The sequence below is a fragment of the Leopardus geoffroyi genome, chromosome X (genome assembly GCF_018350155.1).
Source record: "Leopardus geoffroyi isolate Oge1 chromosome X, O.geoffroyi_Oge1_pat1.0, whole genome shotgun sequence".
NCBI lineage: Eukaryota > Metazoa > Chordata > Mammalia > Carnivora > Felidae > Leopardus > Leopardus geoffroyi.
Window position 1 is genome coordinate 70,105,945 of NC_059343.1, and position 288,358 is coordinate 70,394,302.

General features: G+C 36.2%; 1 protein-coding gene and 1 pseudogene across 2 annotated transcripts; both read right to left on the reverse strand.

Annotated features, from left to right (window-relative positions):
- Positions 1-4,186: 4,186 nt before the first annotated feature.
- On the reverse strand, positions 4,187-4,764 carry LOC123594860 (annotated as a pseudogene).
- A 14,953-nt stretch (positions 4,765-19,717) lies between these two features.
- Positions 19,718-209,238, reverse strand: HDX (highly divergent homeobox). Of its 2 annotated transcripts, XM_045471099.1 has the most exons (11): positions 209,087-209,222; positions 175,201-175,347; positions 167,136-168,248; positions 148,246-148,299; positions 93,168-93,314; positions 62,706-62,913; positions 52,589-52,665; positions 48,914-48,997; positions 28,874-28,996; positions 23,882-24,046; positions 19,718-20,798 (listed from the first exon to the last, which is right to left on the reverse strand). In XM_045471099.1, exons 2-10 carry the CDS (start codon positions 175,345-175,347, stop codon positions 23,921-23,923), a joined length of 2,079 nt encoding a protein of 692 aa, XP_045327055.1. In that variant the 5' UTR covers positions 209,087-209,222; the 3' UTR covers positions 19,718-20,798; positions 23,882-23,920. The 2 variants fall into 2 exon arrangements, with proteins under 2 accessions (XP_045327055.1, XP_045327054.1); XM_045471098.1 differs by having other exon boundaries at positions 19,718-24,046; positions 209,087-209,238.
- Positions 209,239-288,358: the final 79,120 nt, after the last annotated feature.

Genomic DNA, 288,358 nt, shown 5'->3' on the forward strand with positions numbered 1-288,358 from the left:
TTTTATTAGTGTGGTGTATAATGTTGATTGATTTGAAATATTGAAACACTCCTGCAGCCCAGGAATAAATGCCACTTGATCGTAGTTAATAATTCTTTTAATGTAGTGTTGGATTCGTTTTGCTAGCATCTTGTTGAGAATGTTTACATTCGTGTTCATCAGGAATATTGGCCTGTTGTTCTCCTTTTTAGTGGGGCCTTTGGTTTTAGAATGAAGTTAATTCTGGACTCATAGAATGTGTTTAATTACTGATTCAATTAATTTACTGGTTATGAGTCTGTTACAGTTTTCTATTTCCTTCTGTTTCAGTTTTCGTAGTTTGCATGTCCTTAGGAATTTATCCATTCCTTAATTTTTTTTACTGTTTACTTTTGAGAAACAGAGAAACAAGGTGTAAGCAGGGGAGTCAGAGAGAGGGAGACACAGTATCCAAAGCAGGCTCGAGGCTCTAAACTGTCAGCACAGAGCCCGATGTGGAGCTCAAACTCATGAACTGCGAGATCATGACCTGAGCTGAAGTTGGATGCTTAACTGAACCACCCAGGCACCCCAGTATTTATCCATTTCTTGCAGATTGCCCCATTTGTTAGCATATAATTTCTCATAATATTCTTTTTTAAAAAATATTTATTTATTTATTTACTTACTTATTTATTTAGACAGAGTGAGGGAGAGTGCACATGAGCAGGAGAGGGACTGATAGGGAGAGAGAGAAAATCCCAAGAAGGCTTCATGCTGTTAGCGCAGAGTCTGATGTGGGGTGGGATCTCATAAACTGTGAGAACTGGTGCTCTGGTTCTCAGGCACACTTGCCCTAGTTCAGAAGCACAGGCAGAACTTAGGGTGCAGGGCTCAATGTAAGTGTCTCAAGCCTCCACGTGGGTGCTATGCTGTCCACTGATGTTCGTTCATCCTGATAGACAGGGGTAAAAATGGGACCAGCCACCTCTCTAGTTCCTGGAGTGGGGAGATCATGCCCACCACTGCTCAGGAAGCCCTCAAAAGAATGAACAGTCTCCCCTCTTTTGTCCCAGGCATACCTCTAAATACTGCCTTTACCTTTTCAGTATCTGGACTGTCTGCCCACCTGGTGGTACAGTGCTCCTTTGTTTTATCTCAGGTGTACAGGCTGGATTTCAAAACTCCAAATTTCAAGGATCTGGTGAAGCATAGACCCACCATGATCCTCTGTGGGAGGGTCACATTCTGAGGTGGCTGGCGCTATTTTGTCCTAGAAGGGCAGGTGCATGAATGCGCAGGGACTTTTAGGTTTATGGCAAAGCATAGCAAAAGCCAGTGTCCAGGTTAGCTGTCTTCAGCAGGTTCCTCTGTTCTTTTGCTAATAAATGGGTCTGCTCAATGTTGCCTGCTGGCTCTTTTGTCCCTGGAGAAGCAGTGCCACTTCTCCCAAATGCACTCCAAGAAGGAGAACTGTCTCTCACAATGCCCCACGGGATTCTCAGACCACACTGTCTGCTCAAGGGCCTTTTCCCTCCTTCTCCACAGGAGCACCTATATGCCCATTAGGCTCCACTTGGTTTTGGGTCAGACTTCTAAAATTTCATAGTTAGAGTTTCACTGCTTGTAAAAACTTATGATAATCAGCCCTCTCATTTTTCCCATCAATTGTTTTTGGGCAAATGTTTTACTTGTGAATGCCCTGCACCCTGTTCTTCTCTCTCTCTCCTCTCTGCCTGATCAGGCTCCCTCCCCACCATAGCATGGGGGTGTGGGGGGAAGGTAGGGAGGGGTAGGTTTCTTTTCTCCTCCAAATTCCATCACCTCACATCCTACCATCCATGATGTGGCCTTTTTTATCCCTCTAGTTGTGCAGTTTGTTCTCTCAGCCCTCAGATTGATTTCCTAGCTGTTCATAATGACTTGATATTTATTTAACTGTGTTTGAGAAAGGAGTCAAGTATAGCATTCCCTTACTACACTGCCAGCTTAACTTCCCCCTCCCCCCCCCCACACAAGCAGTAATATTTTAAAAAGGAATATTTTTGTCTTAGGAATAGTTTACAGCAGTGGGATTAAAATATTTATTAATCCATTTTGTCAAAAAATGTGGTTTCATTCAGGCTGTGTTGTTTCTTTATAGAACAAAAGGGTAGCTTTTGCATAATTCTTAAGGGCCCTAGGATTTGTTGGCTTTGACTTAAAGTCACCAGCTGCATTAGCCTGAGTCAACAGTCAGCAGCCTGTTCTTTGAAGCTTTGGAACCAGGCATTGACTTCTCCTCTCTAGCTATGAAAATCCTAAATGGCATCTTCTCTCAATATAAGGCTGTTTAATCTATATTGAAAATCTGTTTTGTTGTTTAGCCACCTTCATTAATTACCTTAGCTAGATCTATTGGATAACTTGCTGAATCTTCTACATCAACACTTGTTGCTTCACTTTGTACTTTTATGTTACAGAGACAGCTTTTTCCTTAAACAACATGAAGCAATCTCTTCTAGCTTCAAATATCATAGAATTGAAGAGAATTAGGTTTATGCTCTGGATTAGGCTTTGGCTTAAGGGAATGTTATGACTGGTTTAATCTTTTATCCATACCACTAAAACTTTTTCCATATTAGCAACAAGGCTGTTTCACTTTCTTATCATTTGTGTGTTCACTGGAATAGTACTCTTAATTTTCTTCAAGTACTTTCCCCTTGCATTCACAGCTTGGCTAACTGGTGCAAGAGGCCTAGGTTTTTTCCTATCATATCTTTTTACATGCCTTCCTTTCTAAGGTTAATCATTTCTAGCTTTTGGTTTAAAGTGAGATAGGTGTAACTCTTCCTTTCACGTGAACACTTAGAGGCCACTGTATGGTTACTAAATGGCCTCATTTCAATATTGTTGTGTCTCAGAGAATAGGGAGGGCCCAACGAGAGGGAGAAAGATTAGGTAATGGTTGGCTGTTGGATCAGTCAGAACGCACATAACATTTATGTTCACAGCCTTGTATGGGCATGGTTTGTGGTGCCCCCAAATAATTATAATATTCACACCAAAGATTCATAATCACAGATCACCATAACAAAAACAATAATATTGAAAGTTTTGAAATATTATAATTACCAAAATGTGACACAGAAATGCAAAGTGGGTAAATGCTGTTTGAAAAATGATGCTGATAGCCTTGCTTGAAGCAATATTGCCACAAACCTTTAATTTGTAGAAAATTCAATATCTGTGAAGTGCAATTCAGCCATGTGCAATAAAGCAAGATATGTCTGTAGTTGAAATCAATGACAGGTTGCATCATAGCATAGACATAGGAGAAGTCATACTTAATTCCTTCTGAAAAAGAATTTTTTTCGTTTTTTTTTAACTTGTTCTTAAGAATTTCAGATGTAGAAGGTTTATTTGCCCAGAAATTTAGAGATTTACAAGGGAAATAAATGACCCTGTTTGATCATTCTTAAGGAAGTTATTAGTTGCACAGATCTCCATATTTCAATAGGATGCCAATTTGAATAAAGAAAAAGATGTGGAAGCTTCTATGCTATAGTTTGACTGTTTTGGCTTGTCTAATGTGCAACTCTGGCTCCCTTAATTGTTTAGAAATCCAAAGCAACACGATTAGTAGCTCTATTTACTCCTGACTGATGATACTGCATCTGAGAAATGATTTCCTTCCAGATGGAACAATCTCAGATATTCTTCTAGAAGAGAGTAACCAGGCTGGCTTTAAGTCTGGTTATGAAGTCAAATGTGGAATTTTTGGAAAGAACCAGGGAGGGATATTTGACACAGGAAAATGCTTGTTATGGATGGTGTGGGTGGAGATTGAGGCCATGTGTATTGCCTTCAAGTAGTTTTAGGGATTCACATACAAAAGCAGAATTGCTCTGTATCACTTAAGAGTGCAAAATGTGGATCAATTGGTAGAAATTACAGGAAGTCAGAATTTAGCACTTTAGAATGCTTAAGGGATGTCACAGTGGAATAGATTGTCTTGTTAAGGAGTGATCTCCCTCTCCCTAGAAGTGTTTAAGTTGAAACTGGAGGACTATAAGCCAGAGATAAATTATTTTTAGTTTAAGTGCATTTTATTTTTAGACAACCTACATGACATTTTTTTCTTAAAAACAATGCCTCCACTCCAATAAAATCAAGGTCAAAATAAATGAAGAGCTCAAGATGACATTAGTCCCATTTTTCTAAGTCTTAGTGCTGTGTGGATGAAGAGCAGTAGGCAGTTAGGACAACAGGTGATACATCCAAAGTAATAGCCAAATTCATTAACATTTTTTTTTTAATTTCTAAACTTCCCTGAAAGAAAATCATACATACATGAGGTCACACCATCCTCACTGTAGTCCAGCAGAGCAACCATGACATTTGGATTCATGTTTTCACCAATAAAGAACTGGTAGCTTTTGAAATTAGCAAGGATTTTCTTGATTTGTTCTGAAGCCCCTGCCATAAAAGGTTTGACTCTTTCTGGCCTCTATTCTTCAAGTTTGCCTTTGATTAATTTCATGTAATCTTTGATGTACTTCTCGCAGGCTTCCTTTGTGAAGCTGGTTTCCTGCCAGTGATGGATCATGACATTATCAATACAAGTGATTACTGTGCTTTTGGTACTTTTGCACACCAGGCCTTCAGTGGAGGCATTTTCACTAATGAGCAAGCCATCAATGTTACCCTCTGTTCTACTGACCATCTTCTCTTCCACCTCTAGGCACTTCCAGTCTGCAATCTCCAGATCTTGCAGATACCAGAGAACATCTCATTATGGCTTATAAGGTCCTAGAAGATTATCATGACGGCAGCTGGAGAGAGATGGTGGCAATGTCAGCTTAGCAGGAGCCAGGAGTTCTAAGTGAGCTTGGTGCAGCTAGAGTGACAATCATGGGAAGGGAGGAGCAGGTGGAAAAAAATGCCAGTGATATTGGAAAGGATTTCTTTGTTGCCTTAAACAATGATCTGAAACTGTTTAAAGTCTTTTATTCTTTTTTTGAAACTGTTTAAAGTCTTTTTAAGTTTGAGGTTCTACACCAAAATTGACCAAGTGGATTTTGTCTATAAGATTACTATTTTTTGAATAATGTATCATCATCAACAAGCATTTTGGAATGACTATTGAATACACAGGGCTGTGTTCATTCTTAAAATTATATGTATGCTTGGGGAGCCTGGGTGGCTCAGTAAGTAAGGCATCTGACTTCAGCTCATGTCATGATATCATGGTTTGTGAATTTGAACCCTGTATTGGGCTTTCTGCTCTCAGAGCAGGGCCCACTTTGGATCCTCTGTCTCCCTCTCTCTCTGCTCCTTCCCTGCTCATGATCTTACTCTTTCTCTCAGAAATGGATAAAGACATTAAAAAATTATATATATGCCCACCACATTTTTAAAATTACATTCTGGTAAAATACTAAAAACCTTCCAGCCTTTAAAATAGAATGTGTGAAAGTCTACTTTCTAATCATTGTATTTTGTGATTCCATTTTGTTTCTGGCAAGTGTAAAAAAAAAAACACAAGTACTACTAAATGTGTGAATGGTAATGTCACCCAAATAGTTGCTTAACATGTAGTTTTTTGCTGCAAAGAGTTTGTGACAATAAACTCAAGACTCCTGGGTTCTCTACTGCTCCATAGTTCTCATCTAACTCTTGGACCTTGGGCAAGTCACTCTTATAAACATAAAAGAGGTTTAACAACATTCAGTTCTAAAATATTTCCCTGCTACATTGGGGTTAAAGTGCTATAGAGATTCAAATATGTCTGCACTCCACTACATTAATCACCCTCTTCTCCACTTTGAGATTACTAAAGGAGATATCATATGAGAAACAATGGCAAATGAGAAAGCAAAGTGTGACTGTATTATTACCTGCACTTGTAAAAAGTCTAGCACTGAGATTAGTGTAAAACCTGTTGGAGAACAGGCTTAAACTGGAAACTTAATGGGGGTCTCTTCCCTGACCCCAAATCAGTCAGACCAGCCAGTAACTGGCTGTATAGTACAGCAAACTGAAAAGATATACTTGAGAGGAGGTGAGCAGGCATTAGTGGGCCATGCATTTGGTTCATGCAAAGAGGATGTAAAATAGCTTCCAAGAGAAATAAAGAGATAGTAAAAGAGAGACAGAAACATCAAACTTCAATGATATTTTCATTCATAGTTATTTCACTCACTAGCATTAGGTAATCCAATTATTATACTAGAATCTGCTCCATCAGTTAGTGCCACTCCTATTTGTGGATTATTGTTATGCGCTGTGTGTGTGTGTGTGTATTGCTTTAGATAAAATTTCAATGTGGTCTTAGAGGCCTATATATTCCTTTGGAGTCCTGTTATACTGTCATCAAGACATGGTTCTAGGGTTTGTGTTAGTTACCAGGTGTTCTGCTCTAACACAGAATCCTTTTTAATTTCCTGAAAACCTGACAGGTATTGATTCATGAGCAACCAACTCAGTCTGGGGTCACTGCCATGATAGGTATGGGATAGTCACATTTTCTTTTATGATAAAGACACTAAAACTTTCAAGCGTTTGGAGTCTTCAATGTAAGAAAAGAGCTTAAAGTTTAGGATTTTTATATCTGCAGAAACAAGTACTTATAGAGATCAATAAAGTCCTTAAAATTGTGAAAATTATTAATAACACCAAATCATAGAATGATGAATCTATGTACTGTCATTACTTGAAACTTTAAAAAGTTTCTCTGAGTATGACATGAGGACTGTTTACATCCACAATCACTTGGGTAAATCACAGGGTTAAAAAAAAAAGCCAAAAACCCAAATCTTGGGTGTTTAGAATTTCTGGATATGAAGCTCATGAACTTGCATTTTAAACAACCGTCTTCTTCATGATTCTTATGCATTTTAACTTTGAGAACTATTGCTTTAAAGAGGTAGATTTAGAATCAGTAAAATAAGGTACTATTCTATAGTCTAGTATGATGGAAAACACACAGACTTGGGGAGGAGGAGGCCTAGAATCTAGTCCTGGATTTATCCTTATCATCTGGGAGATCTTGGGTAAGTGATGTTAACCCTTTGAGCACCATTACTGTTCTCTGTAAAATGAGAGATTTTATCTGGAGAAACTCTAAGGTTTTCTTCAGCTCAAACACTGCACAAATCACACACAGGGCATTAAATTAATTGAACTTGTTCCAGGAGGTCATAGGGCCTATCACCCAGAACAATGCCTGACACATAATATGAATTCAATAAATGTTAGTTATGGAATGCAGACAGAAAGTATAAATGTATTCAAACAGGAATTAAATAAGTTTTCATTTGGTAGATACGTAATTGGCAATGTGTTAAGAAAAGGTAGGAAAATATTTGGGAGTGATCTTTAAGTGTGTGAAGACAAATTATATATATCTCCCGACATCATTTCTTGGTGGCCATCAATACTTGACTGGATTCAACCAACTCAAATTTATTTATTAACACAGTTTCTTTTGACAACTGCCCTTTACTTAGGTAAGCAACCACCCATCAACTTCTTAGCAACCACACATGATATTTAATGTCTGTCTTGTTTGATATTTATGCTGTCTTGTTTGTTACATTTTATCCATTTAAATCTATTTTACTTTTTCTTCAGAGAAGAAACCAATGTATATTTTTTATCAATTAATTGTCTAGATTTTATAATACAATATTTTCCTTTATTTTTAGGTTACACACTTTTTGATTTTTCTTTATTTGCCAACAATGTGTAATATTTTCTTCCCCTTAGAGACAAGAAGGAGATAATTTTGTCTTACTTTTAGGAGAGCTGTTCAACATTATAGGTTCACTACTTAAATATTTTTCTTTTTTTTATGAAATCTATTGTCAAATTGACTTTCATAAAATACCCAGTGCTCATCCCAACAGGAGCCCTCCTCAATACCAATCACCAACCCTCCCCCACCCCCCATCAACCCTCAGATTGTTCTCAGTTTGTAACAGTCCTTTATGGTTTGGCTCCCTCCCACTCTCACTTTTTTTTTCCTTCCCCTCCCCCATGGTCTTCTGTGAAATATCTCAGGATTGATATAAGAGTGGAAATATATGGTACCTGTATTTCTCTGTATGGCTTATTTCACTTAGCATAACATTCTCCAGTTCCATCCATGTTGCTACAAAAGGCCATATTTCATTCTTTCTCATTGCCACGTAGTATTCCATTGTGTATATAAACCACAATTTCTTTATCCATTCGTCACTTGATGGATATTTAGGCTCTTTCCATAATTTGGCTATTGTTGAGAGTGCTGCTATAAGCATTGGGGTACAAGTGCCCCTATGCATCAGAACTCCTCTCTCCCTTGGGACAATTCCTAGCAGTGCTATTGCTGGGTCATAGGGTAGGTCTATTTTTAATTTTTTTAAGAACCTCCACACTCTTTTCAAGAGTAGCTGCATCAGTTTGCATTCCCACCAACAGTGCAAGAGGGTTCCCATTTCTCAACAACCTCTCCAGCATCTATAGTCTCCTGATTTGTTCATTTTGGCCACTCTGACTGGCATGAGGGGGTACTGAGTGTGGTTTTGATTTGTACTTCCCTGATGAGGAGTGATGTTCAGCATCTTTTCATGTGCCTGTTGGCCATCTGGGTGTCTTCCTTAGAGAAGTGTATATTCATGTATTCTGCCCATTTCTTCACTAGGTTATTTGTTTTTCAGGTGTGGCATTTGGTGAGTTCTTTATAGATTTTGGATACTAGCCCTTTGTCCAATATGTCATTTGCAAATATCTTTTCCCATTCCGTTGGTTGCCTTTTAGTTTTGTTGATTATTTCCTGTGCAGTGCAGAAGCTTTTTATCTTCATGAGGTCCCAATAGTTCACTTTTGCTTTTAATTCCCTTGTTTTTGGGGATGTGCCAAGTAAAAAATTGTTGCGGCTGAGGTCACAGAGGTTTCTTCCTGCTTTCTCCTCTAGGGTTTTGATGGATTCCTATCCCACATTCAGGTTCTTCATCCATTTTGAGTTTATTTTTTGGAATGGTGTAAGAAAGTAGCCTAGTTTCAATCTTCTGCATGTTGCTGTCCAGGTCTCCCAACACCATTTGTTAAAGAGACTGTCTTTTTTCCATTGGATATTCTTACCTGCTTTGTCAAAGATAAGTTGGCCATACTTTTGTGGGTCTAATTCTGGAGTTACTATTCTATTCCATTGGTCTATGTGTCTGTTTTTGTGCCAATACCATGCTGTCGTGATGATTACAGCTTTGAAGTAGAGGCTAAAGTCTGGGATTGTGATGCCTCCCTCTTTGGTCTTCTTCTTCAAAATTACTTTGGCTATTCGGGTCTTTTCTGGTTCCATACAAATTTTAGGATTGCTTGTTCTAGCTTCGAGAAGAGTGCTGGTGCAATTTTGGTTGGGATTTCATTGAATGTGTAGATAGCTTTGAGAAGTATTGACATTTTAACAGTATTTATTCTTCCAATCCATGAGCACGGAATATTTTTCCATTTCTTTAGATCTTATTCAATTTCCTTCATAAGCTTTCTATAGTTTTCAGCATACAGATCTTTTACATCTTTGGTCAGGTTTATTCCTAAGTATTTTATGCTTCTTGGTGCAATTGTGAATGGGATCATTTTCTTTATTTGTCTTTCTGTTGCTTCATTATTAGTGTATGAGAATACAACTGATTTTTGTACATTGATTTTTTATCCTACGACGTTGCTGAATTCATGTATTAGTTCTAGCAGACTTTTGGTGGAGTCTCTCGGGTTTTCCATGTATAATATCATGTCATCTGCAAAAAGTGAAAGCTTGACTTCATCTTTGCCAATTTTGATGCCTTTAATTTCCTTATGTTGTCTGATTGCTGATGCTAGCACTTCCAACACTATGCTAAACAACAGCGGTGAGAGTCGAAATCCCTTTCGAGTTCCTCATCTCAGAGGGAAAGCTCCCAGTTTTTCCCCATTGAGGATGATACTAGTTGTGGGCATTTCATATATTGCTTTTATGATGTTTAAGTATGTTCCTTCTATCCCGCTTTTTTGAGGGTTTTTATTAAGAAAGAATGCTGAATTTTGTCAAATACTTTTTCTGCATCGATTGACAGGATCATATGTTTCTTTTCTTTTCTTTTATTAATGTGATGTATCACATTGATTGATTTGTGAATGTTGAACCAGACTTACAGCCCCGGAATGAATTCCACTTGATCATGGTGAATAATTCTTTTTCTTTGCTGTTGAATTTGATTTGCTAGTATCTTGTTGAGAATTTTTGCATCCATATTCATCAGGGATACTGGCCATTAGTTCTCTCTTTTTGGTTGGGTCTCTGTCTGCTTTGGGAATCAAAGTAATGCTGGGTTCATACAATGAGTCTAGAAGTTTTCCTTCCCTTTCTATTTTTTGGAACAGCTTGAGAAGGTTAGGTATTATCTTTGCTTTAAATGTCTGGTAGAATTCCCCTGGGAAGCCATCTTGTCCTGGACTCTTATTTGTTGGGAGATTTTTGATAACTGGTTCAATTTCTTTGCTGGTTATGGGTCTGTTCAAATTTATATTTCTTTCTGTTTTAGTTTTAGAAATTTGTGGGTGCTTAGGAATTTATCCATTTCTTCCAGGTTGTCCACTTTGTTGGCATATAATTTTTCATAGTATTCCCTGATAACTGCTTGTATTTCTGAGATATTGGTTGTAATAATTCCATTTTCATTCATGATTTTATATATTTAGGTCCTGTCTCCTCTTTTTGAGAAGCTTGGCTATAGGTTTATCAATTTTGTTTATTTTTTCAAAAAAAAAAAACTCTTGGTTTCATTGATCTGCTCTACAGTTTTTTTTTAGATTCTATATTGTTTATTTCTGCTCTGATCTTTATTATTTCTCTTCTTCTGCTGGTTTTGGGGTGTCTTTGATGTTCTGCTTCTAGTTCCTTTAGGTGTACTGTTAGATTTTGTATTTGGGATTTTTCTTGTTTCTTGACATAGGCCTGGATTGCAAAGTATTTTCCTCTCAGGACCGCCTTTGCTGCATCCCAAAGCGTTTGGATTGTTGTATTTTCATTTTCATATGTTTCCATATATTTCTTAATTTCTTCTCTAATTGCCTGGTTGACCCATTCATTCTTTAGTAGGGTGTTGTTTAACCTCCATGCTTTTGGAGGTTTTCCAGACTTTTTCCTCTGGTTGATCTCAAGCTTCATAGCATTGTGTTCTGAAAGTGAACATGGTATGATCTTAATTCTTTTATACTTACTCAAGGCTGTTTTGTGACCCAGTATGTGATCTATCTTGGAGAATGTTCCATGTGCACTCGAGAAGAAAGTATATTCTGTTGCTTTGGGATGCAGAGTTCTAAATATATCTGTCAAGTCCATCTGATCCAATGTATCATTCAGGGCCCTTGTTTCTTTATTGATCGTGTGTCTAGATGATCTATCCATTTCTGTAAGTGGAGTGTTAAAGTCCCCTGCAATTACCACATTCTTATCAATAAGGTTGCTTATGTTTGTGATTGTTTTATATATTTGGGGGTTCTCGTATTCAGCTCATAGACATTTATAATTGTTAGCTCTTCCTGATGGATAAACCCTGTAATTATTGTATAATGCTGTTTTTCATCTGTTGTTACAGCCTGTAATTTAAAGTCTAGTTTGTCTGATATAAGTATGGCTATTCCAGCTTTCTTTTTACTTCCATTAGCATGATAGATAGTTCTCCATTCCCTCAGTTTCAATCTGAAGGTGTCCTCAGGTCTAAAATGAGTCTCTTGTAGACAGCAAATAGACAGGTCTTGGTTTTTTTGTTTTGTTTTGTTTTGTTTTTTTGTTTTATCTATTCTGATACCCTATGTCTTTTGGTTGGAGCATTTAGTCCATTTACATTCAGTGTTATTATAGAAAGATATGGGTTTAGAGTCATTGTGATGTCTGTAGGTTTCATGCTTGTAGTGATATCTCTGGTACTTTGTGGTCCTTGAAACATTTCACTCACAGAATCCCCCTTAGGATCTCTTGTAGGGCTGGTTTAGTGGTGATGAATTCTTTCAGTTTTTGTTTTTTTGGGAAGATCTTTATCTCTCCTTCTATTCTGAATGACAGACTTGCTGGATAAAGAATTCTCAGCTGCATATTTTTTCTGTTCATCACATTGAAGATTTCCTGCCATTCCTTTCTGCCCTGCCAAGTTTCAGTAGTTAGGTCTGCCACTAATCTTATCGGTCTCCCTTCATAGGTTAGGACCTATTTATCCCGAGTTGCTTTCAAAATTTTCTCTATATCCTTGTATTTTGCCAGGTTCACTATGATATGTCGTGCAGAAGATCTATTCAAGTTACATCTGAAGTGCATTCTCTGTGTCTCTTGGATTTCAATGCCTTTTTCCTTCCCCAGATCAGGGACATTCTTAGCTATGATTTGTTCAAGTACACCTTCAGCCCCTTCCTCTCTCTCTTCCTCTTTTGGAATTATGATACAGATATTGTTCTGTTTCATTGCATCACTTAGTTATCTAATTCTCCCCTCATACTCCTGGATTTTTTTTTCTGTCTTTTTCTCAGCTCCTCTTTTTCCATAATTTTATCTTCTAATTCACCTATTCTCTCCTATGCCTCTTCAATCCTAGCTGTGGTCGCCTCCATTTTATTTTGCACCTCATTTATAGCATTTTTAGCTCCTCCTGACTATTTCTCAGTCCCTGATCTCTGTAGCAATAGATTCTCTGCTGTCCTGTATACTTTTTTTCAAGCCTAGCGATTAATTTTATGACTATTATTCTAAATGACTATGACTATAGTCATTTTTTTGACTATTAATTTTTGAGTCATTAATTTTATGACTATTATTCTAAATTATGACTATAATTCTGTTATATTACTTAAATCGTTTTTGATGAATTCGTTAGTTGTTGCTACTTCCTGGAGTTTCTTTTGAGAATTCTTCTGTTTTGTCATTTTGGGTATTACCTAGGGTGGCTCCAAACTGCAGGGCACTTCCCCTGTGCTGTCCGGAGTAATTTGTGTTGGTGGGCGGCCATAGTCAGACACGATGTCTGCCCCCAGCCCACCGCTGGGGCCACAGTCAGACTGGTGTGTACCATATCTTCCCCTCTCCTGGTGGCAGAACTCACTCTGGAGTGGTGTGGCCCCTGTCTGGGCTACTTGCACACTGCCAGGCTTGTGGTGCTGCTTTGATGGGATCTGGCTTATTAGCCAGGGTGGATCCGCAAAGTACACAGGGGCGGGAGGGGCTGGCTTAGCTTGCTTTGCAGTTGGTGGTCCCCTGTGGGAGAAGCCCTGCAGCAGTGGGAGGGAGGCAGACCCATGGAGGGATGGATCCACAGAAGCACAGTGTTGTGTGTTTGAGTACTGCATGCAAGCTCGGCGACAGGAATTGTTCCCTTTGGAATTTGGGCTGGGGGATGGGAAAGGGAGATGGCGCTTGCCAGCACCTTTGTTCCCCTGCGAGCTGAGCTCTGTCTCTCAGGGCTCAACAACTCTCCCTCCCAATGTCCTCTTGCCCTCTCTGCTCTCCAAGAGCAGAGCTGTTGACTTTTAACATTCTAGATATTAAGTCCCACTGGCTGCCAGAACTCATGCAGTTCAGCCCCTCTGCTTTTGCAAGCCAGACTCAGGGGCTCTGCCTTGCTCAGCAGGCTGCCCGTCCACCCTCCCAGCTCCCTCCCACCAGTCCGGGTGGTGCACACTGCCTCTCTGCCCTTCATACCCTCTTCCGTGGGTCTATTTTCTACGCTTGGCTGTGGAAAATCCGTTGGGCTAGTCTTCTGTCAGTTTCCTGGGTTATTTAGGCAAATATGGGTGGAATCAAAGAGATCAGAAGGAAGTGGTGCACCCAGTGTCCTGCTATGCCGCCATCTTCTAGATATCAAATAACTCTTTAAGGAAATATCTTTTTCTTTTTCCACAATGAGTTTGGTTCACACAAGATTATAAAACTATATACACACACACACACACACACACACACACACAGAGATAATGGATCAATAAACGTGGATATGTTATAGGACATCAATATTTTATTCAATGCAAGATAATATATCTGATTTGTCCCAGTTCCCCTGGCAGCTCTTTGATGTGAGGAAGTGCAATGAGTTTTCTAAGGCAGTAAGAAGACCATTGAGAGCATACCAATAAAATTATGCTCTCCTTTAAATGTGACAACCCTGCTAGTAAGATACTAAATATACTTCAAATTATTTTGAGCTGTGTTTTTATTTCCTTAAATGTTTCTTAAAGCCATTTCTGCCTGGGCAAAATTGGTAGGTGGAAATTGTCTTTGGTTTCCTTCAATCTCCTTTTCTGTAAGTAATAATAATAGCATTGGCTAACATTTACCAAGAACTTACCATCTGCTTGGCACTGTGCTAAGTACTTTATCATAGGTTGTCATATTCCTCACAATAACACTATGAAATAGGCCCTACCATTATTTATATATATATTTTTAATTTTTATTATTTATTTATTTTTTATGTTTTTTTTTTTAATTTATTGTCAAGTTAGTTAACATACAATGTAGTTTTGGCTTCAGGAGTAGACTCCTGTGATTCATCACTTACATACAATACCCAGTGCTCATCCCAACAAGTGCCTTCCTCAATGCCCGTCACACATTTTCCTCACCTCCCCACTCCCACACCCCTATCAACCCTTAGTTTGTTCTCTGTATTGCAGAGTCTCTTATAGTTTGCTTCCCTCTCTGTATCTTATTTTTCCTTCATATTTTGGAAAGAAATTGAAACACAGAGAGTTCAAATAACTTGTCTAAGACCATATACCTGACAACTATTAAAACATACTTGACCCCATGGCTTAACTACTAGAATATTCTATCCTAACTCCTGCCCTATAGTACTATACACACATTTAACCTTCTAGATTTTAGAATCTTACATTCCTTCTCCCCTTCCCCTGAGCTATTTAGTGCTTTCCATTGTTATTTCTCCCTCAAGATTTCTGGAGGATCTATATTTATCCCTCTTCAGTTTTAATTACTCACCTTCCCAACTATCCCTCTATAAGTGTCCTGCTTTTCACTCAGTGTTGTAAAATAATGCAGCTGATTAAGCAAATGCCACGATGGTATGAATAACTCACAGAATAATTTATCTTTGTCAGGAATTATTGCACTATATACAAAATTATCCCCAATGAATTATTATTAATAAACTTCCAACAGAGTCACAGGGGGTGAATAGAAATGGACAGGAAAGCCTTTCCAACATCCATTATTTTATACCATTTAAGCAACATATAAAGTTGACTATATCTAACCACATTTTCCACCTAATCTTCTGTTACAAGTGACAGACTGCAAGACAAGATTAGGAATACAGGTTCATGGTGGCTCTGTAGCAGTTTTTCCCCCCTTTGTATAAAGTAATAAATCTGAATGGAGGTCAAACCTGTGACTTGAGTCTCACAACCGTGCCTTATCCAATTGTAACTAATAAACAATTTTGATACCAGTTCAAATGTTATTGAAATAATGCATTGAATGGTGTTCTAACAGCTTGAAATAATGAAGAAGACTAAAGATCTCTTAACTAGGGAATTACCCAGGGACTGGAAAATGTTAGTTTTATATGGCTAAGATCACAAAGGAGGTCACTTGATTATAATGGCATTATGTATTAAAATTGAAATATAAATATTGTTTCACAGCAAAATCCAGGATTCACAAAATTTCCAAAACTTCTCAAACTGTTTTAAACAGAACACTATGATTAAAAAAAAAAACAGTGTTTATTATTTTTGGCGCAATTTTAAATAGGATTGTTTTCTGGGGCTCCTGGGTGGCTCAGTCAGTTAAGCGCCTGACTTCGGCTCAGGTCATGATCTCGCAGCCTGTGTGTTGGAGCCCCACGTCAGGCCCTGTGTTGACATCTGGGAGCCTGGAGCCTGCTTCAGATTCTGTGTCTCCTTCTCTCTCTGCCCCTCCCCTGCTCATGCTCTGTCTCTCTCGCTCTCAAAAATGAATAAATGTTAAAAAAATAAATGGGATTGTTTTCCTAATCTCTCTTTCTGCTACTTTATTCTTAGTGTATAGAAATGCAGCAGATTTCCGTATATTGATTTTACTGAATCATTTCAGTGACTTTGATGAATTTACTGTGACTTTACTGAATTCATTTATCAATTCTAGTAAGTTTTATTGGTGGAATCTTTAGGGTTTTATATACATAGTATTATGTCATCTACAAATAGTGAAAGTTTTAATACTTTCTTATTGATCTGGATACCATCATTATTTTTGTTCTCTAATTGCTGTGGCTAAGACATCCAGTACTATGTTGAATAAAAGTGGTGAGAATAGACATCCTTGTCTTGTTCCTGATCGTAGAGGAAACCTCTTACTTTTTCAACAGTGAATCTGATGATGTCTGTGGGTTTTTCATATATGATCTTTATTATGTTATGTTTCCTCTAAACCTACTTTCTAGGGTTTTTATCATGAATGGATGTTGTACTTTGTCAAATGCTCTTTATGCATCTATTGAATTGATCTATGACTTTTATTCTTTCCCTTGTTGATGCGATGTATCATATTGATAGATTTGGAAATTCTTTGCATCCCAGGAATAAATCCCATTGATCATGATGAATGATTTCTTTAATGTATTGTTGGATGAAGTTTGTTAATATTTTATTGAGAACTTTTGCATCTATGTTCATCAGAGGCATTAGCCTATAGTTCTCTTTTTATTGTAGTATCTTTATTTGGTTTTGGTATCAGAGTAATGCTGGCCTCACACAATGAATTTGAATTATTTCTTTCCTTGTTTTTGGGATAGTTTGAGAAGAATAAATATTAACTCTTCTTTAAATGTTTGGTAGAATTCACCTGCGTATCCACCTGGTCCTATACTTGTTTGTTGGTACTTTTTTGATTACTGATTCAATTTCGTTGCCAGTAATTGGTCCGTTTAAATTTTCTTTTTCTTTCTGATTCACTTTTGCAAAGTTGTATGTTTCTAAGAATTTATCCATTTTCTTCTAGGTTGTTCGATTTTTTGGCATATAATTTTTCATAATGTTCTCTTAGAATCTTTGCACTTCTGTGGTGTTGGTTGTTATTCTTCCTCTTCTATTCCTGATTTTATTTAACTCCTCTCTTTCTCTCGTCTGGCTAAAGCTTTATCACTTTTATTGATCTTTTCAAAGAGCCAGCTCCTGGTTTCATTGATCTTTTCTGTTGACTTTTAGTCTCTATTTCATTTTATTATTTATTATTTCCTTCATTCTACTGGATTTGGGCTTTGCTCTTCTTTTTCTAACTCCTTTAGATGTAAGTTTGGGTTGTTCATTTGAGATTTTTTTGCCTCTTGATGTAAGCTTGTATTGCTAAAATCTTTCATCTTAAAATAGATTTTTCTGCCTCCCAGATATTTTGGACTATTGTGTTTTCATTTTCATTTATCTTTATGTATTTTTTAATTTCTTCTTTGATTTCTTGATCAACCCATTTATTGTTTGTGTTTATTGCAGCATTATTTACAATAGCTAAGATATGGAAGCAACCCAAGTGTCTACTCGTAGATGAATGGATAACGAATAGGTCATATATATATATATATATATATATATATATATATTATATGTGTATATATATAAGAATGGGATCTATAATATATTTTATATATATAATTATAATATTGCTCAACCATAAAAAAGAATGAGAACTTGCCATTTGCAACAACATGGATGGACCTAGAGGGTATAATGCTACGTGAAATGTCAGTCAAAGAAAGAAAAATAACATTTAATTTCACTCCATAGATGAATGAAGAATAGGTCATATATATAATCTTATATATGATATATATATAAGAATAGGTTATACAATACATATTATATATATATATATATACACACACACACACACACACACACACATATATATTACTCAGCCATAAAGAAGAATGAGAACTTGTCATTTGCAACAACATGGATGGATCTAGAGGGTATAATGAATGCTAAGTGAAATGTCAGAGAGAGAAAAATAGCATTTGACTTCACTCATATGTGGAATTTAAGAAATTAAACAAATAAAGAAGAGACAAACAAAAAAAGAGACTCTTAAATGTAGAGAACAAACTGGTGGAATCCAGAGAATAGGTTAGTGGCGAGATGGATGAAATCGGTGAAGGGAATTAAGAGTATACTTTTTATGATGAGCACTGAGTAATGTTCAGAATTGTTAAATATTTATATTGTACACCTGAAATTTATATAACACTATATGCTAATTATACTTGAATTAAAAAATAACAATAAAAACCTTGTTTACAGAAACATTGGAATTGAATTCCAACTTACTTCAAAAATTATTATTCAAGAACATATTTGTTTATGAAATATGAGATCTTTCATATGTAATAATGATTTTTGTTTTATTTTTAAACTTTAGAATAGTTTATACTATAGGTGACAAAAATATTACTTTGTGGAAGTATTGAGAAGTATCTTGCAACTTGCAGCCAAAGTATAACAACTTTATTATTGTGAGGGTAAATAGATAATCTCATTTGTTTTAAATCTATGGTAAGAAGTATAGAGTTTATGTAAAGGAAATACTTATTAATTCTCTAGAACAAATATATTTTCATCAGTAGAATTTTTTCTTTTTTCTCATATCAATTTTTAAAAATTCACCATTTAAGTCCAAATGTAATTGAGAGTAAAATACCTTGGTGACAAATGGTTACATGGAAATGTTCTCATACCACTAAGAAAAAAAGTGGGACATATATGCCTATTCAGTATAATCTTAATTTTGATGAATATATGTAATATGCAGAAGAAATGACTGGAATGAAATATACTAAGATTTTAACAATAATTATTATTGGAATTTTGGGACTGCATATGGTTCCATTTTCGTTTATGCTATCTACATTTTCTAGAAAGCTTAAAGTGAACATATGTTACTTTTATAATATAATATACACAAGAAATGTAAAAAACTAGTCTCAAAGATTGTGAATAGCATTATTCAATCTTATGGGCATACTCATCCATTGACCATTGACTTGTCTCTTAAACAAATTTATAATAATTCCCATTCATTTTTATAAAATCAAAGGTTTTCACTACCTAAACTCAAAGTTTTTGCAGCTCTCAGAAAGACTTGGGTCATTTGAAATTCATGTTTCTATGTAATTTTTCTCCTTGCAACATTCGTGATAATTTGTCAACTGGGAAAGAAAGCTACTGTTGTGCTATTTGAAACATACCCCCTGCTTTCTTCCATTAGTTAGGTAACATAAAGAGTTTTAATTGGTATAAGACGTTGACAAAAAAAGGTGTGGGCATATTTCACCCAAATTAGACGCATGCTCTACTGGTGTCAAGAGAGACAGAGTTAGGCACAACACTGCCACATTAAAAAAAATGCTATAAAATCAGCATTCTTTGTTTATATTGTGGTAATTTACTTGTTTTTACAATTTAAATATCCTATCATGGACAAACCTGCTGTCTGTTACAAAATATTCACTCTATTACATTGATAGTGGAGTAATTCTTTTTTAAGTAAACTCAATTAAAGATGACATACTTGCCAGCTTGGAAGACAACAAAATTTCTATGTGAGCATTCCATGTTCTCCCTTCTCTGACCCACAATACCTTATCATTCTCTGTATTCTGGGGGCCTTTTTTTTACAAGAACCTTATTTTGGGGAGGACAAAAATTATCTTTAAAAAGGGAACAATGCTTAAAACACAAAGACTTGGAAAAGTAAACATTAAAAGAAAGAAATAGATGTCTATTAGTTAGAAATCATTTATTGCCTCTATAAAACTTTAAATAAAAACCCTACAAAAGATCACATTACAGTGATGTGGTTTTCAAGGTGGTAGTATATTTCAGAGGTAGTATCAGTAAAATGGGATGCAAGATCGCTTAAAGGAACTACTTAACAAGTTAATACAAAATAAAATTCCAATGCAGAGCAATATATACTCAGTATAAACTTTAATGGAAAAATCATATTTATTTTCAAGAAAATATTATTTTATTATCTTTTCCCTCTTAGCAAATCTGCTCTTAAATAATGGTTTGCTTTTGGCAATGGCATGCTGACTGCAGTCTCACAAATTAGTAGGCTTCTCCCTCATATTATTGCAGAGCATAGCTTGATATTATGAGTATGATAGTGTTGTCTGCCAAGGATAATGCCAACTTCAAAGATAAACCCATGTACTCATCTTTTAAATATTATAGTACTGATAGCTCCCTTAAAAGGCTAATAAGTCAGAATTTGGCATTTTTAGGACCTGAATGAAAATCTAATATATATTTTTTAAATAGATAATATTCTTGGTACACCATCACTACAATGTGAAGGGAACATTTTCAGAATTTCTCTTAAAAATGACCATAAGTTATCAGGCTAAGATGAGGAAACTGTTCCTAGGAAATGAGTGGAATTTCCCCTCTTCCCCCAAAACAGAAGGCAACAAAGTCTAACTTAGAGCCTAAAATTCTTTTAAATTCACTACTTATGTTTTCTCCTACAAACTTAAAGATGGTGGACTATGAAAGTGCCTTAAAATACATGCTGCTGCCTTTGGAAAAATGGCCTCTTCAACATTTTTGAAGTTTGGTAGTATACAGAGCACAGGATGTGAGTGGTTTGCAGCATTTTTTCTCCAACAATGATAAATGTTTTTATTATTATTACAATGGTAGCATAGAAGTCTCAATGTTGATACTTGATCTTACAATAAAACATCCCCATTTTTCATGAAAAGATCAATTTTCTTTTGAGGTTGTCCTTGCATATGCTAATTTTTCCATTCTCCAGCATCACTGCGGTTCTCGTTTTCTTGTGACTAACGTTAGCTTGGCTGAAATGAGGAAGGTACCTTCAAGTTATTTTTTAATACACATTTAAGGTAAGTGCCCTTATATATACTTTGTTGCTTAGAAACTGGTTGGTTATCCTAAGCTGAAAGCAGACATCAAAGTGTAGCTGAAGGAAAAACAAGTTTTTTCACCTTGGTATCCGTCTTTGTGAGAGATACTCCAGATAGTATGGTCTGCTTTAATGTGTCAAAGCCCAAAAGAAAGAAACACTAGCTGTTTTTCTCCCCCCAGTCATGAAAATATCACAAAAGCAGTCAAACTGATATGTTTTCTGCTTTAAGATGTCTCAAAAATTCCATCTATATGTGTTAAAGATATATTTTCTTCATAATAGGTTTTTAGTACTTGACCTTGGTATCTTTTAAAAAATCTGCAGTGCTTAATTTCATACTGTCAATTATGATTTTTTCTAGATACAGCTATTTCTTTTGGTTCCTGCTACATAACAACTATATTTTGTTTTTAAAATGTTTAATTTTTTAAATGTCCATATATTTTTGAGACAGCACAAACAGGGGAGGGGCAGAGAGAGAGAGGGACAGAGGATCTGAAGCAGGCTCTGTGCTGACAGCAGTGAGCCCAATGTGGGGCTTGAACTCACAAACTGAGATCATGACCTGAGCACAAGTCAGATGCTCAACCGAGCTACCAAGCTGCCCATAAAATGTTTAATTTTATGAGAGTAAAATAAATAATTATGGTGCTGAAACACAAACGCCAAAACAAAAGGATTCTTAAGTGTACTGCTTCTATTTTAATGGAATTTTAAATAGGGACAAAGGAATCATTTATGTTTGTTCTCAAAATTGTAGATAAGATGTTTTTCTAGGAATTACACCTAACAGAACCTTTAAATCTATTAAAATTTCTACTTAAATAATTTTTATTAATATTCCTGAAAAAGTGAAAAGACATAATTCGTTTTGAAGTTTGTAGCTTGCTGAGTAGAAATCCAATGTCCCTATAGCAAAAGTTCAATAAGATATTTTTTATTTGGTGACTAATCGCTGGGGTGTGACAAATGCAAACCATAAAGTTGAAAGATGTAGGAGAGAATGAGCTATCCTTACTTAGTGACAAGAAACAAATAAAAAAGAGTTTAAACTGAAGCAGAAGAAATTAGAGTTTAAAGATAAACTCAATGACTAGGAAGGAGCTCCTAGGAGAGACTTGAAAGCCTGGAATTTGTTCATTTTACCTTAAGAATGTTGTATATAGTAGGGACTCTTTATGTCATGGAGGAATTGGTGTAACTGCTAAATTTAATCCTAATGTCTGAGGTTCTTTTCAGCACTCTTTTTTTGAATGGAATTTTACTTGTCAGCCAGAAGTACTAAGCATTATTTACAAAGAACCATATGGCTTCCAGCTAAAATATTTCTAACAAAAGAACCATAGCAGTAGCATGGCAACAATAATAAATTACTGACAAAATGGGGGATTATCAATGAACCTTACCTATTTGTGTATGTGGGGAGGGAGCATTTCAAGGTCAAAGACAGTCATGACTTCTTTTCTGTATTCATAATTAGTATTTGTGAATTCCAAGATCAAAATTTGTTTTACTTACAAATTACAAAAATATATGACACAGAAACGTGATGACCAAAGCAGCCATGTAGCTACTTCGTTAATCTTTTAGAAATAGACAGTAATTTAACCATGCAACACAAATCCACACAGCCAACTCACAAATACATGATGCTGTGTGGCTCAGGGAGAAACTGGTATTTTCCTTTCTATGTGTCTTGGTAATGCCTTCTGGTACCCCAGAAGGAATGGTCTGCAAAGAATCATCTACAGTGTGTAGCAATCTGGTACAACTGTGTAGCATGTCCATTTAAGAGTGTATTCATAGAATGGTATCCAGAAGGGACACATGGATGACCAAGTCAGTTAAGCGTCCAACTCTTGATTTTGGTTCAGGTCATGATCTCAACAGTTGTGAAATCAAGTCCCTTGTCTGGGCTTTGTGGCGGGCCTGGAGCCTGCTTAGGATTCTCTCTCTCTCTGTCTGCCATTCACTCCCTTCAAAAGAATAGTATCCAGGAAATTAGAACTGTGATTCACAACCATAGTGTGTATAACTTTTTTGGATATTATCCTTGGTTGATGGCTCTGTAGGAGCTTCACATGAGAAGGAGGTAAATTTTGTGGCAAAGCTGAGTGACCAGATTAAAAAAGAAATCTCAGTGCCTTACCTTAACTTCCTGTTTCATAAAATGTAACTGAAAAAATATTATAAAGAGTGATAAATGTGTAATATTTGTGCAACATTTCAACTAACTCAGTTACACAAATTTATTAGTGGAATGTGAATCTTATCAATACTTGCCATTTGCAACAATGAAGAATTCCCATTAAGACTAATTTTTTACAACATTTTGTTTCTGTACACTTAATAATTTATTCGACTTCATGTTGGTGAATTATTTTTCATAGTGCTTTCCCCCTTCTCCCCAAATGTTTTGGTTAGGAAATGGAGGAATGCCATAAATTTACAATTATATACCAGTAATCACTTCAATTTTCAATCATTAACTGAAGTCAAATTCTCATAGGAGTTGGAAAATAAATCCCAGGACTCATCCAGGTAAAATCATTTTTAAAGTTTTTGTTTTTTCTTTCAAATTTGAGTCCACTTTCCTGAGTAAAAGTGTATGTGGATATAGGAAAAGGTGAGAGAAGAAAGATGTAATGGCTACAAAACAAAACTAACCAAGCGTTAGTAACTTGATAAGCAATGTTGAAATACCTTTATTTTTGTGTCTCTGGTCAAAACTATTACTAAAACTAAGATTCTTCTAAAAACCAAACAAATATTTCAGAAATTAGGCATTATGCATTTCATAGCTAAATTCCTAAAATTTAAATACAATTTTCACCAGAGTTTTACCAATTTGGAAAAAAATTCTCAAACACTGCTTTTAAATTTCACATACATTTTTTACACTGTAGCCATTATATCTTGTCCATTATTCACAGGGCATGTCAGTTTCAACAATATGCTTTTCCAACTGAAGAATTTTGAGGCAACAGAATGCAGTTATCTTGAAATGCACACCTCTTAGCCAAAATGCTGTGTCATATATGCCCCCTTAAATTACAAACTGTCTGAGACATTTTTCTCTGATAAAGAAGACACACTGAATGAGGTATCATCAGGCTCCAGCGAGGCATGGTTGAAATCCATCTCTTCTAATTCAGGAGGTAAATCTGACAGCAGTGCCTGAGTCAGAAAAATCAATTTTTAAAAATTAGTATGAGGACAAGTTTCCCTCCCCCCCCCAATTTTGTGTTAATAGTTTTGGTTCTCTCTTGTTGATTTACCTTCATGAACTTAAAGAATGGAGCATTTCTCTTCAGGACCTTATACAATACTTTATGTAAAAGAAAAACTTCATACAATATATTAAGAAAGTAAAAAAATACTAGATCCTGAGAATGTAAATTATGTAGAGTGAAACCCTAGGCAAAAGGGAAATCAGGAGGGAAATGAGCAACTATTCTGAACCAAATTCTCTGAAATATTTGAGATAAGTGATTTTCATACTAGTTTTTTTTTAATATGAAATGTATTGTCAAATTGGTTTCCATGCAACACCCAGTGCTCATCCCAACAGGTGCCCTCCTCAATGCCCATCACCCACCCTCCCCTCCCTCCAACCCCCCATCAACCCTCAGTTTATTCTCAGTTTTTAAGAGTCTCTTATGGTTTGCCTCCCTCCATCTCTAACTTTTTTTCCCTTCCCCTCCCCCATGGTCTTCTGTTAAGTTTCTCAGGATCCACATGAGAGTTAAAACATATGGTATCTGTCTTTCTCTGTATGACTTATTTCACTTAGCAGAACACTCTCCAGTTCCATCCACGTTGCTACAAAAGGCCATATTTCATTCTTTCTCATTGCCAAGTAGTATACTAGTCTTAAATGCCCACTGATCAGTGCTAAAGGGCTTTAAAATTATATTCCTTATTAAAATATTCCTGCCCAATTATGTTGTCCTTTAGAGAAAAACTCATTTCACAAGAGTATTTTGTACTTCAGTGGGAGAAAGACCTTATCAATTAGGAATAAAGCTCAGTTATTCTACTTACTTTTTTACATTTATTTTGAGAGAGAGACAGAGAGAATGAGCAGGGGAGGGGCAGAGAGAAAGGAAAAGAGAGAACCCCAAGCAGACTCTGTAGTTTCAGTGTGGAGCCTGGCTCGAACTCACGAACCATGAGATCATGATCTGAGCCAAAACCAAGAGTTGGATGTTTAACTCACTGATCCACCCAGGCACCCCTCAGTTATTTTACTTTAGACTAAACATTAACAACTTGAAAATTCCAAGTATTTTTTTTTCTTTTCTTAGGCTATGCCCATAGATGGCCAAGCATTCACTAGGGCAGAGCTGAGCAATTCACACCTGTGAAATTATGTATCTAAAAGTCTGCTCATTTCTCTATAAGTAATTAGGATAAGCCAAGAGCCATGAACTAAGCTTTGTCATGGTATAATTGTTTCATCTGGAGTTACAGAACATGCATCCATACTAGAGAAATAAATGATTAATAAAGATTTATGTGGTTGATAGTGCTAATGCCCACTTGATCATAAAAAAACTGTGAACTAAATGATTGATTTGAAGCTCCCAATACTAAAAATAATGTAGCATATATGGGCAATTTGAGATAGAATTACTTGTAGTGTGGGATTTGGATGCAGTAGTAAACAAAGACCAGGGAAATGGGAACATATGCAAATTTGCGACTACTGAATTAAGGAATAGAAAGATAGGGAATATTGGAGAAGTTATTAAATCCACTGTTGAAATAAGACATATTCTATTCTCTTTATTAAAATATGTGACATCTATACATTTTGTCTAATAGCAGAGAGACAAGATTAAAAACTTCCTCCTTTTTGTCAATCTGCATGAGAAAAGACCAACTCCTATCTGATAGAAAAGTTATTTATTTTATACTATTAAATAACTCATGAACTTCTTGCTGAAATTTGGAGTATTTACAAAGCAGTCGTCTAATGGTACTATATACTTTCTAAGGTATTAGATTTTAGTAAAAGGACACAGAGACATTGTCTTCTAGAATAGATATTTATCACTATCCCAGTCAAGGTGAAACAAAGCCTTTGCTAACATTAGCTGATCATAGTGTATTAGAAATGCATCACTGGATTTAATTCACTTTGCAACTGTGAAGAAGCCATGTTAAAAAGGGCAAAGTGCTCGAACTAACATTCATTGAACATGTGCTTAGAATATTAAAAAGTTAAGTGAATGAGCAGACTTAATGACATTTTAAATTCTGGTGGGGAGACCTTCAAATCAAAAGAAATTTTTTTGTGTGTGATTGCATTCATGTAGCTGACTGAGTATACATAAAGCAGCATAAGACACTTCTAAAGCATGAAGTCCACTTCAAAATTCTTTTTAATATCTTATTGGATTGCAACATTGGCACACTGAACAAATCTATGGATTATGACAATTGCTAGAATTGCCTTTTTTATAGATCCTAAAGTAAATACAATTAAGTTTTTTTACTCTAGGTCCTTCATCTGTCTGTCCTCAGAATCTGACCTAGTGCCACTATTCCCAAAAGATTAAGTTAATTCCCAAATATAGTATCTGTTTTTATAACACGTATTCTAAGCCCTAGGGGTATGAATGCCAATTTTCATAGCATTAATAATGCATATTTTCCTTGCAAAGTGGAGAAATTGGAAGTTCAAGGGAAGAAATTGACCTGGTTGGGATCACACAGTTAATCATCATGGGAAGAAAGACTAACTCATGTAGTATAGTGCTGGCAACATTATTTTTAATTAAAAATGGCTATTAATTAACAAACCATTTGGGTAATCTAGTTTTTCAATAAGACAGTGTCATATATTTTTAGAACCCAGTTGCAGTGGGGAAACGTATTCTATGGACCACTTATCTCAGCTTACCAAAACCAAAACTAATGAAAAAAAAACAACAACAGATTTTAAAAAATGAGAAACCAATGACACAATGGTTTTCTTTTGTTAAGTAGAATATACATTAATTTCTTCCATAAGTAAACCTCTAAGTATCTCAAAACATAAAGATTAGTAACTTAAAATATCACCATAATAACTTTCATAAACTACTATTGGTGTCTTCTATATTATGAGATTGATTATACCTGATCTCAACTATACAAATTTGTAGTTTCTATTTGGGTGCTGATTATATATGATATAACTTCCAGTACAGGTTTTGTGTGACTTTCTCCTTTTTGATGGCCAATGTTTTGTCATAGTTTTTTTCATTAGTCTTTTATCAGAGGAAAAGTATAAGAGAAGGAGAAAAGTAAAATACACAATATTTACTTTTCTTATTCGTGAGTATTCTTGGGGAAAGAACCAAGACAAGGATGAGGTTATAATTAGAAAACAAAATGCATTCTGTGCACCATTCCGAGATATCAAGACACCTAGAAGCTAGTTAGCTGGCCTTGTAACTCTGAATTCAAAACCATGCCATAACTTTTGGGATGAGGACCACACTCCAAATTATTTCTCTGATTGAACCTATTTTTTTTACAGATATTTAAAATTTACAGTACCCCTGGGACCATGATTAAGACTGCCACCTTATTCATTTAAAATCCATAGTTTATAGGGGCGCCTGGGTGGCGCAGTCGGTTAAGCGTCCGACTTCAGCTCAGGTCACGATCTCGCGGTCCGCGAGTTCGAGCCCCGCGTCGGGCTCTGGGCTGATGGCTCGGAGCCTGGACCCTGTTTCCGATTCTGTGTCTCCCTCTCTCTCTGCCCCTCCCCCGTTCATGCTCTGTCTCTCTCTGTCCCAAAAATAAATAAACGTTGAAAAAAAAAAAAAAAGAAAAGAAAATCCATAGTTTATATTCCTAAAAAACAAACACACATTTAATATGCCATAGAATATGATAACTCACATAAAACAATATAAAGCAATAACATGCTTAAATAAAGATGGTAAAGGTAACCAAAGACTGCTGTCTTGGAATGTCTGTGTGTGTGAGGCATGGGGAGAGCAAAATGTACATATTGGCTTGAATTTCATGAATAAATTCTTCTCTTTAAAAATAAAAACAGTGGGATGTTAAGACTCTATTATTTTTCCCTGGAGATATCTGAGATGAACTACACATGTCAGTCTTGCTTGTATATAAGGGATGAATTTGTATACTACTATTGAGATTACTTACTAAATAAAAGCCTACAAGACTGCTTCCAAATCAATGGTTACTTGTGTGACACACTATTCACTGAATGTCTCTGACAAGAAATCAACACCATAGCATACAACTCAGAAGCAAATTTGGTATCGTTTAGTATTGAATAGAACATTTAATAACATTCCATAATTTTTAGCAACCTTAATACATTTTATACAAATTTACCATGAAAAATAATGGGACAGAAAGTGTAATTTAGGAGGAATTTGTAAATAAAAATCCATAGTGACAAACAAAAGACATTACATTTCACCTTTGGGGTAAAGGAATCAAACATTCTAGTTAAACTGGGAAAAGTAAATGATGCATTGTGGTCACAAAGAATTTCACAAAGTAATTTCATATTTTTTAGTGATAAGCAACGTATCATGAAATAAAAGATATTCAAACATTTGTGAAATCTAGTGAGGTCTGGAGGGTAACTGAAATCCAGAAGAGAGGCAAATACCCTACCTCTTTTATTCAAGAAAGTTTCCAAAATATGTGCCTCTCCAGTTAGGGTAGCCTGGTCTTTACAAACACTCTGAGAGTTTCTTTAAAACATATTTTTAAAAATTATTTCCCCCTACTTAAATCTAGCCTTAAATTAACAATTATTTTGATTTCTTACTAAAGTATCACACACATATCTGAATATCTATACTTAAAAATATTGTGCTAAATAATAAAAAGATTATAAAGTAACAAATCCTTTCTTGATGCCAAGCAGAAATGAAGTAGAAAAAAAAATATTAAGAACTCAAGTGTGACATGTCATTTTTCAACATGATACGTTACAGCTTACTAATCTCTTCTGTCACCTACCTGCTGTTGTTCCTTATCATCAGCTTTCATAGCTAGTATCAAGCTTCTAACAAATGTCTGAAGTTTAAAGTATTTTTGCTTTTGAATCTCTAGCTCATTTTCAATGAATCTGACTTCTTCATTCTGAGCGAGAAAACATCAGATAATATCATTACCTTATGAAAACCTAGGATTATATATGTTTGATGCACAGTAAAATTCCAAAAAGCAATCAAATTAGAAGGACAGTAAAGAAAATAACATTTTAGTATAAAGAATATAAAGCACAGAAGGAAATTATCATGTTACTCAAAGACTAACTTTTAAACAAATCAACAAAAGAAAACAATTTGCAAGGTCAAAAATACAATAAAAAATTCCAGTAGAAGAAATCTCAATAAACAATTTCCTTTTGGAAAGAATACTCCTGTATTAAACCTAATTAGCATTTTTGTTAGGATTAAGAACAGGCAAAGTCCAATTACCCCAACTAAAGAGCAATAGCAGATGCAGTAATACTGAATGTGCCATTCACAAAGCCAAATATTGAGAACTAAAAAGACTATTTTGTACCAAGGGGGGAATAAAATTATTACAGTCTTAAGTAGTTTGTTGAGCTCCCTGACTTTATATAGGAGTCTGTTATTCAGATAATATCTCCAATGTACCACTGTGTACCACTGATTTGACACACAGTCCCTCTTGAATATTTTGTTAGTTTCCTAAGAAAAGAACAATAGACTAGGATTTGAGAGGATTTTAGTGCCAGTTCTACTGATCACTGTGTAAACTTGAGCAGACCAATTAAACTCTCTGTGATTCTATTTGCTCATCAGTGAAATGTATATAATACTAGTAATCTTTGGCAATTCTAGGTTTGAGGGTTGTAAAGCTCAAATAAGCTAATGGTCACAAAAGTGTTCTGAATAGATTTATAATTAAAACTACAATAATCAAGAAGTTATGTTATTGCCAAAAGGGTGGACATATCTATCAAGAGAAAACTGTAGAAAAATACACACACACACACACACACACACACACACACACACATTTTCTTAAAAGGTGCTAAGGTAATTCAATGAACAAAGAAAGTTCAATCTTCCAACAAATACAACAAATAGTGTTTGAACAATTGTAAATTCATATAAAAAAAGATTATCAATTCTTACCGCACATCATATACAAAATTTAACAAGAAATGCACAAACCCTAAAACTATAAAACTAGAGGAAAACAGGAGAAAATTTTTGTGTCCTTGGTTTAGGCTGTTTCTCAACAGCACAAAAAGACCTCATCAAAATTAAAGCAAACAAACAAAAACTCTTTGCTCTTCATTTTTTAAAAATGTTTATTCATTTTTTAGAGAGAGAGAAAGAGAGCAAGCATGGGAGGGACAAAGAGAGGGAGACACAGAGTCTGAAGCAGGCTGTCAGCACAGAGCCCTACATGGGGCTCGAACACACGGACTTTAAAATCATGAACCAAGCCGAAGTTTGACGCTTACCAACTGAGCCACCCGGGTGCTTCACCTTTGCTCTTCAAAAGACATTGTTAAGAAAATTAAAATATGAGCTACATATTGGGAAAAATAGTTGTAAATCACATACCTGATAAAAGACTTGTATTCAGAATACATCAAGAATGCTTACAATACAATTATAGGACCATCAACAGAATAAACAGCAGGAAAGATATTTGAACACACACCTCATCAAAATGTGAATGACCACTAAACATGAAAAATACTTGATATAATTTGTCATTAAGGGAATCAAATTAAAACTGCAATGCATACTACAATATCTAAAGTTAACCACCTCACACTGGTCAGAGTGGCTAAAACGAACAAATCAGGAAACTACAGATGCTGGTGAGGATGTGGAGAAACGGGAACCCTCTTGCACTGTTGGGGGTAATGCAAACTGGTGCAGCCGCTTTGGAAAACAGTGTGGGGGTTCCTCAAAAAATTAAAAATAGAGCTACCCTATGACCCAGCAATAGCACTACTAGGAATTTACCCAAGCGATACAGGAGTGCTGATGCATAGGGGCACATGTACCCCAATGTTTACAGCAGCGCTTTCAACAACAAATTATGGAAAGAGCCTAAATGTCAATCAACTGATGGATAAAGAAGATGTGGTTTATATATTCAATGGAATACTACTTGGCAATGAGAAAGAATGAAATTATTCCATTTGCAGCAACTTGGATGGGACTAGAAGGTATTATGCTGAGTGAAATAAGTCAGTCAGATAAGGACAGATATCATATATTTTCACTCATATGTGGATCTTGAGAAACTGAAGAGAAGACCATGGGGGAAAGGAAGGGGGAAAAATAGATACAAACAGAGAGGGAGGGAGACAAACCACAAGAGACTATTAAATACAGAGAACAAACTAAGGATGGATGGGGGAGCAGGGGAGAAGGAAAATGGGTGATGTGCATTGAGGAGGACACTTGTTGAGATGAGCACTGGGTGTTGTATGTAAGCCAATTTGACAATAAATTATATTCATAAAAAATAAAGTTAAAAAGACTGACAATAGCTAGTGCTCGTGAGAATGTGGAACAATACGTCTCATACATCGTTGGTGGGTTTATAAAACAATACAGACATTTTGGAAAATGTTTTGAGAGTTTCTTATAAAATTACACATTATCTTTCTTTCTTACCGTCTGATGTAGCAATTTACTCTTAAGTATTAACCCAAGGTAAATGAATACATGTGTCCACAAGAAGATGAATAGTCATAGCGGCTTTATTCATAATAGCCCAAAACTAATAACAACACAAGTGTTCATCAGCAGATAAATAAACATATTGTGGTTGTGGTTACACAACTGTGTCCACTTGTCAAAACTCACCTAACTGTGTAAAGAGGTGAACTTTATTGTATAGAAATTATATATCAAAAACTTTATTAAAAGTATTAGCTATTCCTCTTGTCAAAAAAAAAATAAGCTATGAGTGTTTTCTGTAGCTGGAGAACTGGTCTCAAAGAGCACAGCAGGACCATTAACAGTATATGTTCAAAAAGCTGCATAAAAGACATTAAAATTAGTTAATTCTATGGTCATTCTTTTGTTTCAATAGAGAAGATACAGTTATATTAATCGCATTCAAAACTATGAGCTGCATCAATTATTTTATCAGCAGAGTTTAGAACTTACTGTACCTAATAAAACTACCTCCCTTTCAGACAATTTAATATCAAATGCATCATCTGCAAATGATTATTGAAGCTAAAGTCCTTATTCAAAGGCACCCTACAGCAATCTAAGTTACAAGTAAGCATTCTAATAAAATTCAATAGGCATCTTCTATATTATATTTGACTAATTCTAAACTTATTTTTTTTAGTATTTATTCAAGATCAGTAGTATTACTAAAGTGCTGACCAAGAAGTCTTCATATATAGGAAATGTAGTGTCTCCTTTGTTTTTTAAATTATTTTTAATTTACCTTTAAATTTAAATTTACTTTTTTAAATTCAAGTTAGTTACCACACAGTATAGTATTGGTTTCAGGAGTAGAACCCAGTGATTCATCACTTACGTATAAACCCCAGTGCTCATTCCAAGTGCCCTCCTTAATGCCCATCACTCATTTAACCCAATCCCCCACTCACCTCCACTCTAATAACCCCCAGTTTGTTCCCTGTATTTAAAAGTCTCTTATGGTTTCCATCCCTCTCTGCTTTCATCTTATTTTTCCTTCCATTCCACTATCTTCATCTGTTGTATTCCTTAAATTCCGCATATGAGTGAAATCAAAATTGTCTTTCTCTGCCTGACCTATTTCGCTTAGCATAATACACTCTAGTTCCATTCGAGTTGTTGCAAATGGCAAGATTTCATTCTTTTTGATCACCGAGTACTACATATATATATATATATATACATATATATATATATATGTATATATGTATATGTATGTATGTATGTATGTATATATATGTATATGTATATATGTATATATATATATATATATATATATATATATATATATATATATAGTGTCCTTTGAATAAATACCCAGTAGTGCAATTGCTGGGTCGTAGGGTAGTTCTATGTTTAATTTTTTGAAGAGCCTCCATACAGTTTTCTAGAGTACCAATTTGCATTCCCAATAGCAATGCAAAAATGTTCCCCTTTCTCCACATCCTCATCAACATCTGTCATTTCCTGAGTTGTTAATTTCAGCCATTCTGCCAGGTGTGATGTGGCATCTCATTGTGGTTTTATTTGTATTTCCCTGATGATGAGTCATGTTGAGAATTTTTTTCATGTGTCTGTTAGCCATCTGGATGCTTGCTTTAGAAAAGTGCCTATTCATGTCTTCTCCCCATTTATTCACTGGATGATTGGTTTTGGGGATGTTGAGTTTGATAAATTCTTTATAGATTTTGGCTACAAACCCTTTATCCAATAAATCATTTGCAAATATCTTCTCCCATTCCATCGGTTGCCTTTTAGTTTTGTTGATTGTTTCCTTTGCTGTACAGAAGCTTTTTTATCTTGATGAGGTCCCAATAGTTCATTTTTGCTTTTGTTTACCTTTCCTCCAGAGACACGTTTAGTAGGAATCTGCTGAGGTCGAGTTCAAAGAGAGTGTTGCCTCCTTTCTCCTCTAGGATTTTGATGGTTTTCTGTCTCACATTTAGTTCTTCCATCTATTTTTAATTTATTTTTGCATATGGTGTAAGAAAGTGGTCCAGTTTCATTCCTCTGCATGTCACTGTCCAGTTTTCCTGGCACAATTTGCTGAAGATACTGTCTTTTTTCCATTGGATACTCTTTCCTGCTTTGTCAAAGATTAGTTAGCCATACAATTGTGGGTCCATTTCTGGGCTCTCTATTGTGTCCATTGATCTATATGTCTGTTTTTGTGCCAGTACCATACTGTCTTGATGATTATAGCTTTGTAATGCAGCTTGAAGTATGGAATTGTGATGCCTTCAGCTTTGGTTTCCTTTTTCCACATTACTTTGGCTATTCTGGGTCTTTTGTGGTTACATACAAATTTTAGGATTGTTTGTTCTAGCTCTGTGAAGAATGTTGGTATTATTTTAAAAGGGATTGCATTCAATGTGTAGATTGCCTTGGGTAGTATAGATATTTTAATAATACTTGTTCTTCCAGCAAAGACTACAAAGGATCAGAGAACATCACTAGAAACAACAAATCTACAGATAACACAATGGAAGTAAATTCATATCATTCAATAATCACTCTGAATGTAAATGGACTAAATACTCCAAACACAAGACATAGGGTATCAGAATAGATTAAAAAACAAGATCCATGTATATGTTGCCTACAAGAGACACATTTTAGGTCTAAGGACACTTGAAGATTGAAAATGAGGGGATTAAGAAAATCTATCATGCTAATGGAGGTCAAAAGAAAGCCAGAGTAGCCATAGTTATATAAAAAACTAAATTTTAAAACAAAGATTGTAATAAGAGATGAAAAAGGGCATTATATCACAATTAAGGAGTCTATCCACCAAGAAGATTTAACAATTGTAAATATTTATGTCCCCATCTTGGTTATTCCAAATATATAAATCAATTAATGACAAATATAAAGAAATCCATAGATAATAATACCATAATAATAGGAGACTTTAATACCACACTACAACAATGGCCAGATTATTTAAGCAGAAAATAAAAAAAAAGAAACAATATCTTTGAATGAAACAAGATGGACTTAACAGATACATTCAGATCATTCATCCTAAAGCAGCAGAATACACATTCTTCTTGAGTGCACATGGAATATTCTCCAGAATAGATCACATACTGAGTCACAAATCAGCCCTAAACAGGTGTAGTGTCTCCTTTGAATGCATAGTCCTAATGAGCTGCATTCACAGTCCATTAAAAAACATTTTTAAAACATTAATTTACAGTTGCAGAAATCAGAAGTCATCTTTGGTATGCAGATCTCTAATTTCTCATGCAAATATTTCTTCTACTCAGTATTTATACAATTTTTGAAAAACAAAAACAGCTTTAAGATAATTTCATTTTACAAATATTTTCTTCTTGGAGCTGCTTTTTGCAGGCCTATGAAACACTTTTTTGATTACAGACAGGAATGTATGTGTACTTTAGAGAATTTCCTAAGTACATGGAGTGTTTGTGAGAGGAACTAGTAAGAAACTATCAGTCACCGAATTGCACAAAAGAAGATCTACCTCAATTTTCTTGTTAATATCTTCCCTACATTTCCAGTAAGCTTTGTCCATTCTTCTCCAAGATGAATATAGGGAGCACTCAAGCCTTCATGTACACTGGAGATCTGATATCTCAGCAGGCTATCAATGGCTGCCAAAATTGAGGTATTATTTTATGATATATCTACTCATGATTCAGGGACTGAGCTCACCAAGTTGTCTCTTAAGTATTTTAGATTAGTCAGAACTTCTAGTGATGCGGGTTTCTAGCAATATGTATCAATCAAAAAACTCACTATGTACAAACTGAGTATTGCATAGTAATAATTATCAAATGCACATTAAGAAACCATTCTTTCATTTTGTTATACTGAATCTGAAGAATAATGAAAGACTGTTTATTCCAGTGTCGGAAAAAATTATAATGATCCAGCTTCTAATATTAATTGATTGTATATAAATGAGCACTTGCACACCACTATTAAAACTTTTTCCAAGGGTAAGTAAACTAACTTATTCACTCGGGAACTATATAATGGATACCTATGTGCTGGAAACTAGGTAACACATAGATGAATAAGATACATCTCTCCTTTCAAGAGCCTTATGATGAATATAATTAAGAAACCAACGAAGTGATTTTGATTCCAAAACAAAGAACAATAGTATGGGTATGCAAAAAGAGAACAAAAATATTCTCTGAAAAAAGATTGAATTTCAAAACTGATGAGCTGTTTTAAATTGACATCCTGAAGTCAGCAATGAGAACTGCTAAATGAGGTTTTATTTACCTTTACTTTATATTTCATATCATTTTCTGGTAGAAAATAGTTTTCAATTTGACTAATCTACAAATCAATAAGGAAAAGACTTTAACACATTAGAAAACCAGGCACTACTTGGCAATGAGAAAGAATGAAATATGGCCTTTTGTAGCAACGTGGATGGAACTGGAGAGCGTTATGCTAAGAGAAAGACAGATACCATATGTTTTCACTCTTATGTGGATCCTGAGAAATTTAACAGAAGTCCATGGGGGAGGGGAAAGGAAAAAAAGAGAGGGAGGGAGGCAAACCATAAGAGACTCTTAAAAACTGAGAATAAACTGAGGGTTGATGGGGGGGTGGGAGGGAGGAGAGGGTGGGTGATGGGTGCTGAGGAGGGCACCTGTCGGGATGAGCACTGGGTGTTGTATGGAAACCAATTTGACAATATATTTCATATTAAAAAAAAGAAAATCAGGCAAAATATGTGAAGAGTTACTTTACAAAGAGATTATACAAAAGGTCAATATTATAATAAAATGTTTAGTTTTATTAATGACAGGTAAATGAAAAGTTAAAACCACAATACAATAATATTTCACATAAACCAGAGGGGCTAAAATGCAAAATTCAGACAGTGCAAAGTATTAATGAGAGTAGTGGAATTCCCATTCACTGATGCTGGAAGCATAAAATTTGGATAATATTCACACACATATATATATATATATAAATATATATATATATATATATGTTAGATAATATTACTTTATTCTACAAAATTATTATTGAAGTAAAATTGACATACAATAGTGTATTAGTTTCAGGTATGCAAAATATTGATTTGAAAATTCTATATATTTCTCAATGCTCATGACAATAAGTGTGGTCTCAGTTTGTCACATACAATGTTATTACATTATTGAATATATTCCTTATGCTGTACTTTTCTACACTGAAACTTGTTTTATTTATTTATTTATTTATTTATTTATTTATTTATTTATTTATAAAAATAAATCCCTCCCTCTCTAACCTCTTTTTTTTTTCTTCCACTCCCCCATGGTCTTCTGTTAAGTTTCTCAGGATCCACATAAGAGTGAAAACATATGGTATCTGTCTTTCTCTGTATGACTTATTTCACTTAGCAGAACACTCTCCAGTTCCATCCACATTGCTACAAAAGGCCATATTTCATTCTTTCTCATTGCCACATAGTTATTCAATTCTGTATATAACCCCCAATTTCTTTATCCATTCATCAGTTGATGGACATTTAGGCTCTTTCCATAATTTAGCTATTGTTGAAAGTGCTACTATAAACATTGGGGTACATGTGCCCCTATGCATCAGCACTCCTGTATCTTTTGGGTAAATTCCTAGCAGTGCTATTGCTGGGTCATAGGGTAGATCTATTTTTAATTTTTTGAGGAATCTCTACACTGTTTTACAGAGCAGCTGCACAGTTTGCATTCCCCCCAAAAGTGCAAGAGGGTTCCCGTTTCTCCACATCCTCACATCCTCATCCATAGTCTCCTGATTTGTTCATTTTACCCACTCTGACTGGCGTGAGGTGGTATTGAGTGTGGTTTTCATTTGTATTTCCCTGAGGAGTGGCAACGTTGAGCATCTTTTCATGTGCCTGTTGGCCATCCGGATGTCTTTTCTAGAGAAGTGTCTATTCATGTTTTCTACTCTTTCTTCACTGGATTATTTGTTGTTCGGGTGTGGAGTTTGGTGAGCACTTTATAGATTTTGGATAGTAGCCCTTTGTCAGATATGTCATTTGAAAATATCTTTTCCCATTCCATAGGTTGCCTTTTAGTTTTGTTGATTGTTCTCTTTGCAGTGCAGAAGCTTTATAACTTCATGAGGTCCTAATATTTCACTTTTGCTTTTAATTCCCTTGCCTTTTGGGATGTGTCAAGTAAGAAATTGCTGCGGCTGAGGTCACAGAGGTTCTTTCCTGCTTTCCCCTCTAGGGTTTCGATGGTTTCTTGTCTCACATTTAGGTCCTTCATCCATGTTGAGTTTGTTTTTGTGAATGGTGTAAGAAAGTGATATAGTTTCATCCTTCTGCATGTTGCTGTCCAGTTTTCCCAGCACCATTTTTTAAAGAGACTGTCTTTTTTTTTATTGGATATTCTTTCCTGCTTTGTCAAAGATTAGTTGGCCATACTTTTGTGGGTCTAGTTCTGGGGTTTCTATTCTATTCCATTGGTCTATGTGTCTGTTTTTGTACCAATACCATGCTGTCTTGATGATTACAGCTTTGTAGTAGGGGCTAAAGTCTGGGATTGTGATGCCTCCTGATTTAGTCTTCTCCTTCAATATTACTTTGACTATCTGGGGTCTTTTGTGGTTCCATACAAATTTTAGGATTGCTTGTTCTAGCTTTGAGAAGAATGCTGGTGCAATTTTGATTGGTATTGCATTGAATGTGTAGATGGCTTTGGGTAGTATTGACATTTTAATAACATTTATTCTTCCAATCCATGAGCACGAGATGTTTTTTCCATTTCTTTATATCTTCTTCAATTTCCTTCATAAGCTTTCTATAGTTTTCAGCATACAGATCTTTGACATCGTTGGTTAGGTTTATTCCTAGGTGTTTTATGATTCTTGGTGCAGTTGTGAATGGGATCAGTTTCATTATTTGTCTTTCTGTTGCTTCATTATTTGTGTATAAGAATACAACTGATATGTGTACATTAATTTTGTATCCTGAAACTTTATTGAATACGTATGTCAGTTCTATCAGACTTTTGGTGGAGTCTTCTGGGTTTTCCATGTTAATATCATGTCATCCGCAAAAAGTGAAAGCTTGACTTCATCTTTGCCAATTTTGATGCCTTTGGTTTCCTTTTGTGGTCTGATTGCTGATGCCAGAACTTCCAACTCTGTGTTAAACAATAGCGGTGAGAGTGGACATCCCTGTCGTGTTCCTGATCACAGGGGGAAAGCTCTCAGTTTTTCTCCATTGAGGATGATATTAGCTGTGGGCTTTTCATAAATGGATTTTATGATCTTTAACTATGTTTCTTCTGTCCCGACTTTTTCGAGGGTTTTTATTAAGAAAGGATGCTGAATTTTGTCAAATGGTTTTTCTTCATCAATTGACAGGATCATATGGTTCTTTTGTTTTATTAATGTGATGTATCACATTGATTGATTTGCAAATGTTGAACCAGCCCTGCAGCCCAGGAATGAATCCCACTTGATCATGGTGAATCATTCTTTTTATACGCTGTTTAATTCGATTTGCTAGTATCTTATTGAGAATTTTTGCATCCATATTCATCAGGGATATTGGCCTGTATTTCTCCTTTTTTGCTGGGCCTCTGTCTGGTTTAGGAATCAAAGTAATGCTGGCTTCATAGAAATAGTCTGGAAGTTCTGCTTCCATTTCTATTTTTTGGAACAGCTTGAGAAGGATAGGTATTATCTCTGCTTTAAATGTCTGGTAGAATTTCCCTAGGAAGCCATGTGGTCCTGGACTCTTATTTCTTGGGAGATTTTCTATAATTCATTTAATTTTTTCGGTGTTTATGGATCTGTTCAAGTTTTCTATTTCTTCCTGTTTGAGTTTTGGAAGTGTGTGGGTGCTTAGAAATTTGTCCATTTCTTCCAGGTTGTCCACTTTGTTGGTATATAATTTTTCATAGTATTCCCTGATAATTGCTTGTATTTCTGAGGGATTGGTTGTAATAATTCCATTTTCATTCATAATTTTATCTATTTGGGTCATCTCCCTTTTCTTTTTGAGAAGCCTGGCTAGAGGTTTATCAATTTCGTTTCTTTTTTCAAAAAAACACTTCTTTGTTTCATTGATCTGGTCTACAGTTTTTTTTAAGATTCTATATTGTTTATTTCTGCCCTGATCTTTATTATTTCTCTACTTCTGCTGTGTTTGCGGTGTCTTTGCCATTCTGCTTCTATTTCCTTTAGGTGTACTCTTCGATTTTGTATTTGGGATTTTTCTTGTTTCTTGACATAGGCCTGGATTGCAATGTATTTTCCTCTCAGGACTGCCTTTGCTGCATCCCAATGTGTTTTGATTGTTGTCTTTTCATTTTCATTTGTTTCCACATATTTTTAAATTTCTTCTCTAATTGCCTGGTTGACCCATTCATTCTTTAGTAGGGTGTTCTTTAACCTCCATGATTCTGGAGGTTTTCCAGACTTTTTCCTGTGGTTGATTTCAAGCTTCATAGCATTGTGTTCTGAAAGTGTGCATGGTATGATCTCAATTCTTGTATTCTTATGAAGGGTTGTCTTGTGACCCAGTATGTGATCTATCTTGGAGAATGTTCCATGTGCACACGAGAAGAAAGTATATTCTGTTGCTTTGGGATGCAGTGTTCTAAATGTATCTATCAAGTCCATCTAATCCAATGTATCATTGAGGGCCCTTGCTTTTTTATTGATCCTGTGTCTAGATGATCTATCCATTGCTGTAAGTGGGGTATTAAAGTCCCCTGCAATTACCACCTTCTTATCAATAAGGTTGCTTATGTTTTTTATTAATTGTTTTATATATTTGGGGGCTCCTGTATTCACTGTATAGATATTTCTAATTGTTATCTCTTCCTAATGGGTAGACCCTGTAATTATTATATAATGTCCTTCTTCATCTCTTGTTACAGCCTTTAATTTAAAGTCTAGTTTGTCTGTTAAGGTCAAGTTTGTCTTATATAACTCCAGCTTTCTTTGGACTTCCAGTAGCATGGTACATAGTTCTCCATCCCCTGACTTTCAATCTGAAGGTGTCCTCAGGTCTAAAATGAGTCTCTTATAGACAGCAAATAGATGGGTCTTGGTTTTTTTTATCTATTCTGATACCCTGTGTCTTTTGGTTGGCGTATTTAGTCCATTTACATTCAGTGTTATTATACAAAGACATGGGTTTAGAGTCATTGTGATGTCTGTAGGTTTCATGCTTGTAGTGGTGTCTCTGGTACTTTGTGGTCCTTGCATCATTTCACTCACAAAGTCCCCCTTAGGATCTCTTGTATTGCTGGTTTAGTGTTGATGAATTCCTTCATTTTTTGTTTGTTTAGGAAGACCTTTATTTCTCCTTCTACTCTGAATGACAGACTTGCTGGATACAGGATTCTCGGATGCATATATTTTTTTTTTTGTTCATCACGTTGAAGATTTCCTGCCATTCCTTTCTGGCCTGCCAAGTTTCAGTAGAGAGATCCATCACTAGTCTTATAGGTCTCCCTTTATATGTTAGAGTGCGTTTATCCCTAGTTGCTTTCAGAATTTTCTCTTTATATAACCTTGTATTTTGCCAGTTTCACTATGGTATGTCGTGCAGATCGATTCATGTCACGTCTGAAGGGAGTTCTCTGTGCCTCTTGGATTTCAATGCCTTTTTCATTTCCCATATCAGGGAAGTTCTCAGCTATGATTTGTTCAATACACCTTCAGCCCCTTTCTTTCTGTCTTCCTCTTCTGGAATCCCTATTATATGGATATTTTTGCATTTCATTGCATCACTTAGTTCTCTAATTTTCCCCTCATACCCCTGGATTTTTTTCATCTTTTTCTCAGCTTCCTCTTTTTCCATAATTTTATCTTCTAATTCATCTATTCTCTCCTCTGCCTTTTCAATCCCAGCTGTGGTCGCCTCTATTTTATTTTGCACCTCATTTATAGCATTTTAGCTCCTTCTGACTGTTTCTTAGTCCCTTGATCTCTGTAGCAATAGATTCTCTGCTGTCCTCTATACTTTTCTCAAGCCCAGCGATTAATTTTCTGACTATTATTTTAAATTCTTGTTCTGTTAAATTGCTTAGATCATTTTTGATCAATTCATTAGCTGTCGTTACTCTCTGGAGTTTCTTTTGAGGAGAATTCTTCCATTTAGTCATGTTGGGTAGTCCCTGGAGTGGCACAGAACTTCAGGGCACTTCCCTTGTGCTGAATGGAGTAACTTGTGTTGGTGGGCAGGGCTGCAGTCAGACCGGATGTCTGCCCCCAGCCCACCACTGGGGCCGCAGTCAGACTGGTGTGTACCATATCATCCCTTCCCTCAGGGGCAGGACTCACGGTGGAGTGGTGTGACCCCTGTCTGGGCTACTTGCACACTGCCAGGCTTGTGGTCCTGCTTCTATGGGATCTGGCGTATTAGCCGGGGTGGATGTGCAAGGTACACAGTGGAGGGAGGGCAGACTTAGTTCACTTTGTGGTCACCGACCTGCGGGAGGGGTACTACAGCACCAGGTGGGGGGCAGGCAGACCCGTCGGAGGGATGGATCCACAGAAGCAAAGCATTGGGTGTTTGTGCTGTGCAAGCAAGTTCGGTGACAGAAACTGGTTCCCTTTGGGATTTCGGCTGGGGGATGGGAGAGAAAGATGGCGCTGGCCAGAGCCTTTGTTCCCCGCCGAGCTGTACTCTGTCTTCTGGGGCTCAACACCTCTCCCTCCTGATGTTCTCTCGCCCTCCTACTCTCCAAGCAGAGCTGTTGACTTTTAACATTCTAGATGTTAATTCCCACTTGCTGTCAGAACTCAGGCAGTCTGGCCCCTCCGCTTTTGGAAGCCAGACTCGGGGGCTCTGCCTTGCTCAGCGGGCTGCCCCTCCACTGCCCTGGCTCCCTCCCACTAGTCTAGGTAGTGAGCACCACCTCTCCGTCTTCCTACCCTCTTCCTTGGGCCTCTCGTCTACACTTGGCTCTGGAGAGTCCATTCTGCTGGTCTTCTGGTGGTTTTCTGGGTTATTTAGGCAGATGTGGGTGGAATCTAATTGATCAGCAGGACGAGATGAGCCCAGCGTCCTCCTAAGCCACCATCTTCTCCAGCTATCTCCCTATTTTTGTTTATTTTTGAAAGAGACATAGACTGTCCAAGTGGGGGAACGGAAGGTAGAGAGGGAGAGAGAGAATCCCAAGCAGGCTCCTTGTTGCCAGCACAGACCCTGACCTGGGACTCAAACTCAGGAAAGTGTGAGATCATGACCTGAGCCAAAACTAAGTGTCAGAGGCTTAACGACTCAGCCACTCAGGCGTCCCAACTTAATTATTTGATAACTGGAAGTTTGCACCTCTTAATTTCCTTCATCTATTTTGCTCATTCCCCCACCCACCTCCCCTCTGGCAACCACCACTTTGTTCTATGTATTTAAGTGTCTGTTTATTTTGTGTGTTCATTTGTTTCCTTAAATTCCATGTACAAGTGAAATCATATCATATTCACCTTTCACTGTTGAATTTATTTCACTTAGTGTGATACCCTCTATGTACATCCATGTGGTCACAAGTGGCAAAAACTCATTCTTCTTCTATGGCAAAGTAACACATGCACACACACACACACACACACACACACACACATCTCTACTTCTTTACCCATTCATCCATCCCTGGACAGTTCTAGAGACTGTATATTTCTAGGAATTTATTCATTTCTCTAGGTTGTCCGATTTAATGTCATATGATATTTCATAATATTTTCTTATATTTCTTTGTATTTCTATGGTGTTGGTTGTTATTTCTCTCCCTTCATTTGATGAGTCATCTCTCTTTTTTCTTGATGAGTCTAGGTAGAGATTTATCAATTCTGTTTAACTTTTCAAAGAACCAGCAATGGGTATCGTTGATATTCTCTATTGTGTTTGTAGTATCTATTTTACTTATTTCTGTGCTAACATTTATTATTTCCTTCCTTCTACTAGCTGTGGAATTTATTTTTTCTTCTTATGGTTACTTTAGGTGTGAGGCTTGGTTGTCTATTTGAGATTGTTCTTGTTTCTTGATGTAGGCCTGTATTGCTATATGAAGTTCACTCTTAGAGCTGCTTTTGTTGCATCCTAAAGATTTTGGATTGCTGTGTTTTCATTTTCATTTGTCTCCATGTATTTTTTAATTGCCTTCGATTTCTTCATTGGCCCACTGGAGTTTAGTAGCTTGTTGGTTACCCCGATTGTGTTTGTTCTTTTCAGTTTTTTTCCCTGTAATTGATTTCTAGTTTCATACTGTTGTGGTTAATGTTGTGCTTGATATTATTTTAAGCTTTTCATATTTATTGAGACTTGTTTTGTGGCCTAATATATGATTGGTCCTGGAGAATGTGCCATGTGCACTTGAAAAGACTGTGTGCTCTTCCGTTTTTTGATAGAATGTTCTGGAAATAACAATTAGGTCCATCTGGAGTAATGTGCCATTCAAAGCCATAGTTTCCTTGTTGATTTTCTGTCTGGATGATCTATCCATTGATATAAGTGGGGTCTTAAAAGTTCCCTGCTATTGTTGCATCACTGTAAATTTTTCCCCTTATGTCTCTTAATATTTGCTTTATATATTTTGGTGCCTCTATATTGGGTGCATAAATATATACAATCATTCTATTCTCTTCTTGGACTGTCTCCTTTATCATCATGTGGTGTCCTTCTTTGGCTCTTATTACAGTTTGCTTTAAAGCCTATTTTGTCTGATATAAGTATTACTACCCAGCTTTCTTTTGGCTTCCATTGGCATGGTAAATATTCTTCCATCCTTTCACTTTCAATCCGCATGTGTCTTAGTTTTGAAGTGTCTTATAGGTAACATATAGATGGGTCTTACATTTTTATGCATTCAGTCACCCTGTGTTTTGATTGGAGCATTTGGCCCATTTACCTTTAAAATAGTTATTAATGGGTATGTACTTATTGCCTTTTTAAAAATTGTTTTCTGGTTGTTCTTATAGTTATTCTCTGTTCCTTTCTTTTCTTGTTTACTTCCCTTGTGTTTTGATGGCTTACTTTAGTGTTATGTTTAGTTTCTGTTCTCTTTATTGTTTTGTATATCTATAGTAATTTATTGATTTGTGGTTACCATTGCATAAATTGTTACATTTTATGTGAATAGCAGTCTACATTAAGTTGATGGTCACTTTAGTTTCAATACATTCTAAAAGCACTACCTTGTTAGTCCCGCCTCCATTTTATGTACATAATATTATATTTTACATCTTCCTATTTTGTGTATCCCTTTTATAGCCACATTTGATTTTACTACTTTTATGTTTTAACCTCCTTACTGGCTTTATGAAGTTTATAAGTGACTAATAGACTAACTTTCACTCTATGTTTGCTTTAACCTGGAAATTATTTCCTTGCTTAATTTCCTTTCTTCAAGTCATTGCCTTTTCTTTCTGCTCAAAAAAAGTCCCTTTATCATTACTTGTGAAGTTGGTTTACTGGCGATGAATTCCTTTAACATTCTTCTTTGTGGGGGATGGTGTCTGGGAAACTCTTCCTCTTCCCTTCAATTCTGAATGATAACCTTCCTGGGTAGGGTATTCTTTGTTGTAGTTTTTTTTTTCCTCCCTTTTATCTCCTTGACTATATCATGCCAATCCCTTCTGGCCTGCAATGTTTCTGCTGAAAAATTACCTGATAGCCCTTTGGGGTTTCCCTTGTTTGTAACTATTTTCTTTTGCTGCTTTTAAATTCTTTCTTCAATATTATTACATTTTGACAGTTTAATTATTATGTGTCTTGGTGTGGACCTCCTTGGGTTCATCTTGTTAGAGGCTCTACTTACTTCTTGGACCTGGATCTCTGTTTCCTTCCCCAGGTTAGAGAAGTGTCCTGCTATTCTTTTTTTTTTTTTCAAATAATTTTCATTTCCCTTTCTCTCTCTCTTCTCCTTCTGGGAATTCTATAATGTGAATGTTATGCTTGATGGTGTTGCATAGTTTCTTAACTTATTCTCCTTTTATTATTCTTTTTCTTTTTGCTATTCAGATTAGTCACTTTCCATTACCCTGTCTTCCAGATCGCTGATTCATTTTTCTGCATTCTTTAATCTGCTATTGATTCCCTCTACTGTATTTTTCATGTCAGTCATTGAATTCTTCACCTATGATTCATTCTTGTTTATATTTTCTAATTCTCTGTGGACATTCTCACTGGGTTTATCCACTTTTTTTCTCATGTCTTTTCAGTATCTTTATGACCATTACTTTGAACTCTTTATCAGGCATATTTCTTATCTTTGCTTCATTTAGCTCTTTACTGTGATTGTCTTGTTCTTTGATTTGGGACATATTCCTCTGACTCCTCATTTCATCCAACTCTGTGTGTGTGTTTCTATGTATTAGGTAGAGCAGCTATATCTTCTGGTCATTCAAGTAGTGGCTTCGTGTGTAAGAGGACCTGTGGTGCCCTATAATTCAATTCTCCCATGTCACCAGAACCAGGTGCCCCAAGGGTATCCCCTGTGTGGGTTGCAGGCACTTCCTGTTGTGGCTGAGCATAGTTGCCTTCATCCCAGATAGCTTCTATGGCCCACTTTGCCTTCTGTGAGCACACCTTTGAGTGTCCTGGTTGAGGCCAAGTACTACTGGTTGGTGGGCGAGGCCATTACTCATTCTAACAGTGTGCTATTAACCTCTCTGCCAAGACTGCACATACACGGAAGTTCAGGGCTCAGTCCCTTCCTTATACATGCAGCTAAGGGGTCTGGCTACAGTAATTGTGGGTGCCTGGTGTGTTGGTTTGTTACCCCCTCCATATGAGTGGAGTCACTTTGTTTTGGTGCTGGTCTGTGCCAAAGCTGTAAACCAGGTGTAGTTGGTCAGGAACAGCTTTGGAAGCTGTGCCTATCATGGCAGGTGTTTTGGGTGTGGTTGGTCCTCAGAGGAATTACTTGGTGAAGCAGTTGTTGCTGGCAAGGAAGATGGAGAGTGTTAGAAATGGCTCTTGTAGGCCTCTGGCTCTTTACTCTGGGAAAAGCCAAGAAATTTTTGACATTGTTGAACTTTCATTCTTGAAGAAATATGAAGATCCCTTTCCTTCCAGTACATGTTCTAAGATTAAACAATAAATGCCTTTCATGTATACTTCAGGCACTTTTCAAACTGCTGTTTTCTGTGCTGTGTCTTGGACCCATTTACTTAGTATACTGTCTCTTTAAGGATAAGTACTCAGTTTCCTATCAACCTTCAGCTTTCATGGCATTAAGCTTACTGATTTTTAAAGTTCCCAGAGTTAATGCCTGCTGGTTTCCAGAGCCAAACATTATGGGGACTTTTCTTCCCTGTGGTGTCCCCAGTGCCAGCAGTGCCCTTTGAGGAGTCTGAGTCACTTCTCCATGACTGTGATGTCCCTCTTGTTTGTATTTACTCACACAGGGAGTTGGTTCCCAACTGCATCTCTGCCCCTTACCCTTTATATGTGGCTTCTTAAGACTAGCTGTGCAACATCTCTTCTGGTAGTGTTTAGTAACAGTTAGTTGAATAGATGTATAATATTGCCTAGGTATTTCTGTGGGAATAGGTGAGCTCAGGATTCTTCTAGTCTTCCATCTTCTTTCCTTTCCTAATTTACCCTTGCTTTTGAATTAAGGTAAGAAATCACAAATGAAGTGAAGTATTTTCAATAATGGTTATGAAAAGGGGCACTTAGGTGGCTCAGTTGGTTAAGCATCCGACGTCAACTCAGGTCATGATTGCATGGTTTGTGAGTTTGAGCCCTGTAGCAGGCTCTGTGCTGACAGCTCAGAGCCTGGAGCCTGCTTCAGATTCTGTGTCTCCCTCTCTCTCTGCCCTCCCCCACTAGCACTCTGCCTCTCTCTCTCTCTCTCTCTCTCAAAAATAAACCTTAAAAATAAAAAAAATGATTATGGAAAGATATATTTTCTATATAGGTGCTAATTTTTTAGAGTTAAAGGAAAGACATTTATGTAGGATAGTAATGTGTTGTCAAAGACATTCTTAACAAGGTAGTTAAGGACTCCTATTCCCACAGCATTTACCGCAATGGAAAACATTGAATCATTAAATGTCCTATAGAGTGCAATAAAAATGTAATTAGCATTTCTGGGTAGAACATTCTGCCCTACACTTGTTTTAGCTCAAAACCTTCTCAAGTGGCACTCCAGAAGGGAAAGGTTCTGGAGAGTATCCTCTGTTTTGAGTCCAACTCCATTTGACCTGTTTGAGAGTACTAAGTGGAGATTACTTAGCAGCCATGCAATCCGGTCCTCTTTGTAATTTTCATACCTTGTGCCACATGGTACAGAGCTCTTTAAACCTAACTGGGCATTTAGAAATACTTTATGACTATGGAGGAAAGATAAGAATGATCTCTTGTAGTTCAGAAATTCAATTTTATAATTTTATTAGTTGGAAATACAGCTTAAATACTGGATTATAGTGTGCATTTTGACCACTTAACAAATAAATTTCAAAAGATAATTGTCTCCTATGTTTATAATGTTCAATATTATAAAGTCTGACATGTTATAAACATTTAGGAAATAATCTGTTGAAGTAAATAATTTCAATTATAGTAAAACCAAAAAGACTCTGAGAAAATGAAAAGTATTCTTTTCTGATTTTTTTTTCTATTAACAGTTTAGGATGATTAATCTCTGCTTTGTCACTTATGATATTTCAAGAAAATAACTTTTGTATATGGATAGAAAGATTGGCCAAAATTTGGAAAGCCACAAAGTTACCTAGTAAGATACAGTATTGATTAACAAAGTGGTAATAATTATATATCTATGCAGAAAACATATTGACATATAGACAGATATCTCATGTCAAAATTTAATAAAATAAAATTATGTATGGCACACTCACAACATAAGTCTTACAGTTTAGGTACAAGTGGTTTTAAGAAAATGTCATCTGTATTTATATTCATTTGGTATTTGTTCTGCAAATTGTTTTTAAACTTCTCAAACAAGTTTCCTAGAAATGGTCTTCAAAAGTTGAATTCCAAGATAAAATTAGCAAATGCCACTGGAAAAAAAAACTCCCCTTTGCCACCATTTAAAAATAAACATTACCTTTTAATCCACTGTCATAAATTAACCAACTAACATAAATTAACCAACACTGTGCACAGCCTCACCTTGGTATACACTATCAACACCTACTCCCACTCAGCAAGCTCTTTGCTTAAAACCACAACCACTAAACTAGCCAGCATTAAAATGGCCAACATCTTGACTGATATCTAAGTGCCTGAGAAAGTCAATGTGGAGCCCCAGTTTAACTTATCAAATGAAAGTAAAAGTGAAATAAACTAGTACATAAGTACTGTAAAAGTCTGCTTCAATTAGTACCTTCTCTTAATGAATTAAGAATTTGAAATTACTTTCACCTTATAATCCAAGAGAGAATTCACTTGTTCAACTTCACAATTACTTATCATGTCACTTTCTTCATCATCAATAATTTCTATTTTCTGTAACAGAAGTAGAGAAATTTCAATAAATATATATCTGATTATCATCACTACACTCAACAATGTATAGAACATATACATTCAATGTTTACTTTTTATGATGAGAGCATCTAGTCTAGATTATCCACAATAAACTGATAACTGACTGGCTCTTCAGTGTTATAACCAGTGTGTGTTTGAGCCACCTTCCTCTACCTTTAATTGATGACTGCTTAGTAAATAGAAAATTATTGGGATGCTTGGGTGGCTCAGTTGGTTAAGTGTCTGATTTTGGCTCAGGTCATGATCTCAAGGTTGGTGGGTTCAAGCCCCACGACCTGCTCTGTGCTGACAGCTTAGAGCCAGGAGCCTGCTTTGGATTCTATACCCCTGTCTCTCTGCTCCTTCCCCACTCACGCTCTGCCTCTCTCTCCCCCAAAAATAAACATTAATTTTTTTAAGTAAATAGAAAATTATTGTAATACTATTTAAAATAGCAAAACCTCAGGGCCCCTGGGTCGCTCAGTGGGTTAAGTGTCCAACTCAATTTTAGCTCAGGTCATGATCTCACCAGTTCATGAGATCAAACCCTGACTAAGTCTCTGTACTGGCAGTCCAGAGCCTGCTTGGAATTCTCTCTCTCCCTCTCTCTCTGCCCTTCCCCACCCCTTCACACTTGCACTCTCTCTCTCTCAAATAAGAAGCTTAAAAAGAAACTTTAAACTTTTCACAATATAAAAGGAAAAAAAAATAAGCACTTGAATTCTGCTTAAACAGAGCCCTACAGTGACAGGAAGCTCACTTCCCATAAGAGTAGTCTAATGCTAACCATACCTACTTTGTTGCAAGGGCTTTTTTTTTTTTTAATTACCATGTACTTCTTCACAACTAACTTCTAATGTAAAATATCAACATGTGACATGCATTCCAAAGTCAAATACTGTTTTAAAAAATTTATTTATTTTTTTTTATTAAAAACTTTTAATGTTTTATTTATTCTTGAGAGAGAGAGACAGAGCATGAGCGAGGGAGGGGCAGAGAGAGAGTGGGACACAGAATCTGAAGCAGGCTCCAGACTCTGAGCTGTCAGCACAGAGCCTGATGCAGCTCTCGAAGTCACAAGCGGTGAGATCATGACCTGAGCCGAAGTCGGACGCTCAACCGACTAAGCCACCCAGGCACCCCTAAAAAATTAATTTATTAAATGCACTCCATTAGCTAGACAATTATGATGTGATAATAAAAATAACCTGGCGGTTTTCTTCCTTCACTGGACAGTAAGGAGAGAGAGAGAGGGAGAGAGAGAGAGAGAGGTTAAACTTCCATTATCTTTAGAATTAAGGTTCAACATAGTCTGTCCAGTATTTTGCACATAGTAGGTACTAATTAAATATCTATTCAAAAGAGTGAACAGCTAACTGCTGATGTGAGTAATGACCAATAAGCTCCAACCATGAGAGCAAGGAAAGTTCTCTAATCATGGAACATTATTTTTTTAAATCAAAACCAAAAGACAAGATCAGCTCTAAATTTTTAAGCACCAGGTGTTGTATGGAAGTGTTGATTCACTATATTGTACACCTGAAACTAATATTTCAGTGTGTGTTAACTAATTGGAATTTGAATAACAATTTTTAAAAAGTGGAGAACATACCCTGAATGACCATCCTTAATACTTTGCCTATAAGGATATGTAACCATAGCAGGGTTTGTGGCCTACTAGTCAGGAGGACAGTTGCAATGAAAACTGCTTTCTGCTCCTGATTAGAGATGAATCTATTTTGTTTTTAATTAATATAGTTATAAACTTGGTGTTTAATCATATTAGTTTTCATCAGACCTGATTTTACACTTTCCAAATTTTTTTTAGATTCTGTATTTGTATTGGTTTGGGGGAAAAGAAGACAAGTAATCCAGGGAAGAAGGCACCAAGAATCACTGGATATATATGTGCATATAAATAAGTCTTATATGTCTTTGTGCTTTGTCAAAATTTATCTCTAAAAATCAAGTGTTTTTCAAAAATTAGGTCCCTAAGTGACTTCGGTCATCCCATGCTATTACTTCATTTATTATTTCCAAATGTCTGCTGAGGGGAGATCCAATGCAGAGAAATTCAGACTAAAAATGAACATGTGTTTAGGGCAAAAGGTTTTAATTTGTAAATAATTGTATATAGCTTGTACAGTACAACTCAAATATAGAGCAGAGGATATTATTACTTCATGGAATGTATGTTAACACGATTAATATTGTGGAAAATAATTATTACTAGCTATCTAAAGAAAACATGGCTTTGCATCAAAATCAAAGCTTGTTTTCCTATAGTCTATTGAGTTGTGTTACTAGGGTCAAACATCAATTTAAATCAGGACTGAGATCAATAAAATGTAATCCTAAACTATATTCTGCACATGGAAAACACTGTTATATATTGTTGAATTTAACAAAAAAGAGCAAAATTGTATTTTATGTGTCAACTTTTATTAAGGAGATATAGAAGAATCAGAGTGTCATAAATAATTTTTGCAATGGAAGCCTGGGTAAATCATGAAGCTACACCCATTTTGTAACACAAAAATCCATTATAGGGACCATTTTTTTTTAAAGATTTCAATCAAGTAAAAATTACTAATTCAAAAGAAAAAAACAAAAGCAAAATGGCATTTGCTTTTGGCTTTGACTTTAATATTATCTTGATTTCTGTATTACTTGATGGAGTCAAAATATAAACAGATGCTGCTAAAACAGCTGTTTGGAGAACATTTCTATATATCAATAATGTTTACATTTTCACAAAGCCCAGTTTAATCTGCATACAGTCTGTCTCTGCCTGTTACCCAGTCTTTTAATATCGTCCTTCTCTCATTAGAGCAATTTTTAAGAAGACTAAAAGAGTCTAATACAACTAGAAAGAAGGTAAGTTTCCAAACATAGTAGAGATAGGTGTGGTCTGAACAGACAACTCTGAATCAGGAATCCTTGGATACAAGACCCAGAACTAACAAGGGCTTCCTTCATGGTTTCAGGCTAACCTCAATTTTATTTCTTACACCTGTTAAATGAGAAGAAATCTGCTTTTTGCTGAATGTGTTAAAGAAAAGTAACATGTATAAAATGTCTATGTGTAGTAAGCATCAGATTTTTATATGTGCAAATCTCTTCTTTTTTTAAAAAAAAAAATTAATGTTTATTTATTTTTGAAGGAGAGACAGAGCACGAGTGTGGGAAATTCAGAGAAAGAGGGAGACACAGAATCTGAAGCAGGCTCCAGGCTCAGAACCATCAGCACAGAGCCCAAAGTGGGGCTTGAACTCACAAACTGTGAGATCATGACCTGAGTCAAAGTTGGATGCTTAACCGAGCCACCCAGGCGCCCTACAAATCTCTTCAATCAAAAAATTTGAGGCACAAATGACAGTGCTTTAAGTTTCATTTCTTAAATTCTCAAAGATATATAAATTCATTGGTGACAGCTCTGTTTTGGCTTGTGAAGTGGAGCAAGATTTTATTCTGCTAACACCAGTATCATTACCAAAGGGAAACATATCCTTGAAATCCATCATGTGGGAAAGAATCCATCATGAGGAAAGAATTTCAAAATGTACATACCACATTATCTGCGGATACTGCATGGTGGTCCTCCTCCTTATGAACCCTTGCCTCATTTGGAACTTCATTGGACTCTTCTATAGAAAAAAAAAGGCCACGGTTTCATTTTCATTCCTCAAAATTTTATTGAGAATACTTTTCTCAAGATCACTTAAATATTTTTTCTTATTTTAAAAAGGCACAAATGATATATTCACATCATATATGCTGTGATGAGCAACTGTACCTCTAACAATGCATTCTAGGAAACAAGTGTGGATAGATGGCCACTACAGTGTTGTTTATAATTGAAAAATAAATGGAAATAACCTATATGCTTAACAATGAAGGACTCAATAAATCACTTAGGACCTCTTCCTACAATAAATACTGTAAAAATGAAGAAGAAGAAGAATTGATAATAAAGAAAATATTCACAAAAAATTGGAAAGTAAATTAAATGAAGGTGAAAAAACCTACTATGTAGGTACACTGTGATCTCAATTTTGTAAAAGTAAAAGAAGTGTACCTTTTCATAGAGGAAAAAGAAACAAAAAGAATGATGTTATTTAATACCACAACACTGACATTGTTATTTCTGGACGGAATTACAGGAAACTTCTATTTTTCTTCATTTTGTTTAGTTTTACTTATTTTTTTAATGTTTCTTTATTTTTGAGGGAGAGGGAGAGAGATAGAGCACAAGCTGAGGAAGGGCAGAGAAAGAGGGAGACACAGAATCTGAAGCAGGCTCTGGGCTCTGAGTCAGCACAGAGCACAATGTGGGGCTTGAACCCATGACCCATGAGATCATGACCTGAGCCAAAGTTGGATGCTTAACTGACCCAGGCGCCCTTTAATATTTTGTTAATTCTTATTTCAATTAATTTAATCATATTTAAATATTTTTACAATGAATTTGTATTACTTATAATAAGTGAAAGATGATAATTTTTGAATACATGATATAAAACTATAAATACAGAATTTTCTAATTTTGTGAAAAGGCATGTGATGTGAACACACCCACACACACACACACACCTGCATATATGCAAAGAAAACACTGGCAAAAATACCCACACACTCCTATTTTAAGAATAGTTATTACTGAAAGGTAGGACTATTCTAATTTTTCATTGTATTTTTTTTATTTTCTATAATAAACATGTATCTCTCATATGATAAAAAATCAATATTCTAAAAATATGAAAAAATAAACAAAGGAAAATAAATTCAGAAAAATAAGTCTATTAAAAAGTCTTCTGTGCTGAGCTAGGGAAAGTGGCTGGTTCGCAGCATAGGTGTCTACAAAATATTGTCCTGTCTTAGATTATCCCCACCTCTACTCCTTAGTAAAACAAGACAGTAATATTTCTCCATTTTCTTTTTGCACAGTCATGGCATGTAGATTATTTAGATAAACACTAGTGGAAGCTCTCAGCCTTTTGGGAACTGATGCTTTATTTCACCATAGAAAACAGAACAAAAATATTTATCAGTCCTCCCAGAATTTTTCCAGATCCATTCCTTCCCATGGAAAGATGTATAGGAGTGCCCTGTCTGAGCATGGAGGATAAACAGAAAAAAAAAACATGGCTAATTGGGGAACTCCTATGAGTATATACATCATTAGAGTTTAAGATATACAGAAAAATTTCACCAGAATTTTAATGCAAATTCCACCATAAATTCAATTTGTTTATGTCTTTAATTAGTTATATTCAAGTTTTTATTTAAGTTCCAGTCAGTAAACAGTGTAATATTACTTTCAGGTGTACAATATAGTAATTCAACACTTCTATACAACACTCAGTGCTTACCGCCACAGGTGTACTCCTTAATCCCCATCACCTATTTCACCCATCCCCTACCCACCTCCCTACTGGTAACCATTAGTTTGTTCTCTATAGTTACTTAGTTTGCCTCATTCTCCCATTGTTCATTTGTTTGTTTCATAAATTCCACGTATGATTGATCAGATGACGTTTGTCTTTCCCTGACTTATTTCACTTAGCATGATAATCTCTACCTCCATCCATATCATTGCATCATTGCAAATGGCAAGATTTCACTCTATTTTACGGCTCAATAATTATATATATATATATATATATATATATATATATATATATATCGCCCTTGGGCTACTTCCATAGTTTAGCTATTGTAAGTTAGTGCTGCAATAATCATAAGGGTGCATATATCCTATCAAATTAGTGTTTTTGTATTCTTTGGGTAAATACCTAGTAGTGCCATTATTGGATTGTAGGTTAGTTCCGTTTTTAATTTTTTGAGAAACCTCCATACGGTTTTCCACAGTTTGCATTGCCACCTATGGTGCATGAGGGCTCATTTTTCTTTACATCCTCCCTAGCACTTGTTTCTTGTGTTTTTGATTTCAGCCATTCTGACAGGTGTGAGGTGATATCTCATTGTAGTTTTGACCTGAATTTCCCTGATGATAAGTGATGCTGAGCATCTTTTCATGTGTCTCTTGGCCATCTGTATGTCTTCTTTGGAAAAATGTCTATTCATGCCTTCTGCCCATTTATTAATTGGATCATTCATTTGGGGGTATTGAGTTTGTTAAGTTCTTTATATATTGGATACTAACCCTTTATTGGATATGTCATTTGCAAATATCTTCTGCCATTCCATAGGTCACCTTTTAGTTTTGTTGTTTCCTTCACTGTGAAGAAGTTTTTTATTATGATGAAGCCCCAATAGTTTATTTTTGCTTGTGTTTCCTTTGCCTCAGGAGACATATCTAGAAAGAAGTTGCTACAACCAATGTCAAAGAAGTTACTGCCTGTGTTAACTTCTAGGATTTTTATGGTTTTGGGTCTCACATGTGGATCTTTAATCCAGTTTGAAATTACTTTTGTGTATGGTGTAAGAAAGTGGTTGAGTTTCTTTTGCATGTAGCTTTCCAGTTTACCAACACCATTTGTTGTGATTGCTTTAAATGTGTAGATTGCTTTGGGTAGTATAGGCATTTTAATAATATTTGTTCTTCCAATCCATAAGCATGTGATGCTTTTCCATTTGCTTGTGTCATCTTCAATTTCTTTCTTCCATGTTTTATAGTTTTCAGAGTAAAGATCTTTTACCTCTTTGGTTAGGTTTATTCCTAGGTATATTATGGGTTTTGGTACAATTGTAAATGGGATTAATTCCTTGATTTCTCTTTTGCTGCTTCTTTATTGGTGTATAGAAATGCAACAAATTTTTGTGTGCTGATTTTGTGTACTGCAACTTTACCAAATTTGTGTATCAGTTCTAGCAGTTTTTTAATGGGGCCTTTGGGTTTTCTATAGAGAGTATCATGTCATTTGCAAATGGTGAAAGTTTGACTTCTTCCTTGACAATTTGGATTCCTTTTATTTCTTTTTGTTTTCTGATTGCTGTGGCTAGGACTTCCAGTATTGTGTGTTAAATTACAATGGTGAGAGTGGACATCCTGTCTTTTTCCTGACCACAGAGGAAAAGATCTCAGTTGTTCCTCACTGAGGATGATGTTAGTTGTGTCCTTTTCATATATGGCATTTATTATGTTGAAGTATGCTTCCTTTATATCTACTTTGTTGATTGTTTTCATCATGAATGGATGGTGTATTTTGTCAAATGCTTTTTCTGCATCTATTGAACACCAAAAATTAAATTTAGTTTTTTTAAGTTTATTTATTTATTTTTAGAGAGAGAGCATGAGCAGGGGAGAGGCAGAGAGAGAGAGAGAGAGAGAGAGAGAGAGAGAGAGAATTCCAAGCACACTGCTATCAGTGTGGAGCCCAATGCAGGGCTTAATCCCATGAACTGTGAGATTATGACCTGAAGCAAAACCAGTAGTTGGATGCTTGAGGTTATGATTTCATGGTTCATGAGTTTAAGCCCCACATCAGGCTCTGTGCTGACATTGTGGAGCCTGGTTTGGATTCTCTCTCTCTCTCTCTCTGTCTCTGTTCCTCCCCCACTTATGTGTGCTTGCTCTCCCACTCTCTCTTTTTCTGAAAATAAATAAATAATAAACTAAAAAAAAGTCAGATGCTTAACAGACTGAGCCACCCATGTACCCCTCAATTTAATTTTTTAGTAAAAGAATGATGCTTATATGGAGGAGACTTTATTCATTACTTAGATATTTCATGTCATATGTAATTAGCCACTAAATGAAATGAAGTGGGGGAGTTGTCATCAGGTTTAGCTGCAGAGCTGATATTAGTACTAATGCTGTCAGAATAGAAGTTACAGCAATCATCAGTAAGATCATTATTGGTATCATTCCTTATAGGCTTGCCTTATATTTCCGTTCTTAATTGCTCATAACTTTATACACAGCTTTGCTTTACTGGCAACATATTCATACAAGGTTTGATTATTTTATAAGATGTAAATAAAAACTATTTGGAGGATTTCTAAAATAAAAAGGTATGAAGTGATGCAGCTAATTAAGGCATGTTTTCTTTTTTACAGATAGCTTCCACATTACTGAAAGTTTGAAAGTTAAATACAGTTGATGTGACTGCTTATTCCTCAGGAAAAGCAGCTCTGCAAATTGGAAAATAAATAAATAAGCAAAGTTATTAATCAGTGAAAATTCTAGAGGGCATTCTATATATTAGGGATACACTCACACTATGTAATTATGCAGAACTATATTTTATATGCATATACATATAATAGATATAGCTAAGAAGATTTGTTAAAATATTTAACATTATAGATGTTAACCTTTGTCATACTTTAAACAATTTGATTCTCAGGATAGTAAAAATCTTTAAAATTGCTCAACCATACATATATTTTAGTAGACACAGAACTTGAAGGAGCTGAGTCATCTATTACTTTTTCTAGAGTTTGCCAGGTAGCTTTACCACATCTCTTTTCTCTTCACTTCCACACAGGGAAAGAAAAAAAAATGGGAGAGGTGAGGGTGGGAGATAAAAGGTGGAAGCTAGAGGTAAGTCAAAAGCTCTATATCAGGGAAATACCTATTCTCTCAGAAAAGAAAAAAAAATGGAACTGAAACTGCTAAAAGGTCAGCAAGCACTTTTTGGTGATTTTGGCTAAACCTGCCTTTTAGTGTGCTTGAAAAATGTAATGCTTCTTTTAGCTTGTAGAGTGTTTTCTAGGAAAATTTAACATAATTTTTAATTGATTTTTAACACGTAAAATGTAAGCCCTGCTTTAAAGACATTTTTCTTTTTCTTAGACATTTTGAAGACTCTAACCCGCTTGAAGTAACAGCCATATTATAAAGGGCTCTGAATTTCAAATTGTTATATTTTTGAAATAGAATGGGTAATTACTCTGATTATTCTATCTCTATATCTCTCAGATGTAATCAATGTAAATGTCAAAGTAAACAGACTTTTAACTATATTTTCATAACTGAAAGAGAATATGGTTAGCATATCTTAAAGGTATATTAGTCTAGGCAAGATGATAAAATTCACTTAATCATCACAAAAGGATCACACAGTTAAATCAGTCAGATTAGTATTCTCCATCAGCAAAATGAGGAAGAGAATAAGACAGAACTCATTGGAAATAGTGAGCAAAAAGGCTCTCTTAGTATTTTAAGACTATTTTCTGCTTTTCTGCTCCAATTTCTGATGAGAATGAAAAGGTTACTATGCAGCTGTAAAAAGTAAGCCACTGAAGGGACTCTAGGTAATATCACTTCCCATCAAGTGTTTTTTGATTCATGCATTAAATTCTTTCTCTCCTCTTTCTCATTAGGCCTTAATTACTATGTCACCTGTCTAGAGAACACACTATTAAATGACAAAGGATGCCAGTGTAGGAGCAGTGGACCATTAGCAACCTTAAAATTAAATCATTTTCCCCCTATTAACTACTTATTTTTTAAAAAATTCCCTTTTAGGTGGGGAAGTGGAAGTAGTGGATTGAAACTCCCTTTCAGGGGCTTAGGTAATTTGCTTTTATTAGAATACTTCCTGGGGCGCCTGGTTGGCAGACTTGGTTAAGCATTCGATTTAGGCTCAGCTCATGATCTCATGGTTCCTGAGTTTGAGCCTGGCATTGGGCTCTCTGCTGGCAGCACAGAAGCAGCTTAGGATACCGTTTCCTTCTCTCTCTGCCCCTCCCCCATTTGCATTTTCTCTCTCTCTCTCTGTCTCTCTGTCTCTCTCTCAAAAAAAACATTAAAAAAAGAATATTTCCTCATAGTTCTCCCACCCACCCATAGAAACACACAAATCTCCATTATCTTTCAAATAACTGCCAGTCATCATTCTCTACCCATGGGGGAGGGGAAGGAAAAACAAAAGAGGTTAGAGTGGGAGAGAGCCAAAGCATAAGAGACTCTTAAAAACTGAGAACAAACTGAGGGTTGATTGGGGGTGGGAGGGAGGGGAGGGTGGGTGATGGGTATTGAGGAGGGCACCTTTTGGGATGAGCACTGGGTGTTGTATGGAAACCAATGTGACAATAAATTTCATATATTAAAATAAATAAATATCTATTCCTAAATCACTGAAAATATTCAAGTATTACCAGGCACATACAATTTAGTAAAGACTAATAGTCTTTGGTAGCAGACTAATAGAAGTTGGTCCATTTTTGGTTTAATGGACCAACTAGATTATAAATAAGGGACTTGGAAAAGATGCAACATCTCCTTTTTCTTGCTTCACAGTTTTTTGTACACTAAATCCTGTTATCATCTTCATCAAAGCCAACAGTAAATGTTGGTAAAGACAGAGAGAGAGAGAGAAGGGGAGGGGAGAGAGAGAGAGAGAGAGAGAGAGCAGTTGAATATTCACACATCTTTTCAAAGACTTAGTATTAAAATACATGGCCCTGGCAATACCAAGAGCTTTAATACCCCTTTCATTACTCAACCTAATGCAATCTGTTTGCCTACCCCTCGCAACACACATTGCTTTTCAAAGAAGCCCTTAAGCACCCAATTCAATGGTTTCTCATTGTTTCTAAAGTTTATTTTAATATTTCTGCTTTATTAAGGTGTAATTGGTGTACATAAAATGCACATAATAAATATAAACAATTTGGTGAGTTTGAACATATCAGTACTCATGTTACCATCACCACAATCCAGGTAATGAACATATCTATCACCTTCAAAAGTTTTCTTGTGTCCCTCTTTTTTTGGTAAGAACAACTTAATGATTTACCCTGTTAAGTTTTCTTTTTTTAAGTCTATAGCCCCTTATTGCTAACTATATGCAATGTGTTTTTCAACAGTTATACTCCAGTTGTATAACTGTAACTTTATATTCATTGAACAACAACTCCTCATATTCCTCTCCCCATCCTCTGGTACTACCATTATATTGTACACTTATATACCTTTGACCATTTTAAATGCCTCATATGAGAGGACTTTCTACTCACCTTCCAAATGACACTTCTTTCTTCTGAAATCTCTCTCTTTCATTGGTTTTAATAATATCATAATATCCTGTTTCTCCTATATCTGAATGTTCTTTCATTGCCTCCCTTTTCTCCCCTAGCCCCCAAATCTGGATATTTCTTAACATACAGCCCTTGTCTATCTTCCTTTCTTGTCTTCCATTTTCTCACTTAACTAAATCTTCTATTTCTATGGCTAGACATTTGTTCAGCCTCAATGTGAGTAGCTCCTATATTTCTTTTCATATCTTAACTCCTTTTCTGAGTTTCAGACCCACATTATCCATTGGTCTGCTGGACAGCTCCACATTGATATCCTGACATCATCTAAAACTCAACACATGGACAACTGTTTCTATCTTTCCACATTTTACTATCCATTTAATTCAGTACCAATAAAAAAAAGCTTAAATGATATTTGGCAAGAGGGATTGGGGAAAGGTATGATTAAGCAATTCTAAAATTAATCTAGAATAATCTGTGCTGCAAGAACTAAGAAGAGTAATCAGAGTCCTACCAGATATTTAGATATTTTATAAAGCCAAAATCATAAACAATCAGATCAATGTAACAAAGTAGAAAATCCAAAATATATAGAGATACATATATGTGTGTATGTGTGTGTGTGTGTGTGTGTGTGCATGTGTATGTATAAAGCTTGATAAAAAGCTACAAGTAAACTCACTAGTAAAATGCTGGATTATTTAAAGTATAGTGTAAGGGCAACTGGTTAACCATTTGGAAAAATAAAATTAGGTATTTTCCTCACAAATATTAAGTAAAAATAAATTCTATGCAGAATAAATATCAAGTTGTAAAAATGAAACCATAAGATATAAGATGATATATAGGGTTATGTTTACATAATTGTGGTACAATGAAGAACTTTGTAATCTTAATACCAAAGTCAGAAATCATGAAGAAAAGGACTGATATATTTGGCAACATAAATATTACAAGCAGAAGTTCTGGCATGAGAAAGTCCATAATCAAATTTAAAAGGCAAAAATTAAACTGGAAACTGTATTGTTAATATTCTGATCCAGTAAAATAGAAACAAACAAAATGGGCCATTGCAAGATTCTCTCTCTCTTTGTTTCTCTCAGATGCAAAAATACTATATATTGTATGATTGCTTTTATGTGAGATACTCAGAAAAGACAAGTTTATATTATCAGAAAGCAGATCTGTGGTTGCCTGGGTTTGGAAGTGGGAATGAGGATTGATTACAAGTGGGCTCAAAGAAATTTTTTGAAGTGGTGAAAATATTCTAAAGTTGGATTTTAGTGACAGTGATAGTTGCATAACTCTATATAATTTACTAAAACTCATTGAATTCTACATTTACAATCAATGAATTTTATGATATGTAAATTAAACCTCAATATAAGTGTTCATTGAAAAAGTACATGCAATTATTTGAATTCTCATTAGGGAAAAACTAAGAAATGTTATAGAAATGACCCAGGCTAATTCCTTTATTTTACAGATGTGTAACTAAAGCCCCATGAATTAAATGTTTTGCTTGAAGTCACATAATCAGCTAGTGGAAGATCCAGGACTTGTACTGAGGTTGCCTGACTACCCTGGTGTATATCACATTATACCATATCCTTTTTTATTATAATACATTTATAACATTCAAAGCTAAATTGGTTAGAGTTTCAATAAAATAAAAACAATCATGTACTTAATTATAATTATGGATTGTTGTAATAAACAACATTTCTAAATGTGAGAGATCATTATTGTGGTACATAAGTGTTCCTTGTGATGACTCAGTGTGGGAGACTCTTTAGGTGGAGGCATTAAGAATAAAATAAAAAAAGATAAAAGACAAAGAGTGTTGGTGAGGATATAGAGGAAAGAGAACCTTTGTACATCATTGATCAGAATGCAAATTGGTATAGTCATTATGGAAAAGAGTGTGTAGGTTCATTAAAAACGTAAAAATATAACTACCACATGATCCAGTAATCCCTCTTCTGGATATATAACCGAAATAAATAAAATCAGTACCTCTAAGAGTTATCTGTGCTCCACATTTTTTGCATCATTACTTATAGTAGTCAAAATATGAAAACAGCCTAATTATCTGTTGACAGATGAATAAATAAAGAAATTGAGATTATATAATATTATATTTAGATTCCCCACATAACTGAGATTTTATATACTGTATATATAATGCATGAAGAATGAACCTGGAGGACATTATGTTAGCTGAAATAAGCCAGGCACAGAAATAAAAATACTGCATGATCTCACTTATACATGGAATCATAAAAAGTCAAATGAAGCAGAGAACAGAATGGTAGTTACCATGGTGGGGAGATCAGGAAAATGGGGGAATTTGGTCAAAGGATACAAATTTGCAATTATGTAGGATGAATAAGTCTAGAGATCTAATGCATATGATTATTACAGTTAACAATTCTATATTGCATTCTAGAAATTTGCTAAGAGTAGATTTCAGGTGTTCTTACCATACACATAAGTGGTAGCTATGTGAGGAGATGGATATGTTAATTATTTTGACTGCAGTAATCATTTCATTATGTATATATGTGTATATACATATCAATAAAATAAAAATAAATAAAAATAAATCAATTTATTTTCAAACGTTTAACCAAATGTTTTGAGAACTTTAGATGTGAAATGCAATTAGCTGAAAAGCAAGTTAAAAATCCATCAAAGTTACAAAGGCTATTATTAGGAAGTGCAGCATATAAAATACCTTGAGAGCTTCCTTCAGACAAACAGATGGATACTTCATCATTTCTGTCATTATCCTCCCCTACTTCTGGACCAGCTTCCTCTCCTGATGTGAGTGCAGACAAAGAACCAGACTCAGGCTGCTCAGAAAAATCAGCAGGGCCTCCTCTTGGAGGTGGAACTTCAATCCCCATTAAACGATATTTCCTTCTTCTATTCCCAATCCAAGTCTTATAAGAGAAATACAAAAGGAATTTTTGTAAACATAGAACCTTTAGCAGGTTTGGCCATTAAAATAATAAATGGATGCTGCATAAAATATGATTAGAAATAAATAGGTACCTAGAATAAGAAAATTTAATTATTAGTCAATAAGCAAAAATAAAAGTAATTATGCTTTTATTTTAAACATACTATTAGCAGAAAGGTAACATTTATCTAAATATTCAGACATTCAAGAAACATGCAGCCTATTGCAGGACAATTTTTTTAGACTTTATTTTTTTTCATTTTTGAAATTGGTCATTTTACTGATTTTACATACTATAATGTACAAAAATGTCAAATACAATGTTGAATAAAGGGCTAACAAAACATTTATAAGCAGATATTCATGTTTCTAAAGCAAACATAATTCAAACAGAACAACCTTGAGGGGAAATTAAACAAAATATATTTAATATTTTCATAAATGATAATTAAATATCAATGTTATTTTTTGAGAAAGTACTTATTTAATATAAATGATTATGTCTTTTAAAATTAGTTAAAAATTCACAAACTTTTGTTTTTGGTTTTGGTTTTCTTTTTCTGTAGAAATAACCCACCAAATCTTTGAAACAAAACACAAATTAGCTCTTTTCTACAGGGACCAGACAGGTAGTTATAACTATAGTTCATATGCCATTTCCAACCTTGTTCTTCCTTGATGAAAATGTAACTTCTATTAACTTCAGCTCTTTAATGGTTACTTGGGTATTTCAAAATTTGTAAAATTTCATTTCATTGGACTCAGAACCAATTTTTAAAACTTTTTATAGTAAAATATTTTTAGATTCACAGGAAGTGGCAGAGGTAAATTCACTCAGCTTTCTCCAATTTATGTTTAACCTAATTGTATCACAATAATTAAAACATTAAATTGAAATTACACAGTATGTATGTACACTTCTATGTTCCTTTATCACACTATTCTTCTTCTTCTTTTATTCACTATTCCCAACCACTGTCAACCACTAATCTGTCTTCCACATCTTTAATTGTGTCATTTCAAGAATGTTTTATGAATGGAGTCATAGTATGTAATTTTTTGAAGTTGGCTTTTTTCACTCACCATAATTTTCTGAAGACTTTTTCTTTTTTTTTTTTAACTTTCTTAATGCTTATTTATTTTTGAGAGAGATAGAGCGTGAGCAGTGGAGGAGCAGAGAGAGAGGGAGACACAGAATCTAAAGCAGGCCCCAGGCTGGGAGCTGTCAGCACAGAGACCGACACAGGGCTCAAACCCACAAACCGCAAGATCACAACCTGAGCAGAAATCAGAAGCTTAACCGACTGAGCCACCCACGTACCCTGAAGATTTTTTCAAGTTACATGTATCAATACTCCATTCCTTCTTATTGTTAAGTTGTATTACATGATATTTATGAACTAATTTTTTTCCAATTTATTTGCAATGTTTGTTTAATCATTCCCACATCAAAGGACACAAGTTACTTCCAATTAGGGGCCCTTAAAACTTCATGAACAGTCATGAACAGTCATGAACAAGCTTTTGTGCAGATGTTAAGTTTTCATTTCTCCAGGACAAATGCTCTAGAATGCAAATGCTTGGCCATATGGTAATTGCATATTTAGTTTCATGAAAAACTGTCAAATTGTTTCCAGAAAAGTTGTACCATTTTACATTTCTCCCAGCAATGTATGAAAAACCCAGTTTTTTTGGCATTCTTTCCAGCATCTGGTATTCTTAGTAATGAAAAAGACTATCTATTTTCACTGGTGCATGCAGTGATAGATCCTTGAGTTCTTTTTTTTTTTTTAACTTTTTTTATGTTTATTTATTTCTGAGACAGAGGCAGAGCATGAGTGGGGGAGGGGCAAGGAGAGAGGGAGACACAGAATTAGAAGCAGGCTCCAGGCTCTGAGCTGTCAGCACAGAGCCCAATGCGGGGCTCAAACTCACAAGCTGTGAGACCATGACCTGAGCCAAAGTCAGACGCTCAACCGACTGAGCCACCCAGGTGCCCCAATCCTTGAGTTCTTAATTTGACTTCCCCAATGCCTAGTGATGTTGAAAATCTTTTCATGTGCTTATTTGCTATCCATACACTCTCTTCATTGAAATGATTCTTCATGAATTTTGCTCATTTTCTAATTGACTTTTTTTTTAATGTTGAGTTTTAAGAGTTCTTTATATTTTCTAGGTAGGAGTTCTTATCAGAAATGTGGTTTGGCAATATTTTATCCCAGTCTGTAGCTTTTATTTTCACTATTCTGGTATTTTGCAGAAAAAAAGGTTTTTTTTATTTTTTTATTTTGATGAATTCCAAGCTCTTTTTTTTTTTCTTTTCTTTTATGGATTGTGCTTTTAGTGACATTTCTAAGAATACTTCACCAAGCCCTAGGTCCTAAAGATTGCCTCTTATTTTATCTTCTAAAATTTATTTTATACTTTTATTTTTTACATTTAAATCTGTGATCCATTTTGATTTCATTTTTGTATAAGGTGTGAGGTTTTGGTCAAGGTTCATTTGTGCCTAATATGGATATCAAATTATTTCAGAACCATTTTTTCAAAAGACATTCTGCATTGAATTGCTTTTGCACCTTCGTCAAAAATCAACTATGCTGGCTATACTTGTGCAGGACTATTTCTAATCCTTTTCACTGATCTGCATTTGTATCTTCCTGTGACTACCACACAGTCTTTTCTTTTTAATGTTTATTTTTGAGAGAGAGAGAGAGAGAGAGAGAGAGAGAGAGAATGAGTGGGGGAGGGGCAGAGAGAATCTGAAGCAGGCTCCATGTTCTGAGCTGTCAGCATAGGCTTGAACCCATGAACAGTGGGATCATGACCTGAGCTGAAGTCGGACACTTACCCAACTGAGCCACTCAGGTGCCCCACAGTCTTGATTACTATAGCTATACAATAAGTCCTGATTTTAGGTAGGTGGATTTCTTCCACTTCAGTATTTTTTCCAATATTATTTTAACTAAATTAACATATTTCCTTTCCATATGAATTTTAGAATTTTCTTGTCTACATCAAAAATATTGCTGAAACTTTTGTAAGAATTATGTTAAACTTTCATATCATTTTGGAGGAATTTACATTTTTACTCTGTTGAGTCTTTCAGTCCATTAACACAGATGTCTTTCCATTTATTTAGAATGTCTTTGATTTCTTTCATCAATGTTTTGTAGTTTTCAGCATAAAAGTCCTATACATGTTTTGTTAGATTTATATTTAAAGATTTGATATTTTGATTGATTGAGAATGATATTATATGCTTAATTTCAGTTTCAATATGTTCACTTTTTCCTATATATGCACACAATTGATTTTTGTATGTTGATCTTGTATCCAGAAACATTGTTAAACTCACTTACTAGTTGTAAGACTGTTTATGTAGATTCTTTCGGATTGTCAATACTGATGATTGTATGTTACTTTTATTTCCTTTTCTTATTTTTTTCCATTAGCTAGAAATTCCAGTACAAATTGAATAAAGGTGGTCAAAGTGTATATTTTGTTTTGTTCCTGATCTCAGGAGGAAAGCATTACATTTTTCACCATTAAGTGTGATGTTAACTGTAAATTTTGGGCACTTGTAGATTTCTTTTGGAGGGCAGTTTTTAATGACAAATTTGATTCTCTTAATAGTTATAGGGCTATTCAAGTAGTCTATTTCATATTGGGTGAGTTGTGATAATTTACACCCTTTGAGGAATCCATTTCATCCAAATTGTCAAATTTGTCCATGTAGAGTTGTTTTAAAAATTTTGTTTATCCGTTTTCTATCTTAAAAGTATGTAGAATTACCCATTTCATTCCTAATATTACTAATTTGTGTCTTTTTTCTTTGCCACTCTGGCTAGATGTTTGTCAATTTCACTGATTTTTTTCAATGGACTTATATTTTTATTGATTTTCAAATTAATATTTATTTATTTTTATCTTTTTAAAAAGTATTTATTTTTGAGAGAGAAAGAGAGAGAGAGCAAGCGGGTGAGGGGTAGGGAGAGAGACAAACACAGAATCAGAATCCAGCTCCAGGCTCTGAGCTGTCAGCACAGAGCCAGGTGCGGGACTTGAACCCATGAACCATGAGATCATGGCCTGAGCTGAAGTCAGATGCTCAACTGGCTGAGGCACACAGGCGCCCCTTATTTGTATCTGTTGACCATCCTGGCACATTTCTTTCATCCCCCAACTCCACACTCCACCCAACCCCGCCACTGATTGGGCAACCATCAATCTGTTTTCTGTATCTATTAATTAAAAAAAAATAAAATAACAGGCATTAGTATTTGATCAGTTTTAGATTTCTAGGGAAAAAAAGGCAAAAAAAGAGTTGCCATGTACCCTTCACGCACCCAGTCAATTTCCTCTGATTTAACATCATTCTAAAATTCATAAAGTGGATTTGTTACAATTGATGAGCAAATATTGATAAACTATCAAGTGAAATCCAGAATTTCTATTAGGGTTCATTCTTTGTGTTGTACATTCTATAGGTTTTGGCAAATATGTAATGACAGTTTATAACATTAAACTATCATGCAGCATAGTAGTTTTACTGCCCTAAAAATTTCTGTGTTCCACCTATTTATCCTAACTCTCTCCCCACAAGTCGCTGGAAAACACTGATCTTTTTACTGTCTCTCTAGTGTTTTGCCTTTTCCAGAATATTATATACTTGGAATGATACAGCATTTATGTAGCCTTTTAACATTGGCTTCTTTCACATAGAAATATTCATTTAAGATTTTTCCATTTTTTTCATGGCTTGATATCTTATTTATTTTTACTGCTGAATAATATTCCATTGTCTGAATGTATTTCAGTTTACTTATTCATCTATTGAAGGACATCATGGCTGCTTCTAATTTCTTTTGTAATTAAATAAAGTTGTTATAAATATTTATGTGCAGGTTTTCGTGTGAACATAAGTTTCAACTCATCAGGGTAAACACCAGGCAGCAAAACTAATGTATCATATGTTAAGACTATGTTTACTTTTCTTAGAAACTGCCAAAATATGTTCCAAAGACCATGAAAATGTATCATTTTGCATTTCTATCAGAAATGAGTAAGAGTTTCTGTTGCTTTACATATTCTCCAGCATTTGGTGCTGTTGGGGGTTTGGATTTTGATTATTCTAATAAATGTATGTGGTATTTTATCTTTTTTTATTTGCAATTCCCTAATGATATATAATATTGTATATATTTTCATATGCTTATTTGTCATCTGATTAAATTCTTTGGTGAGTGTCTGTTCAGATGTTTGCCTATTTTTTAAAAATATAAATTATTGTCAAATTGGCTAACATACAGTGTGTACAGTGTACTCTAGGTTTTGGGGGTAGATTACTGTGGTTCCTCACTTACATACAACACCCGGTGCTCATTCCAACAAGTGCCTTCCTCAATGCTTATCACCCCTTTTCCCCTCTCCCCCACCTCCCCATCAACCCTCAGTTTGTTCTCTGTATTTAAGAGTCTCTTATTGTTTGCCTCCCTCCCTCTCTGTAACCATTTTTTCCCCTTCCATTAGCCCATGGTCTTCTGTTAAGTTTCTCAAGTTCCACATATGAGTGAAAAATATATGATATCTGCTTTCTCTGACTGACTTATTTCACTTAGCAAAATACCCTCCAGTTCCATCCACATTGCTGCAAATGGAATGATTTCATTCTTTCTCATTGCCACGTAGTATTCCATTGTATATATAAACCACATCTTCTTTATCCATTCGTTAGCTGATGGACATTTAGGCTCTTTCCATAATTTGGCTATTGTTGAAAGTGCTGCTATAAGCATCGGGGTACATGTCACCCTATGAATCAGCACTCCTGTATCCTTTGGATAAATTCTCAGTAGTGCTGTGGCTGGGTTGTAGAGTAGTTCTATTTTTAATTTTTTGAGGAACCACCACACTGTTTTCCAGAGTGGCTGCACCAGTTTGCATTCCCACCAACAGTGCAAGAGGGTTCCTGTTTCTCTACATCCCCGTCAGCATTTGTTGTGTCCTGACTTGTTAATTTTAGCCACTCTGACTGATGTGAGGTGGTATCTCAGTGTGGTTTTGATTTGTATTTCCCTGATGATGAGTGATGTTGAGCATCTTTTCATGTGTCTGTTGGCCATCTGGATGTCTTCTTTGGAAAAGTGTCTATTCATGTCTTCTGTCCATTTCGTTCCTGGATTATTTGTTTTTCAGGTGTTGAGTTTGGTAAATTCTTTACAGATTTTGGATACTAACTTTTTTATCCAATATGTCATTTGCAAGTATCTTTTCCCATTCTGTCAGTTGCCTTTTAGTTTTATTGATTGAGATGTTTGTCCATTTTGAATTAGGTTGTTTATTTTCTTATTGTTGGATTTTAAGTGTCCTTTGTGAATTTATCATAAAAATGTTTTGAAAAAAAATTCTTCCAGTTTGTGGCTTGTATTTTCATTCTTGTAAGAATGTCTTTTGCAGATTATAAATTTTCAATTTTAATGAAGTCCAATTTATCAATTTTGTAATCAAACTTGACTTTGGTGTATTTAAAAAGTTATCAACAAACACAAAGCCACCCAGATTTTCTTTTATGTTATCTTTAGGAGTTTCATAGTTTTGCATTTACTTTTAGGTATATCATCCATTTTGAGATAAGTTTTGTGAATAATGAAAGATCCATGTTTAGATTAATTTTTTCTTTCATGTGAATATTCAGTAGTTCCAGGACAATTAGTTAAAATCAATATCCTTTTGATAGAGGACAGAATAGGAGGACCCTGAACTCACCTCATGCCACAGACACACTGGGATAATACCTGCATCTTTGCAAATAACTCTGAAAATGACTTAAAGATTTGAAGAACAGATATTCCATAGCTAGTCATAAAGAGATTGTTACATCAAAAATGGTAGGAGTGGTAAAGATGTGGTTGGGAACCAAACCCCCAGAGTAACTAACCACAAACAGAAAGGAATTCGCAAGCAAGGAGAAGTAAGATGAACAAACCACACAACAGGCAGCCTTAGTACTGGGGATCTACAGTGGAAAGAGGAATCTCCATAAATTCTGGCTTTGAAAACTAGCTGGGTTTACACCAAGAGAGTAAAAAACTCAAGGTTGCTCAAGACCAGGAAAGCCATATGGCAGTATAAACTCAATACCTTCTTTTAAAGAGCCATAATAATAAATAACTTCACCAAGAAATAAGAGGTGCAGCTTGAAAAGTTCCTGGGGTATCCATGAAAGAGATGTATTGAATAATCTGAGAACATGTGCTACAGGAAAAGAAAACTACAGAAGAATTCTCTAGGAACAAAAGTACATATGGGTACCACTGTTCTTCAACCTCAACACGGATAAAAGAATGCTTTTGGGACTCAGTTCTAAAACTCTCCTTCTTCTTTGCCAGCACCAAGTGCTTCACTCTGGAATTTCTCTGTTGACAAACCACACCGACCTGCCTGCCATGGCAGGCACAACTTCCAAAGCTGCTCCCAACCACACCTGGTCTGCAGGTTTGGCCCACACCAGCGCCACTACAAAGTGACTCCACTCATGTGGAGGGGGTAACAAACCAACACACCAGGCACCCATAATTCCTGTAGCCAGACCCCTTAGCTGCATGTACAAGGAAGTGACTGATCCCTGAACTTCAGTGTATGTGGTCTTGGCAGAGAGGTTAATAGCACTCTGAAAGAATGAATAATGGCCTCACCCACCACCAGTCCTATCTGGCCTCAGCCAGAAATCTCAAAGATGTGCTCACAGAAGGCAAAGTGGGCCATAGAAGCTATCTGGTATGAAGGCAACTATGCTTGGCCACAACAGGAAGGTGCATGCAACCCACACAGGGGATACCCCTGGGGCACCTGGTTCTGGTGACATGGGAGAATTGAACTATAGGGCACCACAGGACCTCTTCTACACAAGGCCACTACTTGAAAGATAAGAAGATATAGATGTTCTACCTAATACATAGAAACATACACACAGAGTTGGATGAAATGAGGAGTCAGAGGAATATTTCCCAAATGAAAGAACAAGACAATCACAGTAAAGAGCTAAATGAAGCAAAAGAAATATGCCTGATAAAGAGTTCAAAGTAATGGTCATAAAGATACTGAAAAGACTTGAGAAAAAAGAGTGGATAAACCCAGTGAGAATGTCCACAAAGAGTTAGAGAATATAAACAAGAGTGAATCATAGCTGAAGAATTCAATGACTGACATGAAAAACACAGTAGAGGGAATCAATAGCAGATTAAAGAATGCAGAAAAATGGATCAGCGATCTGGAAGACAGGGTAATGGAAAGCGACTAAATTGAATAGCAAAAAGAAAAAAAAGAATAATAAAAGAATAGATTAAGAAAACTATGCAACACCATCAAGCATAATAACATTCACATTATAGAATTCTCAGAAGGAGAAGAGAGAGAGAAAGGGAAAGAAAAAAATATTTGAAAAAAAAATAATAGCAGGACACTTCCCTAACCTGGGGAAGGAAACAGAGATCCAGGTCCAAGAAGTAAGAAGAGCCCCTAACAAGATGAACCCAAGGAGGTCCACAGCAAGACACATAATGATTAAACTGGAAAAATATAATGATGAAGAAAGAATTTAAAATCACCAAAAAACAAACAAAGCAAAACAAAACAAAACAAGACAAAACAACAACAACAACATCAACAACAACAACAAACAGTTAAAACAAGGGAAACCCCAAAAGGCTATCAGGTAATTTTTCAGCAGAAACACTGCAGGCCATAAGGGATCGGCATGATATATTCAAAGAGATAAAAGGAAAAAAAAAAAAAAAGCAAAGAAACCTACCCAGGAAAAACAAAACAAAACAAAAGAGTACCCAGGAAGGTTATCATTCAGAATTGAAGGGGAGAGAGTTTCCCGGATCCTCCCCCTCAGAAAAAAAAAAAGTTAAAGGAATTCATCACCACTAAACCAACTTTATAAGAAATGATAAAGGGATTTTTTGAGTGGAAAGAAAAGGCCATTAATGGAACACAGAAAATTAAGCAAGGAAATAATTTCACAGGTTAAAGCAAACATATAGTGAAAGGTAGTAGATTAGTCACTTATAAACTTTATAAAGCCAGTATGGAGATTAAACAGGAGTGCTGTTTAATGGTCAGGAGTGCTGATTCATAGGGGCACATGTACGCAAATGTGTATAGTAGTGCTTTCAACAATAGCCAAATTATGCAAAGAACTGAAATGTCCATCAATTGATGAATGGATAAAGAAGATGTGGTTTATATATACAATGGAATACTATTTGTCAATGAGAAAGAATATGTTGTCATTTGCAACAACGTGGATGGAACTGGAGGGTATTATGGTGAGTGAAATAAGTCAGTCAGAGAAAGACAGATATCATATATTTCACTCATAATGTGGAACTTGAGAAACTTAACAGAAGACCATGTGGGAAGTGAAGGGGAAAGAATAGTTTCAAACAGGGAGAGAGGCAAACAATAAGAGACTCTTAAATACAGAGAACAAACTGAGGGCTGATGGGAGGATGGGAGAGAGGGGAGAAAGGGTGATGGGCATTGAGGAGGGCACTTGTTGGAATGAGCATTGGGTGTGGTTTATAAGCAATGAATCATGGGAATCTACCTCTGAAACCAAGAGAACACTGTATACACTGTATGTTACCTAACTTAACAATAAATTATATTAAAATAAATTAAAATAATATAAAAAATATGTAAAACTTCTATTTAAGTGTATATTATTATATATTTGTATGGTGGGAATGTTATATGTACAGGGTACACCATTCTGTTAAACATTCATTCCACAAATATTACTGAACATCAAGTATGTACCAAACACAGTTCTAGTTGTGGAGTCTCAGTAGTGAACAACCAGGCATGATATATGTCCTCATGGAACTCAGACTTACAATCTAGTAAAAGTAGAGACAATAGAAATTTTGAGAAGAAAATATAAATCACAAAATCTGATCAAGTATTATAAAAGGAAAGAACCAGCTACAATATTTAACCACAATGACATAGTATAGTGTAGTGAAGTGAACTCCTCCAAATTAACCTGATCCTAATTATTGAGAAAAAGGAAACATACAGATTCGCAGATCCTTTCTAGCAAATCCTGAGAGTAAGACTGGAAAGGAGTAATCTGTATTTTTAAAGAGGTTTTCAAGGTAATTCTTATGATAGGGCATACTTTGGTAAAGTGGAAATAGAAACAATATTAGATAATAATAAAAAGATTTGGCTTGTAGTCACTGACTAGCTGTGTGAGATTGATCATGCCATTCTTGACTCCATTTTAAAAATATATTGATGTATAATTGACATAAAACATTATGTTAGTTTAAGGTGTAAAATTTATTGATTTGGCATTTGTATGTATTGTGAAATGGTCACCACAAAAAATCTAGATACCATCTTTCAGCTTAGAAAGTTAATACAATAATATTGACTATATCCCTCATGCTGTACATTACTCCCCCAGACTTATTTACTTTATACCTGGAAGTCTGTTTTTAATTCCCTTCAACCATTTTGCTCTGCAAAACCTCCAACCCTTCTGGCAACCAACAATCTGTTCTCCACATGTAAAGATATTTTTTGTTTGTTTTTCTTTTTAGTTTCCATATATAAGCAAAATCATGCAGTGTTTGCGTTTCTCTGTCTGACTTATTTAATGTAGCATAATACCCTGAAGGTCCCCCATGTTGTCACAAATGGCAAGATTGTATTATTTTTTTATAGCAGAGTATGTATGTATATAGTTTCAAACAGAGAGGGAGGCAAAGCATAAGAGACTCTTAAATACAGAGAACAAACTAAGGGTTGATGGGGATGTATATATGCAATATACACACCACCATCTTTTATATTTATTGATCCATTCATGGAACTTAGGTTGTTTTCCATACCTAGGCTATTATAAGTAATACTGCAATAAACATAGGGGTGCACATGTTTTCTCACACTAGTGTTTTTGTCTTCCTCAGTTAAATAACCAGCAATGGAATTATTGGATACTATGGTAGTTCAATTTTTAAATTCATACTGTTTTCCATTATGGATACACCATTTTACATTCCCATAAACAGTGTACAAGATTTCCCTTTTCTCCACATCCTCATCAACACTTTTTTTCTTGTCTTTCTGATACTAGCCATTCTGACAGGTGAAAAGTGGCATCTCATTGTGTTTTGATTTCCATTACCATGAGTAGGGATGTTCCTCCTGGTCATCTACATGTATTTTTTGGAAAAAAGTCTGTTCAGGTCCTCTGCTCAGTCTTTAATTGGATTGTTTGCTATTTTTTTTCAAGTTTTTATTTAAATTTAAGTTAGTTAACATACAGTGTAATATTAGATTAAGGTGTACAATTTAGTGATTTAACACTTCCTTACAACACCAAGCACTCATCACAAGTGCACTCCTCAATACCGATCACCTATTTAACCCTTCCCCCAACTAACACCCCCATAACTATCAGTGTGTTCTCTATAGTTTAGAGTGTGTTTCTTGGTTTGCCTCTCTCTTTTTTTCCCTATGCTCTTTTGTTTTGTTTCTTAAGTTCCACATATGAGTGAAATCATATAGTACTGTCTTTCTCTGGCTGACTTATTTTGCTTAACATAGTACTCTCTAGCTCCACTCATGTCATTGCAAATGGAGATTTCATTAGTTTTCATGGCTGAGTAACATTCTATTGCATATATTTACCACTTATTTATCCATTCTTCAGCTGATGGACATTTGAGCTGTTTCCACAATATGGCTATTGTAGAAAATGCAGCTGTAAACACTGGGGTGCATGTATCCCTTTGAATTAGTATTTTTGTATTCTTTTGGTAAATAACTAATAATGCAATTGCTGGATTATAGGGGTAGTTCTATTATAACTTTTTGAGGAACCTCCATATTGTTTTCAAGAGTGGCTATACAGACAGTACAGGAGTGTTCCACTTTCTCCACATCCATGCCAACACCTGTTGTTTCTTGTGTTGTTGATTTTAGCCATTCTTTTTTAAAAAATCTTCTTTTTAATTAATTTTGAGAGAGAAAGAGAGAGAGAGAGAGAGAGAGAGAGAGAGAACCTTAGCAGGGGAGGGACATAGAAAGAGGAAGAGACAAATCTCAATCACTCCACATTATCAGTGCAGAGCCTGATGCATGGCTCAATCTGATGAACCATGAGATCATGACCTGAGCTGAAATCAAGAATTGGATGCTTAACCAACTGAGCCACCCAGGTGCCCCAGATTTCAGCCATTCTGACAGGTGTGAAATGATATTTCATTGTAGTTTTGATTTGTATTTTCCTGATAATCAGTGATATTGAGCTTCTTTTCATGTGTCTGTTGGCCACCTGTATGTCTTCTTTGGAAAAATGTCTATTCATATTTTCTGCCAATTTTTGACTTGGACTATTCACTTTTGGGTGTTGAGTTTTTTAAGTACTGTATATATTTTGGACACTAACTTTTTAGCAGATATTTCATTTGAAAAAATCTCCCATTCTTCAGATTGCCTTTTAATTTTGTTCATTGTGTCCTTCATTGTGCAGAAGCTTTTTGTCTTGAAGAGGTCCAAATTGTCTGCTTTTGCTTTTGTTTCCTTTGCCTCAGGAGATCTATTCAGTAAGAAGTTACTAGAACTGATGTCAAAGAGGTTGCTGCCTGTGTTCTTCTCTAGGATTTTAGTGGTTTTGTGTCTCACATTTAAGTCTTTCATCCATTTTGAATTTATTTTTGTGTATGGTGTAAGAAAGTGGTCTTTTTTCATGCTTTTGCATGCTGCTGTCCAGTTTTTTTTTTTCCAACATCATGTGTTGAAGAGACTGTCGCTTTCCCATTGGATATTCTTTCCTGCTTTGTCAAAGGTTAATTAACCATATAGTTGTGGGTTCGTTTCTGGGTGTTTGTTATTTTGTTAATGGCTTGCATATGTTCTTTATTTTCGATATTACCTCTTATTGGATATCTAATTTGCCAATATCCTCTTTCATTTAGTAGGTTGCCTTTTCATTTTTTGATAATTTCTTTTGCAGGGGGATTCCAGGAAGATGGCGGCGTAGGAGGACGCTGGGCTCACCGCGCGTCCTGCTGATCAATTAGATTCCACCTACACCTGCCTAAATAACCCAGAAAACCGCCAGAGGATTAGCAGAACGGAGTCACCGGAGCCAAGCGCAGACAAGAGGCCCAAGGAAGAGGGTAGGAAGGGCGGCGAGGCGGTGCGCGCTCCACGGACTGGCGGGAGGGAGCCGGGGCGGAGGGGCGGCTCGCCGGCCAAGCAGAGCCCCGGAGTCTGGCCTGCAAAAGCGGAGGGGCCTGATGGACTGTGTTCCGACAGCAAGCGCGACTTAGCGTCTGGGAGGTCATAAGTTAACAGCTCTGCTCAGAAAGCGGGAAGGCTGGAGGACAAAGGGAGGGAGAGCTGCTGAGCCCCCGGACGACAGAGCTCAGTTTGGTGGGGAACAAAGGCGCTCGCCAGCGCCATCTCCCCCACCCATCCCCCAGCCAAAATCCCAAAGAGAACCAGTTCCTGCCAGGGAACTTCCTCGCTCCGCGCAAACACCCAACTCTGTGCTTCTGCGGAGCCAAACCTCCGGCAGCGGATCTGACTCCCTCCCGCTGCCACAGGGCCCCTCCTGAAGTGGATCACCTAGGAGAAGCAACCTAAGCCTGCCCCTCCTGCCCCTGTGCACCTTGCCTACCCACCCCAGCTAATACGCCAGATCCCCAGCATCACAAGCCTAGCAGTGTGCAAGTAGCCCAAACGGGCCACGCCACCCCACAGTGAATCCCGCCCCTAGGAGAGGGGAAGAGAAGGCACACACCAGTCTGACTGTGGCCCCAGCGGTGGGCTGGGGGCAGACATCAGGTCGGACTGCGGCCCCGCCCACCAACTCCAGTTATACACCACAGCACAGGGGAAGTGCCCTGCAGGTCCTCACCACGCCAGGGACTATCCAAAATGACCAAGCGGAAGAATTCCCCTCAGAAGAATCTCCAGGAAATAACAACAGCTAATGAGTTGATCAAAAAGGATTTAAATAATATAACAGAAAGTGAATTTAGAATAATAGTCATAAAATTAATCGCCGGGCTTGAAAACAGTATACAGGACAGCAGAGAATCCCTTGCTACAGAGATCAAGGGACTAAGGAACAGTCATGAGGAGCTGAAAAACGCTTTAAATGAAATGCAAAACAAAATGGAGACCACCACAGCTCGGATTGAAGAGGCAGAGGAGAGAATAGGTGAACAAGAAGATAAAGTTATGGAAAAAGAGGAAGCTGAGAGAAAGAGAGATAAAAAAATCCAGGAGTATGAGGGGAAAATTAGAGAACTAAGTGATACACTAAAAAGAAATAATATACGCATAATTGGTATCCCAGAGGAGGAAGAGAGAGGGAAAGGTGCTGAAGGGGTACTTGAAGAAATAATAGCTGAGAACTTCCCTGAACTGGGGAAGGAGAAAGCCATTGAAATCCAAGAGGCACAGAGAACTCCCTTCAGAGGGAACCTGAATCGATCTTCTGCACGACATATCATAGTGAAACTGGCAAAATACAAGGATAAAGAGAAAATTCTGAAAGCAGCAAGGGGTAAACGTGCCCTCACATATAAAGGGAGACCTATAAGACTCGTGACTGATCTCTCTTTTGAAACTTGGCAGGCCAGAAAGAATTGGCACGAGATTTTCAGTGTGCTAGACAGAAAAAATATGCAGCCGAGAATCCTTTATCCAGCAAGTCTGTCATTTAGAATAGAAGGAGAGATAAAGGTCTTCCCAAACAAACAAAAACTGAAGGAATTTGTCACCACTAAACCAGCCCTACAAGAGATCCTAAGGGGGACCCTGTGAGACAAAATACCAGAGACATCACTACAAGCATAAAACATACAGACATCACAATGACTCTAAACCCATATCTTTCTATAATAACACTGAATGTAAATGGATTAAATGCGCCAACCAAAAGACATAGGGTATCAGAATGGATAAAAAAACAAGACCCATCTATTTGCTGTCTACAAGAGACTCATTTTAGACCTGAGGACACCTTTAGATTGAGAGTGAGGGGATGGAGAACTATTTATCATGCTACTGGAAGCCAAAAGAAAGCTGGAGTAGCCATACTTATATCAGACAAACTAGACTTTAAATTAAAGGCTGTAACAAGAGATGAAGAAGGACATTATATAATAGTTACAGGGTCTATCCATCAGGAAGAGCTAACAATTATAAATGTCTATGCGCCGAATACCGGAGCCCCCAAATATATAAAACAACTACTCATAAACATAAGCAACCTTATTGATAAGAATGTGGTAATTGCAGGGGACTTTAACACCCCACTTACAGAAATGGATAGATCATCTAGACACACGGTCAATAAAGAAACAAGGGCCCTGAATGAGACATTGGATCAGATGGACTTGACAGATATATTTAGAACTCTGCATCCCAAAGCAACAGAATATACTTTCTTCTCGAGTGCACATGGAACATTCTCCAAGATAGATCATATACTGGGTCACAAAGCAGCCCTCCATAAGTTTACCAGAATTGAAATTATACCATGCATACTTTCAGACCACAATGCTATGAAGCTTGAAATCAACCACAGAAAAAAGTCTGGAAAACCTCCAAAAGCATGGAGGTTAAAGAGCACCCTACTAACGAATGAGTGGGTCAACCAGGCAATTAGAGAAGAAATAAAAAAATATATGGAAACAAACGAAAATGAAAATACAACAATCCAAACGCTTTGGGACGCAGCGAAGGCAGTCCTGAGAGGAAAATACATTGCAATCCAGGCCTTTCTCAAGAAAGAGGAAAAATCCCAAATACAAAATCTAACAGAACACCTAAAGGAAATGGAAGCAGAACAGCAAAGGCAGCCTAAACCCAGCAGAAGAAGAGAAATAATAAAGATCAGAGCAGAAATAAACAATATAGAGTCTAAAAAAACTGTAGGGCAGATCAACGAAACCAAGAGTTGGTTTTTTGAAAAAATAAACAAAATTGACAAACCTCTAGCCAGGCTTCTCAAAAAGAAAAGGGAGATGACCCAAATAGTTAAAATCATGAATGAAAATGGAATTATTACAACCAATCCCTCAGAGATACAAACAATTATCAGGGAATACTATGAAAAATTATATGCCAACAAATTGGACAACCTGGATGAAATGGACAAATTCCTGAACACCCACACTCTTCCAAAACTCAACCAGGAGGAAATAGAAAGCTTGAACAGACCCATAACCAGCGAAGAAATTGAATCGGTTATTAAAAATCTCCCAACAAATAAGAGTCCAGGACCAGATGGCTTCCCAGGGGAGTTCTACCAGACGTTTAAAGCAGAGATAATACCTATCCTTCTCAAGCTATTCCAAGAAATAGAAAGGGAAGGAAAACTTCCAGACTCATTCTATGAAGCCAGTATTACTTTGATTCCTAAACCAGATAGAGACCCAGTAAAAAAAGAGAACTACCGGCCAATATCCCTGATGAATACGGATGCAAAAATTCTCAATAAGATACTAGCAAATCGAATTCAACGGCATATACAAAGAATTATTCACCATGATCAAGTGGGATTCATTCCTGGGATGCAGGGCTGGTTCAACATTCGCAAATCAATCAACGTGATACATCACATTAACAAAAAAAAAGAGAAGAACCATATGATCCTGTCAATCGATGCAGAAAAGGCCTTTGACAAAATCCAGCACCCTTTCTTAATAAAAACCCTTGAGAAAGTCGGGATAGAAGGAACATACTTAAAGATCATAAAAGCCATTTATGAAAAGCCCACAGCTAACATCATCCTCAACGGGGAAAAACTGAGAGTTTTTTCCCTGAGATCAGGAACACGACAGGGATGCCCACTCTCACCGCTGTTGTTTAACATAGTGCTGGAAGTTCTAGCATCAGCAATCAGACAACAAAAGGAAATCAAAGGCATCAAAATTGGCAAAGATGAAGTCAAGCTTTCACTCTTTGCAGATGACATGATATTATACAGGGAAAATCCGATAGACTCCACCAAAAGTCTGCTAGAATTGATACATGAATTCAGCAAAGTTGCAGGATACAAAATCAATGTACAGAAATCAGTTGCATTCTTATACACTAACAATGAAGCAACAGAAAGACAAATAAATAAACTGATCCCATTCACAATTGCACCAAGAAGCATAAAATACCTAGGAATAAATCTAACCAAAGATGTAAAGGATCTGTATGCTGAAAACTATAGAAAGCTTACGAAGGAAATTGAAGAAGATTTAAAGAAATGGAAAGACATTCCCTGCTCATGGATTGGAAAAATAAATATTGTCAAAATGTCAATACTACCCAAAGCTATCTACACATTCAATGCAATCCCAATCAAAATTGCACCAGCATTCTTCTCGAAACTAGAACAAGCAATCCTAAAATTCATATGGAACCACAAAAGGCCCCGAATAGCCAAAGGAATTTTGAAGAAGAAGACCAAAGCAGGAGGCATCACAATCCCAGACTTTAGCCTCTACTACAAAGCTGTCATCATCAAGACAGCATGGTATTGGCACAAAAACAGACACATAGACCAATGGAATAGAATAGAAACCCCAGAACTAGACCCACAACGTATGGTCAACTCATCTTTGACAAAGCAGGAAAGAACATCCGATGGAAAAAAGACAGCCTCTTTAACAAATGGTGCTGGGAGAACTGGACAGCAACATGCAGAAGGTTGAAACTAGACCACTTTCTCACACCATTCACAAAAATAAACTCAAAATGGATAAAGGACCTGAATGTGAGACAGGAAACCATCAAAACCTTAGAGGAGAAAGCAGGAAAAGACCTCTCTGACCTCAGCCGTAGCAATCTCTTACTCGACACATCCCCAAAGGCAAGGGAATTAAAAGCAAAAGTGAATTACTGGGACCTTATGAAGATAAAAAGCTTCTGCACAGCAAAGGAAACAACCAACAAAACTAAAAGGCAACCAACGGAATGGGAAAAGATATTTGCAAATGACATATCGGACAAAGGGCTAGTATCCAGAATCTATAAAGAGCTCACCAAACTCCACACCCGAAAAACAAATAACCCAGTGAAGAAATGGGCAGAAAACATGAATAGACACTTCTCTAAAGAAGACATCCGGATGGCCAACAGGCACATGAAAAGATGTTCAGCGTCGCTCCTTATCAGGGAAATACAAATCAAAACCACACTCAGGTATCACCTCACGCCAGAGTGGCCAAAATGAACAAATCAGGAGACTATAGATGCTGGCGAGGATGTGGAGAAACGGGAACCCTCTTGCACTGTTGGTGGGAATGCAAATTGGTGCAGCCGCTCTGGAAAACAGTGTGGAGGTTCCTCAGAAAATTAAAAATAGACCTACCCTATGACCCAGCAATAGCACTGCTGGGAATTTATCCAAGGGATACAGGAGTACTGATGCATAGGGGCACTTGTACCCCAATGTTCATAGCAGCACTCTCAACAATAGCCAAATTATGGAAAGAGCCTAAATGTCCATCAACTGATGAATGGATAAAGAAATTGTGGTTTATATACACAATGGAATACTACGTGGCAATGAGAAAACATGAAATATGGCCTTTTGTAGCAACGTGGATGGAACTGGAGAGTGTGATGCTAAGTGAAATAAGCCATACAGAGAAAGACAGATACCATATGGTTTCACTCTTATGTGGACCCTGAGAAACGTAACAGGAACCCGTGGGGGAGGGGGAGGAAAAAAGGAAAAAAAAAAAAAAGAGGTTAGAGTGGGAGAGAGCCAAAGCATAAGAGACTGTTAAAAACTGAGAACAAACTGAGGGTTGATGGGGGGTGGGAGGGAGGAGAGGGTGGGTGATGGGTATTGAGGAGGGCACCTTTTGGGATGAGCACTGGGTGTTTTATGGAAACCAATTTGGACAATAAATTTCATATATTATAAAAAAAAAAAAAAAGATAATTTCTTTTGCTGTGCAGAAGCTTTTTAGTTTCATGTAGCCCCAGTTTATTTTGCTTTGTTTCCCTTGCCTTTGGAGACAAATCCAAGACAACATCAGTAAGACCAATGGCAAGGAGTTTGCCACTTACATTTTCTTCCAGAAATTTTGTTTTCAGGACTAATGTTGATAATTAAAAATTAATCCACCATGAATTAATTTTTGTATGTAGTGTAACATAGTGGCCCAATATTACTCTTTTGCATGTAGCTGTCCAGTTTTCCCACCACCATTTATTGAAGAGACTACTCTTTTCCCATTGTATATTTTTGCATCTTTTGTTATAAATTAGTTTATATATATTATAATATATATTATATATATTATAATATATATAATATATTATATAAATATATATATTTATATATAATATATATATTATATATATATATATAATATATTATATAAACTAATTTATAACAAAAGATATATATATATATAGGGGCTTATTTTTAGGTACTCTAATATGTTCATTTATCTATGTGTCAAATTTCATGGCAATACTACAGTGTTTTGATTATATCTTTTTATTATAGTTTGATGTCAGCGTGTATGATGCTTCCACATTTGTTCTTCTTTTTCAAGATTGTTTTGGCTTTTCAGAATATTTTGTGGATACATAAGAGTTTTAGAATCATTTTTTTTCTAGTTCTGTGAAAAATGCCACTGGAATTTTGATAGGAATTTCATTGTGCCTTCTCCAATTTCTTTCCTCAATGTCCTATACCTGTAAATGTAGAGGTATTTCAACTTTTTGGCTAAATTTATTTCTAGGCTTTTTATTCTTTTCAATGTGATTGAAAATGTGATTGTTTCTTGATTTCTCTGATTGTTCTTTATTAGTGTATAGAAACACAAAAAATGTTTTTTAATTTGTAATCTGAATTTGCTGGATTTATTTATAATAACATTTTTTTGGCAGGGTGTTTAGAGTTTCTATATATAGTATCATGTCATCTACAAATAATGAGTGTTACTTCTGCCTTTCCAATCTATATGTCTTTTCTTTCTTTTTCTTTCCTAATTGCTGTTGCTAGGACTTCCAATACTATGTTGAAAAAAGTGGGGAGATTGAGCATTATTAATTCTCTCCTGATCTTAGAAGAAAAGCTTTCTGCTTTCCACAATTGAGAATGATATTAGCTGTGGGTCTGTCATGTATGGTCTTCATTATGTTGTGGTACATCCCTTCTGTACCTACTCTATTAAGAGATATTTTTAATCATAAGTGGATATTGAATTTTGTCAAATGATTCTTGTATCTGTTGAGATGATTATATGATTTTTATGTTTCATTTTGTTATTGTGCCTGTATGATGTTGATTGATTGATATATCTTGTACCATCATTGTATCCCTGGGATAAATCCCACTTGACCATGATGTAAGGTCTTTTTAATGTATTGTTATATTCAGTTTTCTAATATTTTGTTAAGGATTTTTGCATCTATGTTCATTAGGAATACTGGACTGTAACTTTCTTGTTTTGTAGTGTCCTTATCTGCTTTGGGTATCAAGATATTGTTGGCATCCTAAAATGAGTTTGGAAGCTTTTTCCCCACTTCAATTTCTGGAAGATTTTGAGGATAAGTATTAAATCATCTTTGAACGTTTGATAGAATTTACCAGCCACATCATCATGTCCTGAACTTTTTTTTTCAATGTATGAAATTTATTGTAAAATTGGTTTCCATACAACACCCAGTGCTCATCCCAAAAGGTGCCCTCCTCAATACCCATCACCCACCCTCCCCTCCCTCCCACCCCCCATCAACCCTCAGTTTGTTCTCAGTTTTTAAGAGTCTCTTATGCTTTAGCTCTCTCCCACTCTAACCTCTTTTTTTTCCTTCCCCTCCCCCATGGGTTTCTGCTAAGTTTCTCAGGATCCACATAAGAGTGAAAACATATGGTATCTGTCTTTCTCTGTATGGCTTATTTCACTTAGCATCACACTCTCCACTTCCATCCACGTTGCTACAAAGGGCCATATTTCATTCTTTCTCATTGCCACATAGTACTCCATTATGTATATAAACCACAATTTCTTTATCCATTCATCAGTTGATGGACATTTACGCTCTTTCCATAATTTGGCTATTGTTGAGAGTGCTGCTAAAAACATTGGGGTACAAGTGCTCCTATGCATCAGTACTCCTGTATCCCTTGGGCAAATTCCTAGAAGTGCTATTGCTGGGTCATAGGGTAGGTCTATTTTTAATATTCTGAGGAACCTCCACACTGTTTTCTAGAATGGCTGCACCAGTTTGCATTCCCACCAACAGTGCAAGAGGGTTCCCGTTTCTCCACATCCTCGCCAGCATCTATAGTCTCCTGATTTGTTCATTTTGGCCACTCTGACTGGCGTGAGGTGATATCTGAGTGTGGTTTTGATTTGTATTTCCCTGATGAGGAGCGACGTTGAGCATCTTTTCATGTGCCTTTTGGCCATCTGGATGTCTTCTTTAGAGAAGTGTCTATTCATGTTTTCTGCCCATTTCTTCACTGGGTTATTTGTTTTTCGGGTGTGGAGTTTGGTGAGCTCTTTATAGATTTTGGATACTAGCCCTTTGTCCGATATGTCATTTGCAAATATCTTTTCCCATTCCGTTGGTTGCCTTTTAGTTTTGTTGGTTGTTTCCTTTGCTGTGCAGAAGCTTTTTATCTTCATAAGGTCCCAGTAATTCATTTTTGCTTTTAATTCCCTTGCCTTTGGGGATGTGTCAAGTAAGAGATTGTTACGACTGAGGTCAGAGAGGTCTTTTCCTGCTTTCTCCTCTAGGGTTTTGATGATTTCCTGTCTCACATTCAGGTCCTTTAGCCATTTTGAGTTTCTTTTTCTGAATGGTGTCAGAAAGTGTTCTAGTTTCAACCTTCTGCATATTGCTGTCCAGTTCTCCCAGCACCATTTGTGAAAGAGACTGTCTTTTCCATTGGATGTTCTTTCCTGCTTTGTCAAAGATTAGTTGGCCATACGTTTGTGGGTCTAGTTCTGGGGTTTCTATTCTATTCCAGTGGTCTCTGTGTCTGTTTTGTGCCAATACCATGCTGTCTTGATGATGACAGCTTTGTAGTAGGGGCTAAAGTCTGGGATTGTGATGCCTCCTGCTTTGGTCTTCTTCTTCAAAATTACTTTGGCTATTCGGGGCCTTTTGTGGTTCCATATGAATTTTAGGATGGCTTGTTCTAGTTTCGAGAAGAATGCTGGTGCAATTTTGATTGGGATTGCATTGAATGTGTAGATAGCTTTGGGTAGTATTGACATTTTGACAATATTTATTCTTCCAATCCATGAGCAGGGAATGTCTCTCCATTTCTTTATATCTTCTTCAATTACCTTCATAAGCTTTCAATAGTTTTCAGCATACAGATCTTTTACATCTTTGGTTAGATTTATTCTTAGGTATTTTATGCTTCTTAGTGCAATTGTGAATGGGATCAGTTTCTTTATTTGTCTTTCTGTTTCTTCATTATTAGTGCATATGAATGCAACTGATTTCTGTACATTGATTTTGTATCCTGCAACTTTGCTGAATTCATGTATCAGTTCTAGCAGACCTTTGGTGGAGTCTATCGGATTTTCCATGTATAGTATCATGTCATCTGCAAAAAGTGAAAGCTTGAGTTCATCTTTGCCAATTTTGATGCCTTTGATTTCCTTTTGTGGTGTGATTGCTGATGCTAGCACTTCCAACACTATGTTAAACAACAGCGGTGAGAGTGGGCATTCCTGTCGTGTTTCTGATCTCAGGGGAAAAGCTCTCAGTTTTTCCCCATTGAGGATGATGCTAGCTGTGGGCTTTTCATAAATGGCTTTGATGATGTTTAAGTATGTTCCTTCTATCCCGACTTTCTCAAGGGTTTTTATTAAGAAAGGGTGCTGAATTTTGTCAAATGTCTTTTCTGCATCGATTGACAGGATCCTATGCTTCTTTTCTTTTATTTTTTTTTAATTTTTTTTCAACGTTTATTTATTTTTTTTGGGACAGAGAGAGACAGAGCATGAACGGGGGAGGGGCAGAGAGAGAGAGGGAGACACAGATTCGGAAACAGGCTCCAGGCTCTGAGCCATCCGCCCAGAGCCTGACGCGGGGCTCGAACTCACGGACCGCGAGATCGTGACCTGGCTGAAGTCGGACGCTTAACCGACTGTGCCACCCAGGCGCCCCATGCTTCTTTTCTTTTATTAATGTGATGTATCACGTTGATTGATTTGCAAATGTTGAACCAGCCCTGCATCCCAGGAATGAATCCCACTTGAGCATGGTGAATAATTCTTTTTATATGCGTTGAATTCGATTTGCTAGTATCTTATTGAGAATTTTTGCATCCATATTCATCAGGGAAATTGGCCTGTAGTTCTCTTTTTTTTACTGGGTCTCTGTCTGGTTTAGGAATCAAAATAATACTGGCTTCATAGAAAGAGTCTGCAAGTTTTCCTTCCCTTTCTATTTCTTGGAATGGCTTGTGAAGGATAGGTATTATCTGTGCTTTAAACGTCTGGTAGAACTCCCCTGGGAAGCCATCTGGTCCTGGACTCTTATTTGTTGGGAGATTTTTGATAACTGATTCAATTTCTTCGCTGGTTATGGGTCTGTTCAAGCTTTCTATTTCCTCCTGATTGAGTTTTGGAAGAGTGTGGGTGTTTAGGAATTTGTCCATTTCTTCCAGGTTGTCCAATTTGTTGGCATATAATTTTTCATAGTATTCCCTGATAATTGTTTGTATCTCTGAGGGATTGGTCGTAACTTTTGTTTGTTTAGAGTTTTTTGATTATTGATTCATTCTCCCCATTAATAATAAGTTAACTTAGATTTCCTATTTCTTCATGATTCAGTCTTGGAATATTGTGTTTCCAGTAATTTATCAATTTATTCTGGGTTGTCTAATGTGTTGCTCCAGACAATTTATAATAATCTTATGAACCCTTGTATTTCTGTGGTATCAGTTGTAATTTCTCTTTCATTTCTGTTTTCATTTGAGCCTTCTTTTTTCTTGGTGAAACTAGCTAAAGATTTGTGAACTGTGTTTATCTTTTTAAAGAAACAGCCCTTGATTTCATTTATCTTTTCTATTTCACTTTTACTATCTAATTTATTTCCACTCTAATCTTTGTTATTTACTTTCTTCTACTACCTTTTTTTTTCTTGTTACTTTAGGTCTATAGTTAATTGTTTATTTAAGGTTTCTCTTTTTCATAGCTTGTAGTATTAGGAACTTTCCTTTTAGAACCACTTTTGCTGTATCCCCTAGATTTTGGTAAGTCATTTTTTTTGTTTGTTTTCATTTGTTTCTAATAAATCTGTGATGCCAGTTTCTTCTTGTAATTGATTTCTAGTTTCATGCTCTTGTGGTCAAAAAAGATGCTTAATAAAATTTCAATCATCTTAAATTTATTGAGACCTGTGGCCTAATATGTGATCTGTATTGGAAAATGTTCCACGTGAGCTTGAGAAGAATGTGAATTCTGCTGAATTTGGATGAAATGTTCTGTATATGTTTTTAATGTCCATCTGCTCTACTATGTTGTTTAAGGCCCTTTATTGTTTTTCTGGCTGGAAAAACTATCCATTGATGCAAATGGGCTGCTAAAGTCCCCTGCTATTATTCTATTGCTATCAATGTCTCTTTTTTTCTTTCTTTTATTGAAGTAATAATTGACATAGTGTTAAATTAGTTTCACATCTACAATATAATGATTCAACAATGACCTACATTACTCAGTGTTCATAAATATAAACATACTCTTGATCCCATATATTTTACCCCTCCCTTCAGTTACCTCCCCTCTGGCAATCACCATTTTGTTCTCTGAATTTAAAGGTGTGGTTTTTGATATTTTTCCATTGTTGGTTCATCTGTTTTGTTCCTTAAATTCCACATATGAGTGAAATTATATGAATTCCACATTGAGAATTATAATAGCTGTGGGTTTTTCATATATGACCTTTGTTATGTTGAGTTATGTTCCCTCTAAACCTACTCTATTGATGGTTTTTATCATGAATGGATATTGTGCTTTGTCAAATGCTTTATCTGCATCTATTGAGAGGATCATTTGGTTATTATCCTTTCTTTTATTAATGTGGCATATCACATTTATTTGTAGATATTAAACCACCCTTGCAACCCAAGAGTAAATCCCACTTAATTATGGTGAATGATTCTTTTAAGTATTATTGGATTTTACTTGCTAGTATTTTATTGAGAATTTTTGCATCTGTTTAAATGGACTAAATGCTCCAATAAAAAAAAATAGGGTGACAGAGTGGATAAAAAGCAATACTCAGCTATATGCTGCCAAAGGAGACTCACTTCAGAACTAAAGACACATGCACATAAAAAGTGAAAGGGTGGAAAACATTTCCCATACAAATCTAAACAAAAAGAAAGGTGGTGTATCAATACTCGTATCAGAAAAAAAATAGACTTTAAAACAAAGATTGTAACAAGAGACAAAGAAAGACACTGCATATGATAAAGAGAATAGTCCAACAAAAGTATATAGCAATTGTAAATATTTATGCACCAACATGAAAGCACCTAAATAAAGAAAACAGCTATTAACAGACATAGAAGAAGAAATTGGTAGTAATACAATAATAAGAGGGGATTTTGACATCCCATTTACATCAATGGATAGATCATCCAAACATAAAAACAAAAATGAAACACTGTCTTTGAATGACATATTGGACCAGATGGGTCTAACAGGTAAATTCAGAATATCCCATCTCAAAACAGCAGAGTACACATTCTCTTCAAGTACACATGGCACATTCTCCAGGACTGACCATATATTAGGGCATAAAAAAATCTTAACAAATCATGTCACACATCTTTTCCAACCACAACAGTTGAAAGTGGAAATCAATCACAAGAAAATCTGGAAGGAACACAACTACATGGAAGCTAAATAACATGCTACTAAACAATGAATGGATCAATCAAGAAATGAAAACACACACACACACACACACACATGAAGACAAGTGAAAATGAGAGCACAATGGTTCAAACTCTATGGGATGCAGCAAACACTGTCCGAAGAGGAAAGATTTTTATCTTTCATTTTGAGAGAGTATGTTTAGGAATATTCTATCACTGTCTCCTCTCTCTTGCAGAATGGGATCTCCCCCATGGCAATGAATTTCATGATAACTTACTGAAAGTACAGCAAAAAGATAACCACATTGAAAATGGAAATCTCAGGATAACAGCTGTGTTCCAGGTGAAGACCTACCAATTCAGACTGGAACAGATCAGATTTCAGGAAAAATTTCTTCAAGATGATAAAACTGTTACACTACCAAATGTGTATGAATGTATTGAGAAGAGAGATATGCACCTGGGAAGGGTTTCAGAATAAATTAGTAGTAAGTACCTACAAAATTAAGCAAGCAAAAATGCAAAAAAAAAAAACCCCAAAAAAATAATAATGAACACAAAACCAAAACAAAACAAAAAACAAAATAATGTTACACAGAAATAGTATAATATAATATACTACATATATTAATATGTAGTATAATAGTATACTACATAAGTCAAATATGTAAAACACTTAGTTATAATAATGTTAACACTGGATAACTAACTAACCGAAATTATGAAATAACCAAACTGGGAGAATAAAAAGAGAAAAAGTATGCATGTAAGTAAAAGGATCACTGAAGAGATCTTGAAAAAGATTGAGGATAAACCCTCGTATTTCATAGTGGAAAATCAATCAACAATGGCTAGCATTGAAAAATCAAGAAATAGTCATATAAACAGAGAGAAGGGAGACTCTTAGGTATTCTCCCTCTTCCATAATAATAAAAAAAATTTAGCTGGGCATATGGCTTCCCAGAGTATAACTGCATTTGCAGCATCCTTTACAGTTAGGTATGACCATGGAACTAATCTTCAGCCAGTGGGTTAGAAGTGAATGTGTCTTGTGACAGTTTCCGGGAATCCTCTTTAAAAGATAGCTGGTACACACCCCTTGCCTCTTCTTTTACTCCCCTCTGTCTTGCTTCCTGGACCATAAGTGTCATAATTTTGGACCTTGTGGGCAAGAAGTACATCATAGAGATGGCAGAATTGAAGGTGGAATGTACCAGAGTCTCTGAGGAGTTTATGGGGCAGAACTGCCATGCCAATTTTAAGTTGTATATCCCTGGACTTGTACATGAAATTAAAATATCTTGTCTGAATTACTATTGAGTGTCTGCTACAGCCAAACCTAATTCTAATTAATACAACACATTATTCATAGGTGGAGGTAAAAAGTGCTTGATTCCAGCTATTGGAAAATAGGAGTAGGGAAAGAATAAGGAATGTTGGTTTTATAGCAAGTTTTACAGAACTCGGCTCCTTAAGCTGGGTGCATTTATAACTTCTATTTAAAAAAAAAAACAAAAATAATAAGAACAAAAACACATGTTCTGAAGTTCCTTATTCTTGGCATTTAGCCTTCTCATACCATTATCCCACTCCAATTCCTCTTCAATCATTTGTATTCTTGTGTTATCCTTCTTGCTAGACTCCAAACTACTTAAAAATAGGAAAAGTGTCTAATGCATTTCTCTTTCTTTGTTAGTATACATAACATAGCATGCTCAGTAAATGCAGGATTTAATTTGATTTTTCATTTGGATCCAAAAAAAACAAAAAGCAAGCATTGTGAGAATAGCAATTATTTTTCTAAATCTGTGCTCCATGGTTTCTCCCAATATTCCATTTTTCTTCATCTATGTATGTGAAAATACTTTATTTCTTCCTATAGAAGAAATCTGAATTTTGTCATTTGTTCTTTAATAGCACTTCCCTCTTGATTTTCTGGGATGAATCTCCAGTGTAAGCTGAAGCCTACTCATACTTCCTTGAAAAAGCCAACTGTTAGCATCTCTTCTGAATTCCACATTGAATGATCCATGAAATCACCCAGAGTGGGATTCTTTATACCACATAAATCAAGAAATGCTATAAATCAGGTTTTTTTCCTTAGCTAATTGTTAAACACTTATGAGCATACTACTATTACTACTATTTAAATCTTATATCCACATTTTATAAATTGAATGTAAACTACTGTACCCATGACTGATCAATATAATTTTCAACCAAAATTTCATTACATAACATGTGAGGTCTATTTCATATTACCTTATGTAATGTTTCATAATGTAATGTAATGTAATGTAATCACCCAAATTCCGAATATTTTCAGCATGCCAAAAAGAAACCCTATACTCATTAACAATCATTTTTCATTCCTCCCTATCTCAATCCCCTGGCAATTACTGATACTACTTTTCATTTCTGTAGATGTTCCTATTCTGGATATTTCATATAAATGGAATCATAAAATATGTGGTCTTTGGTGACTGGTTTCTTTCACTTAGCATAATGTTTTCAAGAATCATCTATTTTGTAGCACGTTTCAGTATTTCATTACTTTATATGTTTATATAATATTCCGTTCTATGCTATATCACATTTTCTTTATGCATTCACTGCATGGACATTTGTTTTTTTTCCCACTTTTTGGCTATTATGAACAATGCTGCTATGAATATCCATGTATAAGTACTTTTTTTAAGTTTTTATTTAAATTCCAATTAGTTAACATACAATGTATTATTAGTTTCAGGTGTACAATTCAGTGTTTCAACACTTACATACAACACCCTGTGCTCACTGCAAGTGCACTCCTTAATCACTAACACCTATTTATTCCATCCCTCCCAATCACCTCTTCCATTGTAACCATCAATTCATTCTCTATAGTTAAGAGTCTGTTTCTTGGTTTGCCTCTCTCTCTTTTTTTCTCCTATGCTCATTTGTTTCAATAAAACAAAAAGCTTTGCACAGTGAATGAAATGATCAACAAAACTAAAAGCCAACCTACAGAATGGGAGAAGATACTAGCAAATGACATTCTGATAGAGGATTATTATCCAAAATATATAAAGAACTCATAAAACTCAACACCCAAAAGATGAATAATCCAATTAAGAAATGAGCAGAAGACAAGAATAGACACTTTTCCAAAGAAGACATACAGATGGCCAACAGATATATGAAAAGATGCTCACCATCACTGATCATCAGAGAAATACAAATCAAAACTACAATGAGGTATCACCTCACACTTGTCAAAATGGCTAAAATTAACAACACAAGAAACAACAAGTGTTGGTGAAGATGTGAAGAAAGGGGAACCCTCTTGCACTGGCTGTGGAATGTGAATTGGTGCAGCCACTGTGGAAAACAGTATGGAGTTTCCTCAAAAAATTAAAAATAGAACTACCTTACAATCCAGGAGTTGTACAACAAGGTATTTACCCATAGAATAAAAAATACTAACTTGAAGGGATACATGCACCTCAGTGTTTATAGCAGCATTATCTATAATAGCCAAATTATGGAAACAGACCAAATGTCCATTGACTGCTGAATGGATAAAGAAAAAGTGGTACATATATACAATGGAATATTACCCAGCCATAAAAAAAAAATTGCAATGTGACCATTTGGAAGAATGTGAATGGATCTGGAGAGTATTATGATAAGTGAAATAAGTCAGTCAGAGAGCAAGAAATACCATAATATTTCATTAATATGTGGAATTTAAGAAAAAAATGAGCATGTATAAGTTTTTGAGTATACATACATTTCATTTCTTTTGGGTACATACCTAAGAGTGAAATTGATGGGTCATATGATAACTCTATGTTAAAAATTTAAGAACTGTTTTCCAACATGGCTAAAACATTTTACATTTACAACAAAAGTGTACAATGGTTCCAATTTATCCACATCCCAGTCAACACTTGTTATTATCTGTCTTTTTTATTATAGTCATCATATAGGCTATTAAGTGGTATCTCATTGTGGTTTTGATTTCCACAATGACAAATGATGTTGAACATCTTTTTGTGTGTTTATTGGCCAGTTGCATATCTTCTTTGGATAAAGTATATTTAAATTCTTTGCCCATTTTCAATTGCATTATTTGCCTTTTTATTATTAATATTTAAGAATTCTTTACATACTCTGAATATAAACTCCTTATCAGATATATACTTTGAAAATATTTCCCCCCATTCTGTGGATAATCTTTTTCACTTTATTGATGTTCTTGTTTACAGCAACTCATGAAATTTTTATAGAGCTTTCTTTTATGACAATCTTCAATCACAGCATAAAAATTATTGAAAATGTCTTACCCGAACTATTTCACAGTCAACATTTAATTCAGTTGCAACTGCTTCAATTTTCTCTCTACACACAGAACCAAGGCTGGTCATGCCATTGTCCCAGTACTTCTTAAGGGTGGCTAAGTCTCGGTCACTGAACTGAGTGCGGTCTTGTAGCTATAAGAGAGATTTAAAATAATTAGAACAATAAAAGGAAAGAATATTATAGACAGGGTCATCTGGGTGATCTACGCTAGGCTACTTTCAACACATAACTAAATTAATTTCACAGTTTTTAATATGTGTTTCCCTATTCTGAAATGGGCCTCTCCATGATATTTCCATAACATGAAAGTGTGTTAGAATAAAACAAGTCAAAAAAATTAACTGTTAGCAATTAAGTAGTATTTTTAAGTTGTTTTTAGTTTTTATTTTTACCATTTTTTTAAGGTAGACTTCACACCCATTGTGGGGCTTGAACTCACAACCCTGAGATCAAGAGTTGCATGCTCTACCAACTGAGCCAGAAAGGTGCACCAGCAAATAAGCAGTATTGATTTTAAATGATTATAATCACATAAATAATACATTGTATTGTCATTGTAGAAAATAAGGATAAATTTTTTAAGAAAGAATTTAAATTATCCACAATTCTGTAAATAGCACTTGTTAATATTATAATGTCTATTTTTTTCATTTTTCTATGATACACATATTCATATTCACACTAAATATATTTAAAAAAATAACGGTTATGGCGCCTGGGTGGCTCAGTCGGTTGAGCGTCCGACTTCAGCTCAGGTCATGATCTCACGGTTTGTGAGTTCGAGCCCCACATCGGGCTCCATACTGATTGCTTGGAGCCTGGAACCTGCTTCGGATTCTGTGTCTCCTTCTCTCTGCCCCTCCCCTGCTTGCACTGTGTCTCTCTCTCTCTCTCTTTCAAAAATAAATAAACATTAAAAATATTTAAAAAAATAACAGTCAAGATCACATCACTGTGGTGTCTTTTGAGAATTTAATCTAGATTGGCCATATGTAGATCTTGTATTAATGTTATAATAAATTAAAAGTGTAAATAAGAAAGGCTTAAGAAGATAAGGTAGCTTTTAATAATCATATTTATGGCTTCAGAAAGTTTCATAATAACCCTATCCTTTTTGTTTTTAGATTTTTTATTCCAATAAACTATAGACCTTATATGTTATTTTAATTCAATGAATCCTAGAGGCAACTGTAGGAAGTAAATTAGAAGCATGATGGAATAATGACTTTCATTTTACTGATGAGTCAGGAAAAGCAGGGTCAAAGGACACATTTAACAAGGAACAAAATGTCCATTGCAGAGCTAGAAATAGAAATCTGATCTTTTTTTTCTAGTAGCTTCATCCTTATGAGGTCTCCAATTAGCTAAGGAGGTGGTAAAAAAAAAAATCTAAAAACAACTTTTTTTTTAATTTTTTAATTTTTTTTTCAACGTTTATTTATTTTTGGGACAGAGAGAGACAGAGCATGAACGGGGGAGAGGCAGAGAGAGAGAGGGAGACACAGAATCGGAAACAGGCTCCAGGCTCTGAGCCATCAGCCCAGAGCCCGACGCGGGGCTCGAACTCACGGACCGCGAGATCGTGACCTGGCTGAAGTTGGACGCTTAACCGACTGCGCCACCCAGGCGCCCCTAAAAATAACTTTTAATTAAAAATCTATATCCTGCAAAGCCCTTGTATGTGTATGCATGTTTTTGTGATGAGAGAACAAGAATGAGAGAGCAAGAGAGTGAGAAAGAAAGCCTGTGATAGTGAGTTGAGGAGAAATGCTGCAAATCATGGAAGGAGGTATGAGGTTCTGTTGCTGCCTTCTGCTTAAAAAGATATGGTCTGGTCTCACAGAGGCTACACCTCAAATCCTTTGTAGAAATACACTGATTTCAATATCCCCTTTCTTTTTTTTAAATTTATTTTTGAGACACAGAGAGACAGAGCATGAGCAGGGGAGGGGCAGAGCGAGAGGGAGTCGCAGAATCTGAAACAGGCTCCAGGCTCTGAGCTGTCAGCACATAGCCCGATGCAGGGCTCGAACTCACGGACTGTGAGATCATGATCTGAGCTGAAGTCAGATGCTTAACCGAGTCACCCAGGTGTCCCTCAACATTCCCTTTCTTAATGAAATTTAAAATAGAGCCCTCTCCTGAATTGGATTTGAATAACAATATAATGTATACAACATATAAAGCATGACTTAAATGAAAGAGTTATCATAGCTAAAACTGGCAAAATACTAAAAAACAAGTGCAAATATGTTTTAAAGCTACAACCCTTTGAACAAGAATTTTTTTTTTAATTTTTTAATGTTTACTTTTTTTATTTTTGAGAGAGAGAGAGTGACAAAATGTGAGCAGGGGAGAGACAGAGAGAGACGGAGACGCAGCATTTGAAGCAGGCTCCAGGCTCTGAACTGTCAGCACAGAGCCATTTCCAGGGACAAACCCACGAACCGTGAGATCATGACCGGAGCCAAAGTTGGTGGCTTAACCAACTGAGCCACACAGGCGTCCCTGAGAAAGAATTTTAAACATCAGGAGGGAAAGCAATATATGAACTTGTGGTTTACTACCAAAATAGTGAAGTTAGATTGTATAATTAATGTGTCTATTCATAGGCAATATAGTACAGTTGTTCTGTGCGTATGTTGATCATTCAACACAGATAAATGATAAATTTGTTTTTCCTCTACCTAAAAAGCCTTGATGAGTAACATTTATTGTAAGTACTAGTACTAAATTACATGTTCCTAAGGAACAAATCAAAATATACCATACAAGAGTTTTTAATCAAGTGGAATAAGCTTCAAGTATTTACAACATAAAAAGCTCGTTAGGTTCCCATTGTATATCGATCGTACCACAGTTTTGTAACTAAAATAAAACAGAAAGCAAAACAAATGGTAGTAGGGTTCTAGGTAGATTCAAATAATCCACCATAACAGCCAGCATAAGGGTTTTTATATATTTCCATTGCATCAAGTTCTCCAGTGCAAGCCAGGCTACATTACTGTCAGAACGTAAGGAATAATGAACAGATCGCTGAACACACTCAGCCAATTAATTTGTAATTCATTTAGAGGACACCTGAAGCTGATTCATCCCTTAAATTGAACTAAATAAAACCTGACTTGATTTGTTAGAAATGTGCTGGGGTCCCAACATTAGCAATGTTGAAGGCAAGCTATTATGATAATGCCTATTAAGTAGAAACTTATGGGGGAAGAACAGTTAAAGTTCTTAAAAGCATCTTATCCAAGAAAATAATAAGGTTATAAAAATAATTTATCATTAAAACTGTAAATATTGATTTAGAGAAGAATAAAAAGGTGGACACAAAGGATAACGTACATTCTGCCCTCAAGTTAAAATCAGTTTTGCTTTTTGACGGGGACCTAAGCCACTTTCACTTTAGAAAGAAACCTACAGCCAAAACCACTGGCTCAAGTGAGAGAGACATATTAAACAATTCTTTTGTTGATTTTGTGAAAAGAATAACATTCCAGTAACCCTGAAACTAGGGTGAAAGCTGAGGTTTGGCCCAAGTGACCAGGTAATTGTATTGATTTTACATGGATTATATTGCAACACAATATTCAGAAACCTACTGGTCTCTTCACAAACTTCATAACATTTGTAGGAATTTAGTTCTTTGCTTTTCTTTTAAAAATAAAATTAGATGACAAAAGTCTGATGTTGGGGAGTACAGTGTCCTGTTTTAAGTATGGATCTTAAATGTAGAAGTAAACTATTTATATTCAGAGGAAGCCCCTTTAAAATGAGAACTATTAAAACATTTTAATACAATTAACACTCCTTCAGCTTACTGCTTCAGTGTTCCATATGCTGTGCACCATTCTGCCCTATTTTAATCATCAGTCCAGACGCTAGCCTGTAGTGTTGAGAATTCAAACTTGTTTTGTGAAATTCTATTCATCTTTCTACTTGAAAATCAGCTCATTAGTAGCAGAGATCATACTTTTTTAGTTTTATTTTCATTGTAAAAATGAATAATACACTTGATAAGAAAAATAGCCAAACTATCAGAAAGGTATAAAATAAGCTATAGTCTCTTTCCCTTCCTTATTTACAAATTCCTAATCTAAACACCAAGGCAACTTCTGTCAGTTTCCAGAAACTTTCGAAAACAAAAATGCATACACACTTACAAAAAAAGTGATGATAATATAAACTTAAATTCTATTACTTACGTATATCTTGGAGCTATTTCTATACCATCACAATCAGATACACTACCTCAATCTTTTTTTTTTTTCAATATATAAAATTTATTGTCAAATTGGTTTCCATACAACACCCAGTGCTCATCCCAAAAGGTGCCCTCCTCAATACCCATCACCCACCCTCCCCTCCCTCCCACCCCCCATCAACCCTCAGTTTGTTCTCAGTTTTTAACAGTCTCTTATGCTTTGGCTCTCTCCCACTCTAACCTCTTTTTTTTTCTTCCCCTCCCCCATGGGTTTCTGCTAAGTTTCTCAGGATCCACATAAGAGTGAAAACATATGGTATCTGTCTTTCTCTGTATGGCTTATTTCACTTAGCATCACACTCTCCAGTTCCATCCACGTTGCTACAAAGGGCCATATTTCATTCTTTCTCATTGTCACGTAGTACTCCATTGTGAATATAAACCACAATTTCTTTATCCATTCATTAGTTGATGGACAGTTAGGCTCTTTCCATAATTTGGCTATTGTTGAAAGTGCTGCTATAAACATTGGGGTACAAGTGCCCCTATGCATCAGTACTCTTGTAACCCTTGGGTAAATTCCTAGCAGTGCTATTGCTGGGTCATAGGGTAGGTCTATTTTTAATTTTTTGAGGAACCTCCACAATGTTTTCCAGAGTGGCTGCACCAGTTTGCATTCCCACCAACAGTGCAAGAGGGTTCCCGTTTCTCCACATCCTCTCCAGCATCTATAGTCTCCTGATTTGTTCATTTTGGCCACTCTGACTGGCGTGAACTACCTCAATCTTTTTAACTGCTAAATTGTGTTCCATGGACCACATAAAAATATAAAGCTTCTACACAGCAAAGAAAACAAGCAAAAATAATAAGACAATCTACTGAATGGGCAAAGATATTTGCAAATGACATATCCAATAAAGGCTTAGTATCCAGAATATATAAAGAACTTATACAACTCAACACCAAAAAACTCCCAAATAATCCAGTTTAAAAATGGGCAGAGGACAGGAACAGACATTTCTCCAAAGAAGTCACAGAGATGACTAACAGACACATGAAATGATGCTCAACATCACTCATCAGCAGGGAAATGCAAATCAAAACCACAATGAGATATCACCTCACACCTCTCAAAATGGCTAAAATCAAAAACACAAAAAACAAGTATTGATGAGGATGTGGAAAAAAGGAACCCTCATCACTGTTGGTGGGAATACAAACTGTTACAGTCACTTTGGAAAACGATATGGAGGCTTTTCAAAAAATTAAAAATAAAATTACTGTATGATTTAGTAATTCTACTACTGGGTATTTAACCAAAGAATATAGAAACACTAATCCAAAAAGATATATGCACCCCTATTTTAATTGCAGCATTATTTACAATGGTCAAATTATGGAACTAATGCTAGTGTCCATTGATAGATGAATGGATAAAGAAGATGTATATATAATGATAAATGGATAAAGAAGATAGGGTGAATATACATATATCCGCAATAGACACTACATGATTTAGAAATATCTAATTGTGAAAATTTAGGTGTTTTTCAGGTTATTGCTATTAAAAACAACGCTTAAATGGATATCCTTGTATATAAATCTTGATTTTTATTTGCAATTATACATTATGCAATTATACAATTTGCAATTATACAATTATGCATTATTTGCAAATATACATAATTTTTTTTGTTTTGATCACCTCCACTTCTCATTGGTGATGAAGGGATTCTTGCCCTAGAGTTTTGGGTATAGCCAACAAAAGCCTCCCAACACTAAACAGATAAAATCAACAGTGTATTAGTCAGGTATACTCATAGCTTGGAAAAGAACACCATATGCTACAAAGGGACACATGGGAATTCTCTCTGGGAATAGAGTGAACAAACAGAGGCTGTAGTGTAATCCCTGAGAGTGGCGAAACCCCCATTTCCCATAGGAGGATTGGATTTCTCTCAGGAGAATTTCCCACAGGAGGAGGATGTGCTTGGCCTGTTTGAACAGAAACCCACAATTCAGGGATAAGCAGGCACTGCACTTGGTCCCTGCAATGAGTTATTTGAATATGGTACTTTGTCTACAGGTACAGGATGACAAGGGGAACTTGTGGTTGGCCATTTGAGACTCTCCTTGCTTTCCCCAGATGTCAAAACACATGTAATATGAGGCCTTAATATTAGGTCTTTTTATTTTTTTTTTAAATTTGAGTATATTTGAAACATAATGTTATGTTAGTATCAGGTGTACAACATAGTGATTTGACTTCTCTATACATTATGTTATGCTCACTACAAGTGTAGCTACCACTCATCATTATATAATGCTATTACATTCTCACTGACTACATTTCTTATGCTGTGCCTTTTATTCCAATGACTTACTCATTCCATAACTGGAAGTCTGTATCTCCTACTCCCCTTCATCAATTGTGTCCATCCCTGTGGCAAATCAAATAGCTATGCCCTGGGTTAGGAGATTATAGGGAATGCATTGGAAAGGAGAACACTGCTTTCTGGCCTTGATGAAAACAGCGGGCTGCACTTCCCTTATTTAGTTAATGTATATCTAGGGGTTGGGTTGTTCCTGTGCTCAGGAATTCCTTAGATCATGTTATCTATGGAATAGCTCATCTTGTTTTCTACCCTGTTTTCTGCATATGCTCTTTGTAGTCTTGACAACACCTTAACTTGTTATTCTGTACACTTTCTATACTTTCTTATTGGCACTTAGCCCCCTGATGTATTGCACAATGTTTCCCTACATGTATTCTTAAATATAGGAGCTTGAGATCAGCCTGGGAGACTTCCCTTAGCCTCCCTCTTATCTCTCTTGACTTGCATGAAGCCTTGAGTAATCCTTTCTGCCATCTTAGGCTTTGCTGGACAAAACCGAAAGCAGAACCCACCCATCCCCAATCCCTCTTCCTCCGGCCTCTATAAATATACCACAAATTGGGATTAGTAGGCCAAAGAATATGTGCATTTAAGTTTTTATAAACATAGCCAAATTGCACTTGTTTAAGGACCTAGAGGGTATTATGCCAAATGAAATAAGTCAGACTGGGAAAGACCAATGCCATATGATTTCACTCCTATGTAGGAATTTAAAAACCAAAACAAATGAGTAAACAAACCAAAAGCAGAATCAGTTCTCTCTCTCTCTCTCTCTGCTCCTCCCCCACTCATGCACACACACACACACACACACACACACATACACACACACACGCACAGAGTCTCTCTCTCTCAAAATAAATAAAAATAAATAAGCTTAAAAGATAGAGGATCATACTTTTATTTTTTCTTTATTATATTTTTTAAATCCATACACCTCTGTGCTAAACATGTCAGATATCTTTTTGGACATAATTACATTTGTAATCACATTGAACACATTATCTATGATTAGCAATTCACTGTCCTTTCATTTTTAAAAAATTTTTTTCTAACTATGAAATTTATTGTCAAATTGGTTTCCATACAACACCCAGTGCTCACCCCAACAGGTGCCCTCCTCAATACCCATCACCCACCCTCTCCTCCCTCCCACCCCCCATCAACCCTCAGTTTGTTCTCAGTTTTTAGGAGTATCTTATGTTTTGGCTCCCTTCCTCTCTAACCTCTTTTTTTTGTTCCCCTCCCCATGGATTTCTGTTAAGTTTCTCAGGATCCACATAAGAGTGAAAACATATGGTATCTGTCTTTCTCTGTATGACTTACTTCACTTAGCATAACACTCTCCAGTTCCATCCATGTTGCTACAAAGGGCCATATTTCATTCTTTTTCATTGCCACGTAGTACTCCATTGTGTATATAAACCACAATTTCCTAATCCATTCATCAGTTGATAGACATTTAAACTCTTTCCATAATTTGGCTATTGTTGAAAGTGCTGCTATAAACATTGTGGTACAAGTGTCCCTATGCATCAGCACTCTTGTATCCTTTGGGTAAATTCCTAGCAGTGCTATTGCTGGGTCATAGGGTAGATCTATTTTTAATTTTTTGAGAAACCTCCACACTGTTTTCCAGAACGACTGCACCAGTTTGCATTCCCACCAACAGTGCAAGAGGGTTCCCGTCTCTCCACATCCTCACCAGCATCTATAGTCTCCTGATTTGTTCATTTTGGCCACTCTGACTGATGTGAGGCAATATCTGAGTGTGGTTTTATTTGTATTTCCCTGATGAAGAGCGACGTTGAGCATCTTTTCATGTGCCTATTGGACATCTGGATGTCTTCTTTAGAGAAGTGTCTATTCATGTTTTCTGCCCATTTCTTCACTGGATTATTTGTTTTTTGGGTGTGGAGTTTCCCAGTCTTTAACCTCTACTATAAAGTTGTAATCATCAAGACAGTATGGTATTGGCACAAAAGCAGACAGATAGACCAATGGAATAGAATAGAAACCCCAGAATTAGACCCACAAAATATGGTCAAGTAATCTTTGACAACGCAGGAAAGAACATCCAATGGAAAAAAAAAGATAGTCTCTTTAACAAATGGTGCTGGGAGAACTGGACAGCAACATGCAGAAGGATGAAACTAGACCACTTTCTTACACAATTCACAAAAACAAACTCAAAATGGATAAAGGACCTGAATGTGAGACAGGAAACCATCAAAACCCTAGAGGAGAAAGCAGGAAAAAACCTCTCTGACTTCAGCTGCAGCAATTTCTTACTTGAAACATCCCCAAAGGCAAGGGAATTAAAAGCAAAAATGAACTATTGGGACCTCATGAAGATAAAAAGCTTCTGCAAAGGAAACAATCAACAAAACTAAAAGGCAACCAACAGAATGGGAAAAGATATTTGCAAATGACATATTGGACAAAGGGCTAGTATCCAAAATCTATAAAGAGTGCACTATCCTTTTAAATTATGTATATGACTTTCAGATAATCTTGTGCTCTACAGATATCATTCCATGCAATTTATTTATTGATACATACTCTACCCTTAGTGAAAGAGTTTTCTTATCTGTAAAAGGGTAAATAAGATGTCCTTAAAAGAATCCTTATTTGTAACTTCTGGGTGAAAGTTTAATTTGACTTTTTTTTCAAATTGAGGTAAAATACACATAATGTAAAATGTACCATTTTAAATACTTTTAAGTATACAGTTCAGTAGTAAGTATATCCACATTGTTATGTATCCATGTCCAGAACTTTTTAATTCCAAGTAAACAAGTCCCCACTTCCTTCTCTCTCTAGCCACTGGCAAGTACCATTTTGCTTTCTGTTTCTGTGTGTTTTATTACTCTAGATACATCATATAAGTAGATTAATACAGTATTTGTCTTTTTGTAACTAATTATTCCACTGAGAATAATGTCCTCAAGGTTCATCCTTGTTATAGCATGTGTCAAAATTTGTTTTCCTTTTCAAGAATAAATAATATTTCCTTTTATGTAAATAGCATATTTGCAAAAATTTTTATGTTTTATTTGTTTGAGAGAGAGTGAGAGAGAGACAGAGTGAAAGTGGGGGAGGGGCAGAGAGAGAGAGACACACACAAAATCCGAAGCAGCTTCAGGCTCCAAGCTGTCAGTGCAGAGCTCGATGTGTGACTCAAACTCACGAACTGCAAGATCATGACCTGAGCCAAGTCAGATATTTAACCTATTGAGTCACCCAGATGCCCCTATATGGCACATTTTTTTAAAACAATGCATCTGTTGATAGACATTTGGTTTCTTTCCACAGTTTAGTTATTAGGAATAATGCTGCTCTGAACATTGGTGTATAGGTATCTATTTGGCCCTTCCTTTGAATTCCTCAGGGTATAAACCCAGAAGTGGAATTTCTGGATCATATGGTAATTCTACTTTAACTTTTTGAGAAATCATCATACTATTTTTTATAGTGGCGGTATCATTTTATATACTCCCCAACAGGGCACAAGTATTCTAATTTCTCCACATGCTCACCATCACTTGTTAATTTCTGTTTTTTTTTTAAATAGTAACCATCCTAACGAGTTGTGAAGTAATATTACAGTCTGATTTTGGTTTGCATTTACATGATGATCAGTTATGTTGGCATCTTTTTATATGCTTGTTAGCCATTTGTATATATTCTTTGGCATATTTCTATTCAAGTCCTTTGCTCATTTTTTAATTAGGTTGTTTTTTATTGTCATTCAGTTGTAAGAGTTCTTTATATATTTATAATATTAACTCCCTTTTGGATACTGGATTTATCTTTCATATTCTGATAATTTCTAGCCCTTGATTTTCTGATATATATTACTGTGATGACTAATTTTGGGGGTTAACTTGACTAGGTCATGGAATGCCCAGACATTTGGTCAAACATTATTCTGGGTATGTCATGTGAGGGTGTTTCTAGATAAGATTAACACTTGAATAAGTAGATTTAATTAATCAAATTGTTCTTCCTAATGTAGATGAGTCTCATCCAATAAATTAAAGACCTGAATAGAGCAAAAAGGCTGAGTAAGAGGGTACTCTGTCTGAGTGATGAGCTAGAATGTTGTTTTTTTCTGGCCTTTGGACTGGGACTGAAACATTGGCTCTTCTTGGGTCTGAAGCCTGCTGCCTTTGGAATGGATCTTGCATTATTGACTGTCTTTGTTCTCAGTCATTTAGACTTGGATTGAAACAACACTTTGGCTCTCCCAGGTCTCTAGCTTACTAACTGCAAATCTTGGGATTTCTCAGCCTCCATAATTGTATGGGCAAATTCCTTATTATAAATCTCTCTTTCTCTCTTTATGCAAATATATACACATCCTGACTCTGTTTATCTGGAGATCCCTCACTAATATAATCTCTTTATAATCCCAATAACATTTACCTTTATTCTTGAGAATGACTTCCCTCAGTTTTACACTATAGTTGTCTAAGCATCGGGTATCATGAATCTTTAGTCCCAGGAGTATTGTCATCCAAATTCCTGATCTAACATCTTTCTAAAGCCACCATATGTGAAAAATTGCTGTCATTTTGATTTCATTTCTTAAAAAAAGATTAGCAGTCAATTCTAGAGTTTGAACTGACATTGCCCAGCTAACCTTTTGCTTGTCACATGCAGTTTCAATCACAATCCTCTGCTACAAGAATGTCATACAAAAAGACATTATGCAGAAATAGAAAACTTCTATCTACTGACAAGCCAAAGAAAAGCAAAACCCATATTACCATAGATAAACTTAAAAACATTGGGTGTAGATAACATCTTGTTAAGGAATTCTCTGAAGACATTGACTCATCTTCTTTGGAAAGAATTATAAAAGTGTTTTCTCTAAACTTAACCAGCAACAGTCTCACTATAAAATAAAGGAATTGCTGGTAAGCCTCTATGTACAAAAGCAAACTTGCTCAAAACAAAATAACAAATAACTTTCACACAATAAGGCCCATCACTTCAATATGTATACTAAAATTTTATTCTCCAGCAACAAAATTAAAATCCAGAGGCAACAGAAATTCTGATTATGATGAGCACATGGTAGGTAGAGGCTTAGGACTAATGATATAGCAAGCTGCAATTTTCCTTACTGCAAAATAGTGGGAAATAAGTAAATCCTGAATTTTTTTTTTTCAACGTTTATTTATTTTTGGGACAGAGAGAGACAGAGCATGAACGGGGGAGGGGCAGAGAGAGAGGGAGACACAGAATCGGAAACAGGCTCCAGGCTCTGAGCCATCAGCCCAGAGCCTGACGCGGGGCTCGAACTCCCGGACCGCGAGATCGTGACCTGGCTGAAGTCGGACGCTTAACCGACTGCGCCACCCAGGCGCCCCGGTAAATCCTGAATTTTAATCTTAGTTCTGTCTCTTCCTAGTTATGAGCAAATAACTTAATCTCTCTCTGATGCTTAGTTTCCTTACCTGAAAATGGGAATAATACTACCTACCTCATAAGATTGCTAAAAGGATTAAAAGCGAAAACCCACATGAAACAAATCATGATGATAAAGGGATCCAATAAATGTTAGTCATCCTCTGACACTTACCTCCCACACACCCACCCACCTCTCTCCTAAACAGGAAGTACAAAGTACTATTAGGGGGAGACTAATTTATAAAAATCATATATACCTGACAGAGTAACCTATTTTAGAAAGAGCTGCAGTAGCTGGGCATCCTTGGAATTTGCTCCAGCTTCTTTGTGAAGGGCATCTAATACTGTCTACTATTTTTTCTTATAGAAATTATACACTTGCATATATTTAAGACAGAAGATGTAGCTTTTTAAAAATATGTATTTGAGTCATGAGCCCCATGAAACACAGATGTCACTTGCATGATAGCTGGCATGTGAAAAAGGTCTGATTTCCTACCTTGCCAGTATCATCACGTCACCATTCATATTCACAGATTCACATTTGGTAGTGCCAGCTACACTGTGCTCCCTGAGGAACCTTCTATGTTGACTAGATTAAATACTGGGGCCCAATAGCCTGAAGCAAAGGTCCAGAACTGAAGGGAAAACTGCTGTAGGCTTCTTCTGCAATATGGCTGGCTGTCTATTTACACTATTTCTACTGCCAACTTCCTAGAGTTCTTATGCACTGGCTGTATTTCTCCATTATTCATTTAGTAATTAGTAAAGTTAGGAAGAATTTGGTTTAAAAATAAATCAAAATTGGATGCCTACACCAAAATATAATTTGAAAGGAGTCTTACTGTTACAATAGAATGAGGTTTAAAATGTATTGAAATGTCAAGATCTAATAAAACATCAACCATAATATAGAAAGTATAAGAAGGTATCACATGGGCGCCTGGGTGGCTCAGACGGTTAAGCCTCTGACTTCAGCTCAGGTCATGATCTCAGGATTTGTGGGTTTGAGTCCCGCGTTGGGCTTTGTGCTGACAGCTCAGAGCCTGAAACCTTTAGATTCTGTGACTCCCTTTCTCTGTCCCTCCCCTGCTCATTTTCTGTCTTTCTCTATCTCTCTCAAAAATAAACATAAAAAAAAAACATATTTAAAGAAAGAAGATGGCATCACAGAATTAGAGACAAAGGAAGTAAGCATACTAACAAATCAGATAGTTAAACACCGAGGAAAACATACGTAATTTTTCCTTACATATCTCTTACTACCTCAATCCAACAGCAGAAAGTGTTATTAATTTTTAAATGCTAAGTAAATTTTGGGCATCATATATAAAAATACACATATCCATATTTAATACACAATTTTAAGATACAAAGAATGAAAAGAATGTTTTGCATAACCTTATATGAGGAGAGAAATCAGTAGTAAGTTTTCCACTACATAGGATCTTCTGTTAGCCAATTAACATTATTGGGTCTCTGCTGGGTATGTGGTACATAAGTATACAGCAGTTCTGTTTGTAAGTTTATATATGCTGCCACTAAAACTTCTTAGTGATCAAGGCTTATATAAGTTCAAACCCCAGAAAACTTTTACCTTGTAAATTTGTCTTTTCTTTAATCTCATTTCATTGTACAGGTACATACTTGTCCTTACAGTAACTTTTAAAAATACTTCTATCTTACTGAAATAAGGTAAAACACAGATCTAAAAATGAGAATTGAGAATTATCCTTGAAAATTTAGTAAACTCCAAAAAGCATGATTTTTAAGACAGTGTTCTTACCTGATAATAGGAAACCTTCTGCAATGAGTATAAGCAACCATAAAATTTAGACATTTGATTTGCAGCATGTGAGAGACAAGGCAATCTAATAAAACATGTACAAAGCAGGATATTATCCTTCCACCCACACTCCTACCCTAAAACCCCCAGGTGAAAGACAAAAAAAATCCATAATTACTCTGACAACTATATTCAAAATATTCACACCTTTAAACAACAGCATTAAGATAGTTAATGTCATGAAATTTCCCCAAATTAGACCTAATTTTGCTTGCATTAAAACTAGGCCATTTAAAAATAAATTATGGGTATATTCATAAAGGCTGAGGTTTTGAAAAAGGTTAAAAATAACAAAACACAAGTCCATAAGCATTTTACAAGGAATTAGACCTAATTTATAGAAAAGCCATGCCTTACCAGCCAGGATGTCCTTAACCTATCCATTGTGAAGGAATTAAGAAGAGCTACTCTGAAGAGTAGCACGATAAATTCAAAATCCAAATTCACTTGACTTGGGCATCTTTGATTGAAAACAGAAGACATTGCCTTCAAATGGGCTTTGATCCATGTTTGGAAACCCAGGAATCTGGTAATTAATGTGGATTAGCAAGGAGATTTATTTCTGAGTCTTGGCACTTTGAATATTATGGCAAAAGATTATGGATTTAAAAACCCAAATTACAAAGTGCCTTGAATTATGTAGAAATGTTATGTTGAAAAGAAAAATAATTCTTAAACAGTTCTCAATAACCAAATTAAGTTATGACCATTTTGAAAATTTGAACAATTTATGAAGTTTGGAAGTGATACAAGTGTGCTGTTCGAAGGAACATATGCACCCCGATGTTTATAGCAGCACTATCAACAATAGCCAAAGTATGTAAAGAGCCCAAATGTCCATCAATGGATGAACAGATGAAGAAGCTTGGCAATGAAAAAGAATGAAATCTTGCCATTTGCAACTACATGGATGGAACTGGAGGGTATTGTGCTAAGCGAAATTAGAGAAAGCAAATATATGATGTCACTCATATCAGGACTTTAAGAGACAAAACAGATGAACATGAGGGAAAGAAAACAAAAATAATATAAAAACAGGGAGGGGGACAAAACATAAGGGACACAAATATGGAGAACAAACAGAAGGTTACTGGAGGGGTTATGGGAGGGGAGATGGGCTAAATGTGTAAGGGGCATTAAGGAATCTAGTCCTGAAATCATTGTTGCACTATATGCTAACTAATTTGGATGTAAATTAAAAAAAATAAAATTATAAAAAATAGAAGTGATATACATAAAATAAAGTACAGTGTTCTCAATTCTTGCCCTTCCTAATCTATTTTTATGACCACCAAGACAAGGAAAAATCATTTTGGGAGAGTAAAGTTACACTAGCAAATGTTTAGAATTAACATGAGTGTTTGTGGATGACTCAAATTAAGTGACCTAAAGACATAAAAAGATTATTCCTAGAAGATTTTATAATATCTCACATGAATTTTGAAAACTGATTTCATGAAAACATAAACCATAGCTAGAGAAATCTGGGCTCAGTCCACATTCAAAAACAACTCAAAGAATGTATATTTATTTTATTCTGTAGGTAATATTTTTTAAAAACACTGATTTTCAGTCTATTTTTATTTTATATAAATGCATTTTTTGAAGTTTTCACTAATAAAGTTAGTAATAACAACTAAAAATGTTAAAAGGCATCAAGACCATATGTTTGGCTACCTGCTATCACTGTATTGTCTTGTTAATATTGCATTTTTTCCGTAAAAGCATCAACCATCCCAATCTCTGTCCACACATGCATATATTTCTAAAGTATACAGTCCCATATATTCTTAGAATCATTATTCCTGATAAGTGTGAAAAGTAATTCTATTTTTTCCAGCACATTAACTTGTGATGATGTTAACTAAACATACTATGGTAATAATTTCACAATGTATACATATATCAAATCATTATCCTGCAATCCTTGGAATAATGCCATGTTATATGCCAATCATATCTCAATAAAATTGAAAAAAGTAAAGTTAAAAATAAATATGTCAATAAGACAATAATTTGTATCCAGTTTTACTTTGGACTATGCTAAGTATATTTTATACAAAATTTTTAATACCTAATTTATGTTTCTAATATTGTAGCTTAATAGCCTCTCTTGTGCATGACTAGTTATAGTATAAATATATTTTTTAAGTTTTTATTTAAATTCCAGTTAGTTAACAATACAGTGAAATAAGTTTCAGGTGTAGAATTTAGTGAATCATCACTTACATACAATACACAGTGCTCATCTCAACAACTGCCCTCTGAATACCCAGCACCTATATAAACCATCCCCCCACCTACCTCCTGTCGAGTAACCTTCAGCTTCATCTCCATAGTTAAGAGTAGGTCTCATGGTCTGCATCTCTTTCCCTCCCTCCATGCTCATGTGTAATGTTTTTTTTTAATTAAACATATTAGTGAAATCATATGGAGTTTTTCTTTCTCTGACTCACTTAACTTTGATTAGCATAATACTCTCTACCTACATCCACATTCTTGCAAATGACAAGACTTCATCCATTTTTGTGGCTGAGTAATATTCCCTTGTATATACACAGCATATATTGTTTATCCAATCATCAGGCAATGGACATTTGGTATCTCTCTATAGCTTGACTATTCTTGATAATACTGCTGTAAACATCAGGGTGCACATACCCCTTTAAATCTGTATTTTTGTATCCTTTGGGAAAATACCTAATAGTGCAATTGTTGGATCAGAGCTTAGTTCTATTTTCAATGTTTTAGGAACCTCCATACTGTTTTCCACAATGGCTGCACCAGTTTGCATTCCCACCAGCAGTATAAGAGGGTTCCCCTTACTCTGCATCCTTGTCAACACTTATTCTTTTCTGTGTTAATTTTAGCCATTCTCACAGGTGTAAGGTGATATCTCATCATAGTTTTGATTTGTATTTCTGTGATGATGAGCAAAACTGAATATCTTTTCATGTGTCTGCTAATCATCTATCTGTATGTCTTCTTTCAAAAAATGTCTATTCATGTCTTGTACATTTTTTACTAGATTATATGTTTTTTGGTTGTTCATTTTTACATATTCTTTATGTAGTTTGGATACTAACCCTTTACCAAATATGTTATTTGATAATATCTTATACCATTCTGTAGGTTGCCTTTTAATTCTGTTGATTGTTTACTTTGCTGTGAAGATTATTATTTTGATAAAGTTCCAATAGTTTATTTTTGCTGTTGTTTCCCTTGCCTCAGGACACATACGTAGTAAGAAGTTGCTACAGCCAATGCCGAAGAGGTTACTGCCTGTGTTCTCCTCTAGGATTTTAATAGTTCCCTATCTCATATTTAGGTCTTTTATCCATTTTGAAATTTTTTGTGTGTGGAAGGTGTAATAAAGTTTATGATTTTCATTCTTTTGCATGTTGTTATCCAGTTTTTCCAACATCATTTGTTGAAGAGAATTTTTTCCATTGGATATTCTTTCTTGCTTTATCGAAGATTAGTTTATCATATAGCTGTGGTTCATTTCTGAGTTTTCCATTCTATTCTATTAATCTATGTGTCTGCTTTTTTGCCAGTACCATATCTGTCTTGATCACTACAACTTTGTAATATAACTTGAAATCTGGAATTATGATGCCTTCAGCTTTGCTTTCCTTTTTCAAGATTGCTTTGGCTATTCAGGACCATTTGTGGCCCCATAACAATTTTAGGCTTGTTTGTTCGACATCTGTACAAAATGCTGGTGTATTTTATAGGGATTGTATAAAATAAGTACTTTGGGGAGTATAGTCATTTTAACGATATTTTTCTTCCAATCCATGAGCATGGAATGTTTTTCCATTTCATTGTGTCCTCTTCAATTTCAATTTATTTCATCAGTGTTTTATAGTTTTGAGTTTATATATATTTTACCTCTTTGTTTAGGTTTATTCCTAAGTATGATTTTTGATTGTAAGGTGTTGTATGGGGTTGATTCCTTGATTCTTCTTTCTGTTGTTTCGTTATTATTGTATACAAATGCAACAGATTTCTGTACATTGATTTTGTATCCTGTGATTTTGATGAAATCATGTATCAGTTCTGGCAACTTTTTAAAAAAATTTTTTTTCAATGTTTATTTATTTTTGGGACAGAGAGAGAGACAGAGCATGAACGGGGGAGGGGCAGAGAGAGAGGGAGACACAGAATCGGAAACAGGCTCCAGGCTCTGAGCTGTCAGCGCAGAGCCCGACGCGGGGCTCGAACTCCCAGACCGCGAGATCATGACCTGGCTGAAGTCGGACGCTTAACCAACTGCACCACCCAGGCGCCCCTCAGTTCTGGCAACTTTGAGGAAGAGTCTTTTGGGATTTCTATATAGGGTATCATGTCACTTGCAAATATGAAAAATATCTACGTCCTTGTTAATTTGGATGTCTTTTATTTTTGATTGCTGAGGCTAATACTTCCAGTACTATGCTAAATAACAGTGGTGAGAGTGGACATTCCTGTCTTATTCCTGACTGTAGGGGAAAAGCTCTCAATTTTTCCCAATTTAAGGTGATATTAGCTGTGGGTTTTTTTTTTTTTTTTTTGCATATGACTTTTATGATGTTGAGATATGTTCCCTCTGTCCCTATTTTGTTCATTGATTTCATAAGAAATGGATGTTGTACTTTGTCTAATGTTTTTTTTCTGCATCTGTTGAAGAGATCATACGGTTTTTATCCTTTCTTTTCTTAATGTTGTGTGTCATGTTGATTGATTTGTGAATACTGAAACACCCTTGCAGCCCAGGAATAAATTTTGCTTGATCTCGCTGAATCATTCTTTTACTGTACTGTTGAATTCAAATTGCTAGTATTTTCTTGAGAATATCTGCATCTATGTTCATAAGGAATATTGGCCTGTAGTTCTCTTTTTTAGTGGAATCTTTATCTGGTTTTGGAATTAGAGTAATGCTGGTCTCATATAATAAATTTGGAAGTTTCCTTCAATTTACCTTTTTTGGAATAGTTTGAGAAGAATAGGTATTAACTGTTCTTTAAATGTTTGATAGAATTCCCCTGTGAATCCATCTGGCCCTGGACTTTTGTTTGTTGGGAATTTTTTTAAGTTTTTTTTTAATGCTTATTTATTTTTTTAGAGACAGAAAGAGAAAGAACAAGAGCAGGGGAGGGGCAGAGAGGGAGACACAGAATCCGACACAGGCTCCAGACTCTGAGCTGTCAGCACAGAGCCCAACACAGGGATCGAGCTCAAGAAATGCAAGATCATGACCTGAGCTGAAGTCAGACACTTAACCAACTGAGCCACCCAGGCACTCCACGTTGGGAGGTTTTGATTAGTGATTTAACTTCTTTGTTGGTAATTGGTCTGTTCAAGTTTTTTATTTCTTTCCATTTCAGTTTTGTTAGATTATATGATTCTAGGAATTGATGCATTTCTTCCATATTGTCTAATTTGTTGGCATATAATTTTTCATTATATTCTCTTATAATTGTTTGAATTTTGGTCGTGTTGATTGTCATTTCTCCCCTCTCATTTGTGATTTTATTTGGTTCCTTTTCCTTTTCTTTCTGATAAATTTGGCTAGGGGGTTATCAATGTCATTAATTTTTTCAAAGAGCCAGCCTGGTTTCATTGATCTGTTCTGCTATTCTTTCTTTTTATTTTTTAGTGTATCATTTATGCTTTAATTCATATAATTTCCCTGCTTCTGTTGGCTTTAAGGTTTGCTCATTGTTCTTTTTCTACCTCCTTTAGGTGTAAGGTTAGATTTCGTATTTGAGGTTTTTCTTGCTTCTTGAAGTAGGCCTGTAGTCATATATATTTCCTACTTATGACAGTTTTTGCTGTATCCCAAAGATTTTGGACTGTCCTGTTTTTATTTTCATTTGTTCCCATGTATTTTTTTTTTATTTCTCCTTTGATTTCCTGGCTTGTCCACTCATTCTTTATTAGCATGTTGTTTAACCTCCGTGTATTTGTTGTCTTTACCAATTTTTTCTTGTGGTTGATTTCAAGTTTCATAGCAATGTTGTCAGAAAATAAACATGGTGTGGTCTCAATATTTTTGTACTTGTTGAGGTCAAATTTGTGACCTAGTATGTAATCTATTCTGAAGAATGTCCCGTGTGCATTCAAAAAGAATGTGTATTCTGCTGCTTTGGGATGGAATGTTCTGAAAATATCTGTTAAGTTAATCTGATCCAGGGTGACATTCAAAGCCATCATTTCCTTGTTGATTTTCTGTTTGATCATCTGTCCATTGACATAAGTGGGGTGTTAATGTCCCCTGATCATACTGTATTATTATCAATGAGCTTCTTTATGTTTATTATTAATTGATTCTTATATTTGGGTGCTTTCATATTGGGGCATAAATATTTATAATTGTTAGATCTTGTTAGATAGTCCCCTTTATTATGATAAATGCCCTTCTTCATTTCTTGTTATAGTCGTTGGTTTAACCTAGCTTGTCTGATATAAATATTGTTACTCTGGCTTTCTTTTCACCCCATTTGCATTATAAATATTTCTCCATCCCCCCAATTTCAATCTGCAGATGTCTTTAGGCCTAAAATGAATCTCTTGTAGGTACAATATATGGTTCTTATTTTTCTTTTTTATCCATTCTGACACCCTGTCTTTTGATTGGAGCACTTAGTCCACTCAGAGTCAGAATAGTTATTGACAAATTTGTATTTATTGCTATTTTATTTTTTGTTGTTTCTGGAAATTTTCTATGTCCATTTCTCATCTTTGTCACTTTTGATCTTTCTTTCCCAGAGTCCTCCTTTTTTAAATTTTTTTTTCAACGTTTATTTATTTTTGGGACAGAGAGAGACAGAGCATGAACGGGGGAGGGGCAGAGAGAGAGGGAGACACAGAATTGGAAACAGGCTCCAGGCTCTGAGCCATCAGCCCAGAGCCCAATGCGGGGCTTGAACTCATGGACTGCGAGATCGTGACCTGGCTGAAGTCGACGCTTAACCGACTGTGCCACCCAGGCGCCCCCCCAGAGTCCTCCTTAATATTTACTGCAGGGATAGTTCAGCTGTCACAAATTCATTTTGTCTGGGAAACTGTTTATCTCTTCTGTTCTGAATGATAGTCTTTCTGGATAAAGTATTCTTGGCTTCAGATTTTTACCATTCAGCATATTGAATATATCATGCCACTCCCTTCTAGGTTGCCAAGTTTCTGTGGAAAGACCTGCAGCTAGCCTTATGGGTCTTCCCTTGTAAGCTGTAGATTTATTTTTTCTTGCTGCTTTTAAGATTTTTTTCTTTATCATTATATTTTGCAAATTTAATTACAATATGTCTTGGTGTTGGCCTGCTTTTGTTGATTTTACTGGGAGTTCCCTGTGTCTCCAGGTTCTGGATGTCTGTTTTCTTCCCAGATTAAGTAAGCTTTCAGTTATTATATCTTCAAATAAACCTTCTACTCCCCTTTCTCTCCTTTTTCTGGGACTCCTATAATACAGATGTTAGTATGTTTAATGGCAGCACCGAGTTCCCCAAGTGTATTCTTGTGATCCATAATTCTTTTTCTCTTTTGTTTAGTGTCATTACTTTCATTAGTCTTATCTTCTGCATCACTTATTCATTCTTCTGCTTCTTCCAGCCTTGTGGTCATTACAGTCAGTTTACAGTCTCAGTCATTGTATTTTTTTTCATTTCTGACTGTTTTTTACCTGTTTTATCTCTGTGGTAAGGGTATCCCTGGTGTCTTCTATACTTTTCTCAGGCCCAGCCAATATCCTTGCAATTGTTGCTTTACATTCTCCATCAAGCATATTACTTATATCTGTTTTGATTAGATCTCTTGCCATGACCTTTTCTTGTTCTTTCCTTTGATATATATTCCTCTCTATTGGCATTTTGTGTAGGCCTCTGTCTTCTCTCAAAAAGCCTGTTATTTTTCCTACTTCAGAGAGTAATGGTTTTATGAAGAAGAGGCCATATACTGTCCAGGGTCTGGCGCTTCAGGAAATGTTTCTGGTGTATGCTGTATGCACACTGCTACAGTGTTTTGGCTGCTCTTTCCTTAAGATCAGTCCTCTGCAGAAGTTTCTCCTTGACTGCAATGGGGAGCGTTTGGATGTTGCCTAGAGTGTGGTGAGTTTTAAATAGGTGTGCTCTGGTCTGCTTGTTAAATGAGACCTGATGCTACTTCCACTAGAACTGAAGTATTTCAAAAGTCTCTGTTCTGGGGATGTGGTGTGTGCAAGTGTTTTGCTGGTCTTCTAGGGAAGGGGCCACTGTGCTGGGTCTTAGGCACACTTACCTGAGAAAAGTAGTACCAACAGAGTGCAGGGGGATGGGACTTGATGGAAACATTTTAGGTAGCCAGTTTGGTGCTGTTGCTTTTTACTGAAACTGGCTTATGCTGAAATGGTGGAGGAAGCAAATGGCACCAGCCACCTTCTTTGTCCCTGGACAGGTGTCTCCATGCTTTTTGCTCTCAGGGAAGCACTCCCAGAAGACTGAATAATCTCCCATTGTGCCACCTATGCATTTTTCAAATTACCATTTTCATGCTATCTCCTGTTTGTTTGCTTGTTTGGAGCAGTGCTGTGTACTTTGAGCTCTATCCCAGCAAGCTTGCTGTCTTTTAAAACTCCAAACTTTAGGGACATGCTGTGACAAAGGCCTGCACTATCCTGGGTGAGGGTCTTGCTGTGCTGAGACAGATGCAGGTTTGACCAAGAAGGGCTGTCGCTCTGGAGTGCTCAGTCATGGGACTTGGAGGAAGCATGCTGAATAGACCGTGTCAGGCTGAAAGCCTTTAGCAGGTGTCTCCATGCCGATGCTGAGAGGTGGGAGAGGGAAATGACATCCACTGTCTCTTTTGTCCTCAGAGAAACATCTATGAATATCACCTCTTACAGATGAGTTCTAAGAAGAGCAGTTTCTTCTTTATGTGCCTTAGATGATACTCAGAGCATACCATCAGCCCCAGGGTTGTTTGCTTGCCTTTCACTCCAGAAGTAGGGCAGTACTCTCAGGGCTCTTCCTGGCTAAGCCAAGGGATCTTTAAAATTCCAGTCTTTGAGCCCCACTGGTTGCAAAAATTCATGGAAATAAACTCCTATTTTTTTTCCAGCCAATGACCTTGGGGAAATAATGTGTTCTCCTTGTGTGTTTTCCTGTGCACTTCTCTCTGTCTCTGCCTCTCTCTCCTCTGCAACCAGGGGTCCCCCCACTCTGCAGCACCCTCAATCCATTTCTCTCCCAAATAATGTCTCTGCACTTCCTTCCTCAATGTAGTCTCTTCTCTTCCTCTAGTTGTGGAGTTTGTTCTGCTAGTACTCAGTTCTATTTCTTGGGTATTTAGAATGATTTGATACTTATGTAGATAGTTATATGTTAAAGGGATGAGGCAAGCCTTTGGTCCTCCAAGTAGGCTGCCATCTTAGTTCCCACTGTTATAGTATAAATATTTAAAAATCCTATTACAAAAATTTGCTTAGCTTTTAACTAGAAGCTACTAGGAGGCAGGGATTAGAAGAATCAAGTTCCTTTTGTACTATATTTAGTACAGATTGTAGAGCATAATTCTGAGGCGTGTGACTCAGAACCACAGAGAAAGTAGATCTCTAGCAATTCTTCAATCCAGGCTGGACAACTTTAAAATTATCTAAGATAAATGAATATCAAAATTCCTCTATGATCATCCAGTGAACAGAAGGAGAATCTATGCAAGTTACCAGATGATTCTAATTTGTTATAACTTTTCAACTCCATGTACTTAAATTGTAAGTAAAATAAAGGAATTGATTAGATTTTCACACATTCTTTTTCACAAAAAAAAAACATCTTAAAGATCTAGTGTCAGAACAAATTAGTACCTTTAACATGATTCACAATAAGGGACTCAAATGGAGACTTTTCCCATTATAAGACATAATGTCTAAAATGTGGACAACTGTTATTGGTTAAAGCAGATAAATGTATAAATTGAGAGTTACTGTACAGTCAATTTAATTTGGAAAGGCTAAGATTTTGTGCAATCCATTGCAGGTTTTATGCACATCTGTATAGCCTTCTATTGTAAAATTCTCATGTTTTGACAAATTTATAGTGTAATACATCCACCATTATAGTACCATATAGAATATTTTCACCTCCCCCAAAATAGGTGCTGCACCTATTCAACAACTATGCCCCAGTGAATCCCTGGAAACCACTGACCTATTTACCATCTATAGAGTTTTGCCTTTTCCAGAATATCATATAAATGGAATCATACAGTATGAAGCCTTTCAAAACAGGTTGCTTCTCTTAGGAAAATGCATTTAAGATTCATCAATGTCTTTGTTGTTGTTGTTGTTGTTGATCTTTTTTGAGAGACAGAGAGAGACAGAGCACAAGCAGGGGAGGGGCAGAGAGAGAGGGAGGCACAGAATCTGAAGAAGGTTCCAGGCTCCGAGCTGTCAGCACAGAGCCTGACACTGGGCTCGAACTCACAAACTGCGAGATCATGACCTGAGCTGAAGTCGGACGCTGAACCGACTGAGCCACCCAGGTTCCCCTCTTTGTTTTTTAGAATTTTTTTTTACCATAGTGAACACACAATGTTACTTTAGTGTCAGGTGTAAAACAGTGATTCAACATATCTATATGTTATGCTGTGCTCACCACAGGTGTAGCTACCATATGACATAATACACTGCTATTACAATATCACTGACTGTATTCCCTATGCTGTGTCTTTTATTCCTGTGACTTATTCATTCCATAACTGGAAGCCTGTATTTTTTATTTCCCTTCACCCATTTTGTCCGTTCTCCTCCCCCCCTCCTTTTTTCTGGCAACCATTAGTTTGTTGCCTGTATTTATATGTTTGATTCTGCTTTCTGTTTGTTTATTCATTTGTCTTATATATAGATTACACATATGAGTGGAATCATATGGAATATGTCTTTCTCAGTAAGCCTTATTTCACTTAGCATGATACCCTCTAGGTCCATTCATGTTGTTTCAAATGGCAAGATCTCATCCTTTTTTATGGCTAATATTTTACTATTTGTTTGTTGTGTATCACGTTTTCCATCTCCAATCATTTATCAATGTACACTTAGGTTGCTTACATATCTTGGCTTTTTTGTGGTTGCATAGTATTTCATTCTCTATATATACTATTTCTTTATCCATTCATCTATTGATGGACACTTAGGTTACTTCCCTATCTTGGCTATTGTAAATAATACTGCAATGAGCATTGGGATGTATGTATGTTTTTAAATTAATGTGTTCTTGTTTCCTTTTGGCAAATATTCAGTTATAGAATTACTGGATCAGGTGGTTGTTCTATTTTTAACTTTTTGAGGACCCTCCATACTGTTTTCCACAGTGGCCATACAAATTTACATTCTCATCAACAGTGTACAAGTGCTCCTTTTTCTCCATATCCTTGCCAACAATGGTAATTTGTTATCTTTTTGATTCTTGCCATTCTGACAGGTGCAAGGTAATATGTCATTGTGGTTTTGATTAGCATTTCCTTGGTGGTTAGTGATGTTGACCATCTCTTCATGCATTTGTTCGAAATCTATGTCTTTGTAAAAATGTCTATTCAGGTCCTGTGCCCATGTTTTAATCTGATTATTATTATTATCATTATTATTATTGTTGTTATTATTATTATTGGTTGTTGTTGCTGTTGTTTGGTGTTGAGTTGTATATGTTCTTTATATATGTTGGATATTAAATCCTTATCAGACTTGTCATTTGCAAATATCTCTCATTCAGTAGGTTGCCTTTTTGTTTTACTGATGGTTCCCTTCACTGTGTAGAAGCTTTTTTTGGATGTAGTCCCAATAGTTATTTTTACTTTTGTTTCCCTTGCCTTATGAGACATTTCTAGAAAAATGTTGCTATGACCAATGTCAAAAAAATTGCTGCCTATATTTCCTTATAGGATTTTTTTTTAATTTTTTTTTCAACGTTTTATTTATTTTTGGGACAGAGAGAGAGACAGACAGAGCATGAACGGGGGAGGGGCAGAGAGAGAGGGAGACACAGAATCGGAAACAGGCTCCAGGCTCTGAGCCATCAGCCCAGAGCCTGACGCGGGGCTCGAACTCACGGACCGCGAGATCGTGACCTGGCTGAAGTCGGACGCTTAACCGACTGCGCCACCCAGGCGCCCCATCCTTATAGGATTTTTATGGTTCCAGGTCTCACATTTAGGTCTTAATCCATTTTGAGTTCATTTTTGTGTATGCCGCTAAAAAGTGGTCCAGTTTCATTCTTTTTCATGTAGCTATCCAGTTTCCCTGCAACATTTATTGAACAGACTGTCTTTTTTACAATGTATATTCTTGCATTCTTTGTCATAGATTAACTGACTACATGAAGTGTGTTTTTTATTGGGGGGGGCTCTCTATTCTGTTCCATTCATCTATGCATCTATCTCTGTGACAGTACCATACTGTTTTGATGACTGTGACTTTAGTATATTGTGAAATCCTGGATTGTAATACTTCCAGATTTCTTTTTCATTCTTGAGATTGTTTTGGCTATTTGGGGTCTTTTGTGGTTCCATACAAATTTTAATGCTATTCATCTAGCTCTGTGAAAAATGCTGTGTGTATTTTGTGTATTTGTGTGTGTTTTGATATGGATTGCATTGAATCTGTAGATTGCTCTTGGTAGTATGAACATTTTAACAATATTAATTCTCCCAATCTATGAGCATGGAATATTTTCCCCTTTCTGTTGTCTTCAATTTCTTTCATAAGTTGTTTGTAGTTTTCCAAGTACATATCCTTCACCTCCTTTGTTAAGTTTATTCCTAGTTTGTGTGTGTCTGTGTGCATGTGTGTAACTGTAAATGGAATTGTTACCCTAATTTCTCTTTCTCCTACTTCATTATTAGCATGTAAAAATGCAACCAATTTGGGGGTATTGATTTTGTATCCTACAACTTCACTGAATTCCCTTTTACTTCCAAAAGGCTTTTGGTGAAATCCTTGGAGTTTTCTTTTTTTTTTTTTTTAATTTTTTTTCAATGTTTATTTATTTTTGGGACAGAGAGAGACAGAGCATGAACGGGGGAGGGGCAGAGAGAGAGGGAGACACAGAATCAGAAACAGGCTCCAGGCTCTGAGCCATCAGCCCAGAGACCGACGCGGGGCTCGAACTCACGGACCGCAAGATCGTGACCTGGCTGAAGTCGGACGCTTAACCGACTGCGCCACCCAGGCGCCTCCCTTGGAGTTTTCTATGTATAGTGTCATGTCATCTGCAAATAGTGAACATTTAACTTCTTCTTTGCCAGTATGGATGTCTCCTTTTCTATTTTCTGACTGCTGCAGCTAGGACTTCCAGTATGATGTTCAATAAAAGTCATGAGAGTGGCCATCGTTGCTTTCTTCCTGATCTTAGAGGGAAACTCAGTTTTCACCTTGCTTATGATGCTAGCTGTGGGTTTTTCATATATGGTCTTTATGATGTTGAAGTATGTTCTGCCTAAATCCACTTTGTTGAGAGTTTTTATCATGATTGAATGTTGCATTTCGTCAAATGCTTTTTCTGCATCTTTTGAGATAATCATATAATTTTTATTGTTTGTTTTGTTGATATGGTACATCACATTGATTGATTTGAAAATACTGAACCATCTTTTCATCCCTGGAATGAGTCCCACTTGTTTGTGAATGAACTTTTTCATGTATTGCTAAATGCGGTTTGTTAATATTCTGTTGAAAATATTTCTATGTTCATCAGAAATATTGGCCTGTAGTCTTCCTTTCTTCCCTTCTTCCTTCCTTCCTTCTTTCCTTCCTTCCTTCCTTCCTTCCTTCCTTCCTTCCTTCTTTCTTTCCTTCCTTCCCCTTCCCTTCTCTTTATGTCATTTTACTCACTTGGGCTGTTCTTTCTCTAGATCTCTTAGTTTTTAGGTTACATTGTTTATTTGAGATTTTTTCTAGTTTCTTGTGGTACTCCTGTGTCACTGTAAATTTCCTTTTTACAACTGTTTTCACTGTGTCTCAAGGATTTCAGACTAATGTATTTTCATTTTGTCTCTATGTATTTTTTTATTTCAACTTTGATTGTTTCATTGACTCAATTGTTGTTTAGTTTTTGTTTGGCCTCCATGTGTTTGTGTTTTTACAGTTCTTTTCTTATGATTGATTTCTAGTTTCATATTGTTATGATCAGAAAAAAATCATGATGTGATTTTAGTTTTGTTAAATGTATTGGTACTTGTCTTCTAGCCCAACCTGTGATCTATTCTGTAGAATGTTTCACTTGTACTTGAAATGAATGTGTATTCTGTTTTTGGATAGAATGGTCTGTATATATCTGGTTGGTACATTTGGTCTAATGTGTCATTCAAAGCCACAGTCTCCTTATTGACTTTTTGTCTAAATGATATATCCATTGATGTAAGTGGGGTGTTAAAATTCCCTACTATTATAGTACTACTATAATTTTCTCCCATTATACCCATTATTTGTTTTATGTATTTAGGTGCCCTAATGTTAAGTACATAAATATTTACAATTGATACATCTTCTTGTTAAATTGATCTTTATCATCATGTAATGTGCTTGTCTCTTGTTACAGTCTTTGTTTTAAATTATTTTTTGTTTGATATAAATGTGGCCACTCCTTTCTTCTTCACTTCCAGTTATGTGGTAAATATTTTTCTAACTCTTCATTTTCAATTTGGGTATATTTTTAGGTCTGAGGTGAATCTATTATAGGCAGCATACAGATATGTCTTCTTTTTTTTAACTATTCAGTCACCTTCTTTTTTGATTGGAACATTTAAGCCATTTACATTTAAAGTCATTATTGACAGGTATGTATGTATTGCCATTTTGTTAGTTTTTAAAAAAAATTTTAATGTTTATTTTTGGGGGGGAATGACAGAGACAGATGGAAACAGAATCAGAAGCAGACTCCAGCCTTCATGCTGTCAACACAGAGCCTGACACGGAACTTGAACCCACAAGCCATGAGACCATGACCTGAGCCACAGTGGGACACTCAACCGACTGAGCTGTCCAGGTGCCCCTCCAGTTTTTTTTTTGAAATTCTCCTCTCTTCCATTCTTCTCTTGCTCTCCTTCTTTGTGATTGATGCATTTCTGTAGTGTTATGTTAGGCTTTATCTCTTTCTCTTTTGTGTATCTATTATATGTTTTAGGTTCATGATTACCATGAGATGCATATATAACTTACGATGTATATAGCAATCTATATGAAGATGATGGTCCTTTCAGTTCAAATGTTCAAACATATTCTTAAAAACCTTATTTTTTACCCCCTCTTCTACATTTAATGTATATGTCATATTTTACATCTTTTTATTCGTAATTTTCTTACATGTAGTTATGTCATTGTCTTTTCCACTTAAAGAAGTTGCTTTAATATTTTTTGCAAAGTTTATTTAGTGTAATAAACTCTTTTACTTTTGTTTGATAAACTTTTTATCTTTACTTCAATTCTGAATGATAACATTTCCGGGTAGAGTATTCTTGGTTGTAGGATCTTTCCTTTCAGTACTTTGAATATATCATGCCATTCCCTCTGGCCTGTAAAATTTCTGCTGAAAAAATCAGCTGATGGTCTTATATGGTTTCTCTTGTATACAGTTTTTTATTTATTTCTTACTGTTTTTAAATTCTCTCTTATCTTTAACCTTTGACATTTTGATTATTATGTGTCATGGTATGGACCATCCTGGGTTCAAAAAAAATTGTTTTTGGAACTCATTGTGATTCCTAAACCTGGATATCTATTTCCATCCCTAGGTTAGGAAAATTTTCAGTTATCATTTATTCAAATAAATTTTCTGCCCCTTCCAGTTTCTCTTTTTCTTCCAGAACTCTAGAATGCAAATGTTTGTTTGCTTCAGATTGTCCAAGACATCCCTTAACCTATCATAATGTCTTTTATTATTTTCTTTTTGCTGTTCAGCTTATGTGCTTATTACTCTATCTTCCAGATCACTGGTACATTCTTTTATATCTGCTTATTTACTATTGGTTTATTGTCATGTATTTTTTTTATTTCAGTTATTTTATTCTTCAACTCTGATTACTTTTTTATATTTTTCATCTCTTTCTTTAAAAATGTCCAACAAAATAAATCTCAAAAAAAATCTCACAGTTTTTTTCACTTTTTTCTGTAGAACAGTAAGTATCTTTATGATCATTACTTTAAATTCTATATCAGGCATATTGATTATATCCATTTCATTTAGTTCTTTTTCTGAAGCTTTGTCTTATTTCTTTTGGAGCACATTCTTCAGTCTCCCTATTTTGCTTGACTCTCTGTGTTTCTAGAGATTGGGTGGAACAGCTACTTCTCCTAAACTTGAAGGAATTACCTTGTGGTGCATGGACATCCTGTATGTAGACTGTGTGTGGCTGGTGACTTTCTCTTGTTGGCAGGAGCTGTGGCTAGTGTGGGCTATGGGTGCTGGATCTTTCATTGCAGTGGATGCCCTGGAAGACAGGTAAAGCTTAAGTGGGTGCAGGCTGGTGTGGCCCCTGGGCTCTTCACAGAGTGGGTGCCCTGGCAAGAGAGTAAAAGCAGAAATGGGTGCATGCCAGAATGTCCTGAGGTTCTACATGCAGAAGGTCCCTTGACAGAATAGCTGAAGCTGAAGTGGGTATAAGCCAGGGTGCCCTGGGGCTCTCTACAAAACGGTACCCTGGCACAGTGTCTTGAGATGAGATAGTGTGCTGGCTTATGGTCCTGGGGTTCTCCATGCTGAGGGCACCTTGGCAGGACAGCTGAAGTTAATATTGGTGCTACCTGGAGGTATCCAATGCTCTCCATGCAGCAAACACCTTGGCAAAACAGGTAAAGGTGAAATGGATGTAAGCTGAGGTTTCCTGGGGTGCTCCATGCAGGGTATGCCCTGATTAGATGGGTTGAGTTGAAGTGGTTTGTTAGCTGGAAGGCTCCTGGGCTCTCCGCACAGAGTGTGTTCTGGCAGGTGGCTGAAGCTAAAGGGGATGTAAGCCAGGAGTCCCAGGTATTTTCCACAGAGGACACCTTGGGAGGATAGAGCTAAACTGAGTGTAAACTGGTTGCTTCAGGGCTCTCAGCAGAGGAGTTACCTGGAGGGGTGGCTCAATCCAAAGCAGGGTACAGGCAGTGGGGATCATGAAGTACTCTGTGCATGGTTTGCTCTGGCTGGGCAGCTAAAATGAAGTGGGTGAGGGCTGGTGTGGCCTTTAAAATCTCTACATAAAGTGTGCCCTGGCCATACAGCTAAAGCTGAGTGCTTGCAAATTAGGAATCTCCACACTGAGGGCACCCTATTGGAACAGCTGAAGCTGAAGTGGGTGCAAGCCACATGTACTGAGGTGCTCAAGACAGGGGGTGCTCTGGCCAGACAACTGGAGTTGTGGTGGACTGGGGGGGAGTTTTCCAAGGCACTCCATGCAAAGGTGCCCTTATAGATTAGCTGTAACTGAGGCTGGTGGGGACTATGGGTTCCTGGGGTGCTTTAAATGGGGAACACCTTGGTGGATTGGCTAGATCCAAAGCAGACATCATCCAGGCTGTTTCAGAGCACTCTGCATTGAGGGTGCCTTAGCAAGCTTCTTGAAGCCTAAGTGGTATAGGCCTGGAATGAATGTTCTTCAGTGCTTTGTGCCTGTGTCACCATGATGTGAAGGCTGGAGCTGTAGTGAGCACTAGAGACGTCCAGGTGTGCCCTGCCCTGTAGCTGCCTCAGTTGGAAGGCTGGAGCTGGTGTGGGATAGGGTCCTGCCTGGGGCTCACTGAGGTGGCAGGCCAGTTACAATACCTGGATGATGCACTGGTCTGTGCTTTCAAGGTGGATGGGAAGTGTAAAATTGTGTCTGTCAGGCCCTCCCACCCAGAGAGTTCCAGCACTTTTCTCACCATTTGGGAGAATTCTAGGGCTGACTCATATGTTGGTTACTCCTTTAAACCACAGCTTTTTCTTTTTTTCCTGTGCTTCAGCAAGTCTGAAGCTGATGTGGACTAGGGGACCTAGGACTCGCAAAAGGGCCAAGCTAGCTATGATCTCGACTCTGTTCCAGTCTGTTCTTTTAAGGTGGAGGGAAAGCATAAACCTTGTCATTCACCAGTCCCTCTGACCCAGAAAAAGCTTTAGTGGCAGAGCTGAAAAGCTAGATCTTTCATAAAGTAGTTCTAGTGTGAACCACAGCTTTTGTTTGTTACCAAGGACAGATCAGTTGCTCCAATTCCCACAGTACAATCTCTCCCCACTGCAGTTTACAGTGTGGGAGTTCCTCTCGCTACTATGCCTCTGTCTCTCTTGCTGTTCTCTTCTGCCATTCTATATATATATTTTTTTGTCCAGAAGCTGTTCATGCAGTCCTCAGTTATTTTTCAGGAAGAATTGCTCACAGTTATTTGGGGTATCCTGTGGAGGAGATGAGTTTAAATCTTCCTACATGGCCATCTTGGGCCAGAACCTGTCAAGATTCACTACTATCTTTGTATGGCTTGATGGTTCATTTTTTTTTATTATCACTGAATAGTATTCCATTCTATTTAGTGTGCCAGTTTATCCATTTGTCTACTGAAAGACATTTTGGTTGCTTCCAGTTTTTTTTTTTGTGCTTATTAATTAAGCTGTTATAAATATTTGTATGCAGGATTTCAGTAGACATACATTTTCAATTCAGTTTGGTAAATGCCTAGGAGCATGATCACTGGAGCATATGGTAAGATATTTGAGAAACTTTCAGACTGTTCTTCAAAGTGATTGTACCATTTTACATTCTCACCACCAATAAATGAGAATTTCTTTTTCTTCTCATCAGCAATTGCTATTCTCTGTGTTTTGGATTTAGCCATTCTAATGGGTGTACAGCATTTTGTTGCAAAACATACACAGTCAAAAATGACAGAATTTTCACACTAAGGACATGGTACTTTGCAAAATCACCTTTGCATTAAAGTTTCAGGATTTGTTTGATTCAGAATAATGTCTAAAACTATAACTTTATATTTGAGCTTAAACATGTGTTTATGCCAAAATTAACAGTGCTTAGAAAATAGTTTTTAGAAGGAGGGGTCAACATGGCAGAGAAGTAGGGGGATCTGAACTTCCCTCCTCTCTCAAACAAAGAAGTGTTGAAGCCAAAGGACTTTGAACCCCAAGATTCTAGGAGGGAAATAGACATTCTCACTTCCAGGCACCCACCCAAAAAACCTGACAGGCCATAGGTGTGTGATTGTGAACTAAGAGAGATAAAATGAATGGAGGGGAGGGTTCTCCTTCTGTGGAGAGACAAAGGGAAGAGAAAGAGAGGCTGGAGAAGCATAGGACTGTATCTGGACAAGAGAAAAACCTCGACCTGGATGGAGAAAGATCCAATCTCTAACTGCTGGGCATTCTCTGGACTGGGGCTGGCTGCCTGGATTGCACACCTAGGAATGAGGGGAGTCAGCCCCAGGCTGGGTGGCTAGGTCAACAACACAGTCTGCAGTAGGAGAAAACGATCCCTTCCATGGAGTGCTGTGGGACAGGACAAAGCCTGCCTGCATCCACCAGCCAGGGACCACATATCAGGTGGCATGGAACAGCGCTTTCCCAGTACTGGGGCAGACAGAGCAGAAGTTTGAATCCCAGCCAAGCTCTAGGCATGGGAGTAGGTGGGGTGAGACAAACCGCCTGGTTTGAGTCCACGGCACAGTGAGGACAGCTCAGAGTGGTGCGGGACACCAAGTCCGTGGAAGAGAGACAGGGAGGTTGCCATTTTTCTCCCATCACCAACAAGGTGGGGCTTCAGGGATCAGAGAGAGGGGCCCACAGTGGAGGCAGAACCCGCCTACACCAAACCACGCCCCTCCCCACCTGGTAACTGTGTATCTACTGGAGCAGGATTAACGCTGATGAAACAGATGGCCCCTACCCTAGATCAGTGCTGTTGCATTGTCTGATTTAATTCTTGGACAGTTCTTATGATATAGATATATTCTTCCTTTTCTCCTTTTTATCACTTCCTTCCTTTAGTTTGGTTGCACTGGTTGTTGGTTTGTTTAAGCAGACAAATATAATCCATTCTCTTCATACATGTTCTACATCTCATTATTTACTTTCTTTTCTCTCTCTCTGGATTAAGCCATATAGTTTCTCTGGTCAATTTTTATTTTTTTCTTTTTCCCTGCCCTTGTCATTTCTCTTTGTATGGGATAAGGTCTCTTCTGTCAGCACCACCTCCACCCTGTTGTTTACTTGTAGCTGGTGTTTCCGTTTTTTTTTTATTTGTGTGTTTGTATGCTTTTGTTTTCTCTTTGTCTTTTGTGTGTTTGTGTGTTTTCCTTTCTAAGGCCACTTCAACCAACAAATCAAACCACACTTGGTGGAGGGACCAAAACATCACTACCAGTAGGGAGATAAAGTAACCAAGGCACAACAACAAAGAGCAAGTAGAAGTCCACAAAAAAAAAAAAAAACCTACTGAAGGGCTATGCCCTGGACAATATAGGAGCCCTGTTATACAGGACATAACAAACTTTTAAACACATAATGGACAGAAAACTAGCCAAAATGACAAAATTGAAGAATTCTTCCCAAAAGAATTTCCAGGAAGAAATGACAGCTAAAGAATTGCTCAAAACAGATATAAACAATATAACTGAACAAGAATTTAGAATAATAGTAATAAGATTAATTGCTGGGCTTGAAAAAAACCATAGAAGACAGCAGAGAATCTATTCCTGCAGTGATCAAGGAACTAAAAAATAGTCATGAAGAATAAGAAAATGTTGTAAATGAGGTGCAAAATAAACTAGAGGTGGTGACAGCATGGATTGAAGAGGCAGAGGGAGAAGAGGTGGAATAGAAGATAAAATTATGGAAAGATATGAAGCTGAGAAAAAGATAGATAAAAAGTTCTGGATTATGAGGGAAGAATTAGAGAACTAAGTGATTCAATGAAAAGGAACAATATCCATATCATAGGAGTTCCAGAGGAAGAAGAGAGAAATGGGCCAAAGGTATACTTGAACAAATAATAGCTGAGAAATTCCCCACTCTGAGGAATGAAACAGACATTGAAATCCAGGAGGCACAGAGAACTACCCTCAGACATAACTTGAATCAATGTTCTGCATGATATATCATAGTGAAACTGGCAAAATACAAGGATAAAGAGGGAATTCTGAAACCAGTTAGGGATAAATGGATCCTAACATACAAAGGTAGATACATAGGGTAGTAGCAAACCTATCTACTGAAACTTGGCAGGTCAGAAAGGAATGGCAGGAAATCTTCAATGTGATGAACAGAAAAAAATATGCAGCCAAGAATCCTTCATCCAGCAAGCCTATCTTTCAGAATTCAAGGAGAGATAAAGGTTTTACCAAACAAAAACTGAAGGAATTCATCACTACTAAACGAGCCCTATAAGAGATACTAAGGGGGACCCTGTGAGTGAAATGATGCAAAGACCACAAAGGACCAGAGACATCACTACAAGCATGAAACCTACAGATAACTCAATGACCCTACAACCATATCTTTCAATAATAACACTAAATGTAAATGGACTAAATGCTCCAATCAAAAGACATAAAGTATCACAATGGATTAAAAAAAAAGACCCATCTATTTGCTGTCTGCAAGAGACCCATTTTAGACCTGAAGACACCTTCAGATTGAAAGTGATGGGATGGAGGGGCGCCTGGGTGGCTCAGTTGGTTAAGCGTCTGACTTTGGCTCAGGTCACAATCTCACGGTCCGTGAGTTTGAGCCCTGCGTCGGGCTCTGTGCTGACAGCTCAGAGCCTGGAGCCTGTTTCAGATTGTGTGTCTCCCTCTCTCTCTGCCCCTCCCCCGTTCATGCTCTGTCTCTCTCTGTCTCAAAAATAAATAAACGTTAAAAAAAATTTAAAAAAAGAAAGTGATGGGATGGAGAACCATCTATCATGCTACTGGAAGTCAAAAGAAAGCTGGGGTACCCATACTTACATTAAACTAGATTTTAAACTAAAGGTTGTAACAACAGATGAATAAGGGCATCATATAATTATGCAGTCTGTCCATCAAGAGGAGCTAACAATTATAAATGTTTATGCACCAAATTTGGCAGCACCCAAATATATAAAACAATTAACCACAAATGTAAGTAATCTTATTGGAAAGAATGGGGTAATTGCAGGGGACTTGAATACTCCACTTACAACAATGGTCAGATCATCTAGGCAGAAAATCAATAAAGAAACAGTGCTCCTGAATGATACACTAAACTAGATGGACTTGATGTATATATTTAGAACTTTTCACCCTAAAACAGCAGAATACACATTCTTCTCGAGTGTGCATGGAACATTTTCCAAGATAGATCATATACCAGGTCAAAAAATAGCTCTCAATAAATATAAAAGAATTGAGATCATACAATGTACATTTTCAGATCACGATGCTATGAAACTTGAAATCAACCACAGGAAAAAGTTTGGAAACCCCCCAAAAGCATGGAAGTTAAAGAACATCCTACTAAAGAATGAATGAGTCAACCAGGCACTTAGAGAAAAAATTTAAAAATATAGGGAAACAAATGGAAATGAAAGCACAACAATCCAAACCCTTTGGGATGCAGCAAAGGCATTCCTAAGAAGAAAATACATTGGAATCCAGGACTATCTCAAGAAACAAGAAAAATCCTAAATACAAAATCTAACAGCACACCTTAAGGAACCAGAAGCAGGACAACAAAAAAACTCCAAAGCCACCAGAAGAAGAGAAATAAAAAATATCAGAGCATAAATAAACAATATAGAATCCAAAAGAAACCAGAACAGATCAATGAAACCAAGAGTTGGTTTTTTGAAAAAATATATAAAACTGATAAACCCCTAGCCAGACTTCTCAAAAAGAAGATAGAGAGGACCCAAATAGATAAAATCATAAATGAAAATGAAATTATTACAACCAATCCCTCAGAAATACAAGAAATTTTCAGGGAATACTATGAAAAATTATATGCCAACAAACTGCACAACCTGGAAGAAATGGACAAATTCCTAGACACCCACACAATACCAAAACTCAAATGAGAAGAAACAGAAAATTTGAACAGACCTATAACTGCTGAAGAAATCGAATCACTTATCAAAAATCTCCCAACAAATAAGAGTCCTGGACCAGATGGCTTCCCTGGGGAATACTACCATACATTTAAAGCAGAGATAATACCTATCCTTCTCAAGCTGTTCCAACAAAATAGAAAGGGAAGGAAAACTTCCAGACTCGTTCTATGAAGCCAGCATTACTTTGATTCCCAAACAAGACACAGAGTCCACTAAAAAAGAAAATTAAAGGCCAATATCCGTGATGAACATGGATGCAAAAAATCTCAAAATGATACTAGCAAATCAAATTCACCAGCATATAAAAAGAATTATTCACCATGATCAAGTGGGATTCATTCCTGGACTGCAGGGCTGGTTCAATATTAGCAAATCAATCAATATGATACATCATATTAATAAAAGAAAGGATAAGAACCATATGATCTTCTCAATAGATGCAGAAAAAGCATTTGACAAAACAGCAACGTTTCTTGATGAAAACCTTCAAGAAAGTCGGGATAGAAGGAATATGCTTAAACATCATAAAAGCCATGTATGAAAAGCCCACAGCTAATATCATCCTCAATGCAGAAAACTAAGAGCTTTTCAGGAACATGACTGGGATGTCCACTCTCGTCAGTGCTGTTTAACATAGTGTTGAAAGTCCTAGCATCAGCAATCAGACAAAATGAAATAAAGGCATCAAACTTGACAATGAAGAAGTCAACTTTCACTTTTCGCAGATGACATGATACTCTACATGGAAAACCCAAAAGACTGCTAGAACTGGTGCATGACTTCACCAAAGTTGCAGGGTACAAAATCAATTTAGAGAAATCAGTTGCATTTTTATACACCAGTAATGAACAACAGAAAAGGAAATAAAGAAACTGATCCCATTCATAATTGCATCAAGAAACATAAAATGCCTAGGAATAATCCTAACCAAAGATGCAAAAGATCTGCATGCTGAAAACTATAGAAAGCTTATGAAGGAAATTGAAGAAGACATGAATAAATGAAAAAACTTTCCATGCTCATGGATTAGAAGTATAAATATTGTTAAAATGTCACTACCATCCAAAGCAATCTACACATTCAATGCAACACTAATCAAAATTGCACCAGCATTCTTCTTAAAGCTAAAACAAACAATCCTAAAATTTGTATGGAACCACAAAAGTTGCTGCATAGCCAAAGTAATACTGAAAAAGAAAAGCAACGTGGGAGGCATCACAATCCCAGACTTTACTGTCTACTACAAAGCTATAATTATCAATACAGTATGGTATTGGCACAAACACAGACACATAGACCAAGGGAATAGAATAGAGAACCCAGAATTGGACCCACAAATGTATGGCCAACTCATCTTTGACAAAGCAAGAAAGAGTATCTAATGGAAAAAAAGTCTCTTTAAAAATGGTGCTGGGAGAACTGGACAGCAACATGCAAAAGAATGAAACTAGAGCACTTTCTTACACCATACACAAAAGTAAACTCAAAATGGATGAAAGACATGAATGTGAGACAGGAAACCATCAAAACCCTAGAGGAGAAAACAGGAAACAAACCCTTTGACCTCAGCTGCAGCAATTTATTGCTAGACACATCTCCAAAGGCAAGGGAATTAAAAGCAAAAATGAACTATTGGGACCTCATCAAGATAAAAAGCTTCTGCACTGCAAAGGAAACAATCAACAAAACTAAAAGGCAACCAGAGGAATGGGAAAAGATATTTGCAAGTGACATACCGGATAAAGGGCTAGTATCCAAAATCTATAAACAACTCACCAAACTCCACACCCAAAAAACAATAATCCAGTGAAGAAATGGGCAGAAGACATGAATAGAAACTTTTCCAAGGAAGACATCCAGATGGCCAACAGAGATATAAAAAAATGCTCAATGTCACTCCTCATCAGGGAAATACAAATCAAAGCCCCACTGAGATATCACCTCACACTGGTCAGAGTGGCTAAAATGAACAAATCAGGAAACTATAGACGCTGGTGAAGATGTGGAGAAATGGCAACCCTCTTGTACTGTTGGTGGAAATGCAAACTGATGCAACCTCTCGGGAAAACAGTGTGGAGGTTCCTCAAAAAATTAAAAATAGAACTACCCTATGACCCAGCAATAGCACTGCTAGGAATTTACCCAAGGGATACAGGAGTGCTGATGTACAGGGGCACATGTACTTCAATGTTCATAGCAGTGCTTTCAACAATAGCCAAATTATGGATAAAGCCTAAATATCCATCAACCAATGAATGGGTAAAGAAGATATGGTTTATATATACAATGGAATACTACTTGAAAATGAGAAAGAATAAAATAGTGCCATTTGCAGCAACGTGTATGGAACTGGGAGGGTATTATGCTAAGTGAAATAAGTCAGTCAGAGAGAGACAGATATCATATGTTTTCACTCATATGTGCATGTTGAGAAATGTAACAGAAGACCATAGGGGAAGGGAAAGGGAAAAAAAAAAGTTACAGAGAGGGAGGATGGCAAACCATAAGAGACTCTTAAATACAGAGAACAAACTGAGAGTTTATGGGGGGTGGGGAAGAGGGGAAAGCGGGTGATGGGCATTCAGGAGGGCATTGGTTGGGATGAGCACTGGGTGTTGTATGTAAGCCAATTTGACAATAAATTATATTTAAAAAAAATTAAAACAACAAAAATAAAAAAAATATTAAGAGTTCTCATATCTATACATTAGTTAATAAAGAAGCTTTTCAAAAACAAACAAGGAAAGAAAATATTTTTAAAAGTCTAGAGCTATCTGCTCCCATATGATTGGGGAAAATTCACAGTAATTACCTCATATTACCAATCATCTCAGAATATAGTGTTTGCATACAACAACAACAACAAAAATAGTGCTTTCGACTTGCATGTAGAAAATGCTAGACTCTGAGCAAAACTTCTACTAACTTTGAGTTTGAAGCACCAGAATTCCCAATCTAAATAAAAATGTTGAGACACATGGATACATAAAAATAAAGATTAAATAGAATGTCTATATAACTAAAAAAAGAAGGGATTTGATGAAGGTCAAAAGGTACAAACTTTCAGATAGAACATAAATAATTACTAGGGGTGTAGTGTACAGCATGATAACTGTAGTTAATACTGTTGTATAGTATATTTGAAAGTTGTTGAGAGAACATATCCTAAGAGTTCTTTTCACAAGGAAAAAACTTTTTTTCTCTTTTTTTGTGTCTAAATGACATGGTGGATACTAACTAAACTTATTGTTGTAATCATTTTACAATGTATGTAACTCAAGTCATTGTGTTGTATGCCTTGAAGTTATACATTATGGTATATGCCAATTATGTTTCAATAAAACTGGGGGGTGCTAAATTTCCTTTTGATAATATTGAGATTGCCAATTCCAAAACAAAATGGACCAAAACGCAGATAAAAAAAAATCCGGAAGAATATATTATAAAATTATCATTTAGGTGCTATATTGCTACAGTAAGACAAAAATCCATGTCTATATATTAATGACAAAGAGGAATTAATGCTCAAAAGAGATTCATAACTCTAAACATACTGGAATCTGTATAATGTTTTAATACTGATATTAGTTTTTACTATTTTGAATATATTGAAATAGACTTTTACTAATTTGAATATATTGAAATAGACTGGATACCAAGTACCTTCATACAGAAATTTAGTTGTCTAATAGCTTAACCATAAACCACAAATTATAAGTTTAGTAACCAGCCTAAGTTACATTCTGATGGAACATACAGTCAGAGAGCCAATATTTTTCAACATCTATATACACCTATAAACTAAGGTATTCAAACTAAATGTAAACTTCATCACAATTAAAAAACAAACTAAATTACATGTAGGTAAGAAAGTTAAAATCTATATCATGAAGACACAATATACTAAATTTTCACAAAAGATTTAGATGACATTCAACAGAAGATGGATGTGTTTTTTCAGGTACACAATACTCAGTCAGAAAAAAAAGTACATTAATTTGGGACAGAAGGAAGAGAGAAAGGAAAAGACATTGTGCTTCTTTAAAGTATCTTTAAATAAACTAGACTGGTAGTCACATTTCTAAAAATTCATAATTCTTAATTTTTGGCTAACCTTTCAAAAAGAGGAACTATCTCAATTAACTTAGCTGATAAGTAACTGCTCTAACCATCTAATTCCTGAAAAAAAATGGATTAACCAAGTTAATTTCTTAAATCAAAAAAGTATCTGAATTATAATAATACTTTTACAAATACACACCCTCATGTTGTTAAAACATATATACCTCTTGCAATTCTTATTTTTTACAGTTCTTACTGTTTTCATAATACCATAGCTGTGTCACATATGTAGTATATTTATAAGTAATGGTATGACTCAACAGGTTTAGAAACAACCAGCACAACTTTTGAAGAATCATGAAATTGATTTTTGTCTAATAACTGACTAATCAATGAGGCCAAAACAGCCCATCTAAAGTCTTCAAGTAAAGATATTGTACTGTAATATAGTACCTATTCATTTCAACATGCTCACAAGTAAAGGCTAAGAACTTTATTATTAATTACTATAGGTGACAGGATAGAGACTTGCTTGGGATAAAGAATAAAAAAAAACAGCAATTGCAGGCTAAATGGAACTGAAGGCTGAAATGTATGGTAAAAATTGTAAGCATTATGGAATTTCAGACAGAAAGAGGGCAATATAGGTTACTGTGGTGGACTATGAGTTGAGCCTTGAGATATGAGTGAGATTCAGGTAGAGAGAGATAAGAGAGAAAGTGAAAACAGGGAAAGTGAAAGCAAGAAAACCAGAGAACACGATGTATAGACTCAAGTGAACAACAGGAACAACCTCCATTAAAAGATACCTTTAAAAAAGCAAGTTGGGACAAGGCAATAATGGGCTCTAATGACAGAAAAAGTTTTATTAGATTCCACAGGAAATGAGGAGCCACAGTAGCTGCATCAAACAGAAGAGGCACATGAAAGAAACTATAGTGGTGCTAAAGAGGAATACAGAAACCAAACTGGGTCACATATTTCAAATATCAGAAGGGAAAAGGAATACAACTGTAAATTCCACTTATCAAGGCAAAGCCTAATATATAAATATTAAATAATGGCCAAAAATTCGTATATAAATAATATGCTGTATTGTTAAAAAATCTATAGATTTCATAACAGTGAACTCTAAAGGAATTCCATAGTAGTGTTGCCAGAATCGCAAAGGCAAAAACTTTTTGAGTAATAAAACAGTCAAGTGTCAACATGGCACACTGTGGTAAATCTTTCCCTGAAATGAGGCCTATTTATTTAATACTGAAGCCTATTTCCATTTCCATACAACAGTCAACAATATAAATGCACTCCTTAATTCCTATCACCTATTTAACCCATTCCCCCCACCCACCTTCCCTCAAACAAACAACCATCAGTTTGTTCTCCATATTTAAGAGTCTGTTTCTTGGTTTGCTCTTTTTTTCCCCCTATGGTTGTTTTATTTCTTAAATTCCACATATGAGTGAAATCATGTGTTACTTGTCTTTCTCTGACTGACTTATTTCACTTAGCATAATACTCTGTAGCTCCACCCATGTCTTTGCAAATGGCAAGCTTTCATTCTTTTTTATGGCTGAGTTATATTATATATTGCAGGAATATGGGAAAACACACACACACACACACACACACATCATATCTCCTTTATCCATTCTTCAGTCGATGGACATTTGGGCTCTTTCCATAATTTGGCTATTATAGAAAATGCTGCTATAAACATTAAGATTATGTATCCCTTTGAATTAGTATTTTTGCATCCTTTAGGCAAATATCTAGTAGTGAAATTGCTGGATCATAGAGTAGTTCTATTTTTAACTTTTTGAGGAAACTCCATACTGTTTTCCAGAGTGGCTGTAACCAGTTCACATTCCTACCAAAAGTGCAGGACTGTTCAACGTTTTCTACATCCTTACCAACACCTGTTGTTTACTGTGTTGTTGATTTTACCCATTCTGACAGGTGTGAGATTATCTCTTTGTAGTTTTGATTTGTGTTTCCCTGATGATGAGTGATGTTGAGCATCTTTTCATGTGTCTCTTGGCCACCTGGATTCGTTCTTTGGAAAAATGTCTATTCATGTTCTCTGCCAATTTTTTACTTGGACTATTCACTTTCGGGTGTTGAGCTTTTTAAGTACTTTATTTATTTTGGACACTAATCCTTTAGCAGACCTATCATTTGCAAAAACCTTCTCCCATACTGTAGGTTGCCTTTTAGAAAGTTTCATTCATTATGTTCTTCACTGTGCAGAAGCTGTTTATTTCTATGATGCCCCAACAGTTTATTTTTGCTTTTGTTTCCCCTGCCTCAGGAGACATATCTAGTAAGAAGCTGCTACAGCCAAATTCAAAGTGGTTACTGCCTCTGTTCTTCTCCAGGATTTTAATGGTTTCAGGTCTCACATTTAGCTCTTTAATGCATTTTCTATTTATTTTTGTGTATGATGTAAGAAAGTGGTCCACTTTCATTCCTTTGCATGTTACTGTTCAGTTTTCACATCACCATTTGTTGAAGAGACTGTCTTTTTCCCAATGGATATGCTTTCCTGCTTTGTCAAATATAAATTGACCATAGAGTTGTGGGTTCATTTCCAGGTGTTCTATTCTGTCCCATTGGTCTATGTGTCTATTTTTGTGCCAGTACCATACTATTGTGATCACTACAGCTTTGTAATATAACTTGAAGTCAAGAATTGTGATGCCTACAGCTTTGCTCTTGTTTTTTGGTTTCTTTTACTATTCGGGGTCTTTTATGGTTACATAAAAATTTGAGGATTGTTTCTTCTAGCCCTGTGAAAAAATAATGCTGGTGTTTTGATAGACATTGCATTAAATGTGTAGATAACTTTGGGTAGTATAGGCTTTTTAACAATATTTTTTCTTCCAATCCATTAGCATGGAATATCTTTCCCTCTCTTTGTGTCATCTCCAATTTCTTTCATCAGTGTTATATAATTTTCATAGTACAGATTGTTCACCTCTTTGGTCAGGTTTATTCTTAGGTATCTTATAGTTTTGTTGCAATTGTAAACAGGAATGATTCTTTAATTTTGCTTTCTGCTGCTTCATTATTGGTGTAAAGAAATGGAGTCAAAATTTGTATGCTGATTTTGTATCCTACGACATTACTGTAGTTGTTTATCAGTTCTAGCAGATTTTTGGTGCAGTCTTTCAGGTTTTCTTTATAGAGTATCACGTCATCTGCAAATAGTGAAAGTTTTACTTTTTCCTTGCTGAGGTGGATGCCCTTTAGTTCTCTTTGTTGTCTAATTGTTGTGGCCAGGGTTGCAGTACTATGTTAAACAACAGTGGTTAAAGTGGACATCCTTGTCTTGTTCCTGACCATAGAGGAAAAGCTCTCAGTTTTTCTCATCCCCATTGAGGATGTTAGTAGATGTTTGTTATATATGGCCTTTATTATGTTGTGGTATGTCCCCTCTGAACCTACTTTGCTAAGGATTTTTATCATGAAATGATGTATTTTGTCAAATGCTTTTTCTGAATCTATTGAAATGATCATAAGGTTCATATTCTTTCTCTTATTAATGTGGTGTATCATGCTGATTGATTAGTGAATTTTGACCCACCATTTCAACCCAGCAATATACCCCACTTGATTGTAGTAAATTATTCTTTCAATGTAATCGTAGGTTCAGTTTGCTAGTATTATTTTATTAAGATTTTTACATCCATGTTCATCAGGGATATTGGCCTGTGTGGGAGTCTTAATCTGGTTTTGGTATCATGGTAATGATGGCATAATAGAATGAATCTGGAAGTTTCCCTTCCTTTTCTCTTTCTTGGAATAGTTTGGGAAGAATAGTATTAACTCTTCTTTAAGTGTTTGGCAGAATTTACCTGGAAGCCATCTGCTCCTGGAGTTTGTATATGGGTTGCTTTTTTTATACTGATTCAATTTCTTTGCTGGTTATCAGTCTTTTCAAGTTTTCTATTTGTACCTGTTTCAGTTTTGGTAGTTTATATGTTTCTAGGAATTTACCCACTACTTCCAGGTTGTCCATTTGTTGGCATATAGTTTTTCATAATATTATTTTATATTTGTGTGTATTTCTGTGTTGTTGGTTATTTCTCATCATGGCTATGTTTTTCATTCGAGATTTTTCTTGCTTCTTGAGGTAAGGCTGTAGTGCTATATACTTCCCTCTTTGCACAGCTTTGGCTGCATTTCAGTGGCTTTAGACCATTGTGTTTTCATTTTCATTTGTTTCCATGTATTTTTTTATGTCTTCTTTGATATCCTTGTTGACCCATTCATTGTTAGTAGCATGTTGTTTAACCTCCATATACTTATCATTTTTCTAAATTTTTTCTTATGGTTGACTTCAAGTTATATAATGTTGTGGTCTGAAAATATGCATGGTATGATCTGTTCATTTTGTATCTGTTGAGGACTAATTTATGGCTTAATATGTGATCTGTTCTGGAGAAAGTCCCATATGCACTTGAAAAGAATGTGTATTCTGCTACTTTACAATGGGATGTTCTGAATATATCTGTTAAGTCAATTTTGTCCTATTTGTCATTCAAAGCCACTGTCTCCTTGATTTTCTGTTTACATAATCTGTCCATTTATATAAGTGGGGTATTAAAGTCCTCTACTATTATTGCATTACAATCAATGTGTTCCTTAATGTTTGTTTTTAACTGTTTTAGGTATTTGGGTAATTCCATGTTGGGTGCATAAATATTTACAATTGTTAGATCTTGTTGGATTGTCCCCTTTATTATGATATAGTGTCCTTCAACTTTTGTAGCCTTTATTTTAATAATTGTCTTATATAACTAATGCCACTTCAGCTTTCTTTTCACCTCCATTTTCATGATAAATATTTCTCCATCTCCTCACTACCAACCTGCAGGTGTCCTTAGGTCTAAAATTAGTCTCTTGTAGGCATCGTATAGATTGGTCTTATTTTTTGGTCTGATATCTTGAAACACTCAAAATTTTAGAGACATTTAAATGTTCATTTCTCAGTTTATAATTATTATCTTATTGTGAAGCTGTGTAGCTTTGTAGCAATTATTATCTAATTGTAGCTTTGTAGTATATTTGGAAAGGTGGAAGTATGAGGACTTCAGATTGGTACTTCTTAAGATTTTTTGGTTACTTGGAGTCCTTTGTGGTTCCACATGATTCCTAGAATTTTTTCCTATTTATGTAAAAAATGTGATTGACATTTTGGTAGGGATTACCCTGAACGTGTAGATTGCTTTGAGTAGTATGGACATTTTAACACTAAGTCTTCCAAACCAGAGAAATGGGATATTTTTCTTTCATTTGTTTGTGTCTTCCTTAATTTCTTAAATTAATGCTTTGTAGTTTTCAGCTTGTTTTATGTCCTTAGTTCAGTTTATTAAGTGTTATTCTTTTTTATGATATTGCAAATGGAATTGTTTTCCTAATTTCTTATTCATATACTTTATTTTTAGTGTATACAGACACCACAAATTTTTGTAACCTGCAAATTTACTTTTATTTATTTAATTATATTATTATAGAATTCATTTATTCTAGAACTGTGTGTGTGTGTGTGTGTGTGTGTGTCAGAGATAGATAGATAGATAGAGAGAGAGAGAGAGAGAGACTGTGTGTGTATCCTGTAGGGTTTTCTATATATAAGAACATGTCACCTGCAAAGATTATTTGGATGTTTTCTATTTGTGTTTCTTCTATAATTGTTCTGGCTAGGACTTCTAATACCACATTGAATAGAAGTGGTGAGAATGAGCATCCTTGCCTTGTTCCTCATCTTAGAGGAAAAACTTACAGTTTTTCACCATTGAGTACAATGTTAATTATTGGGTTTTCATGTACGGCCTTTATCACATTCAGGTACTATATTTCTATTCCCAATTTGCTGAAGGTATTTATCATGCAACAGTGCTCAATTTTGTTAAATTCTTTCTCTGCATCTATTTAGATAATTGTGTTTTTATTTATTTATTTTTTTAATTTTATTCCCATATAGTTAACATACAGTGTTATGTTAGTTTTGGGTTTACAGTGTAATAATTTATCAATTCTATATATTATTCCATGCTCATCATGGGTAAGGACATTAAGGAGGACACTCGTTGGGATAAGCACTGGCTGTTATATGTAAGTGATAAATCACTAAATTCTATTCCTGAAATCATTATTACACTATATGTTAACTAACTTAGATTTAAATTAATATACATATTAATTTTTATAATATATTAATTTTTAAAATTTTCCTTTCTGCTGAAAGTTATGAGAAGATATTTTAAGAAAACTTCAGGGTAAGTTACAGACAATTAAAAAGAATTCAAATGAAATCATAAATAAATCAAGTAGGTTTAATAGACCTATAGTCCTTTGAGGAATAAAAAGGTCACTTAAAAACTTGGCAAGTTTAATTTTCATAATATGGCTCAATTAATGCCAAACAATGGAGTCTGATCAGTATATATATACCAATGTCTATATCTATATCTATATCTATATCTATACACACACACACACATATATACACACACACACATACACACACACACACACACGCACACACGTATATATATACACATATATATATTCTTAATTCCCTTCACCTATTTTATCCTAGCTTATCCAAGTTGTTTTCTCTTATTACATTGAGGGTCATGAGATGCCTGGCGTAAGTTAACTTCTGTTGTTAATTGGGACACAAAATACCCTGTAGTCTTTCTGAGTCCTTGAGTTACTAACCAGTTGCCTATTTTCCATCTTTTAGAAATCTGCTTTGGTGGCATCTTGTGTTGTTTCCATGGTATATAGTTCTACTTTTTGGAAAGGGAAGGGAGAAGAGTCTACACAGTCTTATCCAGTACAAATATCTTTGCTTCAGTTTTATTATCCCTAAACAAACCTACCATAAAGTAATTTGAGTTATCTTTATAAGAGTCTACTCAGGTCTCTTTTATAATTAAAACCCTTTAATAGTTTCCAATCTATTTGACGAGTTACATCAAAATTTCCTGGGATACTTGTTAAAATGCATATTAATAGGTCTTGCCCACACCAATTGAATGAGATTCTTTGAAAAAAAACATAATTTTAATGAATTTTTATATTAATATTACAAAATCATGAGAAAAGGGAAGATGGCGGTGTAGGATGATGCTGGGATCACCTCGTCCTGCTGATCACTTAGATTCTGCCCACTTCGGCCTAAATAACCTACAAAACTGATGGAAGACTAGCAGAATGGATTCTCAGGAGCCACGAATAGACAAGAGGCCCACAGAAGAGGATAGGAAGGGCAGCGAGGAGGTGTGTGCTACATGGACTGGTGGGACAGAGCCAGGGTGGTAGAGGGGAAACCCGCTGGGCAAGGCAGAGCCCCCGAAGTCTTGCTTGCAAAAGTGGAGGGGTCAAACTGCATGAGTTCTGACAGCCAGCGGGACATAACATCTGGAATGTTAAAAGTCAACAGCTTCTCTTTCAGAGAGCAGGGAGGGCGAGAGGATGCCAGGAGGGAGAGATGTTGAGCCCCAGAAGGACAGAGCTGGGGGTGGTGAGGAAGAAAGGAAATGGAAAGTGCAATATCCCTCTCCCATCACCCAGCCGAAATTCCAAAGGAAACCAGTTCCTGTCACCGATCTTGCTTGCACCCTGCAAATGCCCAATGTTGTGTTTCTGTGGATCCATCCCTCCCATGGGCCTGCCTCCCTCCTTGTGCTGCAGGGCTCCTCCCACAGGGGACCACCAACAGCAAAGCTAGCTAAGCCGGCCCCTCCCACCCCAGTGCACCATGCGGATCCACCCTTCTAATATGCCCTTGGCCAGAGCCCATCAAGCAGCTCTACAAGCCTGGCAGTATGCAAGCAGCCCAGACAGGGGCCACACCACTCCACAGTGAGTCCTGCCCCTGGGAGAGGGGAAGATAAGGTACACACCAGTCTGACTGTGGCCCCAGTGGTGGGCTGGGGGCAGACATCGGGTCAGACTACGGCCCTGCCAACCAACACAAGTTTCCCCGTACAGCACAAAGGAAGTGCCCTGCAGTTGGGAGCTACCACAAGGACTACCCAACATGACGAAATGGAAGAATTCTCCTCAAAAGAAACTCCAGGAAGTAGTAACAACTAACAAATTGATCAAAAACGATTTAAGAAATAAAACAGAACAAGAATTTAGAATAATAGTCATAAAATTAATCGCTGGGCTTGAAAAAAGCATAGAACACAGCAGAAAATCTATTGCTACAGAGATCAAGGGACTAAGAAATAGTCATGAGGAGCTAAAAAAAGCTATATGAGGTGCAAAATAAAATGGAGGCAGCCATAGCATGGATTGAAGAGGTAGAGGAGAGAATAGGTGAATTAGAAGATAAAATTATGGAAAAAGAGGAAGCTGAGAAAAAGAGAGATAAAAAAAATCCTGGAGTATGAGGGCAGAATTAGAGAACTAAGTGATGCAATCAAATGGAAGAATATCCGCATCATAGGAATTTCAGAAGAGGAAGAAAGAGAGAAAGGGGCTGAAGGTGTACTTGAACAAATAATAGCTGAGAACGTCCCTGATCTGGGGAAGGAAACAGACATTGAAATCGAGGAGGCACAGAGAACTCCCTTCAGACGTAACTTGAATCGATCTTCTGCTTGACATATCATAGTGGAACTGGAAAAATACAAGGATAAGGAGAAAATTCTGAAAGCAGCTAGGGATAAACAGGCTCTAACTTCCAAAGGGAGACCCATGAGAGTAGTGGCAGAACTATCTACAGAAACTTAGCAGGCCAGAAAGGAATGGCAAGAAATCTTCAATGTGATGAACAGAAAAAACATGTGGCTGAGAATCCTCTATCCAGAAAGTCTGTCATTCAGAATAGAAGGAGAGATAAAGGTTTTCCCAAACAAACAAAAACTGAAGGAATTCATCACCACTAAACCAGCAATACAAGACATCCTAAGGAGGACTTTGTGAGTGAAATGTTGCAAAGACCACAAAGTACCAGAGACATCACTACAAGTATGAAAACTAGAGACATCACAATGACTCTAAACCCATATCTTTCTATAATAACACTGAATGTAAATGGACTAAATTCTCCAACCAAAAGGCATAGGTATCAGAATAGATTAAAAAAAAAAAAAAACAAGACCCATCTATTTGCTGTCTACAAGAGACTCATTTTAGATCTGAGGACACCTTCAGGTTGAAAGTGAGGGGATTGAGAACTATCATGCTACTGTAAGTCAAAAGAAAGCTGGAGTAGCCATACTTATATCAGACAAACTAGATTTTAAAGTAAAGGCTGTAACAAGAGAAAAAGAAGGGCATTATATAATAATTGCAAGGTCTATCCGTTAGGAAGAGCTAACAATTATAAATGTCTATACACCAAATATGGAAGCCTTCAAATATATAAAACAATTAATCACAAACATAAGCAACCTTATTGATAAGAATGTGGTCATTGCAGGGGACTTTAATACTCCACTTACAACAATGGACAGTTCATCTAGACACAGGGTCAATAAGGAAACAAGGGTACTGAATGATACATTGGATCAGATGGACTTGACAGATATATTTAGAACTCTGCATCCCAAAGCAACAGAATATACTTTCTTCTCGAGGTACACGGAATATTCTCCAAGATAGATCACATACTGGGTCACAAAACAGTCCTTCATAAGTATAAAAGACCTGAGATCATACCATGCACATTTCAGACAACAATGCTGTGAAACTTGAAATCAACCACAGGAAAAAGTCTGGAAAACCTCCAAAAGAAAGGAGATTAAAGAACACCCTACTAAAGAATTAATGGGTCAACCAGGCAATTAGAGAAGAAATTAAAAATTCATGGAAACAAATGAAAATGAAAAGACAATAATGCAAACACTTTGGGATGCAGCGAAGTCAGTCCTGAGTGGAAAATACATTGCAATCCAGGCCTATCTCAAGAAACAAGAAAAATCCCAAATACAAAATCTAACAGGACACCTAAAGGAAATAGAAGCAAAACAGCAGAGACAGCCTAAACCCAGCAGAAGAGAAATAATAAAGATCAGAGCAGAAATAATATACAATCTAAAAAAAAACTGTACAGCAGATCAACGAAACCAAGAGTTGGTTTTTTGAAAAAATAAACAAAATTGATAAACCTTTAGCAAGGCTTCTCAATAAGAAAAAGGAGATGACCCAAATATATAAAATCACGAATGAAAATGGATTACACCCAAACCCTCAGAAATACAAGCAATTATCAGGGAATACTATGGAAAATTATATGCCAACAACTGGATGTCCTGGAAGAAATGGACAAATTCCTAAGCACCCACACACTTCCTGAACTCAGAAAGAAATAGAAAACTTGAATAGACCCATAACCAGTAAAGAAATTGAATCAGTTATCAAAAGTCTCCCAACAAATAAGTGTCCGGGACCAGATGGCTTCCCTGGGGAATTCTACCAGACATTTAAGCAGAGATAATACCTATCCTTCTGAAGCTGTTCCAAAAAATAGAAAGGGAAGGAAAACTTCCAGACTCATTCTCTGAATCAAGCATTACTGTGATTCCCCAAGCAGAATGAGACCCAGCAAAAAAACAGAATAGGCCAAGATCCCTGATGAATATGGATGCAAATATTCTCAACAAGATACTAGCAATTTGAATTCAACAACATATAAGAATTATTCACATGATCGGGGCGCCTGGGTGGCGCAGTCGGTTGGGCGTCCGACTTCAGCCAGGTCACGATCTCGCGGTCCGTGAGTTTGAGCCCCGCGTCGGGCTCTGGGCTGATGGCTCAGAGCCTGGAGCCTGTTTCCGATTCTGTGTCTCCCTCTCTCTCTCTGCCCCTCCCCCGTTCATGCTCTGTCTCTCTCTGTCCCAAAAATAAATAAACGTTGAAAAAAAAAAAAAAAAAAAAAAAAAAGAATTATTCACATGATCAAGTGGGATTCATTCCTGGGATGCAGGGCTGGTTCAACATTCACAAATCAATCAACGTGATACATCACATTAATAAAAGAAAAGAAAACAACCATATGATCCTGTCAATCGATGAAGAGAAAGCATTTGACAAAATCCAGCACCCTTTCTGAATAAAAACCCTTGAGAAAGTCGGGATAGAAGGAACATACTTAAAGATCATAAAAGCCATTCACGAAAAGCCCACAGCTAATATTATCCTCAATGGGGAAAAACTGAGAGCTTTCTCCCTGAGATCAGGAACATGACAGGGATATCCACTCTCACCACTGTTGTTTAACATAGTGGTGGAAGTTCTAGCATCAGCAATCAGACAACATAAGGAAATTAAAGGCATCAAAATTGGCAAAGATGAAGTCAAGCTTTCACTTTTTACAGATGACATGATATTATACATGGAAAACCTGACAGACTCCACCAAAAGTCTACGAGAACTGATACATGAATTCAGCAAAGTCACAGGATACAAAATTAATGTACAGAAATCAGTTGCATTCTTATACACTAATAATGAAGCAACAGAAAGACAAATAAAGAAACTGATCCCATTCACAATTGCACCAAGAAGCATAAAATACCTAGGAATACACCTAACCAAAGATGTAAAAGATTTGTATTCTGAAGACTATGGAAAGTTTATGAAGGAAATTGAAGAAGATACAAAGAAATGGGAAAACTTTCCATGCTCATGGATTGTAAGAAGAAATATTGTTAAAATGTCAATATTACCCAAAGCCATCTACACATTCAATGCAATTCCAATCAAAATTGCACCAGCATTCTTCTTGAAGCTAGAACAAGCAATCGTAAAATTTGTTTGGAACGACAAAAGACCCCCAATAGCTGAAGCAATATTGAAGAAGACCAAAGCAGGAGCTGTAATCATCAAGACAGCATGGTATTGGCACAAAACCAGACACATAGACCAATGGAATAGAATAGAGACTCCACAATTGGACCCACAAAAGTATGGCCAACTAATTTTTGACAAAGCAGGAATGAATATCCAAAGGAAAAAAGACAGTCTCTTTAACAAATGGTGTTAGGAGAACTGGACATCAACATGCAGAAGAATGAAACTAGAGCACTTTCTTACACCATTCACAAAAATAAACTCAAAATGGATGAAGGACCTGAATGTGAGACAGGAAACCATCAAAACTCTAGAGGAGAAAGCAGGAAAAAACCTCTGACCTCAGCAACAGCAATTTCTTACTTGACACATCTCCAAAGGCAAGGGAATTAAAAGCAAAAATGAACTACTGGGACCTCATGAAGATAAAACCTTCTGCACTGCAAACGAAACAATCAACAAAATTAAAAGGCAATGGACGGAATGGGAAAAGATACTTGCAAATGACATATTGGGTAAAGAGTTAGTATCCAAAATCTGTAAAGAACTTACCAAACTCAACACCCGAAAAACAAATAATCCAGTGAAGAAATGGGCAGAAAACATGAATAGACACTTCTCTAAAGAAGACATCCGGATGGCCAACAGGCACATGAAAAGATGCTGAACGCCCCTCCTCATCAGGGAAATACAAATCAAAACCACACTGAGATATCACCTCACGCCAGAGTGGCCCAAATGAACAAATCAGGAGACTATACCTGCTGGAGAGGATATGGAGAAACAGGAACCCTCTTGCACTGTTGGTGGGAATGCAAACTGGTGCAGCCGCTCTGGAAAACAGTGCGGAGGTTCCTCAAAAAATTAAAAATAGATCTCCCCTATGACCCAGCAATAGCACTGCTAGGAATGTACCCAAGGAATACAGGAGTGCTGATGCATAGGGGCACTTGTTCTCCAATGTTTATAGCAGCACTTTCAACAATAGCCTAATTATGGAAAGAACTTAAATGTCCATCAATTGATGAATGGATAAAGAAGTTGTCGTTTATATATACAACGGAATACTACTTGGCAATAAGAACGAATGAAATATGGCCTTTTGTAGCAACGTGGATGGAACTGAAGAGTGTTATGCTAAGTGAAATAAGTCATACAGAGAAAGACAGAAACCATATGTTTTCACTCTTATGTGGATCCTGAGAAACTTAACAGAAGACCATGGGGGAGGGGAAGGGGGAAGTATAGTTACAGAGAGGGAAGGAGGCAAACCATGAGAAACTCTTAAAAACTGAAAATAAAGTGAGGATTGATTTGGGGTGGGAAGGAGGGGAAAGTGGGTGATGGGCATTGAGGAGACCACCTGTTGGGATGAGCACTGGGTGTTGTATGGAAACCAATTTAACAGTAAATTTCATATTTAAAAAGTCACAACAGTTGTCACAGAAAGTCAGAAAAACAAAATAAGACTGTTAAAATACTACTTACTCATTACTTCAAAATACTAAAATGCACCAATAACAAATAATAATATAAACTCCTTAATTTTGATTGAAATATTTATATCAATCATGATTCAATTATATGATCAAGTTAACTGGGCTAATTATATGTAAAAACATATTTTATTGATTGTCTTTTTGTTGACTTATAATTAATATAGTGTTATATTAGTTTCAGGTGTGCAATATAATGATTAAAAAATTCTATAATTACTCAGTGTTCATCATGATAACTGTACCTCTTAATCCACTTTATTTATTTCATCCATCCCATTAATTACCTTTGAGTTTTTTTTAATTTTAATGTATTTATTTATATATTTTTTAATGTGTATTTTTGAGAGAGAGAGACAGAGCACAACTATGGGAGGGGCAGAAAAAGAAAGAGACATAGAATCTGAAACATGCTCCAGGCTCTGAGCTGTCAGCACAGAGTTCGATGCAGCACTCAAACCCCCTAACCGAGAGATCATGGCTTGAGCCGAAGTTCGACACGTAACTGACCAAGCCACCCAGGCGCCCCGTTTGAATGTGTTTTTTTTTTTAACTGAAAAAACCTGCTCAAAGACTAAATGGTGTGTTGATTACTGCATTTTATTTAGGGTTACATTAGTAATATATATAAATATTATGATCTCAAAATATGTCATTTTAGATAATGCAGTCTTTTCGAGGTTCAATTTTGCCAACTTTACAAATATCATGACAATTTTCTCAATGGCATTCTTACTAACAACATAGAAGGGAAACAAACGTTGCTTTAAATGAAGGATTACTTACTGCTCTTTTTCTAGAACACCCTGTAATCCAAGGCACAGTAAGGTTTCCTGAAATCTGTGGAAACAATAAATGGAATTTCAGTAAGGTATGCATTGACACTACTTGGAATGCTGATCAACACCAATGAATTCATACAAGATGTCAACATAGGTCTGCATTCAGAGCATATCCCCCACATAGACTTTGCCATTTCCTTACTGAACACAACAGATTTAAAGGGTTTTCATTTGTAAGAAAATTTTAGAAGCAGTGTAATTTCCCCTGGAAATTCAAGAAAATCCCTAGGCACTGTTGGGGCCTGGAAGTATGGTTTACAAATCTGTGAACAAGAAAATTATTGTAATAAAAATGCAGTACTCTGTGGAATATATGTTATAATAATTAAATTATTAACTATAGCCATCGTTCTATGTATTAGTTCTCTAGACTTATCCTACATAACTACAAGCTCCTTTTTAAGCAGGGACTACTAAGATGAATAGGCAGCAACACCTTATTACATCGACATTGGCACGCAAGGAGATAGGTACTACTCCAGTAGGATTCTAGGGACTGTTTACAGAGACCAAGGTGGACCTGTGGGCTACAGCACAGAGTAGCCTAGACGTCACCATATATTTTCCTGAAATACACAAGTTTTGGAGGATAACTCCAAATTCTCCACTTGCCTTCTCCTTCCCTCCCACATACCTCCTGAGACACTGACAAGTCAAATCAGGCTTGCCAAATGGTGACGATGAGAATATGGTATTCGAACATTTATTGTTTTTGATAAATTACATTCAGTGATGACTTGTGAATTAGTATTATGCTTACTGATAAGGAGTGATAATCAAACAGTTAATGCAAATAGTAAAGTAATATCCTTAATTATTCAAAATTTAGGTAAATTATTACTGTCCCTGGCCATTAAACATGAAATTTTATTTTGAGTTCAAAATATAACACTATGCTAGGGATAGGCTAACAAAATTAATGTTATAAACTCCAAATAATACTTTTAAGAAAAAAATTAAAAATAATTTTATTTTAGTTAAAACCCCATTACAGTAATATGGCACTTAAATACAATGTTTGAGGATCATGAAGTTTCAAATAATTGATTTTTAAAGGTAAACTGAGTGATAATGAAAATTTCGATGGAAAAAATTCTTCAAAACTTACACTTTCCTGTCCTCCCATTAATACTTGGAATATAATATAATGTTTACAAAGTAATTTGGCTGCTAGCCTCAATGAAAGAGGTAAGTCTACCAAAATAACCACATAATATACTCTTGAAAAAATAGAGATATCAAAACATTTTGGATTCTCTTTGCACATACTCCCACCTATTAGTGAAGATAATTTCAAACTGTCTATATAAATTTGCTATAGAAAACATTTTAAACCAAATGAACTAGAAAAAACAAAAACAAAACAAAACAAAACAAAACAAAACAAAAAACCCAGGGGCGCCTGGGTGGCTCAGTTGGTTAAGCATCCAATTTGTGATTTTGTCTCAGGTCATGATCTCATGGTCTTGAGATTGAGCCCCACATTGGGTGTGTGCTGGGTGTGTTACTTGCTTAAAATTCTCTCTCTCCCTCTGCTCCTCTCCCCTACTTGTGCTCTCTCTCCCAAAAAAAATTAAAAAAAAAAAACATAAACCAGTAAGTATTAAAAAGTTACATATGAAATAAAAAAATTATGCATATAATATACATGATAAATGAATGGGAATTATACATTTTAAGAATACAAAATGTGGTTTTCTGCTTAGGTCAAGTGTATGTAAACAAGAAAATAGAAAACTACTATAAGCACATTAACATACAAATATCAATTCCATGTGAGTTGGGAAGAGATGAAGTTTCACTTTTTTGCTTTATAATTCTGGGGCACCAGTTACATAATATTCAAATGCTATATTAACTACCTTCTTTTGTTTATTTCAATTTTTTTCAGTTCTTTATGTTTCTGGTAAAACTCGGGAACAGCTAAGTATAGCAGCTGAATTTGTATGCTTTTTTGAAGAATAATACGGTATAAACATATTTCTCTCAAAGTTGGGAAGTTTTGTTTGGTCAGTAGTGATGACAAGGTTTTTCCCTCACCATTCTGGCTACAAAAATAGTATTTCAAATGAGCAGGGTAATATAGTAATCATTTAAATGATATTTAAATTCCAAACACATTTTTCAATACCCTGGTTTGGAAAAATATAAAAGTAATTGACAAGAAGACAAGACCAACTTAACAAATATATTCGAACTTATACAAATGAGTACTATATGTTTCAAAGTAGAAAACAGGAAGTTATACAGTCATTACAATGATGTTGCCATCGTTGAAAGCATTTTGGGAACTTTTCTTGGCAGTTCATGACACCCAGAGACTCTGTGTCATTATTTCATATTCTGTTTGTTTTAACTGAAAATATAATAACCCAAATTGAACATCAATATTATTCACTAAATGTGGCTCAGAATAAATTCTAACTATTTTCCAAAGTCAAATTTTACCTCAAATAATGGAGATTTGTCACCAATGAAAGTATTTTTAAAAATCTCACAGGGGGCACCTAGGTGGCTCAGTCAGTTAAGTGTGGACTTTGGCTCAGGTCATGATCTCAGCGTTAGTGGGTTCGAGTGCCGCATCTGGCTCTGTGCTGACAGTTCAGAGCCTGGAGCCTGCATGGGATTCTGTCTCTCCCTCTCTCTGCCCCTCCCCAACTCATGCTCTGTCTCTGTCTCTGTCTCTCTCTCTCAAAAATAAATAAACATTAATTTTTTTCCAAAAAAATTCTCACAGGCCCTTAAAGCAATTGTAAAAGAATTTCAAAACTTTTTTGACAAATTACACATGATTGAAATAAGTATAAGTAACTTTCCAAAGTCATGAATTTGAACTTAACTTCTATACTACGTTGCTGTTTTAGGTACTTAGGAAATAAAAAAGATGGGTAAAACAAAATTTCCTAGAGGGCAAGAATGTGAGAGGGAAGATGAGAAAGATACATGAATGACTTTAATATAAAGAATACTATAAGTGTCATGAGAAGTATAATAAATGAAATGCAATAGAAGTTAAGGTATGGTGAAATTACATCAAATTTGAGGACTTATATCTCAGCTGAACCTTAAAAAATGAATAGAATTTTTATAGAAATAAAAAAGAGCATTCCAGAGAAAAATAATGGCATGAGCACAGTGGAATAAAAGGATAAGATGTGTTGGGGCGCCTGGGGGGCTCAGTCGGTTGAGCATCCGACTTTAGCACAGGTCATGATCCTGAGGTCTGTGAGTTTGAGCCCCGCATTGGGCTCTGTGATGTCAGCTCAGAGCCTGGCGCCTGTTTCGGATTCTGTGTCTCCCTCTGTCTCTGCCCCTCCCCGGCTCATGCTCTGTCTCTCTTCTGTCTCTGTCAAAAATAAATAAACATTAAAAAAAATTTTAAAAAAAGGATAGGATGTGTTTGGTAATGGTCAATTCAATTAGAATTAAAAATGGAATTGGGGTTACTTTGTGCAAGCCATGAATACCAAAGTACATTTACATCTAATTCTATGGAAAAAGAGGAGCCATTCAAAGTTTTAAGCAAATGAGTTATATGGTCAGAATGCATTTTTATACATTAAGATGATTAATTTGACTCAATGTGTTCAGTAAATTGAATCAGTATGGAAACTTATAATAGTTTAGGCAAAAGGCAATCCAGACTTGGAACAAAGTTAGGGAGTAGTAATTTAGAGAGAAATATAAAATACACTTCTAAATACAGGTCTTGTGCAGGAGATTAAAGAGGACTAGACAGTCTGGAAATTACTGTAATAGTTTTTTTATGGCCATCATAAGACTGCCTCTCTAAATGGCTGGTCTGCTCAAACAAATAGAGAGTTGGAGAGTCACAATTTTGAATGTGAATGCAAGGAAGTGCTAATATTGGAAATCTCACAGAAAAATGTGGACACACTAAGGGCGCCTGGGTGGCTCAGTCAGTTAAGCATCCAACTCTTGATTTTGGCTCGGGTCATGATCTCACAGTTCATGAGATCAAGCCCTGCATTGAGTTCTATGCTGACAGCACGGAGCCTGCTTAGGATTCTCTCTCTCTTCCTCTCTCTTTGCCTCTCCCCATGCTGGCACTCTCTCTCTCTCTCTTTCTCTCTGTCTCTCAAAATAAACACTAAAAAAATAATAAAATAAAATAAAAGTAGATACACTAAAGGAAGTAATACACTTATATGGATGTAAACTGTAGTCACATCATATGGATAGGTAAGGTTTGTGAATCCATCTATAAAACACTTACCTTTCTCATGGAAAGTTATATTTAAAATAAGTAATATATATCAGAATGTTAATTATACATTATACATAATTACTTTTATAGATGATTTAAAGGATTTTAAAGGAACTTTTACTACATTTCATTTTCATGATTTAGATCTTACATATGACTCTGCTATATTTCTGCTAGACTATGAGATTATTAAGGGCAAGGTATCATGTTTAAAACAATTTAGTCTATTTGTATGTAGTCACACAAAGAATATACACAAAAAAGCATTCATTCCGATTTCAAAAATATTTCTGTTAAAAGACAATTCTCCACATATGCGGGACATTCTACTTAATTCGATTAACTGAAACAACCAGACAATAACCATGTCTATCAGAAAAGTTTAGCAGCAACAGATTCATAATAAACTTATATTTTTGCTTTCCATCAGCTGTTTTGATATCAGTTGAACAATAAAAGATATCAATCATTCTGCTTTAATCAGCAGAGCTTCCTAGATCTTTTAACGTTATAAGGTATAGAACATAGAAGACACTGCTGGGCATTTGGTAGGCAATCAATAAATATATGCTGATTGATTGGTTGATTGAATTAACGTGCACTTTATACACTAGCTTCACTTGCTGAAATTCAACAAAAGGCCAAGAGTGGAAATGTACAAGAGACCATTACATGGGGGTAGGCAGTTGGAGGAGGGAATAACTAGCTTCTGGTAGAGAACAATGTGTTCTGGAGCAAAGAAGAAAAGATATATTGGCTTTTTTTAAAAAAAATATGTATTTCCCTTTCGTCTCTAGACCAAGTCTGGAAAAGCTTTGAGAAATAACAAAATAAGCTTTACAAATTGAAATTCAAATACTACAACATTTGGCAAAGCAACTAACATTTTTAAGCGTATTAATTTTTCTTCTATTAAGTTAAAAGAAATTCGTATTTAGAAAATCTTACTAGCCTGAAAAGTTCTTGCAGTCAAAAACCAAGATGCTATTTGGGATTTTTCTTTTTACTACATAATTTTAGAAGTTAAATTTCACAATGCACAAGATATTAAAATCAGGAAAACTCAAATTCCAAGATGTTTCAATAAAATTATAAAAAGTACTCAGACATAACATAACTAGCCTGATTTCACCATACTGATTCTAGGGATACTGATTGTGAAAAATAATGGAAGGATATCAGAAAAATAATATAAATTAATATGTGGAATGATTCTCTTCTGAGCCAAAGCCCTGGGGAGTATAGAATTACAAATCTGTAAACCTCAAAATTATACTCTAACATATTTTAAAATATTATAATTTTACCCATATAAAGGGCAGATCTTTTATAAGTTATAAAAAATAAAAATTCTTTACTAAGTTTAGAAAATAAATTATCATGTGTTAGTTTTAAGTTATAAATATACAACTGAAATGAAATGTTTTCTTAAATGTATATTCAGAGATCACTCCCTTAAATAATAGGAAAAGATTGATAGCTCTTACCAAGCTACAATCTTTTCAAGACTGGACCAGCATTCTTAATACCTAGCTCCAAGTCTTTGCTTTGCACACATCTCTTTGTTAAACCAAAAGATAGGCATTTGAAAGAAATCAAACACCCTGTTTTTTTTTTTTTTTTTTGCAATAACATTATATGAGTTGCTACATTCGCTTTGTCATCTAAAACAACAAACAACAAAGAGATAAAGATAAAGATAAAGCAAGATAAAGAATTAGACAGCTCCACAGTTTCATCCCCCGCAGAAACACTAAAAATAGAGACTGACAAGAATAACATTATGGTAGGTTTAGAAATCAGTCAAAGTTCTACAGCAATCAAGCCATAGACTAATCAAAAAAATTCCACATTGTAAAAGGTAGGAAATTTCATGGAGTTTTTATTAGAAGAAGCAGAAGTGAGACTCTTTGGGAAATTAAGACTTTTAATAGTAGGGTAATCAGTAAAAAGCATGTACATACAACCAGGGGAGACACATGCCCAGAAAAGGCCTGCAAAGCCTTTAAGCTTTTACACCAGGCTAATTAATTAATTAATTGTCTTGAACTGCACAGACCCAGAATGCAAGGAGTGGAAGACAGTTGTTTTTCAAATACTCAATTAAAAAAATCATGATATATGCAAAAAGCATTGTCCATTCGAAGGAAAAAATCTCCAGGAAATATCCCTGAAGAAAACCCATATATCAGACTTACTAGACAAATATGTTAAAACAGCTATCTTAAATATGCTCAAAGAGCTAAAGGAAAACATGGACAAAGAACTAAGGGAAATCAGGAAGAAGGTATATGAGCAAAAAGAGAATATCATCAAAGAGATAGAAATTGTAAAGAGAACCAAAAAGGAATTTTTGGAACTAAAAAGTACAATAACTAAATTGAAAAATTCACTAAAAGAGTTTGACAGAAGACTGGAATAAGTAGAAGAAAGAATAAGTAAACTTGAACAAACGTAATTTGATATTATCAAGTTTGAGGAGCAAAAAGTAAAAAGAATGAAAAAAAGTAAGCAGGGCCTAAAGAAACTTATGAGACATTAACAAGCAGAGCAATATGTGTATTATTAGAAGCCCCAAAAGGAAAAGTAAAAAGAAAGAGGAAGATATATATATTTTTTTAAAGAGGTGGAAGAGAGACCTCTTTTTTTTTTTTTTAATTTTTTTTTCAACGTTTATTTATTTTTGGGACAGAGAGAGACAGAGCATGAACGGGGGAGGGGCAGAGAGAGAGGGAGACACAGAATCAGAAACAGGCTCCAGGCTCTGAGCCATCAGCCCAGAGCCTGACGCGGGGCTCGAACTCACGGACCACGAGATCGTGACCTGGCTGAAGTCGGACGCTTAACCGACTGCACCACCCAGGCGCCCAGGAAGATATATTATTTGAATAAATAATATCTGAAAACTTCCCAAAACTGAGGAGTCATTGACATACAAATCCATAAAGCTCAACAAACTGTAAGTAAGATAAATTCAAAGACATTCACATGAAGATACATTATAATGAAACTGTCAAAAGACACATACAAGGAATCTTGAAAGCAGCAAAAGTGACTCATTACACACAGGGGCTGACACCAACCAGCACTCAGATTTGGCAGACCAAAGTCCTAACTGCAATGCCCAAGTAGTAGTCCCACCCAGTGGATTGGCTTATCTGCAGAGCCAACATGGTTGTGCAGTCTGACCAGGGAATTCAGCAAGGTACAAGTCTGTCTGATTCAGGTCTTTGAATGAAGAGCTTTCTAACCCTACAGTCTGGTTTGTCTCCACCCAGGCAGGGTGGCTGAGCCATAGCCAAACCCACTGCTGAATGTAGCTCCCAGCCATACCTAACCAGAAAAGGTTAGCCAGAACACCTTGAAGCTGCACAACTCAGCAGCACTAGATCAGAGTGTGGCAGGCAAAGCTCATCATCCACAGAGCAAAGCCAGTGGCATTGTTCAGCTAGGGAACTTGGACAGTAAGTCAACTTGAATCAAGACCATGAATAAAGAGCCTTTCCAAGTTTGGAGTCAAGCTGCCCAGGTAGAGGAGCTAATTAATAACCCCTTTCATTGATGAGCATAGCTCCAGACCCTTAGACCAGAGACCCTGACTGGGAATACACAGGAAGCTTCTGGGGGCTGGTCATCCTGTATGCTCAGCAGTGGAGCTACTTCTGACCATGCCCACTGCTAAGTGTAGCTCCCAGTCCCAACTGACAAGAAAGCCTGGCTGAAACACCTGGAGAGCTGCATACCCCAGCAATACTTGAGTGCAGACTCTGGCAGGAAAACCTGATCATCCACAGAGCACAGCCAGGGACCCCATTCAGTCAGGTAGCTTGGTGGTACGGTTTGACTTGAGTCAAGACCAAAAACAAAAAGCCTTTCCAGTCCTGAAAATAGCTCTCTTGTTCTACCCACAGAAACAAATTTGTAGCCCATTCCATGGCTGAATACAGCCTTCACCCTTACCAACCAGGGAACCTAATGAGCACATTGAAAGCTGAGCAGTTCATCCAACAACCTTGCTTGAAGTGGCACTTAGAGAGCAGAAGCCCATGGCTTTCCATGCAAAAGTAAAACTGGTAACGTTATTTGGCTAGGGAATTCAGTACCTGCTCTTGCCTGATTTAAATCTACAAACAAGGAGACATGAAGACTCTGGGGTCTATTCTGTTATACTGAACCATTTCAAAGTATCATCTATTACTGAATATAGTACCCAGACTTAACCATCTATACAGCCTGTCCAGGGAACCCAGGCAACTGTGGAACACAACCTACAGCCTTGCTTGTACACAGAATCAAGCCAGCAGTCCTATTCAACTGTTCTCAGCCAGGGGAAGCCCAGCGAACTCAGAGCTCACAGTAACCTTGCCCCAAAATAGATCCTGATAGCAAGCTCCACATTCTCAAGGACATTGCCAACAGGCATATTCAGAAACCCAAAGTGAGCTGACTGGTGAAGAACTGTCTCTGCCAAAGAGAACCTATAAAGTCTGGAAGAGGAGACTGCTTACTCAAAGCACAGGCACCAAATAAACAATCAAGGATCATGAAAATCATTAAACATGACACCACCAATGAAAACATAATAAAATTTCAAAAACTGGCCCTAAATAAATGGAGATCTATGAACATTCATAAAAAGAATTTAGAACAATCCCTTTAAAGTGAACTAGTGAAGTAAACTACAAGAATACACACAAAAAATGAAATTTGGGAAGTAATGCATAAACAAAAAGAGAAGTTCAACAAAGAAATAGAAACCATTGGAAAAACAAAGAAAAACACTAGAAAGCATAGATCTGAAAAAGACAATGACTAAATTGAACAATTCAATGGAGAGCTTCAAAAGCAGACCCAATCATGCAGAAAAAAGAAGAGACCTAGAAGATAGACCATTTGAAATTACATAGTCACAGGATCAAAAAGAAAAAAAGAATAAAAAGGAGGGAAGAATGTCGATGGAATTTATGGGACACAATTAAAAAACAATATCCACGTTATGAGAATGCCAGAAAGAGAATAGTATAGAAAGTATATTTGAAGCAAAAATGGCTGAAAACGTCCCATACCTGGGGAGTAAAATTAACATGACATATCCATGAGGCCAAAAGGACCCAAAATAGTTTGAACCTGAGTAGGATTATACTAAGATACATTATAACTAAACTGTCAAAAGTCAGACAAAGAAAGGTTTTGAAAGCAGCAAGAAAGAAGAAAGAAGTTACATACAAGGGAGCCACTATAAGACTATAAGCAGATATCTCAAAAGAAACTTTACAGGCCAGAAGATAATGGAATTGTATATTCAAAATATTAACAAAAAAACCTGTCAACCAAGAATCTATACCTAGCAAAGCTGTCCTTCAGAAATATTTTCTTGAATAAACAAAAGCTGAGGGAGTTCACCACTACTAGACCTGCCTTACAAGAAATGTTAAAGGGAGTTCTACTAATAATATTAAAAATATGCTAATACCATACAAACATATAAAGGTAGAATAAAACTCACAGGTAATTGTAAATATATGGTAGTAAAACAACAAAATACTATATATAATAAATATAAATAAAGTTAGACTCTGTAATATGGAAATGGTGGTGCATAACTTGCTTACACCTATACTTTAAAAGTTAAAAGAACAAAGTAAAAAATAACTATAAGTGCCAAAACTTGTGATTGGTTACACAATATAAAAATCATGTAAACTACAGCATCTATAACCTAAAACTTGATGGGAGAAGTAAATGTAAAAGAAACAGATTACCAGAATGAATGGGAAAAAAAAAAAAACATGAGCCAATATTATGCTGCCTACAAGACATTCGCTTTAGGCTTAAAGACATGCAAAGACTGTATATGAAGACACAGAAAAATATTTCAAGCACATTGTAAAACAAAGCAGAAATCTCTATACTTATATCAGACAAATTAAACTAATCTAAACAGGTGAAAAAGAGACAAAGAAGGACATTATACAATGATAAGGGGGTCAAATCCATCAAGACAATATAACAATTCTAAATGTTTATGTATCCAACATCAGAGGACCTAAATATATAAAGTAAAAACTAAAAGAACTAAAAGACAAAATAAACATAAACATAAACACATTAATAGTTGTGGACTTTATATTTAAGTTTTTATTAAAAATCCAGTTAGTTAACACACAGTATAATATTAGTTTCAAGTGTACAACTTAGTGATTCAACACTTACATAAACACCCAGGGCTCATCACAAGTGCCCTCCTTAATCCCCATCACCTATTTAACCCAATCCCCACCCATCTCCCATCTGGTAATCATCAGTTTGCTCTCTATAGTTAAGAGTCTGTTTCTAGGTATGGTCTCTCCTTTTTCCCCCCTATTACTGTTTGTTTTGTTTCTTAAATTCCACATACCAGTGAAATCACATGGTATTTGTCTTTCTCTGACTGATTTATTTCGCTCAGCATAATACTCTCTAGTTCCATCCAAGTAGGTAAAAATGGAAAAATTTCATTCTTTATTTAAGGCTAATATTTCACTGTATATATACATATCACTTCTTTATCCATTCATCATACAATGGACATTTGGGCTCTTTCCATAATTTGGTTATGGTTGATAATGCTGCTATAAACATTGGGGTGCATGTATCACTGAATTGGGTAGAAGTGCAATACCTGGATGATAAGGTAGTTCTATGTTTAACTTTTTTAGGAACCTCCATACTGTTTTCCAGAGTGGCTGCACCAGTTTGTGTTCCCACCAACAGTGTAAACAAATGAAAATGAAAACACAAAGGTCAAAAACCTTTGGGATAAAGTAAAAGTGGTCCTCAGTGGGAAGTATATAGCAATACAGGCCTACCTCAAGAAGCAAGAAAAATCTCAAATAAACAACCTAATCTTACACCTAGAAGAGCTAGAAAAAGTATAGCGAACAATGTCTACAGGTGGAAAAAGAGGGAAATAATAATGATTAGAGCAGAAATAAATTTTACAAAAACAAACAAACAAAAGAATAGATCAATAAAACCAGGTGCTGGTTCTTTCAAAAAGTTAATAAAATTGATAAACCTCTAGCCAGACTTATCAAAAGGAAATGAGAAAAGACTAAAAAAAATAAATTCACTGATGAGAAAGGAGAAATAACCAACACCACAGAAATGTAAACAATTATAAGAGAGTATTATGAAAAACTATATGCAAACATATTGCAAAACATGGAAGAAATAGATAAATTCCTAGAAACATATGAACTACAAAACTGAAACAGGAAGAAATAGAAAATTTGAATAGACTGATAACCAGCAAAGAAATTGAATCAGTAACTCCAAATGTCCCAACAAACAAAAGTACAGGGCCAAATAGCTATCACAGGCGAACTCTACCAAACATCTAAAGAAGACTTAACTATTCTTCTCAAATTATTCCAAAAAATGCCTAGGAATTGAAGGAAAAATTCAAAATTCATTCTATAAGGCCAGCATTACCTTGATAACAAAAATATATAAAGACTCCACTAAAAAAGAGAAGAACAGGCCAATATCCCTGATCAACATGTATGCAAAAATTCTCAATAAAATACTAGCAAACCAAATAGAACAATCCATTTAAAAAATAATAAACCACAATCTAGTGGGACTTATTGCTCCGCTTAAAGGGTGGCTCAATATTCACAAATCAATCAACATGATACACCACATAAAGAACAGAAAGTATAAGCAGCATATGATCATCTCAATAGATGCAGAAAAAGCATTTGACAAAATACAGTATCCGTTTATGATTAAAAAATCTCAACAAAGTAGGCTTAGAGAGAACATAATGTAATAAATGTCATATACCACAAACACACAGATAATATCATCCTCAATGGAGGAGAAACTGAGAGCTTTTCCTCTAAAGTAGGGAACAAGACAGGGATGCCCACTTGCACGACTGTTATGTAACATAATACTGGAAGTCCTAGCCACAACAAACAGACAACAAGAAATAAAAGGCATCCAATTGGAAAGGAGGAAGTTAAACTTAACTACTCGGATATGACATGATACTCTATATAGAAAATGTAAAAGACCCCACCAAAAATTTGCTAGAAATGACACATGAATTCAGTCATGTCATAGGATACAAAATCAACATATAGAAATCTGTTGCATTTCTATATATCAATAATGAAGCAGCAGAAATACAAACTCGGGAATTGATCCTATTTACGACTGCACCCAAAACAAAAGATACCTAGGAATAAGCCTACCTCAATAGTTAAAACATCTGTACTCTGGAAAGTATAAAACAATCCAGAAAGAAACTGAAGATGACACAAAGAAATGGAAAAGGATTCCATGCTCATGGATTGGAAGAACAAATGCTATGAAAATGTCTACACTACCCAAAGCAATCTACACACATAATATAATCCCTACCAAAATAACACTAGCATTTTTCACAGAGCTATAACAAACAATCCTAAAATTTGTATGGAACTAAAAAAGATTTCAAATAGCTAAAGTAAACTTGAAAAAGAAAAGCAAAGCTAAAATCATGACAATGCCAGGATCAATTTGTATTACAAAGCTGTAGTGATCAAGACACTATGGTAATGGCACAAAAACAGACATCTAGATCAATAGAACAGAATAGAAAACCCAAAATGAACCCACAGCTAAATGGTCAATTAATATTCAACAAAGCAGGAAAGAATATCCAATGAAAAAAAGACATTCTCTTCAACAAATGGTGTTGGGAAAACTTGTCAGCAACATGCAAAAGAATGAAACTGGACCACTTTCTTACACTGTACACAATAATAAATTCAAAATAGATGAAAGACCTAAATGTGAGACAGGAAACCATCAAAATCCTAGAGGAGAACACAAGCAGTAACTTCTTTCCCATCAGCAATAGCAACCTCTTACTAGATACATCTCCTGAGTCAAGGGAAACAAAAGCAAACATGAACTATTGAGATTTCATTAGGACAAGAAGCTTCTGCACAGCTAAGGAAACAATCAGCAAAATTAAAAGGCAACCTACAGAATTGGAGAAGATATTTGCAAATGACACGTCTGATAAAGGGTTAGTAACCAAAATATATAAAGAATATATAAAAATGAACAACCAAAAACATTTAATCCAGTCAACAATTGACAGAAGACATGAATAGACTTTTCTTTTCAAAGAAGTCATCCATATGGCCAACAGACACATGATCACTCATCATCAGAGAAATAGAAAGCAAAACTACAAGGAGATACCTTCTCACACTTGTCAGAATGGCTAAAATTAACAACTTAGGAAACAACAGGTGTTGGCAAGGATGTGGAGAAAGGGGAACCCTCTTACACTGCTGGTGGCCATGCAAACTGATGCAGGAAGTCTGGAAAGCAGTATGGGAGTTACTCAAAAAGTTAAAAATAGAATTACTCTAATATCCAGCAATTGCACTATCAGATATTTACCCAAAGGATACAAAAATATGGATTTGAAGGGGTACATTTACCCCATTATTTATAGCAGCATTATCAACAGTAGCCAAATTATGGATAAAGCCCAAATGTCCATTGACTAATGAATGGATAAAGAAGGTGTGGTATATACATACAAGGGAATATTCCTCAACTATAAAAAAGAATGAAATATTGCCATTTGCAATGACATGGATGGAGCTAGAGAACATTATGCTAAGGGAAATAAGTTAGTCAGTGAAAGACAAATAATAGCATATGATTTCACTCATGTGGAATTTAAGAAAAAAAAACAAATCAACATGGGGGAAAAAGGAGTGAAGGAAACCATAAAATAGTTTCTTAACTATAGAGAATAAACTTAGGGTTGCTGCAGTGGAGGTTGGTGGGGGAATGGGTTAAGTTGCCAATGGGTATTGAGGAGGGCACATGTGGTGGTGGTTATTGGGTGTTGTATATAAATGATCAATCAGTAAGTTCTACAGCTGAAACTAATATTATGCTGTATGTTAACTGGAAGTTAAAAAAATGACTATCGTCGATAGTGCTGCTATAAACATTGGGGTGCATGTGTCCCTTCAAAACAGCATACCTGTATCCCATGGATACATACCAAGTAGTGCAATTGCTGGGTCATAGGGTAGTTATATTTTTAATTTTTTGAGGACCCTCCATACTGTATTCCAGAGTGGATGCACCAGCTTGCATTCCCACCAGCAGTGCAAAAGAGATCCTCTTTCTCCGCATCCTCGCCAACATCTGTTGTTACCTGAGTTGTTAATGTTAGCCATTCTGGCAGGAGTAAGGTGGTATCTCATTGTGGTTTTTATTTGTATTTCCCTAATGATGTACTGTATGCTAACTAATTTGGATGTAAATTTAAAAAATAAAATTAAATAAAAACTTGAAACTATCTGGGGCGCCTGGGTGGCGCAGTCGGTTAAGCGTCCAACTTCAGCCAGGTCACGATCTCGCGGTCCATGAGTTCGAGCCCCGCGTCGGGCTCTGGGCTGATGGCTCGGAGCCTGGAGCCTGTTTCTGATTCTTTGTCTCCCTCTCTCTCTGCCCCTCCCCCGTTCATTCTCTGTCTCTCTCTGTCCCAAAAATAAAATAAAACGTTGAAAAAAAAATCTAAAAAAAAAAAAAAAACTTGAAACTATCAAAAAATAAGGTTTACATAAAATGAAATAAATTGTCCTCTAAAGAAAAAAAAAGGAACTATAGTATCCTGATATAGGCACCCCCTGACAGTTTCCTTACTACCACTTCAAATCTTAATATGGCATTCCCAAAAGGTTCCAAAACAGATCCGATTTCAACTTTTCAGCATCCTCTAGGATTCCCTCAATTTGCTCTCATTCACCTAGATAGCTTGGAACTAGACCTTCTTGCAGGAAGACCTCAGCTTGAAGATACCTGGTGTAACAGGAAGAAGAGGCAGATATCTTTGTTATACAGTCCTAAAGTCAGAAACTAATGAGAATTGCTTGCTTATAGTTTCACAGCTAGGAAGTTGCCAATATGGCCATAGATTGTATTTTTCTAAGTCCTCACCTAACAGTAATATATCTTGGTAATAGAACTTCTTCTAAATTTTAGAGAATAACTACCATGGACTGAATGCTTGTGTCATAGTTGAATTAATATGTTGACCTAATCACCAGTGTGATGGTGTTTGGAGGATGGGCTTTTGAGAGGTGATTAGGTCATGAGAATTGAGCCTTCATAAATGGGATTAATGTCCTTATAATAGAGAACCTAGAGAGCTCCCTTGCCCCTTCTTCCATATGTGGACACAGTGAGAAGACAGTCATTTATCAATTAAAAAGCAGCCCTTTACCAGATACCAGCCCTTTGTCAGCACCTTGATCTTGGGCTTCCTAGCCACCAAAACTGTGAGAAATAAATGTTTGTTGTTTAGTCCTCCCAGTCAATCGTATGTTTGTTATAGAAGCCCAAATGGACTAAGACATTTTCATGGACTACACTTCCCCAGGCTGCTTTGATTTCCCCAAATCTCAACTAATTAAGAGAAAGGAGGGGCAAAACAATGCCCCAAGGTTCTCTGCAAACACGCTTTCCCATACAATCTAAGGTCAAGTTGGAGGAAGTGTGGTATAATATTAATAAGTGTACACACATTATGGTAAAGTTGATGGGTAATCTTCAGTCTTCTTTCAGTCAGCACTGCAGGTATTTATTCTTCAACTACCCTGTGATAATTGTGGGCTTTTGAAATATTTTATTTGAATATAAAGGAGACCTGGGCTACCAGAGTTTCAATAATTTTCCAACTACAATGTCATATGTATAAGATAGTTTATGTGCCAGGGAATGTAAAAGTAGCTTTGCACTGATTGTGACATAATCACGTCACAGCTTTCCTGTGAAACAGATGTTACTAACCACATTATATAAATGAGGAAACTGTTAAACAGAGAAGTTATGCCACTTGCCTGAGTCCTCCCAAGTAGAAAGTGGCAGAACCTAGATTTGAATCCAGGCCTATCAGGCTCTAAGCCGATGCTCTTCATTGTTGTCAGACTGCCTTTCTTTAAAGAGATTACTATTCCAAAAAGTTGCTAAGATTTTTCCTTTTAAGAGGTTCTTTTATATAAAAAAAATTTAATTTTAAGTGTTCTGTCAGGAAAAAAATATATAGATTGTAAAATAGGTAAAACATATGGGGCACCTGGGTGGCTCAGTCAGTTAAGTGTCCAACTTCGGTTCAGGTCATGATCTTGTGGTCTGTGAGTTTGAGCCCCGCATCAGGCTCTGTGCTGACAGCTTGGAGCCTGGAGCCTGCTTCAGATTCTGTGTCTCCTTCTCTCTCTGACCCTCCCCCACTCACACTCTCTCTTTCTCTCTCTCTCTCAAAAATAAACAAACATTAAAAAAGTTTAAGGTAAAACATAGGTTAACTTATTTTTAAGGAAGTTGTTGGCTTATGAAAAAATAAAAATTAAACTGCACTTTCAGGCTTCCAAATACTCTACACAGTTGAAATCATTAGGCTGTGTGGTAAAACAGAAAAAAAAAATAACCACATTATATATTTCTTACTTGGGATCCTGGTTCTGTCATGTACATACTAGCTGTGTGATCCTGGGCAAGTTACCAAAATATATATAAATTACCTATATGTTCAGAGTGGCCTATATGTCCAGAAGATTCAATGAGATCAGGTATATAAGGTGACTGATGATGTCTGGTATGTGGAAGACACTCAACAGATGGTAAATGTTATTGTTATGGCTATTATTAAGAACAACACTAATGGGGTAAAGAAGTACAAAAGAGAAGGTAAATTAAAACTGGTTTGTGTGAGGATCTTAATAGTATGATTCATTGTTACTTTAAGCATGTTTTAGGAAAGAACAACACAGAAAAATGTGTAGATTCTCAATAGTAAATGAATACTAATGATGATGACAGAGTCCTCTTCTGTTAGGGCTAGGTGCCAGAGAGATTCTGCCTATACTCTGTTACTGCTTTTCATTTTGAAGCAGGGAGCTATAAGATGGAGGGAGTTAAGAGAATTTGGTTCCTTATATTGGTTGAGAATAGCCTGGAAGCACGTTAAGTCCAGATTTTTTAATTTTTTTGTATTATTTATTTTTGACAGAGAGAGAGAGAAAGAAAGAACACAAATGGGAGAGGGGCAGAGAGAGAGGGAGACAGAGGATCCAAAGCAGGCTCTGTGCTGACAGCAGAAAGCCCAAGGTAGGGCCAAACCCACAAACTTCGAGATCATGACCTGAGCTGAGATCAGAGGCTTAACCAACTGAGCCACCCAGATGCCCCTTAAGTCCAGATTATACTTAAATACTGTGGTTGAAAAAATCAAAGTGTCTAGCTATTAGCAAGGAAAAATAGCAAACATCCATGTCCTGCTATTCAAATTCACAGAAACATGTTTTTCAGAGAAATCTTGGTCTTAAGAGATGTTCTGAGGTGGGCTTTCACCTCTCTTTTGAGATTATTTGAAGCATATCTAAACAACTGAATATGTGAAGCAGTGTAGAAATAACACCTATTTTTACACAGGTTTGAAGTTGCTTTACATTTAAATCTGAATGTCTCTTCTTTATAAACATTTTTAAAACTTGATCAATATTCCACTTGATGATTTAATAAAGTATTTACTTTTAGAAAAAGTAGTTGGCTGAGTTACTGCATACTGTGACTTCTCAGCCATCATCTCTTGGGGAAATGATTGACTTGCTTTGCCAGTTATGCATGGAAACCACCACTCATCTATTGACAGCTTCCAAAACTGCAAGTAAAAACCATCACAGGAATAATCTATGTTCAAGTGGATGAACCTAGTCAAGTTAGTCTTATTTTAGTAATGGGAAATGCCATGCTTCCCATAAGACTAATAATTCCTGAACAAAATCATTTTAAATGTCAGGAGAAAGCTTCCATGATTATATTCCATGGGAAAAAAAACTAAGCAATTTAAACATGACAAAGACAGCATAACATTCGGCAAATAGTTGACCTCAAACTACCAATTTGAAGCAAAAAATCTCAAATTACTTCAAAGTGTGAGTTAAGTGATGGGGCACCTGGGTGGCTCAGTCAGTTAAGCAGCGGACTTGCTCAGGTCATGATCTTGCAGTTTGTGTTTTCAAGCCCCACATTGGGCTATTCGCTGACAGTTAAGAACCTGGAGCCTGATTTGGATTCTGTTTCTCCCTTTCTCTGCTACTCCCCCACTCTTGCTCTGTCTCTGTCTCTCAAAATTAAATGAACATTAAAAAAATAAAACAAAGATGGGGCGCCTGGGTGGCGCAGTCGGTTGAGCGTCCGACTTCAGCCAGGTCACGATCTTGCGGTCCGTGAGTTCGAGCCCCGCATCAGGCTCTGGGCTGATGGCTCGGAGCCTGGAGCCTGTTTCCGATTCTGTGTCTCCCTCTCTCTCTGCCCCTCCCCCGTTCATGCTCTGTCTCTCTCTGTCCCAAAAATGAATAAACGTTGAAAAAAAAATTAAAAAAAAATAAATAAATAAAACAAAGAAACAAAAAAAAAAAAAAAAAAAAACACAGTATGAGTTAAGTGACCCAGGTTTCATGTTTAACTGGATATCAAACACAGCTTTTTACACCAAAAAAAGCTTTTTAAAAATTTTATAAAATGAATGTATACATTACCTGGTAATTGTTTTGGTTTTGTGATAACTTCAATTGGTTTGATGATGCGAAATGTGAAGAAAAATTACTCCGTGATGGATTTGTATTACTGTACATCGTAGTAGCTACTGAATGCAATGAGGTCCGTGGTGTCAAATGGTAGTCTCTGCTTTGATAGAGTACATTGTCTGCCAAGTCTCTAATATTCACCATTTGTGAATTTGGCATATTTCTTCCTGGTCCAGGAAGTACTGTACTTTGGTTCTCTGATCCAAGGGATCTGCCACTTTCATAAAATCTTGAGTAGCTTGGTATCTGTGCTCCCATCAATGCCAACTCTTCTTCTTTGGCATACTCATCATCAGCATCTCCAGTCTCCATTGCAATGGACAAACAAGTTCCTTCTGCTGAACTAGGCTTCTGTGGGGCATTTCCTCCCAGAATTCTCTGGGGGTAATCACTAACAGCCAATGAAAATACTTCACGGATTTCCAAGTTTTGCGTTCTACAGTAAGGGTCTCTAATAGGTGGCTTTTGCCCACATAAGTTTTGTGATGCTAGACTCATGTGTTCAGGCTTATATGACCTCTGAATTCCAACTGGTTCAATTTTGCAAGGTCGGTGGCACATAGATGGCTTTTGAGGTACCATCATCTCAGAGGCCTGCATTGAAGAGCTTCCATAGTTTTTCTTTGTGTGACTGTATACTGAATTTCCAGCATTTAGCACACTTGTCTGTCTTGACAAGATAATTGTTTTTTCACCTAAGAGCAGAGAAGCATTTTTACAGTGTGCTACTTGTCTTTGAACAGGAATGTGCAACTGAAACTCAGTATCATTTTTACTGGCAATTTTCTGAATAGGAATTTTATGTGCTTCTGTAATTTTTGTATCTGAATGTTTGGTTGTCCCTTGCCTACTTGATGAACTTGCTGGACTGTATGCATCAGTTACAATGTCATCATTATTGGCAGATGTCCAAGAAGACTGTTGGCTTGATGGTCGAGTGATGTTAACTACATTTCTGACTGTAATGTCCGGAGCTGTCAAAGAGGTACTGGGAAGAGTTCCTGTTGTTGCTCCTGATTCAGAATTCTTACTACTCATTTTTCTTCTCTTATTGCCAACCCACGTCTGTAAGGATAAAAAATGATATTATAGAAATGTTTTTAACAAAAAAAGAAAAAAAAACTTTCAATGTGATAAATTGTGTTCTCATTGTCATAGAACTAAAGCCTATAAATTTTTCAAACAAAAATATACAATAAAAGAAAAAGTAACTGAAGTATAAGGTCAAAAAAGTAAAAAAATAAATAAAGTATATGGTCAGACATGTTCAAGAACTTGCACTCAATAACTATCTAAGAACTTTGATAATAGAATTATATTACTGCTTCTGTCCTCAAAACCCATTCAATTAACCTGTAGCAAGAACCCTAAAAATGTTTACATCTCTTTTGTAGGAAATACATTTCTGGGAATTTATCCTAAAAACAATCATATACAAAGTTATATGGAATTATGTCCATCATATATTTATTTATAATAGTGAGACACTGGAAGGATACTAAAGATAGGGTATTTAATGACATTGGAAAATGCTCATAATATTATTAAACAAATATATACTTGTAATCTTCATGTTTAACAATGTTATATGACTATATCACAACTTGGTTAATTTAATATTGCTAGATATTACTGGGTTATTTTTAGAAATATTCACTATTATAAATCATAATAAAGTACATGTCATTGTATATGCATCTTTGTGCTATTGGTCCATTACAATGCTATCCTAGAAGGGAAAGTGTTTGATTTTTTGATATTTTCAAAGTACTGTCCAAGAGTTCCGGTTTCCCCACAACCTTATCAACATTTTACATTATCTTTTTGTAGTCTTTACTAGCCTAGGAGTTAATATAAGGTATATAATTGCTATTTTCATTTGAATTTCTATGGTTACTGTATCACATTAATAAAATCACTTACCCATTAACTTTACTCATTTTTATATTGGGATATTTGTCTTTTTAAATTGATACAATGGAATACTGCTTGGCAATGAGAAAGAATGAAATCTGGCCACTTGCAGCAACATGGATGGAACTGGAGGGTGTTATGCTGAGTGAAATAAGCCAGGCAGAGAAAGACAGATGCCATATGTTTTCACACATATGTGTATCTTGAGAAACTTAACAGAAGATCATGGGGTTGGGGAAGGGGAAAAAAAAGTTACAGAGAGGGAGGGAGGCAAACCACAAGAGACTCTTAAGGACTGAGAACAAACTAAGGGTAGATGGGGGTGGAGGAGAGGGGAAAATGGGTGATGGGCAGGAAGGAGGGATGTTGGGATGAGCACTGGGTGTTGTATGGAAACCAATCTGACAATAAATTATATTAATAAATAAAAAAATAAAAGCAATTTTCTACTAGAAACAGCAACACTTTGTCACAAGTTGCAAATATTTTTCTCACTTTGTCATTAATTCATGGTAGTTATTTTCCTCTTTATACTTTACATACCAAATAAAATTTTTTTAATGTTTATTTATTTTTGAGACAGAGACAGAGCATGAGCAGGGGGGTGGGTAGAGAGAGAGGGAGACACAGAATCCGAAGCAGGCTTCAGGCTCTGAGCTGTCAGCACAGAGCCCGATGCGGGGCTCGAACCCACCAACCATGAGATCATGACCTGAGCCATAGTCGGACGCTCAACCGACAGAGCCACTCAGGCGCCCCACATACCAAACTTTATATAGTGAGTGTATATTATTTTTATAAACGAAAAAAATATCATTAATAAAAATAATATAAGAGGTTGGCATTTAGTATTTGATTACAAAATATGCACTTTTATATAACTGATTTGTTGTAACAATCTAGTATTATACTGAATTATGATTATGCAATAAGAAATATGTAATAAGAAATATTACATTCCCTAATGTGATCAGCAAACTTTATAATTATTTCAAAATACATACCATACTATAAACTACCAAAACACATTAATCTATTATGAATTAAAGAAAAAATAAGTAAGTGAAAACATTAAATCAACTAGCCTTGCACAAACATGGTGCAGGGTATATTTGGTTAACTTTTAGGTGATTTGTTTTTGAAGACCACAAAAATTACTCAGTTTTTAATGTTTATACAATCTACATTAAAGTTTCTATAATACTATAAATAACTTTTTTTAAATTTTTTGTTTATTTTTTGAGAAAGAGCAAGCCAGGGGAGGGAGCAGAGAGAGAGGGAGAGAGAAATCCCAAACAGGCTCCATACTGTCGGTGCCAAGCCTGACATGGGGCTTGAACTCAGGAACAGTGAGAGCATGACCGAAGTTGAAACCAAGAGTCGGACGCTTAACCAACTGAACCACCCAGGCACCCCTAGAATACCGTAAATAAAAGCTAACATGTATTGGATCCTCACTATGTGTTTACATTTTTATTGGCTTCTTTGATTATTTTCCTAATTGTATAAATACAAACACTGATGTTCAGAAATATTAGGTAGCTTATAGAAGGATATCCTGTCAGCAAGTGGCAGAGCAAGGATTCAAAATAAATTTCACTTGACCTCAAAGCACATTCTCCTTCCACTATGGCAAGAAACTCCCGAAATTTTCATCTTTCTTGGCCATTTTACTTTTATAATTAGTATTTTTCTAACAAGAAAATATTCCAGAGATGTAGATGCTCTACTTTGCTTCACATGAGGCTGTCGGAATTTTAAACTCACTATGATTTAGTTTTACTGAATAACAGAGGTGTAAACTACAAGCAAAATGACAAATAAATATAAATATCAAAGGGGAATGAAAAGGATTTAAAGAATAGAGTAGAAAAATGAAGGGATTTAAAGTATATACTCAAAAGAAATATTTAAATAGAAATATTTTTGGATAAATATAATTTCAGTGTATGGTTCAAAAAGGTGAATTTTACAAATATTAAAAATAAGTTACTGTGTTATGGCTTTTTAAGTATGAAAAATGTGCATATGAAGAATAATGCATTTTTTCATAATTTTTACAAAAATTTATAAGAATTACATTTTAAGTCTTTCAGTGGGAAAGCATAGTGAATTTGTAAAATTTGAATTCAAGAACTATTACATCCGGAAAGCAGCTCTGGGCAATATTTCTAAGAAAACAAATAAATGTTCTCATTACTATAAATACCTTAATACAGGAAGTTTAAGAATGATCTTAGTGTATTGCAAATTTATGGCTTATTTTAATAGTTTTACTGTTCATTATATATATTATACATAGAAATATGTACATATACCATATACAGTTGCTTATAGAGTTTATTAGATACTTATATTATGAACCCCTCAAAACAGTAAAATGTAGTAGAATATCATGTGCATATGAAGATTAGCTAGCTAACAAACTCACTTGTCAAGAACACAGCCAACATAGATATCACAAGATACATGTACCTTACTAAAAGCACAACCCTTGCCCTTAAAACACACTTTCTCCTATTTTATACATGATTTCACCAAATATAGTATTCTACTCTATAGCAAATTAGAAATAAAAAAAGTAGGCAGAACATTGGTATAGAGATTGCAATTAGAGGCAACTTGATGGCACCAAAACTAAGAATGCCCATGAAATTTTACTCACCAAAAATAAGAAAGGAAGAACATAACAGAATTAATGTGAGAAATAATTAAATGCTTTGGGGTACTTTAGTGAAGAAGAAAATCACCCCATATAGCTTACCATGTAGTGAGCAGTATTATTTTATACCACAGTACAATAATTCATTTCCATAATGAAACTCTGGGTCAAAAGTAAGGTTTCATATTTTCAGTATTTTCCATTGAAGTTAAAGTAGGAAAGTATATACCTAAGAAATATTTTTAAAATTCGGAAAACAAATTTATTGCCTGAGCATTCCCAATAACTAAATTAAATTTTACTTAAAGTTATTCATTTACAGGATACAAAATTTACCAATGCTTATAGGCTATAAATTATTCTCATTCAAAATGACTCATTGGAGAAACAGAAAATAATGGATCAAACAAAACTGATATGATAAGAATTTGGGAAAACTAACAAAACAATACTACAGAAAGAAAAAAAGAATGAAAGAAAGAATGAAAGAAAGAAAGGAAGGAAGGAAGGAAGGTGAAAGAAAGAAAGAAAGAAAGAAAGAAAGAAAGAAAGAAAGAAAGAAAGAAAAAGAAAGAAAGAAAAAGAAAGAAAGAAGAAAGAAAAGAAAGAAAGAAAGAAAGAAAGAAAGAAAGAAAGAAAGAAAGAAAGAAAGAAAAAGACATTAGGTCATCAATTCTTGGTGTCCATAAAATTCTCTTTCAGTTCTCTCTTTGAAATTCATGGTCTCCAAACAGGTTTTTTTTTTTTGTTTGTTTTTTCTACATACCTCCTTCTTTGGTTTCCCTGTTCCATTACTCTACTATTTATTTTTGCATGGACTTAATCTTTTAAGTTCATTTTACATTAGGATCAGGTTCTTAGTACCATGGGATTTGAGGGTTTTTTTGAGGAAAACACAACAAATACTATATTAAAAATAATAAAGAAAAGTCTCTTTCAAGTAGAATATTGGAGTAAGATATTGAAGGCAGGGGAGGTCATGGAATGATGAGTCTATAAACAACTCCTTTCTCCTCAGATGGGAAAAAGCAACCAAAATTGTGTTGGAATTTAGATTAGGAAGACTGAATTTCTGTATGATTTACACTCTTCTAGAACAAAAAGAATCTGTTTTACACAATTCCTTAAATAATATTTTACTTGTAAGCTTACAATCTAGGAGTTTACTTCTCTCATTCTCATTGTTTTAGATTCCATACCATTTGGATCATAAATATAAATCTTTGTATTTCAGCACTCTCAATATACAAGTACAATCAAATAAGTTATTAGAGGAAGATTGCAATAACAAATTGGAAATATGAAAGGTAACATAGTCCACAAAGCAGCTGTTTGAGAAGGCTTTTCACTTTAAAGTAATGATAAAATAGAAGGAAAAAAGAAAAAAGTTACTCCAAGAAAAAAAAAATGAGTTTATACTTATAAAATGCAATTTCATCAATCTGAAATATTACCCATTTATCCTTTCTAAGGCAATTAAACATTTTTCTCTGAGGTTTACTAAAGGGAAATAAAGATTTGAATTTACTAAAAGGACAACCTTGACCTTAAAACATACTTTCTCTCAGGGTGCCTCGGTGGCTCAGTTGGTTAAGCGTCAGACTTCTGCCTAGGTCATGATCTCATAGTTCCTGAGTTCCAGCCCTGTGTTGTGCTCTCTGCTGACAGCTCAGACCCCAGAACCTGTTTCAGATTCTGTGTCTGGGTCTCTTTCTCTGCCCCTCCCCCACTCATTCTCTGTCTCTCTCTGTCTCTCTCTCAAAAATAAATATTTAAAAAAAAATTAATTAAAAAAACATACTTTCTCTCATTTTATACACAATTTTACCAAATCTGGTACAAAAAAACATTAAATAGTCTGGGTTCTATCATAAAGAAAATCAAGCTGTAAATTCAAGTAGGGAATTCAGAGCTACCAATAGGACTATTTCTAGTTCTTACAAAAATCGGAATAAGATGGTTGATCTCATCAGATAAAAAACAGTTATCATGTGATATTTCCAACGTATAATTTAGGAGTTCAAAGGTGAATACATCTTCTAATCGTTAAAAAACAGATTTTCCAAAGAATTCTGCTTACCAAGAGATTTTTATCTTTAGGGTCTTTTGAAGGGTCCTCCAAAAGAAAAATGGACTTAAAAACAGGTGTGCCTTTTCTTTGCCAAATTAGCTTAATGAATGACAAGAAATGGAAAGTTGCCAATCTTTGAATTCCTAAGGTATCTTTGAATTCCTAAGTGTCTGTAGCATATTCAGACAAACATGAAAGGACCTATAGAATCTGTGACTAGTTCTGTTAGATTTATCTCTTGTCTCCTCTCTATCACCTTCTCATTGCCATTCACAGAAGTTTAGGGGCTCTGATTTATTTTATTTTATTTTACTTTACTTTATTTTATTTTATTTTATTTTGTATGTATTTATTTTATTATAATTTTTTAATATTAAATTTATTGTCAAATTGGTTTCCATACAACACCCAGTGTTCATCCCAACAGGTGCCCTCTTCAATGCCCATCACCCACTTTCCACTCCCTCCCACCCCCCATCAACCTTCAGTTTATTCTCAGTTTTTAAGAGTCTCTTATGGTTTGGCTCCCTCCCTCTCTAACTTTTTTTTTCCTTCCCCTCCCCCATGGTCTTCCGTTAAGTTTCTTAGGATCCACATAAGAGTGAAAACATATGGTATCTGTCTTTCTCTGTATGACTTATTTCACTTAGCATAACACTCTCCAGTTCCATCCATGGGGCTCTGATTTTTACAACTGAATAACTATGGTTGTGATAAAGGAAAATTTCCTCCCTGCGATTTCTTGTTCCTTATGCATTAGGTTACCCATTAAAATGCATGTATTTTACTTAGAAAAAAGGGGGCGGTATTCATTAAAAAGGCCAGGTTTTCCTAAAAAGACGAAAATGCTGAAATTAAAAATGCCTGATGTCAAACCTTCTCTACTGCGCCACCACAACTGTTATTGTTATGGGCTAACAGCTAGTTAATAAAGCTAAAGTACTGACATTTTCAGCTGTGAAAAAAAAGGGCCTGATGAAAAAAATTCAAGTACACGAAGAAAATATGCTAGGTACACAATAGTGCCTTGGTAGATGCCTGTTTTACTGATACCATTTTGGTGGGTTATGTCCAGATTAATTCTGGGTTTAAAGCAGGCATAGGATAACCAAGTAATCTTAAATGTATTCATTAGTTCAAAGGACTGGGATTTTTTTAGAGGTATGTTTACAATGCAAAAGTTTTAGTGTTCTCAAGGTGTTTACAGAAACACATACTAAATGATTACTTCTATTTTTTTAAAAAAAAAAAGTAGTATTTTTACACCAGGAAAATGAAACTGTTTATAAAGTTAATGACTTCACTCTATGAAGCAATTATCACTTACAATAAAAAGCTATAAATTCAAGAGTTAAGACCTCAATACTTACCCTGACTACACTGAAGTCCAGCTTAGTCTCCTGTGCACACTGTAATATGAGCTGAAAGCAATTTTTACTTTGATTTGTCATTCCATTTTCGTAATAACGCTGTAAAATCCTTTGTTGTTCTACAGTAAATACAGAACGCAGATTCATCTAAAAATAAAAGAAGATACTCTGAAAATTGGAATAAAAATTGGGTATATGCAAAATTTGTATGCTTTTGTTTTTTTGATAAAGTTTCAGTGCTTTGAAGCTGCAAGATTCATTTAAGTGAACTAATTCCCAGCAATGGGTAATAATTTGTGTGCTAAAGGGAGACAGTTTATAATGGAAAATTATATATAATGAAAACACTTATTAAATTTGTTCCTCAAAACTAACTTTAAAGACAAAATAAAAGAAAGAGAGAGAGGAAAACCTTTATCTAGTTAGTGTCAGTCCATGGGGAAATAAAGGTTCTTTCAAAGAAATAAATATTTATGTCTAGTAAAGACAGAAATGGTGGTACCCATACATTCATGGTCAATTATCAACAGAAACACTCACTGTTCTTTGTCAAACAAGGCATCTGACCCATGTCTTACAACCAGAAACTATGGTGTGAAACAAAGGGGTGCTTTTATTTTTCCTCTTTCTTGAATAAAGGGGTTCATTTTATATATTAAAACAGAACCTCTCTTAAAAAGCTTAAAAATAAACAAAGTGTTGGTGACTAAAAATATCTTTGCTTTAGGCAATACTAACAAAAATAATTATTTTTAATCATGATAGTATATAAATCAAAATTCAAAATCATGTGAATTTTACTAAAAACAAACCATGTAAAAACTACATACTTTTAATTAAATTGACACCATCATAATTATACAAAAGAAATGTTAATAATGCATTTTATCCTTCCTATAAATATGCAATGTGTTTAATATTAAGAGAAAACCTGTGAATCTCACAAATAAAAGGCAGTGCAAACTCTTTTTTTTCTTTTAAAGAGGATGAATTCTAGTAGTGCATTTTATAAAGAAGAACTCTTGTAGTTAGATTAAGGCAACTTCAGGTTCTTATTAAAAGTGGTCACACTGAAATTGTTATTCCTAAAAGTTTACAGAAAGAACATCCTTTCTAAGGAAATTGCCCCTTCAAAATTAGGAAAATAGCAACAACAAAAGCACTATAAGCCAAACCAAACAGAAATCATTCTAGTATACTGGATATGGAAACAATTTAGTACATTGACATGTAAATAAAAATAATTTTCTTTCTTCTGGATATGTTGAACAATTAAGGCAGTCTCACAAAGAAATTAAAAACAGGCATATAGCCATCTATTGCTATTTGTATACCTGACTTTTTTCCATCTCTATCTAATGTTAAGAAATCTAATTAGATAAAATCAGATGCAGAGAGGACACAGGAAAGATGGAGTAGAGTTTCTCCCTGAAACTTTCAGGAACAACAACAACTCCACTAACTTTCTGAAGGGGATCTGATTCTGCAATGTAACCAAACTTTCAAGGATGTTTGGACCAGAGGGTAGTGATGGTATCCATCAAAGCAACATTTGCTATCATGGCTGTCAGCTTTCAGAGCAATGTGAAATTCCTTCTCCTAAATAATTCAGCTACAGTCAGGAGAGGAACCAGAAGGTAGAGGGCAAATACCTAAAATATGTTAGCTGGTATGGATTTAGAAGCAAGGTATTTTGGAATGAGTTCTGAGGAGGGACATAAACTTCAATTCACTAATGCGTAATCAGGGTAATGGCTCTGATCCTTCTCTGAAGTGCTATAACTACAAAAATAAAAATTCCTAGAATGCAAGATATGGGTGATCCTCAAGTGTGATGATAACTGCTGTAAAATTTAGGCATGTTTTCCTATTGGCTGGCTACAACTGTTAAATTTACTCAAGTATGATATAAGCATTAAAAAGCATAGCAGGTTCTTCCTCACTTACACCAATAGCCAAATGTAGATCTGAGTACTAAACAGACTCCTGGAGTCTACAATTCTGACAACAAACAATTCTATGACCCTTCTGGTTTTTCCCTTAAACTCATAGCAATAGCAAGAAGGCCACTTTGATCAGAAGATTTAATGTTTTTCTTTCAAATTATAGGACATTCATTATTTATCACAACAACTAGATAAAGGCTTATCCGCAAAATAACTTGTCATAATCTTTATGTACCCTAGTTATCTTGGTCTATTAAGTGGCAAGATATTCAATGACTGCATAGCCAAAGTTACTAATCATTTACACAAAAATCAGGAAAAGAGTTGTAAAAACCTTCATTTTAAAAGTTGGGTTCTTGGGGCGCCTGGGTGGCGCAGTCGGTTAAGCGTCCGACTTCAGCCAGGTCACGATCTCGCGGTCCGTGAGTTCGAGCCCCGCGTCGGGCTCTGGGCTGATGGCTCAGAGCCTGGAGCCTGTTTCTGATTCCGTGTCTCCCTCTCTCTCTGCCCCTCCCCCGTTCATGCTCTGTCTCTCTCTGTCCCAAAAATAAATAAACGTTGAGAAAAAAAAATTTAAAAATAAAATAAAATAAAATAAAAGTTGGGTTCTTATTTATGTGCAAATAAAATGGCAAGCAATTGTCTTCGTGGAAATTGAGGTCTGTTGGGTTGAAGTAGGGAGGGTAACTGAATTAAGGTATTAAATACTGAAATAACAAGTAATTTAGCTTTACCCCAGGATTTCCTAATCTAATACTCTGCAATGTGCCACTCACTCAGCATATGCCAGCCCATAGGAATGAGATGACCTGTCTTCTACATTTAGCTCCACTGTGGACTATTAACTAAATCACTTAATTTCTATGAGCCTCTATTACCTAGTTTGTAAAATGCTAGAATATATGACATGTTCTACCTACCAGTCTGGGTTTTTACAAATAATTTACAATATGTAAATTCATTTTCTTAAGTTGTAAAACATGTTACAGTTGTAACATATTTATATTTTTAAGTATGAGTGGGCCCTTCAATTTATCTATCATATTCAGGTATGGGGTTTCTCAGGTTGCTCTCAGCTTTATGATTCAGTTGTTTAATGAAGATCCTTAGCCACTGAAAGGATTATGCTCAATACATTCTATTCAAACAAGCAGAGCAATGAGTAAAATGTTTTAAATTTATTGCTTCAGGAGTACTTCAAAAATGAATCTTCTAAGAATGAATTCCCTTTAGCAGTTCCTCATTGCTTAGGCCATATTTTCACATGGAAACATCTCAGATGAACTGCTACATAACATTGTCCTTACATATCTAATTTCATATATAAAGCCAGCTCTAATAATGCCCTAATAATGTCTTAACTGGTTGAAAAGTACTAAACAATTTTACTGATAAGTAATCATTCTCAGAAAACTGATTCTAAAGATGGATTGAGTCCATAACATCATCACCAAGTCAAATATAACACATTCTTTCCAACATTAAAATTAGAATTTTAGATAAACCACTGATTTTTTTGTTTGTTTGCAAAGAGTTCTGCCTAGGTTAACAAAACACTATGAATGTCTTTAATTTGGCCAATATGTCTCTATTAGCATTGTTCTTCTTATCCATTATTATTATTCACCTTTAAATTTATATATAGTAAATTTCACTTTTTGATATACAGTTTTAAGAGTTAAGACAAACATATGCAGTAATGAAACCACCACCACAACCAAGATACAAAACAGATCCCTCACTCAAAAAAAAAAGCTCCCTTATACTGTCTCTTTATAAATAATTCTCCAGCCACCCCAGCCCCAGCAGCAATTAATCTGGTTCTATAATATTAACTTTTGAAGAATGCTATATAAATGGAATAGTAGAGTATGTATTCCTCTTAGACTAATATCTTCCACTTAGCATAATGCATTTGAGATTTATCTGTGTTGTCTGTATCAGTAGTTTTCTCCTTTTTATTGCAGAGTAGTATTACATTGCATGAAATGTACCACAGTTTATCCATTCATCCACTGGAGGACATTTGAGATATTCCAAGTTCTTGGCTATTATTAATAAAGTCAATAAAAACATTTGTATGCAGGTTTTTGTCTGCAAATGTCTTTCCATTTCTTTTGAATAAATACCTAGGAGTAGGATTTCATATGATAAGTATATGTTTAACTTTATAAAAACTACTAAACAGTTTTCAAAAGTGACTGTAAAACTTTGCTTTTCACACCAGTATTCTATGTGTTTCAGTTTTTTCACATTCTCACCAGCATTTATTGTCATTAGATATTTTAAAAATTAAATACAACTGCACTTATGATCCAGCAATTTCGTTACTAGGCATTTACCCAAATAATACAAAAATACTAATGAAGGGATACATACACGCCCATGTTTATAGCAGTATTATCTACAATATCCAAATTATGGATCAGTCCATCGACTGATGAATGGATAAAGAGGTTGTGGTATAAATATTAAATAGAATATTACTCAACCACAAAAAGTAATTAAATCTTGCCATATGCAATGACATAGATGGAGCAAGTGAGTATTATGTTGAGCAAAATAAGTCAGTCAGAGAAACACAAATACCACATGACTTCACTCATATGTGGAACTTAAGAAACAAAATAAATAAGCAAAGGCTAAAAAAAAGAGAGAGAGGGAGGCAAACCAAGAAAGATACTCTTAACTATAGAGAACAAACTGATAGTTAACTGAGAGGAGGTGGGTGGTGGGCTGGGTAAAACAGGTGATGGGGATTAGGAAGTGCACTGGTGGTGAGCACCAGGTGTCATATGAAGTGTTGAATCACTAAATTATACATGTGAAGCTAATATTACACTGCAGTTCAACAGGAGTTTAAATAAAAACTTAAAAAAATAAGAAATAAATAAAATAAATAAAAATTAGCCATTCTAATAGGTGTATAATCATGTTATTATTGTGGTTTTAATTTGTATTTCCCTAGTGAGTAATGAATTTAAGTATTTTTAATATGCTTATTTGCCATCTACATATCTACTTTGTAGAACTATACAAATATTTTGCAAATTTTTAATTGGATTTTTTTCTACTTTTTACTGAGTTTTTAGGAATCATTACATATTCTACATACAAGTATTTTGTCAGAAATATGATTTGTAAATATTTTCTCCCTGCTAGTAGCTTGTCCATTTTATTTTATTAAAATAAAGTGTATTTCAAAAAAAAATATTGTGAATTTCACAGTAAAGTTTTTAATCTTGATGAAGCCCAATTTATCACTGTTTTTTTTTCTTTTACAGATTGTGCTTTTGTTTTTAGTGTTATATCTAATAAACCTTTGTCTAGCACAAGGTCACAGAAATTGTTCCCATGTTTTCTTCTAGTAGTTTTATATTTTTCCATTTCACATTTAAGTTTATGGTCCGTTTTGAGATCACCTTTGTAGAGGTGTGAAGTACAGGTCAGTTTTGTGAGCTTTTTTTTCTGGCTATGGATATTTAATTATTCCAGCACCATTATTTGAAGAAACTTTTTTATTGAATTGCTTTTTCATCTTTGTCAAAAATCAATGGACTATATATATCTGTGGGTCTATTTTGGGACAATCTTTTCTGTTCCATTGATCTATGTGTCCATTCTTTCATCAAAACTACACTGTCTTAATTACTGAAGCTTTACAGTGACTCTTTTTTAATTTAAGTAGAGCTGACATATTAGTTTCAAGTGTACAACGATTCAACAATTACATACATTATAAAATGCTTACCACAAGAAGTGTAGTGAACATGTGTCATGACACACTTATCACAATATTATTTACTATAATCCCTAAGCTATACTTTTCAGCCACATGCCTTATTTATTTTATAACTGGAAGTTTGTACTTACTTCCTTTCACTCATTTTGCCTGTCGCCCATCCTCCTCTCCTCTGGTAACCACTAGTTTGTTCTCAATATTTATGAGTCCTTTCTAATTTTATTGTTGTTTGTTAATTTGTTTTGTTTTTTAGATTCTACATATAAGTGAAATTATGGCATTGTCTGTCTCAGTCTGATGTATTTCACTTAACATAATATGTTCTAGGTCCATCCATGTTTTCACAAATGACAAGATTTAATTATTTTTATGGCTGAGTAATATTCCATTGTGTATATATACTACATCTTCTTTATTTATTCATCTATCAATGATACTTGGGTCACTTCCATATCTAGCCACAGCAATCAGGGAAGAAAAAGAAATAAAAGACATCCACAGTGGTAAAGAAGAAGCTAAAATGCCACTATTTGCAGACAGTATAATACTATACATATAAAACTCTAAAGAATCCACAAAAAACTACTGTAAGTAACAAATGAATACAGTCAAGTTGCAGGATACAAAATTAATATCCATAAATGGACTGCATTTCTATATACTAATAACAAAGTAGCAGAAAGAGAAATTAAGAAAACAATTTCATTTACAATTGCCCCAAAAGAATAAAATACCTAGGAATAAACTTATCCAAGGAAGTGAAGGATCTGCACTCAGAAAACTATAAAACACATATGAAAGAAACTGAAGGGGGAGGCACCTAGGTGGCTCAGTCGGTTAAGCATCCAACTTCAGCTCATGTCATGATCTCACAGTCTGTGAGTTTGAGCCCCACATAGGGCTGTGTGCTGGCAGCTCAGAGCCTGGAGCCTGCTTTGGATCATGTGTCTCCCTTTCTCTCTGCCCCTCCCCACTCGCACTCTGTCTCTTTCTGTCTCTCAAAAATGAATAAATGTTAAAAAATAAATAAAAAGAACCTGAAGGGGACACAAACAAATGGACATATTCCATTCTCATTGATTGGAAGAACTAATATTGCTAAAATGTTTATATCACCCAAAGAAATCTACAGATTCAATAAAATCCCTATCAAAATACCAATAGAGTTTTCTGCAGACCTATAATAAATAGTACTAAAATTTGTATGGAACCTCAGAGACTCTGAACAGCCAAAGCAACCTTAAGAAATAACAATAATGGTGAAGCTATCACAATTCCAGATTTCAAGGTATAGAACAAAGCTGTAGTCATCAAAATAGTATGGAACAGAAACAGACAAATAAATAAATGAAACAAAATATAGAGCCCCAAAATAAACTCACACTTATGTGGTCTATTAATCTATGATAAAAGAGGAAAGAATATATACTAAGGAAAAGAGAGTCTCTTCAATAAATGGTTATGGGAAATCTGGACAGCTACATGCAAAAGAATAAAACTGGACCACTTTCTTACACTTTACACAAAATAAACTCAAAATAAACTAAAGAACTAAATGGGAGACATGAAACCATAAAAATCCTAGAAGACAACGTAGGAAGTAATGTGTTTGACATTGGCAGTGGCAATACTTTTCTAGACATGTTCTCCATGCAAAGGAAACAAAAGGAAAAACATATTACTGGGATCACATAAGAATAAAAGTTTTTGCACAATGAAGGAAAACATCAATAAAACAAAAACGCGCCTTACTGAATGGGAGAAGATATTTGCAAATGATATATCCAATAGGGGGTTAATATCCAAAATACATAAATAACTTATACAACTCAACACCAATAAAACAAATATTCCTCCAGTTGCTTTTAATATTTTATTTTTTCTCTAGTATGTATTCAAGTTGACTAACTTTTTCTTCTGCTGTGGTTAATCTGCTGTCAAAAATATCCAGTGCGTTTGTCATTTTATGTACTTTATTTTGTCTCTAGAATTCAATTTGGATCTTTTAATAAATCATTTTCTTTTGCATCAGGCTTGTGCTTTCCTCTACCTTCTTTTTTTATTTAAATTTTATTTAACATACCATGCAATATTGGTTTCAGGAGTGGAATTCAGTGATTCATCACTTACATACAACACCCAGCGCTCATCACAATTGCCCTCCTTAATACCCAACATGCATCTAGCCCATCCCCTGCCCACATCCCCTCCATCAACACTCAGTTTGTTCTCTATGGTTTTTACCCTCCTTCCACCCATAGTTTGTTCTCTATCATTAAGGGTCTCATGTGGTTTGTTTTCCTTTCTTCTCTTCCCCCTACATTCCCATATGCTGATTTGTTTTGTTTCTTAAATTCCACATGATTGTAATCATATGGTATTTGTCTTTCTCTGACCTATTTCAGTTAGCATAATACATTCTAGCTCAATCCACATCATTGCAAATGGCAAGATTTCACTTTTTGATGGCTGAGTAATATTCCATTGTTTATATGTGTGTGTGTGTGTGTGTGTGTGTGTGTGTACCATATGTAAATACATGTGGTATACATATATACCACATCTTCACATCTTCTTTATCCATTCATTAGTTGACAGACATTTGTTTAGGCTCTCTCCATAGTTTAGCTATTGTTAATAATGCTGCTATAAACATTGGGGGTGCATGTACCCCTTTCCTGGCTACCTATTTGAACATAGAGAATACAGTTATCACAGATGTTTTAACATTCTTCTTTACTATTTCTATATTCTATTATTTTCATTCTGTTTTATAAATGCTTTTTCACCACACTAAACCTCTATTTACTATTGCTTGCCAGGCATAGTAGTTTTTCATTTATTGGTAGATATTGTGCAGTTTCTTATTGGGTACTGGATGTTTTTGTATTCTTTAAATAATTTTGGGCTTTTTTTCTGGGATATATTTATGTTACTTGAATTTTTTTTTTATTCTTTTAAGGTTTCATTATGTTAGGCATGTCAAGAATTGCCTATAGTTCAGAGCTAATTTGTCCCATTACTGAGTCAATATCCTTTTTAGGACCTTCCTAGGTGCTCCATAAAATATGAGGTTTTCCAGTCTGGCTGTTGGAACATAAACACTTTTGGGTCCTATGTGAGCCCTGAGAATTGTTTGCTTTTTCTTTACTAGTGGTTCTTACCTTGTCTTCAATATTTTCTTAACACACTAGAGTTGATCAGTATTTAGCCAAAGACTTGAGAGGTCCCTGTACAAATCTCCATAACTTTCTCAATGTGCAGTTTTCATCTGTCTGTGAGCTTTCTTCTCTCCATTATTCTGTCCCTTTGTCTTTCCTTAACTTTGTCCCCTTAACTCAAAGAGACTTCCAGCCTGTTTGGCTTCACTTTCCTTTTGTTGTGATCTGGACATTTTCTCCAGGCAGTGAGTTGAGACACTCATAGGCTAGTCTTATTTCCCTTCTCTTAATAATAATGGTCTGGTGCTGTCTTTTGTTGAATAGCTGAAATCTATTGTTTCATATATATTTTTATTTATTTTTTGTTTTAGGTATTAAAGATAAGAGTGTAAATTTTATTCCTGTTACGTCACCATGGCCGTAAGCAGAGATTCAAGTGGGCTTTAGGAGTGGTGGAGTGTGAACGCTATGTTATGAATCAGGATATATCTATGTAGTTAACCTCTTGGACTCAGTTTCTTCATCTGGAAAATGGGGTTATAAAACCATTCCTACTCTTCTTCACTCTGCTTGCATTCTGTCTCAAAATGAATAAGTTTCAAAAAATGAAAAATAGGGGCACCTGGGTGGCTCAGTCGGCTAAGCGCCTGACTTCAGCTCAGGTCATGATCTCACGGTCCGTGGGTTCGGGCCCCGCGTCGGGCTCTGTGCTGACCGCTCAGAGCCTGGAGCCTGTTTCAGATTCTGTGTCTCCCTCTCTCTCTGCCCCTCCCCTGTTCATGCTCTGTCTCTCTCTGTCTCAAAAATAAATAAACGTTAAAAAAAATTAAAAAAAAATAAATAAAAATAAAAAATAAAATAAGTTAAAAAATACACTACAAGAAAAAAATTACAGATTAATATCCTTGATGAGCACAGATGCAAAAAATCCTCAACAAAATATTACAAACCAAATTCAGAAATACAATAAAAGGACCATTCACCATAATCAAGTGGCATCTATTCCATGGATGCAAGGGTAGTTCATAACAATGTGATACAATACATTAACAAAATGAAGGAAAAAATCATGATAATCTCAACAGTGTAATGCAGAAAAAACATTTGATGAAATTAAGCATCCATTTATGATAAAAATTCTCAATAAAGTGGGTATGGAAAGAACACACCTCAACATAATAAAAGCCATATATGGCAATTCAACAGCTAACATCATACACAATAGTAAAAAGCTGATAACATCATCCTCAGTGGGGAAAAACTGAGAGATTTTTCCCTGAGATCAGGAACACCACAGGGATGTCCACTCTCACCGCTGTTGTTTAACATAGTGTTGGAAGTTCTAGCATCAGCAATCAGACAACAAAAGGAAATCAAAGGCATCAAACTTGGCAAAGATGAAGTCAAGCTTTTGCTTTTTGCAGATGACATGATATTATACATGGAAAACCCGATAGACTCCACCAAAAGTCTGCTAGAACTGATACATGAATTCAGCAAAGTTGCAGGATACAAAATCAATGTACAGAAATCAGTTGCATTCTTATACACTAACAATGAAGCAACAGAAAGACAAATAAAGAAACTGATCCCATTCACAATTGCACCAAGAAGCATAAAATACCTGGGAATAAATCTAACCAAAGATGTAAAAGATCTGTATGCTGAAAACTAGAGAAAGCTTAGAAGGTAGTTGAAGAAGATATAAAGAAATGGAAAAACATTCCCTGCTCATGGATTGGAAGAATAAATATTGTCAAAATGTCAATACTACCCAAAGCTATCTACACATTCCATGCAATCCCAATCAAAATTGCACCAGCATTCTTCTCGAAACTAGAACAAGCCATCCTAAAATTCATATGGAACCACAAAAGGCCCCGAATAGCCAAAGTAATTTTGAAGAAGAAGACCAAAGCAGGAGGCATCACAATCCCAGATTTTAGCCTCTACTACAAAGCTGTCATCGTCAAGACACCATGGTATTGGCACAAAAACAGACACATAGACCAATGGAATAGAATAGAAACGCCAGAACTAGACCCACAAACGTACGGCCAACTCATCTTTGACAAAGCAGGAAAGAACATCCAATGGAAAAAAAGACAGTCTCTTTAACAAATGGTGCTGGGAGAACTGGACAGCAACATGCAGAAGGTTGAAACTAGACCACTTTCTCACACCATTCACAAAAATAAACTTAAAATGGATAAAGGACCTGAATGTGAGACAGGAAACCATCAAAACCCTAGAGGAGAAAGCAGGAAAAGACCTCTCTGACCTCAGCCGTAGCAATTTCTTACTTGACATATCCCCAAAGGCAAGGGAATTAAAAGCAAAAATGAATTACTGGGACCTTATGAAGATAAAAAGCTTCTGCACAGCAAAGGAAACAACCAACAAAACTAAAAGGCAACCAACGGAATGGGAAAAGATATTTGCAAATGACATATCGGACAAAGGGCTAGTATCCAGAATCTATAAAGAGCTCACCAAACTCCACACCCGAAAAACAAATAACCCAGTGAAGAAATGGGCAGAAAACATGAATAGACACTTCTCTAAAGAAGACATCCAGATGGCCAAAAGGCACATGAAAAGATGCTCAACGTCGCTCCTCATCAGGGAAATACAAATCAAAACCACACTCAGATATCACCTCACGCCAGTCAGAGTGGCCAAAATGAACAAATCAGGAGACTATAGATGCTGGAGAGGATGTGGAGAAACGGGAACCCTCTTGCACTGTTGGTGGGAATGCAAATTGGTGCAGCCACTCTGGAAAGCAGTGTGGAGGTTCCTCAGAAAATTAAAAATAGACCTACCCTATGACCCAGCAATAGCACTGCTAGGAATTTACCCAAGGGATACAGGAGTGCTGATGCATAGGGGCACTTGTACCCCAATGTTTATAGCAGCACTCTCAACAATAGCCAAATTATGGAAAGAGCGTAAATGTCCATCAACTGATGAATGGGTAAAGAAATTGTGGTTTATATACACAATGGAGTACTACGTGGCAATGAGAAAGAATGAAATATGGCCCTTTGTAGCAACGTGGATGGAACTGGAGAGTGTTATGCTAAGTGAAATAAGCCATACAGAGAGAGACAGATACAATATGGTTTCACACTTATGTGGATCCTGAGAAACTTAACAGAAACCCATGGGGGAGGGGAAGAACAAAAAAAGAGGTTAGAGTGGAAGAGAGCCAAAACATAAGAGACTCTTAAAAACTGAGAACAAACTGAGGGTTGATGGGGGGTGGGAGGGAGGGGAGGGTGGGTGATGGGTATAGAGGAGGGCACCTTTTAGGATGAGCACTGGGTGTTGTATGGAAACCAATTTGACAATAACCTTAATATATTGAAAAAAAAAAGCTGAAAGTTTTTCCTCTTAGATGAGGGACAACACAAGGGTGTCTACTCTTGCCACTTTTATTCAACACAGTACTGGAAGTCCTAGCCACAGTAGTCAAACAAAAAAAAAATGTAATAAAAGGCATCCAAATTGGTAAGAAATTAGTAAAAGTATGGGGCGCCTGGGTGGCTCAGTCGGTTGAGCGTCCGACTTCAGCTCAGGTCACGATCTCGTGATCCGTGAGTTCGAGCCCCGTGTCGGGCTCTGGGCTGATGACTCAGAGCCTGAAGCCTGCTTCCGCTTCTGTGTCTCCCTCTCTCTGCCCCTCCCCCCTTCATGCTCTGTCTCTCTGTGTCTCAAAAATAAATAAATGTTAAAAAAAAATTAAAAAAAAAGAAATAAGTAAAACTGTTACTATTTGTACATGGCATGATACTATACATAGAAATCTCTGAGGATTCCACCAAAAATTATTAGAACTAATAAATGAAGTCAGCGAAGTTGCAAGACACAAAATTCATATACAGAGATATGTTGCATGTGTATACACTAATAATAGTAGAAAAGAAAATTAAGAAAACAATCCCATTTGCAATTGAATAAAAATATTAAAATGTGTAAATGTAAATTTAACAAGTAGGTAAATGACCTATACTCTAAAAACTATAAAACATGGACAAAAGAAATTGAAGATAACATAAACAAATGGAACAATATAACATACTCATGGAATGGAAGAATTAGCATTATTAAAATGTTCATGTTATCAAAAATAGTCTACAGATTAAATGCAATCCCTAGTAAAAATCACAATAGTATTTTTCACAGTACTGTAACAAAAAATCCTAAAATTTGTATGGAACCACAAGACACCCTGAATAACCAAAGTGATATTGAGGGAGAACAAACCTGGAGGCATCACAGTCCCCGATTTCAAACTATACAACAAAACTACATATAGTAATCAAAACAGTATGGTACTGGCACAAAAACAGACACATAGATCAGTGGAATAGAATTTAAAGCCCACAAATAAACCCATATTTATATGGTCAAATAATCTATGGCAAAGAAAGAATGTATTTGGGGGAAAACAGTCTCAATAAATGGCTTTGGGAAACTGGACAGCTACATTCAAAAGAATAAAACTGGGGCAGATCCTTACACCACACACACAAAAAAACTCAAAATGAATTAAATATCTAAATGTAATACCTGAAACCACAAAATTTCCAAAAGAAAATACAGGTAGTAAACTCATGGATCTTGACCTTAGCGATATTTTTCTATATATGTCTCCCCATGCAAGGGAAACAAGAGAAAAATTAAACTACATCAAAGTAAAAAAATTTGCATAGTGAAGGAAACCATAAGAAAATGAAAAGACATCCTACTGAATGGGAGAAGTTATATACTAATGATATATCTGATAAGCAGTCAAAATCCAAAATATATAAAGATCTTAACACTAAAAACAAAATTAATCTGATTAAAAATGGGCAGAGAACATGATTAGACTTTTTTTCTTTTTTTTTTAAGTTTATTTATTTTGAGCAACACAGAGAGTGCAATTGGGGGAAGGGAAGAGAGAGGGGGAGAGAGAGGATCCCAAGCATGCTCCATGCTGCCAGTGCAGAGCCCAGTGTGGGGCTTGAACTCACAAAACCCCAAAATTGTGACCTAAATCAAAGCCAAGAATCAGACGCTTAACATACTGAAGCACCCAGGCACCCCAAGGACTTTTTTTCAAAGACTTACAGATTGTCAACAGACACATGAAAAAATCCTCAATATCATTAATCATCAGAGAAATACAAATCAAAAACATAATGAGATATCACCTCATACCAGTCAGAATGGCCAGTATCAAAAAGACAAGAAATAACAAGTGTTGGCAAGGATGTGGAGAAAAGAAAATCATCCAAATCTGTTAGTGGGAATGTAATTTGATGCAGCCTCTGAGCACTATGGAGATTTCTCAAAAAACTACAAATGGAAGTATCATATGATGCAGTAATTCCACTATTCTTTTCTGAAGAAAACAAAACACACAAACAAAATACTGATTTAAAAAGATAACCGCGCCCTTGTGTTTACTGCAACTTATTTACAATAGCCAAGATATTGAAGCAACCTAAATTTCCATCAGTAAATGAATGTATAAGGAAGATGTGGTATAATATATATAATGATGTGGTATAATATACATAATGAAATATTACTTGGCTATAAAAAAGAATTAAATCTTGAAATAAGACAGAAAAAGACAAATACCATATAACTTCAGTTACATGTAGAATAAAAACAAATAAATTAACAGAAAAACAACAACAAAATACAGCAGAACTCTTGATTTTGGCTCAGGACATGATGCAGCGTCATGGAATCGAGCTCTACATCAAGCTCTGCATGGAGTGAGGAGCCTGCTTAACTCACTCTCTCTCTCCCTCTGCCCCTGCTTGCACTCTCTCTCAAATAGAAAAAAAAAAGAGGTAAAAAAGTCAGTCAGAAATAAAAATTCAATAACAGATTGAAAACAGACTTGATAAATGAGCATAAAGTTAGAATAAATAGAGAATAAGTGATAGACAAGATGAAATAATGGAGACTAATAAAGCTGAATAAAAGAGAAAAAAATAATTATGGAACACAAAAAATAGACTCAGATAACTCAGTGATTCCATAAAATATGGTAACATTCATATTACAGGAGTACCAGAAGAAGAGAGAGAAAAGGGAGTGGAAAATTTATTTGAAGAAATAAATAGTTGAAAACTTTCCTAATCTGGGGAAGGAATGAGATATCCATTTCCAGGAGGAAAAGAGAACTCCCATCAAAATTTTAAAAAGCTGGCTAACACCAAGATATATTATAATTAAATTTGCAAAATATAATGATAAATTAAAAATGTTAAAAACAGGGGCACCTGGGTGGCTCAGTCAGTTGAGTGTCCGGCTTCGGCTCAGGCCATGATCTCCCAGTTTGTGAGTTCAAGCCCCACATCGGGCTCTGAGCTGAAAGCTCAGAGTCTGGAGCTTGCTTCCGATTCTGTGGCTCCCTCTCTCTCTGCTCCTCCCACACTCGTGGTCTGTCTCTCTCTCTCTTTCTCAAAAATAAATAAACATCAAAAAAAATTTTTTTTTAAATGTTAAAAACATCAAGACAAATGAAATCCCTAACTTATGAGGGAAGACCCATAAAGGTAGCTGCAGATCTCTCAGCAGAAACTTGGCAAGCCAGAAAGGAGGGGCATGATATATTCAATGTGCTGAATGGGAAAAATCTGCAGCCAAGAATAGTCTATCCACCAAGGCTATCATTCAGAATATGAAAGACAAAAAGATTCTGAGACAAACAAAACTTAAAAGGAGTTTGTGGTCACTAAGTGAGCCCTACAAGAAACATTAAAGGAAACTCTTTGAGTGGAAAGACCAAAATGATAAAGACAAAAAAGGCTCAGAGAAAATACAGAAACAATGACAAAACAAGTAATACAATGTCACTAAATTCGTATCTATTAATAATTACTCTGGGGGTGCTTAGGTGGCTCAATCAGTTAAATACCTGACTCTTGATCATGATCTCACAGTTCATGAGATCAAGCAGCACGTCGGGCTCTGAGGCAGTGCGAAGCCTGCCTGGGATTCTCTCTTTCCGTCTCTTTCTCTCTCTCATGATAAAAAAAAAAAAAAAAAAAAAAAAATTAAAAATTACTACTCTGAATGTAAATAGACTAAATGACCCAGTCAAAAGATCTGGGATGTCAGAATGGATAAAAATACAAGACCCATCTATATGCTGCCTACATGAGACTCATTTTAGACCTAAGACTCCTGCAGATTGAATGTGAGGAGATGGAGAAACATTTATTCTACAAATAGGTGTCAAAAGAAAGTTGGAGTAGCAATAATGACATCACACAAGATAGACTTTAAGACAAAGACTGTAACAAAAGATGAAGGGCACTGTCTCATAACAATGGGGACTATCCAACAAGAAGATCTAATAATTGTAAATATTTATTCCACAACATGGAAGTACCCAAATACATTTAAAAAAATTAATAACAAACATAAAGAAACTCATTGATAATAATACAATAATAGTATGGGACTTTAGTAACCCACTTACACCAATGCACAGATCATCTAAACAGAAAACCAACAAGAAAACAATGTTTGAATAAGACACTGGACAAGATGGACTTAACAGATACATTCAGAACATTTCATCCCAAAGCAGCAGAATACACATTCTTTTCAAATGCACAAGGGACATTCTCAGAATAGCTCACATACTAAGTCATAAATCAGGCCTCATCAAGTACAAAAAGACTGAGATAATACCATGCATATTTTCAGAGGACAATGCTATGAAACTTGAAGGCAACTACAAGAAAAATAATGAAAAGACCACAAATACATGGAAGTTGAACAACATGCTACTAAACAATGAATGCATCAACCAGGAAATCAAAGAATAAATCTAAAACTACATCGAAAAAAACGAAAAGGAAAACACGACAGTCCAAAACCTTTGGGATGCAGCAAAAGTGGTCATAAGAGGGAAGTATACAGCAAATACAGTGCTACCTGAAGAAGCAAGAAATATTTCATATAAACAACCTAACTTTACACCTAAAGGAGGTAGAAAAAGAACAACAAATGAAACCTAGAACCAAGAGAAGGGAAATAATAAAGGTTACAGCAGAAAAAAAAGATATAGAAACTAAAAAAGGAAAAGAACAGATCAATGAAAACAAGAGCTGGTTCTCTGAAAAAATTAACGAAACGATAAACCCCTAGCAAGAGTTATCAAAAAGAAAAGAGAAAGGGTACAAATATATGTAATCACAAATGACAGAGGAGAAATAACAACAAACACCACAGAAATACAAGCAATTATAAGAGAATGTTATGGAAAACTATATGCCAACATATTGGAAAACTGGAAAGAAATAGATAAATTTCTGGAAACATATAAACTACCAAAACAGAAACAGGAAGAAATAGCAAACTTGAACAGACCCATAACCAGCAAAGAAATTGAATCAGTAATCAAATCTCCCAGCAAACACAAGTCCAGGGCCAGAGGGCTTCACAGAGGAATTCTACCAAACATTTAAAGACATAATACCTATTTTTCTCAAACTATCTCAAAAAAACAGAAATGGAAGGAATCCTTCCAAACTCAATCTATGAGGCCAGCATCACCCTGATACCAAAACCAAATAAAGACTGAACTAAATGCAAAAATTCTCAACAATATACTAGCAAACTGAATCCAACAGTACATTAAACAAGCCATTCACCATGTTCAAGTGGAATTTATTCATGGGCTGAAAATTGGTTCAGTATTCACAAATCAATCAGCATGATATACCACATTAAGAAAGAAAGGATAAGAACTATATGATCTTTTCAATAGACGCAGAAAAAGCATTTGGCAAAGTACAGCATCCTTTCATGATAAAAACCCTCAACAAAGTAGGGCAAGATGGAAGATACCTCAACATAATAAAGGTCATATATGAAAAACCTACAACTATTATCATCTTCCATAGGAAAAACTAAGAGCTTTCTTCTAAGGTGAGGAAAAAAACATAATGTCCATTCTCACCACTGTTATTTAATATACTACTGGAAGTCCTAGCCACAGCAATCAGACAAAAAAAAAAAAAAAGAAAAAAAAAGAAAAAAAAAGAAATAAAAGGCACCAAGTCAGAAAGGAGGAAGCCAAATTTTCTCTATCTTCAAAGACATGACAATCTATATAGAAAACCCGAAAAACTGCGCCCAAAAATTGCTATAATTGAGACACGAATTCAGCAAAGTCTTAGGATACAAAATCAATGTATAGAAATCTGTTGCATTTCTATACACCAATAATGAAGCAGCAGAAAAAGAAATCAAGGAATTGGCCCCATTTACAATTGCACCAAAGACCATAAGATACCTAAGAATAAAATTAAACAAAGAGATAAAAGATCTTTACTCTGAAAACTATAAAACGCAGATGAAAGAAATTGAAGATGACACAAAAAAACTGAAAAAAACATCCCATGCTCATGGATTGTAGGAACAAATATTGTGAAAATGTCCCAAATATTGTGAATATTGCCCAAAGCAATATATATATTTAATGCAATTCCTGTTAGATATCAACAGCAATTTTCACAGAGGTGAACAACCAATCCTAAAATTTGTATGAAATCTTGAAAGACCAAATAGCCAAGGCAACCTTGAAAAAGAAAATCAGAGCAGGAGGCATCACAATTCTGGACTTCAAGTTATATGACAAAGCTGTAGCAATCAAAATATTATGGTTACCAAAACAAAAATAGATACATAGACCAATAGAACAGAACAGAAACCCAGAAATCAACCTACAACTATATGGTGAATTAATCTTTGGCAAAGCAGGAAAGAATATCCAATAGGAAAGACAGTCTGTTTAAAAAAAGGGTGTTGGGAAAACTGGACAGCAACATCCAAAAGAAGGAAACTGGACCACTTTCTTACACCATACACAAAAATAAACTCAAAATGGATGAAAGACCTAAATGTGAGACAGGAAACCATTAAAGTCCTAGAAGAGAGCATAAACAGTAACCTCTTTGTCACTGGCCATAGCAACTTCTTACTAGATGTCTCTTGAGTCAAGGGACACAAAAGCAAAAATAAACTATTGGAACTTAATTAAAAATAAATAGCTTCTGCAGAGCAAAGGAAACAATCAACAAAACCAGGAGAAAACCAATGGAATGGGGGAAGTTACTTGCAAATGACCTGATAAAGGGTTAGTAATTAAAATATACAAAGAACTTACAAAACTCAACACCAGTGAGAAAACAAATAATCCAGTGAAAGAATGGACAGAAGACATGAATAGACATTTTTCCAAAGAAGACATCCAGATGGCCAATATACATATATTGGAATATCACTCAGCCATAAAAAAGAAAGAAATCTTGCCATTTGCAACAACATGGATGGACCTAGAGAGCATTATGCTAAGCAGAATAAGTCGGTCAGGAAAGACTAATACCATGTGATTTGAATTATATTTGGAATTTGAAAAACAAAAGAAATAATCATGGGGCAGGAAAGACGAAAATCAAGAAAAACTCTTAACTATAGAGAACAAACTGATGGTTACCAGAGGGGAGGCGGGGAGGGGGGTAGGTGAAATAAATGATGGGGATTAAGGAGTGCGGTTGTGATGAGCACAAGGTATGTATGTAAATGCTGTACCACTAAATTCTATACCTGAGACTACTATTACACTGTATGTTAACTATGCAATTTAAATTAAAACTTTAAAAAATGAAATAAATAAGCTACAAAGGTGAAAAGTACAGAGGCGCCTGGGTGGCTCAGTCTGTTAAGCATCTGACTTCGGCTCAGATCATGATCTCATGGTTCATGGGTTCGAGCCCTGCATTGGGTTCTGTGCTGACAACTCAGAGCCTGGAGCCTGCTTCAGATTCTGTGTCTCTCTCTTTCTGCCCCTTCCCCACTCTTGCTGTCTCTTTCTTAAAAACAAATAAACATTAAAATTAAAAAAAATAAAAGTACAGAATATGGAACAAAGTCAAAAATAGTGTAAGAACTTTGTATGGTGACAAATGGTTAACTACTTATTGTGATAAGCATTACTTATTGTGCATACTTGTCAAATCACTATGTACTGCGTGTGAAATTAATATATTTATGTCATGTATACTTGAATAATTTTTTTAAGTTTTGATTAGATTACCTTAAAAGAAACAGAGCATTAGCCAGTTGTTATGCTAGACCTCATTTTGTTTTATCAATTATAATTACCTATTGGCTTTTAATTACACTTGCTTTATTACAGAGTCCTGATGTTAAATTAATAAAATACATTTAAACTGTAAGTACTTTATTATACACTCAGATATCAAAACTCACATTACAATAAAATACAAAAAGATCAAATTCAAACAGATGATAAGTTGAACAACAGAGGCATAAACAAAGCCTCAATTGGATAACTGATTTCTTGTTGTCCTAACTCTGCTTTGATACAATCCCACATACACTTATTCTGAAGAAATGACTGTCAGTTACCAGAGATATATAGTATCTTATGATGAGCTAAGTAGGGCCACACATACATATTTGTTCCATTCATATTTGTCTACCAAATTGTGCTTTTTTTCTTGCATTTCTAGCCCCAAATTGTGCACATAAATCACTTCTGTCTTCCGCTATTTAATCAAGCTGTTTGCACTGCTTCGAGCATTGACCACTAAAATCTTGCAATTCACATTCTAGGTTAACATCTTTAAAATGTATCTTGCATTTTCAGTTACTTCTTAGAGGAACTCTACAAAACTTCCCACAGCCACACTTTGAAATAGTAATTATAACAAATTATCCATTATACCAAAATAATCTATATATCCCTTATTTTACTATACTGCAAACCTTTTTTTTTTTTTTTTTTTTTTGAGACACAGAGTGTGTGTGTGCATGTAGGGGAAGAATAGAGGGAGAGAAAGAATCTTAAACTGGCTCCACGCCCAGTGCGGAGCTCGATCTCAGGACACTGAGATCATGACCTGAGCCAAAACCAAGAGTAGTATGCTTAACCAACTGAGCCATCCAGGCGCCCCTACCATAAGCTTATTGTTACTGTAAACTTATTCTTATTAGTTCTTTCTAACCTTTTTTTATTATCCACATAACTCCATCCTACCCTATTCTACATCTTCTCTAACACACTCCCAGCAAGAAGTTTTATTGGTAATTAAAATTTGCTTTAAAAAAGGGTAAAGCCATATTCATTTACTTAGACTAGATATTCTTTTAGTGTTTCATGAATAATATTTAAATAGTATATGTTAAGATTTGAGGGCAGTTTCAGGGCGCCTGGGTGACTCAGTAAGTTGAGCGTCCGACTTCAGCCCAAGTCATGTCACAACTTGTGAGTTCAAGCCCCGCGTCAGGCTCTGAGCTGAGCCTGTTTCAGATTCTGTGCCTCCCTGTCTCTCTGCCCCTCCCCTGGCTCACACTCTGTCTCTCTCAAAAATAAACACACAAAAATTTTTTTTTAAAGATTTGCTTCCAGTTTCACCTAGAAGCAAATAAACTATCAGATTCTCTTGTCTTCCATTCTCAATTTTACTAGAAAAACACAGGGGAAAAATTAAACATCCTGCTCTTTTGGGATTAGAGAAAGAGTCCTCAAAGCACACAATCTAGTGGTAAGTATGTAACTGTAATAAGTACATACCTATATATAGTGTGGAAAAATATATGTATACATATTTAATTCATCAAATAGTGGAAGCATAAATTGATCTCCACAAATATTTTGAATAAGCTAAGAAACTGCTTAATAACATAAAAGCCTTACGGAGCACAACCCAAATCATAAAGCCACAGGTAAAGACCCTTCTTTCTTCTTCATTTGAAAGAAGAAACCAAAACCAAAACCAAAATATTTCCTATCCTGCCAAAATCTATCTTTGGATGTCAGTTTGAGGAACTCTGTATTAAGGTACCCAATTAATTCCATCAAATGTCTTTTAACTGTGATTTATGACTATAAAAGAGAGGTTTTGTTTTTATACCTGGTAGAAAGGCTTTGTGTATGAGTGAATGCATGCTTAATGTGGATTTTTCTTTCAAGATCATCATTTTATTTTTAAGATAAATTATTTCAAGATCAAAGAAAACCCTCAAATTTAAAAATTGCCATAAAACTTGCAGACCTCTGAAGACATTTCCTTGGACCCATAGGGGTCTGCAGACCTTAGTTTGAAAGACATTGTCCTATGTTAAGCCTGTGACATTAAGTTAGAAAACATATGTTACTGTCAAATTATAGGCGTATATATGTTTAAAGTATGGGATTAACATTGACCCATAATGTTTTTGTTGGCACTGCATTTCTCCTGCCTAGTTTTTTTTTCATGTAGATATGAAACACAAAGGCAGAGATTATTACACAACTGTGTTTCTAAATATTTCATTACAATCATATTCCTTGGTGTTAATCAGCAAAGATCTGCACATATGAAATGTACTGTCCAGTGTTTGATCATGACCATACTCAGGAATTGTTATTTTACTGCTAATTAATCCAGGAAACCTGATAACAATTTGCAAAAATATTCTTTTTTTATGTTTTTTTTTTCAACGTTTATTTATTTTTGGGACAGAGACAGATAGAGCATGAACGGGGGAGGGGCAGAGAGAGAGGGAGACACAGAATAGGAAACAGGCTCCAGGCTCTGAGCCATCAGCCCAGAGCCCGACACGGGGCTCGAACTCACGGAACGCGAGATCGTGACCTGGCTGAAGTCGGACGCTTAACCGACTGCACCACCCAGGCGCCCCTAACAATTTGCAAAAATATTCTTAAAGCTACTAAAAGACTACAGCTTCATCTGTGAATTATGAGAACACGTATTACTACAATATACTTTGCAATAATGAGAAATTAGGGCAAAACTGTATCAAAATAACCATTTCCTCTTCATGTCATTGTTCTCAAATTTTTCCAGTATATGAATGTGTCACGTCATATATTTTGGCAATTTACTCATTTATTGAAATTTATTTCTTAAGCATCTATTGTGGGCATAGAATCATTAATATACTGTGTCCTGAACATAAGTCTTTTTAAAAACTTTTTAATGTTTATTTATTTTTGAGACAGAGACAGAGCGTGAATAGGGGAGGAGAAGAAAGAGGGAGACACAGAATCCGAAACAGGCTCCAGGCTCTGAGCTGTCAGCAGAGCCCAATGCGGGACTGGAACCCACTAACTGTGAGATCCTGACCTGAGGCGAAGTCAGACGCTCAACCGTCTGAGCCTCCCAGGCGCCCCCTAAACATAAGTTTTAAACCAATTTCAAAAGGGTCAAAAGAGTCAGAAGAACAAAGGTGTTTCTCAATGTGTTTATTACTTCTCTTTAAAATTTAAGGAAAGTACAAAAAAGTAAATTCAAAAACAATGAAGGACCTAAATGTGAGACAGGAAACCATCAAAATTCTAGAGGAGAAAACAGGCAACAACCTCTATGACCTCAGCTGCAGCAATTTCTTACTAGACATGGCTCCATAGGCAAGGGAAACAAAAGTAAAAAATAACTACTGGGACATCATCAAAATAAAAAGCTTCTGCACAGGGAAGGAAACAATCCACAAAACTAAAAGGCAACTGATGGAATGGAAGAAGATATTTGCAAATGACACATTGGATAAAGGGGTAGTATCCAAAAATCTATTAAAAAAAAACCTAAACTCAACACCAAAAAATCAAATAATCCAATGAAGAAATGGGCAGAGGACATGAATAGACACTTTTCCGAATAAGACCTCCAGATGGCTAACAGACATATGAAAAAAGGCTCAACGTCATTCATTAGCAGGGAAATACAAATCAAAACCACAATGAGATACCAACTTACACCAGTCAGAATAGCTAAAACTAACAACTCAGGAAACAACAGATGTTGGCAAGAATGTAGAGAAAGAGGAACCCTTTTTCACTGTTGGTGGGAATGGAAACTCATGCAGCCACTCTGGACAACAGTATGGAGTTTCCTTAAAAAGATAAAAATAGAATTACCTTACAACTCAGCAATTGCACTACTAGGTATTTATCCAAAGGATACAAAAATGCTGATTTGAAGGTGCACACACACCCCTATGTTTATAGCAGTGCTATGAACAACAGCCAAATTATGGAAAGTGCCCAAATGTCTATCAACTGATGAATGGAAAAAGAAGAGGTGGTATATACCAGGGAATATTATTCAGCCATCAAAATGAATGAAATTTGGGGTGCTTGGGTGGCTCAGTTGGTTAAGCGTCCAACTTCAGACCAGGTCATGATATCGTGGTTCGTGAAGTTGAGCCCCACATTAGGCTCTGTGCTGACAGCTCAGAGCCTGGAGCCTACTTGGGATTCTGTGTTTCCCTCTCTCTCTGCCCCTCCCCCAGGCTCTCTCTCTCTCTCAAAAAAAATAAATATTAAATTTTTGTTTTAAATATTAGAAAAAAATGAAATCTTGCCATTTGCAACAACGTGGATGGAACTAAAGGTATTATGCTAAGCGAAATAAGTCAATCAGAGAAAGGCAAATATATGATTTCACTCATGTGGAATTTAAGAAACAAAACAGATGAACACAGGGGAAGGAAAGTAAAAATACAGTAAGATAAAAACATGAAGGCAAATCATAAAAGACCCTTAAATATAGAGAACAAACTGAGGGTTGACAGAGGGGAGGTGGCTTGGGGCTGGGGGCTGGGCATTAAAAGAGGGCACTTGTTCAGAAAAAAAAATTGAAGAAAGTGGGCAATGAATAGCATAGGTGGTAGTTATTAAGATACTGATCCCAAAGAAAAGTTTAACAGTTTGATGGCTTTGCCTGCACTTAATACTTTTTATTAATGTATGGATGTAGTAACTTCCTAAAATTTAATTAATAAATAAAATCATGGATTTTAAGTTAGAAATGCTGTTAGATAGTATGAATACTATGCCCTCTTTTCACAGTTGAATAAACGGAGGGTCATAAAGTCATCTATTTCAGAGGTTGCTTTATGAAAATTGTCTAATGTATATCATAAGTTCTTCAATGTCTAATTCACCTCATCCAACATCTAGCACATTATAGAATACAAGCTTACTAAATAAATGCTTTTGAGGATGATGATACTTAGATATCAACTGAAGGACAATCTTGACTTTTCTAGGTCTACTGTAATTGGATGGCATAAACAGAAATTTATTATCTCACAATTATGAAGTCTAGAAGTATGAAATCAAAGTATTGGGAGAGGTTTTCTCTCTGAGGGCGGTGAGGGAAGGCTCTGTTCTCTCCTCGTTTATACATGGACATCTTCATGTTCATATGTCATTCTCTCTCTATGCATACCAGTATCCAGACCTCCCCTTTTATAAAGACACCAGTTACATCTGGTTAAGGGCCTACTTTACTAATCTTAATTTAACTAATTATATCTGTAATGAACCTATTTCAAAATAAATCTACATTCTGAGATACGGAGGGCGGGGGGTAGAACGTCAATGAATTTTTGGGGGTAGGAGACACAGTTCAAACCATACGCTAATTGCTTATTCCCATTACAAGATTAGAAGCTGACTTTCCTTATCAGCCGAAAAGGCCATCAATTCCTGTGTCCCTCACACACACCCAGTGATATCTACATCTTCATGCATGAAACCTGAGAATATGTTAAATTCCAACGCAAAAGTGAATTAAGGTTACAGAAAGAATTAAGATTTATAATCAGCTGACCTTAAAATAAAGACATTATTTTAGATTATCTGAGTGGGCCAGATGTAATCACAAGGATCCTTAAATGTGGAAGATGGAGTCAGAAGAGTGCCAGAGTGATGCGATATGAGAAAGATTTGATTGGCCATTGCTAGCTTTGAAGATGGATGCAGCAACAAGCCAAAGAGGGTAGCCTCTAGAAGCTAAAAAGGTAATAAAGTAAATTATTTCCTAGAGCCTTTAGGGGAAAAAATCCCTGTTGACACGTTGATTTTAACTCAATGATACCTATTTCAGACTTCAAACCACCAGAACATAATGCATGTGTTATTGTAAGCCTCTATGTTTGTGGTGATTTGTTACAGTAGCAAATGGAAAACTAAGTATAGTTTCTTTTGAAGATATTAGTGACAGTGACCCCAATACCTTCATACTCTTTTGTAACACTCTGTTGACAATTAGGAAAAATATCATTTCAACAGTAAGGCCATTACTACCATCAAAATAATTGGATTCACTCAGGCTCAACAATTTTACCCATCACACAAGAGTAGCTATTCTCCCAATGAGATAGACTCCAAAATGGAGCAAAGCTGATATATATTAGACAAGTAAGACTTTGATTACATATTTCTTTACACATGTGAAAACTGTATAAAAGAAATTAAGGTATTTTTCTGATTATCAGCTCTTAAAAGTCTAAGTTGCACAGAAAGTCATATTTCACTTTATATCAGTGCTTCTCAGAGTTTAATGTGCATATGAGTCACTTGGAGATATTAAAATGCAGAATCTGATTCAGTAGGTCTTGGTTGAGGACATAGATTCTGCAATTTCTAAGAAGTTCCCAGGTGATGCTCATGCTTGTACTCCATGTAACACACTTTGAGGAGCAAAAATTTAATAGATATAGATGCATTCAACCCTATCAGAAAAGTACACTGGCTAAACATCACAATCAATAATGAGTTTTTAAAAGTGTCTCTTTACATTAAGCACTAGCAGTTGGGAAAAGAAGAAAAAACTGAAACTTACCTTTAGCATCTTTTATTTATTTTTGAGAGAGAGAGAGACAGGGAGAGACAGAGAGACAGACAGAGCATGAGAAGGGGAGGGGCAGAGAGACAGGGAGATGCAGAATCTGAAGCAGGCTCCAGGTTCCGAGCTGTCAGCACAGAGCCCAACACGGGGCTCAAACCCATGAACTGTGAAATCATGACTTGAGCCGAAGTCGGTCGCTTAACTGACTGAGCCACCCAGGTGCCCCAAAACTGACCTTGAGCATCTTTCAAACATTCATTGGTGATAAAAGTTAACCTATAGGTTCTAAATAAAATGTCTGACTATTTTATTTTTTATTTTTTTTTAATTTTTTTTTTCAACGTTTATTTATTTTTGGGACAGAGAGAGACAGAGCATGAACGGGGGAGGGGCAGAGAGAGAGGGAGACACAGAATCGGAGACAGGCTCCAGGCTCTGAGCCATCCGCCCAGAGCCCGACGCGGGGCTCGAACTCACGGACCGCGAGATCGTGACCTGGCTGAAGTCGGACGCTTAACCGACTGCGCCACCCAGGCGCCCCTGTCTGACTATTTTAATAATTTACATACATATTCAAAAATAACTCCATGCTGTCTCAGGATAGCGGGGATAAGTCAAGGCTGAGTATTCTATGACTAACGTAATAGTCCCACTAATGTAGAATATGTTTTTTCTTCCATATTTCATAATGCCCTGGGTCTCTTTCAATTGTTGTTCTATTGAGGAGATTTCAACACACCTGATGGGTCTATGGAAACGTAAAGCTATTTGGAGGATGGGTCTCAGATCATTACTTTCCTAAATGGCGTAACTACTTCATCCATAAAACACACAATACATAGCCTAAGTCAACCAAGTAAGACAATGTGTAAAGAAAGATATTAATGTATAATGTATATAAACAATGTATATTAGTGTAACAAAACAAAACCCAAAGAAGACATGCTTTTGCCATTGCTTTGTACTTGACAATAGGAAAGAATAGTGTACGGGTCTATATGCCCTCAGCCTCTGAAGCCATTGGAGGCCAACACAATGACCCCTTTCTCTTAAGCCTTGGCCTTTCTATTAAAATTGTTTAGGGGCACCTGGGTGACTCAGTCGGGTAAGTATCCGACTTTGGCCTAGGTCGTGAGCTCAAAGTTCCCTAGTTCGAGTCCCATGTCGGGCTCTGTGCTGACAGCTCAGAGCCTGGAGCCTATTTCAGGTTCTGTGTCTCCTTCTCTCCCTCTCTCTCAATGCCCCTCTGCCACTCACGCTCTGTTTCTCTCAAAAATAAACATAAAAAAATTAAAATTATTTGTCTCCACTGACAGAAAAAGGAAAAATGTCATAGACCTAAAGACTCTGAAAGACAGTCTCTTTCTCAGAAAGAGAAATTAGGGGGAAATTACATACACACACATACATACATACATACAAACAATTTTTAAAAACAATAAATAAAGATGGGCCTCACTCAAGCTCTCTAGTCCATAACCTAGTAAAGAGTGACGCATCTACAATGGCATCTCCTTTAAAGCCCTGGCACAAACTGTTGTGTACATGAGAAAATTGCCTACCTGAGACATGTTTGCATTTAAAAATCTTAAAATAAACTGCCACCAACTCCAAGGGAAAAACTGCTAAGAAAATGTTTTCCCAAATTTTTGTCACTCTGACAATACATTTTTTGAGTATACCTACACACAAAATTACATTGGTTTTAGGTGTATGAATCAGTGATATGACAAGTTTACACATTATGCTATGTTCAAAAGTATAGCTACCATCTGTCCCATTCATAGTGATTACAATATTATTAACTGCATTCCTTATGTTCTGCTTTTTATTCCTTTGACTTAATCATTCCATAACTGAAGGCCTGTATCTCCCTCCCCCCTTTACCCATTTTGTCCAAATCTCCATCCCCCTCCATTTTAAAGCTTCTAAGGATCAACCCAATTCGAACATAACTCTAGTTATAAAACAATAGGAGACCAAGAAGGTAGGACAGCTTCTATTGCAGATTTCTTTATGGATGACAAATGTAAAGTATAGCATTTAATTGATATAATATAATCTCATTTATTTAGTTGCCATGTACCTAGATATCCAATTAATCTAGGAAATCTTGCTACTAGTTAGTATATGGATGACTCCACTTCCGCAGACAGGTTTCAGTCTGTTGTCTTGAAATTTTACATACTAGAAAGGTCTCATAGTGTTAGTTACAGCTTCTGAATATGCTAACCTCTCCAGCTCCCTTCTTATGCAGAATATATCTCTCTAGAATTTTCACTGCTTATTTCCAAACCACTATGCCTAGATATAATGTACTCTATACAAGTATATTAAGACAGCACTAATTTCATGTTTAGCTAACTCTACTATAAAATTAAAATCAACAATTCAAGTATTTTTACTGTGTTTGGGGGTAACAATACACAATATATAATTCCTTCTGGAAGTACAATACAATTTTAAAAGCAAAACTAATTAAATATCTTTAAATATATATTTCATACAAAATTTAATGCCATATTTTTCAATCAAGACCAAGAAAGTATGTTTTAGTAAAATACCTAAAAAGAAATGTAGGTATACACCATTTGGTCAGGCTTAGAAATCAGCGACTTTATACAAGTAGTATGTTGTTCATGGAAAACATTATGATATAAAACACACACACACACACACACACACACACACACACAATTAAGCTGGGACTCCAGATATTCAGATTCTTGCTAAAGCTCTGCCAAAGATTCATTGTATATTACTTTGGTCAAGTATAGTTTGATGATTAAAAGTCAAAACAGGGGCTCCTGGGTGGCTCAGTTGGTTGAGCATCCGACTTCGGCTCAGGTCATGATCTCACAGTTCATGGGTTCAAGCCCTGTGACAGGCTCTGTGCTGACAGCTCAGAGGCTGGAGCCTGCTTCGGATTCTGGTGCTCCCTCTCTCTCTGCCTCTCCCCTGCTAGCACTCTGTGTCTCTCTCTCAAAAATAAACATTTATTTATTTTTTTTTTAATTTTTTTTCAACGTTTATTTATTTTTGGGACAGAGAGAGACAGAGCATGAGCGGGGGAGGGGCAGAGAGAGAGGGAGACACAGAATCGGAAACAGGCTCCAGGCTCTGAGCCATCAGCCCAGAGCCTGACGCGGGGCTCGAACTCACGGACCGCGAAATCGTGACCTGGCTGAAGTCGGACGCTTAACCGACTGCGCCACCCAGGCGCCCCAAACATTTTTTTAAAAAAGAGTCAAAACAGACCAATGTTTGAACTCTGTGACATTTTATAGTTGTGTGGCCCCAGGGAAGTCAACCACTTTAAGCCACTGTTTTCCCATTTGTAAAATGAGAAATAATACTAGAAACTATCTCATAGGGATGTCGTGAGGTTTAAATATGATAACATATAAAGTTGTTAGCATAGTGCCTGGTATTAAGTGTTTAATAAATATTACCATTTATTAATCCTGCTAAGGTACTACACTTCTCTATACTTCAGCTTCCTCATTTGTAAAATGGGGAGATTGGCTCATCATTATAAAATTTCCTGCAGCTCAAACTAAAACTTAAATGACAACGTCCAATGCCATCCTTTCATTGAGATAGGAATTGTAAAATAAACCTTAAAACACAAATACCACACTTTTATTTTTTTATATGTTTTCTAAAATCGGCAGCATATGATGCATAGGGGCACGTGTACCTCCATGTTTATAGCAGCACTTTCAACAATATCCAAATTACTATGGAAAGACCCTAAATGTCAATCAATTGATGAATGGATAAAGAAGATGTGGTTTATATATACAACGGAATACTACTTGGAAATGAAAAAGAAATAAAGTCTTGCCATTTGCAGCAACGCAGATGGAACTGGAGGGTATGATGTTAAATGAAATAAGTCAGTCAGAGGAAGACAGATACCATACATTTTCACTCATATGTGGATCTTGAGAAACTTAACAGAAGAACATGGGGGAGGGGAAGGGGAAAAAAAGTTACAGACAGGGAGGGAGGCAAACCATAAGAGACTCTTAAATACTGAGAACAAACTGAGGGTTGATGGGGGTTTGGGGGAGAAGGGAAAGTGGATGATGGGCATTGAGGAAGGTACTTTTTGGAATGAGCACTGAGTATTGTATGGAAACCAATTTGACAATAAATTATATTTAAAAATAAAATAAAATGAATAAACATTAAAAAATAATAATAATAATAATAATAATTGGCAGCATATTCCTAAGCATTACATTCTATCTAGAGTGTCCTACCTTTGAACAGTTTAGTCTATTGGTCTATATGTGAATATCTAGGTAAGTCTTTTTTTAAAAAAATTTTTTTTTTAATGTTTTATTTATTTTTGAGATGGGGAGAGACAGAGCATGAACGGGGGAGGGGCAGAGAGAGAGGGAGACACAGAATCGGAAACAGGCTCCAGGCTCTGAGCCATCAGCCCAGAGCCCGACGCGGGGCTCGAACTCACGGACCGCGAGATCGTGACCTGGCTGAAGTCGGACGCTTAACCGACTGCGCCACCCAGGCGCCCCTAGGTAAGTCTTATTAATTACTATGAAATGGTTGCAAGCTAAAACACTTTGAGGAAATTTACACAATATAGGTAATAAGAGAAAAAGTCAAGGACAAAGGATTTTCCCTTATAGTAAATAACATTCACAGTTCATTCATAATGATATATGACAAATATTTTTAAATTTATAAGTTATAATACCCTTCTAGAATGATTACTATCCACTTCTAGAATGATTATTATCCATGCTCTTAAGCCACATATGATACTGTTTGGCATGGTGCCTCAAAGTGAAGCAGCAGCCAAAGTGAAATCTGTGGAAAGTCTCTATATTAAACAATGTCTATCAAATAAAACTCAGCTCCATGAAACAATGCACTTTGAAGCTGAAGGGGTAGGAAAGTGGCAAGTGATATGTTATATGATAACAATTATGATAGCCATCACAATGATTAGCTCTGATTTAACAGAGGTACAAATGAAAACTATTAGTGACAGTCAATGCAAATCAGCAACTGTATGATATATTGCAATAAAACACAGTAAATAACTAGTAGGTTTTAACAGAACATACATGATGTAATGTCATAAAAGAGAAGTACAGAAAATGGGAAATGTCTTAGTATTTTTCAAACTGAGAAAGTTAGAGATAGAAACACTTCTGGGTTAATGTCCCCTTGGTCTTTTATGAAGACAGTATATATTTGGAGGCCACCCACTATATAGATATGTCCATATTGCCTTTTCTCTGACTCATGCTCAAGTTTATTCAGTCACTGGAGGGTCCCTTGCCTAAGTAATGATGAATAAATTTTCACATATATACAGTTTTCTCTATAATAATACTACTTTGTTACCCGAGAAATTGGGATACAAAGACAATATATGGTTATAGATACTTCCAATAATCATCCAGGTGCTGTAGGCAGAAGATAAAGAATTATCTTAAACCCCCTTAAGAGGGGGTTTAAAATCCACTTGAAAATTTTAGTCCCACACACACACATGCACACAACCCAAATAAGACAATAATACAGGCTATAAGAAAGTGACAAATATAAGAACTGATGAAGAAGTTCTAGAAAAGGTGAGCTTAATGATGGTTGGGTTACACTTGGAAGGCACTTATGGAGAGGTATAAATTGAGTTGAGTTTTCAAATTCGGTACCATCTGAATGGGCAGAAGAGAGGGCATCCTGGGTGAAGGGAATGGTGGTGAGCAAGGAGCAAAGCTCTGGAGATAGATTGTCCAAAGGACATTAAGAAGAATTATACACTGAAGAATTAAGTAAAATAAGACTCCTATGGTACAATAAAGCCAGATCATGAAGTTTTTGCAATCCAAGTGGAGTTGGGCTTGAAACAAAAAAAAAAAAAAATAGAGCCAAGATTATTTTCGTGAAGAAAATGACTTGGTAAAAGAAGTGCTCACTGACCATTAGTCTGGCAGAATAAATTAGGGATTTGGAGCACAAGTGAAAGCTGGCTAGGAGGTTCCTGGAGTGACTGGATGGGTGGTGAAGATAGCTTATATTGTAGGATAAAGGAAGAATTATAATAGTGACCTTTGAAAAGAAAATTTCCCAGGTCTTGACAACCCCTTAAGTATAAAAAATAGACGGGAAAAATCAGATTTCTCTATGAAACAGTCAAGAGTTAATAACACTACTGTACAATTTTTCCACCAAGAACAAACAGGCAGGTTTTTCCTCACAATTGCTGAGTAATATTGCCCCTCTCAAAAAGGGAGAGTTAGAAAGGGTCTCTCAAACAGGATTTGACTTTGGTGGTTTTAGCAGAGAAACAGGAAGAAAGAAGAAAATCTTAGCACCAACCTGAAAGGGAGACCGAGGCTTTATAAGAAACCGTTTCAAGAAAGAAAGAAGAAAAAAGAAGACAAGAAAGTTAAATTTCTTACTCTGACTCTCCACAATGGGTCTCACTCTGAGTCTCTCCAAAGAGTTTAAATTTCAAAATCATTGAATGGTACCTCAAATCAGAGTTCACTGAAGATTAAAAGTTGGATTCATTTGAATAATTAGTGGTTTTTTTTTTTCTTCCAAAGGTTTCTCATCTCAGTAATTTCTACTCCACAGATTCCTCTCCGACTTCTTTCAATTATTACAAACCTGGTATCTGTAGATTAAGAATCTACTTTCTTAAATTCATCAGACCCATTTGGGGTGTGGGTACGCCCAATAAGCCAGATTTAAAATAACTGGCACACCCCTCTCCATCAATCAGCACTTGAAATATCACAGGGCCAACTCCCCAGCTCTTTCTATATTCAGTCCAGACAGAGCTCAGCGCCACCTCCTCCAGCGAAACCGAAAAGGCGCCTGCGCAAAGTCTACGTCTATTCTTCTCGCCACGAACTCCCCCCTTCCCCTCCCCCACATGTTCTTAATGCGCAAGCGCAGCACTCAGTGAGTTTGAGTAGGGCTGTGAGAAATCGGCTGTCCAGTGAAATCTAGTAGTGGTAGAATTCATCCCCCGCCCCCGCCTCCTTTCTTCAGAGGCAAATGTGCCACTTCCTCCTACTCCGAAGGCAGAAGCGCATCCCCAACGTTGCCCTCTCTAGGAGCAAGATCCTTTGCACTCTGGCAATACCTGCTATATCGCTATCCTCAGCTCTTTTTTAACCTCACGCTGCCGCCAGCCTTTGCTTGGAAACTAGAGACAGTTGGCTCCCCAAAAGCCGCCGCAAATTTGTTGGCAGCCTCTTTAGGCCTCTGAACCTATAAGCTCCCTACTGGGCAAAGCATTAGCTCGGTGTCTTGCTCATCGTCTTTCACCCTTCACACCCACCCAGACTGGGTACTTACCTCGCAGCGTGGTGCGGTCACTGGAAGGACCGGAGGATCCCCAATCAGGCCAGTGCCTGGGCAGGCAGATTCAGCAAGATTTTTCCTGGGTCTTACAGCCTCCTCAGACAATGAAATCAGCGTGTCCGATCATCAATTCTCATCATGATTGTGACGTCACAAAAGACAGCGACCAATGGGAGCCCGAGATCAGCTCGGACAGTCCCAGGCCTCAGCCCAGAACCCAAGAGTGGGGAGGGGGGAGGAAAGATAGCTGCCTGCAGTGGGGCTGCCTCTTCCCTGCTATCAGCTGTGTCCAAGGCCAGGCCTTTCTGTATCTTTCCCTTCCTGAATAGCTGTGAACACCCAGCATCCCTGTGACTATAATAGTTAATATGCCACCATTTGAGCAGGTGCTGTCTGGTCTTCCAACTTCAGATTCGCTTTCAGCAGAATTGTTGCATGCCAAAATCAAATGATGACATACAGAAATAGTCTTTTGTGGTCAGTATTCAATTGGCATGCATATATTCAGTATTAGTAAAATCAAGAAGGTATCTATCAAGCTTTTGGAATTTGTCAATAAGAGCAAGTGTACTGTTTTATGTGACCGGTTGACTCTGGCAACTAAAACAAATTAAAATTATGACTTCTGGGGGCGCCTGGGTGGCGCAGTCGGTTAAGCGTCCGACTTCAGCCAGGTCACGATCTCGCGGTCCATGAGTTTGAGCCCCGCGTCGGGCTCTGGGCTGATGGCTCGGAGCCTGGAGCCTGTTTCCGATTCTGTGTCTCCCTCTCTCTCTCTGCCCCTTCCCCGTTCATGCTCTGTCTCTCTCTGTCCCAAAAATAAATAAACGTTGAAAAAAAATTTTTTTTTAAAAATTATGACTTCTGTTCACCTAACATCAATCCTGTTCTGCCAGAAGTTAGTTGCATGGTCACAGCTACACCATTGCAAGAAAAATAAAAAACAACTCAAGCCATATGTTACACAGTTAACACCCCACAAATTTTCTGGGTGCCATAAGAGATGTACAATTTACTGGACCTATGCTATTATAGAACTTATAACATCATTGAGAAGACAAGATTAGTACACATTAAACATTCACAACACTAAAATTAAGTACATTATTGGGTGCTCAATTATCAACTATGGACAAGATATACATCATTTGATGACTGGAAACAACAGCGAGGTGATGACAGTTGGGGGAGCATTTTATTTTGTAATTGAAACTTGAGATAGTTCTTGAATGGTGGTTAAGAGAGAACTTTAAGCACTGTCTTAAAGGGGAAGGCATAGACAAAAATTAAACCCGTGATAAAATCAGCCTAGCAAATAGAGGGCATATATGAGGACTTTTGGGGAAATAGGATAGGAAATAGGATAAGTATTTGAAAATAGGCAGAGAATGTTGATTTTATTAAAAGACACTAAAGATCCTAAGGCAGGGTACCTCAAACCTATACAATCTAGACAGCAGCTTCAATGATTTTTTAAAAGAAAATCAAATCATGCCCAGCTCCAGAATGTCCAATGGTTTACATTCACATATACTATAAAATGAAAATTTCTTACCATAGTCTGAAACTCCTAATTGATCTGGCCTTTGCCATCTTTCTGTCCTCACCTCCTGCCACCCTGCAATTAACGCACTTTCAAATCACACAGGCCTATCCGTTTCTCAAACAAATTAATCTCATGACCACATCAGAACCCTTGCACTATTGTTCCCTTTGATCTTTGCCTGACTTTACTCCCTTATTTGATTCATATCTCTGTTGTCATGTAACTTCATTAAAAGTAATATCTAAAATTTTAAAGAAATTACACTGTAATGCTATTTCAAATTGTGATCTTCTCAACACTTCATCTATCTCCCTAGACTCCCTTTCCTCTTTTATTTCTCTTCATAGCACTTACTATCTAACATGCTCTTTATTTTTAGTTATTGCAAATATGAGCTCCATGATGGCAGGATTTTTTTTTTTGTCTGTCTTATTTTTATATCCCTGGCTTCTAGAAGAGTCCTGGATACAAAGTAGACAAATCAGTAAGTTTTTGTTGAATGAATGACTGAAAGCAAATTTTTCAAGTAATTGGTCATCAATTTGCAGCTTGAATCAGATCAGGGATAGTCTGGAAAAAGAAAAATCAGTTAGACAGTTGTAGTGGTAATACAGCTTCTAGATGACTCAGTCCTAGATCAGGGTGTCAAGAGCAGTAATAAAGAGAAATTATTGAATTTCAAAGAAGGAATGATTAGGATGAAAATGGAGGATTCAGAGATACACTACCTATGATAGAAAAACAAATTCATTAAGTACACACTGCATATGTTGAACTTAGGTGATTTGAGAGAAAAAGAAAGGAAGGTTCCCTACCCTTAAAGAATGTATAGTCCAACTGATAAGAGAAGACAAATATGAAACCAGAGTACAAACAGAGGTAATTAAATTCACCCAGTTTCTCAGTCTTCTTTTCCCTTCACACTCTATATCCAAGCAACTCATGAATCCTGTAGGTTTTACCTTCAAACTATGTCCAAAATCTAAGCACTCCTTACATCTTCCATTACTATTCCAACAGTCAAAGTCACTATTGTTTCTAGCTTGAACCACTGCAAAATTATCTTATATGGTTTGCTATTGTCTACTACTACCTTTTTTAATACTTTCTCTTGTTTTAACTTTTCAACATTTATTTAGTTTTGAGAGACAGAAGACACAGAGTGCAGTGGCGGAGGGGCAGGGAGAGAGAGAGGGAGACACAGAATCCTAAGCAGGGTCCAGGCTCTGAACTGTTAGCACAGAACCCTATGTGGGACTTGAACTCATGGACCACCAGATCATGACCTGAGCCGAAGCTGGACGCTTAACTGACTTAGCTACTGAGGCACAAGAACACTTTCTGTTAATAGCAGTCAAAATATTCTTTGTAAAGTTGAATAGGATCATATTATTTCCCAGCTTAAAATCCTCAAAACGCTTCCCAACACATTAACAATAAAATCACAAATCATTGTTAGGGTTTGTTTCCTAACACTTCTTTCTGCCCTGGATCATTATGCTACACTGGCATTTTTTTTCACCCTCTCTCCTTCTTTCTGGAAATCCTGTTGTCTTTTTGGAGACTTTTCACCTGCTATGCCTTCTTGGAAAACTCTTCTCCAAGATCTTCACATAGCATACTACTTCACTAAGGTTGCCAGCTAAAATTTACTTCCTCAGATGTGTCTTTATGGACTAATTTATTTAAAATAGCATCCCCGGGGCGCTTGGATGGCTCAGTGGGTTAAGCGGCCAATTTCGGCTCAGATCATGATCTCACAGTCCGTGAGTTCGAGCGATGCGTCGGGCTCTGTGCTGACAGCTCAGGTCCTGGAGCCTGTTTCGGATTCTGTGTCTCCCTCTTTCTCTGACGCTCCCCCGTTCATGCTCTGTCTCTCTCTGTCTCAAAAATAAATAAACGTTTAAAAAAATTAAAAAAATAAAATAAAATAGCATCCCCGAATCATACTATCTCCTCTATCTTCTGGTTGTGTTTATTCTTCTCAAATCACTATGGGAAATCACAATTTGCTTATTTATTTTGCTTTTCCATAATGGTAGAAATCTTATCTCTCTTATTTACTGTTATATTCCCAGTGCCTAGAACTGTTGGTGGTGTGAAACTCTGTTGAGTGAATGGCTGTGGAAAAGGATAGATGGTGTGGTATAAGCTAGAGTAATTGGTATTTAGAAATCAGAGATATTTCCAGTACCATGTCATAGGTATCCACACCTGTTCTTCATGCAATGTATCAATCAAAGCCATGTTTATTGAATTTGTGGTTGAAAACAATCTGGGAGGAATAATGAAAGCATAGATATTAAACAAGATTTCAATGATCTCAAAAAACTCAACATTCAAATGCAGCAAGATCAAATTTGGCAGGGTTTAACAGTTAAATCTTACTTTTAGATTTACAATAATTAACTGCACAAGTACAGGATGGACAATAAGCACTTAAAGTGGGAAAATTTTATTTAAAAATTGTATACATTTAGTATGAGCTGGTGTACCATAGGTGTTAAGCAAAATAATTGAGACTTAAACTACATTAATAAAAAGTTAGATCTAAAGTAAGAATGTTAAGAGTCTTACAATCCTTGATCCTTATCAGATAAAATCTGCTCTATTCAGCCGATTGTTTCATTTAAAAAAAAAAAAAAACTTCACAAAAGGCTGCATCTAGAGAAGAGAAATCAGGAATGATGAGGCATCTTAAAAATATGTGATAAGAGGCAAAGCTCCAAGAAGTGAGGATGTTTAGTATAAAGAAGGGAAGATCTGAAGAAAATATAACTACATTTAAATATTTGAAAGACTACTAGGGCAAAGAATGATGGACTTACTGTGCGGTTCTCAAGAAGGCAAAACCAAAGCCAAAAAAGAGAACTGACAGGGAGGCAAGTTTCAGCTTACTATTCAAGTTTTCAAAAATGATAGGGCTGCTTTATAAATTCAAAAGTCCTCAAATCATTGGAAATGTTCAAGCATAATGACAATCAATCAGGAATAAAGGCTTATCTTTGTTGAGTGACTGCTAAAATCCATTCCAACATGGACTTTACTAATCTTTGGATCATGTCAGATAGGAATTAGTCCAGAATATGCCTTGAGAGTAGAAGTGGGTTTGGTCTTTTAGGATTTGGTTTGGTGGAGCTGAATGGGAGAGAAGTTCTAGGTTGGGGCACCACTAATAAAAGAAAAAGAATTCACTGCTATCCAATTATTCAGTAAGTGGAATCTAAATAAAACATTTTCACAGTGCATTTTGGGTCAGTGGGGGACTGCATACAACAAAGAAAGTGCTTTCAACTTTCATTTTCCTCTTTAAACTTTTTCCCATTAATAAGCAATTCATTTCCAGTTTATCTTAACCAAGGCAACCACTTGTTAACATATGTGAAACCTGCCTATATAAGTCCAAAACACAACTCTTAACAATATGGCTTGCTAGGATTAAAAAAAAGGTTTTAAAAAACTAACTTTTAAGCTACTGAAAATTAGGTTGATTTCCCTGGTCAAGTTGATTTTCATTAATCAGAAAGTCAATGCTTTGTAGATAATTGAGGCTGTTTACGTCTTTCATTTTTTTTGCTCTCCAACTTTTAGGCATTTTGCCACTTACTGACATCTTCAAAGTTGCACAATAAAAATTAACAAGCAAATTAAAATTAAGTGTTGTCCTTTTAAATGTTCTTGATTCAAAGCATGAAGGAAATAATTTAAAATGAAAATGCAATGTTAAATGTATATGTTCTCAATAGATTTCAATTATCCATGACAACCTTGTTCTTAGTATTCTGACTAGTTAAACAGATGACAGTTGAAGAAATTTCCCTCACTTTACCGTGGGCCAAGTCAGAGTAAAATCAAGAAGAAAAATACACTCTGCCACAAACTTCTGGTGGAAACCTCTTCAGAATTATTTGCATATTCTCCTCTGCTCTAATTATTCTTTATTTTTAAAATTGTTATTTAAATTCGAGTTAACATACAATGAAATATTAGTTTCAGGTGTGCAATTTAGTGATTTAACCCTTACATACAACACCCAGTGCTCATCACAAGTGCACTCTCTAATCCCATCACCTATTTCATCCATCCCCCACCCACCTCCTCTCTGGTAACCATCAGTTTGTTCTCTATAGTTAAGAGTCTGTCTCTTGGTTTGCTTCTCTCTTTTTCCCTCCCATGATCATTTGTTTTGTTTCTTAAATTCCACATATGAGTGAAATCATATGGTACTTGTCTTTCTCTGGCTGGCTTAGTTCACTTAGCATAATATACTCTAGCTCCATCCATGTGGTTACAAATGGCAAAATTTTATTTTTTTATGGCTGAGGAATATTCCATTGTATGCATATACCACACCTTCTTTATCCATTCATCAGCAGGTGGACATTTGGGCTCTTTGTATAATTTGGCTATTTTTTATAATACCACTATTAACATTGGGGTACATGATCCTTTCAACTTAATATTCTTTGGGTAAATACCTAGTAATGATTCTGTAAATAACCTATGCAAAACACTATATTTCTACATTGTATTTTAGTTATTAAGGGAACTTACTTTATGGAAAATATATTTCATGAAACTAGTTCACTCTAATAAGTTTCAAAAATGAAACTGATTTTGGAGCTGCACTGTGATTTTTGAGATGCAAGGTTATTACTAATATTCTTGTTTTTTTTTCCTACTTAAACCAAGCATTTTTCCCTGGATCAATATCATCATCATCTGGAAATTTGTTAGAAATGCAGACCTGAGGGCCCCACCTACAGATCCAGAAATTCTGAGAGTAAGACTCGGCAACCACTGTTTCAATAAGCACTCCAGAGAATTCTTGTGTATGATAAAGATTGAGATCCAATGTATTAAGCTGTAAGTATAAAAGGGAATACTGGAGACAACTTCATTCCACAAACTTTCATTTAGTTGCTATTATGTACAGACATATGTAATTTACTAAAACATTATTTTTGTCCTCAAACTATTTATAGTCTAGTACAGCAGTCAAAGAATTAAAGAAAAAATGCAAAATAGTGAGATAGAGATGGAGTGGGGGCAGAGTTTGTAAGTGGATCCAGGAAAACTAAAGCTATGAATATAAGTGATTGTCTTTTGCATAGTGGAGTTCTATTTCTCACTTGTCAGCAGCTATATTTTTGATATGGCTCCATATGTTTTTACTTTCAGTCATGCTATTGTTGTCAGGATAAAGCAAGAGACCAGAGCCTTAGATTTTCTAATTTGACAGTTGTGCAATAGCAAACTGTTAAAAAAATTAAAGAAACATTTTCTATACGTCCAGGAAAAAATCCACTTCTAAATGCCTCCCTTGAGGGCATAATAAAATTGATTTTTGTGTCTCTAATTCATATTGAAATATATTTGTAGAAATTTACTAGATTTTAGGGGCCCTACATATTTACATTTATTGACTTCTGGAAGAAGCTTGAACCCTATTTATAGGAGAAAAAACATATACTACTTTTTCAAGGTTAAACTGTATTTCCTTTAAATTTTAAAGTTGTTCTCAACCACTTGGTTGATTGGGGGATCCTTTTGCTAATATGACATAACCATGAATCCTTTCTCCAGAAACATACACACACATTTCCTATAGATCATCATGAACTTGCTGGAGTGGCTATATCCTCAGAAATAACTCTTTTGCTATATCATTAAGATGATCCAAAAAATTAACTATTTGCTCATTAGAGTTCTAATAGTAGTCCCTATTAGTCAGTTATTTAGCACTATGAAGTATGGGCCATTCCAGAATGCCTCAAATCAGGATCCTATGCAAGTTTTCACCCCAATCCACACAAATATATCAACCAGGCACCTGTAATTTGATCTGAAATCTCATCTGTCTTTAGAAGAACTAAAAGATCTGAGGAGTTAAAAGTACCAGTACTCCTCAGGTCAAATCAAGGGAGGTACATTGAAAATACCTTTGTCCAAATAAGCAAAATGTATCTAAAGAAGCACCCAGGTACATGCTTCATATCTGCATTACCAAAGAAGATAGCAAAACAAAAAATCTAATTATTCTAAATCAATATTGGGCTACAGGGAAGATTGGGAAAGGAAAGAAAAAGAAGAGTTCTTAAAAATTCAGAGTCATTTGACAACTTTTTGAAAAATCATGCTGCACAAAAAAGGATTTAAGTGGCTATTTTTTAAGATAAATTAAATAAGAAAAAAATATCTAATTTGTTACATCATTTTGCCATCACTTTTTATGGATAAGGAAAATAAAGTAAAAGGAAGTAAAGAAAAAGAAAGAAGCCAAAGACCAAACAAGATAAACTAAGGCCAGGCCAGTTTGACTTATTTAAAAATCAAGAAAGTGAGCAGTCAGGAATCATGGCAAATCAACGAACAGCAGCCATAGAAGCTTAAAGCACAAAGTATGTATAGGTAAAATGATAGATAGATATAGATAGATAGATATAGATTATAGATTTTTAACCATCTTTTTAAATGCTTATTTATCTGAGAAAGAGAGTGGGCATGAGTGGGGGAGGGGAAGAGAGAGAGGCAGAGAATCTCAAGAAGGCTGCATCCTGAACAGAGCCTGACGTGGTATTTGATCGCACGAACCTGTGAGATCATACCCTAAACTAAAATCAAGACTTGGACACATAACCGACTGAGCCACCCAGGCTCTGCACCATCTTTCTTTTGTTTTTTGTTTTTTTAAATTTTCTTTAAGTTTTTATTTAAATTCCAGTTAGTTAATATATACTGTGACATTAGTTTCAGGTATACAACATAGTGATTCAACAATTCCATATATCACTCAGTGCTCATCATGAAACATGCACTCCTTAATCTCCATCACCCATTTCGCCCGTACCCCCGCCCAACTCCCTTCCATTAACCATCAGTTTCTTCTCTATATTTAAGAATCTGTTTCTTGATTTGTCCCTCTCTCTTTTTTCCCTTTGCACATTTGTTTTATTTCTTAAATTCCACATATGAGTGAAATCATATGGTAGTTGTCTTTCCCTGATTCATTTCACTTAGCATTATACTCTCTAGCTCCACCCAAGTCATTGCAGATGGCAAGATTTCATTATTTTTAATGGCTGAAAATATATATATATATATTAATAATTATATATATTATAAAATATATATATTAAGATTCCGTTAACATAGCAGTGCTCACAGGTACAGAGCACATAACAAACTTCTAAAACTCATAAGGGACAGAAAAGTAGCCAAAATGGTGAAACGGAAGAATTCTCCTCAAAAGAAATTCCAGGAAGAAGTGACAGCCAAAAAATTGATCAATACAGTTACAAGCAACATAACTGAACAAATTTAGAATACTAGTCATAAAGTTAATCACTGTGGTTGAAAAAATGATAGAGGAGATCAGAGAATCTATTGCTACAAAGACCAAGGGACTAAAAAATAGTCATGATGAAATTTAAAAAAAATGTTAAAAGTGGGGTGCAAAATAAACATGGAGGCAGCTACAGCATGGATTGAAGAGTCAGGGGAGATAATAGGTGATTTAGAAGATAAGATTAGGGAAAAAGAGGAAGCTGAGAAAAAAAGAGATAAAAAAAATCCAGGATCAGTAGGGGAGAATTAGAGAACTAGGTGATTCAAACAAATGGAACAATATCAATATCATAGGAATTCCAGAAGAAAAAGAAGAGAGAGAAAGGGGCTGAAGGTGTACTTGAACAAATCATAGCTGAGAACTTTCCCAATCTGGGGAAGGAAACAGACATTGAAATCCAGGAGCCACAGAGAACTCCATTCAGACGTAACTTGAATTGATCATCTGCATGACATATCATAGTGAAACTGGCAACATAGAAGGATAAAGAGAGAATTCTGAAATCAGCTAGGGATAAACTGGCCTTAACATACAAAGGTAGACACATAAGGGTAATAGTAGTCTTATCTACTGAAACTTCGCAGGCCAGAAAGGAATGGCAGGAAATCTTCAATGTGATGAACAGAAAAAAAAATGCAGTCGAAAATCCTTTATCCAGCAAGCCTGTCATTCAGAATAGAAGGAGAGATAAAGGTTTTCCCAAACAAACAAAAACTGAAGGAATTCATCACCACTAAACCAGCCCTACGAGAGATCCTAAGGGGGATTCTGTGAGTGAAATGTTGCAAGGCCCACAAAGTACCAGAGACATCACTACAAGCACGAAACATACAGACATCACAATGACTCTAAACCCATATCTTTCAATAATAACACTGAATGTAAATGGACTTAATGCTCCAACCAAAAGACACAGGGTATCAGAATGGATAAAACAACAAGACCCATCTATTTGCTGTCTACAAGAGACTCATTTTAGACCTGAGGACACCTTCAGATTGAAACTGACAGGATGGAGAACTATATGCTACTTGAAATTAAAAGAAAGCTGAGTAGCCATACTTATATCAGACAAACTAGACTTTAAATTAAAGGCTGAAACAAGAGATGAAGAAAGGCATTATATAATAATTACAGAGTCTATCCATCAGGAAGAGCTAACAATTATAAATGATTATGTGCCAATTATGGGAGCCCCCAAATATATAAAACAGTTAATCGCAAACATAAGCTATCTTATTGGAAAGAATGTGGTAATTGCAGGGGACTTACAGCAATGGGTAGATCATCTAGACAGAGAATCAGTAAAGGAACAATGGCCCTGAATGATACATTGGACCAGTTGGGCTTGACAGGTATATTTAAAACTCTACATCCAAAGCAGCAGAGTGTACTTTCTTCTCGAGTGTACATGGCACATTCTCTAAGATAGATCACATACTGGGTCACAAAACAGCACTTCATAAGTATAAAAGAATTGAGCTCATACCATGAACACTTTCAGACCACAATGCTACGAAACTTGAAATCAACCACAGGAAAAAAAGTCTGGAAAACCTCCAAAAGCATAGAGGTTAGAGAACATCCAACTAAAGAATGAATGGGTCAACCAGCAATTATATAAGAGATTAAAAATTATATGGAAACAAATGAAAGTGAAAAGGCAACAATCCAAAAGGTTTGGGATGCAGCAAAGGCAGTCCTGAGAGGAAAATGCATTGCAGTCAAGGCCTATCTCAAGAAACAAGGAAAATCCTAAATACAAAATCTAACAGCACACCTAAAGTAACTAGAAGCAGAACAGCAAAGACACCCCAAACCCAGCAGAAGAAGAAAAATAAAGATCAAAGCAGAAATAGACAATATAGAATTAAAAAAAAAACAGTAGAACAGATCAATGAAAACAAGAATTGGTTTCTTGAAAAAATAAACGAAATTGATAAACCTCTAGCCAGGCTTCTCAAAAAGAAAAGAGACAAGAACCAAATAGATAAAATCATGGATGAAAATGGAGTTATCACAACCAATCCCTCAGAAATACAAGCAATTATTAAGGAATACTAGGAAAAATTATATGCCGACAAACTGGACAACATGGAAGAAATGGACAAATTCCTAAACCCTCATGCACTACCAAAACTCAAACAGGAAGACACAGAAAATTTGAAAAAAAAAAACCCATAACTAGTGAAGAAATTGAATCAGTTATCAAAACTCTCCCAACAAATAAGAGTCCAGGACCAGATGGCTTCCCTGGGGAATTCTACCAGACATTTAAAGCAGAGTTAATACCTATCCTTCTCAAGCTGCTCCAAAAAAGGGAAATGGAAGGAAAATTTCTGGACTCATTCTATGAAGCCAGCATTACTTTGATTCCCAAAGCAGACAGAGATCCAGCAAAAAAAGAGAACTACAGGCTAATATCGCTGACGAATATGGATGCAAATATTCCCAACAAGGTACTAGCAAATCGATTCAACAGCATATAAAAAGAATTATTCAGGGGTTCCTGGGTGGCTCAGTTGGTTGAGCGTCCAACTGCGGCTCAGGTCATGATTTTACAGTTCGTGGGTTCGAGCCCTGCGTCAGGCTCTGTGCTGACAGCTCAGAGCCTGGAGCCTGATTCAGATTCTGTGTCTCCCCCTCTCTCTGCCCCTCCCCTGCTCATGCTCTGTCTCTCAAAAATAAATAAACGTTAAAACAATTTTTAAAAAAAGAATTATTCACCATGATCAAGTGGGATTCATTCCTGGGTTGCAGGACTGGTTCAATATTTGCAATCAATCAATGTGATACATAATGTTAATAAAAGAAAGGATAAGAATCACACAATCCTCTAAATAGATGCAGAAAAAGCATTTGACAAAATAGAGCATCGTTTCTTAATAAAAATTGTCAATAAAGTTGGGATAGAAGGAACATACTTTATCATCAGAGCCATTTATGAAAAGCCCAGAGCTAATATCACCCTCAATGGGGAAAAACTGAGACCTTTCCCCCTGAGATCAGGAACATGACAGTAATGTCCATTCTCACCGCTGTTGTTTAACATAGTGTTGGAAGTCCTAGCATGGGCAACCAGACAACAAAATGAAATAAAAGGTATCAAAATTGGCAAAGAAGCCAAACTGTCACCTTTCGCAGACAACATCATACTCTACATTGAAAACCCAACAGACTCCACCAAAATTCTGCTAGAACCGATACATGAATTCAACTAGCCACAGGGTACAAAATCAATGTACAGAAATCATTTGCATTTTTATACACTAATAATGAAGCAAAAGAAAGAGAAATAAGAAACTGATCCAATTTACAATTGCACCAAGAACCATAAAATACCTAGGAATAAACCTAACCAAAGAGGTAAAAGATCTGTATGCTGAAAACTACAGAAAGATTATGAAGGAAATTGAAGTAGACACAAAGAAATGGAAAAACATTCCATGCTCATGGATTGGAAGAATAAATATTGTTAAAATGTCAATACTACACAAAACAATCTACACATTCAATGCAATCCCAATCAAAATTGCACCAGAATTCTTCTCAAAGCTAGAACAAACAATCCTAAAATTTGTATGGAAACACAAAAGACCCCAAACAGCCAAAGTGATAGTGAAGAAGAAAACCAAAGCGGGAGGTTTCACAATCCGAGACTTTAGCCTCTACTACAAAGCTGTAATCATGAAGACAGTATGGTATTGACATAAAAACAGACACATAGACCAATGGAATAGAATAGAGAAGCCAAAACTGGACCCACAAGTGTATGGCCAACTAATCTTTGACAAAGCAGGAAAGAGTATCCAATGGAAAAAAGACACTCTCTTTAGCAAATGGTGCTGGGAGAACTGGACAGCAACATGCAGAAGAATGAAACTAGACCACTTTCTTACATAATTCACAAAAGTAAACTCAAAATGGATGAAATACATGAATATGAGACAGGAAACCATCAAACCCTAGAGGAGAAAGCAGGAAACAACCTCTTTGACCTCAGCCACAGAAATTTCTTGCTCCACACATCTCCAAAGGCAAAGGAATTAAAAGCAAAAATGAACTATTGGGACCTCATCAAGATAAAAATCTTCTGCACTGCAAAGGAAACAATCAACAAAACTAAAAGGCAACCAACGGAATGGGAAAAGATATTTGCAAATGACATATCAGACAAAGGGCTAGTATCCAAAATCTATAAAGAACTCACCAAACTCCACACCCGAAATACAAATAATCCAGGAAGATATGGGCAGAAGACCTGAATAGACACTTCTCCAAAGAAGATATCCAGATGGCCAACAGACACATGAGAAGATGCTCAACGTCACTCCTCATCAGGGAAATACAAATCAAAGGCACACTGAGCTACCACCTCACACCAGTCAGAGTGGCTATAATGAACAAATCAGGAGACTATAGATGCTGGAGAGGATGTGGAGAAACGGGAACCCTCTTGCACTGTTGGTGGGAATGCAAACTGGTGCAGCCGCTCTGGAAAACAGTGTGGAGGTTACTCACAAAAATAAAAATAGAACTACCCTATAACCAATAACCAGAGTAATCAGCCTAGAGAAGGGAAGAGATAAGAAGGAGAAATCGAAAGGAGAATATATCTATATAACAAGAATTGTCCTTGAATTAATCCAGGCAATACAGCAGCGCTTGTCTGGAAGGGGTCTGTCTGGTTCCATAGCCTCTGTCCTGCTCCAGTAGATATGCAGTTACCTGGCATTGAGGGACATGGTTTAGTGTAGGCTGGTCCCTCCTCCACTGTGGGCCCCCAGGACCGATCCCTGAGGCCCAGCCTTGGTGGTGATGGGGAGAAAAACGGAAACCCCCCAGTCTCTTCTCCATGGACCTGGTGTCCCAAATCACTCCTTAGGACTCATTCTCTCTGTGCCATGGGTGCAGACAAGGTTGTCTGTCTTGCTCTGCCAACTCCTTTGCCTGGCACTTGGCTGGGAATTAAACTCCTGCTCTCTGTGCCCCAGTACTGGGGAAGCGCCTCCGGATAGTGGTCCCAGCTGGTTTTGTCCTGTGCCATAGACCTTCAAGGAAGGGGACCATTTTTTACTGCTGGGGACTGTGCCCCGTATATACCACTGAACCTGGAGGTGCCTCCCCTTCTCCCTAGGTGCCCGAACAGGGCAGCCGGCCCCAGTCAGAAGATGGGATCTGTGTTTAGAGATCCTCTAACATGCAGTTAGAGATGAGATACATCTCCATCTTGATGTGAGTTTTTTTTCTCTTGTCCAGATATAGTCTTACGCTTCCTCAGCAACTCTTTCTCTTCCCTTTGTCTCTCCGCAGAAGGGGATCCCTCCCTTCCATGCCTACATGGCCCATTTTATCTCCCCCAGTTCGCAATCACCCATCTATGGCCCATCAGGTTGTCCTGGTTTCTCCCTAGTAGACTCAGTCTCTTTTCCTCCCAGACTCTTAGGGTTCAAAGTCCTTTGGCTTCATCCCTTTTTTGTTTGAGAGACATGGGAAGTATGGATCTCCCTACTTCACCACCATGTTGGTCTCTAAATGTACTTCTTTTAAAATAACTCTATACAAATTTAGTGAGTGACTAAAATGTTAAAACACAGAAATTATTCAGTTTTAAAGTTCATAGTTTATAAAAAATGAAGCCATTTTTCATCTAAGTTACATCATGTTAGATAGTGACACAACCTTATAAACTACAACTTTATAAAAGTAATACCAAAAGTTGACAAATAGAAGAAAGACAAGAAGAACATTATAGGTAATTCAAAATGTGTTCAAGGAATTTCTAGAAATAACAATTTATCTGAAGTAATAATGTGTTCATTATTTCTTGCCCACCATATCAAATAAAGAAGTTAAATCTCAGACCTAGGAAAGTGCTACAAAGGGAAGAGAAACTAAGAAAGGGGTTCTACAAACTTCTATCAGGCATGCCATTGTTGAAATACTACAAGTGGCCCAAGGGCCATGAAGTTGTCTACCTTCTTCACTGTAGTTAAACTTATTAATATAAATTTTCTAAGCTATAGGACAAGACTCATTTTGGTTACACACTCTGCTTAGAGTAATTAAATGCTTCTGCACTGGCAACACAGAGCCTGGTGAAATTATCTCTCTCTCCCTCTCTTTCTATACCTCCCCAAATCGTGCTGTATCTTTCAAAATAAGTAAATAAACTTTTAAGAAAATGTTTAATCCTCTTCACCACACTCCTACTACCCATTCACTCCTTGTATTATACTTCCCAGTAAGAAAAATAATGACAATGATTAAGACAAAATGGAATCCTCAAAGACCCACAATTAGGCATACAAATAGTTTCATGTAGCAGGGATTTTATGAAACAAGGAAAGGCAATATAAGTAGTACTAGACTAGTATAATATCTGTGTTCCTTTCAAAGTGGTTGATGCAGTAAGATAGGACTGGAAAACATTGCACCAGGGTAAAGCCAAGGCAAAAGCCAATGCAGGAAGTTTAGAAAATTATGCTACTAAAAAACAGCTCAGGTAAAAGGAGGCACAGAGCAATTACCTCAGACTTTTCTTTGATCTGAACATTGGGTAGAAAGAGCAAGAGTGGTCTTGAAGCTCACACATACTTTGGCCCAGTGTATTAGAGTGCTTTTATTGTGTATATTCATTAGTATAAACTTGGGAGGGTTCTCTTTCATGCATTATGGTCAGAAACATGAAAATCCTCACTGTAGTACACCTAAAATTTCTGGAAAAATAACATCATTTTAAATACATAGGTGAGTTTGCAAAAAGAAAAGGAAGGACTTCCATTTGAGTAATGAGAGGTCACGCTATTTTTACCAACCATTCCTGAGAAAACAAGTTAAAATACTGGCTAAAATATTTATTTTAAAAATATCTTTTTAAAGATATCTTGCTTAGGAGCAATAAAAAATGATAAGATAGTTACAAACTACCAGCCAAAATTTGAAGGGAAAGTGAGAATCAGAGAAGTAAGAACACTGAAGCTATTTGGCCCTGAGAGAATTTGGTAATATAGGAAAATTTGAACCTTGTAAGCTGAGTCTTTAAAGTGTAAGCCTCCAAGGTAAAGAAAAATGATAAGTATACTATTTTTTTCTACACAAATACATATTAACTCGTCCAGAAAACCTCAAGCTCTGAATTTAGTTTAACAAGGTAACAAACTTGTAGTGTCCCTAGGCATCCAGAAGCAAATACAAACTCTCCCTAGATTAAGTCAACTTTATTCTAGGTCTCAAATTATTCCCACAGTTAATTGTTCAAGGTACTGTAAGCAACACACAATGATAATCAAGTATATAAATAACCAAGGTACCAGGAGTGAAAAACAGTGGTAAAACAGCAGATCTTCAGACTTTAGGTAATAAAGTGGTCAGAAATACCTTTAAAACAACTATGCTTACTAAGCTTAAAAAATTAAAAGAGAATATTAATAATTTTAGAGAGAACAAGAAACTAAAAAGTGACTCAGAAGATTTGAGAAAGCAGATTTGATGACACTTATAAAAGTAAAAATTAAAATAACAAAAATAAAATGGGTGACTTTTAATAGGAAATTAGACATAACTGAAGAGAGAATTTATGAACTAGAACATAAGTCAGAATAAATTAGCTGTCAGGCAATCACATAGACATAAAAAGATTTAAAAGATGTAAAAGAGGTAGGAACCATGAAAATAGAATCAGAAGGTCTCATATATGGTTGATTAGAGTACCAAAAGGAGGGAAAAGAAAGGATGGGGTAGAATCAATATTTAAAGAGATATTCACTATGAATTTTACAGCAATGACAAAAGACACTAAAGATTCAAGAACTTTGATGAATCCTAAAAAATATACATAAAGAAACTCACACCAGTGACACATCATAATGAAATACCAAAACACCAAAAAGAAAGAAAACTTTAATAACTGTCTAAGAAAAGAGACATCTTCAAAGGAATGGCAGGTTAATTGATATGTTGTTTCTCAATGGCAGCAATAGAAATCAAGGCAGTGGAATAGTATAGCCATTGTTCTCAAATAAACTGCTAACATTCTATATCCAGTAAAAATATATTTCAAGTGAAAATATCTTTCAAACGAAAACATTGTCAGATAAAAAGAAACTTAAGGAATTATTTTAAGATAACTATCACAAAGAAAAAGAATGTTCTCTTAAGGAAATAAAAGAGGTCGTTCTAAATAGAAGAAATGAAAACAAAAGAAAATGGTAAATATGTGAGCAATTTTAAATGAGCATTTACTGCATGAAGCTAATAATAATAACTTGGGGAATTCAATTTTTAAGAAATTATACAATTAAAATACATGACATCAATAACATAAGTTGCCAAAAGGTAAATAGCATTAGAGTGCTGGAAAGTTTCTGAATTATCTGGCAGGAGAATAAATAAATTTGTTGACTTTAGACTTTTATATTTTAAGTGCACATGCTATAATTTATGGAATAAATACTAAGAAATAAAATCTCTAATTTCCAAATATCAGGCAGCAATTTGAATGATTAAAACAAACCAGTGATCAAAAAGGAGATGAGAAGAGAAAAAAATGACAGAAAAAATAGTGCAAAATAAAATGGTAAAACTTAAATGGAATTATTGCTCTATTTCAAAAATAAAGTTTGGAAGGTTGTGGATTAAAAAAATGCAATTATATGCTTTAAAAGAAGAACATATACAGGGGCGCCTGGGTGGCTCAGTCGGTTGGGTGTACAACTTCTGTTCAGGTCATGTTCTCATGGTTCGTGGTTTGAGCCCTGTGTCAAGTTCTGTGCTGACAGCTCAGAGCCTGGAGCCTGCCTCAGATTCTATCTCCCTCTCTCTCTGCCCTTCCCCTGCTTATGCTCTATCTCTCTCTGTCTCTCAAAAATAAAATAAACGTTTAAAAAATGTTTTAAAGAAAAGAAAAGAAAAGAAAAAGAATAAAAAAGTCAGTGGCCTCACAGTTTCTGACTTCAAAACTTACCACAAAGTTACAGTAATCAAAACAGTGTGTCACTCACATAAAAACAGATGCATAGGCTAATGGAATGGAATAGGTATTAATATAGAATCCCTTGCATACATGGTTAAATGATTTTTAACAAGTGTGCCAAGACAATTCAATAGAGAAAGGGCAGTCTCAACAAATGGTGCTTGGAAACTGGAAAAGAATGCAAAAAAATGAAGTTGGACTCTTACCTTACACCATATACAAAAATTAACTCAAAGTGGATCAAACATATAAACATAAGTGCTAAAACTATAACACTTTTTAAAGAAAACATTGAGCAAAATATTCATAACATTAGGTTTGGTGAGGATTTCTTGAATGTGACATCAAAAGCACAGGCAACAACAAAAAAATACATAAATTGAACTTCATCAAAATTAAAACAATTTGTGAGTCAAAGGATACTATCAAGAAAGTGAAAAAGTAATCCATGGAATGGGAGAGAATATTTGGAAATCATATGTCTGGTAAGACATTAATTTCCAGAACATATAGAGAACTTCTACAACTCAACAGCAACAAATACAGCCTATTTCAAAAAAATGCACAAAGTACTTGAATAAAAATTTGTCCAGAGAAGATATACAAATGTCCAATAAGCTAATGAAAACATGCTTAATGTCACTAGTTATTAGGGAAATACAAATAAAATACCACAATGAGATGCAATTTCACAACCATTAGTATGGCTATTATCATAAAAGAAGAAAATAACAAGTGTTTGTGTAGGTATGAAGAAATTGGAAACGTTGTGCATTGGCAGTGAGAATGTAAAATGGTGTAGCAGCTATGGAAATCAGTATGGAAGTTTCTAAAAAAATTAAACATAGAATTAACATATGTTCTAGTAATTCCACTTTAAGATATATATTAAAAAGAATTGAAAGCAGGGACTCAGATCATTGGACACCAGTTTTCATAGCAACATTATTTACAATAGCCAAAAGTAAAACTAAAAACCACTCCAAATGTCCATCAATGGATTAATGAGTAAACAAAATATAATATATATTTATATCATATATATGCATATGCATATATGTGTACATACACACAAATATAATAATATTATTCAGGCTTGAAAGAGAAGAAAATTCTGACACATGTAAAACATGGATGAATCTTGAGGATATTATGCTAAGTGACAAATATTGCATGATTCCATTTATATGTGATTCCTAGAATGGGCACATCCATAGAGACAGAAAGTATAATAGAGTTTGCCAGAGACTGGGGATAAGGGAGAATTGGGAGTTATTGTTTAATGAGTACAGGGTTTCTTTTGGAGATGACCAAAAAGTTCTGACAATAACAAATTATGGGAAGAATGTGAGGCAACAAAGACTCTCATAAATATAGAAGTATAAAATAATATAAATATTTATTATTGGTGGGACACCTGGGTGGCTCGGTAGGTTGAGCATCAGACTCTTGATTTCCATTAAAGTCATGATCCCAGGGTCATGGGACTGAGTCCTGAATCTAGAAGATGATCTTTCCCTCTGCCCCTCTCCCCAACTCATGCACTCTCTCTCTTTCCAAAAAAAAAAAAAAAAGAACAAATATTTATTATTGGCAATATGTAACCATGAGGGCTCAAGGATAATGACATAGGGGTGAGAGATTTAAATTGTATGAATGATGACTTTTTCAGTTGAAGAGTCTAAATAAGGTTGTCAATATTATTACTTATGGCTTGTTTATGCCTGAAGTATTTTATTATTTTAAAAAGTTTAAAAAATAAAGTCATTGAAAGGTGGCATGTAAAACTGTGTGTTCTAATGTGACTAAGCTTCAGATATTCAAGCATAATTCCTTTGACAGAATCTCCACAAATCCTCATAGCAAATTTAGTCATTATAAATAAAGCCAGAAAAAAAAAAAAAAGAAGTAAAGGCAGAACCAGTTTCTGGATCCTGGAAGTATCTCTTATAAATTTTCATGATAACTGCTTTTCTATTTTCATGACAGTTTCATATCGAGCACCTGGACCACTAGGAATATGCTAAGCCTGATGGTAGGTATGCGTCATGAACCCCATTTGAAGAAATCAAGAAATATGCCATTTCCTTAAAACTCTAAATTCCTGGAATGTATAGGTACTTACTGTTCATAGATTCTCCAGATACTAAAGGTTTAACCACTTGCTACATCAAAATTCAAATACTTTGACCAAAGAAATATTTATTTTTTAATTTGCTGGAAAAGCAATTATCATCTTTGCATTACTTTCAACTCTCCAGGTCTTGAATTTTAATTTGTGGCTAAGTTCTCTTGGCCCGTGACCTTTCAAACCCATCTTTAAACCCCTAAGATTCCAACCTTAGCAATAAGAGATGAAGCCTCAGGGCCTGTTCTGTCCTTTTACACTACCACTGAGAAAAAGTCTGATCTGAAATTTCCCCCTACTTGTAATTAACAACTTGCCAAATAAATGTTGTAGGAGCCTATTTCTTTCTTTTTTTATCATTGTAGTAAGAACACTTAGTATGAGATTTACCCTCTTAACAAATTTGGAAATGCACAATATGGTATTATTTAATATAAGTACAATGTTGTACAACACATCTCTAGAATTCATTCACTTTGTAAAACTGAATCTTTGTATCTGTTGATTGTAACTTCCCATTTTTCCTTTCTCTCAACCCCTGGAAACCAAAATTCTATTGTCTATTTCTATAAGTTTGACCATACCCCTTAATGTAATGAAATTATGCAGTATCTGTCTCATGGATTGGCTTATTTCATTTAGCATAATGCCCACCATGTTCATCCATGTTGTCATATATGGTAGGATTTCCTTATTTTTAATAACATCTATTGTGTGCATATGCCACATTTTCTTTATCCATTCATCCTTTGATGGACATTTAAATTGCTCCCATATTCTGGCTATTGTGAATAATGCTGCAGTGAACATAAGAATGCAGATATCTCTTTGAGATCCTGATTTACATATATCCAGAAATAGAATTGCTGGATCTTATGCTAGGAAAACTGGATATCCACCTGCAAAAGAGTGAAATTGGACCCTTATAACACACCCTACACAAAATCAACTAAAAATGGGTTAAAGATTTAAACTAAGACCTGAAATTGTAAAAATCCCAGGAAAAAACATAGAAGAAAGTGCTTTATGGCATTTGTCTAGGGAATGATTTTTTGGATATAGCACAAAAAAAGCAAAAGTAAAGAAGTGGGACTAAGTTAAACTAAAAAAAAAAAAAAAAACTTGCGTATTTAAGGAAATAATCAGCAGAGTGTAAAGGCAACCTATGGAACGAGAAAACATTTAAATACCTACATATGATAAAGGCTTAACATCCAAAATATATAAGGAACTCCTACAACTTAATTTTAGAAAATTAACCCAGTTAAAAATGGGCACAGGATTTTAAAAGAGACTGCTATAGGGAAGATATGCAAATAGCCAACAAGTAAATAAAAAGATGCTCAATATCATTAATGAGCTATCACCTCACACCTGTTAGGATGGCTATTACAAACAAAAAGCTAGCAAGTGTTGACAAGCATGTGGAGAAATTGGAGCCCTTGTACACTGTTGGTGGGAATGTAAAACGGTACAGCCACTATGGAAAACAGTGCGGAGTTTCTTTAAATAAAAATAAAATTAGTATATGATACAGCAACAGTGACCTAAGTCTTTAAATGCTTTTGGTGTACATATTTTCAGTCAGAGAATGAGTTTGAAAACTTTTTTAAAGTTTGTTCATTAAAGCTTAATAACCTGGATACTTAATGAAGAGTCAGGAGTAGCAATTACAAATAATTGCTCCTCCTAAAAAAAGCTCTATTCTGGGGTAGAAGGTCATGCCTAGGGTTAAATACCATGTCACTAAGAAGTATGGGCTGCATCCCCTATCACTAGGACCAGACGAAAGAATAGGAAAGTATCAGTTCATAATTCAGTGGCTAAAATCCAGTCAAAATTAAATGTATAAACATATCAAGCTTTGAAGATAGTAAAATTAAGTGTAACATTGTTTGAAAGGTTCAACAGAAATGGGAGTTTGATTATTTCCTGAATTCTGTTGTAGATTGAACTAAAGGCTTTCTTTCTATCCTGGACTGAAAGCTACTTGAGCACAGACACAATAGGCATAGTGTTTACCATTCATTTCCCTAGTACCTTTATTTTTAAATTTTTTTTAAGTAAGCTCCACGCCCAATGTGGGTCTCAAACTCACAACCCTGAGATCAAGTGTCGCATGCTCTACTGACTAAACCAGCAGGTGACCTTTTCCCTAGTACCTTGTATATTGCTTAATATATAGTAACCACTTAGTAAATATTTGTTGAATAAATGAATCAATATTTCTCCAATGCTGACTACTTCATTCATTCTTTATTACTTAGAGTTATTATGAAAAACGTTCTGGCTTTCAACGTCTAATAACTTAAGCTTCATACTGATGTTCCAATGGGGCTCAGACCATAGTGTTCCATCGTGTGATTTTTCAGGGCCCCAGGATTTGCAAAGTTATTGGGGTCATGTCCTATTTTAACTCTTCCTTTAGTGATATTTAAAACAAATGTCATCCCGACATAACAACATGTGCGTGGATCTAATGAAGAAGTTTTGGATTTTGACCCCAGCTTTCCATAACCTAACTGTATTCCTTTAAGTAAACCATCTCAACACTGAACATTTTACTGATAAAATAACGAGATTAGGCTAGAATATCTTTATCTTTTCAGCACATTTAAGTCACTGAAACAGTGACATGTTGTAAGTACAAATAAAGAACTTTAAATATATCTGCTGAATATCAATGATGAAAATAGTAATAACAGTAATAACTAACATTTACACAGCACTTATTATATGCTAAATGTTTCATACGAATTGTTCTAAAGGTTCTTGTAATTTTTTCACTTTAATATTTATATTTTGATTCAAAACTAAGGGCTTTAAAAATAATATATACTTTTTTCTGATTAACATATGTTCATTTAAAAAATTTTACAAAATACAAAACACCACAAAGCAAAAACTTGATAAATTTTGGTGTGTATCTCTCAAGTATGTGTGCATATGTGAATTTGTATTTGTATGTAAATAAATTTGAATTACACTGAAATCCTATTTTACAAATATTTACTCAAAAGAAAGTGAACTTTTCCCTACAATATGACTTTAATTACTGCATATTATTAAATTGTATACCTTACCATGATTTAATCAATCCCCATTGCTAAATATGTTGATTGTCTTCAAATATTGTGATGTTACAATACTGGAATGAATACTTTTATGCATAAAAAGATTATGGACATTTTTAATATGTTTCATACATATTGTAAAATTTCTTTTCAGAAAGATTTTACCAATTTATGATATGGTCAACAGAAGGCATTTCATTTTACCTTTTTTGACATTATTATTATTATTACTACTATTATTTACTAAACCTATAAAGGAAAAATGAAATTTTATTTTATCTTGCCTTTCTTAGATTACTGCAATTAAAAATAATCTTTTATAAATTTATTATTTATCTTAGCCCATTTTTTCAAAATCAAGAGTTAGTCATAACTTAATTGGCTTGTAAGAACCCTTTCTTATGGATATTAATTCCATAATACACGTTGCAAATATTTTTTTCCAGTTGATGATTTGCTTCTCTTTCTGGTATTATTGAATCCATTAATCCTCTTTTACTTTTTTGTTTAATCCCTGGAAATATCTTTATTATTACAGATTGTACAATATATTATTTGTTTATATTTTCTTTGATATTTTAGGTTTAAAAGCTTATATTGGGTCTTAAATTTATTTAAAAGTTATTTTGGTGTATGATGTGAGATAGAAATTAAAATTGTTTTTTTCAGGAAATTTTCATAACAACTTTTCATGAATAATTTGCCCATCTTTTCCCCATACACGGATAAGAAAACACTATTTAAAATCTATAAGCTGCTTAGAAATTTTCTTTGGGCTTTGTAGTTTTCTTTTGGTCTTTTAATAACTCTGTGAAGTGGGTATTACATTTTTTTTTTCAACGTTTATTTATTTTTGGGACAGAGAGAGACAGAGCATGAACGGGGAAGGGGCAGAGAAAGAGGGAGACACAGAATTGGAAACAGGCTCCAGGCTCTGAGCCATCAGCCCAGAGCCTGACGCAGGGCTCGAACTCGCGGACCGCGAGATCGTGACCTGGCTGAAGTCGGACGCTTAAACAACTGCGCCACCCAGGCGCCCCTACATTTTTATTTTAATATGTCAGAAGTGAGTTTTAGAATTGTTAATTGACTTGCTTCAGGCCAGATAGCTAATAAGTGGCATACACCAGGTTGGAAACCAAGTAATTTAATTGAGATCCAAATTATCTTTCTTCATCACTACCATTAGAGGATGAGACATTTCAAACAAGTATTTGGAGAATACTAAGTTTCAGGACATTTGCAGGTTTATAGTTGTAGGGATGGTTTCCACATTTTTTATTATTATTGTTTTTTTTTTAAACTTATATCTAAGTTAACATATAGTGTAATAATGATTTCAGGTATAGAATTTAGTGATTCATCACTTACATGTAACACCCAGTACTCATCCCAACAAGTGTCCTCTTTAATGCCCCTTGCCCATTTAGCCCAGGCCCCACCCAAAACCCCTCCAGCAACCCTGTTTGTTCTCTGCTTTTAAAAGTCTCTTATGGGGGTGCCTGGGTGTCTCGGTCGGTTAAGCATATGACTTTGGCTCATGTCATGATCTCACAGCTTGTGAGTTTGAGCCCTGCATCGGGCTTTGTGCTGACAGCTCAGAGTCTGGAGCCTGCTTCAGATTATGTGACTCCCTCTCTCTCTGTCACTCTCCTGCTCATACTCTGTCTGTCTCTCTCTCAAAAATTAAAATAATGATAATAATAATAAGAAGAAGAAATAAGAAAACATTGAGTCTCTTATGCTTTGTCTCCCTCTTTGTTTTTATATTATTTTTGCTTCCCTTCCTTTATGTTCATCTCTTTTGTATCTTAAATTCCACATATAAATGAAGTCATATGATATTTATCTTTCTCTGAATTATTTCGCTTAGCATAATACACTTTAGTTCCAATCATGTTATTGCAAATGGCAAGATTTCATTCTTTTTGATTGCTAAGTAATATTCCATTGAATATATATACCATGTCTTCTTTATCCATTAATCAGTCAATGGACATTTGGGCTCTTTGCATACTTTGGCATTGTCAGTAGCTATGGAGTTATTTCTAGAGAGTGTATCATAAGTCCTGCAGGGTAAATGCAGTAATAGTTGAAATGTCAGCAATGTTTTGGTCTCAAGGCTGTCAAGCATTATAGCATTATGAGATACAGAGGCCAATGATCCCCCAAAGGACGGTTTAGATACAACACCTGTTGTAACTCCAGGACATTGCTTGAAACCACACACAATCCCTTCATGCCTTCACATAGCCACCAGCATAGGTCTGGTTAACGTCTAAAGATACTGTGTGCTCTTTTTCCATGCTTTGCTATCCTTTAATAATTGTATCTAATGAAATATGAAATAAAGGCTATGTGCAGACTACTGCTGCTGCTGTTTCTCTCAAAGAGGCAGCCCTGCATGTCTGCTCAGTATAGTGTCTGAGAACTTTTCATCGGTGTGCAGCTACAAGTGGCATCTGAACAGGGATGAGAAAAGTCAACTGGTTCCCAGCAGCGGACCTTGTCTCTCGAGCCTAAGGAAGAGAAGGGTTGTCCACTCGTCTAGGTAGGAACTAAAGCACTCAATGCCTGCAATGAGACAAGAATAGTATCCCTAATCTTTTCTGTTCAAGTCAGGCATGCAGAATCCTTGGTCTTCTTGTTTCTTTTACTTTCATTTTCATGTTCACTTGTCATGGGGGTTTCACTATCTAAGAGCAGAATATACATAAGGAGCAACTCCGTATGCTTTTGCACTTGTCAAGGTGTAAATTTCCAAACAAACATTTAACTCATGCCTCCATTTGGAGACCAGATCTGTTGAAGCTGACAGGATTTAGGACTGGGAGACTTTTTTCTCTGTCCACTAGGATTTTATCCATCTCCAGCCTTCTTTGCTATACCTCACCTCTTCTGCCTTTCGTTCCCTCCTCCTACTTGTACACCACCTAGGGTGCAACCTACATGACTGACTTCTATATGTTCTTGGTGCCTCTGGTACCATGGGCTTCTCCTCCTCCCCTTGATGTCAAGGAGCAAAAAGCAACCCACTAGATGTAAAGCACCCACATCAGATTTCCCCACCAATGTCCCACGTAAAAGTTAACAATGGTAAACAAATTGCTTGACTTTTTCTTTTTTAATAAAATTTATTGTCAAATTAGTTTCCATAGAACACCCACTGCTCATCCCAACAGGTGCCCTCTTCAATACCCATCACCCAACCACCCCTCCCTTCCAACTCCCATCAAGCCTCAGATTGTTCTCAGTTTTTGAGAGTTTCTTATGGTTTGGCTCCCTCTCTCCCTAACATTTTTTTCCTTCCTCTCCCCCATGGTCTTCTGTTAAGTTTCTAAAGTTCCAAATAAGAGTGAAAACAAATGGCATTTGTCTTCCTTTGTATGACTTATTTCACTTAGCATAACACTCTCCAGTTCCACCCACGTTGCTACAAAAGGCCATATTTCATTCTTTCTCATTGCCACGTAGTATTCCATTGTATATATAAACCACAATTTCTTTATCCATTCATCAGTTGATGGACATTTAGGCTCTCTCCATAATTTGACTATTGTTGAAAGTGCTGCTATAAACATTGGAGTAAAAGTGCCCCTATGCATAAGCACTCTTGTATCCCCTGGGTAAATTCCTAGCAGTGCTACTGCTGGGTCATAAGGTAGATCTATTTTCAATTTTTTTGAGAAACCTCCACACTGTTTTCCAGAGCGGCTGCACCAGTTTGCATTCCCACTAACAGTGCAAGAGGGTTCCCATTTCTTCACATCCTCTCCAGCATCTATAGTCTCCTGATTTATTCATTTTGACCACTCTGGCGTGAGGTGATATCTGAGTGTGATTTTGATTTGTTTTTCCCTAATGAGGAGTGACATTGAGCATCTTTAGATAGCCTGATGGCTATCTAAATGTCTTCTTTAGAGAAGTGTCTATTCATTTTTTCTGCCCATTTCTTCACTGGATTATTTGTTTTTCGGGTGTAGAGTCTGGTGAGTTCTTTATAGATTTTGGATACTAGCCCTTTGTCTGATATGTCATTTGGAAATATCTTTTCCCACTCCATTGGTTGCTTTTTAGTTTTGTTGATTGTTTCCTTTGTAGTGCAGAAGCTTTTTACCTTCATGAGGTCCCAATAGTTGATTTTTGCTTTTAATTCCTTTGCCTTTGGAGATGTGTGGAGCAAGAAATTCCTGTGGCTGAGGTCAAAGAGGTTGTTTCCTGCTTTCTCTAGTGTTTGATGGTTTCCTGTCTCATATTCATGTCTTTCATCCATTTTGAGTTTATTTTTGTGAATGGTGTGAGAAAGTGGTCTAGTTTAATTCTTCTGCATGTTGCTGTCCAGTACTCCCAGCACCATTTGTAAAAAGAGACTGTCTTTTTTCCATTGGATATTCTTTCCTACCTTGTCAAAGATTAGTTGGCCATACTTTTGTGGGTTTAATTTAGGGGTTTCTATTTTATTCCATTGGTCTCTGTGTCTGTTTTTGTGCCAATACCATGCTGTCTTGATTACAGCTTTGTAGTAGAGGCTAAAGTCTGGGATTGTGATGCCTCCCACCTTGGGTTTTCTTCTTCAATATCACTTTGGCTATTTGGGGCCTTTTGTGGTTCCATACAAATTTTACGATTGCTTGTTCTAGCTTCGAGAAGAATGCTGGTACAATTTTAATTGGGATTTCATTGAATGTGTAGATAGCTTTGGGTACTATTGACAATAACAATATTTATTCTTCCAACCCATGAGTATGGAATGTTTTTCCATTTCTTTGTATCTTCTTCAATTTCCTTCATAAGCTTTCTAGTGTTTGCAGCATCCAGTTATTTTACATCTTTGGTTAGGTTGATTCCTAGGTATTTTATGATTCTTGGTGCAATTATGAATGGGATCAGTTTCTTTATTTGTCTTTCTGTTGCTTCATTATTAGTGTATAAGAATGCGACTGAATTAGGTACATTAATTTTGAACACTGTGACTTTGTTGAATTCATGTATCAGTTCTAGCAGACTTTTGGTGGAGTTTATCGGGTTTTCCATGTATAGTATCATGTCATCAGCAAAAAGTGAAAGCTTTACTTCATCTCTGCCAATATTGATGTCTTTAATTTCCTTTTGTTGTCTGATTGCTAATGCTAGAACTTCCAACACTATGTTAAACAACAGCAGTGAAAATGGACATCCCCGATGTGTTCCTGATATCAGGGAGAAAGCTCTCAGTTTTTCCACATGGAAGATGATATTAGCTGTGGGCTTTTCATAAATGGCTTTTATGATGTTTAAGTATGTTCCTTCTATTCCGCCTTTCTCAAGGGTTTTTATTAAGAAATAATGCTGAATTTTGCCACATGCTTTTTATGCATCAATTGACAGAATCATATGGTTGTTTTCTTTTCTTTTATTAATGTGATGTATCACATTGATTGATTTATGAATGTTGAACCAGCCTTGCAGCCCAGGAATGAATCCCACTTGATCATGGTGTATAATTATTTTTATATATTGTTGAATTCAATTTGCTAGTATCTTATTGAGAATTTTTGCATCCATATTCATCAGGGATCTTGGTCTGTAGTTCTCTTTTTTGGCTGGGTCAGTGTCTGGTTTAGGAATCAAATTAATGCTGGCTTCATTGAATGAGTCTGGAAGTTTTATTTCCCTTTCTATTTTTTGGAACAGCTTCAGAAGGATAGGTACTATCTCTGCTTTAAATGTGTGGTAGAATTCCCTTGGGAAGCCATCTGGTCCCAGACTCTTATTTGTTGGGAGATTTTTGATAATTGATTCAATTTATTTGCTGGTTATGGGTCTGTTCAAGTATTCTATTTCTTCCTGTTCGAGTCTTGGAAGGGTGTGGGTGCTTAGAAATTTATCCATTTATTCCAGGATGGACAGTTTATTGGCATATAATTTTTCACAGTGTTTCCTGATAATTGCTTGTATTTCTGGAGGATTTGTTGTAATAATTCCATTTTCATTCATCATTTTATCTATTTGGGTCATCTCCCTTTTCTTCTTGAGAAGCCTGGCTAGAGGTTTATCAATTTTGTTTATTTTTTCAAAAAACCAACTCCTGGTTTTATTGGTCTGCTCTACAGTTTTTTTTTAGATTCTATATTGTTTATTTCTGCTCTGAACGTTATTATTTCTCTTATTCTGCTGGGTTTGGGGTGTCTTTGCTGTTCTGCTTCTCTTTTCTTTAAGTGTGCTGTTAGATTTTGTATGTGGGATTTTTCTTGTTTCTTGAGATAGGCCTGGATTGCTAAGTATTTTCCTCTCAGAACTGCCTCCACTGCATCCTAAGGCATTTGGATTGTTGTCTTTTCATTTTTATTTGTTTCCATATATTTTATAATTTCTTCTCTAATTGCCTGGTTGACCCATTCATTCTTTACTAGGGTGTTGTTTAACCTCCATGCTTTTGGGGGTTTTCCAGACTTTTTCCTGTGGTTGATTTCAAGTTTCATAGCATTGTGGTCTGATAGTGTGCATGGTATGATCTCAATTCTTGTATACTTATGAAGGGCTGTTTTTTGGCCCAGTATGTGATCTATCTTGGAGAATGTTCCATGTGCACTCGAGAAGAAACTATATTCTGTTGCCTTGGGATGCAGAGTTCTAAATATATCTGTCAAGTCCATCTGATCCAATGTATCATTCAGGGCCGTTGTTTCTTTATTGATCCTGTGTCTAGATAATCTATCCATTGTTGTAAGTGGAGTATTAACGCCCCCTGCAATTACCACATTCTTATCAATAAGGTTACTTATGTTAGTGATTAATTGTTTTATATATTTAGGGTCTCCCGTTTTTGGCACATAGACATTTTTAATTGTTAACTCTCTCTAATGGATAGTCCTTGTAATTATTATATAATGCCCTACTTCATCTCTTGTTACAGCCTTCACTTTATAGTCTAGGTTGTGTGATATAAGTATGGCTACTCCACCTTTCTTTGGACCTCAGTAGCATGATAGATAGTTCTCAATCCCCTCACTTTCAACTTCAAGGTGTCCTCAGGTCTCAAACGAGTCTCTTGTAGACAGCAAATAGATGGGTCTTGTTTTTTTTTATCCATTCTGATATCCTATGTCTTTTGGTTGGAGCATTTAGTCCATTTACATTCAGTGTTATTATTGAAAGATATGGGTTTAGAGTTATTGTGATGTATGTAGGTTTCATGCTTGTAGTGATGTGTCTGGTACTTTGTGGGCCTTGCAACATTTCACTCACAGAATCCCCCTTAGGATCTCTTGTAGGGCTGGTTTGTGGTGATGAATTCCTTCAGTTTTTGTTTGGGAAGACCTTTATCTCTCCTATTCTGAATGATAGACTGCCTGAATAAAGGTTTCTCGGCTGCATATATTTTCTGTTCATCACATTGAAGATTTTGTGCCATTCCTTTCTGGCCTGCCAAGTTTCAGTAGATAGATCTTCCACTACTCTTATGTGTCTACCTTTGTAAGCTAGAGCCTGTTTATCCCTAGGTGCTTTCAGAATTTTCTCTTTATCCTTGTATTTTGCCAGTTTCACTATGATATGTCATGCAGAAGATCGATTCAAGTTACATCTGAAGGGAGTTCTCTGTGCCTCTTGGATTTCAATGCCTTTTTCCTTCCCCAGATTAGGGAAGTCCTCAGCTTGATTTGTTCAAATACACCTTGAGCCCCTTTCTGTCTCTCTCTTCCTCTTCTGGATTTCCTATTATACTGATATTTTTCCGTGTGATTGCATCACTGATTTCTCTAATTCTCCCCTCATACTCCTGGATTTTTTTTTATCTCTCTTTTCCTCAGCCTCCTCTTTGTCCATAATTCTATCTTCTAATTCACCTATTGTCTCCTCTGCCTCTTCAATCCGTGTTATGGTCGCCTCCATTTTATTTTGCACCTCATTTATAGCATTTTTAGCTCCTCATGACTATTTCTTGGTCCCTTGATCTCTGTAGCAGTAGATTCTCTGCTGTCCTCTATGCTTTTTTCAAGCCCAGCAATTAATTTTATGACTATTATTCTAAATTCTTGTTCCATTATATTGCTTAAATCATTTTTGATCAATTCGTTAGCTGTCGCTACTTCCTAGAGTTTCTTTTGAGGAGAATTCTTCTGTTCCTTCATTTTGGGTATTCCCTGGGGTGGCTCCAAACTGCAGGGCACTTCTCCTGTACTGTCCAGAGTAATTTGTGTTGGTGCCTGGGGCCGCAGTCAGACCCGTTTTCTGCCCCCAGCCCATCTCTGGGGCCACAGTCAGACTGGTGTGTACCTTATCTTACCCTCTCCCAGGGCAGGGCTCACTCTGGTGTGGTGTGGCCCCTTTCTGGGCTACTTGCACACTGCCAGGCTTGTGGTTCTGCTTCAATAGGATCTGGCATAGTAGCCAGGGTGGATCCGCAAGGTGCACAGGGTTTGGAGGGGAAGGCTTAGCTGGCTTTGCTGTGGGTGGTGCCGTGGGTGGCTTTACCTTCCCCCCTGTGGGAAGGGCCCTGCAGCACTGTGAGGGAGCCATACCCATAGGAGGGATGGATCCAGAGAAGCACATTGTTGGGCGTTTACAATGTGCAAGCAAGTTCGGTGACGGGAACTGGTTCCCTTTGGATTTTCAGCTGGGGGATGGGAGAGGGAGATGGCACTTGCCAGTTCCTTTGTACCCCGCCTAGCTGTGTTCTGTCCTCCGGGCCTCAGCAACTCTCCCTTTGGTGTCCTCTTGCCCTCCTGGCTCTCCGAGAGCAGATCCGTTGACTTTTAACAATCCAGATGTTAAGTCCTGCTAGCTATCAGAACTCTCACAGTCCAGCCCCTCCGCCTTTGCAAGCCAGACTCTGGGGCTCTGCCTTTCAGGGCGGGCTGCTCCTTTACTGCCCAGCTCCCTCCTGCCAGTCCGTGTTTGCGCACACCACCTCTCCACCCTTCCTACCCTCTTCTGTGGGCCTCTTGTCTACTCTTGTCTCCAGAAAGTCTGATTTGCTATTCTTCTGGTGGTTTTCTGGGTTATTTAGGCAGATGTGGGTGGAATCTTAGTCATCAGTAGCATGCCGTGACCCCTGCGTCCTCCTACACCCCCATCTTCCCAAGCAAGAAAGCAAATTGCTTCACTTCTTAAGTGGACCCAAATGGAACATGTTTGGTATTTAAACTAATTTAAGATAGACATGTTTTATAGCCAGTGGCATTAAATATATTAAACTTTTTCTCCTACGTTTACCAAAGGTCAAACAACCTCATGTTATCTCTGTTGCAATTTGTTAACAAAAAGACAACTTAAGATGATGACTCATTATATCTCAAACTTTTTCATGGGTAATTGTTAAAATAGCTTTCAAAGTCTTTGGTAACATGAAACTTTAAAGTTTTGCTTGGTTTATAAACTGGATTGAATTCATTGGACATTTAAGCCTTTTCCAATTCTAATGGAATGCTGAAGCATTGATTATTAAACATAGGTCACATAGGTCATATAGTCACAATTGTGACTAAACAATGCCTCTTTTCATTCTTTTTTCACCAGAACACACATTCTCTAAACAAATTTCTATTCCTCTTTCTCAAGCAAAAAAATCTCATTCATTCTTGCCCAGAATGTAAACAATTCTCCCTTCCTACTTGCTCCACGGAGTAAATCCTCAGGGCCTAACAGCCAACAAATTACAGCAAATGGATATTTTACCTGTATCATCTTTTGGTAAAACTGAATGTATCTATAGACCCTTTTCCTGGATACATATGGGCTTCTGCCCAGAAGGAGGAATGCACCTCATATGTTATTTCTCATTTATTGGAATGTTTTACAGTGATGGATGTACCTGAAAAGATTACAACTTTTAATGCCCCAGCTTACACCTCAAAACAATTACAGCTCTTGTTACAATAGAATATGTGCCACTCCACTAAAATTCCTTATAACCCACAAGGTCAAGCCATCAGGGAACATGCAAATGGCCCCCTAAAATTATTTTTATTAAAACAAAAGGGTGGAAATGCCACCCCTAGGGCCAGATTAATGAGAGCCTTATTCTATTAAATTATTTACAATTAGAAAATTTCCCTCTGCAATGCTCAAACATTTTCAAATGAAACAATAACTCCCAAAATCCAAGGTATGGCATAGATTGCCCAAAGAGGGGCTAATCTGGGAGGGTCCAATACATCTGTTAACCTGATAGAGAAGTTACGCTGCTGTGTTTTCTCCTCCAAGTCCTGTATGGGTACCTGATCAGTTATTAAAACCACATCATGACGTGGCACCAGGGACTCAAGAATCCAATACCAAACTTCAAACTAACAGTGACCCCTCCCAATGGGATGTTGAATCCAAAGAAGAGGAAGACTAATCACTCATCCAACCAAGATACCTCCTGGAGTGATGTTAAAAAATTAACCTCACAGGCTGAAGAGCCTCTAATAAACACGGGCATGCCTGTGATCCCTGAAAATATGTTCCTTTCTGTCATCCCTTGCCTTACTGTCAACTTAGCTGAGGTAATACTCCTGCTAATGTGCCTGCATTCTTTACCTGTTTCTTCCAGTCACCCACACACTACTTTTACCTACTAGGCTCATCTTCTTAGCCCTCTTATGTTTAATTTAGTCTCTTGAGAAGATTCAGAAATTATTATCTAATGACTCCTCTATTACTGGAGTCATTAGACTGGGTTCCCATTAATGCTGATGATTCATCTAACTATCCATCCCATAAGCTCCCAATAAATTGGACTTTTTCTCATTTGGGCATCACCTTTGTTCCTATTATAATCTTAATACTTGCAATATTAGTCAAAATGTCTGTGTCCCTCTGCACAAACAATGGTATATGAATAGCATACTTAAAACACCATAAGATGAATCTTGGGTAAGTACTATCAAATGTCAACATTTTTTTTCCTGAAACATGAATAATAAGAAACCTAACTTCTTTCCATTATGATACTTTTAGCCCCATATGAAATCCTAGGCTTGTGGGTCCAATACTCAGACTCAAATACCCCACTAATACCTGTTCCTCTATTAAGACTTCCTCTTGATGCATTAGCTTACCATTTGTTCAAAAAATTTTAAACAACTTAAAAATCATATTGCAAAAACAATTACAAGAGCCTCAACAAGAAATCCAACAGGCTACAATTAACACTCTTAATGATATATCTCACTGTATAAACACAAAAAAACTGGTTCTCTGCTTTCAATCTACACTCCTGGTTTAGTACTATTATAATATTGCTAATACTCTTGCTTTTTTGTTTCAGTTGTCAAAATGATGTCTCTTTGCTCCTCTAACAAGTCACCCAAGATGTTCTTCACCAATACCCAAATGCTCACCACTTCTATGATAACTCCTGGTCCTGCTAATAAAAAATAAAAGAGGGGATATGTGGAGTTATTTTTAGGGAGTGTATTGTAAGCACTGGAAAAGCCAATGTGGTAATTGCTGAAACATCAGCGATGTTCTGGTTTCAAGGTGTTCAGACACGATAGCACTATGAGATCCAGAGCCCCAGAATCTCCCAGGAGCCAGTTAGGAGGCAAACCCACTTTAATTGCCAAGCAGTTCCTGAAACTGCTCATCTTCCCTACATGCTTTCACATATAACAACAGATATGTATTCGGTTTATGTCTGGAAGCTCTTTGTGTTTTCCTCTCATGCTTTGACATTCTTTGATGTTTATACCTGGTGAACATGAAATAAAGACTCTTTCCAGTTGGCTAATGCTGCAGCAGCTGCTGCTGTTTTGCTAGCAGAAGCAGCCCTGCCCATCACTCATTCTAAGTGACTGAAAATTTTTTCTTCAGTGTTTGGCTACACAAGGCTGTCATTCAAAAGATAAGGAGAAATAAAGAGTTTCCGCGACAAACACAAACTAAAGGAGTTTGTGACCACTAAACCAGTCCTGCAAGAAATTTTAAGTGGGACTCTTTGTGTGGAGAAAATATGAAACAAAACAAAAATGACCAAAAGCAACAAAGACTAGAAAGTACTGGAGGACATCACCAGAAACTCCAACTACACAGGCAATACAATGGCACTAAATTTGTATCTTTCAGTATTCACTCTAAATGTCAATGGACTAAAGGCTTCATTCAAAATACATAGGGTACCAGAATGGATAACAAAACAAGACCTATCTATATGCTGTTTAAAAGAGACCCATTTTAGACCTAAAGACACCTGAAGATTGGAGGTAAGGGGATGGAGAGCTATCTACCATGCTAATGGTCACTAAAAGAAAGCTGGAATAGCCATACTTCTATCAGACAAACTAGACTTTAAAATAAACACAGTAAGAAGAGATTAAAAAGGGAAATATATCATAATGAAGGGGTCTAGCCACCAAAAACATCTAACAATTGTAAATATTTATGTGCCCAACTTGGGAGAACCCGAATATATAAATCAATTAATCACAAACATAAAGAAACTCATTGATAATAATACCATGATAGTAGGGTACTTCAACACCCCACTTACAACAATGGACAGATCATGTAAGCAGAAAATCAACAAGAAAACAATGGCTTTGAATGACACACTGGACTGGATGGACTTAACATATATACTCAGAACATTTCATCTTAAAGCAGGAGAATACACATTCTTCTCAAGTGAACATGGAACCTTCTCCAGAATAGATCACATACTGGGACACAAATCAGCCCTCAACAAGTACAAAAAGATTGAGATCATACCTTGCATATTTTCAGATTACAATGCTATGAAATTTGAAGTCAACCACAAGAACAAATTTGGAATGCTCTGAAATATATGGAGGTTAAACAACATACTACTAAAGAATGAATGGGTTAACCAAGAAATTAAAGAGGAAATTAAAAAGTACATGGAAGCTGGGGCGCCTGGGTGGCTCAGTCGGCTAAGCGTCCGACTTCAGCTCAGGTCATGATCTCGCGGTCTGTGAGTTCAAGCCCCGCGTCAGGCTCTGTGCTGACAGCTCAGAGCCTGGAGCCTGTTTCAGATTCTGTGTCTCCCTCCTCTCTGACCCTCCCCCGTTCATGCTCTGTCTCTCTCTGTCTCAAAAATAAATAAAAGTTAAAAAAAATTTAAAAAAAAGTATATGGAAGCCAATGAAAATGAAAACACGACAGTCGAAAACCTCTGGGATGCAGCAAAGGTGGATATAAGAGGGAAGCATAGAGCAATCCAGACCTTCCTAAAGAAGGAAGAAAGGTCTCAGATACACAAGTTAACCTTACACCTAAAAGGGCTGGGAAAAGAACAGCAAATAAAGCCCCAAATCAGCAGAAGATGAGAAATAATAAAGAAATCAATGATATCGAAATTAAAAAAAAAAAAACAGTAGAACAGATTAATGAAACCAGAAGGTAGACCGTTGAAATAATTAACAAAATTGATAACCCCCTAGCCAGATTGATCAAAAAGAAAAAGGAAAGGTCCTAAATAAATAAAATCACAAATGAAAGAGGAGAGATCACAACCAACACCACAGAAATACAAATAATAATAAGATAATATTATGAGAAATTATATGCCAGTAAATTGGGCAATCTGGAAGAAATGGACAAATTCCTAGAAACACACAAACTACCAAAACTAAAACATGAAGAAATAGAAAATGTGAACTGACCCATAACCAGTAAAGAAATTGAATACATAATCATAAGTCTCCCAACAAACAAGAGTCCAGGGCCAAATAGCTTTCCAGGGGAATTCAACCAAACATTTAAAGAAGAGTTAACACTTATTCTTCTGAAGCTGTTCCAAAAAACATAAATTGAAGGAAAACTTCCAAACTCATTCTATGAGACCAGCATTATGTTTATCCCAAAATCAGACAAAGACCACACTAAAAAGGAGAACTACAGACCAATTTCCCTTATGAACATGAATGCAAAAATTCTCAACAATATACTAGAAAACTGGATCCAACAATACGTTAAAAGAATTATTCACCAAGATCAAATGAGATTTATTCCTGGGATGCAACTCTGATTCAATAACCACAAATCAATGTAATACATCATATTAAAAAATGAAAGTATAAGAACCACATGATTCACTCAATAGATGCAGAGAAAGCATTTGACAAAATACAGAATCCTTTATTGATAAAAACCTTCAAGAAAGTAGGGATAGAAGGATCATACCCCAAGACCATAACAGGAAAGGCCCACTACCAATATCATCCTTAGTGGAGAAAATCTGAGAGCTTTTGCCCAAAGGTCAGGAACACAAAAAGGATGTCCACTCTCACCACTGTTATTCAACATAGTGTTGGAAGTCCTAGCGTCAGCAGTCAGGCAACACAAAGAAATAAAAGGCATCCAAACTAGCAAGGAAGAAGTCAAAATTTCACTCTTTGCAGATGACATGATACTCTATGTGGAAAACCCGAAAGACTCCATCAAAAACCATCTAGAAGTTTTCTGATCTGTTACTATAGAAGACTTATGAAAGAAATTGAAGGCACACACAAAATAGGAAAAACATTCCATGCTCATGGATTGGAAGACCAAGTATTGTTAAAATGGTGATACTACCCAAAGAAATCTACATATTCAATGCAATCCCTATCAAAATAACAACAGAATTTTTCACAGATCTAAAACAAACAATCCTAAAATTTGTATGGAAACAGAAAAGAACCCGAATAGCCAAACTATCCTGAAAAAGAAAACCAAAGCTGGAGGCATCACAATTCCAGACTTCAAGCTGTATTACAAAGCTGTAATCATCAAGACAGTATGGTAATGGTACAAAAACAGACACATAGATTAATGGAACAGAACACAGTACCAGAAATGGGCTTCAAATATATGACCAACTAATCTTCAACAAACTAGGAAAGAATATCCAATGGCAAAAAGATAGTCTTTTGGCAAATGTTGGGGAAACTGCATGGTGACATTAGAAGAATGAAACTGGACCACTTTCATTTTGTGTACACCGTACACAAAAATTAATTCAAAATGGATGAAAGACCTAAATGTGAGACAGAAAGCTATAAAATCCTACAGAAGAAAACAGGCAACCTAGGCCTAGACTGCAGCAACTTCTTACTTGGCATGTCTCTAGAGGCATGGGAAAAAAAGGGAAAATGAACTATTGGGGCCTCATTAAGGTAAAAAAAAACTTCTTCACAGAGAAGGAAACAATCAGCAAAACTAAAGGCAACAGATGGAATGGGAGAAGACGTTTGCAAATTAAATATCAGATAAAGGATTAGTATCCAAAATCTATAAAGAACTTATCAAACTCAACACCCAAAAATCAAATAATCAAGTGAAGAAATGGGCAGAGCACATGAATAGACACTTTTCCAAAGAAGACATCCAGATGGCTAACAGACACATGAAAAATGCTCAATATTACTTATCATCAGGGAAATACAAATCAAAACTCTGATGAGATACCACCTCACACCTGTCAGAATGACTAACCTTAACAACTCAGGCAGCAACAGATGTTGGTGACGGTGCAGAGAAAGAGGAACCCTTTTGCACTGCTGGTGGGAATGAAAATTGGTGCACCCACTCTGGAAAACAGTATGGAGGTTTCTCAAAAAGTTAAAAATAGAATTAGCCTATGACCCAGCAACTGAACTACTAGGTATTTATCCAAAGGATACAGGAGTGCTGTTTTGAAGGAGCACATGCACGCTAATGTTTATAACAGTGCCATCTGTAGCCGCACATTGAAGAAAGAGTTCTCAGACACAAGACTGATGGACATGCAGGGCTGCCTCTGTGAGAGAAACAGCAGTGGCATTAGTCTGCACATAGTCTTTATTTCATATTTCATTAGGTGTAAGTATCAAAGTATATCAAAGCATGGAAAGACAGCACACAGAATCTTTAAACCTTAGCCAGACCTATGTCTGGTGGCTATGTGAAAGTATGAAGGGAGTGCATGTGGTTTCAAGGAATGTCAGGGAGTTGCAGCAGGTGTTGTATCTAAACTATCCTTTGGGGGATCATGGGGCTCTGTATCTCATAATGCTACATGCTTGACAGCCTTGATGCAAGAACATTGCTGACATTTCAGCTATTACCCCATTCACTCTCCAGGACTTACAATACACTCTAGAAATAACTCCACATCTCCCTCACCCCTTTTGTATTTTATTTGCATGACCAGGAGTTGTCATGGAAGTGGTGAGCATCTGGATATTGTTAAAGAACTACTTGGGTGACATGTTAGAGGGGAAAAGAGACATAATCAGCTTGACAACTGCAACAAAAAATAAGATTATTAGCAATATTATAATGTTGAACCAGGAGTATAAATTTTGGGTTGATACAGTTAGAATTATCATTGAGAGTGTTAATTGTGGCCTGTTGGCTTTCTTGTTGAAGTTGTAATTGTTTTTGCAACCTGATTTTTCAGTTGTTAATGGAGGTTTTACATTTTTTTATTCATTTTTAAGGGGCAAGTCAAATGCCTGACTTAGATGTTGATGTATTTGATTCCAGTACCCATCGTATGAAGTGGGAGTGATACAGTAGGTTGTGAAACCTGAGTCACATACAAGTTCTGATTGGGTGCACAATGCCTGTTGATTTTCTCCTATCCAGACAATAATAGCTTCTAATGCCTGAAGTTGGGTGACGATTTGTTGGTGAATCCTCACCTGCTTTTCTAAATCTAATGCAGTGCTTTGCATATATTGATTTATTTGTTGTGTGGTCTGTAAAGAGATGTCTATAGAGGCAGCTGCGGTGGCTGTTGTTGTTGCAAGTGTCCTAATGGTCAAAATAGTCTCCAACACAATGTCTAGAAACCTTTTGACTCTCTTTCTGTCTGCCAATGCAGAGGCAAGCTGTTGCAATGTGGACCCCCCCCCCCCACTTGCCTAGGCAGACTTAATTCGACTGGCAGCCAAAGTTGTGCCTTTTGTTTGACAATATAGGCAAAAATCATATGTAAATGTGTTATGTTTGTAGTAAAGAAACAAGGGGTCACCCATGTTTTTTTTTCTAGGAAAATAGTGTGTGTCTCATTAAAATATGGAGCTGCAGATGTAAGAAAATATATGGTCTTGTAGTTCGTATAAGAGTGCTGTTGATTCCATCAGTATAAGACCAGTTAAATTTGCCATGTATAAATATAGCAAGACCGTGTATAAATTTTCTTTGGATAAATGGCAAGCCAATCCTCCAAGAGGAAGTTTTAATAGAGGAAGAGGTATTAGTGGAGTATTTAGTGGAGTATTAGTGGAGTCAAAAATTGGACCGCAAATCTGGGATTCCATATGGGGTTACAAGTGTCATAATGAAAAGGAAGTGACCAATTGCAGATTCGTGCTTCCCAAGTTCTATTACTTTCCATCACCATCAGTCGTTGGGGTCCCCAATTCTCAAGGAATGTATTGTTAAATAGGGATATTTGGGTAAAATTATAAGAATGGCAGAAGTCCCCTGAGAAGCCATACTAGGACCCTATCTCTAGCCATGGTCTGGTACATACTGGCATTGGAGGTTTTGGTATTCGTTTTACCTCAGTTAGGCTTCTTACTATTCGTATTGTGAGGGAAAAAATGTTGATATTTGGTAGTACTTACCTGAGATTCATCTTCTGGTGTTTTAGGTATGCTATTAATATACCATGTTTTGTGAAGAGGGACACAGAGGCTTCGGTTAGTATTTAGAGTGTTAGGATTATAATAGAAACATAGAGAGATGTCCAAGTGAGAAAGATTCCAATTTATAGAGATCCTGTGGGATGGATAGTTAGACGAATCATCAGCGTTCATGGAAACTCAGAGTCCTCCGATAATAGAGGAGTCATTAGATGATATAGGAATTTCAGGATCTTCCTAGGAGAATAGAGCAAACATAAGAGGGCTAAGAAGATGAGTTCAGTAGGTAAAAGTAGAGTGTGGGTGAATATGCAGACATATTAGCAGGAGTATTACCTTGGTTGAGTTGGCAGTAAGGCAAGAGATGATGGATAGAAACATATTTTTAGGAGTCATGGGCATACACGTGTTGCTTAAAACCTCTTCAGCCTTTGAGGTTAATTTTTTAACATCACCCCAGGAGATGTCCCAGTTGGATTAGTGATTGATCTTCCTCTTCTTTTGATTAGAGATCCCACTGGGAGGGGCCACTGCCAACAGTTTGAAGTTTGGTATTGGATTCTTGAGTCCCTCCTGCCAGCTCATGATATGGTTTTATTAACTGAGCAGGTACCTACACAGGACCCTGAGGAGAAAACACATCAGCACAACCTTCCACCAGGTTAACAATTGTATTGGACCCTTCCATATTGGCCCCTCATTGGACAATCTGTACCATACCTTGGGTTTTGGGCGTTCCTGCCCCATTTGAAAATGAGCATTGTGGAATGAAAATTTCTATCTAACTGTAAATGATTTAAGGTGAATAGGGCTCTCATTAGTCTGGCATTTCCAGACTACCCATTTCCTTATGGGTGGCATTTCCCCCCTTTTGGCAAAGCATGATTAGAATAACAAAAAGAAAAATAAGTCTAAATAAGAGTTTTTTGATAGTTGATATTTTTTTGTTTATTTAGTTTTATGTTATTAACTTTTGTTTAGTTTGAATGTAGTTATTTAATTTTGGAAATTTTTACTCATATGTTTTATAATCTTAAAGATGTCAAACACCTGCATTTGTCTCAAAAGTTATTTTTATAAATCTCTTTGAATATAAAACATATTTTGTAAGAGAAACAGTACAAAAAGTATAAATGATAAAAGACTTAAAAATGGATATGGTTAATAATGTGATATGAGAGTTTATTATGGTGCAACGGACAAGGAAATTTGGTTATTTTTGGAACATGTAACTTTTTGATAATTAGAATATTAAGTGATGACCTTATATGAAAACATATTAAAATTTTAAGAATTATATATGAATGTTTTAATATCTATAGCATTGACCTAAGCAATACAACCTAAGGTTTATCATTATTTGTTTGGCAGAGCTTTTTAAATTTTTTTTTTTCAACGTTTATTTATTTTTGGGACAGAGAGAGACAGAGCATGAACGGGGGAGGGGCAGAGAGAGAGGGAGACACAGAATCAGAAACAGGCTCCAGGCTCCGAGCCATTAGCCCAGAGCCTGATGCGGGGCTCGAACTCACGGACCGCGAGATCGTGACCTGGCTGAAGTCGGGCGCCTAACCGACTGCGCCACCCAGGCGCCCCTGGCAGAGCTTTTTAAATAACATATTAAATTAAAAGGGCCAATTGGTTAAAAAGATTTATTTACAATTTAAATCTTGGGAAATTTGTTAAAATCTTAGAAAGTTATGAAGCATATCTTAAATAAGATTATATTTCATTATAAATTTTAATTATTTATTTAACCAAGGTGGCAATAAGAGATTTTAAAGGGAAATATGTAGGATTATATAGTTTTTAGCAAAACCTAGTTCTTAACATTGAGAAGTTTTGACTAAGTAATTAAAGACATGATAAATACAAAACATAAAACTTTGGTGTTTTTTGGTAGATAAAAGAGAAAAGACCTTAGTTTACTTTTTTTTTTTCAAGAGAAGATCCACAATCCAAGAAAACTGTTTTATGAATAGAGGGAAAGGTAGAATTTTAATGTTGTATTAGTGTATTTTTAAAATCCATTTATTTTAATCTTAGTCTTTCCTAAGCATACATATAATTTTTTCCAAAGATTTCCCTTTATGTATCTTCTATAACTTACCTTTTGCATTTAGACTTTGTCCCAAGCCATTTTTTCCAAATAACTAGTCTCATTTTGGACAAAATTCCTTTCTTTTACCTTTAACAAAAATGTATTCTCATTACTTATATCTTTCTTATATATCTCCTATTTTTCTACATACAGAGTTACTTCACTTATTTCCATCAGTCTTAATTACATTTAGCAGAATTTTAGTGTATTAGGAAAAACAGCGAGACAGTGTTACACTTCCCTTCATTAGGGATGGCCTGGGTGTTCTCTAGCAGTTAGGTTTTGGAATATATATATATATATATATATATATATATATATATATATTGATCAGGGTTGTCTGAAAATTTGTTCAGGTCCATTTTTATTTGTTTAAAATCTTGCAAGGAAAATGGAACCTTTATGGGGCCAAAGGTACCATGAGGTATTTTAGTCAATAGATACATTAAATGTGCCTTCCTTTTAGGGGGAAGATTTTTTATCCCTGAAAACCCTGGATAAGGAAGGTATGAAGGTCTAACAGGTGGCTTTTCCTGAGAAAAGCCCTCAGAGGGGAAGTCTGCAAGTACTTGTCTTTCTTGGCTGCTTAAAGTGGACAGGAAGTGAGCACCTAATTTACAACTCTTACATAAGTTTGCCTGGTCATGTAAAGCAAACCTGCATATAAGGAACTTCTGACTATTTACCTTCTCTTCTGTAACATAGATCTAACTGTAAGAAGTACTGTTATGGCATCTAGCTCAGGCAGGTCTGGAACATATTTATCTCATCCTCTTTTTTCACAAACACCACCGACATTGCCATTGTTACTTTCTCAGTCTCCAATTTGCAGCTATTTCCTGCCTCCCTGAAGTTCCCTTATGTTTTCCTGCCTAATGTTAGCCTTTTCCCTATATATTTCTCCACCTGGAATAGGGCCTCTAACTGCCATTAGGGAACAGGAACAATTATATTTCTGTCTTCTTCAAGCTGATAAAAGACGGTGTGGGGGTACAGCAGTCAGAGTCTACCAAAGGGTAGGCTAAGTGGTTCAAAATATTGTTCTATAGGAAGGCTTGCACTCATGAGGTGACATAAACATTGGTAGTCATAAAGAGAAAAACACAAACTAGGGAATTATATTGACCAACAAGATGGCATCTCTAAGATAATGTCCCCAGTTTCCAAACCAGTTAAACAATCCAGGAGACACCCTGACTTTGTCCAATTGTGCCCGAATGTCAACTATTAGTTGTGAGAATCTGTGAGAATTATTTTAGTTATGTTGAAACAACATATGTGAGGGAATTTCTCATAACCCAGGTGATGGAGGAACATAGAAGACATGATGCCACCAAGAAGGCTGGAGATGGATAAAACCCCAGAGGACAGAGAAAAAAGTCTCCCAGTTTTAAAGCCCATTAGTTTGGATAGATGAGTAGAGGCAGATTTTTTTTTTCAATTCCTGCCGACTATTTTAATCAAGTTTTTCTTGTAAAGCATGAATAGCAATGTGGCATAAGTTCTAGTTATGTAAATGAGTGATCTTTATTGGTCCAAGAGCATTTTTTTAAGTAGCGCCCTATGCACTCCCAAAAGGCCATTTCAAGGGATCCCTCAGTGGGGTACCATGGGCATTGCTGATAAATTATGGAAAACAATTGGGTTAAATCTTTGGGGCTGTACATCCTGATGAGTGCAAAAGCATATGGAGTTGCTCCTTATGTATATTCTGCTGTTTAGACAGTGAAACTGCCATGACAGGCAAACATGAAAGCAAAAGTAAAAGAGACAAAATAATGAAGGGTTATGCATTCCTGATTGGAAAAGGAAAGATTAGGGATATTTGCTGGTCTCCTTGTGGACACTGAGTGGTAGTAGTTCCTACCTGAATTAGCGGATGTCCTTTTCCCTTTTATGGGTCTGAGAGATGAGGTATGCAGCTAGGAACCAGTCGATTCTGCTAGTCTCTGTTCAGGCGCCACTTGTAGCCACAAACTGAAGAAAAAATTCTCAGTCACTTAGACTGAGTAGATGTGCAGGGTTGCCTCTGCCAGCAAAACATCATCAGCAAACTAGAAATAGTCTTTATTTCATATTCACCAGGTATAAATATCAAAGAATGTCAAAGCATGGGAGGAAAACACAAAAAGCCTCCAGACATAGAGCAAATACACATCTGGTGTTTATGTGAAAGCATGCAGGGAAGATGTGCAGTTTCAAGGACTGCTAGGCAATTACAGAGGGTTTGTTCCCTAACTGGCTTCTGGGAGATCATGGGGCTCTGGATGTCATAGTGCTATCCCGTTTGAAAGCCTTGAGACCAGAACAATCCTGACGTTTTAGGAATTACCCCATTCACTTTCCCAGGGCGTAGGATACAATCTCTGTAAATAACCATATAGCCTGGGCTGGATACAAAATTGTTGGCTGCATAGTGTACAATTCAGCATGTTGACTATATCTTGCCACTCGTTTCTGGCCTGCCAAGTTTCTGTGGATAGGTCAGCTGTGTACCTGATCTGTCTTCCCTTAAAGGTTAAGGACATTTTTTCCCTTTCTGCTTTCATGATTCTTTCCTTGTCTCTGTATTTTGTGAATTTGACTATGATATGCGTTGGTGATGGTTGGTTTTGGTTGAATCTAATGGGAGTTCTGTGTGCTTCTTGGATTTTGATGTCAGTGTCCTTCCCCAGATTAAGAAAGTTTTCCACTATAATTTGTTCACATACATCTTTGGCCCCTTTTACTCTCTCTTTATCTTCTGGGATTCTGATGATTCAGATGTTATTTCTATTTAATAACTCACTTAGTTCTCTCGTTCTTGTATCATGCTCTTTTGCCTTAGTTTCTCTCTTTTTTCTGCTTCATATTCTCCATAATTTTGTCTTCTATATCGCTGATTTACTGCTCTGCTGTGTCCACCCTTGCCACCGTAGCATCCATTCAAGATTGCATCTCAGTTATAGCATTTTTAATTTTCATCCTGACTAGATTTTACTTATTTTATTAGAAAGTAATTCTATGCTTTTGCAACCTCAGCTAGTATCCTTATTATCATGGTTCTATATTCTAGTTCACACATTTTGCTTATGTCTTTGTTGATTAAGCTCCTTGCTGTCATTTCTTCCTGTTCTTCTTTTGGGGGTGAATTCCTACATTTTGTCATTTTGGAGGAAAAAACATTAATAAAATATAAAATTAAAAAATTAAAAACAACACAAAAAATGAAATAAAGGAAGCTAGATCCTAAGTGTATTTTGATCTGATTGTTGAAAGAAGCTTGATAGAATAGAGAAAAAATGGAAAGAATAATAAGGAAAAGGAAAAAAAAGGTACTAAACACTTAAACATTTTAAAAAATCTATATAGCAAAATAAATAAAATGAAATGAAGTGAAATAGCATAAAAACTACAAAAAATGAAAAACATAGTAAAAATATTTTTCAACCATTATAAATATGTTTCTTTTATTTTTTATTACATATTTTAAAATTTGAATTTATTGTCAAATTGGTTTCCATACAACACCCAGTGCTCATCCCAAAAGGTGCCCTCCTTAATACCCATCACCCACCATCCCCTACCACCCACCCCCCATCAACCCTCAGTTTGTTCTCAGTTTTTAAGAGTCTCTTATGCTTTGGCTACCTCCCTCTCTAACCTCTTTTTTTTTTCTTCCCCTCCCCCATGGACTTCTGATAAGTTTCTCAAGATCCACATAAGAGTGAAACCATATGGTATCTGTCTTTCTCTGTATGGCTTATTTTACTTAGCATAACACTTTCCAGTTCTATCCACGTTACTACAAAAGGCCATATTTCATTCTTTCTCATTGCCACGTAGTATTCCATTGTATATATAAACCACAATTTCTTTATCCATTCATCAGTTGATGGACATTTAGACTCTCTCCATAATTTGGCTATTGTTGAAAGTGCTGCTATAAACATTGGGGAACAAGTGTCCCTATGCATAAGCACTCTGGTATCCCTTGGGTAAATTCCTAGCAGTGCTATTGCTGGGTCATAAGGTAGATCTATTTTTAATTTTTCGAGGAACATCCTCACAGTTTTCCAGAGCAGCTTCACCTGTTTGCATTCCCACCAACAGTGCAAGAGGGTTCCCGTTTCTCCACATCCTCTCCAGCATCTATAGTCTCCTTATTTGTTCATTTTAGCCACTCTGGCGTGAGATGATATCTGAGTGTGGTTTTGATTTGTTTTTTCCCTGATGAGAAGCGACGTTGAGCATCTTTTCATGTGCCTGTTGGCCATCTGGATGTCATCTTTAGAGAAGTGTCTATTAATGTTTTCTGCCCATTTCTTCACTGGATTATTTGTTTTTTGGGTGTGGAGCTTGGTAAGCTCTTTATAGATTTTGGAAAGTAGCCCTTTGTCTGATATGTCATTTGCAAATATCTTTTCCCATTCCGTTGGTTGCCTTTTAGTTTTGTTGACTGTTTCCTTTGCAGTGCAGAAGCTTTTTATCTTCATGAGGTCCCAATAGTTCATTTTTGCTTTTAATTCCCTTGCCTTTGAGGATGTGTCAAGTAAGAAATTGCTGCATCTGAGGTCAGAGAGGTTTTTTCCTGCTTTCTCCTCTATGATTTGTATGGTTTCCTGTCTCACATTCAGGTCCTTTATACATTTTAAGTTTATTTTTGTGACTGGTGTGAGAAAGTGGTATAGTTTCATTCTTCTGCATATTGCTGTCCAGTTCTCCCAGAACCATTTGTTAAAGAGACTGTCTTTTTTCCATTGGATATTCTTTCCTGCTTTGTCAAAGATTAGTTGGCCATACTTTTGTGGGTCTAATTCTGGGGTTTCTATTCTATTCCATTGGTCTATGTGTCTGTTTTTGTGCCAATACTATGCTGTCTTGATGATTACAGCTTTGTAGTAGAGGCTGAAGTCTGGGATTGTGATGCCTCCTGCTTTGGTCTTCTTCTTCAAAATTACTTTGGCTATTCGGGGCCTTTTGTGGTTCCATATGAATTTTAGGATGGCTTGTTCTAGTTTCGAGAAGAATGCTGGTGCAATTTTGATTGGGATTGCATTGAATTTGTAGATAGTTTTGGGTAGTATTGACATTTTAACAATATTTATTCTTCCAATCCATGAGCATGGAATGTTTTTCCATTTCTTTGTATCTTCTTCAATTTCCTTCATAAGTTTTCTATAGTTTTCAGCATACAGATCTTTTACATCTTTGGTTAGGTTTATTCCTAGGTATTTTATTGTGATGAAGAGAAAAAATATGCAGCTGAGAATCCTTTATCCAGCACGTCTGTCATTTAGAATTTAAGGAGAGATAAATGTCTTCTAAAACAAACAAAAACTGAAGGAATTCATCACCACTAAACCAGCCCTACAAGAGATCCTAAGGGAGATCCTGTGAGACAAATACCAGAGACATCACTGCAAGCATGAAACCTACAGACATCACAATGACTCTAAATCCATATCTTTCTATTTTTTAATTAAAAATAGTAAATTTTTTCTTTCTGTATCCAAGATAAAGAAATGAACGGAAGGGAAAAAAGAAAGAAAAAACAATTTAAACAAAGACAGAAGGAAAAAAAAGTAAATTAAAAAAAAAAAACAACAACGAATAGATGAACCAGCAAACCGAATGAAACTCGAATGAAGTTACATCCAGTCTTCCCTAGAACTCAAATTATGAAGCACTCTATGCAGTCCATACACTATGCAGGTGGAGAGACTTGTGTTGGCTTCTAGGGGATATGCTTGGATGGTGCAATTGGGCGGGGCTTGGTGTAAGGGTTCTGTTTTCCACTAGGTGGAGCTGCTTAGCTTACTGAGTGGATTGGTATAGTTCACATGTGCATGTGCATGTATACACTTGTGCTGGAGAGGTAAAAATGTCTTCACTCAGCTTCCTAGTCTTTGGCACAGGAATTTTGCACTCTCACTGACCCACAGTCCAGCATCCCTCTTTTGTGTCAGGCTTCTGTCTACTCCCTGTGTCTACCCTGTCCATGTCCAAGCTGTCAGCCTGCCAGGTGGCACCTCCCTTCAGAGTTTTATCTCAGATGGGGCTGTGTTTCAAAACCCCTCACTTCAGAGTACCATGTGGCTTGTACCCATGCCAAATCTGTGGGGCAGGGTCTCACTGAAATCTATGGGGCAGGGTCTCACTGAACAGTGGCAAGGTGCCAGATGGCCCAAGACAACGTTCATACAATCATGTAGCAGCAGAGTTTCAGAGATTATGTCGAATCACAACAAAAAGCTGGTGCCAGGTTTCACCACACTCCTGCATCTTTGTCCCATTACCAGCAAACGTGGCTGCTCTCTGGGGTCCGCTGGGACCCTTGCCTGTGAGGAGGCCATATGACCTCTACCAAATGCTCTCCAAACAGGGGAACTGCTTCTCCCTGTGTGGCACACGGACCCCTCAGACTCCACTATCTGCTCCAGGGGATTCGCCCTACTTCACCAGAGCACCACCAGGCACTGTGCTCCAGAACTTCAGACTCTGTGCTCCACTATTTATAGAATTTAATGCTGTTGAAACCCTCTGCTTTCTCCCCATCAGTAGATTTTGGGAACAGATTTCTTGTTCAGTCACTTGTGAGTGTTTTCATTCTTTCTCTTTCTCTCTACCTACTTTCAGGGGAGTATTTTTCCTGTACTTTCCTGGTGTGCCACATTCTCCACTTCTTTCTCTGTCCTCTCTCTGCAAAAACATCTCCCTACCCTCCTTGGTTTTTCTCTCCCCCAGTTCACCTCTCCACACTGTGTACCCACTGAGTTCTGTGGCTCCAGTTATGCAGACTGTTATGTTAATCCTTAGACCAATTACCTAGGTGTGCAAAATGGTATGGTGCTGATCTAGCTGCATTTCAGTGATGAGACAAGCTGAGAACTTCCATGCTGCTCGGCCATCTTGCCTAACACTCCTGAGTGACTAATTTCTATTCTCTCTCTGGCCTACTTTGTTTCCACATTTTAATTTGATAGTTTAAATCATGAAAACTGCCTTTTTTCATTTTGGATTCAGTAAGCACACTTACAAAACATATATCACATGATCAATCTTAACAATCAGTCACAATTTTAAAGATACATTTTTGACTTCAGAACTTATTTTTGCCAACTTCACCTTTGTGTAAAAGTGATAGATATTTAAACTGTACATGTAATGAGATGATATGCCATCTGCTGGCAAGATTTCCAATATCTTAAGTGGACACATTTAAATAGCCTCTGTTTTTGATGATGCTAGAAAAAAAGGTGTTATTTGAATATATGTTATATAGCTCAATGCCACCTGAAATTGCTCTTAGCCATTTTGTAGTTTTGGATTTTTGATATACAATGCAAAATTCATTAAAAAATTTTATCTTCAAACAAAATATTTTCATTCTGGGGAATGATAATTTTTTGGCCTATGATGCCTGCAGCTGAGGTCTGAGAATCATATAGACTTGACTTTGCTCTAATGATTTTTCTGGGCTGGCTCAAAATAAGATTGCTATTATCACAGAACTTACTGCAGTGGTCATTGCAGATTAAAGATCTGCATAAGAAAATTTAATTTCCAACTCCTCCCTGCCTTAATAGCAGCATGACACTTTTTCTGATGTTCTCAATTGCACATAGAGACAACAGATATAGACTTAAACTCCCATAAAAAGACACTGAGGTTTTTCTAAGTTACTAAACCTTTCTTTACTAATTCTTCCCCAACCCTTTCAAGAAAAATAAAAGCATTTTATTACACCCACAACCACCCACATAACTCTACGAACAGTTTTATTTAACTTAAACCCCCTATAGGGGTTTATATTTCACCTCTGGACACTTCTGAAATTTCAGCTCAGAAGATTTATTCAGAAGTAGAAGAAAAGTTTCTTTTATTTATTTTTATTTTTTGTGTATTTTTTACATTTAAATTCAAGTTAGTTAACATATAGAATAGTATTGGTTTTAGGAGTAGAACCCAGTAATTCATCACTTCCATATAACACCCAGTGCTCATCAAGTGTGATTTTCTAACCCTCAAATGTCAGTTTGTTGGTGAGGACAAGATGTAAGGGAAGAGTTACAGATCTGCTGCCAGTCTGCTACAAACCGAGCTGTAACGAAGGTATCACAGATAGGAGAAATTGTTCCATTCCCTTCATCTCCATGCCTTCTTTCATTCATTTGCCTTTCATCCATCCTTCCACCTATTCATTTCACAACTACCTTCAAGGCACTGATCTAAACCAGATAATGTCCATGGAATTTACATGCTGGTAGAAGGATATGGGCTACAAAACAGTTATTTTTTAAATTTATTTATTTAAATTCAAGTTAGTAGTATTGGTTTCAGGAGTAGAACCCAATGATTCATCACTTACATATAACACCCAGTGCTCTTCCCAACAAGCGCCTCCTTAATGCCCATCACTCATTTAGCCCATCTCCCCACTCACCACCCCTCCAGCAACCCTGTTTGTTCTCTTTATTTAGGATTCTTTTACAGTTTGCCTCCCTTTTCTGTTTTTAATCTTATTTTTCTTTCACTTACCCTACGTTCATCATTGTGTTTCTTAAATTCCACATGTGAGTGAAATCATGATATTTGTCTTTCTCTGACTGGTTTTGCTTAGCATAATAAACTCGAATTCCATCTACGTTGTTGCAAATGGCAAGATTTCAGAAGAAAAGTTACTTTTAAAGTAAAAAGAGAAATTTACATCTAATAACAGATTGGAATTAAGCATTCAATTTTATAATTCAAGTGAGATCAATTAAAGGCAGTTAAATGAACTATCTTAGAAACATCTTACATGGAATATTTATATATCCACTTTAATTTATTACACATGATGTTCTTTTAACCTTTTATCTAATATCTAATTCAGTATTAAGAAACACTAACTTACTTTAAAGCCTTCAGATTTCTTTTCTCAAGTAAGAAATTGTTAGTCTTCCCTGGTTCAAATACTACTGATGCTTTTCTGTTAGAGATGGTGGCTATTGTTTCTTATAAACTTTATGCCAAAAGAATATTAATTATTATATACATAATGTTTAGATGATAAGTGTAAAGTCTTCAAATATCTTAGAAATAGCATATTTGAGTTTGGCAGCATATAGACTATTACATTAGTAAATAAAATTATCTCTACTCGCCTCCAGTTTCCTAAAAATGTCCTAAAAAATGTCCACCAAGTGACGTATCATGGTTTAAAAAAATGTTACTACCATTATTGTTAATAATAATTAATCATAAGTGTTTCTTCTATTACCCTTTACATTATTGTTGATAATAATTAATCATAAGTGTTTCTTTCTTCTCTTACCTGTGGCTTCCTATTTTGATCTACAGATCCATATTTCCAAATGCCTCTGAATTTCTATTGGTACCGTAAATTTAAACCATGAAAAATGAAGCTTGTCTTCTTCAAGTTTATATCTCCTGTTGGGTCCCCAAACTCTACTAATGGATTTGCTATCTTCACAAGCATCTAGAGTCACCATATACTCTTTATTTACTTCCTCACATCTAAATTGGTGTCAAGTCCTTCTAATTTTACCTTTGCAATCTTTATTATACCTGTCCATTTCCTTAAATATGTGAGACAATTATCATAGTCTAGGCTCTCATAATTTCACAACTGGACTATGACAATAGCCACAACTGTTTTCCATGCCATTAATACTTTCCACTTCAATATAGTGTTCACATTGCTGGCATAAAAAAAATCTAAAAACGTGCCTCCGCTTTTATTACATGGATACTCACTCAAGGTTCTTTATTACCTACAGCATAAAGCCCAAACTCTTTACAGTAGTATTGAAGGTCCTCATTAATCTGTTCCTAACCTACCATCTAGTTTCCTCTCTATATACTCTTGTCTGAACTCGCACACATCTTACATTAAAGCTATAACTACACCCTGCAACACACTTAAATAATAGTACATCTTTTGTGAATCCTTAATCACAGAATATCTTCCCTATATTTTATTTATTTCCTATTTATGCTCTTATAGCATATTGTACCTCTGATAAAGTGGTTTGTAGTTTAAGTTGTTTTTGGTAATGAACACAGTGAGCTCAATCACAGTCTAGTTTCTGCAAAATCCTCTTCAGGCTTTTGATATTTGGGATAGTCAAAGGGACACATTAAAGATTCAGTCTTTTAGTATTTATAAACTGTAACCTTATACTAAGTTAGAGCCTGAGAAAGGTACTCATCCAGAACAAAGTAGTTAAATTCCTCAAAAAACGTGTTTGCATAACTACATTTTAATATTTTATTGTGAATCCCATAGAAGAAAATAATATGAAGAATGTTTTTACATTTTTAACTGTAGCATTTGTCACCATCAGCTTGATATTATGATACTTTGTGTATATACATATATTTTCACTAGCTCATAAACTGGTATACAGGGACTGTATCTTGCACATCTTATCACATACCACATTGCTCTACATAATGAAAGGTGCTATATAACTATGTCTTCTTGAACTATGAAACAGAATATTTTTTTAGTTTATAAAATAATTTATTTAACAATGATTAACTTTAAACAATATCAGATATGATTTCTCACATATGCACATATTCACAACCAAATTCAAGGAACCCATCTACTCAGTAAAAAAAATGCACACAAGAATACAATGTTAATCCAAATTTGAATAATGGTTAGATCACTTGTTGCTTTGGATTGTCGAGTCATGCATTACCTTTCATTAACCAAGTTAACAAAAATGAAGGATTTGGAGCCCTTATCTATAGTTGCATCTTATTATTGTCTTATAAAATAACTTTATCCATCATATTTTAAAGTTGCAGGAGAAATCCATACTTTATTCTTCAAGAATAATTAATAAGTTGAATATTTTTCCATGACTGTTTTTTTTTAATGTGTCATCATTTTTCTTATCTGTTCTAGAATAATGTATGTTGTGGGAGTTTGGGTTTTTTTTTTAATATTATAGTGTACCTCATAACACAGACTATTGACATATAACTTGGAAAAGATGATTCATATTCATAGTCTCACATGATAGATTTATAATCTTAAAACAGTCATACTCAGTCTTATCCACATGAATGCATACGCAGTCATACAATGGAAGTGCCACTTTTCTAAAATTTATTTATCCTTATGTCACTCAGTGCTTACTGTTTCTATTAAAATATACTAGTTAAGACTCAGAAGATAAGATGGCAGGGTAATAGGAGGACCCTAGGCTCATCTCATCCCTCAAACACAACTGGATAACTATCAAATCATTCTGAAGACCCAAAAAATTGACCTGAGAATTGATAGAACAATATGCACAACTAGTGTGAAAAAGAGACCACATCACAGAAGATGGGAAATGTGGAGATGTGGTTTGAAAGAGAAACAGATCATATGCTGTGGAAGGGAGGGAGCCGTGACCATGAAGAAAGGCAAGAGAGAAGAGTACACAGCGGAATACACAAGGAGAACACTTTCTCAAAGGCATTGGCTGGGAAAATAAGACAGGTTGACTTTTTTGAGTTTTTTGCAATCACTTGGGCTTGAAGACTAGAGTTTTAAAGGTCTGTGGGCTTAGCTGGGGTAGATCCTTGAGGTGCTGCCCTACTCCTGGAGAGAAAGAAGGCAGTTAACCTGGGGACACACTATGCAATCTGAAGAATGCCTGGGGCCCACAGTGAGGAGATGACTTGCTCTTCTTGGAGCTCCTGGGTGAGCAGTGGCATCATGGGTACACCATTCCAGGGACAAAAGAGCCAGTGGGTGACTTTTCCCTCCCCCACCAGGTTACCTTGGCAGAGTAACCTGCCAAGGGGAGCTTAGCCCAGAAACTGGCTGCCTAGCTTACTTGCTCCAAGTCAAGACCCTTGTGCTCTGGTCCAGATGTCCTCCTCAGTGAAACCTACAATAGTCTCAGTGCTTCAAGTCTCTCCCCTAGAAAACTAGTGCAGGTCCCCACCACACTACATCCCTAAACTTATCTATTAAACATCAGAAGAATTGGTTGGGATATAGGCTGGAGGGCAATGTGTTGCTCCCAGAGAGAAGGCAAGCAAAGAACCCAGATGCAGACAACGTGAAAACAATTTGAAAAATACCTGGCATGCACAGTGGGGAGAATATTCTGTTTTCTGGGGGTGTTTCCCTGAGAGCAGAAAACACAGAGACTCCTCTCCAGGAACAAAAGAGCTGACCAGTGCCATTTCCATCCCCCACCCTTTAACATAAACACAGAACTACCTTCAGTAAAGACCACAGTGCCAACACTGGCTGCCTAACCTGCTTACACCAACTTTCACACTGCTGCAATCTGCCAGTTATTCCCTTCTCATTCAAGTATGCCTCAATCTCAGCAGTGTGGGCGCCTTTCTTAGAAGACCAGTAAAAACCCTGCCCACACTGTATCTCCCAAGCAGAAGCTTCTGCAAGGCTTTAGTTCTAGTGGAAGTAGTATCAGGTCTCATTTAACAAGCAGATCAGAGCAAACCTACTTAAAATTCACCACACTTTGACCTAGGTCCAAACCCTGAATTCTGCAGGCAAGGAGAGGCTCTACAGATGACTGGCATAAAGGACAGAGCACCCAAAACACCACAGCAGACTGCAAGCAACACATACCAGAGACACTCCCTGTAACATCAGGCACTGGACACTATATGATCTATTCTTCATAAACCCATTACTCTCAGCAGAAGGAAACAAAATGGGCTTTTTTAACACATGTAAGACAGAGACTTAGGCAAAATGCCAAGATGGAAGAATTCATACCAAATGAAACAAGAAGAGAGGGTCACAGCCTGAGATCTAAGCAAAATATGTATAAGTAACATGCTTGATGGGGAATTTAAAGAAAAAATCATGAGGAAACTTGAGAGGCTTCAGAAACGAATGGTAGAGTTCAAGAAGGCCCTAACTGCAGAGATAAAACAGTTACATAAAAAATGCAGTGTCTGAGATTCAAAACAGAATCAATGCAATGAACACAAGGATGGAAGAATCAGAAGAATGAATATGTGATATAGAAGATTAAAATAATGGCAAAGAAAAAAGTTGAACAAAAGAGAGGAAAAAGAATTATATAACACTAGAATAGATTTAGGGAACTCAGTGGCTCCATCAAATATAGTAGAAGTCATACTATAGGAGTACCAGAAGAAGAGAGAGGAGGCAGAAAATTTATTTAGAAAAAAAAAAAAGAAAGCAGAGAACTTCCTTAATCTGGGAAAGGAAACAGTCAAACCCAGGAATCACAATTTCCAACAAAATCAACAAAAGCAGGCCAACACAAAACATATCATAATTAAACTTGCAAAATAAAGTGATAAAGAAAAAATCCTAAAAGCAGCAAGACAACAGAAGTCCCTAACTTTAAAGGGAAGACTCATAAGACGAGCTGCAGATTTCTAAACAGAAACTTAACAAGCCTGAAGGGAGTGGCATGATATATTTAAAATGCTGAATGGGAAAAATCTTCAAGCAAGAATATTCTATCCAGCAGGCTTTCATTCAGAATAGAAGTAGAGATAGTTTCTTAGAAAAACAAAAATGAAAGGAGTTAGTGACCACTAAACCAGCCCTGTAAGAAATATTAAAGGAGACTCTTTGAGTTGAAAGGAGAGACAAAAAAAATTACAAAGACAACAAAGGAACAGAGAAAATCTCCAGAAATAATAACAAAACAAGTAATAAAATGGCACTAAATACACATTTATCAGTAACTGCTCTGAATGTAAAGGGACTAAATGCTCCAATCAAAAGACATATGATGACACAATAGATAAAAAACATGACCCATCTATATTCTCCCTGAAAGAAACTCATTTTAGGCATAAATACACTTGAGGATTGAAATTGAGGAGATGGAGAAACATTTACCACGCAAATGGATATCCATTTATCAAAACGGATTAAAAAAAACAAGACCCATCTATATGCTCCCTGAAAGAAACTCATTTTAGGCATAAAGACACTTGAGGATTGAAAGTGAGAGGATGGAGAAGCATTTACCATGTAAATGGATATTAAAAGAAAGCTGAAGTAGCCATATTTACATCAGACAAACTATATTTTAAACCAAAGACTGTAACAAGAGGTGAAGAATGGCATTCTATCGTAATAGAGGGTACACTCCAACAAGAAGATATAACAATTGTAAATATTTATGCATCCAAAATGTAGCACCCAAATATACAAAAGAGTTAATACTAAACACAAAGGAACTCATTGATAATAAGTAAGGAACTTTAACACCCCACTTACATCAATGGACAGATCATCTAAGCAGAAAATCAACAAGAAAGCAATGGCTTCGAATGACCAACTAGAGCAGATGGACATAACATATATTCAGAACTTTCCATCCTAAAGCAGCAGAATACACATTCTTTTTGACTGCTCAGGGGACATTCTCCAAAATAGATCATATACTAGGTCACACATCAGGCCTCAACAAATACAAAAGTCCAAGAACAGATGGTTACAAAGGCGTTTTCTACTAAATATTGAAAGAAAATTTAGTATCTATTCTTCTCAAGCTGTTACAAAAAAGAGAAATGGAAAGAGAAGGTCCAAATTCATTCTATGAGGCCAACATTACCCTGATTCCAAAACCAGAAAAAGAAACTACAGGCCAATATCCCTGATGAACATGGATGCAAAAATTCTCAACAAGATACTAGGAAACCAAATCTAACAGTACCTTAAAAAATAATCATTTACCATGATCAAGTGGGATTTATTACTGGGCTCCAAGGTGGTACAATATTCACAAATCAATCAATATGACATACCACATTGATAAAATAAAGGCTAAGAACCATATTATCTTTTCAATAGATGCAGAAAAAAAAACATTTGACAAAGTACAACATTCATTCATGATAAAAATCTTTATAAAAGGGGAGCCTGGATGCTTCAGTTGGTTAAGTGTCCGACTTTGGCTCAGGTCATGATCTCATGGTTTATGGGTTTGAGCCCTGCATTGGGCTCTGTGCTGAACACTTGCTCACAGCCTGGAGCCTGCTTCAGATTCTGTGACTCATTCTCTCTCTGCCCCTCTTCTGTTCACACTCTGTCTCACACTCTCTCAAAAAAAAAATAAATAAATAAATGTAAAAAAAATTTAACTCAAAAAATAAGTGTAGAGGGAACATACCTCAACACATTAAAAAACATATATGAAAAACCCACAGCTAGTGTCATTCTCAACAGAGAAAAACTAAGAACATTTCATCTACAGTCAGGAACAAGGCATGATATTCACTCCTATCATTATTATTTAACATAGTATTACAAATCCTAGAAACAGCAATCAAACAACAAAAAGAAACAAAAGTTATCCATATCAGCAAGGAACAAGTCAAACTTTCACTGTTTGCAGATGACATGATACTGTATATAGAAAAACCTAAAACTCCACCAAAAACTTGCTAGAACTGTAAAAGAATTCAGTAAAATCTAGGGCACTTGTGTGGATCAGTTGGTTAAGCATCCAACTCCTGATTTCAGCTCAAGTCATGATCTCATAGTTTGTGCAATATCAGGGCATAGCTTGTTTGGAATTCTCTCTACCTCTCTCTCTGAAGGGAAAGGACAGAGGGAAAGGAAGGGAGAGAATCCCAAACAGGCTCCACTGTGTCAGCACAGGGCCCAACGTGAGGCTCAAACCCATGAACCATTGAGATCATGACCTGAGCCAAAATCAAGAGTCAGACACTTAACCAACTGAGTCACACAGGTGCCCCAAAATGAATAAATATTAAAAAAAAGAATTTGGTAAGTTGCAGGACACAAAATCAATGGAGATCTGTTACATTCCTATACACCACTAATGAAGCAGCATAAAGAGAAATCAAGGAATCAATCTCATTTACAGTTGTACCAAAAACAATAAGATACCTAGGAATAAACCTAACCAAACAAGTAAAAGATCTGTAGCCTGAACACTATAAAACATTGATGAAAAAAATGGAAGAGGGCACAAAGAAATTAAAAGATAATCCATGCTCATGGATTTGAAGAACAAATATAAAATATCTTTTACCCATAGCAATCTGAACATTTAATGCAATCCCTATCTAAATAACACCAACATTTTTCTCATAGCTAGAAAAACAAACATTCCTAAAATTTGTATGTAACTACAAAAGACCCCAAATAGCCAAAACAATCATGAAAAATAAAAATAACCCTTGGGAGAATATGGCGGCATATGAGGACCCTGGGTTTACCTCGTCCTACTGATTGCTTAGATTCCACCCATATCTGCCTAAATAACCCAGAAACCCACCAGAAGACTAGCAGAATGGACTCTCCAGAGCCCAAGCATAGATAAAAGGCCCACAGAGGAGGGTAGGAAGGGCAAAGAGGTGGTGCATGCTACATGGACTGGCAGGAGGCAGCCACGGTGGTGAGGGGCAGCCCGCCCAGCAAGGCAGAGTCACTGAAGTCTGGCTTGCAAGAGTGGAGTGGCAGGACTCTGTGAGTTCTGATAGCCAGAGGGACTTAACATCTGGAATGTTAAAAAGGCAACAGCTCTGCTCTCGGAGAGTGGGGAGGGAAAAAGGACAACAGAAGGGAGAGTTGTTGAGCCATGGAAGACAGAGGTCAGCTTGGTGGGGGAACAAATGTTCTGGCAAGCACGATCTCCCTCTTCCATCCCCCATATGAAATTCCAAAGGGAACCAGTTCTTGTCACCGAACTTGCTCTGACCTTGCAAATACCCAACACTGTGCTTCTTTGGATCCATCCCTCTGACTGGTCAGCCTCCCTCATGGTGTTGCAGGGCCCTTTCCGCAGGGGACCACCCATCGCAAAGCCAGCTAAGCCTGCCCCTCCCACCCCTGCACACCTTGCAGATCCACCTGGCTAATACTCCAGATCCTACTGAAGCAGCACCACAAGCCTGGCAGTGTGCAAGTAGCCCAGACAGAGGTCACACCACTCCACAGTGAGTCCTGTTCCTGGGAGAGGGGAAGATAAGGTACACACCAGTCTGACTGTGGCCACAGAGGAGGGCTGGGGTCAGACAACACATCTGACTGTGGCCCCACCCACCAACACACTTTACTAGGGACAGCACAGGGGAAGTGCTCTGCAGGTTGGAGCCACCACAGGGACTACCCAACATGACAAAATGGAAGAATTTGCCTCAAAAGAAACTTCAGGAAGTAGCCACAGCTAACGAATTGATCAAAACAATTTAAGCAATATAATAGAACAAGAATTTAGAATAATAGTCAAAAAATTAATTGCCAGGTTGAAAAAAGTATAGAGGACAGCAGAGAATCTATTACTACAGAGATCAAGGCACTAAGAAACAGGAGGAGCTAAAAAATGTTATAAATAAATTAGGTGCAAAATAAAATGGAGGCAACCATAACATGGATTGAAGAGGCAGAGGAGAGAATAGGTGAATTAGAAGATAGAATTATGGACAAAGAGGAAGCCGAGGAAAAGAGATAAAAAAAATCCAGGAGCATGAAGGGAGAATTAGAGAATTAAGTGATGCAATCAAATGGAACAATATCTGTATCATTGGAATTGCAGAAGAAGAAGAGAGAGAGAAAGGGGCTGAAGGTGTACTTGAACAAATCATAGATGAGAACTTCCATGATCTGGAGAAGGAAAAAGGCATTGAAATCCAAGAGGCACAAAGAACTCCCTTCAGATGTAACTTGAATCAATCTTCTGCATGACATATCATAGTGAAACTGGCAGAATACAAGGATAAAGAGAAAATTCTGAAAGCAGCTAGGGATAAATAGGCTCTAGCTTACAAAGGTAGACACATAAGAGTAGTAGCAGATCTATCTACTGAAACTTGGCAACCAGAAAGGAATGACACGATCTTCAATGTGATGAACAGAAAATAAATGCAGCCATGAATCCTTTACCCAGCAAGTCTGTCACTCAGAATACAAGGAGAGATAAAGGTCTTCCCAAACAAACAAAAACTGAAGGAATTCATCACCATTAACCAGTGCTACAAGAGATCCTAAGGGAGATTCTGTGAGTGAAATGTTACAAGGACCACAAAGTACCAGAGACAGCATTGCAAGCATGAAACCTACCTCATCACAATGACTCTAAACCCATATCTTTAAAAATAACACTGAATGTAAATGGAATAAATGCTCCAACCAAAAGACACAGAGTATCAGAATGGATAAAACAATAAGACCCATCTATTTGCTGTCTAAAAGAGACTCATGTTAGACCTGAGGACACCTTGAGGTTGAAAGTGAGGGGATGGAGACCTATCTATCATGCTACTGAAAGGCAAAAGAAAGCTGGAGTAGCCGTACTTATATCAGACAAACTAGACATTAAAACAAAGGTTGTAACAAAATTTGAAGAAAGGCATTATATAATAATACAGGGACTATCCATCAGGAAGAGCTAACAATTATAAATGTCTATACACAGAATACAGAAACCCCCAAATATATAAAACAATTAATCACTAACATAAGCAACCTTACTGATAAGAATGTGGTGATTGCAGGGGATTTTGACACTCCACTTACAGCAACGGATAGATCATCTAGACACAGGTTCAATAAAGAAACAAGGGCCCTGAATGGTACACTGGATCAGATGGACTTGACAGATACATTTAGAACTCTGCATCCCAAAGCAACAGAATATACTTTCTTCTCAAGTGCACATGGAACATTCTACAAAATAGATCACATACTGGGTCACAAAACAGCCCTTCATAAGTATAAAAGAATTGAGCTCATACCATGCACACTTTCAGACCACAATACTGTGAAACTTGAAATCAACCACAGGAAAAAGTCTGGAAAACCTCCAAAAGCATGGAGGTTAAAGAACACCCTCCTAAAGAATGAATGGGTCAACCAGTCAATTAGAGAAGAAATTTAAATATACATGGAAAGAAATGAAAATGAAAAGACAACAATGCAAACGCTTTGGGATGCACCGAAGTCAGTCCTGAGAGGAAAATACATTGCAATCCAGGCCTACCTCAAGAAACAAGAAAAATCCCAAATACAAAATCTAACAGCACACGTAAAGGAAATAGAAGCATAACAGCAAACACACCCTAAAACCAGCAGAAGAAGAGAAATAATAAAGATCAGAGCAGAAATAAACAATATAGAATCAAAAAAATTTAGAGTAGATCAATGCAATCAAGAGATGGTTTCTTGAAAAAATAAACCAAATTGATAAACCTCCAGCCAGGCTTCTCAAGAAGAAAAGGGAGATGACCCAAATAGATAAAATCATGAATGAAAATGGAATTATTACAACCAATCCCTCAGAAATGCAAGCATTTATCAGGGAATACTATGAAAAATTATATGCCAAGAAACTGGACAACCTGGAAGAAATAGACAAATTCCTAACCCACACACGTCCAAAACGCAATCAGGAAGAAATAGAAAATTTGAACAGACCCATAACCAGCGAAGAAATTGCATCAGTTATCAAAAATCTCCCAACAAATAAGAGACTGGGACCAGATGGCTTCCCAGGGGAATGCTACCAGACATTTAAAGCAGAGATAATACCTATCTTTCTCAAGCTATTCCAAAAAATAGAAAGGGAAGCAAAACTTCCAGACTCATTCAATGAAGCCAGCATTAATTTGATTGCTAAACCAGACAGAGACCCAGCAAAAAAAAAAAAAAAAAAAAAAAAAGAGAAATATAGGCCAAGATCCCTGATGAATATGGATGCAAAAAATGCTCAATAAGACTATCAAATCAAATTCAACAGCATATAAAAAGAATTATTCCCCATGATCAAGTGGGATTCATTCCTGGGCTGCAGGGCTGGTTCAACATTCACAAAGCAATCAATTTGATACTTCACATTAATAAAAGAAAAGATAAGAATGATATGATCCTGTCAGTTGATGCAGAAAATGCATTTGACAAATTCAGTGTCCTTTCTTAATAAAAACCGTTAAGAAAGTCGGGATAGAAGGAACATGCTTAAACATCATAAAAGCCATTTATGAAAAGCCCACAGCTAACATCATCCTCAATCGGGAAAAACTGAGAGCTTTTCCCCTGAGATCAGGAACACGACAGGGATGTCCATTCTCACCGCTGTTATTTAACAAAATGTTGGAAGTTCTAGCATCAGCAATCAGACAACAAAAGGAAATCAAAGGCATCAAAATTGGCAAAGATGAAATCAAGCTTTCGCTTTTTGCAGATGACATGATACTATACATGGAAAATCCGATAGACTCCACCAAAAGTCTGCTAGAATTGATCCATGAATTCAGCAAAGTTGCAGGATACAAAATCAATGTACAGAAATCAGTTGCATTCTTATACACTAACAATGAAGCAACAGAAAGACAAATAACTGATCCCATTCACAATTGCACCAAGAATCATAAAATACCTAGGAAGAAACCTAACCCAAGATCTAAAAGATCTGTATGCTGAAAACTATAGATAACTTATGAAAGAAATTGAAGAAGATACAAATAAATGGAAAAACATTCCATGCTCATGGATTGGAAGAATAAATATTGTTGAAATGTCGATACTACCCAAAGCAATCTACACATTCAGTGCAATACCAACCAAAATCGCACAAGCATTCTTCTTTAAGCTAGAACAAGCAATCCTAAAATTTGTATGGAATTACAAAAGACCCCGAATAGCCAAAATAATATTGAAGAAGAAGACCCAAGGCGGGAGGCATCACAAACCCAGACTTTAGCCTCTACTACAAAGCTGTAATCTTCAAGACAGCGTGGTATTGGCCAAAAACAGACATATAGACCAATGGAATAGAATAGAAACCCCAGAACTAGACCAACAAACGTATGGCCAACTAACCTTTGATAAAGAAGGAAAGAATATCCAATGGAAAAAAGACAGTCTCTTTAACAAATAGTGATGGGAGAACTGGACAGCAACATGCAGAAGAATGAAACTAGACCACTTTCTTACACCACTCACAAAAATAAACTCAAAATGTATAAAGGACCTGAATGTGAGACAAGAAACCATCAAAACCGTAGAGGAGAAAGCAGGAAAAAACCTCTCTGATCTCAGCCACAGCAATTTCTTACTTGACATATACCCAAAGGCAAGGGAATTAAAAGCAAAAATGAACTATTGGGACCTCATGAATATAAAAAACTTCTGCACTGCAAAGGAAACAGTCACCAAAACTAAAAGACAACCAACGGAATGGGAAAAGATATTTGCAAATGACATATTGGTCAAAGGACTAGTATCCAAAATCTATAAAGAACTCACCAGACTCTACACCTGAAAAACAAATAATCCAGTGAAGAAATGGGCAGAAAACATGAATAGACACTTCTCTAGAGAATACATCCAGATGGCCAACAGGCACATGAAAAGATGCTCAACATCACTCCTCATCAGGGAAATACAAATCAAAAGCACACTGAGATATCACCTCACGCCAGTCAGAGTGGCCAAAATGAACAAAACAGGATATTATACCTGCTGGAGAGGATGTAGAGAAACGGTAACCCTCTTGCCCTGTTGGTGGGAATGCAAACTGTTGCAGCCACTCTGGAAAGCAGTGTGGAGGTACCTCAAAAAATTAAAAATAGATCTACCCTGTGACCCAGGAATAGCACTGCTAGGGATGTACACAAGGGATAAAAGAGTGCTGATGTATAAGGGCACTTGTACTCCAATGTTTATAGCAGCACTTTCAACAATAGCAAATTATGGAGAGAGTCTAAATGCCCATCAACTGACGAATGGATAAAGAAGTTGTGGTTAATATATTCAATGGAATACTACGTGGCAATGAGGAAGAATGAAATATGGCCTTTTGTAGCAACGTGGATAGAACTGGGGAGTGTTATGCTAGGTGAAATAAGTCATACAGAGAAATACAGATAGAATACATTTTCACTCTTATGTGGATCCTGAGAAACTTAACAGAAGATCATGGGGGAGGGGAAGGAAAAAAATTGGAGACGGAGGGAGCAAACCATAAGGAACACTTAAAAATTGAGAACAAACTGAGGGTTGATGAGGAGTGGGAGGGAGGGGAAAGTGGGTGATGGGCATTGAGAAGGGCACCTGTTGGGATGAGCACTTGGTGTTTAATGGAAACCAATTTGACAATAAATTTCATATTAAAAAATGAAAGAAAATCATAAGGAAAATATATTTACAGTTCTGAAATTTATTTATGAAAAATGTGCATATAAGCATACCTGTATAGTTTAAGCCCTGGTGTTCAAGGGTCAACTGAAAGGGTAGTTTTGGAGAGAAGGGGTGGTGAACACAGATAATTATTTCTCTCGTGTCATGAAGATGTTTATCTGTGTGAGTTAGATACTCCTGAAATATTTTGGGCACCATTAATGAACCTATTTGCCATGATTCTATCTTGAGAAAAAAGTTGTTTTAGAGTCAGAGATTGTATCTGGTTAATGATTTCTCCCTTGCCAACTCTAGATGAAGCCATTTCTGATCGTTTTATTTATTTTATTGGTTATTGTATGCTTTAGTTCCTTTTAGTAATCATTCACTGTAGTTTTTACATACACAGGAACATCAGTAATTAACCAAACCATTTCCAACTAATTAATATACACACAATAAAATAATAAGAACTCAATTGCTATCTACTACAGCAGAAAGTCCCTTTTGTGACAGACAAAAAGAATTAAATCACCCAGACTGTAAACTTACATAGTGACTATGGGTTAAATAAAATGCAGCTTTTATCTATTTTCCTGATGCAGTTATTAAAGCAGCTATTGAGTGCCTCAGAGATGCAGCTAAAAGAAAAAACAGTAAGAATGGAGAATTTCAGGTGGCTATGAAAAGATTGGCAAGGAGTCTGCTGAATTTTTTATTAAATACTTTAATAATTAAACAGTTTAAAGTGAATGTTTTACTTAGTAATGACAAATACAAAGGGAAAAGATTTATTTCTACTGGTGATGTGGCAATTTTGTTTGTTGTATAACAACAAAAGTGAAGAATTAACAGAATAATTCTATTCTTAAAAATGACTTCCTAATTACATAGCTCTGTCAGTGTTTCATTGATATAAAATGTCAGTAATGAATCTTCAAATCTCCCTGGTAATATTATTTTCTGTTATATATTAATTAATTAATATTATTAATTAAAGGCATTCTTCTTGTTATTATATAGTTTCTGTTTATTTTTGGGTAGTTCATAATTATATAAAGAACATCTAAATATCCTTTATAGTTTTAAGGACAGCATAGTGAAAGTTTAAAATGTCCATAACAGCTAAGAAAAAAAAAATTAACTTCTTTTTAAGATTGTCAATACAAACAACCTGAACTTTCATGTTTCTTGGATGACAGTTACATTAAAGGGAAACCCCAAAAGGCCATCAGCAGATTTTTCATCAGAAACTGCAGGACAGAAGGGAGTAGCAGGATATATTCAAAGTGCTGGATGGGAACAATCTGCAGCCAAGAATATTCTATCTAACAAGGTTATCATTCAGTATGGTAGCAGAGATAAAGAATTTCTCAATGAACAAAAACTAAAAGAGCTCTCAAAAATGAAACCAACCCTACAAGAAATTTTAAAAGGGACTCTGAGTGAAAGCAAAAGACCATATGTGAGAGTATGAAAAGTTGGAAGCAAAAAAAAAAAATAAATAAATAAACAGTAAAAATATGTATATCTGTAAAAATCTGTCAACGATTCACAAAATAAAAGAATGACACCAGCATAAATATTGTGTGTGTGGGGGGGGAGGGGAACAGGGGTAAAGAATGGTATTGAACTTAAGTGACCATCAACTTAATAGAGACTGCTATTTAGACAAGATGTTATATACAACCGTAATGGCAACTCACCAATAAATATGCAAAGAATAAAGAGAAAGGAATTCAAGTGTATCACTAAGAAAAAAACAAAAAAAAAAAAAACATGTAAGAGGAACAGAAGAAAGGATCAGAGAAAAACTATAAACTCAGCCAGAAAACAAGTAACAAAATTTCAGTAAATACATTTCTTTCAATAATTACTTCAAATATAAATGGCCTAAATGCTCCAACCAAAAGACATACGGTGACAGAATGTATTAAAAACAAGACTTATCTATATTTCAGACCTAAAAACACCTACAGATTGAAAGTGAGGTGATGAAAAAATATGTGTCATGCAAATGAATGTCAAAAGTAAGACAGAATAGCAGCCCTTATATCTAACAAATTATATTTTATGACAAAGACTCTAACAAGAGATAAAGGATGACACTATATAACCATAAGGGGGAAAATCCAGCCTGAAGATATAACAACTGTAAATGTTTATGCACCCAACATGGTGAAACCCAAATAACATAAAATAATAAATAACAAACAAAGTAACTAGTTGATAGCAATGAAATAAAAGTAGAGGGCTTTAACACCTCACTTACATCAATGGACAGACCACCCAAACAGAATATCACAAGAAAACAGTGGCTTTGAATTATACACTTAGAACAGATGGATTTCACAGATATATTCAGAAACATTTTATCCTAAAATGGCAGAATACAAATTCTTTTCAAGTGCACACAAAACATTCTCCAGAACAGATCACATATTAGGCCACAAAACAAGTCTTAACAAATTTTAAAAGCTTGAACTTATTCCATGAATCTTTTCTGACCACAGTGTTATGAAACTAGAAATCAACTACAAGAAAAAAATCTAAAAAGAGCACAAATACATGGAAGTTAAATAAAATGCTACTAAACAATAAATGGGCCAACCAGGAAATCAAAGAAGAAATTAAAAAATTACATGGAAACAAATGCAATTGAAAACACAATAAGTGAAATTAGTCAGGGAAAGACAAAAATCATATTACTTCACTCATATGAAGACTTTAAGAGACAAAACAGGTGAACATAAGGAGAAAATAATATAAAAACAGGAAGGGGGAGGGGCGCCTGGGTGGCGCAGTCGGTTAGGCGTCCGACTTCAGCCAGGTCACGATCTCGCGGTCCGTGAGTTCGAGCCCCGCGTCGGGCTCTGGGCTGATGGCTCAGAGCCTGGAGCCTGTTTCCGATTCTGTGTCTCCCTCTCACTCTGCCCCTCCCCCGTTCATGCTCTGTCTCTCTCTGTCCCAAAAATAAATAAACGTTGAAAAAAAAAAAATTAAAAAAAAAAAAAAAAAAAAAAAAACAGGAAGGGGGACAAAACAGAAGAAACTCATAAATATGGAGAACAAAGTGAGGGTTACTGGAGGGGTTGTGGGAGGGGGTGGTGGGCTAAATGGGTAAGGGGCACTAAGGAATCTACTCCTGAAATCATTGTTGCACTATATGCTAACTAATTTGGATATAAATTTTAAAAAATAAAACAAAATTAAAAAAAAAACTATAGTACAAAACCTTTGGGAGGCAACAAAAGCTGTTAGAAGAAGGAAGTTTATAGCAATACAGATCTACCACAAAGAAGCAAGAAAAATGTCAAATACACAAACTAACCTTACACCTAACTGATCTAGAAAGAGAATAAAAAGAACAGGAAAAAAAAACTAGCAGAAAGAAAGAAATGATAAAGATTACAGCAGAAATAAATTATATAAAATAAACAAAAACAATAGAACAGATCAGTAAAACTGAGAGCTGGTTATTTGAAAAAACTTATTAAAATTGACAAATACCTAGAAAGACTCATCAGAAAAAAAGGAGTGGTTTCAAATAAACAAAATCATAAAATGAAAGAGGACAAGTAACAACCAACACCACAGAAATATAAGCAGTTGTCAGAGAATATTATGAAAAGTTATATTCCAATAAATTTGAAAACCTGGAAGAAATAGATAAATTCAGAGAAATATATAATCCATCAAAACTGAAGCATGAAGAAATAGAAAATTTGAACAGACAGAATACCAACAATGAAATGTAATGAGTAATCAAAAAATTCCCAAGAAACAAAAGTCTGAGACCAAACAGCTTCACAGGAGAATTCTACCTAACATTTAAAAGAGTTAATACCTGGGGCGCCTGGGTGGCGCAGTCGGTTAAGCATCCGACTTCAGCCAGGTCATGATCTCACAGTCCGTGAGTTCGAGCCCCGCGTCAGGCTCTGGGCTGATGGCTCAGAGCCTGGAGCCTGTTTCCGATTCTGTGTCTCCCTCTCTCTCTGCCCCTCCCCCGTTCATGCTCTGTTTCTCTCTGTCCCAAAAATAAATAAACGTTGAAAAAAAAAATTTAAAAGAGTTAATACCTATTTTTTTCAAACTATTCCAAAGAATAGAAGAGAAAAGAAAATTCCTAAATTCATTCCATGAGGCCAGCATTACCATGATACCAATGCCAGATAAAGACACCAAAAAAAAAAAAAAAAAAAAAAGAGAATTATAGGCCAATATCACTGATGAAGTTAGATGCAAAAATCCTCAACAAAATACTATCAAACTAAATTCAACAATACATTAAAAGAATCATTCACCACCATCAAGTGGGATTTATTCTTGGGATGCAAGGATGGTTCAATATTCACAAATCAAACAATGTGATACATCACATCAATAAGAAAAGGATGAAAGCCATACAATCATTTCAATAGGTGCAGAAAAAGCATTTGACAAAGTATATCATCCACTCATGATTAAAAAACTCAACAGAATAGGTCTACAGTGAACATACTTCAACATCATAAAGGCATCATATGAAAAACCCACAGCCAACATCATACTTAATGGTAAAAACTGTGAGATTTTCTCTTAAGGTTAGGAAAAAGACAGAGATATACACTATCACCACTTATATTCAACATAGTACTGGACGTTTTAGCCACAGCAATCAGACTACAAATATAAATAAAAGATATCCAACTTGGTGAGGAGGAAGTAAGACATTTATGTTTGTAGATAACATAATACTACATATAAAAAACCCTAAAGACTCTATCAAAAAATTACTAGAACTGATAAATAAATTCAGTAAGGTCATAGGATATATAAATCAATGTACAGAAATCTGTTGCATTCCTACACACACACACACACACACACACACACACAAAATGAAGTAGCAGAAAGAGAAATTAAGAAAATAGTCTCATTTACAATTGCACCAAACATAATAAAATACCTAGGAATAAACTTATCCGAAGAGGTGAAATACCCTGTACTCTGAAAATTATAAAAATGTAAGAAGTCCTAGAAACATATAAACTCCCAAAACTGAAACAGGAAGAAATAGAAAATTTGAACAGATCCATAACAAGTTAAGAAATTGAATCAGTAATCAAAAATCTCCTGACAAACAAGAGTCTAGGGCTGGATGGCTTTCCAGAGGAATTCTACCAAACCTTTATAGGAGAGTTGACACCTCTTCTTTTGAAGCTGTTCCAGAAAAATAGAAATGGAAGGAAAACTTCAAAACTCATTCTGTCAGGCCAGCATTACCCTGATTCCAAAACCAGACTAAGAACCCACTAAAAAGGAGAACTACAGACCAATTTCCCTGATGAACATGGATGTATAAATTCTCAAGGAATACTAGCAAACCAAGTCCAACAATACATTAAAAGAATTATTCACCATGATCAAGTGGGATTTATTCCTGGAATGCAGGGCTGGTTCAATATCTGCAAATCAATCAATGTGATATATCACATTAATAAAAGAAAAGTTAAGAACCACATGATCCTCTCAATAGATGCAGAGAAAGCATTTGACAAAATACAGCATCCTTTCTTGATAAAAACCCTGAAGAAAGTAGGGATAGAAGGAATATACCTTAAGATCATAAAGGCCATTTATGAAAGACCCACTGCTAACATCATCCTCAATGGGGAAAAACAGAGACTTCCCTCTAAGGTCAGAAACACAACAAGGATGTCCACTCTCACCACTGTTTTTTTTTTATTATTATTAATTTTTTTTACATTTATTTATTTTTGAGAGACAGAAAGAGACAGAGCACAAGTGGGGGAGGGACAAAGAGAGAAGGATACGCAGAATCTAAAGCAGGCCCCAGGCTCTGAGCTAGCAGCACAGAGCCCAATGCAGGGCTCGAACTCTCAAACTGTGAGATCATGACCTAAGCCAAAGTCAGACGCTTAACTGACTGAGCCACCCAGGCGCCTCCACTCTCACCACTCTTATTCAACATAGTGTTGGAAGTCCTAGCGTCAGCAATATGACAACACAAAGAAATAAAAGGCATCCAAATTGGCAAGGAGGAAGTCAACCTTTCACTCTTTGCAGAGGACATAATACTCTATGTGGAAAACCCAAAAGACTCCACCAAAAATCTGCTAGAAGTGATCCGTGTATTCTGCAAAGTCGCAGGATAAACAATGTACAGAAATCTGTTGTATTTCTATATACCAATAATGAAGCAGCAGAAAGAGACATCAAGGAATCCACTGCTTTGCAATTGTACCAAAAACCACAAGATACTGCACCAAAACCCATAAGATACCTAGGTATAATAATCAAAGAGGTGAAAAATCTATACACTGAACTGTATAGAAAGGCTATGAAGGAAATTGAAGAATATCCCCTCAATAACGGAAAAACATTTCATGCTTGTGGAGTAGAAGAACAAATATGTTACAATGTTGATACTACCCAAAACAATCTACATATTCAATGCAATCCTTATCAAAATATCACCAGAATTCGTTACAGAGCTAGAACAAACAATCCTAAAATTTGTGTGGAACCAGAAAATACCCTGAGTAGCCAAAGTACTGTTGAAAAAGAAAACCAGAGTTGGAGGCAGCGCAATTCCGGACTTCAAGCTGCATTACAAAGCTGTAATCATCAAAACCGTATGGTACTGGCACAAAAACAGACCCATAGATCAATGTAACAGAATATAGAACCCAGAGCTGGACCCAAAAATGTATGACCAACTTATCTTTGACAAAGCAGGAAAGAATATCCAATGTAAAAAAGACTGTCTCTTCAGCAAATGGTGTTGGAAAAGTTGGACAGTGACATGAAGAAGAATGAACCTGGACCACTTTCTTACACCATACACAAAAATAAAATAAAAATGGATGAACGACCTTAACATAAGACAGGAAGCCATCAGAATCCTAGAGAAGAAAACAGGCAGCAACCTCAATGACCTCAGCCACAGCAACTTCTTTCTTGACATTTCTCCAGAGGCACGGGAAACAAAAGCAAAAATGAACTATTGGGACCTCATCAAGATAATAACCTTCAGCACAGAGAAGGAAATAATCAGCAAAACTAAAAGGCAACTAATGGAACGGGAGAAGATATTTGCAAATGATATATCAGATGAAGTATTAGTATCCAAAATCTATAAAGAACTTATCAAATTTAACACCCCCAAAACCCTCAAATAATCCAGTGAAGAAATTGGGAGAAGGCATGAATGGACACTTTTCCAAAGAATACATACAGATGGCTAAAAGACACATGAAAAAATGCTTAACATCACTCATCATCAGGGAAATACAAATCAGAACCGTGATGAGATACCAACTCACACATATGAGAATGGCTACAATTAACAACACAGGCAACAACAGATGTTGGCGAGGATGTGGAGAATGAGGAACACTTCCGTGCTGCTTGTGGGACTACAAACTGGTGCAGCCACTCTGGAAAGCAGTATGGAAGTTCTTCAAAAAATTAAAAATAGAACTACCCTCCGACCCAACAATTACACTATTAGGTATTTATCCAATGGAAACAGGAGTTCTGATTCGAAGGGGCACATCCACTCCAATGTTTATAGCAGCACTAATGACAATAGCCAAGGTATGGAAAGAGTCCAAATGTTTATCAATTGATGAATAGATAAAGAAGATGTGGTATATATTTACAATGGATTATTACTCAGTGCTCCAAATAATGAAATCTTGCCATTTGCAATATTGTGGGTGGAACTAGTGTGTCTTATGCTAAGTGAAATAAGTCAGAGAAAGACTAATATCATATGATTTCATTAATATGTGGAATTTAAGATACAAAACAGATGAACATAAGGGAAGGAAAGCAAAAATAAGATAAAAACAGAGAGGGAGACAAACCATTAAACACTCTTAAATATAGAGAACAAACTAAAAGTTACTGGGGGATGGGCTAAATGGGCGAGGGACATTAAGGTGGACAGTTGTTGGGATGAGCACTGGGTGTTATATGCAAGTGATGAATCACTAAATTCTATTCTTGAAATCATTATTACACTATATGTAAACTAAGTTGGATTTAAAATTTTAAAATATAAAATAAATGTGTAATAGACTTCACTGTGAAGCCAAACGGTCCTGGACTTTTTTGTTGAGAGTTTTTTGATTACTGATTCTATTTTGTTGCTAGTAATTGGTCTGTTTGAATATTCTATTTCTTCCTGATTCAGTTTTAGAAGGTTATATGTTTTTAGGAACTTATCCATTTCATCTAGATTGTCCAACTTGTTGACATATAACAATAGAATATAACCAGTTTCACTTGTTGGTTGTGGTGGGTGCTAAGGTAAAAGTTACTTAAGACAGCTTCTTTGTTGACCTAATTTGGCCTTAAAATGAGGCAAAAATTATAGAATGTTACACATAAGGAATCATATAATCCTAACTCTAATTTTGCAGATGAAACAGACTGGAACGGAGAGATTAAGTGATTTACCTAAGGTTGCTCAGAATCTTACATGTTAAGATTGGAGTTTGAACTCAAAATTTCTTAATAGAGTCATGTGTTCTTTAAATTGTCTCCCTATTCATAGCTTAATTTGAAAATGGAGATAGAATACAGGAAAAACAAGGGATGCCTGGGTGGCTGAGTCAGTTGGGCGCCTGACACATGATTTTGGCTCTGGTCATGATCTCAATGTTTGTGAGATTGAACCCCATGTTGGGCTCTGTGCTGACAGTGCGGAGCCTCCTTGGGTTTCACTCTCTCTCCCTCTCTCTGCCCTTCCTCTACTCTCTCTCTCTCTCAAAATAAATAAATAATCATTCTTTAAAAAAGAATATGGGAAAAAATTACATGACTATTAAAATACTATCTAAATCAATCTTTATGTTTCCTAGCCCTAGGGTAGATTAGCAATGCTTAGTTTCTCTTGCAAAATACATCTCATGGAAGACACTCAGATATTATGGTTAGAAATCAAAACAAATTTGGGGCACCTGGTTGGCTCAGCCAGTTGAGTGTCGAACTATTGATCAGCTCAGATCATGATCTCAACAGTTGGTGAGATGGTGGGACCCTGGCCTAATGGTGTGGACCCTGGTTGGGATTCTCTCTCTCCCTCTCTCTCTCTGCACCTCCTATGCACTCTCTCTCTCCATCAAAATGAATAAACTTTAAAAAATTAAAAAAAAGAAATTAAAACAAATTTTATCCTGAAACTGATAGCATTAACATACTTACTTCAATATGGTTATCAAGTTGGAGTTCAGGAAACAAAATAGACTGTGCTCCAACAGTGCCCCTTCTGGTAACAACTCCATGTGAAGCCAGTTATTCTCAGTTGGTGCTGATTGATTACAGTGATTATATTCAGAGCAGCTAGGAGGAAAGGCATGTACTAAAATGACTATTCACATGTAAATATTTCTTTTACAAATATTACTTATTTTTCATTGATATATTCCTTGATCCTTGTATTCCTAAGAGGTGTTCAAGAAACAGAAATTAAAATAAAATTAATTAATTCAGTTGGTGAACTGACTTACTGGACTGCATTGATCCTCATTCAGATGAATTGGGCAAATGGTTTTCCTTAAAATGTAATTCCTTGATTTCAAAGTGGCTCAAAAATGAGGAAGGGTCCAAGAGGGAGCAGAGATGTTGGTGATATTAGTGGACCTTGTTAGCAAGCCAATTACACAGTCTAGTGACTTCTTTTAATTTTCATTTCCTTTCATTAAATCAGTTACTTTGTGTTATTGCAGCATGGTGAACACTTCAGTTGGTATAACATTTTTATTTTTATTTATTTTTTATTTTTTTTCTTACAAACATTACAATGTATTTTTTTCAATATATGAAATTTATTGTCAAATTGGTTTCCATACAACACCCAGTGCTCATCCCAAAAGGTGCCCTCCTCAATACCCATCACCCACCCTCCCCTCCCTCCCACCCCCCATCAACCCTCAGTTTGTTCTCAGTTTTTAACAGTCTCTTATGCTTTGGCCCTCTCCCACTCTAACCTCTTTTTTTTTTTTCCCTTCACTTCCCCATGGGTTTCTGTTAAGTTTCTCAGGATCCACATAAGAGTGAAAACATATGGTATCTGTCTTTCTCTGTATGGCTTATTTCACTTAGCATCACACTCTCCAGTTCCATCCACGTTGCTACAAAGGGCCATATTTCGTTCTTTCTCATTGCCCTGTAGTACTCCATTATGTATACAAACCACAATTTCTTTATCCATTCATCAGTTGATGGACATTTCGGCTCTTTCCATAATTTGGCTATTGTTGAGAGTGCTGCTATAAACATTGGGGTACAAGAGCCCCTATGCATCAGTACTCCTGTATCCCTTGGGTAAACTCCTAGCAGTGCTATTGCTGGGTCATAGGGTAGGTCTATTTTTAATTTTCTGAGGAACCTCCACACTGCTTTCCAGAGCGGCTGCACCAATTTGCATTCCCACCAACAGTGCAAGAGGGTTCCCGTTTCTCCACATCCTCTCCAGCATCTATAGTCTCCTGATTTGTTCATTTTGGCCACTCTGACTGGCGTGAGGTGATATCTGAGGGTGGTTTTGATTTGTATTTCCCTGATGAGGAGCGACGTTGAGCATCTTTTCATGTGCCTGTTGGCCATCCGGATGTCTTCTTTAGAGAAGTGTCTATTCATGTTTTCTGCCCATTTCTTCACTGGGTTATTTGTTTTTCGGGTGTAGAGTTTGGAGAGCTCTTTATAGATTTTGGATACTAGCCCTTTGTCTGATATGTCATTTGCAAATATCTTTTCCCATTCCGTTGGTTGCCTTTTAGCTTTGTTGGTTGTTTCCTTTGCTGTGCAGAAGCTTTTTATCTTCATAACGTCCCAGTAATTCATTTTTGCTTTTAATTCCCTTGCCTTTGGGGATGTGTCAAGTAAGAGATTGCTACGGCTGAGGTCAGGGAGGTCTTTTCCTGATTCCTCTAGGGTATTGATAATTTCTGTGGGGGGCCGGGCCCCGGTGCCAGGCTGAGACCTGGTCAAGCAATGTTCCACGTTGACTCAAGCCAACCCGGTGGTTCCCCCTCCCATTCATGTGGGAGGCCGGCCCCGGCACCAGGCTGAGACCGGGTCGAACAACGTTCCCTGTTAACTCAAGCCAACCCGGTGGTTCCTCCTCCCATTCCCCCACTTTCAAGGACATACAAAAGCCTTGTCAAGGCTGAGAGAGTTAATTCCTAAAGCCTGTGGTCTGCAGGTATTGACAGTAATGCTACCTCCCTTTTTCTACCCCTAGTCAGATAAACACAAACATGAAAACTGTGTTTTGCTAACAATCTATCAACAAGGTCTTGTGACCCGTTCACAAGGTTCACAAGGTATACAAAACTAAATGTTTTGGCTGGCAGTGATCATGTGAAACCTGTTTATTCTTAAAATGACCTGATCCATAAGAGTCATATATTATAAAAAATTGTGTACAACAACAAAAAGCCGTCACTTGGGCCATCAGACCAGGGGACCCTCCTGTTCCCAAACTTTCTCTTCTCTCTTTTTTCTTACATTCCCCTACCCTCAGGACGCTAACCTCGATGATTATCACGCCGGTTGCGACAAATTTCCTGTCTCACATTCAGGTCCTTTATCCATTTTGAGTTTATTTTTGTGAATGGTGTCAGAAAGTGGTTTAGTTTCATCCTTCTGCATGTTGCAATCCAGTTCTACCGGCACCACTTGTTAAAGAGACTGTCTTTTTTCCATTGGATATTCTTTCCTGCTTTGTCAAAGATTAGTTGGCCATACGTTTGTGGGTCTAGTTCTGGGGTTTCTATTCTATTCCATTGGTCTATGTGTCTGTTTTTGTGCCAATACCATGCTGTCTTGATGATGACAGCTTTGTAGTAGAGGCTAAAGTCTGGGATTGTGATGCCTCCTGCTTTGGTCTTCTTCTTTAAAATTACTTTGGCTATTCGGGGCCTTTTGTGGTTCCATATGAATTCTAGGATTGCTTGTTCTAGTTTCGAGAAGAATGCTGGTGAAATTTTGATTGGGATTGCATTGAATGTGTACATAGCTTTGGGTAGTATTGACATTTTGACAATATTTATTCTTCCAATCCATGAGCAGGGAATGTCTTTCCATTTCTCTATATCTTCTTCAATTTACTTCATAAGCTTTCTATAGTTTTCGGCATACAGATCTTTTACATCTTTGGTTAGATTTATTCCTAGGTATTTTATGCTTCTTGGTGCAATTGTGAATGGGATCAGTTTCTTTATTTGTCTTTCTGTTGCTTCATTGTTAGTGTATAAGAATGCAACTGATTTCTGTACATTGATTTTGTATCCTGCGACTTTGCTAAATTCATGTATCAGTTCCAGCCGACTTTTGGTGGAGTCTATCGGATTTTCCATGTATAGTATCATGTCATCTGCAAAAAGTGAAAGCTTGACTTCATCTTTGCCAATTTTGATGCCTTTGATTTCCTTTTGTTGTCTGATTGCTGATGCTAGATCTTCCAACATTATGTTAAATAACAGCGGTGAGAGTGGACATCCCTGTCGTGTTCCTGATATCAGGGGAAAAGCTCTCAGGTTTTCCCATTGAGGATGATGTTAGCTGTGGGCTTTCCATAAATAGCTTTTATGATATTTAAGTATGTTCCTTCTATCCCGACTTTCTCAAGGGTTTTTATTAAGAAAAGGTGCTGAATTTTGTCAAAGGCCTTTTCTGCATCGATTGACAGGATCATATGGTTCTTATCTTTTCTTTTATTAATGTGATGTATCACGTTGATGATTTGCAAATGTTGAACCAGCCCTGCATCCCAGGAATGAATCCCACTTGATCTTGGTTAATCATTCTTTTTATATGCTGTTGAATTCGTCTTGCTAGTATCTTATTGAGAATTTTTGCATCCATATTCATCAGGGATATTGGCCTGTAGTTCTCTTTTTTTACTGGGTCTTTGTCTGGTTTAGGAATCAAAGTAATGCTGGCTTCATAGAATGAGTCTGGAAGTTTTCCTTCCCTTTCTATTTTTTGGAATAGCTTGAGAAGGATAGGTTTTATCTCTGCTTTAAACATCTGGTAGAACTCCCCTCGGAAGCCATCTGGTCCTGGACTCTTATTTGTTGGGAGATTTTTGATGACTGATTCAATTTCCTCGCTAGTTATGGGTCTGTTCAAGCTTTCTATTTTCTCCTGATTGACTTTTGGAAGCGTGTGGGTTTTTAGGAATTTGTCCATTTCTTCCAGGTTGTCCAGTTTGTTGGAATATAATTTTTCATAGTATTCCCTGATAATTGCTTGTGTCTCTGAGGGATTGCTTGTAATAATTCCATTTTCATTCATGATTTTATCTATTTGGGTCATCTCCCTTTTCTTTTTGCGAAGCCTGGCTAGAGGTTTGTCAATTTTGTTTATTTTTTCAAAAAACCAACTCTTGGTTTCGTTGATCTGCTCTACAGTTTTTTTTAGATTCTATATTGTTTATTTCTGCTCTGGTCTTTATTATTTCTCTTCTTCTGCTGGGTTTGGGGTGTCATTGCTGCTCTGCTTCTATTTCCTTTAGGTGTGCTGTTAGATTTTTTATTTGGGATTTTTCTTGTTTCTTGAGATAGGCCTGGAATGCAATGTATTTTCCTCTCAGGACTGCCTTCGCTGCATCCCAAAGCGTTTGGATTGTTGTATTTTCATTTTCATTTGTTTCCATATATTTTTTAGTTTCTTCTCTAATTGCCTGGTGACCCACTCATTCTTTAGGAGGGTGTTCTTTAACCTCCATGCTTTTGGAGGTTTTCCAGACTTTTTCCTGTGGTTATTTCAAGCTTCATAGCATTGTGGTCTGAAAGTATGCATGGTATGATTTCAATCTGGTAAACTTATGAAGGGCTGTTTTGTGACCCAGTATGTGATCTATCTTGGAGAATGTTCCATGTGCACTCGAGAAGAAAGTATATTCTGTTGCCTTGGGATGCAGAGTTCTAAATATATCTGTCAAGTCCATCTGATCCAATGTATCATTCAGGGCCCTTGTTTCTTTATTGACCGTGTGTCTAGATGATCTATCCATTTCTGTAAGTGGAGTGTTAAAGTCCCCTTCAATTACCACATTCTTATCCATAAGGTTGCTTATGTTTATGAGTAATTGTTTTATATATTTGGGGGCTCCGGTATTCGGCGCATAGACATTTATAACTGTTAGCCCTTCCTGATGGATAGACCCTGTAATTATTATATAATGCCGTTTTTCATCTCTTGTTCCAGCCTTTAATTTAAAGTCTAGTTTGTCTGATAGAAGTATGGCTACTCCAGCTTTCTTTTGGCTTCCAGTAGCATGATAAATAGTTCACCATCCCCTCACTCTCAATCTAAAGGTGTCCTCAGGTCTAAAATGAGTCTCTTGTAGACAGCAAATAGATGGGTCTTGTTTTTTTTATCCATTCTGATACCCTATGTCTTTTGGTTGGCGCATTTAATCCATTTACATT

Bases quoted from the DNA above. Each gene is read 5' to 3' on its own strand.
- HDX (XM_045471098.1), bottom strand. From the start codon at position 175,347: ATGAATCTGCGTTCTGTATTTACTGTAGAACAACAAAGGATTTTACAG. The intron at 62,914-93,167 runs GTAAGACATTTT...TTCTCTTATAAG, and splicing joins TTGACTGTGAAATAGTTCGG to ACTTGGATTGGGAATAGAAG. The intron at 52,666-62,705 runs GTATTTTATATG...TTTTTTCTATAG, and splicing joins GTCTGAAGGAAGCTCTCAAG to AAGAGTCCAATGAAGTTCCA.